At 43.8% G+C, this 288,358-nt stretch overlaps 1 protein-coding gene across 1 annotated transcript; it reads right to left on the reverse strand.

The window, feature by feature from the left end:
* Positions 1-1,093: 1,093 nt before the first annotated feature.
* MYT1 (myelin transcription factor 1) lies at positions 1,094-197,546 on the reverse strand. Its single transcript, XM_058176713.1, has 23 exons — positions 197,492-197,546; positions 159,886-159,986; positions 131,071-131,125; positions 128,325-128,355; positions 114,914-114,976; positions 112,605-112,858; positions 109,594-109,662; positions 108,799-109,548; positions 99,804-99,938; positions 92,552-92,642; positions 88,429-88,542; positions 85,414-85,628; positions 84,406-84,614; positions 79,819-80,088; positions 70,562-70,716; positions 61,438-61,500; positions 60,977-61,045; positions 52,298-52,360; positions 27,783-28,004; positions 22,569-22,660; positions 20,386-20,489; positions 15,860-16,003; positions 1,094-1,234 (listed from the first exon to the last, which is right to left on the reverse strand). The coding sequence occupies exons 1-23, from the start codon at positions 197,544-197,546 to the stop codon at positions 1,094-1,096; spliced, it is 3,465 nt and encodes a 1,154-aa protein (XP_058032696.1).
* Between the last annotated feature and the right edge of the window lie 90,812 nt (positions 197,547-288,358).

Raw genomic sequence — 288,358 nt, forward strand, 5'->3', positions numbered from 1 at the left:
CCAGAACGGTCAGCAAAAACGACTTTCCAAAACTTGATGGGCCATTGGACCACGATAACACACTTTAAGAATTCTCCCTTATAAAACGTCCCCAGATTGATCTGTTCGTTAATCTCTGTTTTTTTTTCAAAAAAAAAAAAAAAAGACAGACAAAGGAATACTGTAGTTGCAAACTCCAAAAAGCTTCCCTGAGAACCTTTGCTTTGTTTTTGTTTTGTTTTGTTTTTTTTCCCCGTTTCCTGTTGCGTTTTCCGCTGGAGATCCGGAGCTGCTATTTTTTTTTTTTTGGGGGGGGGAAATAAAAAATAATGTGACTCTGTAATACTTTGCGGGAGTTCTCGTGTCCAGCGGCTTTGGACTCCATTGTTGAGTCAGAATCCTAGTTCAGTGTCTATGGAGATTCTCAATCATCCAGGTCATGGTTGTTCCCAAAAGTGCTTTCTTCCAAGAGGGAATTGGACTTGCTCGGAGCTGAAGAAGCTTCTTTGGATGAGAAGCGAAAAGTCTTCAAAGAAAAAAACAAGGAAGTCCAGTTGCCCGTTGAAAAAAAGCACCTTGGGGACGATCCAAGGTCAGATTTCGATGGAGGGGACCGCAGTTCCCGCTTCTCCTGAACAACAGATGACGTAGAATTGATGGGTTATCGTGAGACGTGACCAAAAGCAACACATGATTGGTGGAACCTCCCGTGATGGACGTAGAGACAAATCCGTGTTCCTTGAATGATCTAAATCTTGGAATAACTCCGTTAGGAAGTGTAGGAACTTAGCAGCATGCGAAGATCCAACATCTCTACCTATTTCCTTGCCCAGCTTTGAATCTACTGCCGAACATTAAAACAGAGTTCCCGCTGTTTGCCAAAGTGATGCGGTCAAGTCAACAAAACAAAAACAAAACGGGGTGGAAAAAATATGAGTTTGTTTCTTCTTTTGTGAATGGCCTCTTGGTTAAGTTTTGGTCCTTTGATTCATTCATTCAACAAATAAACCTGAGTGAAGGTCTTCTAAAGTCTTCCCAATATCCTAATGTCTTCTTTCTCTTTCTCTTTCTTTCTTTCTCTCACACTCTTTCTTTCTTTTCCTTGTCCTACCTATTAGACCTGAATTCCTTTAATGGCCTGTTTGATGCTTTCCAGCAGATCCTTGTTTTCGGGATTCTGGTAGCATTCTTGATTGGTATACATATCGGTAAGGGTGTTCACGTAGGCATCAAAGTTCTGCTCACTGATTGGCTCCTGGATTCCAGAACAAATAAATAAACAGAAAAGAAGCATAATTACCATCATCATAAATTCTAACTGGGGAACAGGGAAGTCATAATCATAAAGACTCATAAAAGTGTCTAAATTCAGAAAGAATAAGAGGATAACACGGTTGGAAGGGACCTCAGAGGTCTTCTAGTCCAGAGGTCTCCAACCTTGGCCACTTTAAGACTTGTGGACTTCAATAATAATAATAATAATAATAATAATAATAATAATAATAATAATAATAATAATAATAATAATAATGATAATGATAATAATGATGATAATAATAATAATAATAATAATAATAATAATAATAATAATAATAATAATAATAATAATAATGATGATGTTTTAATTTGTATACCGCCCTTCTCCCAAAGGACTCAGGGCGGTGAACAGGCAAATAAAATACAAACAAAAACATACACCATAATTAAAACAACCCTTAAAAAACTGATTCAAATTTGCCAGAAAATTTAAAATAACATTACACCCCATAAAAATTACAGAAATTTAAAACCCACAATTAAAATTTAAAATTTAGGATTTAAAATCAGGCCAGTCCAGCCAAACGGAATAAATAAGTTTTAAGTTCGCGGCGAAAGGTCCCAAGGTCAGGTAGTTGTCGAAGCCCGGGGGGAAGTTCGTTCCACAGGGTAGGAGCCCCCACAGAGAAGGCCCTCCCCCTGGGGGCCGCCAGTCGACATTGTTTGGCTGACAGCACCCTGAGGAGTCCCTCTCTGTGGGAGCGCACCGGACGCTGGGAGATTGAGGCCGGCAGTAGACGGTCCCGTAAGTAGCCCGGTCCTAAGCCATGGAGCGCTTTAAAGATGGTAACCAATACCTTGAAGCGCACCCGGAAAACAACAGGTAGCCAGTGCAGTCTGCGCAGGATAGGTGTTACGTGGGAGCTTCGAACCGCTCCCTCAATAACCCGCGCAGCCGCATTCTGGACTAGCTGAAGTCTCCGGGTGCTTTGGTCTGGGAGTTGAAGTCCACAAGTCTTAAAGCTTTGCTGGCTGAGGAATTCTGGGAGTTAAAGTCCACAAGTCTTAAAGTGACCAAGGTTGGAGACCCCTGTTCTAGTCCAACCACCTGCTCAAGCAGGAGACTCCATACCATTCCATGCCAACAGCAGGTGTGGTGGTGCAGTGGTTAGAATGCGGTATTACAGGCTAACTCTGCTCACTGCCAGGAGTTTGATCCTCACCGGCTCAAGGTTGACTCAGCCTTCCGTCCTTCCGAAATTGGTAAAATATGGATCCAGATTGTTGGGATCAATAGGCTGACTCTGTAAACTGCTTAGAGAGGGCTGTAAAAGCACTGTGAAGCAGTATGTAAGTCTAAATATAAATACTAGTCTAGTGTTATTGCTGTTCCAGACAAATGGCCGCCCAATCTCTTCATGATCTTGTCTGACTTGCCCCCACTTAAACCTCTAAATAGAAATGATCCTTGGCTCCTTTTGTTGAGAAAGGTATAATTTTATTAGAAGTCAAGGCAGGGGTGAAATGCTCCCGGTTTGGACCGGATCGGCTGATCTGGTAGCGATGGTGGCAGGTGGTTCGGAGAACCGGTAACAAAAATCCCTGCCCCCCCTCCCCCCTGCCTATGCCCAGCTCTGACGGTCCCAGCTGAGTTGCCTGATCATCAGAGGCTTTTTTTTTTTTTACTTTTAAAAGCATTTTTTTGCAACCTATTTGGCCAAATAGGTTGTAAAAGAGATGCTTTTAAAAGGTTAAAAAAAAAGGCTCTGACGATCACAGCTGAGCCATGCGATCGTCAGAGCCTTTTTTTTTTCACTTTTAAAAGCATTTTTTTAGAACCTATTCGGCCGAAGAGGTTGTAAAAAAATGCTTTTAAAAGTAAAAAAAAAAAAAAGATTGCACGCCACAGCTGATCACACCCCTGCGCGCTGTTCTATTTACCCCATGCCTCCTTTTGGCGTGCATGCACTTCGCATTTGGTGCGTAGTGCGCATTGCGCATGCACAGCCAGCGTACCGGTAGTAAACCGGTTCAGATTTTACCGCTGAGTCAAGGGCATTGCAGTAATGCATAGCCAGAACTGAGCATCGCAAGCCAAAATCCCCAAGTTCAAATTTTCTCTCCCTTAACGATCTCCCATTGCTGATCCCCCCCCACCCCATTCAAGCAAGATTGAACTCTGCTATCATGTCACCCCCTAGGCCTTCTTCATCCAGGCCCTCGCATCCTGGACATAAACTGTATCAACTCCTACCCTCAAAACGACGCTATAGAGCACTGCACACCAGAACAACTAGACACAAGAACAGTTTTTCCCCGAAGGCCATCACTCTGCTAAACAAATCATTCCATCAACACTGGCAAACTATTTACTGAATCTGCACTACTATTAATCTTCTCATAGTTTCCATCACCCATCTCCTTCCACTTATGACTGTATGACTATAACTTGTTGCTGGCAATCCTTATGATTTATATTGATATATTGACCATCAATTGTGTTGTAAATGTTGTATCTTGATGAACGTATCTTTTCTTTTATGTACACTGAGAGCCTATGCACCAAGACAAATTCCTTGTGTATCCAATCACACTTGGCCAATAAGGAATTCTATTCTATTCTATTCTATTCTATTCTATTCTATTCTATTCTATTCTATTCTATTCTATTCTATTCTATTCTATTTTCATTAAACTAGACATACCCAATTCCAGCAACAGTTCTTTATACGTTTTAGCCTCCAGTCCAGTGGTGGGTTTCTATTGGTTCGCCCTGGTTCAGGTGAACCGGCAGTGGCAACAACAGGCATTCCGCCCACCCACCTGGACGTCATCACGGATGCTCTGCGCATGTGCAGAAGCGCAGAGGCGCTGTGCACCAGCGCTCCCAGTTCCAAACCGGTAGCGAAGGTAAGTAGAACCCACTACTGCTCCAGTCCCCTAATCTGCAAAGATGATTCGGGGACTGGAGGTTGGGGTAGAAGTCCACAGAGGTCCCTTCCAATCCTATTACTCCGTGTTCTGAGTTAACCTTTGGCTGTTCCTGCCTGGTTTCTGTTGTGTCTCGTCCGATCTCACCACAGCCGGGGCCTTCTTATCTGCTTCCGAACACGGAGGAATGTCCTAGTATGCCTCCCGGCCCCAGCCCTGGCTCCATGCCCAGACAGACTGAAGAGGAGGAAGTATCTCCAGCCCCCAGCTCTGGCTCCATGCCCAGTCAAACGGAGCAACTAGACCCCTCCCCCTCCTCCACAGCATGTGAGCCTGAGGGAGGTCAATTCCCAACAGCTGCAGACTGGAGTGACCCTCGCGTCATCAAGTCTTCTGACTTGATAGACGGAGGCAACAGAAGGAAGGGAGGGGCAGGCCTGGATAAGTGCTGAGTCATGGAGCCACACCCCATGGCCTATATAAAGGACCTGCTTTCTGGCATTCTCTGAGTCAGGCAAAGTCTAAACATATCTTGCTGAAGTCACTTTCTGGTCTCCTGCCTGCCCTGAGGACTTTGCTAGGACTTTGGCAGAGCTGCAGAGGCACACCTGATTCGGATTTCCCTGACCCGGCCGTCAGCGGAGGAGTGGGACACGACAGTTTCAAACCGGGGACATTTGTGTGTAATAGCAGCTACATTACAGAAACCGAACTCAAAACCCTGATAAATGGTTGTCCCCAAAAGTGCTTTTTCAGGAGGCAAGTGGACTTTCTGCTTTTTTTCTTTGAAGGCGTTTCGCTTCTCATCCAAGATGAGAAGGAATATAAATCCTTTTATGAGGATGAGTAGCGAAACATCTTCAAAAGAAAAAACAAGAAAGTCCAGTTGCCTCCTGAAAAAAAAAAAAACCCTTTGGGACAACCATGACCTGGATGACTGATAATCTCCACAGACTTTTAGTTAAACAATTTGGGATGAACACCCTTGGAATGGTGTGGGAGTAGGAATGGATTTCCAGAGGAGAAAAAATTGCAGACTGCAGGAACCATTTGCACCACTCAGGTGACCCCGAGGACAAAGCTAAATCTCTAAGTGGCCTCAGTGACCCTCTAAAACAGGGATGGCTAACCTTTTTGCCATCGCGTGCCAAGAGAGGGGGGGGTCGGGGGGGTTCACATGTGCACGTGCCCACACCCATAATTCTATGCACCCCGTCCCTGCGCATGTGCACATGACCCCCCCTACCCTCCTATCCACTCCTGGCATGCGATGGCCCGGTAGGCCTGTTTTTCTTTCTCACCTGACTCCAGGGCCTCTCTAGGAGTCTGGGGAGGGCGAAAACGGCCTTCCCCACACCCCCTCCGGAGGTCCTCTGGAGGCCGAAAACGGCCCGTTTGACAACTTCCGGTGGGACAGGAAGTTGTCACACAGGCTGTTTTGGCCACTGGAGGACCTCCAGGGTGGTGGGGAAGGCCGTTTTTGCCCTCCCCAGACTCTTAGAGAGGCTCTGGAGTCAGGTGTGAGAGAAAAACCAGCTTTCCCCACCCCCCCAGGCCCTCCGGAGGCAGAAACAATGTCAGGCCTAGAAACCATACTAGACTTTAGGTTTCCAGACGCTGCCACATTTTTCCCCTGAGGGGAAGAAGGGGGGTTGAGGGGTATGGTAACATTCTTCAAGCGGTCAAGGTCGGATGGTGTTCACATCTGCAGGAAGAGTGGCGAGAAGATATTCGAATGAACTGGGAGAACGTGGGACCATGTGACCAGCAAAGGGGTTAGGGGGGTGGGACTCTTGGGGTTTGTATAACTGGGAAAAGAATCCGGAAGTTCAGTTTTGGAATTTCACTCATCGTGTGCCAGTTTCCTCATGCTAGTAAAGAACTCTGAAAACCAATGGCTTCTGAGTTTTTTTTATGCAGAAGAGGTTTTTCTGGAACCTTGACAAACAACCTGTTTCCCTGCTTCTGGTGGGCCCAGAAGACCTGAAAATCAGGAGCTGAGCCCGCGTGCCCAGATATGGCTACGCGTGCCACCTGTGGCACGCATGGTATATGTTCGCCATCATCATCATCATCATCATCATCATCATCATCATCATCATTATTATTATTATTATTATTATTATTATTATTATTATTATTATTTACATTTATATCCCGCCCTTCTCCGAAGACTCAAGGCGGCTTACAGTGTGTAAGGCAATAGTCTCATCCTATTTGTATATTTATATACAAAGTCAACTTATTGCCCCCCCAACAATCTGGGTCCTCATTTTACCTACCTTATAAAGGATGGAAGGCTGAGTCAACCTTGGGCCTGGTGGGACTCGAACCTGCAGTAATTGCAAGCAGCTGTGTTTAATAACAGGCTTCTTACAGCCTGAGCCACACCGCGGCTCTTATCATGGCTTTTAAAGGATGCAAATGACCAGCTGTCTGCAAGGAGTATAAATCCTCCCATTCCCCAGCATCCAGTCAGAGCTGAAGAAGCTTCTTGGAGGAGAAGCAAAATGTCGGATCTACCTCCCATGTAATTTCGATATACACTATATACATAGATCCGAAATATACAATAATGTCACAGCTTTGTTGAATATGCACAATTGTTATGAAATAAAAATGTAATAAAAATATTAAAAAAAAAAAGAGAGAGAAGCGAAATGTCCTCAAAAGAAAAAAAAAACCGGAAAGTCCAATTGCTTCCTGAAAAAGCACCTTTGGGACAACCATGACCTGGATGACTTAGACTCTCTATAGACCAGTGTTGGAGAACCTTTTCGGCACCGAGTACCGAAATGGGAGTGTGTGCGTGCGTGCTGGAAACCGGAAGAGCAGCCGCCCAATGTGCATGTGCGTGCCAGGAAGATGATTTTCTGGTTTCCGGTGCACGCATGCGCACCGGCCACCTGGTCTTCCGGTTTCAAATTTCTAGGTTCTATCATATCGCAAGATCTCAAATGGACAGCTAACATCAAAAACATCATTAAAAAAGGACAACAAAGAATGTTCTTTCTGCGCCAACTCAGTAAGCTCAAACTGCCCAAGGAGCTGCTGATTCAGTTCTACAGAGGAATTATTGAGTCTGTCATTTGCACCTCTATAACTGTCTGGTTCGGTTCTGCAACCCAGCAAGACAGACACAGACTTCAGAGGATAATTAGAACTGCAGAAAAAATAATTGCTACCAACCTGCCTTCCATTGAGGACCTGTATACTGCACAAATCAAGAAGAGGGCCGTGAAAATATTTGCAGATCACTCGCATCCTGGACATAAACTGTTTCAACTCCTACCCTCAAAACGACGCTATAGAGCATTGCACACCAGAACAACTAGACACAAGAACAGTTTTTTCCCGAAGGCCATCACTCTGCTAAACAAATAATTCCATCAACACTGTCAGACTATTTACTAAATCTACACTACTATTAATCGTTTCATAGTTCCCATCACCCATCTCCTTCCACTTACGACTGTATGACTATAACTTGTTGCTGGCAATCCTTATGATTTATATTGATATATTGACCATCATTTGTGTTGTAAATGTTTTACCTTGATGAAGGTATCTTTTCTTTTATGTACACTAAGAGCATATGCACCAAGACAAATTCCTTGTGTGTCCGATCACACTTGGCCAATAAAAATTCTATTCTATTCTAAATTCTATTCTATTCTATTCTGCTGTGCGTGCGCATGCCAAGACCAGCTTGCTGGTGGACATGCATGTGCTGGAAACCAGAACATCATCTTCCTGGTGCATGCCTGCGTGCTGGGTGGCTGCTCTTTCAGTTTCCGGCGCTTCCGCATGCTTGAAGACCAGCTGGCCATTGCGCTGGAACCCGGAAGAGCAATGGGCAACACGTGCCATAGGCTCGCCATCACGGCTATAGACTCTGATAAATGGGGGAGACATGATAGCAGTCTTCCAATATCTCAGGGGCTGCCACAAAGAAGAGGGAGTCAAGCTATTTTCCAAAGCACCTGCGGGTAGAACAAGAAGCAATGGGTGGAAACTAATCAAGGAGAGAAGCAACTTAGAACTAAGGAGAAATTTAACTAATTTAACTAAGGAGAACTAAGGGGAGGGCCTTCTCTGTGGGGGCTCCTACCCTCTGGAACGAGCTCCCTCTGGGGCTTTGTCAACTCCCTGACCTCAGGTCCTTCCGCCGCGAGCTGAAAACGTTGCTGTTTCGAAGAGCAGGACTAGTGTGAACGTAGTTTTAAATTGGGGTTTTAAATTTGTATTTAAAAGTTTTAGGCCATCAATTGAATTAATTTTCTATTCTTTTTTGCTGTTTTATATGTATTATATGTTTTCTGTTGTTTTATTGGCTGTGAACCGCCCTGAGTCCTTCGGGAGACGGGCGGTATACAAATATAATAATAAATAAATAAATTAATTTCCTTACAGAAATTTCCTAAGGAGAAATTTCCTGGCAGTTAGAACAATTCATCAGTGGAACAACTTGCCTGCAGAAGTTGTAGATTCTCCAACACTGGAAATTTTTAAGAAAATGTTGGGTAACCATTTGTCTGAAATGTTGTAGGGTTCCCTGCCTGGGCAGGGGGTTGGACTAAAAGACCTCCAAGGTCCCTTCCAACTCTGTTATTATGTTATGTTAAATGGTTACAATCCACTTCTTGAATGGAGTTCTTACAGATCTGCCTAGGAGAATTTAAGAGCCGTTGAGAGCAAAGCCGGAATAAGAAATGTTCCCCCCCCCCCCCCCGAACACCATAGAGGCCCAGATTCCGGTCCCAAACCAGCTGCACTCAACGCTGTGTCTTTGAACCTGGGAGAAATGAATAACCCACCAAACAGTATATGAAAGAGATACAAGCAGCAGGAGGTCTGCTCCCCTCGTTAAGCACACCGTAAATAATGGCTAATGAGGTTCCCTAACCGTTAATCACAGTCCAGCATGTAGGGACACAGATCCCATATGCTGGCTGAGGTGGAAGGGATGGCATTTTGTCAGGAATAATTGTGCATGCGGTGCGTTCAAAGGAGGCGGCTCTGCAGAAGATTTATGAAAAGAGCGGTAAAAATGCCCGAAGGAGCCGTAGGATAGAAGACAAACAGGGCATTCGTTAAAGGATAATGAACGCCACCGATAGAAAAAACAACACCTGAAGAACCTCAGAAAATGGAAATCATGCATTAGATCAGCGGTTCTCAACCTGTGGGTCGGGACCCCGTTGGGGGTCGAATGACAATTTGCCAGGGGTCGCCTAAGACCATCGGAAATATGGGAAGTATACTTGCGAGTCGAAGAATCGCGCTCCAATGGTTGACTCCACAAGCCAGCTGCAGGCTCTTCAAATCGCTAGCCGAATTCGGCTTCAGGCGCGATGAATTAAAAAAGAGAGAAATCTTTGCTCTGATGTCTCCCTCTCAAGCCAGCTGCAGTCACTCCCCATCGCTAGCCTAATCTGGCTTCAGGCGCGATAAACTTAATAGGGGAGGAGTCTCCGCTTTAATGCCTCCGTCCTCAAGGCAATCGCAAGCAGTTCAGATCGCTAGCCAAGACGGCTTCAGGTGCGATAAATTCAAAACGAACATAATTTTACGGTTGGGGTCGCTGCATCGTGGGGAATTGTATTAAAGGGGTCGCCACATCGTGGGGAATTGTATTAAAGGGGTCGCCACATTGTGGGGAATTGTATTAAAGGGGTCGCAGCACTATAAAGGTTGAGTACCACTGCATTAGATGGCACAGTGGCGGTAGGTTCCTGGTGAGGAACAAATCATTAACAAGAGAACTAAACAGTTGCCACTTGGTGGGCCAGGCCAAATTGTTCAACAATCACCTTTGAAGCTTCTAAAAAAAAAAATTCAAGAGCAGAACATTCCTCTGAGCGTACCCCCCCTTTCTACTCCTAGCCATCTAGGTCAACGTAATATATGTATTTTTTACAATGAAGTCATCGAATGATAGAGTTGGAAATGATTTTGGAGGTTTTCTAATTCCACACACACTTTTTCCTCTGTAAAATTTCCACTTATGAGGTCCTTGGTGCTCTCTGAGCTTGGTTATTTGCAAGCAGACGTTTCATTACCAATCTAGGTAACATCATCAGTACTGGAAATGGGCGGGGTTTGCAGAGATAAGGAGAAGGAGAAAGAAGCAGAATGAGAAGAGGAGGAGGAGGAAGAGGAAGAGGAGGAGAACTGTAGGGTCCTTGGTGCTCTAACAGTAACAGAGTTGGAAGAGACCTTGGAGGTCATCTAGTCCAACCCCTTGCTCACGCAGGAGACCTGTGCTAGGGATTTGAACCGCCGAACCGCCGACCTTTCTGATCGACAAGCTCAGTGTCTTAGCCACTGAGCCACCTAGTCAGGCAACTTTTTCCTCTGTAAAACTTCCTTCCTGCGAGGTCCTTGGTGCTCTCCTGAGTTTGGTTATTCGCATGCAGACGTTTCGTTACCCAGCTAGGTAACATCATCAGTGTTGGAAGGGGGGGTGGGGATTGCAGAGATAAGGAGAAGGGCAAAGAGAATAGGAGGAGGAGGACAAGGAGGTGGAGAAGGAGGAGGAGGAGGAGGAGGACAGCACCAACTGTAGGATCTTTGTTGCTCTCTTGATCTTGTTTATTTGCATATAGACGTTTCATTATCCAACTAGGTAACATCCTCAGTGCTAGAAGGGAGTGGATTTGCTCTCTGAATATATACATATATATACTATATACAGAGAGCAAATCCACTCCCTTCTAGCACTGAGGATGTTTTCTCTCCCTCTCTCTCTCTCTCTCTCTCTCTCTCTCTCTCTCCCTCCCTCCCTCCCTCCCTCCCTCTCTCTCTCCAGGTGTCTTGCCTGGTCAGTCTTCATGGCTGTATTCTTGGTGGTTTTTGAGTGTGCTGTTGTTTGTCTGAATTGGTAGCAATTGGGTTTCAAATTTTTTTACTGCTGGTTCTGTGGGTGTGGCTTGGTGGGCTTGGCATGGCTTGGTGGGCGTGGCAGGGGAAGGATACTGCAAAATCCCCCATTTCCTCCCGATCAGCTGAGACTCAGGAGGCGGAGAATAGATGGGGGCGGAGCTAGTCAGAATTTTTACTACCGGTTCTCTGAACTACTCAAAATTTCTGCTACCAGTTCTCCAGAACCTGCTGAAACCCACCTCTGTGCTTGATACCGCTTGACACAATAAACAATACCTGAGTAAACAATAGCACTGAGCAGAAAGCAATGCCCCTGTCAGGGAACTACCAAGAATGCTCCCACCAAGAGAGCAAGCTGCTGGTTTACAAGCAGTGAGCAAACCCCACTCCTTTCTAGCCCTGGTGGTTGTATGCTGAGGACTACCTGTACCTGTACTCTATAGTTAAGAGTCTTCTAGAGTAGATTTAGCAATAAAGGCAAATATTTGTAGTTTAGGATTGAAATGAGGAGTTTTTGGAGCTTAGTCCTCAGTGGTCTCTGAGCTTAGTTGTTTTCTTGCAAACATTTCATTAGAATAGAATAGAATAGAATAGAATAGAATAGAATAGAATTTATTGGCCAAGTGTGATTGGACACACAAGGAATTTATTTTGGTGCATATGCTCTCAGTGTACATAAAAGAAAAAGAAAAAAATACCTTCATCAAGGTACAACATTTACAACACAAATGATGGTCATAGGGTACAATTTAACCCTTAATGATAGCAACAAAAAAGTTACAGTTATACAGTCATAAGTGGAAAGAGATTGGAGATGAAAACGATGAGAAGATTAATAGTAGTGTAGATTTAGTAAATAGTTTGACAGTGTTGAGGGAATTATTTGTTTAGCAGAGTGATGGCTTTCGGGGAAAAACTGTTCTTGTGTCTAGCTGTTCTGGTGTGCAATGCTCTATAGCGTCGTTTTGAGGGTAGGAGTTGAAACAGTTTGTGTCCAGGATGCGAGGGATCTGTAAATATTTTCACGGCCCTCTTCTTGATTCGTACAGTATACAGGTCCTCAATGGAAGGCAGGTTGGTAGCAATTATTTTTTCTGCAGTTCTAATTATCCTCTGAAGTCTGTGTCTTTCTTGTTGGGTTGCAGAACCGAACCAGATAGTTATAGAGGTGCAAATGACAGACTCAATAATTCCTCTGTAGAACTGGATCAGTAGCTTCTTGGGCAGTTTGAGCTTTCTGAGTTAGCGCAGAAAGAACAGTCTTTGTTCTTTTTTGATGATGTTTTTGATGTTAACTGTCCATTTTAGATCTTGCGATATGATAGAACCTAGAAATTTGAAGGTTTCTACTGTTGATACTGTGTTGTCGAGTATTGTGAGAGGTGGAAGTATGGAAGGGTTTCTCCTAAAGTCTACCACCATTTCTACAGTTTTGAGCGTGTTCAGTTCCAGATTGTTTCGGTTGCACCACAAGGCTAGTCGTTCGACCTCTCGTCTATATGCGGATTCGTCATCATCTCGAATGAGACCAATCACTGTTGTGTCATCTGCGAACGTCAGTAGCTTGACAGATGGATCATTGGAGATGCAGTCATTGGTATACAGAGAGAAGAGAAATGGGGAGAGCACACAGCCTTGGGGGGCCTGTGCTAATTGTACAGGTATTTGATGTGATCTTGCTTAGCTTCACCTGCTGCTTCCTGTTTGTTAGGAAGCTTGTGATCCACTTACAATTCTGTTCAAGTACTTGTAGCTGGTTTAGCTTAGTTAGTTTAAAGATACCTCTGCAGACCTAATAAGATCATCAGGACTAGCTAGATGTTATTTAGTTTGGGTAATAAGATGTCTGCTCCAGAGACCTCATAGTCCTTCTCCCCATACCCCTCCTCCTCTCCACAAACACCCCTCCCTTTTAGCACTGATGGTGTTACCTAGCTGGGTAATGAAATGTCTGCAGGAAAACAAATAAGCTCAGAGAGCACCAAGGACCCTACATTTCCTTTTCTGTCTGTCTCTGTTGTCACGTAAGACATCAATTCTGTCTCATTAATGATTGCCTGCCACAGGATAGAATTAATTTCCGGAAAATAGAGTAGGCAATTAATACTCCTTTTCAGTTGTTCTAGTTCAAAAAAGCTTAGGAAAAAAAAAATCCTCAGCAGTAATTTGGCAGCTGGATACTGCTTTGCCCCCCGTTAAGTTAAAACTAATGTACTCTCTTTATAGCCAGGATTGCTCAGATGACAGAAATTGAGGTCAAAAATGAAGATTTTTTTTACTGAATTACAATGGGCGCTGCAACATCTATTTAATTTGAATCCTCTCCTAGCTTTGCTACAATGCATACTCTTGATAAAGCTTTTATCGTTTTCTTTTAAGTTGGGCTCTGAGATCCAATGAGCAACAATCCAAAAAAGAAGAGCGTGCTGGCTGGGGAATTCTGGGAGTTGAAGTCCATGGGTCTTAAAGTTGCCAAAGTTGAGAAACACTGATATAGCCAGACCATAGGAGAGACCTCATTAAAGGATATCTGCTTTTCTGTCTAACAGACAACAAGTAGTCAAAATTGGCAATGCTCTATCAAATCCTGTTCCTGTCAAGAGTGGCGTTCCTCAAGGCAGCGTTCTTGGACCAACACTCTTCATACTATACATAAATGATCTTTGTAACCATATCTCAAGTAATTGTGTTCTCTTTGCTGACTATATCAAACTATTTAACACCACCGACAATACATCTACCATTCAAAAAGACCTTGATCATCTAACCGCTTGGTCTAAAACTTGGCAACTCCAAATCTCAATCAGCAAATGCTCAGTCTTACATATTGGAAAAAAGAACCCAAACACTAAGTACATACTAGATGGACATTACCTTACAGATGACCCCCATCCCGTTAAAGACCTTGGAGTTTTCATGTCAAATGATCTAAGTGCCAAAGCCCCCTGCAATTACATAGCAAAAAAGGCTCTAAGAGTTGTAAACCTAATCTTGTGTAGCTTCTTTTCCAAAAACACTACACTACTAACCAGAGCACATAAAACATTTGCTAGACCAATTCTAGAATACAGCTCGCCTGTCTGGAACCCTCACCACATTTCTGACATCAATACAATTGAACATGTCCAGAAATATTTTACAAGAAGAGTTCTTCACTCCTCTGAAAACAACAAAATACCTTATCCCACCAGACTTGAAATCCTAGGCTTAGAAAACTTAGAACTCCGTCGCCTTCGACAAGACATAAGTTTAACTCATAGAATCATCTATTATAATGTCCTTCCTGTTAAAGATTACTTCAGCTTTAATTGCAATAATACAAGAGCAGCCAATAGATTTAAACTTAATGTCAACCGCTTTAATCTAGATTGCAGAAAATATAACTTCTGTAACAGAATCATCAGTGCTTGGAACACTTTACCTGACTCTGTGGTCTCTTCCCATAATCCCAAAAGCTTTAACCAAAAACTTTCTACTATTGACCTCACCCCATTCCTAAGAGGACCATAAGGGGCGTGCATAAGAGCACAAACGTGCCTACCGTTCCTGTCCTATTGTTTTTCTTTTTTTCTTCATATATATATATATGCTTATATCTCCTTATATTTCCTCATATATATGTTTATATACTATATAATCTTTTTGTGTGATGCTTATATATATTGTTATGACAAAATAAATAAATAAAAAATAAAAGGATTGGGCTGGATTTGCTATCATTCATTTTCTTGATGGGAAAGTTAGGGCCTCCAGCATAGCTGACTTCCCTCTTCCATAACCTTCTGCATAGCATTGCAGCTAAGCTTCTGTCCCATTAAATCGGGCTATAAGCTGGGCTACCAGCCATATTCAGTTAACCTGAAACTGTCTGGTTTAATTTATGTCACAATTGGATGGTTTTATAAACCATTCTAATCAGTTTTACACCCAGGCTAGACCATTTTCTCCTTCCCTTCCGTCTCATTTCCCTCTCCTCCCCTTTCTTTTTTGTTGTTTCCCTTCCCTTCCCTTCCCTTCCCTTCCCTTCCCTTCCCTTCCCTTCCCTTCCCTTCCCTTCCCTCCTGTCTCCTTTCCCTCTCCTCTCCTTTCCTGTCCTTTCCTTTCTCCTTCCCTTCCCTTCCCTTCCCTTCCCTTTCCTTTCCTCTCCTCTCCTCTCCTCTCCTTTCCTCCTATTTTGCTCCCTTTCTTTTCTTTTCTTTCCTTTCTTTTCTTTTTTTCTTTTCTTTTCCTTTCCTTTCCTTTCCCTCCACCTTTTCCCCCCTTCCTTTCCTCTCCTCTCCTCCTCGACCAATGAACAAGAAAACCAATCAGCTGCTGAGAATTTAAATATAGCTTCAAACGAACAACCAATCACACAGTCAACTGACCACTGGCACCCGAGACGTTTATAAGCTAACAAAGTGGAACAGGACCAGAAAATCCTACTGATTATGTTACCTCGTCTGGTAACGAAACGTTCAGAAACAAAATTGAAGCAAGCTTGGAGAGCAAACCCCTGCCAAAACGGTGTTCTTTTTCCACACCGACTGTTCTGCTAGGGCCAGGGGTCTGCAAACTTGGCTCTTTTAAGACTTGTGGACTTAAAAGCTGGCTGAGGAACTCTGGGAGTTGAAGTCCACAAGTCTTAAAGAGCCAAGTTGGCAGACCCTGGCCTAGACTAAAAAAAAAAAAAAAGGAATGAACCAACGATTCAGAGGCACCTTGTCTTCCACTTTTGAAAGAAAGTCAACAAACCATCACCCCGTACGATCATGGCTTACGGAAACCGGGATATGAAGGACCAGCAGACCTGAGGTCCTTTCCTTACCATGTGTGGAAGGCGGATATTGGCAAGACTTTGGATAAGGGTCTGGCTCAGCCCTGAGAGCTCAAGGAAGAGGGCTTCGTTCTGCTCCTCTATCATCTTGTTCTCCTCTTCGATGTTCTTGAGGTTCTTCTCCATGCTGGAGATCTGTCGGATCAAAAGGAGAAGGGTTACAGGGGACGTGGTTACAGTTACTGTACAGGAGTGGCCAAAATTGTGGATGTCAGCGTTCCAGAAAAAAAACCCCCAACTCCAAGTAAAAACTCCGAAGCAAGCATCTTTCAAAGTTCTATTTACTAGGATAGGTAAACTGGCACATCTGGGAAAACCAGAATCTGAGAGGTTTGGGTTTTCCCTCAGTAAATCAAAACCCCCAAAACCATCCCCACTCAGGGGTGAAATCTAAATTTTTTTGCTGCCTATTCTGTGGGTGTGGCTTGGTGGGTGGGTGTGTCCTGTGACTGAGTGGGCGTGGCCAACTCAATGTCACTCACAGCCATGCCCACTCAGTCACAACCACCCCACCAAGCCACGGCCACAGAACCCAGTAGGGAAAAAAATTATTTTCCCTTTCCCTCGCCACCTGTTCTCCCTTCACCTAGGCCCCGGAGCCGCCACCTGCCTCAACAGGGTCAGGGAATGTACCATTCCCCAACTCCGGCCTTTCTCCGGAGCTGCCGCCCACTCACCACCCGCTCGCCGCCTGCTCGCCCTTCACCTTTGGTCAGGGGCCGGGGCCCAGGGACGCCCCATTTCCTGAGGCCCCGGAATCGCCCCCTGCTCGCCGCTTCCTCAACCAGGTCGTGGAATGCACCATTCCCCGACACCAGCCTTATACCGGAGCCGCCGCCCACTCTTCCTTTGCCACGTGGCATATACTTACTTTCTTCCAGTGGCTGCCTGCCAGGAAAGGCAAGCGTCCAAAAGTTACCAGAGTTGCTCTCCTTGAATATGCCGTTCTATGCGCCGGCTGCGCAAGCGCACACCCAACCTGCCGCTGATAAATAAATGAAATAAATGGTGTGCCCTTGCGCAGCCGGTGCATGGAACAAGCAGCAATGGCGGCGGCATATTCAAGGAGAGGGACTCCAGTAACTTTTGGATGTTTGCCTTTCCTGGCAGCCAGCAGCTGGAGGAAAGTACGTATACGCTCCGCGGCGAAGGAAGAGCGGGCGGCGGCTCCGGGACAAGGCTGGTGTCGGGGAAAGGTGCATTCCCCGACCCGGTTGAGGCAGGCGGCGAGCAGGGGGTGGCTCCAGGGTCTCAGGGGAATGAGGTATCCCTGGGCCCTGACAGAAGGCGAAGGGTGAACAGGCGGCGAGCAGGCAGCAAGTGGGTGAAGGAAAAGCGGGCGGTTGTTCCAGGGAAAGGCCGGAGTCGGGGAATGGTGCATTCCTTGACCCGGTTGGGGCAGGCGGCGGCTCCGTGGCCTCGGGGAATGGGCCCCGGCCACTGACCTAAGGGCGAGCAGGTGGCGAGCTGCCTTCCCAGTGTCCCGGTGTCCAGCTTGCGAAGGCTGGATTGCGGGCCATGGAGTGGTTCTGGGGCATGGCCAGCCAGTGATTGCTACCGGATCGGCGAACCAGAACCAATCTCCGCTACCTACTCGCCCGATCCGGTCCGACCCGGTAGCATTTCACCCCTGCCCTCACTCCACAGTCATTCACATGCTCCAATCGCCAATCGTCCCATCTCGAGACAGCACTCGGACCACTCCTACTCCAGATGCAGGATCGGCCTGACCTTGACCAACAGAAGGAATGCTATAATGTCTAAAGACAACCCCTCTACTAAATCCCCTCCTCCTACTTTCCCACACATGAGAAAGTGGCAGCACAGAAGCTCCCGGCCTAATATGGCTTCCAAAGCTGACAGTGGAAACCTTTTGGGAAAAGTGTATTTTTGAGGTTTGATGGCTAATAACACTACTTTTTTTGTTTTGGAGTTTCAAGAGAATCCTATTCCACTGCTGGATTGGCCTGGGAATAGCCCAGACCTTCACCCAATTGAAAATCTATGGAGCCGACTAAAGAAACTGGTTAGTCAGAAGCAAACCAGCAATAAACCCAGTTAATAGAAGCCATCATTCAATCTTGGTTTCACATGATAACAGCTGCAGAACTAAAAGACTTGGTTCACTCCATGGGAAGATGTTATAAGGCCGTAATTCATGCTAAAGGTTACCCAACGAAATATTAACTGACATGGTGATCATTTTTGCATATCTTATTTTTTCTGTGTGTTTCACTTTTCTTCTTTATATTGTAACTGCTATTCTAATATCAAATCCTTCATAAAATTCATTGCATTATATTCTTGATTAAATTATCTTTCCATTGATATATAATTTTATGGTACTACTCCAAAAAAAAAAAGTGGTGTTATTAGCTAGTTTTAGAAAATACACTTTTCCCAAAAGGTTTCCACAATTTTGGCCACTACTGTAGCTTTTGAAAGTTCTGGAACAATTTGCCCTATAGAAAGTCAGCTTCCCCTCTCCTAGAAGAATAAAATATCTTGAGGAATATTAAAAAGGCAGAATATTATATTTCCCCAAATGAGAAATGGAGAGACATGGTGGGGTTTTTTGGAGGCAGAAAGCAACCCCCACTTTCCTTAATAGACCACAGCAGATGTCAGCACTTAAGTGGTAAAGAGCTTATTGAAAGAAGACCAGTATCTAGATAGCTCTATTCATAAGCAAATACCCCTCACCCAAGATCCAAACCAGGACAAAGCCATTAATAGGAATTGTCCAACACCCTTTCAGAACATAAGCCTTTCATTGCATCATCCCACAGCAGCCCAAACTTCAACCAAACTTAGCTCAGACAAACATGACCCCTACATGGCCCCATGGGAGTCTGACAATAGCCAATAGAATGTTAAAGGACATGTTCTGACACAGGAACAGGAAACTCAAATACAAAGCCCAAAGAAGCTTTACCCTGGCTTGGTGGCTCAGTGGCTAAGACGCTGAGCTTGTCGATCAAGAAAGGTTGGCAGTTTGGCGGTTCGAATCCCTTGTATAGGTGTCCTGCATGAGCAGGGGGTTAGACTAGACGACCTCCAAGGTCTCTTCCAACTCTGTTACTGAAGCAGGGGTGGGATTTTACTGGTTCGGACCGATTTGGGTGAATTGGTTGCTCCGACGATCAGCTGGGCCTGCCTGCTTGCCTCTGTACTTTACTTACCTTTATCTTCGCAGCTGGTTAGCGCGGCAGAGCAGATTGCGGTGCCTCAGCTGTTTTAATTCCCTAGCACTAACGCGGAAGGTGATTTTTCGTTCAACTGCGCATGAGCGCGTAGCGAAGCGCACGATCACTGAACTGGCTGTTAAACCGGAAGGATCCCACCACTGCAAAGAAGGTGTAAACCCTCCCCTCTCTCAACTCCATTTTGTCAGCCACACCAGAACCGCAAGCCCATGTGGTTCTGTTTCATCATTAAACCATCTTTCCAATCAGCCTCCATGTTTCCTCCTAGTATCTTCCTCCCAGCTTGGAACTGAACCAAAGGGACATCTCTTCCCATGACCCCAAAGATGAATGTCTGTGGAGATTCTCAGTACCCCAAATGGGCTTTTTTTTTTTTTTAAAGGCAACTGGACTTTGTTTTTCTCTGAAGACTTTTCGCTTGTCAAACGGGTGTGGAATTTTCTTAGAATTGTTGAAAGGACCATATTGGGGATCGGCGGTGTCGTATCCCTCCCCCTCAGTTATTTATTTATTTATTTATTTTATTTGCATTTATATCCCGCTCTTCTCCGAAGACTCAGGGCGGCTTACACTATATCAAGCAATAGTCTTCATTCATTTGTATATTATATACAAAGTCAACTTATTGCCCCCAACAATCTGGGTCCTCATTTTACCTACCTTATAAAGGATGGAAGGCTGAGTCAACCTTGGGCCTGGTGGGACTTGAACCTGCAGTAATTGCAAGCAGCTGCTGTTAATAACAGGCTGTCTTAGCAGTCTGAGCCACCAGAGGCCCCTTTTGAGGCAGAATTGTTCAGTCTTAATGTAGATGGCCTCTTTGATCCCTCTTTCACACTCATTTGCACTATTCAGGTGACCCGGAGGGCTCAGACAAACCTCCGAGTGGCCTTAAGGACTCTCAGAGTGCGTACTAACGAACAGATGGCTGCAAGGAATGTAAATCCTCCCATTCGCCAACGTTCTGTCAGAACTGAAGAAGCTTCTCGGATGAGAAGCGAAACGACTTCAAGGAAAAACAGTCACGTTGAAAAAAAGCACCTTTGGGACAACCATGAACTGGATGACTGAGAGTCTATGCCGCAGACGTAGAGCAATTTATGGTATAGGGACTTCAACTCCCAGAATTCCCCAGCCGGCCATTCTGGCTGGTGAATTCTGGGAGTTGAAGTCCATCCATTGTAATGTTGCTAAGGTTGGGAAAATATACTGCTCTAGAGTTTAAAACCCCCTTTCAGCTACTTTTTTCTTCTCACCATTCTTCTCGCCTGTGTTTTGTTGGTTCATCACAACGACGACATGCAAACGTACCTGCGACTGCAGCTTCACCATCGCTGCCTCCATCTCGGTGTTGGATTCATTCAGCTCACTGATTTCTTTGTTTAACTGTTTGATTTCTTCGTCGTTTTCTAGAACTTGAAGACACAAGAGGAGGGAAGAAAAATGGAATCATCCCAGTCAGGGGTGAAATGCTACCGGTTCGTACCGGTTCAGGCAAACTGGTAGTGGCAGGTGGTTTGGCGAACCAGTAGCGGCGGCAGTGCAAATCTCTGCCTACCCACCTGGACGTCATTACTTCCTGGTTTTAACGACGTCCGGGCGGGTAGGCAGAGATTCGCATTGCCGCCGCTACCGGTTCACCTGTTTTTGACCAGCTGCGCATGCGCAGAAGGCTTTGCGCATGTGCAGCGGGTCCAAAATCGCATGAGACGTGTGCACGGAGCATGGACTTCTGAACCAGTACGGAAGGTAAGTAGATTTCAACCCCTGATCCCGGTGATAACGATAACAAGTTCAGGTTTTTTTTCAAACCCAGCCCCAATATATATTCAAATGTTCAAATAACATTTCCCAATTTGTTATTGGGAAATTATGATGAATCATGACAGGCAACAAATTAAACTCATCAGCCCCAACCAATTAGGTTGGCCAATACACATAGTCCTTGATGTACGACCACAACTGAGCCCATAATTTCTGTTGCTAAGTGAGTTTTGCCTCATGTTATTGTTTTTGCCACAGTTGAGTCGCTGCATTTGTTAAGTGAATCCTGCTGTTGTTAAGTGAATCTGGCTTCCCCCATTGACTCTGCTTGCCGGCTGAGAAAGTCACAAATGGTGATCATATGATCCAGGAGCAATGCAAAATGTCATAAATACATGCCAGTTTGCCGAGTGTCCGAATTTTGATCACGTGACTAGGCGGATGGTGCAGCAGTCGTAAGTGTGAACACTTGGTCGTAAATCATTTTTTTCAGTGCGGCTGAAACTTCAAACGGTCACTTTCGCCGTGAGCTGAAAATGCATTTATTTATTCAAGCGGGACTGGCTTAAAAAGTTTTATTAAATTTTAATTGGGGTTTTTTATGCATTTTAGGGTTTTAAATTGTTTTAAATTTCGGCCATTTATGTAATATGCTTGGTTTTAAGTTTTGTTTTAATGTGTATATTGTGGGGTTTTTATTATTTGGCTGTACACCGCCCTGAGTCCTTCGGGAGAAGGGCGGTATAAAAATCTAATAAAATAAAATAAATAAAATAAAATAAATACTAAATGAATGCTGTCAGTAGAGAATTACCTGTAGGTACAGGTAGTCCTTGCTTAATGACTGGTTGCCTAGCAACCATTTGAAGTAAAGATGGTGTCCTCAAACGTTACTGGCGATATAATGGTTGCCAAGCAACAAAATGCAAGGAGGGGGTGGAGCCATCGGAACGTTGGTTCCGATGGCTCCACCCCCTCCTTGCATTTTGGTGCTTGGCAACCATTTTGTATTTACAACTCTTTGTGGCATCCTGCCGTCACATGACCAGAATTTTGGATGGGGTTTTTTTTGTGTGTGCCAGGTTTCAGTGTTCTGGTTTCTGGCAAACCCCCACTCATTAGGTATAATGGCTTCATTTAGTGACCGTCTTCTTCATTTAACGACCGTTGCAGAAAAGGTTGTAAAATCTGGCGTGGTTATAGGGCGATCCATTTAATGACTGCCATGATGTACAGCCGTAATTATAAATTATAAAATTAATAATTCTAAAATTACACTCAAGGAAAACAGCTCAAAAATGGTAGCAAATAGAGAACTACGGCTATTTCTGATAAAAAATAGTTTTCCTGGACAAAACTTCCTTTCAAAGATCATACATTTTGTTGATATATTAGAGAGATTGGAAAGAGAAGCAGAATCTGTTCATAACCGCGAGGGACATCCAAAACGCAAAGAATATCTTGCTGGAATTGTAGTGCACTTTTTAAGCAAATTAAGTAGTTCCACTTCAATTTCCGTGGGTCATCCTGATCAGAGAATAATATTAATATGGCGGAAAGATACAATGTATATAAAACAAAGTTACATGGACTGATGATGTTACCTAGTTGGGTAATGAAATGTCTGCAGGAAAATAACCAAGCTCACAGAAAGCACCGAGCACGCCATTGTTAAATTGCTTTACCCCCAAATTACGAAATTAGCCAAATAATAAATCGGATTATTTTACCATCGCTGGTCTTGAATTTAGTGTTGAGAATATCATCCCCTGAGATTTTCCCTTTCTTTCCAGCAAAAGTAGCTCTTGGACACCCCGATAAGCTGAAAGAAAAATGAAAAAAATAAATAAATTAGAACTTACATAAGGACCTGAAACCAAACAATACTTCAAGTTGAATTGACATGATGCAAGTAAAACTTGTCTTAACTTTTTCTCCTTCCTTCCTTCCTTTTTTCCTCCCTCCCTCCCTCCCTCCCTCAGTCCCTTTCCCTCCCACCCTTGGTCCTTTCCTTCTTTTTCCCCTTCCTTCCTTCCTCCCTCCCTCCCTCCCTCCCTCTCTCCTTCCCTTAGTCCCTTCCCCTCCCTCCCTTGCTTCTTTTCTCCTTTTTCTCCTTCCTTCCTTCCTCCCTCCCTCCCTCCCCCTTGCTCCTTCCTTTCCTTTTCTCCTTCCTTCCTCCTCCCTTAGCCCCTTCCCCTGCTTCCCTTGCTCCTTTCCTCCTTTTTCTCCTTCCTTCCTCTCTCCCCCTTGCTCCTTCCTTTCCTTTTCTCCTTCCTTCCTCCTCCCTTAGCCCCTTCCCCTGCTTCCCTTGCTCCTTTCCTCCTTTTTCTCCTTCCTTCCTCTCTCCCCACTTTCTCCTTTCTTCCTTTTCTCCTTCCTTCTTCCCTCCCTCCTTCCCTTAGTTCCTTCCCCTCCCTCCCTTGCTCCTTTCCTCCTTTTTCCCCTTCCTTCCTTCCACTCTCCCCCCTTGCTCCTTCCTCCCTCCCTCCCTCCCGGCAGCACACCACAAATAAAACAGAAGATATGAAAATGGCAATTAGAAATATAAAAGTCACATTAATGTGGGTAGTTAAATCTAATTCCTTACAATAATCCAGAAGACGTTTGTTATTGACGTTCATTAATATTAAATCTGGCATAGCTCGGTGAATTCATTACATGATCATTGATTGGGTAGATTGATTCAGGAAGTAAGTATTAGGACTGGAACAGTTTTAAATCCCAGAATATTGCTAATTGCTGAAGGCAAGTATCAATTAGGTAGGGAGATGCTTTTACTCTACGGATAGTCATTGACCTGCAACCAGAAGTTCTGTGGCTGAGCAAGGCAGTCATTAAGTGAGTTTATGACCTTTCCCCCCACAGTTGTTAAGAAAATCACTCCAGTTGTTAAATGAATCATGCAGTCATTAATCTAACCGGGCATCCCCCATTGACTTTGCTTGTCAGAAGTCAGCTGGGAAGGTTGCACAAAAGGTGATCATGTGACCCCGGGACATTGCAAGCATTGTAATCCTCGACTTACGACCACAAATGAACCCAATAATTTCTGTTCTTAAGTGAGTTTTGGCCCCAGGTTGACTCAGCCTTCCATCCTTCCGAGGTTGGTAAAATGAGGAACCCAGATTGTTGGGGGCAATATGCAAATAATGCTTACATTGTAAACTGCCCAGAGAATGCAGTAAAGCTCTATATAAAATTAAATCCTATTGCTATTGTCTGTGAAACACCAATTGGTAATATTTGGTCAATATTGCACCCAACTATTGTCTTTGCTATGTCTATCTCAATCAGCCAGAATAGAGCTGGAAGGATCATGGAGGTTTTCTAGTCTAACCCCCTGTTCAAGCAGGAGACCCTATACCATTTCAGACAGGTGGCCGTCCTGGCTGTTCTTAAAAGCCTCCGGTGATGAAGCACCACAACTTTATCTGGTGGCAAGCTGTTCCATTGGTTAATTGTCCTCACTGTTAGGAAGTTTCTCCTTAATTCCAGATTGCTTCTCTCCTTGATTAGTTTCCATCCATTGTTTCTTGTCCTGCCTTTAGTTGCTTTGGGAAATAAATTGACCCCCCCTCTTCTTTATGGTAGCCCCTCAAATACTGAAAGACTGCTATCACGTAACTCCAAATCCTCCTTTTCATTAAATTGGACATAACCAATTCCTGCAACTATTTTTCATATGTTTTAGCCTCCAGTCCCCTAATCATCTTTGTTGCTCTTCTCTGCACTTGAAGAAAACTTAAAGAAAGTATGCTTGAAACTACGCGCATTTTCAAACAAAATATATTTGCCTTCTTTGAGAGAAGAAAGATTGATTTCTCTAATTTCTGCTTTTTATTATTTCTTTCTCCTTTGTCGGGGAGGAAAATTAGAAAACGAAAACATCTATTTTATGTTCGATGTAAATTTGTTTCTCATCTTCTCCCTCGGGTTTATAAGCAGTATTTTTTTATACATCCATTAGAAATCCATTATGATTTGAACAGCCTTGCGTTTGGGTAAGAATTTATATATTAGAGGAGCTCAGTTGCAGATTGGCCCATAAAAAAGATACAATCAGACAACTTGATCATAAAATGAAGTTTTTTAATGGAAATAAATACTTGATGCCTCCTAAACTTGGATTCTGGAACTTGCTATATAGATAGTCCTTGTCTTACAACAGTTCATTTAGTGACTGTTCAAAGTTACAACAGCACTGAAAAAAATGTGAATTACGACCATTTTTCACAGTTACGACCCCTGCAGCATCGCCATACACATGTGATCAAAATTCAGAGGCTTGGCAGCTGGTTCGTATTTATGACGGTTGCAGTGTCCCATTATCCCCTTTTCTGTCCTTCTGACAAGCAAAGTCAATTGGGGAAGCCAGATTCATTTAACAACCGTGTTCCTAACTGCAGTGATTCACTTAACAACTCTGGCAAAACAAGGCCGTAAAATGGGGCAAAGCTCACTTAACAAATGTTTCACTTCACAACAGAAATTTTGGGCTCAGTTGTAGTTGTATGTCGAGGACTACCTGTTGTGGTCCATCAGCAGCCTGCGAAGCTGGCAACGGATTCGGACAGCGATGAGGCTGAGGTGAGGCCAGGGCCATCGGGAAGTGAGGTGCAGACTCCAAAGCCTCCAGAAACTGATAGTAGTAGAGGCAGAGGAACAGGAGGAGCCTGTTCCTAATGCACACATGAGAAGAGCTGCCAGAAGGCAAGAGCAGCTCAAGCAAAGAGGACAACTCGGGAGTAAGGCCAAGAGATGATTGGCCCCTCCCATAAGGCTTAAAAGACCAGCAACGGTGTTTCAGCTTTGCCGGAAAACAACGTTGGTAGGTCTTCTGCTTTGTGTACGTCTTTGTTTTTGTGGCTTCTGGATATTTGCCAGGAAGGGCCTTTGGCAGTTTGCCTAATTGGACTGAGATTTGTGCGATAACTGAGGAATTTGTGTTGGGAGGCATTTGTTTTACTTTGAGTTGAACGATGCTGGGAATGAAGTAATTCCCAGCTGTTCGAATAAAGTTTGTTTTTCCACGGACTAAGTTTATTACTACCCACTTGGGCCTGGGTCACAACACCTGTATTCCATTGTAAAGATTTTATTTATTTTATTTATTTAATTTGTCACATGAAATAACTATACAATATATAAGTATATATACGAGTATGTAATAACTAAATTAATTGGATATAACAAAAGGAAACAATAGGACAGGAACGGTAGGCACTCTTGTGCTCTTATGCACGCCCCTTACAGACCTCTTAGGAATGGGGTGAGGTCAATAGTAGACAGTTTTTGGTTGAAGTCCTTGATTTAAGTCCTTGATTTAAAGTCCTTGACTTAAAACAACCACAATTGGAACCAAAATTTTCATTGCTAAGCATGGCGGGGGTTAAGTGAGTCATGCCTGCCACCGTTTGTTAAGCAAATCACTGCAGTTGTTAAGCGAATCTTGCGGTCGTTATCCAAACAGCCAGCTGGGAAGGTCACCAATGGTTCTGATTGGTGACTCTGGGATGCTCTGTCATAAATATAGGCCAGTGGCCAAGCGCCTGAATTTTGATCATGTGACTGTGAGGATGCTGAAACGGTCGCAAGTATGAGGACCTGACACAAGTCATTTTTTTAAAATGCCCATCTAACTTGGAACGGTTGCTAAAGGAACGGTTGTAAGCTGAGAACTTACTTGCATCTCTCAGGACTTAAATTTGAGTGTTTCATAAGATACTATAATTAAGAACAATTCTAACCAGCATTCACCATGCAGGTAGTCCTCGACGTACCACAGTTCTTTAAGTGACCTTTCAGAGTTACAATGGTACTGAAAAAAGGGACTCATGACCGTTTTTCACACTTACGACCATTGCAGCATCTCCACGGTCACGTGATCCAGATTCAGACACTTGGCAACGGACTCATATTTACGACGATTGCAGTGTCCTAGGGTTATCTGATCATCTATTGCAGGGGTCTCCAACCTTGGTCACTTTAAGACTTGTGGACTTCAACAAAGCTGGCTGAGGAACTCTGGGAATTGTAGCCCACAAGTCTTTAAGTGACCAAGGTTGGAGACCCTTGATCTATTGCAAACTTCCAACCAGCAAAGTCAATGGGGAAGCCGGATTCACTTAACAACCGTACAGCTAGCATAATATCTCGACGTACCACAGTTCTTTAAGTGACCCTTCAGAGTTACAATGGTACTGAAAAAAGGGACTCATGACCGTTTTTCACCCTTACGACCAAATCTCATAAAATGGAGTTTAAGAACTGTCTGTTGTGGCCTTTTCGACTGCCAGCCCCTCGGGGTCAGGATCAAGGCAACCTGAGAGCTCCGAGGGGGAAGAGGGAATGGAACTGTAAGAGAGAGAGAGAGAGAGAGAGAGAGAGATGGAGAGAGAGATGGAGAGAGAGAGAGAGAGAGAGGTGGAGCCTGGGCTATCTGTCAGCCCTCAGACAGAGAGTCAACAGCCCCCAGGGCTGGAGGTGGCTGATGAGGAAGAGGAGGAACAACTGGGTCCAGGGCCTGACGCGTGGATGCATAGAAGGCAGAGGAGAGGAGAACAGTGGAAATCTATGGGCCGGTCCTCAGGACGGAAAATCACTACTGCTAGCGAAGCCTCACCCTAGCTCTGGGGATAAAAGGCGGGGGGCGGAGATGAATAGGTGTGGCAGACAACTATTCATCTCCCTGCCGGATGAACTTGTTAGCCTGCTGTGAGAGAGAGAGTGAGACTTTTTGTCGCTCCTAATAAAGCCAACATTTATTTAACTATAGAGTGTTTGTTGTATTTGGGAGCCGGGTCAGAAGCACTTTCTTGCTTAGTCACAGAAATTACGGGCTCAGTTGTGGTCGTAAGGTGAGGAATACCTGTCTTAAAAATTGGCAAAAAGAGGATTTTTAACCTTTAGAGAGAAAAGCGTCATGCTGGATACTTGAAATTTACCTTCTGTGAGTGAGGAAGCTTCCATTGGCGTGACCTGAACCGTCGCAGCCCGGAGTTGGGCAGGTCGGACCCTCGTTCTTGAGCGACTTCCATGAAAAGGTGGAGCCGTTGAGAGAGCCTTCCTTCTGCCTCCGGGCTGCAAGGGGACAACCTGAGGCACTGCGATGGGAGGCGTATTTGCCACTGATGTGTCCGAGTCCAACACAGCCAGGAACGGGGCACCTGGAGAACGACAAAGGAGTCATGAAGGATGGAAGGAAGCGCAGAATTGGAACCCCTCACCCTTCCCATCTTTATGCCTGGAGACCAGAGGTGGGTTTCAGCAGGTTCTGACCAGTTCTGGAGAACCGGTAGCGGGAATTTTGAGTAGTTCGGAGAACCGGTAGTAAAAATTCTGACTGGCCCCTCCCCCATCTATTCTCTGCCTCCCGAGTCCCAGTTGATCGGGAGGAATTGGGGATTTTGCAGTATCCTTCCCATGGAGTGGGGAGGGAATGGAGATTTTACGGTATCCTTCCCCTGGATTGGAGTGGGAATGGAGATTTTGCAGTATCCTTCCCCTGCCACGCCCACCCAGCCATGCCACGCCCACTCAGCCATGCCACGCCCACCCAGCCATGCCACACCCACCAAGCCACACCCACAGAACCATTAGTACAAATTTTTGAAGACCACCATTGGCTGATTCCCTCAGATGTGGTAGAATTAGAGGCAACCAACTCATATGTGTGAGGGGTTGCAGTATCGGGGGGTCAACGTGATCCCTTTTTTTTTTTTTTTTTTTACATTTATACCCCGCCCTTCTCCGAAGACTCAGGGCGGCTTACAGTGTATAAGGCAATAGAATAGAATTTTTATTGGCCAAGTGTGATTGGACACACAAGGAATTTGTCTTGGTGCATATGCTCTCAGTGTACATAAAAGAAAAGATACGTTCATCAAGGTACAACATTTACAACACAATTGATAATCAATATATCAATATAAATCATAAGGATTGCCAGCAACAAGTTATAGTCATACAGTCATAAGTGGAAAGAGATTGGTGATGGGAACTATGAGACGATTAATAGTAGTGCAGATTCAGTAAATAGTCTGACAGTGTTGAGGGAATTATTTGTTTAGCAGAGTGATGGCCTTCGGAAAAAACTGTTCTTGTGTCTAGTTGTTCTGGTGTGCAGTGCTCTATAGCGCTTTGAGGGTAGGAGTTGAAACAGTTTATGTCCAGGATGCGAGGGATCTGCAAATATTTTCACGGCCCTCTTCTTGATTCGTGCAGTATACAGGTCCTCATTCTTTTTGTATATTTTTACAAAGTCAACTTATTGCCCCCCCAACAATCTGGGTCCTCATTTTACCTACCTTATAAAGGATGGAAGGCTGAGTCAACCTTGGGCCGGGCTTGAACCTGCAGTAATTGCAGGCTTTGTGTTCTTAATAACAGGCTTTTACCAGCCTGAGCTATCCGGCCCCTGGATAGCTTTTGTGTGAGTGTCCTCGACTTAACAACCATAATTGAGCCTAACATTTCTTTGACGAAGGGAAACATTTGCTCCCCCCCAACATTTTACCAACTTTCTTGCCACTGCCATCAAATGCATCACTGCAGTTGTTAGCAACACGGTCGTTCAGTCAATCGGCTTCTCCCCACCTGCCCCATCCCCGCCATTGACTTTGCTCATCGGAAAGTCACAAAAGGGGATCACATGACCCCCCCCCCCCGGACACTGCAACTGTCATAAATATAAGTCAGCGGCCAAGCAAGGGCCTCTGTGGCTCAGACTGGTAAGTCTGTCTGTTATTAACACAGCTACTTGCAATTATTGCAGGTTCTAGTCCCACCAGGCCCAAGGTTGACTCAGCCTTCCATCCTTTATAAGGTAGGTAAAATGAGGACCCAGATTGTTGGGGGCAATAAGTTGACTTTGTATATAAATATACAAATAGGATGAAGACTATCGCTAACATAGTGTAAGCTGCCCTGAGTCTTCGGAGAAGGGCGGGATATAAATGCAAATAAAAACAAAAAAAAGCATCTGAATTTTGATCACGTAGCCATGGAAATGCTGCAAACAGTCCCAAGTGTGAAAAACGGCCCTAGGTCACTTCTTTCAATGCTATTGTGACTTTGAATCAGGGGTGAAATGCTCCCGGTTTGGACCGGATCACCCGATCCGGTAGCGATGGCGGCCGTTGGTTCGGAGAACCGGTAGCAAAAATCACTGCCTCCCCCCCCATGTCCAACTGAGCCGCGCGATCATCAGAGGTTTTTTTTTGTTTTACATTTATACCCCGCCCTTCTCCGAAGACTCAGGGCGGCTTACAGTGTATAAGGCAATAGAATAGAATTTTTATTGGCCAAGTGTGATTGGACACACAAGGAATTTGTCTTGGTGCATATGCTCTCAGTGTACATAAAAGAAAAGATACGTTCATCAAGGTACAACATTTACAACACAATTGATAATCAATATATCAATATAAATCATAAGGATTGCCAGCAACAAGTTATAGTCATACAGTCATAAGTGGAAAGAGATTGGTGATGGGAACTATGAGACGATTAATAGTAGTGCAGATTCAGTAAATAGTCTGACAGTGTTGAGGGAATTATTTGTTTAGCAGAGTGATGGCCTTCGGGAAAAAACTGTTCTTGTGTCTAGTTGTTCTGGTGTGCAGTGCTCTATAGCGTCGTTTTGAGGGTAGGAGTTGAAACAGTTTATGTCCAGGATGCGAGGGATCTGCAAATATTTTCACGGCCCTCTTCTTGATTCGTGCAGTATACAGGTCCTCATTCTTTTTGTATATTTTTACAAAGTCAACTTATTGCCCCCCCAACAATCTGGGTCCTCATTTTACCTACCTTATAAAGGATGGAAGGCTGAGTCAACCTTGGGCCGGGCTTGAACCTGCAGTAATTGCAGGCTTTGTGTTCTTAATAACAGGCTTTTACCAGCCTGAGCTATCCGGCCCCTGGATAGCTTTTGTGTGAGTGTCCTCGACTTAACAACCATAATTGAGCCTAACGTTTCTTTGACGAAGCGAAACATTTGCTCCCCCCCAACATTTTACCAACTTTCTTGCCACTGCCATTAAATGCATCACTGCAGTTGTTAGCAACACGGCCGTTCAGTCAATCGGCTTCTCCCCACCCGCCCCATCCCCGCCATTGACTTTGCTCATCGGAAAGTCACAAAAGGGGATCACATGACACCCCCGCCCAGGGCACTGCAACCGTCATAAATATAAGTCAGCAGCCAAGCAAGGGCCTCTGTGGCTCAGACTGGTAAGACACTCTGTTATTAACACAGCTGCCTGCAATTACTGCAGGTTCTAGTCCCACCAGGCCCAAGGTTGACTCAGCCTTCCATCTTTATAAGGTAGGTAAAATGAGGACCCAGATTGTTGGGGGCAATAAAAGTTGACTTTGTATATAAATATACAAATAGGATGAAGACTATTGCTAATGTAGTGTAAGCTGCCCTGAGTCTTTGGAGAAGGGCGGGATATAAATGCAAATAAAAACAAAAAAAAGCATCTGAATTTTGATCACGTAGCCATGGGGATGCTGCAAACAGTCCCAAGTGTGAAAAACGGCCCTAGGTCACTTCTTTCAATGCTATTGTGACTTTGAATCAGGGGTGAAATGCTCCCGGTTTGGACCAGATCACCCGATCCGGTAGCGATGGCGGCTGTTGGTTCGGAGAACCGGTAGCAAAAATCACTGCCTCCCCCCCATGTCCAACTGAGCCGCGCGATCATCAGAGGTTTTTTTTTTTTTACTTTTAAAAGCATTTTTTCGTCGGCTGAAAAAATGCTTTTAAAAGTAAAAAAAAAAAGCTTCTGATGATCACGCGGCTCAGCTGGGATCATTAGAGCCTTTTAGAAGCATTTTTTCTACAACCTCTTCAGCCGAAGAGGTTGTAGAAAAAATGCTTTTAAAAGTAACCAAAAAAATGGCCACGCCCACACAGTCACATTACCCCTCCCCACCAAGCCACGCCCACAGAACTGGTAGTAACAAATTTTACATTTCACCACTGCTTTGAATGGTCGCTAAGTGAACTGTTTTTAAGTCGAGGACCAACTGGCTGCCAGAAATGGACAGGTAAGGCCAGTCTTGGGAATATATTGGTGTGTGGTGTCACCTTCTAGATCAGAATTTCTCAAGCTTGTGAACTTTTAAGAGGTTTGGACTGCAACTCTCCAAATTCTGGCTGGAGGATTCGGGGAGTTCACATCTCTTAAAGTGCAAAAACAAAGGCCACGGTCATTATGTGAACATGGTGATCATTAAGTTAACTCAGGGGTCTGCAAACTTGGCTCTTTTAAGACTTGTGGACTTCTACAATTGAAGAATGGACACTTAAAGTATCGAACTTAGCAGAAATGGCTAAAATTTCTGCGTATTTGAAAGACTATACACAAGAGAAATATGTATCGGAATGGAGAATGTGGATTGATTATATTCAAAATAAGTATCAGACTAAAAAGTATCAAATAGCTTATGTGTGAATCTAGGAATTGCATTATATTAATGTATTAGATTAAATGGGAAAGGGGAGTTAAGGGTGCAAAGGGAGAGGAGAGACTATGGGTTATGGTTTTTGTTGTATTCTAGTTTATGATTGTTAGACTTTATACCCTGTATTTTGTTCTGGGAAGTCTCGGGGAAGGTGGAGGAAGGAAGGAGGGGTGGGGGTGGAGGGAGGAATAATTGTTAAAAAAAAAATTTGTTTTTGTTTTTGTAAAACTCTTTTAATAATAATAATAAAAAAAAGACCTGTGGACTTCAACTCCCAGAGCAAAGCTGGCTGAGGAACTCTGGGAGTTGAAGTCCACAAGTCTTAAAAGAGCCAAGTTTGCAGACCCCTGAGTTAACCCATTTTAGCCAATGGGTTGCTTTTGGAAGTAACAGCTGAAAAATCATGGTGACCACGAGAGGTGCAGCAAATGTGGGCAAAAATGGGATCATGTGACCCAAGTTGGAACTTCAAAACTGGGTCATAAGTAGCTTATGGGGAGATCTGACATAACTTCAAACGATCGGTAAGCGACCGGTCGTACGTCGAGGGCTACCTATAGCTATCTACTGAATGGTTCCCAAGGACCAGTTATTATTATCAGTGTAATAGATGTCATTCAAATGCATACATCAAATGTTCGCTACAGGATGGTGCCGTTAAAAAAAGGGGGAATGTATAGAAGAGAATATTTGGGTTGAACTGTGGTCTCTGAGCTTGATTGTTTTCTTGAAGACGTTTCACTGCCCAACTAGTTAATATTATCAGTGCACTGATAATGTTATCTCGTTTGGTAATGAAACATCTACAAAAAACCCCACCAAACTCAGAGAGCACCAAGGACTCCACAGTCGTTCCCCTCCTCCTCCCTTCTGGTCCTAATGATGTTATCTAATTGAGTAATGAAAATAAATTGCTACCAACCTGCCTTCCATTGAAGACCTGTATACTGCACGAATCAAGAAGAGGGCTGTGAAAATATTTACAGATCCCTCACATCTTGGACATAAACTGTTTCAACTCCTACCCTCAAAACGACGCTATAGAGCATTGAACATCAGAACAACTAGACACAAGAACAGTTTTTCCCCGAAGGCCATCACTCTGCTAAACAAATAATTCCATCAACACTGTCAAACTATTTACTGAATCTGCACTACTATTAATCGTCTCATTGTTTTCATCACCCATCTCTTTCCATTTATGACTGTATGACTATAACTTGTTGCTGCTATCATTAAGGGTTAAATTGCAACCTATGACCATCGTTTGTGTTGTAAATGTTGTACCTTTGATGAAGGTATTTTTTTCTTTCTTTTTCTTTTTCTTTTCTTTTATGTACACTGAGAGCATATGCACTAAAACAAATTCCTTGTGTGTCCAATCACACTTGGCCAATAAATTCTAAATTCTAATTCTGAAGTATCTGCAAGAAAACATCCAAGTCAGAGAGCACCAAGGACCTCACAGTTCCTTCCTTCCTTCCTTCCTTCCTTCCTTCCTTCCTTCCTTCCTTCCTCCCTCCCTCCCTCCCTCCCTCCCTCCCTCCCTCCCTCCTCCCCCACTGCTTTCTAGCATTGATGATGTTACCTAGATTGGTAATGAAACCGTCTGCAAGAAAACCAAGCTCAGAGAGTACCAAGGACCTCAAAAAAGAGAATGTTTTTGGGGGGGCACTACCACACTGGAGGTGGCAATTAGATTGACCTCAGACCTCACCTTCCCCCTCACCTTCCATCCCCGCCCATCTTTCATTCTCACATCACTCTATTTTCATTGTTTCCTTGGTCGTTGTTTGTTCTATTGTTCCACTACTTTGCTACTGTTAACGTTCAGCCTTCTTTTCATTTCTTCCCTTTTTTATTGTCCTAAGCTAAACCACCTAGAGTAGCCCCAGAAATAAATAGAAAAATAAATTCAACAAATAAAATACATCCGAGGGAATAAAAGTGGAGCTACCCCTTTACGTGGAGAAACCATCAGGAATCTCAAAGACAATTGTCAAAAAACATACCACGGCTTTGTCTGAGTTTCATTATCCTATGTTTCATTCTTATCTCCATCAGCATTTAAGTTTTATTCCATTAGAAAAAAGAAAACGGAGGAGCCCATCATGGCTATTTCCTCTCTCCCCCTCCAGATATAATTTGGAAACCCTTGTTCTGTTTTAAATCACATGCGAATGTGGCACAATTCACCTATAATATCCCTGCTAACGGGATGCTGACTACATTCGTAACAGCCTCTCTGTTTATGTGATAGTAAGGAAGCAACTGAAACCTCGAGAGAAAGAAGGAAGGAGAGGCGGAAAGGCGAAGGAGGCAATTCGAATCGGCGTTCACAGCGCAACCATTACATATTTTACGTCGCTAATTTAACTTCCATTGCATTTTTATTATAAAAAATAATCCAGCATCTCATCGGCGCCAAGAACCACTGAGGGAGTCTGGAGGAGGGTTTGGCAGAGAGTTTCAAAAGGTTTTATCATGGCTGTTTCACGGAACAGATAGCAAGTAGACCTTCCATTAAATACCGGCAGTCCTCGACGTACGACCAAATTCGAGCCCAACTTTTTTATTGTTAAAGCGAGAAAAATTGTTGAGAGAGCTTTCGCCCCGTTTTATGACCTTTCTTGCCACCGTGGTTAAGTGGATCACTTCTGTTGTTAAGTTAGTAACACGGTTCTTAAGTGAACCTGGCTTCCCAGTCGACTTTGCTCGTCAGAAGTTTGCAAAAGGGGATCACCGCGAGTGTGGGACATTGCAACCGCAGGGGTGAAATGTAAAATTTGTTACTACCGGTTCTGTGGGTGTGGCTTGGTAGGGGCGGGTAATGTGACTGGGTGGGTGCAGCCAACTTTTTTTTTTACTTTTAAAAGCATTTTTTTCTACAACCTCTTCGGCTGAAGAGGTTGTAAAAATGCTTTTAAAAGCCTCTGATGATCAGGCAACTCAGCTGGGATCGCCAGAGGAGCCTTTTAAAAGCTTTTAAAAAAAATAATCTCTTTGGCCAAAGAGGTTGTAGAAAAAATGCTTTTAAAGGGCTCTGACGATCCCAGCTGAGCCGCGCGATCATCAGAAGCTTCTTTTTTTTTTACTTTTAAAAGCATTTTTTCGGCGGAAGACAAAATACTTTTAAAAGTAAAAAAAAACAACCTTTGATGATCGGGCAGCTCAGCTGGGCATGCGGGGGGGGGGGGCAAGGTTTTTTGCTACCAGGGATTTCTCTGAACCACCTGCGCCGTTGTTACCGGATTGGGGGATCCAGTTCGAACTGGGAGCATTTCACCCCTGTGCGACAGTCATAGATATGAGACAACTGCCAAGTGGCAGGATTTTGATCACGTGACGATGGGGATGCTGTAACAGTCGTAAGTGTGAAAACTGGTCATGTCACTTTTTCTAGTAACTGAACGACCCGCTAAACAAAAGGTTATAAGTCAAGGACAACCTATAATCCAGGAAAAAAAATATAGCTGATGTCAAAATTGTTCTTCAAATAGAGATGTGGAATTATGTGCAGCAGGGAACTCATTAGGATTGTGATCCTCCCAAGAGTTCTTTAAACCCTCCCTCTGCTTGTGATCCAGCTCCGATGCTATTGGGGACCATAGCAGTTTGTGTTAACAACAACCACTACCGTGCCATAAATTTGAGCCAGAAGAGTTTGTTAACATGGGGAAAGGCTTTAAGAGTTGTAACCCTAATCTTACGTAGCTTCTTCTCCAGAAACACTACACTACTTACCAGAGCTTATAAAACATTTGCTAGACCAATTCTTGAATACAGCTCGCCTGTCTGGAACCCATACCACATTTCAGACATCAATACAATTGAACGTGTCCAGAAATATTTTACAAGAAGAGTTCTCCACTCCTCTGAATACAACAAAATACCTTATGCCACCAGACTTGGGTTTAGAAAACTTAGAATTCCGCCGCCTTCGACAGGACCTGTGTTTAACTCATAGAATCATCTATTGCAATGTCCTTCCTGTTAAAGACTACTTCAGCTTCAATCACAACAATACAAGAGCAAACAATAGATTTAAACTTAATGTTAACCGCTTCAATCTTGATTGCAAAAAATATGACTTCTGTAACAGAGTTGTTTATGCTTGGAACACACTACCTGACTCTGTGATCTCTTCTCAAAATCCCCAAAGCTTTAACCAAAAGCTGTCTATTATTGACCTCACCCCATTCCTAAGAGGTCCGTAAGGGGCATGCATAAGAGCACAAACATGCCTACCGTTCCTGTCCTATTGTTTCCTTTCATTATGTCCAATTAATATAGTTATTACATACTTATGCATATATATATATATATATATATATATATATATATATATATATATATATATATATATATATATATATATATATATATATATATATATATATATGTTTCTGAGGTTTTCACGGGTGTTTGTATGTAGGTCTTTGGTTTATAGCTTGGGTTTCAAAGTGTTCCATGTAGAGATTGGCAATGACAGGTGAGAGGGGCTTGTATGCAGGGTCTTGGAGTAGGTTGGTTAATTTGGTTTGGTAGTCAGATGTCCCTAAACACCCCTAAACACAGACCCCACCACCTACCTAGAAAAAACCACTAGATCCAAAATAAAAGCCTCCCCCATCAGCGAAGAAATCCAACAAAGAATCATTCCCAGAGAGAAATCATCCAGATGCCCTAAGCTCTATGGCCTCCCCAAGATACACAAAGAAGGAACCCCACTCAGACCCATAGTCAGCTCCATAGGCTCACCTCTACAAAACCTAGCCAAATTTCTCGCCAAACAACTACAGCCCTATGCAGAATCCATCACCTCACACGTAAAAAACTCATTCCAGTTCATAGAGATCATAAAGAAACAAAACTTACAGCCCAGCGACCTACTCGTGAGCTTTGATGTCATATCCTCTTCACCCAAGTGCCAATCAAAGAAGCCTTGACAGCTATCCAAAACAAATATATATATATATATATATAGGTCCTATATATATATAGGTCTTTGGTTTATAGCTTGGGTTTCAAAGTGTTCCATGTAGAGATTGGCAATGACAGGTGAGAGGGGCTTGTATGCAGGGTCTTGGAGTAGGTTGGTTAATTTGGTTTGGTAGTCAGATGTCCCTAAACACCCCTAAACACAGACCCCACCACCTACCTAGAAAAAACCACTAGATCCAAAATAAAAGCCTCCCCCATCAGCGAAGAAATCCAACAAAGAATCATTCCCAGAGAAATCATCCAGATGCCCTAAGCTCTATGGCCTCCCAAGATACACAAAGAAGGAACCCCACTCAGACCCATAGTCAGCTCCATAGGCTCACCTCTACAAAACCTAGCCAAATTCCACCGCCTTCGACAGGACCTGTGTTTAACTCATAGAATCATCTATTGCAATGTCCTTCCTGTTAAAGACTACTTCAGCTTCAATCACAACAATACAAGAGCAAACAATAGATTTAAACTTAATGTTAACCGCTTCAATCTTGATTGCAGAAAATATGACTTCTGTAACAGAGTTGTTAATGCTTGGAATGCACTACCTGACTCTGTGATCTCTTCTCAAAATCCCCAAAGCTTTAACCAAAAGCTGTCTACTATTGACTTCACCCCATTCCTAAGAGGACTATAAGGGGCGTGCATAAGAGCATAAACGTGCCTACCGTTCCTGTCCTATTGTTTCCTTTCATTATATCCAATTAATATAGTTATTACATACTTATGCTTATATATATATGGAAACAGCGCAATCACATACATTGTTCCCAGAAGTATGAAGCTGAAGCCTGATGATGACGAATGGGATTTTGTCGAAACGTCGCCAAGACACTTCAAATTTTACGCGGGAGAAAACTTAAATAACCAAAGACCTACATACAAACACCCGCGAAAACTTCAGAAAACATATATATATATATATATTTGTTTTCTGAGGTTTTCACGGGTGTTTGTATGTAGGTCTTTGGTTGTTCGGGTTTTCCCGCAGAATTGAGTGTCTTGGCGATGTTTGACGAAATTATTCGTCATCTTCAGGCTTCAGCTTCGTGCTTCTGGGAGCAAGGTGTGATTGCAAAAGGAAGAAACAGCTGCAATCACACATTGCTCCCAGAAGTATGAAGCTGAAGCCTGAAGATGACGAATGAGACTTCGTCGAAACATCGCCAAGACACTTCAATTTTACGTGAGAGAAAACACGAATAACCAAAGCCCTACATATATAAGCATATATATATATGCTTATATATTATATAGTTACTTTCATGCTTATGCTTATATATACTGTTGTGACAAAATAAATAAATAAAAATAAATACAATAAATAAAGAAAAAGAGAGAAACCGAGCACCTGGGCTGCTGGCATTTATAATTTAAGAAAGAATCCTACAAAAGCTGCAGGATTCTGGGTGTGCTATATAGCAAGGCTTGAAATAATGAAGGACGGTGAAACCATTCCAAATCTGATGTAAATGCCGTCTGTGACAATTTTGATGATGGTTCGGAGGTAATTAATTGACCCTTGCAGTTGAACCATGGCAGCATGGACAATTTCCTAGACTGTGGTCTAATTTTTAAGCCCTCTCCCTGCAGGAATTCTTGGGAATGTAATTTCATTTCATTTCTTTTCTTTTTCTTCCTTTCCTTTCCTTTCCTTTCCTTTCCTTTCCTTTCCTTTCCTTTCCTTTCCTTTCCTTTCCTTTCCTTTCCTTTCCTTTCCTTTCCTTTTCCGTTCCTTCCTTCCTTCCTTCCTTCTCTTCCTTCCTTCCTTCCTTCCTCTTTCTTTTCTTCCTTCCTTCCTTCCTTTCTCTTCCTTCCTTTCCTTTCTTCCTTTCCTTTCTTTTCTTCCTTCCTTCCTTCCTTCCTCCTCTTCCTTTTCTTTCTTTTCTTGTAAACTGCTGTAGGGAAAAGAGGCAGGAAAGGCAGAGAAGCATAGATGGAGGGTGAAATTTTTCATCTAAAAGAAAAAATGCTTTTAAAAGACTCTGGAGATCCCAGCTGAGTTGCCTGATCGTCAAAGGCTTTTTTTTTCTTTTAAAGGCAAAAAAAAAAAAAAAAAGCTTTTAAAAGAAAAAAAAGCCTCTGACGATCAGGCAACTCAGCTGGGATCGTCAGAGGAGCATTTTAAAAGCATTTTTTTACAACCTCTTCGACTGAAGAGGTTGTAGAAGAAATGCTTTTAAAAGTAAATAAATAAAAAAAGTTGGCCATGCCCACCCACTCACATTACCCCCCCCAAGCCATGCCCACAGAACCGGTAGTAACAAATTCTACATTTCACCCCTGCTCAATTGTATGGTGTTAACCCCTGAAATGGGTTAACGGTTGTGGCTTTCAGATTTAAAGGTCCAAAACAGGAAATGTATTTTCAAATAAGCGCGCACATATTCACTTGCGTGACGTTTGCATCCTTTGCATTTTATTATCTATGACATTTTGAGTCACTTGGCCCCAGCAACCTCCGAAGAGAACAACCTTTGTGGAGGATCCTATCGCTTATAACACTTCAGTTTCAAGTGATCCTGCTGAAAATGACACTCTCAATTCAAGGAGAATTCAATTGAAGGAGAATCTACGTGTCCGGGGGTCGGATTCAGAAATTTTACCAACCGGTTCTCTGCCTGGTTGCTGGATGGGCTTGGCCAGAGTGGGCCTACTTGGCTGGGACATTTTTGCCCTCCCCAGACTCCGTAGGCTTTCCTTGAGCCTCTGGGAGGGGCGAAATCAGCCTCCCCCAGGCTCTGGAGGCCCTCCGGAGGCTGGAAACGGTTCTGTTTCCGGTAGAACCGGAACTTCCGGTAGGCCCATTTTTTGCCCTCCCAAAGCCTGGGAGGGGCAGAGCAGGGTGGGCAGGGCCAGCCAGTCCTTGCTAATGTTCAAAGTACCAGATTAAAATTAACACCCGGTTCGCCCGAATCGGTCCGAACCAACTGAATCCCACTCCTTTACATGTCCCAGGATAATGTTGCAGGATCCAATCTGGGTCGGTTACTGGGACCAGAGGTTTTGTATTCTGAGCTTTCGGACTCATGCTGGAGCCTATTTTCAGAGAACTTCTCTCCACCCTAGAGAGGAAGAAAAAACCTCTGGTCCTGTAGACCGACCCAGATTGGATCTCTCAATTCAACACCGTTTCAATTCATTTCCTCATCTACTAATCCTAATATATATTGTCTTCTGCTTGAAGACAAATTAATTGACATACTCCTCTTCTTGGATTATTTGATTTTTTTTTCATCCTGCCTTTATTGTTTATAAATAACTCACCTTTCTCCTTCTATTTCCCCACAACAACAACCCTGTGAGGCGATGTTTTTTTTTTGCATTTATATCCCGCCCTTCTCTGAAGACTCAGGGCGGCTTACACTATGTCAAGCAATAGTCTTCATCCTTTTGTAAATTATATACAAAGTCAACTTATTGCCCCCAACAATCTGGGTCCTCATTTTACCTACCTTATAAAGGATGGAAGGCTTGGGCCTGGTGGGACTTGAACCTGCAGTAATTGCAAGCAGCTGCTGTTAATAACAGACTGTCTTACCAGTCTGAGCCACCAGAGGCTGGGTTGGGCTGAGAGAGGGACTGGCCCAACGTCACTCAGATGGTTTTCATGCCTAAGGCAGGACTAGAAATCAGTGTCTCCTAGTGATTGGACCAAGGTCATCTAACCTGCTTTCATGACTAAGGTAGAACTAGAACTCACCATCTCCTGGTGATTGACCCAAAGTTACCAGCTCACATTCATGCCTAAGGCAGGACTAGAACTCACAGTCTCCTGGCAGTTGACCCAAAGTCACCCAGCTTGCTTTCATACCTAAGTGGAACTAGAACTCACCATCTCCTGGGAATTGACCCAAAGTTACCAGCCCACATTCATGCCTAAGACAGGACTAGAACTCACAGTCTCCTGGTAATTGACCCAAAGTTCGGCTTTCATGTCTTGGTGGGGCTAGAATTCAGAGTTTCCCAGTTTCTAGTCTGATGCTTAACTAGACCAAATAGCCAGCTCAATGACATTATGCACAACTTTTTCCTGCCATTCAAGAAAAAAATTTGCGGATTTTAAATTGACCGCTTTTAATAAACACTCCTTACCCTGCTAATTGTGACCTGGCTCATTGGATAAAAACTTTCTGCTCCCTGGCTCTAAGGAGATGGAGCAGATGGCTTCAAATGTCAGCTGATTCCTGCAAAGACCTTTGGACCAGTGGTGGGATTCAAATTATTTTACTACCGGTTCTGTGGGCGTGGCATGGCTTGGTGTGCGTGGCAGGGGAAAGATACTGTAAAATCTCCATTCCCACCCCACTCCAGGGGAAGGATACTGCAAAATCCCTATTTCCTCCCAATCAGCTGCGACTCGGGAGGCAGAGAATAGATGGGGGTGGGGCAAGTCAGAGGTGGTATTTAGCGGTTCTCTGAACTACTGAAAAATTCCTTTACTGCTTCTCCAGAACTAGTCAGAACTTGCTGAATAGCACCTTTGCTTTGGATCACTTACAGAAATCTTGTTTTCCACACAGGCTTAAGGGTGCATCATTTCTGCAACCCTGCTATGCTTTTTTAAATGCGTCGGGGTCAGGGTTCCAAGTAACACCCCAACAAAAGAAATTTTATTAGAGATGTCATATTGGCACATCTGGGAAAATCTGAATCTGAAGGTTCCAGGTTTTCCCCACCCAAAGAAAAGTTGAAGGCACCGTCCCAACTGGAGATGCCTCCCAGTCACACCACTCTAGGTGCAGGGCAAGTTGGCCTTGACTTCTTGAGAAAGGAATGTTATTATGACTATACTGTATATCACCCATGCTCTGTACAATCCTTCCACCCAGTTTTCCACCATAGTAAATGTGGCAGGTCTGAAGGCCTAATACAAAAGATGGCTTCCAGGCCTGACAATCGGTCTTCAAGTGGTGGAAGGAAATTCTAGATTAATGATGTAGGATATGAGTAAATTAAAAAAAAATAGTATGTAGGGATATAGACGGTGTTGACAGGGGGGCAGAGGTCGACTCCGCGGCGCCTCACTTGTGGGGTGCCGCAGGGGTTGATCCTCTCGCCCCTTTTGTTCAACATCTATATGAAGCCGCTGGGTGAGATCATCAGTGGCTTCGGTGTGAGGTACCAGCTGTACGCTGATGACACCCAGCTGTACTTTTCCACACCGGGCCACCCCAACGAAGCTATCGAAGTGTTGTCCCGGTGCTTGGAGGCCGTACGGGTCTGGATGGGGAGAAACAGGCTCAAGCTCAATCCCTCCAAGACAGAGTGGCTGTGGATGCCGGCATCCCGGTACAGTCAGCTGAGTCCTCGGCTGACTGTTGGGGGCGAGTCATTGGCCCCGATGGAAGGGGTGCGCAACTTGGGCGTCCTCCTGGATGAACGGCTGTCTTTTGAAGATCATTTGACGGCCGTCTCCAGGAGAGCTTTTTACCAGGTCCGCCTGGTGCGCCAGTTGCGCCCCTTTCTAGACCGGGATGCCCTATGCACGGTCACTCACGCCCTCGTGACGTCTCGCCTGGATTACTGCAATGCTCTCTACATGGGGCTCCCCTTGAAGGGCATCCGGAGGCTGCAGTTAGTTCAGAATGCGGCTGCGCGGGTTATAGAGGGAGCCCCTCGCGGCTCCCGTATGACACCAATCCTGCGCAGACTGCGCTGGCTACCTGTGGCCTTCCGGGTGCGCTTCAAGGTTCTGATAACCACCTTCAAAGCGCTCCATGGCATAGGACCGGGTTATTTACGGGACCGCCTACTGCTACCGAATACCTCTCACCGACCCGTGCGCTCTCACAGAGAGGGACTCCTCAGGGTGCCGTCAGCTAGGCAGTGTCGTCTGGCGACGCCCAGGGAAAGGGCCTTCTCTGTGGGGGCTCCCACCCTCTGGAACAATATATATAAGCATCACACAAAAAGATTATATAGTATATAAACATATATATGAGGAAGTATAAGGAGGTATAAGCATATATATATATATATGAAGAAAAAAAGAAAAACAATAGGACAGGAATGGTAGGCACGTTTGTGCTCTTATGCACGCCTCTTACAGACCTCTTAGGAATGGGGTGAGGTCAATAGTAGAAAGTTTTTGGTTAAAACTTTTGGGATTATGAGAAGAGACCACAGAGTCAGGTAAAGTGTTCCAAGCACTGATGATTCTGTTACAGAAGTTATATTTTCTGCAATCTAGATTAAAGCGGTTAACATTAAGTTTAAATCTATTGGTTGCTCTTGTATTATTGCAATTAAAGCTGAAGTAGTCTTTAACAGGAAGGACATTATAATAGATGATTCTATGAGTTAAACTTAGGTCTTGTCGAAGGCGACGGAGTTCCAAGTTTTCTAAGCCTAGGATTTCAAGTCTAGTGGGATAAGGTATTTTGTTGTTTTCAGAGGAATGGAGAACTTTTCTTGTAAAATATTTCTGGACACGTTCAATTGTATTGATGTCAGAGATGTGGTGAGGGATGTAATTAGAGATGTAATTAGAAAAAGAGATGATGTTGTGTCTGAAGGCGTCACTGATTAGTGGGGATCGATCACTGGGTCTGATGTAAGAGGAGCATGGAGGGGCGTTGGTATAGGGAACTATAAAATGTGATGCTTTTGAAATTTCAGGCGTGGCTTCCTGGCTCCAACTCTTCTGTTGAGATCTGCTGGGATACCACCCTATTTTGCAAAATTGTTTTTATTATTTTCTTTTAATAAAGTCTCTTTGTTTTCATCGACCCATGCTGGTTGGTTGAATTCATTTCCAACGACAAAAGCAAGGTCAGAGAAGGAATCAGGAAGAGACCATCCAATGGTCACACTTACAAACGGGCTGATTTCTAATTATTGATCTGAAGTAGCTTTTGATCTGGGAACACAAAATGCAAATCCATCGTACAGATAATCCTCAATTTACAACCATTTCTTTAGTGGCCATTCGAAGTTACAACAGGACCGAAGAAAATGACTTATGACCATTTTTCAGACTTATGACGGTTGTAAATTGACCGCTTTTAATAAACACTCCTTACCCTGCTAATTGTGACCTGGCTCATTGGATAAAAACTTTCTGCTCCCTGGCTCTAAGGAGATGGAGCAGATGGCTTCAAATGTCAGCTGATTCCTGCAAAGACCTTTGGACCAGTGGTGGGATTCAAATTATTTTACTACCGGTTCTGTGGGCGTGGCATGGCTTGGTGTGCGTGGCAGGGGAAAGATACTGTAAAATCTCCATTCCCACCCCACTCCAGGGGAAGGATACTGCAAAATCCCTATTTCCTCCCAATCAGCTGCGACTCGGGAGGCAGAGAATAGATGGGGGTGGGGCAAGTCAGAGGTGGTATTTAGCGGTTCTCTGAACTACTGAAAAATTCCGTTACTGCTTCTCCAGAACTAGTCAGAACTTGCTGAATAGCACCTTTGCTTTGGATCACTTACAGAAATCTTGTTTTCCACACAGGCTTAAGGGTGCATCATTTCTGCAACCCTGCTATGCTTTTTTAAATGCGTCGGGGTCAGGGTTCCAAGTAACACCCCAACAAAAGAAATTTTATTAGAGATGTCATATTGGCACATCTGGGAAAATCTGAATCTGAAGGTTCCAGGTTTTCCCCACCCAAAGAAAAGTTGAAGGCACCGTCCCAACTGGAGATGCCTCCCAGTCACACCACTCTAGGTGCAGGGCAAGTTGGCCTTGACTTCTTGAGAAAGGAATGTTATTATGACTATACTGTATATCACCCATGCTCTGTACAATCCTTCCACCCAGTTTTCCACCATAGTAAATGTGGCAGGTCTGAAGGCCTAATACAAAAGATGGCTTCCAGGCCTGACAATCGGTCTTCAAGTGGTGGAAGGAAATTCTAGATTAATGATGTAGGATATGAGTAAATTAAAAAAAAATAGTATGTAGGGATATAGACGGTGTTGACAGGGGGGCAGAGGTCGACTCCGCGGCGCCTCACTTGTGGGGTGCCGAGGTTGATCCTCTCGCCTTTGTTCAACATCTATATGAAGCCGCTGGGTGAGATCATCAATGGCTTCGTGAGGTACCAGCTGTACGCTGATGACACCCAGCTGTACTTTTCACACCGGGCCACCCCAACGAAGCTATCAAGTGTTGTCCCGGTGCTTGAGGCCGTACGGGTCTGGATGGGGAGAAACAGGCTCAAGCTCAATCCCTCCAAGACAGAGTGGCTGTGGATGCCGGCATCCCGGTACAGTCAGCTGAGTCCTCGGCTGACTGTTGGGGGCGAGTCATTGGCCCCGATGGAAGGGGGGCGCAACTTGGGCGGTCTCCTGGGTGGACGGCTGTCTTTTGAAGATCATTTGACGGCCGTCTCCAGGAGAGCTTTTTACCAGGTCCGCCTGGTGCGCCAGTTGCGCCCCTTTCTAGACCGGGATGCCCTATGCACGGTCACTCACGCCCTCGTGACGTCTCGCCTGGATTACTGCAATGCTCTCTACATGGGGCTCCCCTTGAAGGGCATCCGGAGGCTGCAGTTAGTTCAGAATGCGGCTGCGCGGGTTATAGAGGGAGCCCCTCGCGGCTCCCGTATGACACCAATCCTGCGCAGACTGCGCTGGCTACCTGTGGCCTTCCGGGTGCGCTTCAAGGTTCTGATAACCACCTTCAAAGCGCTCCATGGCATAGGACCGGGTTATTTACGGGACCGCCTACTGCTACCGAATACCTCTCACCGACCCGTGCGCTCTCACAGAGAGGGACTCCTCAGGGTGCCGTCAGCTAGGCAGTGTCGTCTGGCAACGCCCAGGGGAAGGGCCTTCTCTGTGGGGGCTCCCACCCTCTGGAACAATATATATAAGCATCACACAAAAAGATTATATAGTATATAAACATATATATGAGGAAATATAAGGAGGTATAAGCATATATATATATATATGAAGAAAAAAAGAAAAACAATAGGACAGGAATGGTAGGCACGTTTGTGCTCTTATGCACGCCTCTTACAGACCTCTTAGGAATGGGGTGAGGTCAATAGTAGAAAGTTTTTGGTTAAAACTTTTGGGATTATGAGAAGAGACCACAGAGTCAGGTAAAGTGTTCCAAGCACTGACGATTCTGTTACAGAAGTTATATTTTCTGCAATCTAGATTAAAGCGGTTAACATTAAGTTTAAATCTATTGATTGCTCTTGTATTATTGCAATTAATAGTGTCTGGCTAGGAAGGTATTTGCTAGCAGATGGCAGATGTTAATGGAGCTGCTCAAAATGGGAGAGACAGCCGAGGCCTTCATTAATGTTTGAAAAGATAATAGGAGCCATAAATACGGTGGTGTTATTAACAGGAATTTTGCAGTCAGCTAAAATCTGACCCTTTCATCTTCATGCAGCAGCAGAAGGTAAGTACCTCTAATCTGATTCTGGGAAGTTTAGCTTTTTTTTTTTTAAATCAAATTCAAGAGATGAAAGCTGTTTGAATGATTTTGCAACAATCACCCTGGAGACTGTGAGTTCTAGTACTCATGAAGCCATTTGTGTGACTTTGGGCTAATCACCAGGAGATGGTGAATTCTAGTCCCACTTTAGAGATGAAAGCTGTTTGAATGATTTTGCAACAATCACCCTGGAGACTGTGAGTTCTAGTGCTGCCTTAGCATGGAAGCCACTTGTGTGACTTTGCGACAATCACCAGGAGATTGTGAGTTCTAGTTCTGCCTTGGCATGGAAGCCACTTGTGTAACTTTGCGACAATCACCAGGTGATTGTGAGTTCTAGTACTCATGAAGCCATTTGTGTGATTTTGGGACAATTGCCAGGAGATTGTGAGTTCTAGTTCTGCCTTGGCAGCCACTTGTGTGACTTTGCGACAATCACCAGGAGATTGTGAGTTCTAGTTCTGCCTTGGCATGGAAGCCACTTGTATGACTTTGTGATAATCACCAGGAGATTGTGAGTTCTAGTCCTCCTTTAGCATGAAAGCCACTTGTGTGACTTTGCGACAATCACCAGGAGATTGTGAGTTCTAGTTCTGCCTTGGCATGGAAGCCACTTGTATGACTTTGTGATAATCACCAGGAGATTGTGAGTTCTAGTCCTCCTTTAGCATGAAAGCCACTTGTGTGACTTTGGGACAATCATCAGGAGATTGTGAGTTCTAGTTCTGCCTTGGCATGGAAGCCACTTGTGTGACTTTGCGACAATCACCAAGAGATTGTGAGTTCTAGTCCTGCCTTGGCATGGAAGCCACTTGTGTGACTTTGCGACAATCACCAGGAGATTGTGAGTTCTAGTTCTGCCTTGGCATGGAAGCCACTTGTGTGACTTTGCGACAATCACCAGGTGATTGTGAGTTCTAGTACTCATGAAGCCATTTGTGTGATTTTGGGACAATTGCCAGGAGATTGTGAGTTCTAGTACTCCCTTGGCATGGTCATGTGATCAACTCAGTGGTGGGTTTAATTTTTTTTTACTACCGGTTCTGTGGGCGTGGCTTGGTGGGTGTGGCATGGTGGGCAAGGCAGGGGAAGGATACTGTAAAATCTCCATTCCCACTCCACTCCAGGGGAAAAATACTCTAAAATCCCCATTCCCTCGTAATCAGCTGGGAGGCTGCTCGGGAGGCAGAGAATACATGGGAGCAGGGCCAGTCATAATTTTTACTACTGGTTCTTCGAACTACTCCAAATTTCCGCTACTGGTTCTCCAGAACTGGTCAGAACCTGCTGAAACCCACCTCTGGAGTCAACTCATATTTATGACAGTTGCAGTATCCCGGGATCATGTGATCACCTTTTGTAACCTTCTGGCAAGGAAAGTCAATGGGGAAAGCCAGATTCACTTAACAACCGTCTGACTAACGTAACAGTGATTCACTTAACATCTGTGGCAAGAAAGGTTGCAAAATGGGGCAAAATTCAGCTAACAAATTTCTCACTTAGCAACAAAAATTCTGGGCTCAATTGTGGTCGTAAGTTGAGGACTACCTATAAATAGCTAACTCACTCTGGCTACGATGGATGTGACTAAAGAAAGAGGAGTTTCTACTATTCTAAATAATTTATCAGCTGGGCCCCAAGTTGGAGGAAATGTTCTTTACACCCTCCTTGCTCCTAGGAAAGTATTAATTTTTCATTTTTCCCCCGAAAATGAACATCTCATTTTCATCCTAACACTGAAAAGGAACCATTCTTCCCTTTGATATTCTCACATGTGCTTTGATCTGATAATTTCCGTTTCCACACCTCAGAAGGGAGGCAAGCGATGGTGAAAATTAAAAAGAAAATGAAACAAGAAAAAAAAAAAAGACAGCCGTTTGCTTTGAGGGGAGCAGCTTTTGCAATTAATAGTGTCTGGCTAGGAAGGTATTTGCTAGCAGATGGCAGATGTTAATGGAGCTGCTCAAAATGGGAGAGACAGCCGAGGCCTTCATTAATGTTTGAAAAAGATAATAGGAGCCATAAATACGGTGGTGTTATTAACAGGAATTTTGCAGTCAGCTAAAATCTGACCCTTTCATCTTCATGCAGCAGCAGAGAAGGTAAGTACCTCTAATCTGATTCTGGGAAGTTTAGCTTTTTTTTTTTTTAAAAAAAAATCAGATTCAAGAGATGAAAGGCGTCTTTTGCTAACTTTTCCGAATACATTGCTATTTGTCTATTGCGTCAAGAAAAAAAAAAGACAGCCGTTTGCTTTGAGGGGAGCAGCTTTTGCAATTAATAGTGTCTGGCTAGGAAGGTATTTGCTAGCAGATGGCAGATGTTAATGGACCTGTTCAAAATGGGAGAGACAGCCGAGGCCTTCATTAATGTTTGAAAAAGATAATAGGAGCCATAAATACGGTGGTGTTATTAACAGGAATTTTGCAGTCAGCTAAAATCTGACCCTTTCATCTTCATGCAGCAGCAGAGAAGGTAAGTACCTCTAATCTGATTCTGGGAAGTTTAGCTTTTTTTTTTTTTAAAAAAAAATCAGATTCAAGAGATGAAAGGCGTCTTTTGCTAACTTTTCCGAATACATTGCTATTTGTCTATTGCGTCAAGAAAAAAAAAAGATGTTGAGACTTTGGAAAAAACGCAGAGAAGAGCAACTAAGATGATTTAGAATAGAATAGAATAGAATAGAATAGAATAGAATAGAATAACAGGGTTGGAAGGGACCTTGGAGGTCTTCTAGTCCAACCCCCTGCTTTGGCAGGAGACCCTACACCACTTCAGACAAATGGTTATCCAACATCTTCTTAAAAACTTCCAGTGTTGGAGCATACACAACTTCTGGAGGCAAGTTGTTCCACTTATTGATTGTTCTAACTGTCAGGAAATTTCTCCTTTGTTCTAGATTGCTTGTCTCCTTCATTAGTTTCCACCCATTGCTTCTTGTCCTGCCCTCAGGTGCTTTGGAGAATAGCTTGACTCCCTCTTCTTTGGGGCAGCCCCTCAAATACAGGAATTCTGCTATCATTTTATTTTATTTATTTATTAATCATATTTATATACCGCCCTATCTCCCGAAGGACTCATGTCTTCCCTAGTCCTTCTTTGATTAAAGGCCTGGAGACTAAAACATATAAGAAGAACGATTGCAGGAATTGGGTTTGGCTAGTCTAGAAAAAAGAAAGACTAGGGGGGACATGATAGCAGACTTCCAGTATTTGAGGGGCTGCCCCAAAGAAAAGGGGCGGGGTTCAATTTATTTTCCAAAGCACCAGAGGGCAGGACAAGAAACAATGGATGGAAACTAATCAAGGAGAGAAGCAACCTGGAACTAAGGAGAAACTTCCTAACAGTGAAGACAGTTAACCACTGGAACAGAAGTTGCCTTCAGAAGTTGTGGGAGCTTCATCATTGAAGATCCTGAAGAAGAGATCGGACAGCCACTTGTCTGAAACAGTATAGGGTCTCCTGCTTTTTTTTATTATTATTATTATTATTATTATTATTATTATTATTATTATTATTATTATTATTATTATTATTATTATTATTATTATTATTTATTCGATTTTTATACCGCCCTTCTCCCGAAGGACTCAGGGCGGTGTACAGCCAAAAGTAAAAACAGACAATACAATATACAATTTAAAATACAAATTAAAAAACTTATTTTATAATTGGTCTAAAAAACTTTAAAATATATAAAATTAAAACCACATTAAAATTAATATTAAAAAATTTAAAATCGATAAAATTTAAACCAGCCCCGCGCGAATGAAAAGATGTGTCTTCAGTTCGCGGCGAAAGGTCCGAAGGTCAGGTATTTGGCGTAAACCCGGGGGAAGCTCGTTCCAGAGTGTGGGAGCCCCCACAGAGAAGGACCTTCCCCTGGGGGCCGCCAGCCGACATTGCTTGGCGGACGGCACCCTGAGAAGTCCCTCTCTGTGAGAGCGTACGGGTCGGTGGGAGGCATGCGGTAACAGCAGGCGGTCCCGTAAGTACCCAGGTCCCAAGCCATGGAGCGCTTTAAAGGTAGTGACCAAAACCTTAAAGTGCACTCGAAAGGCCACAGGTAGCCAGTGCAGTCTACGCAGGAGCGGTGTTACGTGGGAGCTACGCGTAGCTCCCTCTATCACCCGCGCAGCTGCATTTTGGACTAACTGTAGCCTCCGAGTGCCCCTCAAGGGGAGCCCCATGTAGAGAGCATTACAATAATCCAAGCGAGAGGTAACGAGCGCATGAGTGACTGTGCACAAGGCATCCCGATCAAGGAAGGGGCGCAACTGCCGAACCAGGCGAATCTGGTGGAAGGCCCTCCTGGAGACGGCCGTCAAATGATCTTCAAACGACAGCCATTCATCCAGGAGGACACCTAAGTTGCGCACCCTATCCTTTGGGGTCAATAACTCGCCTCCAACAGTCAGCTGCGACTGCAGCTGACTGAATCGGGGTGCCGGCATCCACAGCCACTCCGTCTTGGAGGGATTAAGCTTGAGCCTGTTTCTCCCCATCCAGGGGAGCAGGGGGCTGGACTAGAAGACCTCCAAGGTCCCTTCCAGCTCTATTCTGAATGGAATTGAAAGAGAAACTAAAAATGACTTCAGAATTGAAACGGAATTATTTTCGAGGAATGCATATGTAATGTGTATATTAATCACATCCTGTCCAGCCCTTTAGGCCCAAGATAGGAAGTTGAAAAAGTGCAGAGGGGAGGCGGGGGGGGGGGGGAGATTATTATTACTTTTATTGCATTAGAAAGTTCCTTAGCATCACTTTTTTTGTTTTTACTTGAATTGGACTGGTCCGCTCCAAGACCTGTTTTGTACTGTTCATGCCAATAAGAGGAGAATATTTGTAGTTCAGGGTTGAACTGTGGGGTCCTCGGTGCTCTCTGAGCTTGATTGTTTTCTTGCAGGCGTTTCATGACCCAACTAGGTAACATCATCAGTGCGAGCAAGAAAATAAGCAAGGCCAGAGAGCACCAAGGACTCTATTCTCCGTGGTGATGCAGATGAGTGGGGAAACAGCTATAAGTACCTGGCTCAGTAGTAGCAACTGTGAGAGGGATCTAGGAGTTATAGTGGACAATCACTTAAATAGGAGCCAGTAGTGTGTGCAGTTGCCCCAAAAGCCAACACGATCTTGGGCTGCATTAACAGAAGAATACTGTATGTGCTTTAAAAAAATCGTGTGGCTTTTAAACCTTTGTTAGCTGCCCAGAGTCTGATTAGTGAGATGGGTGGGTAAATAAATCAGTTTTAAATGCATGCATAAATAAGTGGGGTGGGATGGAGCAGGGGTCTCCAACCTTGGCAACTTGAAGCCTGGAGGACTTCAACTCCCAGAATTCCCCAGCCAGAATTCTGGGAGTTGAAGTCCTCCAGGCTTCAAGTTGCCAAGGTTGGAGACCCCTGGGATGGAGGAAAAAAATCAAGGTGGCGGCCATGACTATAAGTCAGGCAATGAATTGTATGGTTGTAGCCACTGCCTTAACTTTTTTGACTTCCTTCAAAAGAGGGTTTATGAGCTCCCCAAACACACTAATTCCCCACTTCTCTTTCTGCCATGGGTCTCATTTCTGTATACGCATTTGCAACTTACCTCCTATGTGATGCGTAATTTCCTGTTATATGACCGGACCCATCACAGCCAGGAGTTGGGCACCTGAGAGGAGGAAGGAGAAAAAGGAGGAGGAGGAGACGGAGGTTGGGAAGGAGGGTTGGGAGGAAGGAAGGAAAGAGAGGGGAGGGATAGAGAAGGAAGAAAGGAAGGGGGAGAGAAGAAAAAGAAGAGGAGGAGGAGAGGGAGGGGGGGAGGGAGAGAAGGAATAGAGAAGGGAAGGCAAGTAGGGAGGGAAGAGAGAAGGAAGGAAGGGGAAAGAAGGGAAGAAAAAGGAGAAGGAGAAGAGGGAGAAGGAGAAGAGGGAGAAGAAATAATTATCATCATTATCTCAGGAGTGAGATAGGAAACTGTTTTTTCTTTTCTTTTTTTTTACAGTAGATAGGTAAATTTCAACGAAGGAAATTGTAGATCGATGTAAACATGATTGTTAATCTGCTTCCCTATAGTTTACACCTCAGAGTCCATAACTTCAGAGTCAATTGTTTTCATCAAAGAAGTTTGAGGATTGTGTGGTTTCTCTTCTCTCTCTCTCTCTTTCTCTTATTGCTGTTATTTGTCACGGAAGACATATTGTCTTCTAGGATTCTCGGAACACAGAAAAGCAAAAGAAAACCGTTAAACCTGAGGGGATGCATGAACCTATCGAATTTATTACTATTGAATGGAGATCGGAAGTCTGATGAAGATGGGAAGAAAAATCTGTGCTGGAACGAAGATTCAAACAATTTCCTCACATTCAGAGACGCTTAGTTTTGAAAGAGAGGGGCCAAAACAACAGATTCGACCCTGCTCTCTTCAGGAATTCAAACAGGTAGTCCTCATTTAGCGACTGCCTTGTACAGGAACCACTCAGTTACACCAATCACTTTATGACCAATCCTCACTCCTACCATCTTTGCAGGTCTGTAAAGCAAAGGAAAGCTGAAGTCAGAACGGAAGCGCAGCTGTAGTTTCATTTAGTGACCGCTTTGCTTAATGACTGCGTTGCCAATCCCAGCAGTCACTAAACAAGGACCATATTATTTCCAATCATTGGTGGACCGGTTTGTGCTTGAAGACATCCAAGAAAGAAAGCCCACCAATTCCTTTGGTTATAAATTCTACTATTGAGTGGAATTTTATTACTGAGTTCTCTTTTATCATAACCTACAGATAGTCCTCGACTTACAACTGCAATGAGGTTGCCCATTACAGTTGTTAGTTCAGTCATAAAGTGGATCACCCTTGTGACCAACCTGAATTTACGATTTTTTGGCACAAAATCGGAAGTAAATGTTTTAACAAAAACGCTGTAAACTGTAGTCATGCTACAAATGGCCATAAATGTGGGCCGGTTGCCAAGCAACCCACATGCAGTCATGTGACCTTGGTGGGGAGGGCTGTTGGAGCCCTATAACTGGGGAGGCCCATCATAACTTCAAATGGTCACTAAGTAACCCGACGTAAGGCGAGGACTATCTGTACAACAATGGCATGAGTACAGGCAGTCCTTGACTTACAACAGTGTGCTTAGTGGCCGTTCGAAGTTACAACGGCACTGAAAAAAGTGACTTGTGAACATTGTTCACACTTATGGCCATTGCAGCATCTCCATGCTCATGTGATTTACATCCAGATGCTTGACAACTGACTCACATTTATGACAGCTGCAGTGATCCAGGGGCCATGTGATCCCCTTTTTGTCAGTTTTGGAAGGCAATTTTCTTTTTGCTTCTTAACTGCCACATATTTTAGCTGGGGAAGTTGGGAGGGGGTTGTTGTTGGAGCGGTAGAAAGTTAGCCATAACACCATTCCGTATTCAAGGACTTTATCCTGCGTCTGATGGAGACTGCCTGAAGATTGTATCCAACTGAGTGGGAAGAGTTGATTGGACAATGTGATGAACTTGTGGGTGTGAGGCAGGGCTGTGAACTGTCAACTGGGTGTGGAAAACCTGGAAGCTTTCAGTTTCGGGTTTTCCCAGCTGTGCCAACATGACATCTCTAATAAATTGGAACTTTGAGGAACCTCAAGCCTCAGAGCTTTATTTCGTTGGGGGTGTTCCTTGGAACACTTTTGTGACCTTCTGACAAGCCAAGTCAAGGGGCAAACCAAATTCACTGAACAACCCTATTACTAATTTAAACAACCGCAGCGATTCAGTTAACAACAATGGCAAGAAAAGTTGTAAAATGGGGCAAAAGTCACTTAACCAATTTCTCACTTAGCAACATACATTTTGCACTCAGTTGTAGTCGTACATCGAAGACTACCTCTACTGGGAAAAGTTCCTGGTTCTGAAATTGTTAGGATGTTATAAGCCACCCAAAGTCACTTTGTAGCAAAATGGGCCGCCAAATAAATTTAATAATTAATAAAAAATAAACAAAATAAATCATTCTTCATGGATAATGCACAGGGGCTTTTAAGTAGAACAAAGGAATGATGTCATGTCGGTTATGAAGATTTTTGAGGATTTCAGAGCTCCAAAAGTTTCTTTTTTGTTTACTGGCTATACTTGTGGATAAGTCAAGAATTTTAGCTTTCAGAAATTGGGTTTGGCTTATCTGCGAACCAGAACTTTGATTTTTAAAAGAATTTTAGCTTTCAAAAATTGGGTTTGGCTTGTCTGCGAACCAGAATTCTGATTTTTAAAAGCCGGTCGCAACCTTAAAATTGTGCAGTTTTATAAAAGATGATGCAACAGTTTGTAGTTTCGCTGTTGCTATGGTTAAATTTTTGAGGCTCAGTGGTGCACTTCTCACAATATTTTGCTTGAAATTTGGAGAGTCAGTTTATCTGCAGATAGGCTTATATGTGGTATTTTTTACTGACAAGTAAAATCAATGGTGGAAACCAGATTTGCTTAAAATGACCATGTGATTCATTCATCAACTGCAGTGTTTCGTTTAAAAAACGTGGCAAACAAGTCATAAAATTGGACACAGCTTGCATCACCACAGAAATCCTGCTCCCAATTGTGGTTGTAAATTGAGGACTATCTATAATCAACTATCCACCTCAATTCCCCATTATATGTTATAATTTAAAAAAAAAATTTTTTTTTTGCCAACTATCAGAAAAATGCAGATAAATCTGTGCTTTGAAAGACATGAATGGGCTGGAGATAATTTCCTTTTTTCTGGCATGGGAGAACATGGGGGAAGAGGAATTTTTTGTGACTTCTAAATAGATTAATACAGACTTACGACCACAATTGAGCCCCAACATTTCTGAGACATTCGTTAAGTGAATTTTGCCTCACCTTTCTTCCCACAGTTGTTAAGTGAATCCTTGCAGTTACTAAGTTGGTAATGGGCCAAATTGAATAGGTTTTTTTAATGGGTTTTTTAACTGTATATTGATTGTATATTGTATGTTTTATTGTGTTTTTATCTGGCTGGAAACCGCCCTGAGTCCTTCGGGAGAAGGGCGGTATAGAAATTAAATTATTATTATTATTATTATTATTATTATTATTATTATTATTATTATTATTATTATTATTATTATTATTATTATTATTATTATTATTATTATTATTATTATTATTATTATTATTATTATTATTATGTTAGGAACACCGTTGTTTAAGTGAATCTGGCTTCCCCATTGACTTTGCTGGTCAGAAGGTCGCAAAAGGGGATCACATGACCCTGGGACCCTGCAACCGTCATAAATACGAACCAGTTGCCAAATGTCTGAATTTTGAACCATTGGGATGCTGCAATGCTCGGGAGTATGAAAAATGGCCGTAAGTCACTTTTTTTCAGCGTCGTCGTAACTTTGAATGGTCACTAAATAAGCTGTTGTAAATCAAGGACTACCTGCAGTGCAGACTCCCATTTTTTAAAAAAAGAAATCGCACATGGATGCAAAGGATAATGCATTGTGCTAACCATGTGGAAATACATTCACTTGGAAGTGTAATAAAAAGAGTTACCACTTCACAAGCGCGGCGAAAGCTCATTCAGAATCGAAGAACATAGTGTAAGATTTAAACGGACAGGCGTCCTGGAGGTAATTATATTTTCCACACAACAACTTCACGTTCTCCGTAAGCTCAGGAACTAAATTCCACCTCCTTTGGCATTGCAAATCTTGAAAAAGAATTCTCTTGGAAGGCCTTATAACAATAATTTACAACTTTGCTAGTGTAATTAGCACCTTATTACGACATCTGGCAGCTTCCGGATCAAGATATAGGTAATCCTCGACTTACGACCACAACTGAGCCCCAAATCTCTGAGCCATTTGTTAAGTGAGTTTACGACCTTCCTGGCCACGTTTGTTAAGCGAATCACTGCCGTTGTTAAGGTGGAAAGACAGTTGTTAAGTCAATCTGGCTCCCCTGTGGACTCGGTTGGTCGGAAGGTCGCTAAAGGGGATCGTGCGACCCCCGGGACGTTGCAACCGTCATAAATACGAGCTGTTTGCCAAGTGTCTGAATTTCAATCATGTGACCATGGAGGATGTCGCAATGGTTCACGGGAAACGTTCAAGAAGAGACTGGACTGCCATCTGTCAAAAATGGCGTAGGATCGTCTTGGGTGTGGCGGGGGGTTGGACTAGATGACCTACAAGGTCCCTTCCCACTCTGTTCATCTGTATCTCCATTTGTTGAGCCTGTCAGACTGGATGGTAAGACCCGATCAGTAGTGGGTTTCAATTTCGTTCGCTACCAGTTTGCTCGCAGGCACTCGACTGCTACATTCCTGTGCATGAGCAGAGACCTCTGGGTGGGTGGGCGGAGCCTCCCGCCGTCACCCGATCCAGGCCAAACTGGTAGCAACCCACCACTGGACCCAATTGGTTGTTAAGTGTGAAAAACAGTCATAAGTCACTTTTTTCCCAGTGGCATTTTAACTTCCAACCATCACTAAACAAACTGTTTATAAGTTAATGTATTCCATTCTCTCCACGAAGGAAGATCTTGATTAGGCCAATTCAAAGGATATGCAACTTTTTATATCTCTCAGCTTGACTAACCAATCTTTGGTGCGGGAATGAATAGATTTCGGGGAAAATGTGTGCGATGCATGACACAACGTGAGTTGCTCGAAAGTCCCGTCTGTGCACAACATTCCATTCGTGATGTCCTTCGTGCTCTCTGAGCTTGGTTGTTTTCTTGCAGACTTTTCATGACACAACTAGCTGACCAGGAGATAGAGATATCTGGAAATTGAATTATGCCAATTGGACTTCTTTTCTTGTTGCGTTTTGCAGCACATCCAAGTAGCTGGATAATACGGGTAGCCCTCGACTTATGATCACAATGGAGCTCAACGTTTATGTTGCTAAGCGAGACATTGCGTGAGCTTTGCCCTATTTTTCAACCCTTTCTTGCCACCATTGTTAAGCGAATCAACGCAGTTGTTAAGTTAGTCATGTGGTTGTTGAATGAATCTGGTTTCCCCATTGACTTTGCTTGTCAGAAGGTCGCAAAAGGGGATTACATGACCCCGGGACACTGCAACTGTCATAAATATGAGCCAGTTGTGCCAAGCATCCCAATTTTGATCAATCAATCAATCAGAATAGAGCTGGAAGGGACCTTGGAGGTCTTCTAGTCCAACCCCCTGCTCAAGCAGGAGACCCTATACCATTCCATATGATCCTGTGACCATAGAGATGCTGCGGAGGTTGTAAGGGTGAAAAATGGTTGTAAGTCGCTTTTTTCAACTTCCAACAATTGAGCCTCAAATTTCTGACCCAAGGGAATGGGTGTAAGTCAAGGACCACCGGTGGACTTCTTGGATAAGCAACAAAATGTTTCAAACCAATAAGCAAAGAAGTCCAATTACCCAACGGGGTAACTTCATCAGTGCTAGAAGAGAGTGGAGTTTACATATATATTATACTAGCGCTTCCTTGATTAGGCTGTTATTTGCTCTTTGATTGTTTGTCTGTTGGTAGTTTCTTGATTGTAAGAATGGATATTATCTGTCAGCTGACCGCCTTTGAGAAAAAGAATTTTTTCATTAAAAAAAAAAAGATTGTTAATGTGAAGCAACCATTTGATTAAATGTGGAAAACAAACTTGATGCAGGGCGAGTGAGTCTGGTTACTTTTGTGCTTCAAAAATGAACAAATTGTATTTCCCCACCCCCCTCTAATTCCCATACAGGTCTCCCTCTGCAAAAATACCATTCCATCTAAAAATGTAGGTAGTCCTCGCCTTATGACCACAGTTGAGCCCAAAATTTACGTTGCTAAGCGAGACATTTGTTGAGTGAGTTTCGTCCCTTTTTTCAACAACTTTTCTTGCCACAGTTGTTAAGCAGATCACTGCAGTTGTTAAAGTTAGTCACACGGTTGTTAAGTGAATCTGGACTCCCCATCAATTCTTGGTCGCAAAAGGGGAATCACATGACCCCAGGAAAGAGCAACTGTCATAAATCTGAATCAGTTGCCAAGCCTCTGAATGTAAATCACGTGACCATGGGGATTCTGCAACGGTCGTAACTGTGAAAAACGGTCATAAGTCACTTTTCTCAGTGCTGTTGTAACTTCGAATGGTCACTAAACAAATGGTCACTAAACGAGGACTACCTGTGTACATATGAAGTCTTGCTGTTATTCTGCTCCTACTGAATACAAGTAGTCCTCGAGTTACGACTGGTCAACGACTGATCGAAGTTACAACAGACCTCCTCAGAGCTACTTACAACCCAGTTTCCAATGAGTTTCAAATTTTTTTACTACTGGTTCTGTGGGTGTGGCTTGGTGGGTGTGGCTGGGGAAGGTTACTGCAAAATCCCCATTTCCTCCCGATCAGCTGGGACTCGGGAGGCAGAGAATAGATGGGGTCGGGGCCAATCAGAATTTTTACTACCGGTTCTGTGGGTGTGGCTTGGTGGGCGTGGCCTTGCTTGGTGGGCGTGGCCTGGTGGGCGTGGCAGAGGAAAGTTACTGCAACATCCCTATTTCCTCCTGATTAGCTGGGACTCGGGAGGCAGAGAATAGATGGGGTCGGGGCCAGTCAGAATTTTTACTACCGGTTCTGTGGGTGTGGCTTGGTGGGCGTGGCCTTGCTTGGTGGGCGTGGCTTGGTGGGTGTGGCTGGGGAAGGTTACTGCAAAATCCCCATTTCCTCCCGATCAGCTGGGACTCGGGAGGCAGAGAATAGATGGGGTCGGGGCCAGTCAGAATTTTTACTACCGGTTCTCGGAACTACTCAAAATTTCCGCTACCGGTTCTCCAGAATTTGTCAGAACCTGCTGAAACCCACCTCTGCCACCCGTGATTGCATTTTGGGCACATGGCAACTGCCCCGGTGTTATGGCCATTTGGATCCCATGGTCACATTTGGTGACTTTTTTTTGCCGGAAACTGGTGTTCTGTCATAAAAAAAACCCTTACAGGGTATAATGGGCTCGCTTAACAACCCTGGCATTCTCTTACTGACGGTGACGTTCATTTAATGATCATGGTATTTACTTAAGAACCAGCGCAAAAAGGATTGTAAAATCTGTTGCAGTCATATAGCGACCCGCTTAATGACCGCCATGACTTACGACCGTATGGTTCAATTTTGGTCCTAAATTGAGAATTACCTGTAGTAACTCTGAATGCGGTAATGCATAGAGAAGGCTCTAATTAATCGAGTTTTAACTGAAGGAGGAAAATGATGCCATCCCGGGGAGAAAGAACTGATGGAAATTGTCAAGTCTCACAGAGTGAGAAACTAGATGGTTGTTTGAAAACCTTCGGACATTTTTTTCTATTGTAGGCCAGGCATTTTGCGGTCTTCATAGTTCGTGGTCCATAAGAGTGGAGCGGTGGCCTAGAGGTGGAGCTCTCGCCTCACAATCAGGAGGCTGTGAGTTCGATCCTAGGTACATATTTCTCTCTCTGGGCACGATGAGAATATATCTGCTGAACAAAACTCCGCATTGGTGACAGGAAGGGCATCCGCCCAGTAAACCCTCAGCTCCATTCAGTTGCCCAGACTCCACTCCGCATGGGATTATGTGGTCATTAAAAGACGATGATGATGATGATGATAGTTTGTGGTCCATAAATTATCAACTCTGCTAACAAAACCAGTGCTATTAGGCAAAAGAATGACTCCTGATACGGCATTATTTAACTAGAAAATCATTAAGAGGTTTTTGGGGAAAATAGGGTTGCATAAGTCAGGGATAGTCGATCAAAATCTGCCTGAGATTCCCTCCGTGGCTAAGCGAGGCAGCTGTTAAGTGAGCGTTGCCCCATTTTTACGACCTTTCTTACCACAGTCGCTAAGTGAATCACTGCAGTTGATAAGCGAGTAGTAACCCGGTTGTTAAGTGAATCTTTCTCCCCCATTGATTTTACTTATCAGAAGGTCGCAACACGGGATCACATGACCCCAGGACACTGCAACCATCCTGAATGCGGGCCGGTTGCCAAGCGCACGAATTTTGATCACGTGATCGATCGTGGGGGGTGGGTGGGTGGAATGCTACGACGGTCGTAAGTGTGAAAAAAAACAGTCATCGGCCCCTTCCCCCCCACCCCACCCACTGCTGTGGTAACTTTGGTCGCTAAATGAACGGCTGTAAGGTCGAGGACGTTGTGAATCGGTATCGAGAGTCAGTTCCCAGGCAGATTTCGACTTTAAAGGGAAATTGCAAGCCAAAGAATAAGAAGCGAGAGGAATAGGGCGAAACAAAGAGAGTTGAGCGCAAACATACTTGAGGTCAGCAGAGTGGGCAGCCATGAGGTTTCTGAGACTCTTGTCAGCAAGAGGACAACCAGAAAGGCTGAAAAAGAAGAGATGGAATATTTGGGTAAGCTAAAAAAAAAAAAAAAAAAAAGTTGGGAAGATCAAAGCAAGGGGAAGAGGGAATAGAAGACGGGGCGAGCAATTAGAACAACTGTATCACCGGCGGACTTCAACTCCCAGAATTCCTGAGCCCGCCATTCATTCATTCATGGCGGGCTCAGGAATTCTGGGTGTTGAAGTCCACCGGTCATAAAATTGCTATAGTTGCCCATCCCTGGAATAAGAATCCACACTTATCATTTATATATATATATATCTATATGTATATATAAAAAAAAATAGAAAAGATTTTTTTATTATTAAAAAAAAAAAAAAAATAGAGACGGTCACAATCCCGAAAAGTGTAAAGGGTAGGTAAGGTCAACTAACCTGCGATGAGAAGCATAATTTCCCGTGATGTGTCCGCTGCCATCACAGCCTGGGGTAGGGCAACTGAACGAAAATAATTATGGGGAAAAGAAAAGGTGAGTGGCCAAAAAATATAAAGAAACCAGTAAGATTTGTGCATATGTGGAAAAAAAAATATATCTAAAAAATAGGGGGGAAAAAAAGGAGAAGATAATCTCTCTCTCTCTCTCTCTCTTTGTCATGGAAATTCGAGGAAGGGGGAAATTATCAAAGAGTTTTAGGGGCTTTTAGGGGTCCAGTCACCTTCTTTGGGGTGCTGAGCAGCATTCTAATGCAGGGGTCTCCAACCTTGGCAACTTTAAGCCTGGAGGACTTCAACTCCCAGAATCCCCCAGCCAGCAAAGCTGGCTGGGGAATTCTGGGAGTTGAAAGTCCTCCAGGCTTAAAGTTGCCAAGGTTGGAGAACCTTGTTCTAGAGCAGTGGTTCTCAACCTTTATAGTGCTGCGACCCCTTTAATACAATTCCCCATGATGTGGCGACCCCAACCATAAAATTATTTTCATTTTGAATTTATCGCGCCTGAAGCCGTATTGGCTAGCGATCTGAACTGCTTGCGATTGCCTTGAGGACAGAGGCATTAAAGCGGAGACTCCTCCCCTATTAAGTTTATCACGCCTGAAGCCAGATTAGGCTAGCGATTGGGAGTGATTGCAGCTGGCTTGAGAGGGAGACATCAGAGGAAAGATTTCTCTCTTTTTTAATTCATCGCACCTGAAGCCGAATTCGGCTAGCGATTTGAAGAGCCTGCAGCTGGCTTGTGGAGTCAACCATTCTTTGACTCGCAAGTATACTTCCCATATTTCCGATGGTCTTAGGCGACCCCTGGCAAATCGTCATTCGACCCCCAACGGGGTCCCGACCCACAGATTGAGAACCGCTGTTCTAGAGCTACATTTGGTATCTGGTGAGGAGCAATATTATATTCTTATTAAGTCCCACCCCCACAGCACTTCACCTCCTGAAGGCTGATCTAACCTCCCCATCTCAAGACCCTTACTTGATGCATCCACATCTGACCCATTACAAGACCCTGACCACAGTGGTAAAATCCAATTTTTTTAAACTACCGGTTCTGGGGGCGTGGCTTGGAGGGCATGGTGTGGCTTGGTGGGCGTGGCAGGGGAAAGATACTGCAAAATCTCCATTCTCACCCCACTCTAGGGGAAGGATACTGCGAAATCCCCATTCCCTCCCCATTCCTGGGGATGGAATATTGCAAAATCTCCATTCCCACCCCACACACTGGGATCAGCCAGAGGTGGCATTTGCCGGTTCTCCCAACTGCTCAAAAAATTCCGCTACTGGTTCTCCGGAAGCTGTCAGAACCTGCTGGAATTCACCCCTCCGTGACCTATTGGGACCCTCAACTTACATGATCTATATGCAGGGGTGGGATTCAAAAATTTTAGCAACCGGTTCTCTGCCTGGTTGCTGGGTGGGTGTGGCCATGGTGGGTGTGGCCTAGTCGGCCTCTTGCATCATGGCGGCGGGTGGAGGGGCGTTTTCGCCCTCCCCAAGCTCCGGATGCTTTTCTCGAGTCTCCAGGAGGGCAAAAACGGTCTCCCCCAGGCTCTGGAGGCCCTCCGGAGGCCGGAAATGTGCTCGTTTCAAGACTTCCAGAACAGTGGTGGGTTTCAAAAATTTTTACTACCTGTTTTGTGGGTGTGGCTTGGTGGGCGTGGCGTGGCTTGGAGGGCGTGGCAGGGGAAGGATACTGTAAAATCTCCATTCCCTCCCTAATCCAGGGGAAGGATACTGTAAAATCTCCATTTCTTCCCGATCAGCTGGGACTTGGGAGGCAAAGAATAGGTGGGGGCGAGTCAGAATTTTTACTACTGGTTCTCCAAACTACTCAAAATTTCCGCTACTGGTTCTCCAGAAGTGGTCAGGACCTGCTGATACCCACCTCTGTTCCAGAACTTCCGGGAGGCCTGTTTTCGCCCTCCCAGAGCCTCTTTGCGAGCCCTACACTTACCTGGCAACCAAAATGGGCCACGTGTATACTCCTGGGAGGGGCCGGGTGAGCGGGATCAGCCAGTCCTTGCAACTATTGGATCGGCGAACCAGATGTAAAATTAGCATCCGGTTCGCCTGAACCAGTCCGAACTGACTGAATCTCACCCACTACGTCACAAGACTTACTGACCCGATGAAGTCCTTATAAACCAGGGGTGTCAAACTCTATTTCATTGAGGGCCGCATCAAGGTTGTATTTGAGGGGGCCGGGTTGGCCATGGTCAGCATGACATCACTCGTGTTGTGGGGGGGGCTCCTGTGGTGGTCCGAGCGCTCTGCCAACAAAAATGGCTTCCCGAGCTTCATTTTTAGCTGCGACGGCCTCTTACAATCCTCTGCCAATGAAAATGGAGCTCAGGAGGGCCGTGTGTTGCCCCCCTGAGCTCTGTTTTCACTGGCAGAGACACTGCAGGCCAGTCCTTCCCTGTTTTCAGGGCGGCCCCACAGATCTAAGCAACCTGTGAGCCGGATCCGGCCCCCGGGCCTTGAGCTTAACACCCCTGCTTTAAGGGGAGAAATGATCAGTTGGTTGCTGTTTAAAGACAACCTTCTTTCCCCAAAAGATACCTAATTTGATACCGTGATTTTCCATAATGTGCCAAAGAAAATGGTGGAAGGATTAGGTAGAATCTGTTCATTGCCCATTCTATGGATAAATGAGAATATGCCATAGATTAGACCTGAACATTTTATGACCAGATGCGGTCTTTTGGCTGTCCCTAGCTGGGCTATGTGAGGTCAGTTGGAAATTAGAAAGCAAATGTACCGTATTTTTCAGACTATTAAGACTTTTGGAGACAAAAACAAGAAGAAAAAATCTGCCTCTGCCTCCCAGCAATTTACCTCTTTGCAGCAAACAGCCTGATTGGATCAGCCTTCTGGAATACTGCCTATCAGCTGTTCCAGGCTGCGGGGATCACCACCACCCATTGCTGCCATCACTGCCCATTGCTGCTGCTGCCTATTGCCACCTCTGCGCGCTCCGTTTTTGGCCTCCGTGTGTCCCATTTTCAGCCCGTTCCAGGTGGCAGGAAACGCTGCCACCGCCACCTATCCCTGCCGCCTGGAGTGGGCCAAAAATGGGATGCGCGCAGGCCAAAAATGGGGCATGCGGAGGCCAAAAATGGGGCGGCAGCAGCGATGGGCAGTGACGGTGGTGGCAATCCCTAGAGCCTGGAACAGCTGATAGGCTGTATTCCTAAAGGCCGATCCAACCGCCAATCAGCTGCTTGTGCTAAGTCAAGCTGTGCTGAAGCTGACCAGGCTGTTTGCTATTTGCTGCAAGGAGGTAAATTGCTGGAAGGCAGAGGATGAAGGGTGGGGGCCGGCGAGTGGGCGGGGCTTTGGCAACATTCGCTTTATAAGATGCACAGATATTTCCACCCAGTGTTTTTTGGGGGGTGGGGAGGAAGTGCGTCTTATACACCGAAAAATATGGCAAATATTGTTTGCTCTGCGTGCAATACAACTCCACGGCTTTTACACGTAGTCCTTGACTTACGACCACAACTGAGCTCAATGTTTCTGTTGTTAAGTGAGACATTTGTTAAGTGGGTTCCCCCGCATTTTATGAAGTTTCTTGCCACAGTTAAGTGAATCACTGGAGTTGATCGAGCTAGTAAACACGGTTGTTAAGTGAATCTCGCTTCCCCATTGATTTTGCTTGTTCAAAGGTTGCAGATGGTTATGACGTGGCTTTGGGACCCAAAAAACCAGTCATTAAGTAGGAACCAAAATCTGAATTTTGATCGCGTGAGGATGGGGACGCTGCAAAGGTTGTAAAATGGTTATAAGTCATTTTTTTTTCAGTAGTGTTGTAACTTTGAACGGTCACTAAATGAAGTCGAGGACTACTTGTATTTTAAAGGCAACTGCTAGTTTGTTTGTTTTTTAATTAATGTATATGCATGCTTGTGTGTCTATGTATTTTCACAACTCTATTGGTTCAGTCTTAATAACAGTCTCACTTTCTCATATGGCCCCTTTGGAAAATGAAGTGCCATTACCTTGTTATGCCATGACGGCTTGGTTACAGAGAAGCATCAAGCTGGATTATCATATTAAGTAGTTACTGAGTGGTTAGCAGCCGCCTATTCTCAGTTGAAGGAAAAAAATAACTTCTTCTATGGGATCCTTGGTGGTCTCTGAGCTTGGCTGTTTTCTTGCAAATGTTTTATTACCCAACTAGGTAACATCATCAGTGAAATGCTCCCGGTTTGGACCGGATCGCCTGATCCAGTAGCGATGGCGGCGGGTGGTTCGGAGAACCGGTAGCCACCCTGCCCCAAGCTCAGCTGAGCCGCGCGATCATCAGAGGTTTTGGTTTTTTTACTTTTAAAAGCATTTTTTCTTCGGCCGAAAAAATGCTTTTAAAAGTAAAAAAAAAAAAAGCCTCTGATAATCGCGCGACTCAGCTGGGATCGCCAGAGGCTTTTAAAAGCATTTTTTACAACCTCTTAGGCCTGATCGTTAGAGGCTTTTCTTTTCTTTTCTTTAAGGCAAAAAAAAATGCTTTTAAAAGAAAACAAAAGCCTCCGACGATCAGGCAACTCAGCTGGGATCGTCAGAGCCTTTTAAAAGCATTTTTTACAACCTCTTCTGCAGAAGTGGTTGTAGAAAAAATGCTTTTAAAAGTAAAAAAAAAACACAGTTGGCCACGCCCACCCAGTCACATTACCCACCCACCCCTAAACCACAACCAAAGAACAAATTTTACATTTTACCACTGTCTCAGGGGTGTCAAACTCAAGGCCCAGAGGCTGGATCTAGCCCAGAGGGTGCTTAGATCTGGCCCGTGGGACCACCCTGGAAACAACAAAGGACCAGCCTGTGGTGCCTCTGCCAGCAAAAACAGAGCTTAGGAGGGTCACGTACAACCCTCCCGAGCTCTGTTTTCACTGGCAGAGGGTTGCAGGAGGCCATCACAGCCGAAAACGGAGCTCAGGAGCCTGTTTTTGCTGGCAGAGTGCTTGGGCCGCCACAGGTGATCCTGACTCGAGTGATGTCGAGCTGGCCACGCCCACCCTGGCCACACCCACTCCCCTCCCCAGGTCAAACACAACCCCAATGCGGCCCTCAATGAAGTCTAGCTTGACACCCCTGTTCTAGCTCATTAATCTGGAAGTGGCAAGACCAACAAAGATAATAAGGGATCTGGAGGCTAAACCATGCAATGAAGGCAACTAGGTATGTTTAGCCTCATGGAGAGAAGGCTTAGGGGTGACATGATTGCATCTTCCAATTCTTGAAGGGCCTGTCACAAGGAAGATGGGGTTGACTTATTCACCAAAACACCTGAAGGCAAGATAAGAAGCAACGGATGGACGCTAATCAAGGAGAGAACCAATCTAGAAGTAAGGAGGAATTTCCTGACCGTGAGAACAATTAAATCAGTGGAACAGCTTGCCTTCAGAAGTTGTGAATGCTCCATTACTAGAGGTCTTCAAGAAAAGATTGTCTGGGATGGTATAAGGCAGGAGTGGGACTCAGCCAGTTTGGACCGGTTTGAGCGAACCGGTTGTTCTGGTTCGCCGAACCGGTTGTTCCAAGGACTGGCTGATCCCGCCACCCCTCCCCTCCCCTCCCCTCCCCTCCCCGGAGTCTCCACACAGCCTGTTTTAGATGCCAGGTAACTGCACGTTGCGCACAGAGGCTCTGGGAGGGTGAAAAATGGGCCACTGGAAGTCTGGAAATGGGTGTGTTTCTGGCCTCCGGAGGGCCTCCAGTGCCTGGGGGAGGCAGTTTTCGCCCTCCTGGAAGCTCCAGGAAAGCCTCCAAAGCCTGGGGAGGGCGAAAAATGGGCCTACCAGAAGAAACGGAAGTCCAGAAATGAGCCCATTTCCCGCCTCCACAGGGCGCGCGAAGCGAACCGGTTGTTACAACCGGTGAATCCCACCACTGGTATATGAATTCCTATCTTGGACAGGAGGTTCCACTAGAAGGCTCTAAGGTCCCTTCCAGTTCTATGATTCTATGTTTTACAATATTGCATGAACCATGCCTTCACATGAAGCCATAGCTTATTTGTTCGTCATATACAAGGTTATACGAACTCAACCACTGAATTCTGCTATTAACCTGCTATTTATTTATTTTTTTAGTTTTTCTGCTATCAGATTTGGCTATGAGATCACCGGTTAAGCAACTGGAAATCTCCTTTTCCACCAAATAAATGTTCCAAAAAGTTTTGAAGATCTTGAGTCTTTTGTATCATGGTTTTTCTCAACGTTTTAATTTGAAAGGTGAGAATCGTACCAACTCTTTTAATATTGTATCTAAGCAGCTAAATCCACTTAAGCGATGAACTGAGTTCCCTAGAATATTAGAAGTTGAGAGGCCAGATGAGTTGAGTAGATTTCAAAGGAAAAAAATATGGTTTTTAAGAGAATATACAAGCACAGGGAAACATTGCCGATAAAAGCGTTCCTGTAAATATAAACTCTTATATAAATAAGCTTATATTTTCCCTTTTCAACATTGCTAGGAGTTAAAACAAAGATTTTTACCTTGCCATTTGTTGTACATTTATTTCAGCAGACGCATCACATCCATTACACACACACACACACACACACACACACACACACACACACACACACCCTTCCCCTTTTTCATTTGGAAAAAAAAAATCACACCTCTTAATATGAATTTATAAGACTCGGCAACCCTTGGGAATCTGACAGCCACAGATGCTAGTTCGCCCTTCTGGTCTCACAATTTTCCCCACTCCCCTCAAACCTTCGTACCATCGCCGGGCAAGGAGAAACGCCGTTCGCCAAGGTTGTTACGAAGAGATTGTGGGACATTTCGGAAGCTTTCAGGGGATGTTGTGAGAGTGGGCAAACAAGGAAGCGAAGCAATCTGTTTAAGCAAAAGTTGTTCCCTGCTCCCACAGCATCCCCAAAACATTCCGGCGCAAATGTAAATAAAATGCATTTATCTCCACTTCAACCAGACGTTAAGATTGGGGTGGCTTGGATTCACCGTTCTTCCCCCCCCCATTCTTAAATCGCGGCAAAGCTTCAAAGAGACCATATGGAATGGCTCTTCATATCAACAGCTTTTGGGTTAAATAAAATCCTTCCTCTGTGAAATATGAATGAATCTTGAGCGGGATTTTTAATGCAGAAACACAGACGGCAGAAATAATATGGGATTAGCGGATTCACGGAATCTGTCCTTTTTTGGTTTTTTTTATTATTTTCTTTTTAATATAAAGGGTGCTCTCCGAGCATGATTGTTTTCTTGCAAATGCAAGATGTTTCATTACCCAACTAGGCAATATCATCAATGCTAGAAGAGAGTGGGGATTGTGGAGAGGAGGAGGAGAAGGAGAAAGAGGAGGAGGACAACAACAACTTTGGAGTCCTTGCTGCTCTCTGAGCTTGGTTGTTTTCTTGCAGACATGTCATTACCCAACTAGGCAACATCATCAATGCTAGAAGGGAGTGGGGTTTGTAGAGAGGAGGAGGAGGAGGAGGAGGAGGATGGGATCCTTGGTGCCTTCTTTGCTGGGTTGTTTTCCTGCAGACATTTCATTACCCAAACTAGATAACATCATCAGTGCTAGTCATGTTTGATGCATTGATATATTATTTTTAAAATTATTTTTAAATTTTATTTTAGAATTTTTGCCGGATGATGGACGTGTGTTTATCCCAAGCGTGTTTAAACTCAGTTATTGATGACTGACCCACCCACCTCCCCTGGAAGTTGGCTCCAAATTTCCACTACTCTTTCTGTGAAATCAGGCTTTTTAACATGAGGTTTGAACTTTCTATGTCTTAAAGACTCCCTCCCACATTCATCCGGCAAAGTTATCTCGACTTTCATAGAATTGCATCACAGAAGCCAATGGTGGGAAGGATCTCTTGGATGGAATCCACCCCGATAAACACAGGAATCCAAATGAAAGCAAGCTAGAGAGAGATTTGGGGGTGGGGTGGGGTGTCTATTGCTGTAGGTTTATGGTAGATTAGAAGTTGTTTCTGGACCTTCTGTTAGTTGAATACAATAACAGATCGATAATAGAACAGTTACTGTTGAAATCTAGCTTTGTTTTGGGATCACCCCAGCGGTGAAATCCGGCCGGATCTATCCGGCTCGCGTTACGTCCCGTTTTTGACCCTCTGTGCATGCATAGGAGGCTCTGCGCATGCGCAGAAGAGGCGCGCTCACATTTCCAAACCGGTAACGAAGGTAAGTGCATTTCACCGCTGGATCACCCGTTAACTGCTTTATACTACAGCAGAGAGATGGTAAGTCAAAATGGTTGACTGATACTAGATTGTCACATTTGAAATATTTTTTAAATGCCGTGTATAGTCATTCAATAAATAGAGATCTAGAAGTTCATAAATTGTGGGCCTGTTTTGCAATGGCTGGGGGAAACTATTCCTGTTGAAATATATTTATCTGTATTCAACCACCGACATACAGTTATATGTACAGGTAGTCCTTGACTTACAACAGTTCGTTTTGTGAATGTTTCGAGTTACAACGGCACTAAAAAAAGTGACCATTGTAACAATTTTTCTCATTTACGACCGTTGCCGCCTCTCCAGGGTGACATGATCAAAATTCAGATGCTTGGCAACTGATTCACATTTATGACGGTTGAAGCATCCCAGGGTCACGTGATCCCCTTTTGTGACCTTCTGACAAGCAAAGTCAAGGGGGAAGCCAGATTCACTTAACAACCAGGTTGACAACTGCAGCGATTCATTTAACAACGGTGGCAAGAAAGGTCATAAAAGGGGGCAAAATTCACTGGACAAGCCTCTCGCTTAGCAACAGAAATTTTGTGGACGTAAGTCGAGGACTACCTGTGTTTTTGTTATTCTGTTTTTAGGCACGTTTTTCTGGTTTCTTGTTGTTCTTTGTTGTCTTTTTGTCTTTGCTCCTTTGCCTTTTCTTCTGTTTACATTTTTGTTCTCTTTTTTTGTCTTTCTTCTCTTTTTTTGCATAAGTTTGGAAATAAAGTAAAAACAAAAAAAAATTATAAAGGGAGTTTGTCCCCTCTCGGATCTTTTATGGCACAATTGCTTAGCCAAGCTAAGGCAGACTCACGTGAGTAACTCTTTCTTGATTTCCTTGGAAAGGAACTTCAGCTTGAAGTTGGTTAAGGTGATTTCCCCTGGATATTTTCTTTCCTCAAAGTTTTCCTCTGGGACTTCTTGTTCGTCGGCTTCCGAGGAGGCGAATGAACGGGCGGCAGGCTCCGACTGCAAAAAAGCAAATCCAGAAAATATTCTGGAGGGAGTAGAGGTAACTTTGCAAAACCAGCCACAGCGCTATATCTATGGAAATTCTCAGTCAAAGGTATGTTTTTTCAAGAGGCAACTGGACTTTCTGGTTTTTGTTGTTGTTGTTGTTGAAGACCTTTCGCTTCTCATCCAAGAAGCTTCTTCAGCTCTGACTGGGTGGTGGGGAATGGAAGGATTCATACTCCTTGCAGAGAGCTTTGCATTCTTTTAGAGAGTCATTGAGGCCACTTGGAGGTTTATCTGTGTCCTCAGGGCAACCTGAATAGTGCAAATGGGTGTGGAGCAGTGGTGGGATTCAGCCGGTTCAGGCGAACCGGTTGTTAAATTGCTGGCTGGCCACTCTCCTCCCCTCCCCTTCCAGGAGTTCCCACGTGCCTCATTTTGGCTCCCAGGTAAGTGCAGGGAGGCCTACTAGGCCCAAAATGGGGCATGGGTGTGTGTGTGGCGCCCCCCCCGCCCCTGTCGCCCATTTTGGCTCCCAGGTAAGTGCAGGAAGGCCTATTAGACCCAAAATGGGGCATGGGGGGGTGCAGCATGGCCTCCCCACGACCCGTTTTTGCCTCCGGGAGGCTGTAGGGAGGCCTATTAGGGCCAAAACGGGGTGCGGGGGGGGTGCAACACGGCCTCCCCATGACCCGTTTTTGCCACCAGGAGGCTGTAGGGAGGCCTACTAGGGCCAAAACGGGGCACGGGGGGGTGAAACACGGCCTCCCCATGACCCGTTTTTGCCACCAGGAGGCTGTAGGGAGGCCTACTAGGGCCAAAACGGGGCGCGGGGGGACAGTGCCCCTCCCGCGGCCCGTTTTTGCTCCCCGGGGGTGCAGGAGGCTGAGTGCCACCTGTCACACCCCCTGGCCACGCCCACCATGGCCACACCCACCCAGCTGGTCATTAGGGCAGAGAACCAGTTGTTAAATTATTTGAATCCCACCAATGGTGTGGAGACTTCTTGGAACTGTTGAAAGGACTGTGTAGTAGACTGGAGATAGATGATGTCATATCCCTCCCCTTCTGTTGAGAGAGTCATACATGCACCTTTCAAAGCCAAGACTACACTAAGGCAGAAGCTTGTCCACCCCGAGAATAAAACTCCCGGGGTATATGCAGTACAATGCAGTGAGCCATGTGCAGATCTGTACACTGGGGAAACAAAACAACCACTTGAGCTGAAGAGCCTTCATGGATGAGAAGCGGAACGTCTTCAAAGAAAAACCAGAACGTCCAGTTGCCCCTTGGGAAAAAAGCACTTTTAGGACAGCCACAGCCCCTTTGATCAAAGTGCAGAGAATTTCTCAGTAGGGTTCACAAGACGGACTTAAAACCTGAAAGCAAAAAAGAAAAGTCCGCAGAGTAGATTCTGCCTTATAAAAGTAGTGAGGTGGCTTGTCAGTATCAGCGTATCAGAGGACACTAGATAAAGCTATACTGATAAAGGATTGTAGGAAGTTAGCACCTACCAGGATAAAGTTACTGAAGTATAGAGAAGAAGGCAGCAGAGTTAATAAATATATTTTAAAAAAATCTTTTCTGCCTAACAAATGTTATACTGGGCACATTCCAGATGCCTTCCCTTCAATACTTTATCTGCTAGAACCTTGGAGATGCACCACCTGGGATTCCAGGGGGCCCTAATTTTAATCTTCTAGAAGTCCATGAAGATTTGAGTTTGGGTTTGTCTACAGTAGCACGAAATCAGGAGCGGTTTTGGTAAGAGCCAATCGGGTCTAATGGTTAAGGGGTTGGCCTAGGAACCAGGAGAGGGTGAGTTCTAGTCCTGCCTTAGGCATGTAAGCCATCTGGGTAACTATGGGCTAAGCACAGTGAGTTCTAGTCTTGGCCTAGGCATGAAAGCAAGTTGAGTGATTTTGGGCCAATCACCAGGAGACTGTGAATTCTAGTCCTGCCTCGGGCATGAAAGCTAGCTGGGTGACTTTGGGCCAGTCTCCCTTCGCTCAGCCCAATCCACCTCACAGAGTTATTGTTTTGGGGAAAATAGGAGGAGGAAGGAGTATTAAGTGTGTCCACCATCTTGGGTTAGTTATAAACAATACTAAAGGTGGAATAAAAATCAAATACATTTTTAAAAAATCTTTTCTGTCTAACAAATGCAACTGGGTACATTCCAGGACTCCTCCCTTTAATGCTTTATCTGATGTGACCTTGGAGATGCGTCACCTATGATTCCACGGGGCCCTAATTTTAATCTTCTAGAAGTCCATGAAGATTTGGGTTCTTGCCAAATTTGAGTTGAATGAGGGGTCTCAATGAGGAGGGTCAATGATATTCGTGGTCTGGTTCCTTATGTATGCTTGTCCTATTTCACCCTTGTCATTTTCATTGGCTCTCTTTCTAGGATCTTATGTGAGATAGTTGGCTGTGTAAACTAAATAAGTAAATAAATAAATATTGGTGAGCTGTAGTTTCTTCCCCCATATACATAGAAGGGCCAGTGAGGTTCCGCTCCCCAAAAAATTATTAAATATACTTGTACTATAAAAATAGGGAATCAACATCTCTTCTGGTTGTCCTTGTTTTTCTGCATATAAGTCTTAAAAAATAAAGGTAAAGGTTCCCCTTGCATATATGTGGTAGTCGTTCCCAACTCTAGGGGGCAGTGTTCATCTCCGTTTCAAAGCCGAAGAGCCAGTGCTGTCCGAAGACGTCTCCGTGCTCATGTGGCCGGCATGACTAAATGCCAAAGGCGCACGGAGTGCTGTTACCTTCCCACCAAAGGTGGTCCCTATTTTTCTACTTGCATTTTTTACGTGCTTTCGAACTGCTACATTGGCAGAAGCTGGGACAAGTAATGGGAGCTCACCCCGTTATGCGGTGCTAGGGATTCGAACCACTGAACTGCTGACCTTTCGATCAACAAGCTCAGCGTCTTAGCCACTGAACCATCGTGTCCCCAATATACTTGTACTAAATGTCCACACATTTTTTTACTAAAATTTGGTGGAAAACATACTCCCTGATGTTAAGGTCAACTTTTTCAATCTATAAGAGAAGCCGTGTGCCTGCCTCTCAATTCCTGTAATGGGATGAGCAAAAGACCTTGGGAGACCAGGGTGAAGAAATGCTGCTTAGGGAATAGATAAGAGACAGCATAGCCTGCACCTAAATAATGGGCCAGATAAGAAGCTCCAAAGAGACTTTCTGTCATACCCCTGTTGGAGTCTGAATTCAAAGGGGAAGAGGAATGGCTGACAGAGAGAGTGGATCCATTGGCTGTGGAAAAAACTGGGGAAGAGCAAAGTCAGGCTGGGCAGAGCAGGGGAGAGGTAGAACAAGGGAGAGGGGGTTCAGATAAGACCAAGGCCCACCCTCTCCTCATTCTAGGCAGCGCAGGGAGGAACGGAGAAGAGAGCAACGTGGGTTGCGTGGCTTACGAGGGAGGAAAGGGACCCGATCTTCTTTACAAGGCACAGCTGCTGCTGGAGTTTAAAAGGAAAGGCAAATGGGAAGGGTGTTTGTCAGGAACAAACACTGAGTTTATCTGGTGTTTCTTTGAATCCTGGCATCCTCCCAACTGGCTTGATTTATTGCCGTGCTACTTTACCTGTGGAATTCCTTATTTTGCTTGCTCTGCCGGATTAATTACCTTGGCTTGCCTTTGGCTTTTTTATTAGAAGTTTTCTGCTTACAACATTTGGGACTGAAGTATTGTCAGCCAAAGACTATTACAGGTTGGTGGAAGAGCTCTCTCCAGGCCGGAGAGTTGAAAGGGACATTGGGGGCACAGTTAGTGATAATAAAGGGACTCCTATCGGTTCTCTGGCTGTGTTGCCTTTGTGTCACGCCCCGGTCATCACACTTTCCCTAGTTTCTCAGGTTATAAAGGAGATGGGGTGTGTGTGTGTGTAAAATGTGGTCTTCCCGGTGCAATTCAAGGTGCTGGTTATCACCTTTAAAGCGCTCCATGGCATACGACCGGGTTATTTATGAGACCGCCTGCTGCTACCAATAGCCTCCCATCGACCAGTGCGCTCCCATAGAGGGGGTCTCCTCAGGGTGCCATTGGTCAAACAATGTAGACTGGTGACCCCCAGAGGGAGAGCCTTCTCTGTGGGGGCTCCTGCCCTCTGGAATGAGCTGCCTCTGAGGATATGTCAACTGCCTGATCTCTGGACCTTTCGCCACGAGCTAAAGACCTTTCTATTGTATCGTGCAAGGCTGGCTTAATGAAGTTTTTGTTGGGGTTTTATTATAGTCTTTATTCCTTCAGTTTTTAATTTAAGTAGTTTTTATATGTTTTTTAACTTTTCTAAGTTGAGTTGTGTTTTTATCCTGGTTGTAAACCGCCCTGAATCCTTCGGGAGAAGGGCGGTATATAAATTAAATAAAATAAAATAAAAATAAATAAAATTATACTTTCAGACTTGCAAGATTCTATTAATGTAGCTTTACAGTAAAGTAGAATTACTTGTTAAGATCATAGCTTATCAGACTCCTGGTCACCCAAAAGTTTGTTTCCTTTGCCTGGACATAATATCTTTCAACCTAAGTGCTTAAACACCTGGTAACCACAATTCATTTAATACAGAAATATACCGAACGAATGATCTTTCCTCCCCCGCCCCAAATTATTTTATTAAGAAGATGCAAAAACTATGTTATGAAACGCACACATCAGCTGTGCATTTCATAATATAGTTTTTGCATCTTCTTAATAAAATAATTTGGGGCGGGGGAGGAAAGATCAGCTGGGTATACAGCGTTGCTTATGCAATATAAATTAGAAATTGTGGGCGCGAAAGTGATTTAAATTTAAACCTTCAAAGAGAAAAGTTGATATCGATGTTTAACTTCTGAAAGGTTAATAAATGCAACGTTGTACGTTGGCGTGTACACTTAAAGCTATGCGTGGTATTGATCGGCAATTGCAAAAGCACATTCGGTGATTTTATGATATTAAAGAAAGGCTTCCATCATGAGTGCAATATTGCTCTACATTATTGCTTATCCATGTTAAATGACCTTTTCTTCCAATGGACAGAAAAGCTCTATTCTCTGAAGAAACCGCTTGCATTTTCAGGGATACAAGCGAACATGATGCAAATGTCAAATACTTATATTATATATTAGCTTGTATGTTGTGTCTTTAGGTTGCGGTACTGGCATAATTGGTATAAGTCCCAGCAGATAGCACTTGGCTAATCTTTTTCCAAGGAATTTCCAAGGAAATCCCAAGCAAAGCCGGGAAGAAAAATATCTCAGAAGATAGCAAAGTACCTTGAGATGTCCATTACATCATCTGGAACTGAGTCAATACCTGTCTTTCCTCTGTACTCTGTAGTCCTTGACTTACAACCATTTGTTTAATGTCTACAGAGATTCTCCGTCATAATGGCTGTCCCAAAGGTGCTTTTTCAAGAGGCAACTGGACATTCTTGTTTTTCTTTTAAGATGTTTTGCTTCTCTCCCAAGAAGCTTCTTCAGCTCTGACTGGATGATGGGAAATGGAATTCTTCAGTCAGAGTTGAAGAAGCTTCTTGGATGAGAAGCGGAAAGTCTTCACCAAGAAAAACCAGAAAGCCCAGTTGCCTCTTGAAAAAACACCTTTGGGACAACCATTAGTTTAGTGACCTATCTCAGCCTAAGCCCACCTCACAGGGTTGTTGTTATGGGGAAAATAGGAGGAAGAAGGAGTGTTAGATATTTTCGCTGCCTTGAGTTATTGGTAAAAATAATGAAGGCAGGATCTTGGAGTCCTGTGGACAACCATTTAGATATGAGCCAGCAGTGTGCAGCAGCTGCCAAAAAAGCCAACACAATTCTGGGCTGCATAAACAGAGGGATAGAATCAAGTGTTAATGCCACTTTATAATGCCTTGATAAGGCCACCCTTGGAATATTGCATTCAGTTTTGGTCGCCACAATGTAAAAAGGATGTTGAGACTCTAGAAGGAGTGCAGAGAAGAGCAACGAAGATGATTAGGGGACTGGAGGCTAAAACATATGAAGAACGGTTGCAGGAACTCGGTATGCTTAGTTTAATGAAAAGAAGGACTAGGGGAGACATGATAGCAGTGTTCCAATATCTCAGGGGTTGCCACAAAGAAGAGGGAGTCAAACTATTCTCCAAAGCACCTGAGGGTAGAACAAGAAGCAATGGGTGGAAACTAATCAAGGAGAGAAGCAACCTAGAACTAAGGAGAAATTTCCTGACAGTTAGAACAATTAATCAGTGGAACAACTTGCCTGCAGAAGTTGTAAATGCTCCAACACTGGAAATTTTTAAGAAAATGTTGGATAGCCATTTGTCTGAAATGGTGTAGGGTTTCTTGCCTGGGCAGGGGGTTGGACTAGAAGACCTTCAAGGCCCCTTCCAACTCTGATATTATTATTATTATTATTATTATTATTATTATTATTATTATTATTATTATTATTATTATTATTATTATTATTATATAATTAATTAAATACTTCTGTTCTCACCTTTAATTCTGTGGTTAGATAATCCGTGTCATCTGATCAAAGGGAATAGCAATAGCACTGAGACTCATTTACCACTTCACAGTGCTTTTACAGCCTTCTCTAAGCAGTTTTACAGAGTCAGCATAGTGCCCCCAACAATCTGGATCCTCATTTTATCCACCTTGAAAGGATGGAAGGCTGAGTTAACCTTGAGCCGCTCAGAATCGAACTCCTGGAGTGAGCAGTAAGTTAGTCTGCAGTACTGCGTTCTAACCACTATGCCACCATGAACAGACTCATTTTTGAGGGTTACCTGTAATCATGGTTGGTGCTCTTGTCTGGACCAACCTAAAGGGCTGATGATGGAAGGCGAATCCCAGGATAATGTTGTAGGATCTAATCTGGGTCGGTCAGCGGGACCAGAGATTTTGTCTTCCCAGCTTTCGGATTCACGTTGGAGTCCAACTTCAGGGAATTTCTCTCTAGCTACCCGGGTTTACCCGAAAATAATGCTCCAAAAGATGCATTAGGGCTTATTTTCTGATTATGTCTTATTTTGCATCCATCTGGCTAACCATCTTAACTAGGGCTTATTTGTGGGCTAGGGGCTTATATTACGAGCATCCTGAAAAATCATGCTAGGACATATTTTCCAGTTGGGTCTTATTTTCGGGGAAACAGGGTAGAGGGAAGTTCCCTGAAGGCGGGAGCTCCAGCACGAGTCCAAAAGCTTGGAAGACAAAAATCTCTGGTCCTGGTAACTCTTACAAGGGTTATGTCTGCAGTCTTGGCAGGATTAGTTTGAAATGTATCCCTGACTCTCTGCCTTCAGCTGCTCCTGTGAGGTATTTCCGGTTCCTGTCATATGTAGATATATACCCGTAATGATGGCTTGTTGGGGGTACTTTTATTTATGATTAAAACTACTTGAAACACGGTGTCAGAAGTCTGAATCCATGTTTTCCAGATACATTTGAAGCATACTCCCGAAAGCTAAGCAGTGGAAACATGGCAGCTGCTTATAGTATACCTCTGCCTGAGACCGTGAGGGTGAGTGGAGACCCAGTGTCAGCCTTTGCTTTATTAATTTATTACTCTGGGTAGTCTGTCTTCTGATTTATACATTTACTGCTCTGCTTGCTACGGCTGTCATGGTAACGGGGTGGGGGGGAGAGTGTTGGAAGAGATACTGTGTAAAGCAGTGGTGGGATTCAAATAATTTAACAACCAGTTCTCGGCCCTAATGACCAGCTGGGTCAGCGGGGCTCAGTGGTCATGTGACCGTGTGGGCGTGGCCAACTCAACGTCACTCACGTTGATGGGCGCTTCGCTGTTACAATGTACTAAGGGTTAACCGGAGAGCCAGTTTCTGTAAGCAGGGCAATAAAGAATAGGCTAGAAACAACACTAGAATGTTTCCTTCCTGCCTTCCTTACAGGATTAGCCCTGTAAAGTGGGAAAAACAAAACAAAATAAGATTTCTTCCAAACAACCGGTTCTCCGAACTGCTTAGAAAGTTAACAACCGGTTCTCCCGAATAGGTGCGAACTGGCTGAATCCCACCACTGGTGTAAATTAGAGGGCTTTCTTCAAACTTGCTCGGCATTTGGAAGGCGGGCTGAGAACAGTCAAGGCTAATGGCCCGAACATACCAGAGAAATGGGACCATTTGAAGCTGCAGACCACGCGCCCCTCTAAGGGAACGGGGATTGGACAAGGCTGACCGGACCAAAGCGAGGAGGACTTCGGGGATATTTCTCAGATGTAATTTCCGCACCAAATACCTCAGAGCTTGCTTTCATTTTGCTTGCTTTCAGTTCGTAGTCAGTAAAAGTGCCTATCTCTACAAACAGTGGAGTTGGGGTTGTTCTTTCTTGAGTATTGAAAAGAGGCACACCTGACACCCAGATTGGATCCTACATCAAAGGGCTGGCATCAACCTTGATAGTCTGAAAGTATATCTTTCCCCTCCCTCGCCTTCATGGTCCAAGAAACTAGGGGAGGTCCCTTTTCCCTTCTGAGATGCCTTTTCCAGTTCCTACCCCTCTTTTCCTCCTGTCTCCCATCCCCACAGCCCATGACACTCAGGGTTCGGTGCTCAGTCTTCTGCCCACCCTAAGGAACTCCGTCGCCTTCGACAAGACCTAAGCTTAACTCACAGAATCATCTGTTGTAATGTCCTTCCTGTTAAAGACTACTTCAGCTTCAATTGCAATAATACTAGAGCAACTAATAGATTTAAACTTAATGTCAACCGCTTTAATCTAGATTGCAGAAAATATGACTTCTGTAACAGAATCATCAGTGCTTGGAATACTTTACCTGACTCTGTGGTCTCTTCCCATAATCCTAAAAGCTTTAACCAAAAACTTTCTACTATGGACCTCACCCCATTCCTAAGAGGACCATAAGGGGCGTGCATAAGCGCACAAACGTGCCTACCGTTCCTGTCCTATTGTTTTTCTTTTCTTCTTCCTATATATATGCTTATACCTCCTTATATTTACCCATATATGTGTTTATTTACTATATAATCTTTTTGTATGATACCTACATATATTGTTGTGACAAAATAAAATAAATAAAAATAAATAAATAAATAAAACGTCAGATATCAGCCTAGCAACTCCTCCTCTTTACCTCCTCCAGTTCCTCTTCTCGTTGCCGATTTGGTTTGGTGTAGTCGATGGGCCCGTCCCACTCATCCTGGCGAGAGGTGTGGCTGGACTGGGGTGAGGTCATGGTGCTGCTCGTGGCACTGGTGCAGTTTTGGCGTTGGGACACGTCGGGGTATTTGATGCTGGGGCTACTGCTGCAGCTGCTGCTGTTAGGGAAGGCGTTCTCACGTTTGCGGTGCTTGTTCATGCTTAAGTCCAGAGTCCCGTTTTCATCCACTTCGATGTCCATGGACTGAAACGTGGAAACCGCAAGAACACACATTTGTAACACTTTTTTGTAAGACGTTTGTGATTCCGAGTGAACAGCTTGGCTAAAAGGAAATATCTGAGTCATCTTTCCGATAAGAGGAGAATATTTGTAGCTCAGGGTTGAAATGAGAGGGTCTTTGGTGGTTTTCCTGCCGACGTTTCATTACCTAACTACCTAACCTCATCAGTGCTAAAAGGGAATGAGGTTTGCAGGGAAGTGGAGGAGGAAGAGGAGGAAGGGGCAGAGGAGGAGGACTGTGAGCAGGAGAACTGTGGGTTCTTTGGTACTTTCTGAGCTTGGCTGTTTTCTTGCAGACGTTTCATTACCAAACTCAGTAACATCATCAGTGCTAAAAGGACCTTATAGAATAGAATAGAATAGAATAGAATTTTTTATTGGCCAAGTTTGATTGGACACACAAGGAATTTGTCTTGGTGCAGATGCTCTCAGTGTACATAAAAGAAAAGATACCTTCATCAAGGTACAACACTTAATGATAGTCATAAGCTACAATTAAGCAATCCGGAAACAGTCAATATCAGTATAAATCGTAAGGATACATATATATAAATAGAGAGCAAACCTCATTCCTTTTAGCATTGATGGTGTTATCTAGTTTGGTAATGAAGCGTATGCAAGAAAACAGTCAAACTCAGAGAGCACCAAGGCCCCCTCATAATCATCTATCAAAGACAAACATAGGAAGGATCAGATCCAATCCAATCCCAATATTTTATTATGATCGTAGAATAGGATATGAAGAAAGAATCATTTGGAATTATATTCTGAGCAAATTGAGGCTACTGTAGATACTGTTCGTGTTCAAATTTTTTTTTTTTTCTGGAGTAGAGCCCATTTATAAACACATAGTGTAAAGTAGAAAGGGATAATGTATATAGCAAAATGAGAGAGATATTAGAAATAGCCTTTTAGGAAACAATTAATGATTCTAAGTCCAGAGTCCGGTTTTAATCCACTTTGATGTCCATGGACTGAAATGTGGAAACTGCAAGAACAAATTTATAACTGCTTCCTTCAAATGTGCAACTCAAACTATCTGTTTCCTTGACACTGTCCTGTTGGGGTGGACTTAATTATCTTACATAATTCCGGAAAGGCTAACTTCTGGGTTCTGGGAAGCATGCATACCCAACAATCAGCTGGCTGCCGTGCATGCGGACACCGGTTTTCAGCACTGCCACGCGCACGAAGGACAGCTGATTGTTGCCGGCGCATGTGTGCCAGAAAACCCGGAAGACAAAAAGGCAAAGCTGCGCGTGCCGGGCAACAGGGCTTCGTATGCCACTTTGGGCACGCATGCTATTGGTTCGCCATCACAGGATTAGACTGTTGTTTACTGTCTATGGAGATTATCAGTCATCCAGGTCATGGTTGTCTCAAAGGTGCTTTTTTTTCAAAAGGCAACAGAACTTTCTGGCTTTTCTTTGAAGACGTTTCGCTTCTCATCCAAGAAGCTTCTTCTGCTCTGACTGGATGGTGGGGAATGGAATTCTTCAGTCAGAGCTGAAGAAGCCTCTTGGATGAGAAGCGAAACGTCTTCAAAGAAAAACCAGAAAGTCCAGTTGCCTCTTGAAAACTGTTGTTTACTGTTTGTCTGAGTTGCTCGTTCCTTGATTATCCCACCAAAACGAACAGGACAAGCCACTTGTATATAAACGGGACTCTTTCCTATTTAACTTTCCTAATTTTTTTTTTTCATTTAACAGCTTATTTGTGGTGTTTTTCATCTAATAATAATCCATGCAATAATGACAAACATTAAATTATACATATTTGTGTTCTTATTTTATCTATTGATTATGTTTAGTAACTAAATATTCCTATCTCCTTTCCATCCATCCATACCACCGTTCCCATATACCATAAAATACTGATGTCTCCTTATCCTTCAGACTCAAAGTTAGTTTGTCCATTTCTGCGCAATTCATAATCTTTTGTACAATAAGTCTCTCTGTGGGCACACATGGCTGTTTCCAACATTGAGCGAAGGCCATCCTAGCAGCAGTTAATATATGTAGTATTAAATATTTTATACTCTTCACGTATTTTTTTTTAAAGATCCCCAATAAAAAAAGTTCGGGTTCTAGATCCAATTGTTCATTCGTGATTTCTTGTAGCCACTTTTTAATTTTTAACCAATATTTACGTGCTTCGGGGCAAGACCACCACATATGGTAATATGTTCCCTCTTTATTTTTACATTTCCAGCATATGGGAGACATTTTGGGATACATTTTCGCTAATCTCGAAGGGGGCAGGTGCCACCTATAGAACATTTTATATGCATTTTCTTTAACTTTCCTAATTTTAATTGCCTTGTAAGTACCTTTTTAACTTTTTATCAATGGGAGCAGGAGAAGGGCCCTCTTTGAATAACTGCATTCAGTGAGAAGGAGTGCCTTTGATTGAGGTTGATTAATGTTTTTTATTGCTTTGAAGTAAGAAGCGAGAATCCGGATTCTGATAAGAACTGTTCGAGGCTGCCAGAGATCAGAACTGCCTGGAAAGTTAAACTAAAATAACCTGAAAGCTCATTATAATGTGGGAAACCCATCCCTGAATTTTCAGCTCATTAACAAGATCATGCTAAGAATATTATGGGATGATATGATCTGTCACATGGAATATATATATAGTGGGCATGTTCTATAAATGCTTGATAATCCAATTTATATGATAGCCAATTGAAGAACACATTCCAAAGCCAATATGTTTGAACAGTACTTTCTCCACTTAATAAGGGTCTTCTCACCTTGTACCTGTGGGAGATCTACATTAAGGTCTTAAAAGAGATTAATCTAACTGTCCAGTTTGGATCCTAATTAGCAAAGGGCACATCGGGCTAAGAACCTTCTCGTGATTTATGGCTTACATTTTTACATTGCAATCTGCCCAGAGTTGCTGTATCAGTGATGGTGGCATACAAATTAAATAAACAAACAAAAGTATTGGAGATGGAAGTATTCAGCTGGTTTGGACTGGTTCGGGCGAACCGGTTGTGGCGACTTGTGGGTTGCGGCACTATGCCGTCCTATTTAGTCACATTTTCTAAGCCAGGGGTCTCCAACCTTGGCCACTTTAAGACTTGTGGACTTCGACTCCCAGAATTCCTCAGCTGGATGTGTCTGTTTCTTTTTCTCTTACCCTCCAAAGTGGAGAGATTGCAGAGGAAGGGATTATAAGAGAGTAAGCAAAGCTGGCTGAGGAATTCTGGGAATTGAAGTCCACAAGTCTTAAAGTGGCCAAGGTTGGAGACCCCTGTTCTAAGCCACATGCATTTCGTGCAAGCCGCAGGTGCATTTTCAGGGCGCGGCGAACCGGTGGTAAAATTTTGCGAAACCCACCTCTACTGCAGTCGTTAAGTTAGGGACATGGTGATGAATTGAATCTGGCTTCCTCATTGACTTTGCTTGACAGAAGGTTGCAAAAGAGAACCAGATGACCCCGGGACACGGCAACCGTCATAAATGTGAGTCAAAATCATCTGACTTTTGATCGCTGCAATGGTTGTGCGGAAAATTGTCGTAGATCCCCCCCTTTTTTCCCCAGTCGTAACTTCGAACGGCCACTAAATGAACCGTTGTAAGTCGAGGACTACCTGTCATCGATCCATGGGGCTGCCCCCACTTTGCCTGCTGTTGTGACTCGTCCTCCCTCCTCTCCTCAGCCAGGCCCCTCCCATCTCCAACCGGGCCTTTTATCAGACTCCGAGTCTGATAATGAAGATGAACGGCCTGTCATGCCTCCAGCCCCCGGCCCTGGCCCCATGCCCGGAGACGATTCCAGGAGTGAAAGGACAAGCCCGATAAACCTCACTCGTACAGCGTGCGTTCCTTTGGCTCAGCCGTCAGAGCAGGAAGCCAGCCAGGTGCTGGAATTACTCAGCCCTATTCCCTCTGACCCCTCCCTTTCCCAGAAGCTGCCAGCAGTTCCAGCTGAAGACAATTCATAGTGGGAGGACCCTCGCTTCCAGAGATCTGAGAGGCGACACCAGCAGAAGGAGGGGTGGGGCAGGCCTGGATAAATGCTGAGTCAGGGAGCCACACCCCACAGCCTGTATAAAGGACCTGCTTTTGGCATTCCAACCTTGAGTCAAGCAAAGTCTTATCGAGTTTGCTGATACCGGACCCTATCGCTGAAGTCACAACTTGGACTCCTGCCTGCCCTGATAAACCTTGAAGGGACTTGGCAAGCTGCAGAGGCTTCGTTGCCAAGTTTGTCACGGACTTCCTTGGCTCGTTCGTCGGAGTAGGGGGATGAGACACAACACCTGCTCACCTTGCTGGAGAGGTCTTGCTGCTTGGTGCTGAGGTTTTCAGGCATTTCCCAACAGCGGGTGGAGAGGTTCAAAATGGCCGTGGCGGCCATGTGGGCGGCTTCGGCGTCGTGAGAGTAGTCGAAGCCTGTGGACGAAGACGAAGCGTTCTTCACGTAACTGCTGGAAGGGCTGTGGCTGGGGGAAGTGGAAACCTTTGGAAAAGGTTTGCCTGCAAAAAGGGAGCAAGAGAGGTGGAGAAAGGCATGGGTTCAGCCATTTATAGTCATTTCTCGCTCCCTCGCCTTTCCTGCAGGACTTCCACTCAGCGTGTTAAAAGCGCCCTGCTCTATTTTTCCTACAACAGGAAGCAGGTTTGGTTTAGGGGCGAAGACGCCGGGAAAGAAAGTGGGAGACTGTGAGTTCTAGTCCCGCCTTAGGCATAAAAGCCAGTTGGGTGATTGTGAGTTCTAGTCCCGCCTTAGACAAGGAAGGTGATTGGGTGACTTTGGGCCAATCACCAGGGAACTGTGAGTTCTAGTCCTGCCAGCTGGGTGATTGGGAATTCTAGTCCCGCCTTAGACAAAAAAGTCAGCTGGGTGACTTTGGGCCAAACACCAGGGGATTGTGAGTTCTAATCCCGCTTTAGACAAGAAAGCCAGCTGGGTGACTTTGGGCCAATCACCAGGGGATTGTGAGTTCTAGTTCCACCTTAGGTGAGAAAGCAGGCTGGGTGACTTTGGGCCAATCACCAAGGGATTGTAAGTTCTAGTCCCGCCTTAGACAAGAAAGATGATTGGGTGACTTTTGACCAATCACCAGGGGATTATGAGTTCTAGTCCCGCCTTAGACAAGAAAGATGATTGGGTGACTTTGGGCCAATCACCAGGACACTGTGAGTTCTAGTCCCACCTTAGACAAGAAAATCCACTGGTCTATATTGGTTTAATTGACTGGACCATAAATAAATAACCGCCTCCCCCCATAAATTCATTTCCCCCAATGACCATCCATATCCAGACCCAACTTACATTTAAAGGCTTTAGGTGAGGTTTCGCTAGACTGAATCTTTGGGGCAAGCATGCGTTTGCCAAAAACCTGAGCATCGAAACTTGCATAATCGAAGGTGACTTTGGAGTACTTCTCCAGCTCCTTGGCCAAGTTGGCCCTTGGCGTGGAAGGAACCATGTTGGGCCTGTAACTCCCATACTGAGGCACCTCGAGTTGCTTCACAAAACACATAGGCCTGAAGTGAAGAGAAAGGGAGGGAGGGCATTCGTGTAAGACGTTTGTGATTCTGGGAGAACCCGTGAGAAACAACTTGGCTAACAGGAAATACATGAGTCGTCTTTCCGGTAAGAATATTTGTAGCTCAGGGTTCAAATGAGGGGTCCTTGGTACTTTCTGAGCTTGGTGGTTTTCTTGCAGAGGCTTCATTATCCAACAAGGGCCTCTGGTGGCTCAACAGGCTAATGCAGCCTGTTATTAACAGCAGCTGCTTGCAATTATTGCAGGTTCAAGTCCCACCAGGCCCAAGGTTGACTCAGCCTTCCATCCTTTATAAGGTAGGTAAAATGAGGACCCAGATTGTTGGGGGCAATAAGTTGACTTTGTATATAAATATACAAATAGGATGAAGACTATTGCTTAACACAGTGTAAGCCGCCCTGAGTCTTCGGAGAAGGGCGGGATATAAATGCAAAAAGAAAAAAAAAAGAACTACGAGATATCCTCAGAGCTAGAAGGGAGTGAGATTTGCGGAGAAGAGGAGGAAATGGAGGAAGGAGAGGAGGAGGGAGAGGAGGAAGAGGACTGTGAATTCCTTGGTGCTGTCTGAGCTTGGCTGTTTTCTTGCAGACGTTTCATTACCAAACTAGGTAACATCATCAGTGCTAAACGGACCTTATACCGTATTTTTTGGAGTATAAGACACATTCCCCCCCCCAAAAGAGGGTGAAAATTTGGGTGCGTCTTATACACTGAATGTAGCCCCACCCACCGGCTGGCCCCCACCCTTTGGCCTCTGCCTCCTCCCAACAATTTACTTCCTTGCAGCAAGCAGCCCGTTTCAGCTTCAGCACAGCCTGATTAGGGGTGAAATGCTATCGCTTCAGACTGGATCGCGTGATCCAGTAGTGATGGCGGCGGGTGGCTCAGAGAACCAGTAGCAAAAATCCCTGCCCCCCCCAGCTGAAATGCGCAATCATCAGAGGTTTTTGGTTTTTTTTTACTTTTAAAAGCATTTTTTTCTTCGGCCGAAAAAATGCTTTTAAAAGTAAAAAAAAAGTCTCTGATGAACGTGTGGCTCAGCTGAGATCGTCAGAACCCTTTAAAAACATTTTTTTCTACATTCTCTTCAACTGAAGAGGTTGTAAAAAAAAGCTTTTAAAAGGCTCCTCTAGCGATCCCAGCTGAATTGCCTGACTGCCAGAACCTTTTAAATCATTTTTTAACAACCTCTTTGGCCGAAGAGGTTGTAGAAAAAAATGCTTTTAAAAGGTTCTGGCGATCAGGCAACTCAGCTGGGATCGTCAGAATCCTTTAAAAGCTTTTTTTTCCTCTGGTGATCCCAGCTGAGTTGCCTGATCATCACAGGCTTTTAAAAGCATTTTTTTAACAACCTTTTCGGCCGAAGAGGTTATAGAAAAAATGCTTTTAAAAGTAAAAAAAAAAAAAGGCCCTGCCCACCCAGTCACATTGCCCCTCCCACACCAAGCCACGCCCACAGAACCAGTAGTAACAAATTTTCACCCCTGCTTTGGAGAATAGGTTGACCCCTTCTTCTCTGTGACAACCCCTTAAGTACTGGAAGACTTCTATCGTGTCACTCATAGTCCTTCCCTTTGTTAGACCAGAGCTACCTAGTTCCCTTAATTGTTAATCATATGGCTTAGCCTGAGATGCAGAGATCTTAATCAATGGTACTATGGTTCTAAGTAAAAGGAGTTCTGGAATTAAAATCTTTTCCTTCCTTTGCAATCTAGCCCTGCAGCAGCTACAATAGGTGGCACATGAATGCAGTCTCTAATCAGCCCATCATTTGAAGCGCAGAGAGCAAGTTTATTAACCCATCGGATAATTAATTAGCGTCCCACGTCCAGTCCACCCAGCTGTGAAACGGAGAGGCATGGAGAAATGTTAACACGCCACACAAAATGAAAAATGGGATGGGGGCTCTCTGTCCTTTCCATCTTCATAATGTCAACATAATCAATGTGATTTTGGAGCCTTCTGCACACAGTAAGACGTGGCTTGGGACTCTGTTAAAAACCCTTTGCGCCCGTCAACTTAGAATTAATGGATGCTACAGAAGACATTCCTGCTCCAGCGTGCCCTGATTGGGAATATTACATTTGTTTTAATCGTTCAAAGAAAAATATTTGACAGTCACAGATGGATTAGTGGGAAAGAAGAGTCCTGCCATGTCCCTAAACCAGGGGTCTCCAACCTTGGCAACTTTAAGCCTGGCAGACTTCAACTTTTTTTTTTTTAATTTATATCCCGCCCTTCTCCGAAGACTCAGGGCGGCTTACACTGTGTTAAGCAATAGTCTTCATCCATTTGTATATTATATATACAAAGTCAACTTAACTGCCCCCAACAATCTGGGTCCTAATTTTACTTACCTTATAAAGGATGGAAGGCTGAGTCAACCTTGGGCCTGGTGGGACTTGAACTTGCTGTAATTGCAAGCAGCTGTGTTAATAACAGACAGACTTAGTCTGCTGAGCCACCAGGGGCCCAGAACTTCCTGAATTCCCCAGCCAGCTGTGCACAGAATTCTGGGAGTTGAAGTTCACAGGTCTTAAAGTGGCCAAGATTGAACAGACATGCCCTAAACCCGGGGGCCTCCAATCTTGGCAACTTTAAGTCTGACGGACATCAACTTCCAGAATTCCACAGCCTGCAACTCCCAGAATTCTGGGAGTTGAAGTCCTCTAGGCTTAAAGTTGCCAAGGTTGGAGCCCCTTGCCCTAAGCTGTAACTGGTTTTTTTTTTTGAGCAAAAGCAGAAAGAGAGTTTAGGCTCCAGTTGGCTGGATTTACCTGAGGATCCGATCTGAATTTGAGTGATTTTTCGAAGGGTCGCTGGATGCAGGCTGTTGCTTCTCATGAGTTTTGGCTAATTTTTCAGCAGCTGCAATGGGACAGCCAGATAAGCTATCGGAAGAAAGCAAAGAAGAAGCAGAAAGAAAGAAAAAAAAAAAGAACAGGGAAGAGGAATGCAGGGATTAAATGAAATAAACACAATAAAATAAAATAGAACCGTTATAAGAAGGTGTGCAAACGCCCTGGAGATTTCAAAACATTTTATGAAGAAAAGAGGTTCGCACAAGGACATCAACAATATTGTAAATCCTGCAAGATACATTGGGGGGAAAAATTATTCTAGTTAAGAATAAAACCAGCATAGAATGCTTGAACTATTGGACACAGAAACTAGACAGAAAATTTAGTCACTGCAAAGAAAGGACAATTTTGACTTTTGGTTTTTGTTTTGATAATTTCTCGCATCCTTTCTGAGTGGTGACATAATCCCTGCTTCTAAAAATGCAGTACAGGTAGTCCTTGACATATAACAGTTCATTTAGTGACTGTTCGAAGAGACAACATCACTGGAAAAAGTGACTTATGACCATTTTTTCACAGGTATGGCCATTGATGTATGCTTGGCAACTGACTCGTACTTATGACGGTTGCAGTGTCGGGATCCCCTTTTGCGACCTTCTGACAAGCAAAGTCCACAGGGAAGTCAGATTCACTTAACCCAGCTGCAGTGATTTCCTTAAAAGCGGTGGCCAGAAAAATGGCTTGTAAAATTTGATAAAATTCAACTAATAGATGTCTCGCAACGGGAATTCGGGGCTAAATTGTGAACATAAATCACGGATTATCTGTACTATAGCAGGGGCCTCCAACCTTGGCAACTTTAAGACTTGGGAGTCTTGGGGCAACCCCTGGGAGTTGAAGTCCACAAATCTTAAAGTTGCCAAGGTTGGAGACCCCTGTACTATAGGACTGTTAGAGAGTTCTTGATTTACAACCATTCATTTAGTGACCATTGGAAGTTACAACACCACTGAAAAAAAGTGACCTTCTACTTATGACTGTAGCAGCATCCCCATGGTCACATGATCAAAATTCACATTTACAACGGTACATCCCGAGGTCATGCATGACTGCATTCTAACCACTGTGCCACCACAGCTATGTAATTCCTTCTTTGTTTTGTCACTACCTAAGTGCAAGAAATTGTCGTGTCCCACTCCTCCTCTGACAGCCGGGTCTGGGAAGTCTGTATCAAGCGTGGCCACGAAGCCTCTGCAGCTTTGCCAAATTCCTGTCAGAGTTCTCAGGGCAGGCAGGAATCCAAGGGGTGACTTCAGCAACCAGATGAGACTTTGCCTGACTCAAGGAATGACAAAAAGCAGATCCTTTATATAGGCCATGGGGTGTGGCTCCATGACTCAGTACTTATCCAGGCCTGCCCCTCCTTTCCTTTTGCTGACGTCGCCACTCCATTCTCCGGAAGCGGGGATCTGTCCATTGTGTCTTTTCGTCCTCCTGCTCAGCTGCCGGCAATTCTAGCTCGTGGCTGGCTTCGTGCTCACACGCTGTAGGAAGGTTTGTTTGCTCAGTCTGTCCGGGCATGGTGCCAGGGCTGGGGGCTGGAGGCATGTCAGGCCATTCTTCTTCACTATCAGTCTCTGGCTGAGATAGCAGGAGATGGGAGGGGCCCGGCTGCGGAGAGGAGGGCGGGCGAGGCACAACAGAAATAGGGACGTGGTGGCTCAGGGCTAAGATGCTGAGCTTGTCGATTGAAAGGTCGGCACTTCCGCAGTTCGAATCCCTAGTGCTGCCATGTAATGGGGTGAGCTCCCGTGACTTGTCCCAGCTTCTGCCAACCTAGCAGTTCAAAAGCACGTAAAAAAATGCAAGTAGGAAAAATAGGGACCATCTTTGGTGGGAAGGGAACAGCGTTCCGTGTGCCTTTGGCGTTGAGTCATGCCGACCACATGACCGCGGAAACATCTTCGGACAGCGCTGGCTCTTCGGTTTTGAAACGGAGATGAGCACCGCCCCCTAGAGTCTGGAACAACTAGCACATATGCTATTTAAGTGCAAGAATGTCAAACTTTTATCCATAAGACCGTGATGCGAAACTATGGCACGCATGCTCAAAGTGGAACACAGAGCCATGTCTCCGGGCACGCGCAGCTTCACCCATTCCTCTTCCAGGCTTCTGGCGATGATCAGCAGGCCTTTGTGCGTGCGGCAGTGCTGGAACCCGGACGAGCTGGTCTGTGAGCCGGGAATGGGGCTTCCTCGAACTTTGGAATTGGGAGTGTCCAGAAGAAGGACCAATGGGTAATTCTCCCTTTTACAGCATCATCGGTCTCTGGGCAGAATCTCCCTTAACATCACCCACTGGAGGAGAGAGTTCCGTGCACAGAAGACGCGCAAGTTCAGGCCAAGATCCCTCCTCCCACTTTCTTTGCTTCTCTCTCTCCGCAGAACTGTCTCGCCTCCTTCAGGTGAAGTCCCAAAGGACTCTGCCTGGAGACGGATGACGCTCATGCAGGGAGAATTCTCATTGGTGCTGGCCCTCATTCTGGCCCCTCCCATCTCAAAAGTCCGAGATCAACACTTCCTCCCCCCAATGCAGAACTGTGGATTCCTCCTCTTCGGCTGGAAGCATCTGGGCAGACACACATTTGCGTGAGCATGTGTGCTGTGGACATGTGGGCGGCTGTTGTGGTCTGCCAGCAATCTGCGGATCTGGCAACAAAGTCAGACAGTGAGGAGGCTGGAGAGGACAATCGGTCAGTTCTGGAGTCAGGGGAAGGCCCGGATGTGGGCTCTGCATCGGAGGCAGAGATGGGGCCAGGGCCATCTGGGAGCGATGCGCAGACTCCGGAGCTTCCAGGGGCGGACAGCAGAAAGGCAGAGGAACAGGAGGAGCCTCTTCCTAGTGCACGCAAGCGAAGAACTGCCAGAAGACAAGAGCAGCTGAAGAAAAAAGGACAACTCAGGAGTAAGGCCAGGAGATGATTGGCTCCTCCCATAAGGCTTAAAAGAGCAGCAATGAGCCGTTGGGTTCTTTGTAGAAAAGCAACGTTGATTCCCGTGCTTCTTGTCAGCATCTCTTGAACTTTGTGGGGTTTTTGCCAAGAAAAGCCTTTGGCAGGTTGCCAAAGACATCAAAGGTTGGTGATAAGGCCGACAGGACAGGTTATTAAGAATTTTGTTTTGGACGAAGCTGAGGATGAATGAATTCTCAGCTGCTTTAATAAAATAAGTTTGTTGAGGACTGAATTGTGTTTAGTAATCACTACTTGGGCCTTGGTCACAACAGCGGCCAGCTGATCGGCATGTGCGCATGTGCAGCAGTAACTGGAAGACTTGCTGGCAGAAACCGGAAGTACTTTATCCGGCGCGCGCATGCCCCCTGGGCAGTTCCTCTTCCTGGCTGCGGCCCTGACACACATGAATTGTTCCCTTTTTGGTGCTTGGTGCCGAAAAGATTCGCCATATAAGACTTCCTAAAAGCTCTTTTTTCCAGAGATATAGGTAATCCTCGACTTACAACAGTTCATTTAGTGACTGTTCAAAGTTACAATGGCCCTGGAAAAAGTGAATTATGACCAGTTTTCACACTTTAGGACCATTGCAACATCCCTGATCAAAATTCAGGCAGTTGGCAATGGACTCGTATCTATGACGGTCATAGTGTCCCAGGGGGGGTCACGTGATCAACTTTTGTGACCTTCTGACAAGCAAGAGTCAATGGGGATTCACTTAACGACCGTGTTACTAATTTAACAAGTGCCGTGATTCAGTTAACAACCATGACAAGAGGGTCCGAAAGCGGGGTGAACTCGCTTAACAAATGTTTCACTTAGTAACAGAGGTTTTGGGCTCAGTGGTGATCGTAAGTCAAGGACTACCTGTAATTTTGTGTGTGTTCGTGCAAATTAATGCAACACAGACAAGACAAAAATGCAAGAGAATTTCTGATGCCACTCTGTTTCCAGTCCTTTTCTGAGTTTTCCTTCCTCCTGTTCAATTGCTGTCCCAATTAGCTAATCATGTTTGTTAAATATACAGCTGCTTCATCCATTATTTCAAATTCCTCGGATAGGGCAGGAAAAATAAATAAATCACATACCTTCGGTGAGTATTGCGGTTGCTATTTACATGGCCCTGTCCGGTGCATCCAGGTGTTGGGCATTTTAATACATTCTCGTGCATGGCCAGGACTTGAGAATGAAGAAGAAAACGATGAGAAAGGTGAGCATCATAGCAATAATAAAAGAAGTAGCAGAATAACAGAGTTGGAAGGGACTTTGGAGGTCTTCTAGTCCAACCTCCTGCTCCAGCAGGAAACCCTATACCAGGGGTGTCAAACTGAAGGGCCAGGGGCCGGATCTGGCCCATGGGGTGCTTAGATCTGGCCCGTGGAGCCGCCCTGGAAACAGAGAAGGACTGGCCCATGGTGCCTCTGCCAGTGAAAACAGAGCTCGGGAGGGCCATGCGAGGCTCTCCCAGATTCCGTTTTCGGCCACAACGGCCTCCTGCAGCCGGCTGCCAGGGAAAATGTAGCTCAGGAGTGGCATTTGTGGCCCTTCCAGACTCCATTTTTGGCCGCAACGGCCTCCTGCAGCTGACTGCCAGGGAAAACGGAGCTTGGGAGGGCCATGCGAGGCCCTCCAAGACTCTGTTTTCAGCTGTGACGGCCTCCTGCAGTCCTCTGCCAGGGAAAACGTAGCTCGGGAGGGCCATGCGCAGCCATCCCAGACTCCATTTTTGGCCGCGACGGCCTCCTGCAGCCATCTGCCAGAGAAAACGTAGCTCGGGAGGGCCATGCGAGGCCCTCCAAGACTCTGTTTTCAGCTGTGACGGCCTCCTGCAGTCCTCTGCCAGGGAAAACGTAGCTCAAGAGGGCCATGCGCAGCCATCCCAGACTCCATTTTTGGCCGCGACAGCCTCCTGCAGCCATCTGCCAGAGAAAACGTAGCTCGAGAGGGCCATGCGCGGTCATCCCAGACTCCGCTTTCAGCCGCGACGGCCTCCTGCAGCCCCCTGCCAGGGAAAATGGAGCTCCACTTTCCCTGGCAGACGGAGGCCGTCGTGGCCGAAAATGGAGCTCAGGAACCTGTTTTTGCTGGCACAGGCCACCACAGGCGCCCTCCCACCCGACAAGAGTGACACCAAGCTAGCCATGCCCACTCCGGCCCCTCGAGGTCAAATACTACCCTGATGCAGCCCCCAATGAAATCGAGTTTGACACCCCTGTCCTATACCATTCCAGACAAATGGTTCTCCCATCTCTTTTTGAAAACCTCCAGTGATGGAGCACCCACAACTTCTGAAGGCAAGACACCCACTCCTCTGCCAAAAAAACCCCCGAGAGAAAGGAACATTAGTTATTTATTTCCTCACGGGTAAATGAAAAACAAAAATAAGTGCAAGAGTGCTATTCTTTTTTCTTTACTTCCAAGGTGATTTTCACAAAAGGCAGCGAGGTGAAAAATATGTATGTTGGTTTTAAAGAATCCGAGGTTTGAGATAGGTAGTGTTGTGACTCGTCCTCCCTTCTCTCCTCAGCCGGGCCCCTCCCATCTCCAACCGGGCCTGTTATCAGACTCCGAGTCTGATAATGAAGATGAACGGCTTGTCATGCCTCCAGCCCCCGGCCCTGGCCCCAAGCCCAGAGAAGATTCCAGGAGTGAAAGGACAAGCCTGATAAACCTCACTCATACAGCATGTGTTACTTTGGCTCAGCCTTCAGAGGAAGCCAGCCAGGTGCTGGAATTAGTGACAGCAGATCCAGCTGAAGACAATTCAAGTGGGAGGATCCTCGCTTCCGGAGATCTGAGAGACGACGCCAGCAGAAGGAGGGGTGGGGCAGGCCTGGATAAATGCTGAGTCATGGAGCCACACCCCACATACTATATAAAGGACCCGCTTTTGGCATTCCAACCTTGAGTCAAGCAAAGTCTTAGCTAGTTTGCTGATATCGGACTCTATCGCTGAAGTCACAACTTGGACTCCTGCCTGCCCTGATAAATCTCGAAGGAACTTGACAAGTTGCAAAGGCTTCGTTGCCAAGTCTGTTACCGACTTCCTTGACTCGTGCGTCGGAGTGGGAGTGGGACATGACAGGTAGATGGAAAGCCAATGCCTTGAACCAGGTGTGAACCAGTGTGAACCAGGTGTGCATCCATTGGGACTTCGGCACTGGATTATAAGTACCTTTCGTGGAGTCCAACATGACTTCGAACTGTCGCTAAGTGACTGGTCATAAGTTAAGGACTACCTATGCCTAGTTGTTAAGGATATAGCCTTTGAACCTGCAATTTCTAGATTAACTTTTCAGTTGGCTTCTTATTGGATCAATAAGAATGCATTTCCCACAGCACCTGAAGATCAGGCAAAAAAATAATGGATGGAAACTGATCAAGGAGAGATTCAACCTAGAACAGGGGTCTGCAAACGTGGCTCTTTTAAGACTTGTGGACTTCAACTCCCAGAATTCCTCAGCCAGCACAGCTGGCTGAGGAACTCTGGGAGTTGCAGTCCACAAGTCTTAAAAGAGCCACGTTTGCAGACCCCTGACTTAGAAGGAAGGAGGAATTTTCTGACAGTGAGAACAATCAAGCAATGGAACTGAAGCTGCCTTCAGGTATTGTAGGAGCTTCATCACTGGAGGCTTTCATGAAGAGACTGGAAGGTCATTTGTCAGAAATGATGTAGGGTCTCCTGCTTGGATGGAGTGGGATGTTGGACTAGATGATCTACAAGGTCCCTTCCAACTCTGTTATTCTGTTATTATTCTATTATTCAGAAATTGTGGGAGCTTCATCCCTGGAAGCTTTCCAGAGGAGATCGGAATGCCATCTGTCAAAAATGGTGTAGGGTCTCCTGCTTGGGCGGTGGTTGGGCTAGATGACCTACAAGGTCCCTTCCAACTCTGTTATTCTATTTTTATTTATAAAAAATAGATAGATAGATAGATGATAGATAGATAGATAGATAGATAGATAGATAGATAGATAGATAGATGACGGATGACTGATGATAGATATAGATGATAACTGATAGATGGATGGAGGGATGACAGATGATAGAGGGAGAAATGATAGATATGAGAAGATAGAGGGAGAGAGGATGAGATGATAGATAGATAGATAGATAGATAGATAGATAGATAGATAGATAGATAGATAGATAGATAGACAGACAAATAGATGACAGATGATAAATAAATGACAAATGATGGATGGATGGAGGGAGGGAGGGAGGGATGATAGATGATAGAATGAGAAATAATAGATACGAGAAGATGATAGAGGGAGAGAGGATGAATTGATAGAAAGATAGATAGATAGACGGATAGACGGATAGATAGATAGGTAGGCAGGCAAGGATAGAGATAAGATAGATGATAGAGAGAGAAGATGAGATGATAGCTAGATAGATACAAAAATAGATATTAGATAGATGATAGAGGGAGAAATGATAGATATGAGAAGAGATGATAGAGAGAGAGGATGAGATGATATAGATAGATGACAGATAGATAGATAGATAGATAGATAGATAGATAGATAGATAGATAGATAGATGATTGATGGATGATAAAAGATAGATGATAAATGGATGGATGATAGATGATAGAGGGAGGAATGATAGTTATGAGAAGAGATGATAGAAAGAGGATGAGATGATAGATAGATAGATAGATAGATAGATAGATAGATAGATAGATATAGATAGATAGACAGACAGACAGACAGACAGACAAATAGATGACAGATGGATGACTGAAGATAGATAAATGACAAATGATGAATGGATGGATGGATGGAGGGAGGGATGATAGATGATAGAATGAGAAATAATAGATACGAGAAGATAGAGGGAGAGAGGATGAATAGATAGATAGATAGATAGATAGATAGATAGATAGATAGATAGATAGACAGATAGATAGATAGACGGATAGATAGATAGACGGATAGATAGCTAGGCTGGCAGGCAAGAACAGAGATAAGATAGATGATAGAGAGAGAGGATGAGATGATAGCTAGATCGATACATAGATATTAGATAAATGATTGATGATAGAGGGAGAAATGATAGATATGAGAAGAGATGATAGAGAGAGGATGAGGTAATATAGATAGATGACGGATAGATAGATGATAGATAGATAGATTGATGGATGATAAATGATAGATGATAAATGATGGATGGATGATAATAATGGAGGGAGAAATGATAGATATGAGAAGAGATGATAGAGAGAGAGGATGAAATGATAAATAGATAGATAGGTTGATTGATAGATAGATAGATAGAATAGACAGACAAAGAAGTCATCCAGTTCTCTTCCTGCAATGAAGCCAGATTTGTTCTCTGGTTCAAGGGATTGGCTTTCCATATATTTATTTCAAATGTCTGATTCTTTAATACAAACATACATATTCTAATCTCACCGCCTTTTGCGAAGATAACCTTGAAAATAAAGAAAAACGTCTTTCAAAAGAACAGCACTTGACCTTATTTTTGTTTTTCATTTACCCGTGAGGAAATAAACGGCCAATGTTCTTTCTCTCTCTCCCCCTCTCTTTTGTGGCTCTGCAGCCTTTGAAATGAACCGATATGACAGATTGTTTTGTTATTGTTATTTTTTTTCATAAGCTCACACCTTCTTTCTTGAGAATGATAAAAAGAAATTATTTTAGACTCAGAAATAGCAAATATTTCCCCTTTGGTGAGAAAAAGGTAAAATGAAACTCTTCCGTTCCACACTGTCTTATTAAAATTTAAAATCTCCCAGCACTGGCCTATTCAACTTTCTCTCCAAATAGGTTGAGATGAAGAAAAATATTGCTTTTTTTGGTCCTTCTTCTTCTTCTGTTGCATTTTATAGGCCTCAGTACAGATGAAGTTGCTGATTTATCCCAAGGCAAGAGCCTATTGAGGTTGGGCGGCTGAAATAAATTTCAATAAGCAATAAAATATATAAATTGAGGATACCCCGGACGTTTTTGCTAGAGGATTCTTCATCCAGGCTCAGTAATGAGCCTCTGCTATCCCCCATTCACCCTTTTATGAGGAAAATCCTCATTTTTTCTAAAAGTAGGCCTTAGACCAGGGGTCTGCAAACTTGGCTCTTTTAAGACTTGTGGACTTCAACTCCCAGAGTTCCTCAGCCAGCTGGCTGAGGAACTCTGGGAGTTGAAGTCCACAAGTCTTAAAAGAGCCAAGTTTGCAGACCCCTGGCCTAGACTCACATTCTATCCATCTAGCACAGATAGTCCTCAATTTATAACCGTTCATTTAGTGACCATTCAAAGTTACAATGGCACTGGGAAAAAACCAGCTTATGGTTATTTTTGACATTTATGAACTTCGAAGCATTGAAAAATTTTAGCAACCGGCTCTGTGCCCGGTTGCTGGGTGGGCGTGGCCATGGGGGCGTGGCCTAGTCAGCTTCCTGCGTCACAGCAGAGGGGGTGGGGAAGGGATTTTTGCCCTCCCTAGGCTCCGGAGGCTTTCCCTGAGCCTCCAGGAGGGTAAAAACAGCCTCCCCCAGGCTCTGTAGGCCTTCCAAAGGCCCTCTGGAGGCCAGAAACGGGTCAGTTTCCGGGCTTCCAGGCCCGTTTTTCACCCTCCCAGAGCCTTTACGCAGGTGCTGCACTTACCTGGCATCCAAAATGGGCTGCGTGGAGACTCCTGGGAGGGATGGGGAAGGGTGGGTGGGTGGGGTCAGCCAGTCCTTGCAATTACCGGTTTGGCGAACCAGATTAAAATTAACATCCGGTTCTCCCGAACCGGTCCGAACCGGCTGAATCCCACCCCGGATTCCCCACACAATCAAAATTCAGGCACTTGGCAACTAATTGACTCATATTCATGAAGGCTGCAGTGTCCCAGGGTCATGTGATCACCTGACAAACAAAGTCAATGGGGAAGCCAGATTCACTTAACAACCGGGCTTAAGAACCGCAACGATTCACTTAACAACCGTAGCAAGAAACGACATAAAATGGGGCAAAATTCATTTGTCTTGCTTAGCAAGAGAAATTTTGAGCTCAGCTGTGGTCAAGGGCCGCGGTGTGGCTCAGGCTGTAAGAAGCCTGTTATTAAAACACAGCTGCCTACAATTACTGCAGGTTCTAGTCCCACCAGGCCCAAGGTTGACTCAGCCTTCCCTCCTTTATAAGGTAGGTAAAATGAGGACCCAGATTGTTGGGGGGGCAATAAGTTGACTTTGTAAATATACAAATAGAATGAGACTATTGCCTTACACACTGTAAGCCGCCCTGAGTCTTCGGAGAAGGGCGGGATATAAATGTAAATTTTAAAAAAAAAGGGCTACCTGTATATACTTTAATCTCACAATCTTCTCTGAGGATCAGCTTGGAAGAAAATAAATCAAATGACAAGGGCTCCTCAATTTACACTGAAAAAAAATGACTTACAACTGGTCCTTGCACTTACAATCATTGTAGCATTCCCACAATCACATGACCAGAACTGAAGTGTTTCTCAAATCGGCATGTACAGGTAAGTCCACAACTTACCACTGTTCATTTAGTGACTCTTTGAAGTTACAACGTCGCTGAAAAATGTGACTTATGACCAATTTTTCACACTTACAACCGTTTGGAGCATCCCCATGGCCACATGATTTACATTCAGATGCTTGACAAGGGGTTCATGTTTATGACGGTTGCAGCATCCTGGGAGGCGGAGTGGGAGCTCACATGACCCCCTTTTGCGACCTTCTGACCAGCAAAGTTGACGGGGAAGCCAGATTCACTTAACAACCGTGTTGCTCATTTAACAACTGCGGCGATTCACTTAACAAATGTGGCAAGAAAAGTTGTAAAATGGACATAACCAACTCACATAACAAATTTCTCACCGAGCAACATTACTTCTGGGCTCAATTGTGGTAAGTCGAGGACCACCTGTGCTTATAACATCTTCAGTGTCCCGGGGTCATGTGATTTCCTTTTGGTGGCCTTCCCAACCGGCTTCCAAGAAGCTGAGTCAATAGGGGAAGCGGATCCATTGAAGGATCGTGTGATTCACTTAAGAACTGCAGTGATTCACTTAACAACCGCGGCAAAAAACAAACAAACCCTTGGCCACTAGATCAGGGCTCTCCAACCGTGACAACTTTAAGACTTGTGGACTTCGACCCCCAGAATTCCTCAGCCAGCGAAGCTTTCTGGGAGCAAAGAATTCTGGGAGTTGAAGTCCACCAGTCTTAAAGTTGCCAAGGTTGGAGACCCCTGCACTAGATGAATGGTTGCACTTTGAGGATTTATCTTGCAAACAGCTGTTTCATAAGAAGTCCGCTAACGGTTACTGCCACCTCGTGGATTTTAAGACGCACTTACTCTCCGGTGGAATCCTGTCTTTGTGCGGGCAACCAGACAAGCTGCGATGGTGAGGATAGAGTCCTGTGACATGACCGGTGCCATCACAGCCTGGAGTGGGACATTTGATTTCACGCTTCTCGGGTCTTGAAGAATCTAGAAAATGAAGGAAGAGGGTGTATAAAGGACCTTACGATAAGATTTAGACAGGCAGGGCTGATCCAAGAAACCTGTCCAGTCATCTGCAATCATTTTTTTGCCTGAACAAAAGGAGGGAGGGAGGGAGGGAGAGAGAGAGAGGGAGGGAGGGAAAGGGGGGAGAGAGGGAGGGAGACAGAGAGAGAGAGAGGGAGGGAGGGAAAGAGAGAGAGGGAGAGAGGGAGGGAGGGTGACAGACAGAGACAGAGGGAGGGAGGGAGAGAGAGGGAGGGAGGGAGGAAGAAAGAGAGGGAGGGTGACAGACAGAGAGGAGAGATGGAGAGAGAGGGAGGAGGGAGAGAGGAGAGAGAGGAGGTGACAGACAGAGACAGAGGGAGGAGGGAGGAGGAGGAAAGAGAGGGAGGAGAGAGAGAGGAGGTGACAGACAGAGAGAGAGAGGAGAGAGGGAGGGAGAGAGAGAGGAGGAGGGAGGAAAGAGAGGAGGAGGAAAGGGGAGAGAGGAGGGACAGACAGAGACAGAGGGAGGAGGGAGGAGGGAGGAGAGAGGAGGGAGGGAGAGAGAGGAGAGGGAGGGTGACAGACAGAGAGGAGAGATGGAGAGAGAGGGAGGGAGAGAGAAAGGGAGGAGGGAGAGGAGGAGGGAGAGAAAGAGAAACAGAGGCAGGGAGGGAGGAGGAGGAAGAGAGAGAGAGGAGGGAGAGAGGGAGGGAGAGAGAAAGAGAGAGAGGGAGGGTGACAGACAGAGAGAGGGAGAGATGGAGAGAGAGAGGGAGGGAGGGAAAGAGAGAGAGGGAGGGTGACAGAGAGGGAGAGATGGAGAGAGGGAGGGGGGAGAGAGAGAGGAGGGAGAATTTGGTCTAATGGTAAAGGTACGGAGCTAGAAAGCGAGAGACTGTGAGTTCTAGTCCTGCCTTAGGCATGAAAGGCAAATGGATGACTTTGGATCAATCATCAGGAAACTGTGAGTTCTAGTCCTGCCTTAGGTGTGAAAGCTGCGTGGCTGACTTTTGGCCAGTCACTAGGAGATTGTGAATTCTAATCCGGTTTTAGGGATGAAACCTAATTGTATGACTTTGGGAAAAAAGTCAGCAGGAGATGGTAGAGTTCTAGACCCACCTTAGCTGTGAAAGGCATCTGAGTGACTGTGGACCAGTCATTCTCGCTCATCCCAGCCCACCTCACAGGGTGGTTGTTGCAGGGGAAATAGGAGAGGAAGGTGTGTTGGATATGTTCATTTGCTTTGAGTTATTTGTAAAAATAATAAAGGTGGGATATAAATGGATGGATAAATGGATGGGTGGGTGGACTGACAGAAGGACGGACAGACAGACAGACAGATAGAGGGGTGGGATTCGGCTGGTTCGGACTGGCACCTTGAACTGGTAGTTACGGCCAGCAACTGGGCCCACACACCCACCCCGGCACTATCCCGTCCTATACTATCACCATGTTTGACACAGCGCGCACATGAGCGAAGCTATCCCGTCCTCTAACATCCTATGGCATCTCAGGACCCCTCCACAAATGGATATCTGCTTTTCTGTCTAACAGACAACAAGTGGTCAAAATTGGCAATGCTTTATCAAATCCTGTTCCTGTCAAGAGTGGCGTTCCTCAAGGCAGCGTTCTTGGACCAACACTCTTTATTCTATACATTAATGATCTTAGCAATGTAATAAAATATAGAAGAGCAGATCTATTATATACTTCTAACATTCAAAACGACCTTGATCATCTAACCACTTGGTCTAAAAATTGGCAACTCCAAATTTCAACCAGCAAATGCTCAGTCTTACATATAGGAAAAAAGAACCCAAAAACTAAGTACACACTAGATGGACATTACCTTACAGATGACCCCCATCCCGTTAAAGACCTTGGAGTTTTCATGTCAAAGTGTGACAGAGTGGCTGTGGATGCCGGCATCCCGGTACAGTCAGCTGAGTCCACGGCTGACTGTTGGGGGCGAGTCATTGGCCCCGATGGAAAGGGTGCGCAACCTGGGCGTCCTCCTGGATGAACGGCTGTCTTTTGAAGATCATTTGGCGGCCGTCTCCAGGAGAGCTTTCCACCAGGTTCGCCTGGTGCGCCAGTTGCGCCCCTTTCTAGACCAGGATGCCTTATGCACGGTCACTCACGCCCTCGTGACGCCTCGTCTGGATTACTGCAATGCTCTCTACATGGGGCTCCCCTTGAGGGGCATCCGGAGGCTTCAGTTAGTCCAGAATACGGCTGCGCGGGTGATAGAGGGAGCTCCTCATGGCTCCCGCGTGACACCTATCCTGCGCAGACTGCACTGGCTACCTGTGGCCTTCCGGGTGCGCTTCAAGGTTTTGGTGACAATCTTTAAAGCGCTCCATGGCATAGGGCCGGGCTATTTATGGGACCGCCTACTGCTACCAAATACCTCTCACCGACCCGTGCGCTCTCACAGAGAGGGACTCCTCAGGGTGCCGTCAGCTAGGCAGTGCCGTCTGGTGACACCCAGGGGAAGGGCCTTCTCTGTGGGGGCTCCCACCCTCTGGAACGAACTCCCTCCAGGACTTCGTCAACTTCCGGACCTCCGAACCTTCCGTCGCGAGCTTAAAACACACTTATTTATCTGCACGGGACTGGATTAGATTTTAAATTTATGGTTTTAAATGGGTTTTATTATTTATATGGTTTTTAACAATTCGGCTATGGAATAAGTTTTTTACTTGTTATTTTAGTTTGTATTTATATGTATTTTTAAGTGCCTGTGAACCGCCCTGAGTCCCTAGGGAGATAGGGCGGTATATAAATGTGAACAATAAATAAATAAATAAAATAAATAAATGATCTAAGTGCCAAAGCCCACTGCAATTACAGTGTACAATTACAAAAAAAGCTCTAAGAGTTGTAAACCTAATTTTGCGTAGCTTCTTTTCCTAAAACACCACACTACTAACCAGAGCATATAAAACATTTGCTAGACCAATTCTAGAATACAGCTCACCTGTTTGGAACCCTCACCACATCTCTGACATCAATACAATTGAACGTGTCCAGAAATATTTTACAAGAAGAGTTCTCCATTCCTCTGAAAACAACAAAATACCTTATCCCACCAGACTTGAAATCCTAGGCTTAGAAAACTTGGAACTCCGTCGCCTTCGACAAGACTTAAGTTTAACTCACAGAATCATCTATTGTAATGTCCTTCCTGTCAAAGACTACTTCAGCTTTAATTGCAATAAATACAAGAGCAACCAATAGATTTAAACTTAATGTAAACCGCTTTAATCTAGATTGCAGAAAATATGACTTCTGCAACAGAATCATCAGTGCTTGGAATACTTTACCTGACTCTGTAGTCTCTTCTCATAATCCTAAAAGCTTTAACCAAAAACTTTCTACTATTGACCTCACCCCATTCCTAAGAGGACCATAAGGGGCGTGCATAAGCGCACAAACGTGCCTACCGTTCCTGTCCTATTGTTTTTCTTTTCTTCTTCCTATATATGTTTATATGTGTATATACTATATAATCTTTTTGTATGATGTTGTGACAAAATAAATAAATAAATAAATAAATTACTGTGTTTTTGAAACAGCGTGCATGTAGATGATAGATAGATGCAGATGATAGATGATAGATAGATGAGATGATAGATGATATTTTCAATTCTGGGCGAATCTATTGTTAAATTATGTAAAGCCCACTTCTGGATGGATAGATAGACAGACAGACAGATAGATGTAAATGATAGAGATAGATAGATAGATAGATAGATAGATAGATAGATAGATAGATAGATAGATAGATAGATAGATGATAGATAGAGAGATGTGGGTGATAGATAGATAGATAGGAGAGAGAGAGAGAGAGAGAGATGGATGTAGATGATAGATAGATAGATGTGGATGATAGATAGATAGATAGATAGATAGATAGATAGATAGATAGATAGATAGATAGATGTAGATGATAGATAGATGTAGATGATAGATTTAGATAGATAGATAGATAGATAGATGTAGATGATAGATAGATGATAGATAGAGAGATGTGGGTGATAGATAGATAGATAGGAGAGAGAGAGAGAGAGATGGATGTAGATGATAGATAGATAGATAGATGTGGATGATAGATAGATAGATAGATAGATAGATAGATAGATAGATAGATAGATGTAGATGATAGATAGATGTAGATGATAGATAGATAGATAGATAGATAGATAGATAGATAGATAGATAGATAGATACGATAGATAGATGTAGATGATAGATAGATGTAGATGATAGATAGATAGATAGATAGATAGATAGATAGATAGATAGATAGATAGATACGATAGATAGATGTAGATGATAGATAGATAGATAGATAGATGTAGATGATAGATAGATAGATAGATAGATAGATAGATAGATAAATAGATAGATAGATAGATAGATGTAGATGATAGATAGATGTAGATGATAGATAGATAGATAGATAGATAGATAGATAGATAGATAGATAGATAGATAGATACGATAGATAGATGTAGATGATAGATAGATGTAGATGATAGATAGATAGATAGATAGATAGATAGATAGATAGATAGATAGATAGATGTAGATGATAGATAGATGTAGATGATAGATAGATAGATAGATAGATAGATACGATAGATAGATGTAGATGATAGATAGATGTAGATGATAGATAGATAGATAGATAGATAGATAGATAGATACGATAGATAGATGTAGATGATAGATAGATGATAGATAGATAGATAGATAGATAGATAGATAGATAGATAGATAGATAGATAGATAGATAGATGTAGATGATAGATAGATAGATAGATAGATAGATGTAGATGATAGATAGATGTAGATGATAGATAGATGTAGATGATAGATAGATAGATAGATAGATAGATAGATAGATAGATAGATACGATAGATAGATGTAGATGATAGATAGATGTAGATGATAGATAGATGTAGATGATAGATAGATGATAGATAGATGATAGATAGATAGATAGATATAGATAGATAGATAGAGATGTAGAAGATAGATAGATGTAGATGATAGATAGATAGATGTAGATGATAGATAGATAGATGTAGATGATAGATAGATAGATGTAGATAATAGATAGATGATAGATAGATAGATAGATAGATAGATAGATAGATGTAGATGATAGATAGATGATAGATGATAGATAGATGATAGATAGATGTAGATGATAGATAGATAGATAGATACGATAGATACGATAGATAGATGTAGATGATAGATAGATGTAGATGATAGATAGATAGATGTAGATAATAGATAGATGATAGATAGATAGATAGATAGATAGATAGATAGATAGATAGATAGATAGATAGACAGATGTAGATGATAGATAGATGATAGATAGATGATAGATAGATGATAGATAGATAGATGTAGATGATAGATAGATAGATGTAGATGATAGATAGATAGATGTAGATGATAGATAGATAGATGTAGATAATAGATAGATGATAGATAGATAGATAGATAGATAGATAGATAGATAGATAGACAGATAGATGTAGATGATAGATAGATGATAGATAGATAGATGTAGATGATAGATAGATAGATGTAGATGATAGATAGATAGATGTAGATGATAGATAGATAGATACAATAGATACGATAGATAGATGTAGATGATAGATAGATGTAGATGATAGATAGATGATAGATAGATAGATAGATAGATAGATAGATAGATAGATAGATAGATAGATAGATAGATAGATAGATAGATAGATAGATAGATCTACATTCTCCTGTAGGGTTTCCTGCTTGGGCCGGGAGTGAGGTTGGCCTAGATGACCTATAAGGTCCCTCCAACTCTGTTAATCTGTTAACTAGCCTCCACAAAGGAACAATGTTTTGGCTCAGCAAGACACACGGTGGTGGGAAAGTCCCATTATTTGCCTCATCAAGATGGCAGTGATGATAAAAACAAATCGCCTTCCTGGGACGCCTTTTCATCCCTTCTGCGGCTTCCTCCACTTCTTCCTGAGACTCCGAAAGGACCTCTGTCCTTTGCTGGGAAGCCTTTCCTGGTTCCCTGAGTAGCTGTGCCAAACGGACCCACCCAGCCGTTTCCTCTCTCCTTTAAGAGCGTCCTTTCATTTACTTTCCTTAACTTCTCAAAGCAGCTTTGAAGCTGTGCTGCCGGCAGCGTCGAAGTGAAACGTCCTTTGAAAGCTTTCGCGCAGCCCTACAAGCTCTCGTCTTCTGCGGCCAGGAAGAGTTTCCGCGATTGAACTGGAACCCTACAGACATCAAACTGCAAAAGTTGCCTCCGTTTATTAACTCAAATGTCTATTTAACTCCGGTCTCCGGTTTCCCGTCAGGAAAAAACAACAAAAAAACCCACAGCCGTGGGAATCGAGGTATAATAAGTAAGGCTCTGGAGACTTGCTCCTTATCAGAATAACAGAGTTGGAAGGGACCTTGGAGGTCTTCTAGTCCAACCCCCTGCTGAAGCAAGGAGACCCTATACCAGTGACACCGAGTGCCGAAACTGGAATGCACATGCAAGCGTTTGAATCAGAGGTGGGTTTCAGCAGGTTCTGACCAGTTCTGGAGAACCAGTAGTGGAAACTTTGAGTAGTTCGGAGAACCGCTAGTAAAAATTCTGACTGGCCCCCGACCCCATCTATTCTCTGCCTCCCGAGTCCCAGTTGATTGGGAGGAAATGGGGATTTTGCAGTAACCTTCCCCTGGAGTGGGGTGGGAATGGAGATTTTACAGTATCCTTCCCTTGCCATAACCGCCAAGCCACGCCCACCAAGCCATGCCACGCCCACCGAGCCACACCCACAGAACTGGTAGTGAAAATTTTTGAAACCCACCACTGGCGTGAATGTGTGCCCGTGTGCGCGCCAGAGTGCTGGAAACCCAAAGATCGGCTGGTCAGCATGTGGATTCCTGTTTTTTAGCTGTTTTGGGGGGCACTTTTAGGCTGTTTTCCAGGCCTTTTTCATCCTGAAAACAACCTAAGAACAATTTGAAACGGTCCTGAAAGCAGCCCCCAAATGGCCTCAAAACAGTCTGAAAAGCAGCCTGAAATGACCCTGAAATTGGCCTGAAAATGGCTCGAAAAACAGCCTGAAAATGGTCTGAAAAACAGCCTCAAAACAGTCAAAAAATGGTGTGAAAATGGCGTGAAACAGCCCTGAAACAGCCCGAAGACAGCTCCAAAATGGTGTGAAAATGGCGTGAAACAGCCCTGAAACAGCCCGAAGACAGAGTGGCCGTTTTCCGACAAAAATGGCCGTTTTCAGGCAGTTTTCTGGTGCTCCGGTGCCTAAAAACCAGAAGAGCAGCTAGTGATGGCCCATGTGCCCACAAAGAAGGCTATCACAGCCCTACCCCATTTCAGACAAGTGACTGTCCAGTCTCTTCTTAAAAACCTCCAGAGATGGAGCACCCACAACTTCTGGTGGCAAGCTGTTCCACTGGTTTATTCTTCTCATTATCAGGAAATAGGGTTAACCGGTGGTGTCAGGGAGTTATACTAAACCTTTACCCAGGCTACAGGTAATCCTCAATTTACAACCACAACGGAGTCTGCCCATCACAGTCATAAGTTGTCATAAATCCCACTTTTTGGCATGAAAGCCGGCTGGGTGTCTTTGGGCCAGTCGTTCTCTCTCAGCCCAACCCATCTCACAGGATTGTTGTTGTGGGGAAAATAGGAGGAGGAAGTTGTGTTGTTGGATATGGTCGCCGCCTTTGAGCTATTTGTAATTTGTAACATCCTAAAGGCTGGATTATTGAGTCTGTCATTTGCACCTCTATAACTGTCTGGTTTGGTTCTGTAACCCAACAAGAAAGACATAAACTTCAGATGATAATTAGAACTGCAGAAAACACAATTGCTACCAACCTGCCTTCCATTGAGGACCTGTATACTGCACGAATCAAGAAGAGGGCCGTGAAAATATTTGCAGATCCCTCGCATCCAGGACATAAACTGTTTCAACTCCTACGCTCAAAACGACGCTATAGAGCACTGCACACCAGAACAACTAGACACAAGAACAGTTTCTTCCCGAAGGCCATCACTCTGCTAAACAAATAATTCCCTCAACACTGTCAAACTATTTACTAAATCTGCACTACTATTGATCTTCTCATCGTTCCCATCACCAATCTCTTTCCACTTATGACTGCATGACTGTAACTTTGTTGCTGGCAATCCTTATGATTTATATTGATATATTGACCATCAATTGTGTTGTAAATGTTGTACCTTGATGAAGGTATCTTTTCTTTTATGTACACCGAGAGCTTATGCACCAAGACAAATTCCTTGTGTGTCCAATCACACTTGGCCAATAAAAAATTCTATTCTATTCTATTCTATTCTATTCTATTCTATTCTATTCTATTCTATTCTATTCTATTCTATTCTATTCTATTCTATTCTAAATAAATCAATAATAAAGCAGCCGCCACTGTTGTTAAGCGAGCAACACAGTCAATAAGAGAACCCCAAAGTTGTTAAGGGAACTAGTGGTTCGCTAGGGCTGCTGTTTGCCGACATTGATTTATGACCGTTGCAGTGTCCCCCAGGCCTCACGACCACCATTTCCAACCTTCCCAGGAGGTTTCCAACAAGCAAAGTTGATAGGGGGAAGCCGGATTCCTTTTAATGACATGATTCGCTTAACAACAGCATCAATTCGTTTAACAACCGTGGCCAAAAGGAGCTGAGGAAAGAACAGGCGCTCACCCCGTCTCGCACGCTCGGGTCTCAAACCCAGGCTGCTTCGCTTTCCAGCTGGAAAGCTCAGCGTCTTTAACGCGCGGAGCCGACTCTCTTCTTACCTTTGCTGTAATAGTTCTTCCTGATGGAGTCCAAGGTCTTGTTCTGCTTCTCCTCCGCTTGGAAATGTTTCGCGTGCTCTCCCGTCACCTGCTGCCCGGGCTCCCTCACCACCTTGACCTGTTCCGCTTTCAGGGCGATGGCCTGCTCCAACAGGCCCAGGTTCCCCCGCGTCATCATATCGTACATTTCGGACTCGTCGGTCACGGTGGACTTCTGCGAGTGGGTGTCGTCATCCTTTTCATCGTCCGACCTCACCTCCACAATGACGGAATATTCCGGCTTGGGGTCGACCGCCTGCCGTTCACAGTGAGTTTGGGGGCTGCCCTGAGACGTGTGAGGTGCTTCTTGGCAGATGACATCAGCCATCACTTCCTCTTCCTCCTCTTCCTCCTCCTCCTCTTCGTATTCTTCTTCTTCTTCCTCCTCCTCCTCTTCTTCCTCCTCCTCCTCTTCTTCTTCTTCATGGTCTTCTTCTTCTTCTTCCTCCTCCTCCTCCTCCTCCTCTTCTTCCTCCTCCTCTTTTTGGAGTTTGCACGAGTCCTCACAGCTCGCCTCATCCTCCCGATGTTCCAGGCACAAGTCACTGCTCCTTTCGCTGGTGACCTCGATGACTTCTTCGGCATCTTCTGTATGGATGATGATCTCCTTTTCGCATTCCTCCGCAACCGCTTCTTCCTCTTCTTCCTCTTCCTCTTCTTCTTCCTCCTCCTCCTCCTCTTCCTCCTCCTCCTCCTCCTCTTCTTCTTCTTCTTCCGTCGCTCCTTCGCAGAGCAAGTGCCTGGGATTTCCCCCGCTGCTGGAGACCTCGCCTTCGCTTTCCGACACTGGCCGTTTAGAGGCGAGAGTTCCTTCCGTTCTTTGGCCTGGGTTGAAAAGAGAATGATTTCTTGAAAATGGTTGTAAGAGCAATGGGGTGGGGTGGGATGGGAAGCGTGTCCCTACTTTTGTGTCTGTTGTGTTGGTGTGTGAGGCTTTTGCACGGCAAGGGGGATAGCAAGTACAGGGAGACTCTGGGGCGTCCTTGGTGCTCTCTGAGCTTGGGGGTGTTCTTGCCGACGTTTCATGACCCAACTAGGTAACATCATCAGTGCTAGAAGGGAGGGGTGTTTGTGGAGTGGAGGGATGGAAGGAGGGAGGGAGGAGGAGGAAGAGGAGGAGGAGGGGAGGACAGTGGGATCTTTGGTACTGTCTGAACTTGGTGGTTTTCTTACAGACGTTTCATGACCCAACTAGGTAACATCATCAGCGCTAGAAGGGAGGGGTGTTTGTGGAAAGGAGGAGGAGGGAGGGAGGAGGAGGAGAAGGCGAAGGAGGAGGACAGTGGAGTCTTTGGTGCTCTCTGAACTTGGTCGTTTTTTTGCCAACGTTTCATGACCCAACTAGATAACATCATCAGCGCTAGAAGGGAGGGGTGTTTGTGGAGTGGAGGGACGGAAGGAGGGAGGGAGGAGGAGGAAGAGGAGGAGGGGGAGAGGGAGGAGGAAGAGGAGGAGGAGGGGAGGACAGTGGGATCTTTGGTACTGTCTGAACTTGGTGGTTTTCTTACAGACGTTTCATGACCCAACTAGGTAACATCATCAGCGCTAGAAGGGAGGGGTGTTTGTGGAGTGGAGGGAGGGAAGGAGGGAGGAGGAGGAAGAGGAAGAGGGGGAGGAGGGGGGAAGAGGACAGTGGTGCTCTTGGTGCTCTCTGAACTTGGTAGTTTTCTTGCCATCAGTGCTAGAAGGGAGGAGTGTTTGTGGAGTGAAGGGAGAAGGAGGAGGAGGAGGAGGAGGAGGAAGAGGAGGGCAGTGGGGTCTTTGGTGCTCTCTGAGCTTGGTGGTTTTCTTACAGACGTTTCATGACCCAACTAGGTAACATCATCAGTGCTAGAAGGGAGGGGTGTTTGTGAAGTGGAGGGAGAAGGAGGAGGAGGAGGAAGAGGAAGAGGAGGAGGAGGAGGAAGAAGAGGACAGTGGGGTCTTCGGTGCTCTCTGAGTTTGGTGGTTTTGCAGACGTTTCATGACCCAACTAGGTAACATCATCAGTTCTAGAAGGGAGTAGGACCTGCTCTCATTATATATTCTAGTTGCTTGCCCTATCAGTGTTGGTGGGAGTGGTCTAGGAGCCCAACTGAAGAACCTCCAAGGTTTCTCCCAACAACACTGATAGCACAATCTGTTAGAATACAGGGAATCCTGGACTTAACAACAGTTCATATAGTGACCGTTCAAAGTCACAAGGGCACGGAAAAAAGTGATTTGTGACTGCTTTTCACACTTACGACCATGGCAGCAACCCCACGCGCACGCGATTTACATTTGGATGCTTCACAACCGACTCACATTTATGACGGCTGCAACGTCCCAAGGTCATGTGATCCCCTTCGGTCCCCTTTCGGACCAGCAAACGTCAGGGTGGAAGCCAGAGTTCACTTAACAACCGTGGTACTAATTTAAGAACGGCATTAACAAATGTGGCGAGAAAAGTCACAAAATGGGGCCAAACTCACTTAACAAATTTCTCACTTAGCCACATCAATTTGGGGCTCAATGGTAGTGGTCGTACATTGAGGACTATGTGTATAAATTGAGAGCGAACCCCATTTCTTACTATCACTGATGTTACATCGTTGGGTCATGAAACGCCTGCAAGAAAACAACCCAGCTCCGAGGGCACCAAGGACTTCTCAAAATGTAGCTCCATTCTTAATTTTTTGAATGAAGAACGTAAGAACATATTATTTAGAGCAGGGCTCCCCAACTTTGGCCATTTTAAGCCTGGAGGACTTCAACTCCCAGAATTCCCCAGCCAGCAAAGCAGTCCTCCAGGCTTAAAATGGCCAAGGTTGGAGAAACTTGATTTAGAGGAGCTATTGCAGCTGTTCCTGGACTTAACAACCATTCGTTTAGTAACCTTCTGAAGTTACGATGGCCCTAAAAAACTGACTTATGACTAGTCCTCAAACTTATGACCATCGCACCATTCCCCACCGTCATGCGATCAAAATTCAGACATACTCGGCCACTAGCATGTTTATAGGACAGTTGCATGTGATCTCCATCTGTGATTTGCAAGCAAAGCCAACGGAGGTGGGTGGGGAATTGGGGTTGCTTAGCGACCAGGCGATTCGTTTAACAACCATGGCAACGAAGGTCATCCAACGAGGCACAAATCCCTTAACAGCTGCCTCACTTAAATAAATAATTGCTACCAACCTGCCTTCCATTGAGGACCTGTATAGTGCACGAATCAAGAAGAGGGCCGTGAAAATATTTACAGACCCCTCGCATCCTGGACATAAACTGTTTCAACTCCTACCCTCAAAACGACGCTATAGAGCACTGCACAACAGAACAACTAGACACAAGAACAGTTTTTTCCCGAAGGCCATCACTCTGCTAAACAAACAATTCCATCAACACTGTCAAACTATTTACTGAATCTGCACTACTATTAATCGTTTCATAGTTCCCATCACCAATCTCTTTCCATTTATGATTGTATGACTATAACTTGTTGCTGGAAATCCTTATGATTTATATTGATATATTGACCATCATTTGTGTTGTAAATGTTGTACCTTGATGAACATATCTTTTCTTTTATGTACACTGAGAGCATATGCACCAAGACAAATTCCTTGTGTGTCCAATCACACTTGGCCAATAAAAATTCTACTCTATTCTATTCTATTCTTAGCAACGGAAATTCTGGTCCCTGAAGTCCCATCTTGGTTTTGGGATGGAAATTCAGATCCCCATTCTGGTCGTTAAGTCGAGGGCTACCTATACAGCGTCGACATGATCAGAAGCAACCCCCGCACCTTCTTCCAAGGGAGGGCTGCTGGATGCCTCCTTTTGGGCCAGGGCTTCTCCCTCGTCTTCCTCTTCCAGGGTGCCTTCGGAATCGTCCGTCACAGAGTCCTGCTTGGCTTCGGCCTCTTCGCTCCCATCACTGTCCACATTGTAGCCCTCGTCAAGGCTGAGCTTCAAGGGATGCGACTTCCTCTTGGGCGCCAGGTGCCCTGCTTCTACGTGTTGAAGTTTCCTCTTCTTCGCCAGAGGGCAGCTTTGTAAACTAGGAGGAGGAGGAAGAGGAAGAGGAAGAGGAAGAGAGAGAGAGAGGAAGAATAAGAGGAAGAGAAAGAAGAGAGAAAAACAGAAACAGAAAGAGAGGGGAAGAGAAAGCGAGAGAGAAAGAGAAACAGAAAGAGAGGGGAAAAAAGAAAGAGAGAGAGAGACAAAGAGAGAGAGAGAAAGAAAAAAAGAGAGAAAGAAAAACAGAAAGAGAGGGAGAGGGAGAGAGAGAAACAGAGAGGAAGAGAAAGAAAGAGAAAGAAACAAAAGAGTGGGGGGGAGGAGGAGGAGAGAGAAACAGAAACAGACAGAGAGGAAGAGAAAGCGAGAAGAGAAAGAGAGAGAGGAAGAATAAGAGGAAGAGAAAGAAGAGAAAAACAGAAACAAAGAGAGGGGAAGAAAGCGAGAGAGAAAGAGAAACAGAAAGAGAGGAAGAGAAAAAGAAAGAGAGAGAGAGAGACAGAGAGACAAAGAAAAAAGAGAGAAAAACAGAAAGCAAAAGAGAGAGGAAGAGGGGAGAGAGAAACAGAGAGGAAGAGGAAGAGAAGAAAGAGAAAGAAAGAAACAAAAGAGAGGGAGGAGGAGGAGAGAGAAACAGAAACAAAAGAGAGGAAGAGGAAGAGAAAGAGAGGGAAATAGAGAAGAAAAGAAATAGAAACAGAGAGGAAGAAGAAGAACAAGAGAAGAGAAAGAGAGAGGAAGAGAGAGAGAGAGAGAACAGAAAGAGGAAGAGAAGAGAGAGAGAGAAAGAGGAAGAGAAAGAGAGGGAAATAGAGAAGAAAAGAAATAGAAACAGAGAGGAAGAAGAAGAACAAGAGAAGAGAAAGAGAGAGGAAGAGAGAGAGAGAGAGAAACAGAAAGAGGAAGAGGAAGAGAGAGAGAAAGAGGGAAAGAGAAAGAGAGAAACAGAAACAGAAAGCAAGAAGAGAAAGAGAAAGAGAGAAAGAAGAAGAGAGGAAGAGAGAGAGAAAGAAAAAGGAAAAGAGAAAGAGAGAAACAGAAAGAAAAAAAGAGAGAAGAGAAACAGAAACAGAGAGGAAGGGAGAGAGAGAGAGAGAGAAAGAAGAGAGAGAGCATAAGAGAAGCATCTCAACACAATGTGGTAGAAGGAGGCACCTACAGAACCATGTCCATTTCCTCATGCTATTAATTGGATGGAAGCTCAGAATTATAACTACTGTATATCAGTACCGGTAGCATGTAAGAGTTCATATCATCCCATAATATTCTCAGCAGGATCGGGTTAATGACCAACTGAACATTCAAGGTGTGCATTTTCCACATTATAAAGAGTTGTCAGGTTATTATAGTTCAACTTTCTGGGCCGTTCTCATCTCTGGCCACCTTGAATCGGTTCTTATGAGAATGCAGATTCTTGCCTGTTACTTCCAAGAAACTGGAAGCATCGATCAAAGGGTCTCTTATTACTGAAAACAGATATTCAAAGAAGCCCCTTTCTCTGCTGATCATGATAAGTTATAAGGTGGTACTACAGCTCACCGTCTCCTAGTGATTGGCCCAAAGCTTGGCTTTTATGCCTAAGGTGGGACTGGAACTCACATCACCTGGTGATTGGCCCAAAGTCACCCAATGGATTTCATGCCTAAGGTGGGACTAGAACTCACAGTCTCCTGGTGATTGGCTCAAAGTCACCCAATGGCTTTCATGCCTAAGATGGGACTGGAACTCACAAACTCCTGGTGATTGGCCCAAAGTCACCCAATGGCTTTTATGGTTAAGGTGGGACTAGAATTCACAGTCTCCTGGTGATTGGCCCAAAGTCACCCAATGGCTTTTATGGTTAAGGTGGGACTAGAATTCACAGTAACCTTGTGATTGGCCCAAAGTCACCTAGCTGGCTTTCATATCTAAGACAGGACTAGAACTCACAAGCATTCAATGATTGGCCCAAAGTCACCCAACTGGTCACAAAAATGGGCCACCAGTTCAGAAGATGGTTTGGTGTTCTGAGCTCCCTTGCTGAAGCGCCTGAATTCAGTGAAGGTGACTGGGATGGCGATGGAATTAGAGATGCCGAAGGGACGCGGAAACTCACCTCCTGTGTCTCGCGTACTTTCCTCGAATGTGTCCGGATCCGTTGCATCCTGGAGTGGGACAGCTGTGTGAAGAGGGTGACACACAGAAGCCAGAAATAAAAGCAGGTATAATTTCCAAGGCGGGGGGTTGGGGGAAGAGGGAGACACCAGATCAACTCAACTTCAGATAGTCCTTGATTTACAAGAGTTTCATGACCCTTCAAAGTTACAAAGGCACTGGACAAAGTGAATGATGAGTGTTTTTCCACATTTATGTTGTGGTCCGTCAGCAGCCTGCGGAGCTGGCAACGGAGTCAGACAGCGATGAGGCTGAGGTGGGGCCAGGGCCATCGGGAAGTGAGGTGTGGACTCCAGAGACTGATAGTAGTGAGGCAGAGGAACAGGAGGAGCTTATTCCTAATGCACGCATGAGAAGAGCTGCCAGAAGGCAAGAGCAGCTCAAGCAGAGAGGACAACTCGGGATTAGGGCCAAGAGATGATTGGCCCCTCCCATAAGGCTTAAAACAGACCAGCAATGCTGTTTGAGCTTTGCCGGAAAACAATGTTGTAGCTAGGTCTTCTGCTTCATCTACGTCTTTTTTTGTGTGTGGCTTCTGGACATTTGCCAGGAAGGGCCTTTGGCAGTTTGCCTAATTGGACTAAGATTTGTGAGATAACTGAAGAATTTATGTTTGGGAGGCGTTCGTTTTACTTTGAGTTGGACGACGCTGGGAATGAAGTAATTCCCAGCTGTTTGAATAAAGTTTGTTTTTCCACGGACTAAGTTTATTATTACTGGCCTGATTTTTCAATTTTCAATTTTTCAATTTTAATTTTATTGGGTATTTTATATGGTCAATTGGACGGTTTTAATTTCGGCCTTTATTGAATAATTGCTACCAACTTGCCTTCCGTTGAGGACCTGTATACTGCCCGAATCAAGAAGAGGGCCGTGAAAATATTTGCAGATCCCTCGCATCCTGGACATAAACTGTTTCAACTCCTACCCTCAAAACGACGCTATAGAGCACTGCACACCAGAACAACTAGACACAAGAACAGTTTTTTCCCGAAGGCCATCACTCTGCTAAACAAATAATTCCCTCAACACTGTCAGACTATTTACTGAATCTGCACTACTATTAATCGTTTCATAGTTCCCATCACCAATCTCTTTCCACTTATGACTGTAGGACTATAACTTGTTGCTGGCAATCCTTATGATTTATATTGATATATTGATCATCAATTGTGTTGTAAATGTTGTACCTTGATGAACGTATCTTTTCTTTTATGTACACTGAGAGCCTATGCACCAAGACAAATTCCTTGTGTGTCCAATCACACTTGGCCAATAAAATTCTATTCTATAAGTTTTTTAATTGTTATTTTAGTGTGTATATTAATTGTTTTAATGTAGGCTATACACCGCCCTGAGTCCTTCGGGAGAAGGGCGGTATAAAAGTTTAATTAATTAAATAAATAAATAAATAAATAAATAAATTATTACCGACTTGGGTCTGGGTCACAACAACTTACAAACTTTCCCCGTGGATATATGATCACAATTGAGATAACAATAGCAACAGCACTTAAGATTTATATACCGCTTCACAGCCCTCTCTAAGCGGTTTACAGAGTCAGCCTATTTTCCCCCAACAATCCAGGTCCTCATTTTACACCACCTCGGAAGGATGGAAGGCTGAGTCCACCTTGATCCCCTTGAGGATCAAACTCCTGGCAGTGGGCAGAGTCAGCCAATATACTGCATTCTAACCACTGTGCCACTTCGGCTCTATATAGCTGCTTGGCAATTCGCATGACTTGCAACAGTTCATTTAGTGACCGTTACAAAGTTGCAAAAACATCGGGGAAAAAAGCGATTTATCATCCATTTTCACACTTACGACTGTTGCGGCAACCCCCTGGTCACGTGTTCAAAATTCAGACGCTTGGCAACTAACTCCTATTAGTCACTCCTATTGTCAGAAGGTCACAAAAGGGGATCACGTGACTCCGGGACTCCGGGTTGCAGCGTCCCGGAGTCACGTGATCCCCTTTTGTGACCTTCTGACAAGCGAAGTCAATGGGGAAGCCCGATGCACTTCACAGCCCTGTTACTAACTTAACAACTGCATTGATTCACTTAACAACAGTGGCAAGAAAGGTCGCAATATGGGGCAGAACTCACTTAACAAATCATCTCGTGTAACCACATCAATTTTGGGCTCAGTTGTAGTGATAAGTTGAGGACTTATTGCTGACAAGGTGGCTCTAGTGGCTAAGACGGAGCTTGTCGATCAGAAAGGTCGGCAGTTTGGCGGTTTGAATCCCTAGTACAGGACTCCTGCGTGAGCAGTGGGTTGGACTAGATGACCTCCAAGGTCCCTTCCAACCATCCCCAGAGTCATGTTATCCCCTTTTGTGACCTTCTGACAAACGAAGCCAATCCACTTAACAACCGTCTTCCAAACTTAACGACAGCAGTGAGTTGCTTAACAACTGTGGCAAGGAACGTGGTAAAAACGGGGCAAAACCCAACCACCGTCTTGCTTAGAGACAGAATTTTTCGGCTCAGTTGTGGTCATAAGTCGTGGACTACCTGTACATGGATGATGGAGAGCACCTGAGGGCGACCAAGTGCCTCTGAAAGCAAAGTGACACCTAGAAGCATCTCAGGGAAGAGACGAGAATGAATTCCCTTTCCAGATTTCCTCGGCTGCTTTTGAATTCAAAGGAGGGAAGGCAGCGTGATTTGTGATTTGCTAAAAATTAATGAAATGAGTCACCCCATTTAATTAAATGAAGGGCTCATTATAGTTTTATGAGTGTGTTTAATTAAAGATTTGCATATGTAAGAGCAGGCCTTTTAAAAGCAAGCAATTCCCATACTTAGGCTCTTACGGCCGGGGAATTTTATTTTATTTATGTGTTATAGTTTCTCTCTCTCTCATTCACACACACACACACACACATATAGACACAGACACACAAACACACCAACACACACACACACACACACACACGGCCATGTCATATCACTCAATCATATGCTGCTCCTTTCTATGTCTTTCAGGCAACGATGAATCAGGGGTGAAATGCTCCTGGTTTGGACCGGATTGGGCGATCCGGTAATGACGGGAGTGGGTAGTTCGGAGAATTGGTAGCAAAAATTCCTGCCCCTCCCCCACCGCCCATACCTTGCTGTTCCTCTTCTCTGTCCCTGAAGCTCTCAGTGGTGATATAGCTGCAAACGGCCTTAAATGACTGCCGCGACGCTTCAAAGGGCCGCACTACAGCTGATCAGCACTGTAGGCGGCTAGTAGACCGGTGCCTCTATTTTTAAAGAAGGTAGACCGGTGCCTCCAAAAAAAAAAGGGCAATTGGTAGACCAGTGCCTCTATTTTTAAAGAAGGTAGATCGGTGCCTCCCAATAAAAGGCAATTGGTAGACCGGTGCCTCTATTTTTAAAGAAGGTAGACCGGTGCCTCCCAATAAAAGGCAATTGGTAGACTGGTGCCTCTATTTTTAAAGAAGATAGACTGGTGTGCTGTCAAATTTTGTATACTTTATTATTTTTATTATTTATTAGTATTGGCCATGCCCATTTCAGTCACCTAACCACCAAGCCATGCCCACCAACTAAGCCACGCCCACCAATTAAGCCATGCCCACAGAAACGGTAGGGAAAATTATTAGATTTCACCCCTGCGATGAATACATGACATTCTTCGTTTAACTTAACTATGTGAACGTAGTTTTGATATTGTCACTCTGCAGGTAGTCCTCAACGTATGACTGTTCGTTCACAGTCTGTTTGAAGTTACGATGGCCTCGGGAAACTCGCAGTTATGATCATGGGATCACAATTCAGGCCCTTGCCATCGGGTTTGCATTTAGGACTGGTTGTAGCTTCCTAAGATCAGGATTTGCAACCTTTTTAGTCAATGCCTGGGAAAGCTGAATTTGAATAACGACAGCCGTTAAAAACAGTCATAAATGGGGCCCGACTTGAATAACAGTTGCAACAACTTGTGACCGAAATTCAAATGTCAATCCTAGCTGTAAATTGAGGACTATCTATACCAGGGGTCTCCAACCTTAGTACTTTAAGACTTGTGGACTTCAACTCCCAGAATTCCTCAGCCAGCTTTGCTGGGAGTTGAAGTCCACAAGTCTTAAAATTTCCAAGGTTGGAGACCCCTGATCTATATAGCCAGTCCTCACACTTATGACCGTTGCAGCACCCCCATGGTCATGTGATCAAACTTCGGGCGCTTGGCAACGAACATGTACAGGTGGTCCTCAACAGATTTAGTTACAATGGCACTGAAAAAAGTGACTTAATGACCGTTTTTCACACTTACGACCGTTTCAGCATCCCCCCCATGGTCACGTGATTTACGTTCGGATGCTTGACCACTGACTCACATTTATGGCAGGTGCAATAAGTAACCTGGCATCATGTGATCCCCTTTTGCCAGATTCATTTAACAGCCATGTTACTAACTGAACAACTGGCCTCTGGTGGTGCAACAGGCTAATGCAGCCTATTATTAACAGCAACTGCTTGCAATATTGCAGGTTCAAGTCCCACCAGGCCCAAGGTTGACTCAGCCTTCCATCCTTTATAAGGTAGGTAAAATGAGGACCCAGATTGTTGGGGGGCTATAAGTTGACTTTGTATATAATATACAAATGGATGAAGACTATTGCTTCGTGACGTCTCGCCTGGATTACTGCAATGCTCTCTACATGGGGCTCCCCTTGAGGGGCATCCGGAGGCTTCAGTTAGTCCAGAATGCGGCTGGCAGGATAGAGGGAGCCTCGTGGCTCCGTGTGACACCTCTCCTGCGCAGACTGCACTGGCTACCTGTGGCCTTCCGGGTGCGCTTCAAGGTGTTGGTGACAATCTTTAAAGCGCTCCATGGCATAGGGCCGGGTTATTTACGGGACCGCCTACTGCTACCAAATACCTCTCACCGACCCGTGCGCTCTCACAGAGAGGGACTCCTCAGGGTGCCGTCAGCTAGGCAGTGCCGTCTGGCGACACCAGGAAGGCCTTCTCTGTGGGGCTCCCACCCTCTGGAACGAACTCCCTCCAGGACTACGTCAACTTCCGGATCTCCGAACCTTTCGTCGCGAGCTTAAAACATACTTATTCATCTGCGCGGGACTGGATTAGGTTTTTAAAGTAATTGGTTTTAAGGGGTTTTTATTATTTATACTGTTTTAATGATTTGGGCTTTCGAATAAGTTTTTTAATTGCTCTTTTAATCTGTATTTATATCTGCCTGTAAACCGCCCTGAGTCCGTAGGGAGATAGGGCGGTATATAAATATGATAAATAAATAAATAAATAAATAAATAAATAGTGTAAGCCGCCCTGAGTCTTCGGAGAAGGGCGGGATATAAATGCAAAAAAAAAAACAAAAAACTGCAGCGATACACTTAACAACGGTGGCAAGAAAAGTTGTAACAAATGTTCTCACTTAGCAATATAAATTTTGGGCTCCGTTGTGGTCGTAAGTCGAGGACTACCTGTAATTTTGACAGCTGCAGCTGGGCTCACATGATCAACATTTGCAACCTTCCCAGCTGTCTTCCCACAAGCAAAGTCAATGGGGGAAACTGGATTCACTTAATGACTACCTGATTATCATAACAACTGCAATGGAAGCATTGGGGAGCCATGGTTCTAATTATGGTTGTAAGTTGAGGGCTACCTGTTTTCCAGTCAAGGCCATGAGTGAATGGATGCCAAATATTTACAGATCCCTCACATCCAGGACATAAACTGTTTCAACTCCTACCCTCAAAACGACGCTATAGAGCACTGCACACCAGAACAACTAGACACAAGAACAGTTTTTTCCCGAAGGCCATCACTCTGCTAAACAAATCATTCCATCAACACTGTCAAACTATTTACTGAATCTGCACTACTATTAATCGTTTCATAGTTCCCATCGCCAATCTCTTTCCACTTATGACTGTATGACTATAACTTGTTGCTGGTAATCCTTATGATTTATATTTATGGCTTAGGGCCTGGGTACTTACGGGACCGCCTACTGTTACCGCATGCCTCCCACCGACCCGTACGCTCACACAGAGAGGGACTTCTCAGGGTGCCGTCCGCCAAACAATGTCGGCTGGCGGCCCCCAGGGGAAGAGCCTTCTCTGTGGGGGCCCCTACCCTCTGGAACGAACTTCCCCCTGGTTTACGCCAAATACCTGACCTTCGGACCTTTCGCCGCGAATTGAAAACACATCTATTTATTCGCGCGGGGCTGGCTTAAATTTTATTGGGTTTTTATTGGGTTTTTTAAATTTTTACTATGAATTTTAATGGGTTTTTTAGTTTTATATGTTTTAAAGTCTTAGGCCAATGGTGTAATAAGTGTTTTAATTCGGGTTTTAATTGTATATTGTATTGTTTGTTTTATTCTGGCTGTACACCGCCCTGAGTCCTTCGGGAGAAGGGCGGTATAAAAATCGAATTAATAATAATAATAATAATAATAATAATAATAATAATAATAATAATAATAATAATAATAATAATAATAATAATAATAATATTGATATTGATTGTTCCTGATTGCTTATTTGTACCCTATGCTTATCATTAAGTGTTGTATCATTAAGTATTAAATTGTACGCTATGACCATCATTTGTGTTGTAAATGTTGTACCTTGATGAAGGTATCTTTTCTTTTATGTACACCGAGAGCATCTGCACCAAGACAAATTCCTTGTGTGTCCAATCACACTTGGCCAATAAAAATTCTATTCTATTCTATTCTATTCTATTCTATTCTATTCAAATGAAACGTCAACATCCAGCCACTCAGAATTCGGTACAGGCGGTCCTTGTCTTACGACCAGAATTGAGCCCCAAATGTATGTTGCTAAGGGAAACAGTTGTTACATGAGTTTTACTCCATTTTACGACTTTTCTCGACCCAGTTATTAAGTGAATCACTGCAATTATTAAATTAGTGACACGGTTTTTTAAGTGAATCTGGTTTCCCCATTGACTTGGCTGGTCAGAAGGTCGTAGAAGGGGATCACGTGACCTTGGGACAACGGCAACCATCAGCCACAGATGCCAGTTGCGATGGATCCTAATTTTTGGTCACGTGATCATGAGGATGCTTCCTCTTCCTTCCTTCCTTTATTCTGCCTTTTTCCTTCCTTCCTTCCTTCCTTCCTTCCTTCCTTCCTTCCTTCCTTCCTTCCTTCCTTCCTTCCTTCCTTCCCTCCCTCCCTCCCTTCCACTAAATGAACAGTTGTAAGTCATTAACTCCCTGTAATATCTAAATTACAGATTTCAATCAATCAATCAATCAATCAATCAATCAATCAATCGAAACAGAACAGAACTGGAAAGGACCTTGGAGGTCTTTTAGTTCAGCCCCCCTGCTCAACGGAATAGGACTTTTCACCTCCAACCCTTGGCCATGCCTGCTTCTCTGCAAGGCTTCCGCTTTGGGGGATTCTCCTCTAGCTTTCCTCCTCGGCTGACTCGCCCCCGTTCATTCACCCCGGCCAATCAGTCATGGCCCCTCCATCCCACACGCTTTGGCACAGCCCATTCGACACCACACTGTTCGTCCCGGGCTTTTATTGACTTTTATTTATTTATTTTTATTTATTTTGTCACAACAGTATATACACTCATCAACATAAAAATAACTCATCATGAGAGAAAAAGTATATATAAGTAAAAGTATAAGTAAAAGTATGCATACAATATTACAATGAAGAGAACAATAGGACAGGAACGGTAGGCACTTTTGTGCTCTTACGCACGCCCCTTATAGTCCTCTTAGGAATGGGATGAGGTCAATAGTAGACAGTTTTTGGTTGAAGCTTTTGGGGTTTTGAGTAGAGACTATAGAGTCAGGTAGTGAGTTCCAAGCGTTAACAACTCTGTTACAGAAGCCATATTTTCTGCAATCAAGTCTGAAGCGGTTGACATTAAGTTTGAATCTATTGTTTGCTCTTGTATTATTGCAATTGAAGCTGAAGTAGTCTTTTACAGGAAGGACATTGCAATAGATGATTCTGTGTGTTAAACACAGGTCTTGTCGGAGTCATGATTTACCTCCTGGGATGGTTAGCCACCAGCCAATTGCTTGTTAGGAGAAGGAAAGGGAGGGGTGGAAGGGAACAGCAGGGTATCCTAGCATTAGAAAGAGAGAGGGGTGGAAAATCCTAAATCCCCGTTCAAGCAGGAAACCCTATCCCATTTCAGAGCAACGGCTATCCAGTTGACGAACCACCCACAACTTCTGAAGGCAAGCTGTTCCACCAGTGGATTGCCCTCACTGTTAAGAAGTTCCTCCTTTTTTTTATTTATTTATTTTTGTCACAACATTATATACAAGCACATACATTGAAAGGAAACAATAGGACAGGAACGGTAGGCACTTTTGTGCACTTATGCAGGCCCCTTACAGTCCTCTTAGGAATGGGGTGAGGTCAATAGTAGACAGTATTTGGTTGAAGATTTTGGGATTTTGAATAGAGACTATGGAGTCAGGTAATGAGTTCCAAGCATTAACAACTCTGTTACAAAAGTCATATTTTCTCCAATCAAGATTGAAGCGGTTAACATTAAGTTTGAATCTATTGTTTGCTCTTGTATTATTGCGATTGAAGCTGAAGTAGTCTTTTACAGGAAGGACATTGCAATAGATGATTCTGTGTGTTAAACACAGATCTTGTCGGAGTCGGCGGAGTTCTAAGTTTTCTAATTCCAGGATTTCAAGTCTGGTGGGATAAGGTATTTTGTTGTTTACAGAGGAGCGGAGAACTCTTCTTCTAAAATATTTCTGGACTCGTTCAATTGTATTAATGTCAGAGATGTGGTATGGGTTCCAGACAGGTGAGCAGTATTCAAGAATGGGTCTGGCAAATGTTTTGTATGCTCTGGTTAGTAGTGTAGAGTTTTTGGAAAAGAAGCTACGCAAAATTAGGTTTACAACTCTTAGAGCCTTTTTTGCTGTGTAGTTGCAGTGATTATTCTTAAGATTATCCTGAAAACACACCAACTTCTCAGGGTTCATGGGGCATATACAAATCCTGTGGGTCGAATAAGAGAGGTTCCTCATTAGAAAACCCCAGGCGTCAAAGAGCAATTGGAAGCTACCCAGTCCAACTTCCTACAGTGTTTCTAGTTCGGGAAACAGGCTGTTATGCAGATTGCCAAGGCCGGCCGGCCTTTTATTGTTGAACACATCAGCAGAGGTAGCAATTGATGCCAATGACATATTTCAGGGCCAGCCTGGCTGCGCACAGCCACCATCGCTGCAGCTTTCCCCTAACTGCCTGATTAACTGGATAATTAATCGACTAATTGAAGCCCAGGCTATGCCCGTGACAAAAGCAGAGGAGGCAACGATGGGGAGAAAGACATTAACCATTTACAAGAAAGGGGGTGGGGTGGGGGCTGCGTTCCAAGGATGCTGAGAAATTGGTGGTGGCTACACTTGTAAACACAGCGGGGTGTGGAGGGGAGTGGGTAGGTTCTTGGAGGCAGCCAAGCAGATGGAGTCACCTCCGTTGCCAGGTGCCACTTCGAAAAGTCTGACCTGCTTTGCAAAGAATTCGGTCTCTCTTGGGGGTGAGGCTAATTTGGAATTGAAGGAGCCCCTCTTCTTTCAGGGGTTGGCACAAAGAAAACAGGGGGGGGGGAGAAACAAAATACCTTATACCAACAGACTTGAAATCTTGGGATTAGAAAACTTACAACTCCGTCAACTTCGACATGACCTGTGTTTAATACACAAAATCATCTATCGCAATATCCTTCCTATAAAAGAGTACTTCAGCTTCAATCGCAATATCACAAGAGCAAAAAATAGATCCAAGCTAAATGTCAACCGCTTCAAACTTGATTGCAGAAAATATGACTTCTGTAACAGAGTTGTTAATGCTTGGAACTCACTACCTGACTCCATAGTCTCTACTCAAAATCCCAACATCTTCAACCAAAAACTGTCTACTATTGACCTCACCCCATTTCTAAGAGGGCTATAAGGGGCGTGCATAAGAGCACAAAAGTGCCTACCGTTCCTGTCCTATTGTTCTCTTCATCATATCAAATTGATATAGTTGATGCATATTTTTTTTATACATATATGTATATTTTCTTCAAATTATGTTGTTTTATATATGACAATTGTTTGTGTATACTGTTGTGACAAAAAGAAATAAAAAAAAGTGTCAACCTATTCTCCAAAGCATCAGAAGGCAGGACAAGAAACAAGGGAATACTGCTATCATGTCACCACTGATCCTCCTCCTCCTCCTCCTCTTGTTCCCCTTCCCCTCCTCCTCTTTATCCTTTATCTTTTCCTCCTCCTCCTCCTTTTCTCCTTCTCCTCCTCTTTCTCTTTCTCCTTTACCTTTACTTCCTCCTCCTCCTCCTCTTCCTCCTCCTCCTCCTTTTCTCCTTCTCCTCCTCTTTCTCTTTCTCCTTTACCTTTACTTCCTCCTCCTCCTCCTCCTCCTCCTCCTCCTCCTCCTCCTCCTCCTCCTCTTCCCCTTCCCATCCTCCTCTTTCTCTTTTACCTTTACCTTTACTTCCTCCTCCTCCTCCTCCTCCTCTTCTTCCCCTTCCCATCCTCCTCTTTCTCTTTCTCCTTTACCTTTACTTCCTCCTCCTCCTCCTCCTCCTTGTGCCATATCCGTCATTGGACGTTGGCAATCCTATTTTTATCAACAGCCGCCTGAAAAAGTTGTACTGAGTTTTGTCCAACCCTAGTTTGGCCTCTCAGATTCTGAAGCCTTGATGTTCTTCTTCTGCCTGGACCTCGTTTGCTTTTAATCTTTCCCTGGAGGATGAAGTGATCCTCCAGGGTGTCGCATCACATGTCCAAAATATTCTAACTTTTCGCTTTTTATATGGTTTTGATGATTTCCCTTGGCTTTCCCAGGCGGCTTATCACCTCCTCATTTCTGATTTTGTCAACCCAGCTTAAACATAACAGCAAATCCACTCATTCCAAATGCTTCTAGTCTCGTCAAGCGGCTTTCAGTCCGAGACCAATTCTCCACTCCGTAGAGCAGGATAGAAAAGATGTAGCATCTGACAAGCCTCATTTTCAGTCTTAGGCTCATGTTGTGACTTTTCATTTTGAAGAATGCTGTTCGAGCTTTCTCTATCCTTGTTTTAACTTCAGTGGTCATGTCACAGCTTTCGTGTAAATTAGAACAGAGGTACGTGATCCTTGGTTTTCCTTCCAAAGTTATCGGCAGTAAATTAATGCAGCGGTCACCAACCGGTGGTCCGTGGACCACTGGTGGTCCGCGAGAAAATTTTGATGGTCCGCAGAAAAATTATTTGCATTTTTTATATTGCACTAAATCAGGGGTCCTCAAACTACGGCCCCTGGGACGGATACGTGCAGTGAATGTTTGTGTTGCTGCAGAGAGTCTCCCCCTTTGGGGTCTCTTTGTGTGGGTCGGAGGGGGGGCAGAAATTCCGACTTGGGATCTGCTTCAGCCTCCTGATGTGGGGCTTTGGGCGAAGGCTGGAGGGAAGTGCCTCTGGTGGCAAAGAATAGGAGGGCCGTTCTAATGGGACTGCATCATGGCCTGGAACTGGCTGACCATCTCAGCCCGCTGAGCCCCCAGATGCCGGTACCTGGCCTTGCATTCCCACAGGTCTTCCCTCTGCCTATGCTCCTAGTCCTCAGTGAGGTGCTTCTACTGAGCCTCCTTCTCGGTCGGACCCAATTTGAACTGAGCTGTTTTGCCAACTCTTTCTCATGGTGGCTGCTTAGCTCCAACAACTGCTTCCTATTGGGGCACTAAGGAGCCTGGGCAGGCAGGCGAGGAGGGGCTGGGAGGGGCGAGTAGAGGCTGGCAAGGCACCCCTCAATTTGAGTGACATCGAGTTTACCACGCCCACCCAGTTAGATGACCACCTAGCCAGGCCCACCCAGCCGCTCATTAGGCAGATCATATTAGTGGTCCGTGGGGTTTAAAATTATGAATGTAGTGGTCCCTGAGGTCCGAAAGGTTGGGGACCCCTGAATTAATGGGTTGTTTGCCAAAGACCATGATCTTCTGTTAAGCTTCAGGCTGTATTTTTCAGATATTTCTGTGACTCTTTTCTCTAGACTACCCAAACCCTTAGTTGAAAAGAAGATCAACTAAGATGATTAAACGCCTGGAGACAAAAACATATGAAGAACGGTTGCAAGAATTGGGTATGTCCAATCTAGAGAAAAGAACTGGGGGTGACATGATAGCAGTATTCCAGTATTTGAGGGGCTGCCACAAAGAAGAAGAGGTCAACTTATTCTCCAAAGCACCTGAAGGCAGGACAAGAAACAATGGATGGAAACTGATCAAGGAGAGAAGCAACCTACAGCGAAGGAGAAACTTCCTAACAGTGAGGACAATTAATCAGTGGAACGACTTGCCTTCAGAAGTTGTAGGTGCTCCATCACTGGAAGGTTTTAAAAAGGGACTGGACAGCCACGTGTCTGAAATGGTAGAGAGTCTTCTGCCTGAGCAGGGGGTTGGACTAGAAGACCTCCAAGGTCCCTTCCAAATTCTGTTATACTGGGTCTGTTTCACAAAGGTCCTTCAAAGGAACGGTGAAGGACCTCAAGCCACAACCTGAGCTAAGAAAACTGTGGACAGTATAGTAGCCTACAGAAACGTGGCACCTTCCATATGTGTCCAGACTCTGCAGGTCATCTTCGACATACAACTACTCATTGAGTGACCATTCAAAGCAGGAGTGAAATGCTCCCGGTTTGGACCAGATCGCCCGATCCGGTAGCGATGGCAGCAGGTGGTTCGGAGAACCGGTAGCAAAAATCCTTGCCCTCCCTGGCCATGCCCAGCTGAGCCATGCGATCATCAGAGGTTTTTTTTTAAACTTTTAAAAGCATTTTTTTTCGGCTGAAAAAATGCTTTTAAAAGTTTTTTAAAAAGCCTCTGATGATCGCGCAGCTCAGCTGGGATCATCAGAACCTTTAAAAGCATTTTTTCTACAATCTCTTCGGCCGATCCGGTAGTGATGGCAGCAGGTGGTTCGGAGAACCGATAGCAAAAATCCTTGCCCTCCCCGGCCATGCCCAGCTGAGCCATGCGATCATCAGAGGTTTTTTTTTTACTTTTAAAAGCATTTTTTCGGTAAAAAAAACACTCTCTGATAATCGGGCGGCTCAGCTGGGCATGGGGAGGACAGGGTTTTTCGCTACCGGTTCTCCGAACCACCCACCGCCATTGCTACCGGATGGGGTGATCCGGTCCAAACCAGGAGCACTTCATCCCTGCTGTGATTCATTTAACAACGGCAGCAATTTGCTTAGGGAACGGAACAAGAACCGTCACATCCATAATGGGGGCAAAACAGCAAGCAAATCTAATGGAGATCAGATCCAAGATATTTTTCCTTACCTCAACTCCTGCCCAATGAGTTCTGTCGGTACTTCAGGAGCAAGAAGGAAGAACAGAAGAAAATAAGGTCAATGAAAAAGAAGATTAAGGCAGTTAAAGAGTCACTCGGTGCAAATTGCAAACATAACCTCCTGCCCACACCAAACAGCAATCACAACTGGTCTACATACTACCGTATTTTTCGGAGTATAAGACGCACCTTAGTTTTTGGGGAGGAAAATAAGAAAAAAGCTGATTGGCAGGTGGATCGGCCTCCCGGAATACCCCCAATCAGCTGTTCCCAGAGGTGAATTTTAGCAATAGGTTCCTTGGTTGTGAGCTCTGTGCTTTGCTTTTTTTTTCTGCCTCTGAAACTTCAGAAACTCCGTTTCAGAAAAAAAAAAAAATTCCTGCCTCTGAAAGCCTCCAAAACAGCTTCAGAAAAAAAAGCCTCTGAAGCTCTGTTTGGAGGCTTTTTTTCTGAAGCTGTTTGGGGGCTTCTTTTCTGAAGCTTCATTTCTGATGCTTTTTTCAGCCTCTGAAACCTCCGTTTGAGAAGCTGGGCAGCTTTGGAGTATAAGACGCACATATGGAGTATAAGACGCACCCAGATTTTCACCACCTTTTTTGGGAGGAAAAGGTGTGTCTTATACTCCAAAAAAATACGGTAATTTGAATCCCTAGGTCATGCTTAGTATTTTCCAGCATTGGTCAAAGCTCAAATCTCATTCCATAAATTCACTTTAAATAAAGTCTGAATAAATTCAAAAGTTTGAATAAATTCAATTTAATACAGGTAGTCCTCAACATAACAACAGTTCATTTAATGATTGTTCAGATTTTATAACAGCACTGGAAAAAGCGAGTTTACGACCGCTTTTCACACTTATGACCGCTGTGGCATCCCCGTGATCACGTTATCAAAATTCGGACACTTGGGCAACTGGTTCACATTTATGACGGGTTGCAGTGTCCCAGGGTCATGGGATCCCCTTTGGTGACCTTCTGACAAGCAAAGCCAGATTTGCTTAACTACCAGGTTACTAACTTAACCAATGCAGTGATTCACTTAACAAAGGGGGCGAGAAAGGACGTAAAATGGGGCCAGTGTCTCACTTAGCAGCGTAGATTCTGGGCTCCACTATGGTTGAGGACTACCTGTATTGAGGCAGCATTTTTTTTGCAAATCTTATGGTCCGAACACTGTTCCTCTTTCTTCCCGCAGTTTAATAACCAGTCCAATTAATATTTCTGGAAAATATGCAGAATTTGCATGCAGTCCCTGGCTTAATGATTTAGGAGCGTTGCAATTGGCCCAACAAAGGCGATGCCCTCCTGTGGCAACGGGATTCATCTACTTATTTAGATGAATGACCCAATGTAGCTACCACTGATTTGGGGTTAATTTGCTGCAGCTTATGGGACAGCAAAGTGAAATATTGTCAGGCTCTCTTGGCTGATCTGTTTGAATTGATTCCAAATGAGATAGGAGAGGCCTTGATAATGGTGTTTTGATCCTGGGCCTATTTTATTTCATACATTCTCATTGCAATTCTGCAATAATGAATGTCTGTCTGTCTATCTCTATCTATCTATCTATCTATCTATCTATCTATCTATCTATCTATCTATCTATCTATCTATCTATCTATCTATCTATCTATCTATCTATCATCTATCTATCTACCTACCTACCTACCTACCTACCTACCTATCTACCTACCTATCTATCTATCTATCTATCTATCTATCTATCTATCTATCTATCTATCTATCTATCTATCATCTATCTATCTATCTATCTACCATCTATCATCTCTCTATCTCTCTATCATCTATTGATCTTCTATCTCCCTTCCTTCGTTCCTTCTTCTCATCTGCTTGCTTCATTCTTTTCATCCCCTCTTTCTCTCCTTCCCCCCTCCTTCCATCTCTCTATTTCTATCTATATATGTCTCTGTCTCTCTCTCATCTATCTATCTCTATCGATCTCCCTTCCTTTTTTCCTTCTCATCTCCTTCCTTCCTTTTCTCATCCATTTCTCCTTCCTTCCTTCCTTTTCTTCCTTTCCTTTCCTTCTTCCCATTTCCGTGCTTCTTTCTTTTCATCCCCTCCTTCTCTCCCTCCCCTCTCCCTCCCTCCCTCCATCTCTCTCTCCTATCTATCTATCTATCATCTATCTATCTATCTATCTATCTATCTATCTATCTATCTATCTATCTATCTATCTATCTATCTATCTTCTATCAATCTTCTAGCTCCCTTCCTTCTTTCCTTCTTCTCATCTCCTTCCTTCCTTTTTTCATCCATTTCTCCTTCCTTCCTTCCTTCCTTCCTTCCTTCCTTCCTTCCTTCCTTCCTTCCTTCCTTCTTCCCATTTCCTTCCTTCTTTCCTTTCAACCCCTCCCTCCCTCCCTCGCTCCCTCCCTTTTTGTTTTCAAAGCCTGAAAATAGTCCCAGGCTGTGATAAAAGCAGTTTGTGGTTATGTAGCAAATCAGGCTTGTATAGCTGGTTTTTAAAGAAGAAAAAGGAGCGAGGGAGGAATTAGGAAACCGACTGGAAAGTTGGTGTCTGGGTTGAATGGCCATTTGAACCATTTGCCAAAGCCGTCTGTCGGGAATAACTGGGAAGGAGATATGGCTGTGCACAAACTACAGACAAACAACGCAAAAGGTCTTATCCTCAGGCAGGATCCCATTCAGACCAAGGTGTCTCCACCATCTGCACCCTTGTTTCCCGCACGGAGAGGAGGACAAAACCGCTTACCTCTGACTGCCTTGGACCGTGTTCGTGCTCGTTTATCCTCATTCTCTAAACTCATCTGGAATCCAACAAGAAGAGAATTTAACATTTTGTTCAATTAAAAAAAAAAGCATTTTGCAGTCAAGGTTAAGGTGTTTCTCTAAAATTGGGATGTCCCAAATAGCAAGTGGGAAAGGCCAGGGGTGGGGCTTCAAAACTTTTAGCCAGGGGAGTTCTCTGCCTGGTTGCTGGATGGGCGTGGCCATGGTGGGTGTGGCCTTGTCAGCCTCCTGCACCATGGCAGGGGGGGTGTTTTTGCCCTCCCCAGGCTCTGGAGGCTTTCCTCGAGCCTCCGGGGTAGGGGTGGGAGGCAAAAACAGTCTCTCCAGGCTCTGGAAGGCCAGAAACAGGCCCATTTCTGGCCTTCCCGAACTTCCGGTAAGCAAATTTTTCACCCTCCCTGAGCCTCTGCGCACGCCCTGCATTTACCTGCATCCAAATGCCCCGCATTTACCTGCATCCTGGGGACTCCTGGGAGGGGAGGGGTGGGGTGGGAGGGGCCAGCTAGGAGTAGGATTTGGGGGTTCTCCGAACTGCACAGAATCTTGGCTAGAGGTTCTCCCGAACCCCCGGCAGCTCACCCTTGGGAAAGGCTCTAAGCAAAGGGTGTCCAACTTTGGCCACTTTAAGACAGTGGTGTAATCCAATTTTTTTTACTACCGGTTCTGTGGGTGTGGCTTGGTGGACGTGTTGTGGTTTGGTGTGACATGCATGCAGAAAACTATAGAAAGAATGTCTTGGGATGAGTTCAGGGCCACTGGCCATAGCTACTCATTGTTGGACTCAGCTATGTCAGCGGACGTCACTGCAATGGGTTGTTACTGTAAGTTGTGTTATGATGGCTGTTCGTGTTCCAAATTGATCATGAAATAAACCTCTGAATCTTAAAGTAAGAATTATTATTTGTGTTGTGGTCTCCTATTTCTTTTATTGGGATATTTTTACGACAATGGCCATGTAAGGCAGTGGTGAAATTCACATTTTTTTTACGACCGGTTCTGTGGGCGTGCCTTGGTGGGCATGGTGTGGCTTGATGGGTGTGGCAAGGGAAGGGTACTGCAAAATCTCCATTCCCACCACACTCCAGGGGAAGGATACTGCAAAATCTCCATTGCCACCCTGCTCCAGGGAAAGGATACTGTAAAATCTCCATTCGCACCCCACTTCAGGGGAAGGATACTGTAAAATCTCCATTCCCACCCCACTCTGGGGCCAGCCAGAGGTGGTATTTGATGGTTCGACAAACTACTCAAAATTTCCACTGCCGGTTCTCCGAACTGCTTAAAATTTCCGCTACCGGTTCTCCAGAACCTGTCAGAACCTGCTGAATTTCATCCCTGCTTTAAGACCTGTGGACTTCAACTCCCAGAATTCCCAAACCAGCATGGCTGGCTGAGGAATTCTGGGAGTTGAAGTCCACAGGTCTTAAAAGTGGCCAAGGTAGGATGCCTTTTTTAAGCCCACCAATCTTAAATTGGCCAACGCTGGACATCACAAGTCTTAAAATTGCCAAGTTTGGACACTTCTGGTCTAAGTTTTAACATTCTCAGAGATGATCTACACATACGGCTGATAACTTTGGAAACTTTGGTAAAAAGTGCCGAGAAACTTTGGAAAAAGTACCAAGAAGCACAACTAAAAGGATTAAGGGCCTGGAGACAAAAATGTACAGAGAACGGTTGTAGGAACTGGGTTTGGCCAGTCTAGAGCAGGGGTCTGCAAACTTGGCTCTTTTAAGACTTGTGGACTTCAACTCCCTTACCCAGCTTCAACTCTGGGAGTTAGTCCACAAGTCTTAAAAGGGCCAAGTTTTGTCGTGTCCCACTCCTCCGCTGACGGCTGGGTCAGGGAAATCCGAATCAGGCGTGCCTCTGCAGCTCTGCCAAAGTCCTAGCAAAGTCCTCAAGGCAGGCAGGAGACCAGAAAGTGACTTCAGCAAGATATGTTTAGACTTTGCCTGACTCAGAGAATGCCAGAAAGCAGATCCTTTATATAGGCCATGGGGTGTGGCTCCATGACTCAGCACTTATCCAGGCCTGCCCCTCCCTTCCTTCTGACGTCGCCACCTATCAATTCTTCTGAAGCGAGGGTCACTCCAGTCGGCAGCTGTTGGTAATTGACCTCCCTCAGGCTCACATGCTGTGGGGGAGGGGTCTAGTTGCTCCGTTTGCCTGGGCATGGAGCCAGGGCTGGGGCCGGGAGGTGCCCCCTCCTCCTCAGCCTGTCTGGGCATGGAGCCAGGGCTGGGGCCGGGAGGTGCCCCCTCCTCCTCAGCCTGTCTGGGCATGGAGCCAGGGCTGGGGCCGGGAGGCATACTAGGACATTCTTCAGCGTTCGGAAGCAGATAAGAAGACCCCGGCTGCGGTGAGAGCGGGCAAGACACAACAAGTTTGCAGACCCCTGCTCTAGAGGAAAGAAGCACTAGGGGTGACAGGATAGCAGTAATCCAGTATTTGAGGGGCTGCCACAAAGAAGGGCAGGGTCAACTTATTTTCCAAAACACCAGAAGGCAAGACAAGAAGGTTACAACGGCACTGAAAAAAAGTGACTTTTGACCATTTTTTACACCTAGAACCCTTGCAGCACCCCCATGGTCACGTCGTCAAAATTCAGATGCTTGGCAGCTGACTCATATTTATGTCGGCTGCTGTGTCCCAGGGTCATCTGATCCCCTTTTTGTGACCTTCTGGCAAGCAAAGTCACTGGGGAAGCCAGATTCACTTAACAACTCTGGCAAGAGAGGTTGTAAAATGAGGGAAAATTCACTTTAAAATAGGGGTCTCCAACCTTGGTCCTTCGAGGACTTCAACTCCCAGAATTCCCAAACCAGCATGGCTGGCTGAGGGACTCTGGGAGTTAGTCCACAAGTCATAAAGGGACCAAGGTTGGAGACCCCTGCTTTAAAATGTCTCACTTAGCAACAGAAATGCAGGGCTCCATGGCAGTCGTAAGTCGAGGACTACCTGTTTATAGAACCTGACCTCTCAGTTTGAAATGAAGGGAGCCTTCCCTGTGATTGTAACAACATTTTCCTAGCTGAAATTTAAGACAGATTCATCACAGAACTGAAAGCTTGATTGACTTTCAAAAGCAAGGACCGCTTATACTGGTAGCCCTCGACTTACGACTGTAATTGAGCCCAAAATGTATGTTGCTAAGGGAGACCTTTCCTAAGTAAGTTTTGCCCCATTTTGCAACTTTTCTTGCTGTTAAGTGAATCACTGCCGTTAAATACATAACCCGGTTGTTAAGCGGATCTGCCTGTTGTGTCTTGCCCGCCCTCAGAGCAGCCGGGGCCTTCTTACCTGCTCCCGAACACTGAGGAATGTATGCCTCCCGGCCCAAGTCCTGGCTCCATGCCCACACAAACTGCAGAAGAAGGAGAATCTCCCGGCCCCAGCCCTGGCTCCATGCCCAAGCAGGCTGCAGAGGAGGGAGCATCCCCCGGCCCCAGCCCTGACTCCATGCCCAGGCAAACGGAGCAGCTAGACCCCTCCCCCTCCTCCACAGCAGTTGAGCCTGAGGAGGGTTTACTCCCAACAACAGCTGATTGGAGTGACCCTCGCATCAGAAGATTGGAGAGGCGGAGGCAACAGAGGGAAGGGAGGGGCAGGCCTTAATGAGTGCTGAGTCATGGAGCCACACCCCATGACCTATATAAAGGATCTGCTTTCTGGCAGTCTCTGAGTCAGGCAAAAGTCGAACTTATCTTGCTGAAGTCACTTACTGGTCTCCTGCCTGCTCTGAGGACTTTGCTAGGACTTTGGGCAGAGCTGCAGAGGCAAGCCTGATTCGGATTTCCCTGACCCGGCCGTCAGCGGAGGAGTGGGACATGACACTGCCTTCCCTGTTGACTTGGCTTGTCAGAAGGTCGCAAAAGGAGATCACGTGACCCCCGGAACACTACGACCGTCATAAATATGAACCAGTTGCCAAAAGCTTCCAAATCTTGGGTCACGTGACCAGGAGGATGTTGCAATGGTCATAAGGGTGAAAAACGGTCATAAATCACTTTTTCAGTGATGCCCTAACTTCAAATGGTCACTAAATGAGCTGTTCTAAGTTGAGGGCTAACTGTAGGAAACCCACTCCCTTCAATATATGGATGTCAGCAATAGGTGGAATGAATTTATTCGTCAAATATGCAGATATTTGCAGAATGCTTATCAAATGGCTTAGGACCGGGCTATCTACGGGACCGGGCTATCTACGGGACCGTCTACTGCCGGCCTCTATCTCCCATCGTCCGGTGCGTTCCCACAGAGAGGGACTCCTCAGGGTGCCGTCAGCCAAACAGTGTCGACTGGCGGCCCCCAGGGGGAGGGCCTTCTCTGTGGGGGCTCCGACCCTGTGGAACGAACTTCCCCTCGGACTTCGACAACTACCTGAACTTAGGACCTTTCGCCGCGAACTTAAAACCTATTTATTTCGTATGGCTGGACTAGCTTGATTTTTACCTTTAAATTTTAATTGAATTTGATGGGTTTTTTAAATTTTTGTAATTTTATGGGGGTGTATGTTATTTTAATATTTGGGCACATTTAAATCAGTTTTTTAAGGGTTGTTTTAACTATTGTGTATATCTGTATTTTATCTGCCTGTTCACCGCCCTGAGTCCTTCGGGAGAAGGGCGGTATACAAATTAAAATATTCATTCATTCATTCATTCATTCAAATATTGGCAGACACAGACTTCAGAAGATCATTAGAACTGCAGAAAAAACAATGGCTACCAACCTGCCTTCCATGGAGGACCTGTATACTGCACAAGTCAAAAAGAGGGCTGTGAAAATATCTACAGGCTGTGAAAATATCTACAGATCCCTGATATCCTGGACATAAAGTAGAAATACTCCTACCCTCAAAACAACGCTATAGAGCACTGCACACCAGACCAACTAGACACAAGAACAGTTTTTTCCCGAAGGCCATCACTCTGCTAAACAAATAATTCCATCAACACTGTCAAAGTATTTACTGAATCTGCACTACTATTAATCTTCTCATCGTTCCCACCACCCATCTCCTTCCACTTATGACTGTATGACTGTAACTTTGTTGCTTGTATCCTTACGATTTATATTGATTTTCCTGATTGCTTATTTTTACCCTATGACTGTCATTAAATGTTGTAAGTGTTGTACTTTGATGAATGTATCTTTTCTTTTATGTACACCGAGAGGGTAGGTACCAAGACAAATTCCTTGTGTGTCCAATCACACTGGGTCAATAAAAAATTCTATTCTATTGTATTCTATTCTATTCTTATACCTACCACCTCCTCCCCGAGATCTAATTTCAACACTTCATGGTAATTTTGATATTGGATGTCAACATTTGGTATCTGGTTGTACTTGATAGCAGCTGTGTCATCTTGCTTTGTCTTTCACAATTTGATAGCTTATTAGAGTTCACCTTGTGATGCTTCCAAAAGGAAAAATAATCAAAAAAGACTCCAAGGAACCTAAGAAAACAATTCTCTTCTTTTTTTTTAAATGGCGTGGGAAACAAAAATAAAGGCTATTGATCTATCAGATTCAATAAGGCCTTTGGGTGATAGCAGGACCCAGAATAAAAAGACATGAACCAAAGTTTTAGATAGGATGATTTCAAAATGTACCAGAACAATTTGTAATCCTGTTGAGCAGTTGCTAATTGTGACACATGATTTTGCAAAGTATGTAGCTTTATAAATATATTTTATATATTTATATAAATATCTAAATTATATATAAATATCTAAATTATATATATATATTATAAATATATAAATCATCTGCTACAACATCCTACCTATCAATGACTACTTCAGCTTCAACCACAACAATACACCTACACACAATAGATACAAACACAAATAGATACGATCCAGACTAGACTGCAGAAAATACGACTTCAGTAACAGAGTGGTCAATGCCTGGAATGCACTACCTGACTCTGTGGTCTTATCCCCAAACCTCCAAAACTTTAACCTAAGACTGTCTACTGTTGACCTCACCCCATTCCTAAGAGGTCTGTAAGGGGCGTGCATAAGATCACCAGCGTGCCTACCGTCCCTGTCCTAATGTTCCCTTGAATTGTATTTATTTTATGTATTCAATTCATGCTTATATTTATATATATAATATGTACTCTAATATGTACTCGACAAAATAAAATAAATAAATAAATAAATTTGGACATAGAAGGACGAAACCACGAGAAATAAAGAAGTGAAACTAGCCGATGGATAGAGGTTTGAGATGAACATGGGTATTTTTTTTTTAAATTTCATTTTGTCACAACAGTATACACAAACATCAACATAAGAAAATCAACACATTATAAAAGAAAAAAATATATATAAGCAAAAGTATGCAACAACTATGTTAATTTGTTATAATGAAAGGGAACAATAGGACAGGAACGGCAGGCACATTTGTGCTCTTATGCACGCCCCTTATAGTCCTCTTAGGAATGGAGTGAGGTCAATAGTAGACAGTTTTTGGTTGAAGATGTTGGGATTTTGAGTAGAGACTATAGAGCCTGGTAATGAGTTCCAAGCGTTAACAACTCTGTTACAGAAGTCATATTTTCTGCAATCAAGTTTGAAGCGGTTGACATTAAGTTTGAATCTATTGTTTGCTCTTGTATTATTGCGATTGAAGCTGAAGTAGTCTTTTACAAGTATTTGTGGAAACTTTCTATCAGTAAGAAAGAACAAGGAAGTAAGTTGTGAAATGCGTGCAGAAAAGTATAGAAAGAATGTCTTGGGATGAGTTCAGGGCCACTAGCCATAGCTACTTCTTGCTGGACTCAGCTATTTCAATGGACGTCATTGCAATGGGTTGTTACTGTAAGTTGTGTTTTGATGGCTGTTCATGTTCCAAATTGCTCATGGAATAAACCTCTGAATCTTAAAGTAAGAATTATTATTTGTATTTCAGTCTCCTGTATCTTTTATTGGGATATTTTTACGACAATGGCCATGTAAGGCAGTGGTGAAATTCACATTTTTTTTTACTACCATTCTGTGGACGTGCCTTGATGGGTGTGGCAAGGGAAGGATACTGCAAAATCTCCATTCCCACTCCACTCCAGGGGAAGGATACTGCAAAATCTCCATTCCCACCCCACTCCAGGGGAAGGATATTGCAAAATCTCTATTCCCACCCCACTCTGGGGCCAGCCAGAGATGGTATTTGCCAGTTCTCTGAACTACTCAAAATTTCTGCTACCAGTTCTCCAGAACCTGTCAGAGCCTGCTGGATTTCACCCCTGACATAAGGGATTTTTGCCAGGCAATAAGCAAATTTGAATGTTAAAGTCTTCTAAAAAATTGGCAAAGTTTGGAAGTTTTAAGGATATACTTTTGTTCCTTGTTGAGCTACTTAGACAGTTTTAAGGTCAGGTATTCCTGATTTATTTTAGATTTTTTTTTTTATCCTCTTTAATGGAATGCCCACATACATATTACAGTTAGAACAATCAATAAGTGGAACAACTTGCCTGCAGAAATTGTGAATGCTCCAGCACTGGAAATTTTAAAGAAAATGTTGGATGAAATGGTGTAGGATTTCCTGCCTGGGCAGGGGGTTGGACTAGAAGACCTCCAAGGTCCCTTCCAACTCTGTTATTATGTTATGTTATGTTCATGCCTGCAGGAATATTCACATATAATACAGAGGTAATACATTTGATCCACAGCGTAAAGAATAGAACAAAGGATAATAAGGTCGGAAAGGACCTCGGAGGTCTTCTACTCCAACCCTCTGCTCAAGCAAGAAATCCTATAACATTTCAGACAAATGGTTGTCCAATCTCTTCAAAACCTCCAGTAATGAAGCCACCACAACTTCTGGAGGCAAGCTGTTTCACTGGTTAATTATCCTCACTGTTACTGAAGTTTCTCCTTAATTCCAGGTTGCTTCTCTCTTTGATTAGTTTCCAACCATTGTTTCTTGTCCTGCCCTCTGGTGCTTTGGAGAATAATTTGACCCCTTCTTCTTTGTGGCAACCCTTCCGAGGTCGGTAAAATGACAAATAATTCCTTCAACACTGTCAAACTATTTACTGAATCTGCACTACTATTAATCTTCTCATCCTTCCCATCACCAATCTCCTTCCACTTATGACTGTATAACTGTAACTTATCCTTACGATTTATATTGATTTTCCTGGTTGCTTATTTGTACCCTACGATTGTCGTTAAATGTTGTAAGTGTTGTACTTTGATAAATGTATCTTTTCTTTTATGTACACTGAGAGCGTATGCACCAAGACAAATTCCTTGTGCGTCCAATCACACTGGGCCAATAAAAAATTCTATTTTATTGTATTCTATTCTATTCTTATATCTACCACCTCCTCCCCGAGATCTAATTTCAATACTTCATGGTAATTTTGATATTGGATGTCAACATTTGGTATCTGGTTGTACTTGATAGCAGCTGTGTCATCTTGCTTTGTCTTTCACAATTTGATAGCTTATTAGAGTTCACCTTGTGATGCTTCCAAAAGGAAAAATAATCAAAAAAGACTCCAAGGAACCTAAGAAAACAATTATCTTCTTTTTTTTTAAATGGCGTGGGAAAACAAAAATAAAGGCTATTGATCTATCGGATTCAATAAGGCCTTTGGGTGATAGCAGGACCCAGAATAAAAAGACATGAACCAAAGTTTTAGATAGGATGATTTCAAAATGTACCAGAACAATTTGTAATCCTGCTGAGCAGTTGCTAATTGTGACACATGATTTTGCAAAGTATGTAGCTTTATAAATATATTTTATATATTTATATAAATATCTAAATTATATATAAATATCTAAATTATATATATATTATAAATATATAAATCATCTGCTACAACGTCCTACCTATCAATGACTACTTCAGCTTCAACCACAACAATACACCAGCACACGATAGATACAAACTTAAAGTGAACCGATCCAGACTAGACTGCAGAAAATACGACTTCAGTAACAGAGTGGTCAATGCCTGGAATGCACTACCTGACTCTGTGGTCTCATCCCCAAACCTCCAAACCTTTAACCTAAGACTGTCTACTGTTGACCTCACCCCATTCCTAAGAGGTCTGTAAGGGGCGTGCATAAGAGCACCAGCGTGCCTACCGTCCCTGTCCTAATGTTCCCTTGAATTGTATTTATTTTATGTATTCAATTCATGCTTATATTTATATATATAATATGTACTCTAATATGCACTCGACAAAATAAAATAAATAAATAAATAAATTTGGACATAGAAGGACGAAACCACAAGAAATAAAGAAGTGAAACTAGCCGATGGATAGAGGTTTGAGATGAACATGGGTATTTTTTTTAAATTTCATTTTGTCACAACAGTATATACAAACATCAACATAAGAAAATCACATTATAAAAGAAAAAAATATATATAAGCAAAAGTATGCAACAACTATGTTAATTTGTTATAATGAAAAGGAACAATAGGAATGGGGTATTGAATCTTATTGTCCTCTTAGGAATGGGGTAGGTCAATAGTAGACAGTTTTTGGTTGAAGATGTTGGGATTTTGAGTAGAGACTGTAGAGCCTGGTAATGAGTTCCAAGCGTTAACAACTCTGTTACAGAAGTCATATTTTCTGCAATCAAGTTTGAAGCGGTTGACATTAAGTTTGAATCTATTGTTTGCTCTTGTATTATTGCGATTGAAGCTGAAATAGTCTTTTACAAGTATTTGTGGAAACTGTCTATCAGTAAGAAAGAACAAGGAAGTAAGTTGTGAAATGCGTGCAGAAAAGTATAGAAAGAATGTCTTGGGATGAGTTCAGGGCCACTGGCCATAGCTACTTCTTGCTGGACTCAGCTATTTCAGTGGATGTCATTGCAATGGGTTGTTACTGTAAGTTGTGTTTTGATGGCTGTTCATGTTCCAAATTGCTCATGGAATAAACCTCTGAATCTTAAAGTAAGAATTATTATTTGTATTTCAGTCTCCTGTATCTTTTATTGGGATATTTTTACGACAATGGCCATGTAAGGCAGTGGTGAAATTCACATTTTTTTTTACTACCATTCTGTGGACGTGCCTTGATGGGTGTGGCAAGGGAAGGATACTGCAAAATCTCCATTCCCACCCCACTCCAGGGGAAGGATACTGCAAAATCTCCATTCCCACCCCACTCCAGGGGAAGGATATTGCAAAATCTCTATTCCCACCCCACTCTGGGGCCAGCCAGAGATGGTATTTGCCGGTTCTCTGAACTACTCAAAATTTCTGCTACCAGTTCTCCAGAACCTGTCAGAGCCTGCTGGATTTCACCCCTGACGTAAGGGATTTTTGCCAGGCAATAAGCAAATTTGAATGTTAAAGTCTTCTAAAAAATTGGCAAAGTTTGGAAGTTTTAAGGATATACTTTTGTTCCTTATTGAGCTACTTAGACAGTTTTAAAATCAGGTATTCCTGATTTATTTTAGATTTTTTTTTTATCCTCTTTAATGGAATGCCTACATACATGTTACAGTTAGAACAATCAATAAGTGGAACAACTTGCCTGCAGAAATTGTGAATGCTCCAGCACTGGAAATTTTAAAGAAAATGTTGGATGAAATGGTGTAGGATTTCCTGCCTGGGCAGGGGGTTGGACTAGAAGACCTCCAAGGTCCCTTCCAACTCTGTTATTATGTTATGTTCATGCCTGCAGGAATATTCACATATAATACAGAGGTAATACATTTGATCCACAGCGTAAAGAATAGAACAAAGGATAATAAGGTCGGAAAGGACCTCGGAGGTCTTCTACTCCAACCCTCTGCTCAAGCAAGAAATCCTATAACATTTCAGACAAATGGTTGTCCAATCTCTTCAAAACCTCCAGTAATGAAGCCACCACAACTTCTGGAGGCAAGCTGTTTCACTGGTTAATTATCCTCACTGTTACTGAAGTTTCTCCTTAATTCCAGGTTGCTTCTCTCTTTGATTAGTTTCCAACCATTGTTTCTTGTCCTGCCCTCTGGTGCTTTGGAGAATAATTTGACCCCTTCTTCTTTGTGGCAACCCTTCCGAGGTCGGTAAAATGACAACCCAGATTGTTGGGGGCAATATGATGACTCTGTAAACCGCTTAGAGCGGAATGGGACTTTTCGTCTCTTACCCTTGGCTGCACCTCCTTCTCCCCCAGAATAGAATAGAATAGAATAGAATAGAATAGAATAGAATAGAATAGAATAGAATAGAATAGAATTTTTATTGGCCACACAAGGAGTTTGTCTTGGTGCATATGCTCTCAGTGAACATAAAAGAAAAGATACCTTCATCAAGGCACAACATTTACAACACAATTGATGGTCAATATATCAATATTTATTTATTTATTTATTTATTTTATTTATTTATTTTGTCACAACAATATATGTAGGTATCATACAAAAAGATTATATAGTATATAAACACTTATATGAGTAAATATAAGGAGGTATAAGCATATATATATATAGGAAGAAGAAAAGAAAAACAATAGGACAGGAACGGTAGGCACGTTTGTGCGCTTATGCACGCCCCTTATGGTCCCCTTAGGAATGGGGTGAGGTCAATAGTAGAAAGTTTTTGGTTAAAGCTTTTAGGATTATGAGAAGAGACCACAGAGTCAGGTAAAGTATTCCAAGCACTGATATATATTATTATATATATTTATAATATAAATCATAAGGATTGCCAGCAACAAAGTTACAGTCATACAGTCATAAGTGGAAAGAGATTGGTGATGGGAACGATGAGAAGATCAATAGTAGTGCAGATTTAGTAAATAGTTTGACAGTGTTGAGGGAATTATTTGTTTAGCAGAGTGATGGCCTTCGGGAAAAAACTGTTCTTGTGTCTAGTTGTTCTGGTGTGCAGTGCTCTATAGCGTCGTTTTGATGGAAGGAGCTGAAACAGTTTATGTCCAGGATGTGAGGGATCTGTAAATATTTTCACGGCCCTCTTCTTGATTCGTGCAGTATACAGGCCCTCAATGGAAGGCAGGTTGTAGTGTTCTGCCTCGGGCGATTCTCCTCTGACTTTCCTTCTCGGCTGACATGCCCCCATTCATTCCCTTTGGGCAATGGGCCATGGCCCCTGTGTCCCACGAGCTTCAGCGTGGCTGATTTGCAGAAGGAGGGTTCATCCAGGGTTTTTCCGCTTCTCCTAACAAGCATTTGGCTTTCCTTAACCCACCCCATTGGGCTGCCGATTAGGGGGGGCATCTAACTGTCCCAGGCAGCAAAAAACCCAGGACGAACCCTCCTTTTACAAATGGGCCGTGCCAAAGTGTGTGGGATGGAGGTGCTGTGGCCTATTGTCAGTGGTGGGTTGCTACCGGTTTGGGCGAACCGGTAGTAGCGGTGGTGGGAGGCTCCACCCACATGCTCGGATGTCATCAAATACGATCTGCGCATGCGCAGAAGTGGCGCCCGCGCGTGCGAGCAAACTGGTAGCAACGGTAAGTGAAACCCGCCCCTGCCCATTGCCCATTGGGGGCGTGTCAGCCGAGGAGTAAAGTCAGAGGAGAATCGCCCGAGGAGGAATGCTGGAGGAGAAGGAGGCTCGGCCAAAGGTAGAAGACGAAAAGTCTGCTTAGAGAGGGCTGTAAAGTCCTGTGAAGCGGCTGTATATGAGTCTAAGTGCTGTTGCTGTTGTTATTGTGAGACTGCTATCATGTTACCCCTAGTCCAGGGGTAAAATGCTCCCGGTTCGGACCGGATTGCGTGATCTGGTAGCGATGGGGGTGGGTAGTTTGGAGAATCGGTAGCAAAAATCCCTCTCCCCCACCTCTGCCCACACCTCGCTGTTCCTCTTCTCTGTCTCTGAAGCTCTCAGTGGCGATATAGCTGCAAACGGCCTTAAATGACTGCAGCGGCACTTCAAAGGACCGCACTACAGCTGATCAGCACTGTGGGCAGCTAGTAGACCGGTGCCTCTATTTTTAAAGAAGGTAGACCAGTGCCTCCCAATAAAAGGCAATTGGTAGACCGGTGCCTCTATTTTTAAAGAAGGTAGACCGGTGCGCTCCCAAGTTTTGTATACTTTATTATTTTTATTATTTATTATTATTGGCCATGTCCATTCAGTCACCTGACCACCAAGCCACGCCCACCAATTAAGCCACGCCTACAGAAATGGTAGGGAAAAATTTTAGATATCACCCCTGCCCTAATCCTTCTTTTCCTTAAAGTAGACATCCCCAATTCCTGCAACCATTCTTCATATCTTTTAGCCTCCAGTCCCCTAATCATCTTTGTTGCTCTTCTCTGCACTCTTTCTAGAGTCCCCACATCCTTTTTTATATCGTGGTGACCAAAACTGGATGCAATATTCCAAGTGTGGCCTTTCCAAGGAATAAAACGGTATTAAGTCTTGACTACCAAAGTTAAGATACATAGAAATACGGGTGAGAGATAATACTACTGTTAGGTGGATTCACAGTTGGCGGAAGGATTATTATTACCAATAATCCTTGACTTTATCTTGGAGGAAAATACTTTATCCGTGACTAGGAGATGAGGGGGTAGTTATCAAGTCTGCAGATAAGACAGAGATGGTAGGTTTGGCTAATACTTTAAATAAAAGAAAGGAGGTTCAGGGGAAAAAAACTAAACAGGCTTTAGGGGTTCAACTGGCATAATTTAAAGCTGTGAACCAGGGTACAAAGAATGAGGATACAAGCGTTTGGAAGACGGTACATGTTTTTATTTCCTTTTTTTTATTTGTCAGTATGTATGCTGCCTCAGTTCCTGGAGGAACTCCAGATTGCTGACATGTTAGCATTAAAATAATCAGAGAAGTAAAACACAAAGATAGGGACAGATAGTATACCGTACATTGGGTAGCCAATTCAAAACACCTCCTCACCGACAATCAACACTGAGGTAAACAAAGATTTACCTCGAGATTAATACTAGATCAACAATCAAACAGTAAATAGGACCCCAATCAAGAAATTACCAATTCAGACAAACAATCAAACAGTAAGCAACAGCCTAATAGCAATAGCACTTAGACTTATATACCGCTTTACAGTCCTCTCTAAGCGGTTTACAGAGTCAGCATGTTGCCCCACAACAATCTGGGCCCTCATTTTACCGACCCCAGAAGGAGGAAAGGCTGAGTCAACCTTGAGCCGGTGAGAATCGAACTCTTAGCAGTCGGCAGAATTAGCCTGCAATACTGGATTCTAACCACTGCGCCACCATGGCTAACCAAGGAACCATCAAGAATCCTTCCACCAGGGGTGGGCTCAACTTCGCTACCGGTTCACAACGGAAGCTTGCGCGTGCGCAGAAGCTTCTGCGCATGCGTAGATTGTCCATGATGACGTCCGGGCGGGTAGGCAGAGACTCCTGCCGCCGTTACTACCGGTTCGTAAGAACCGGACCGAACTGGTAGCAACTCACCACTGATTCCCACCAACTCTGACAGGGCAAGCCTCTCGTCTATAAACAGAGAGGAAACCCTACTGCCTTCTAACCCTGATGATGCTACCTAGTTGGGTAATGACACATCTGCACAGAAACAATCAACCACACAATTCGAAACAGGAATAAAGTAGCAGGGAGAAGATGTCTGAATCTTACGGAGTGGCAAATGTTTTCAGACGGATTAATTCAAATAGAGTCCCAAACTCACAATCATTGTCCTGAACAGCTCCCATTTCAAATACAATGATGTCCTCTTATTATTAAATTTTAAACTAATTTTTTAATTATCAGCCTTTCTGTAATTTGCTAGGTTTTAAATGTTTTAATTGTATATATTTCGTGTTTTATCTTTGGCTGTACACCGCCCTGAGTCCTTCGGGAGAAGGGCGGTATAAAAATTTAATAAAATAAATAAATAAATAAATAAATAAATAAATAAATATGCCCTGTCTTTATTATTTTTTAAAAAATAAGTGAAGGTAGTGAACATATATAGCACTCCTTTCTTTTTGTTGTTTACGTCACAACAACCCTGTGAGGTGCATTGGGCCAAAGGGGAGGGACTAACCCAAAGTCGTCAAGCCGGCTTGCATACCTAAGGCAGGACTAGAACTCACAGTCGCCTAGTGATTGGCCCAGAGTCACCCAATCGGCTTTCATACTTAAGGCGGGACTAGAATTCACAGCCTCTCGGTGATTGGCCCAGTCACCCTGCTAGCTTTCATGCCAGTCGGAACTAGAACTCACTATCACCTGGTGATTGGTCCAGCGTCACCCAGCTAACTTTATGCCTAAGGGGGGACTAGAACTCACAGTCTCCAAGTGACTGGCCCAAAGACACCCAGCTGGCTTTCATGCCTAAGGAGGAACTAGAACTCACTGTCATTGGTGATTGGTCCAGCGTCACCCATCTAACTTTCATACCTAAGGGGGGACTAGAACTCACTGTCACCTGGTGATTGGCCCAAAGTCACCCAGCTAGCTTTCATGCCTAAACAGGACTAGAACTCACAGTCTCCTAGTGACTGGCCCAAAGTCACCCAGTAGCTTTCATGCCTAAGGCGGAACTAGAACTCACTGTCTCTGGTGGCTCAGACTGCTAAGACAGTCTGTTATTAACAGCAGCTGCTTGCAATTACTGCAGGTTCAAGTCCCACCAGGCCCAAGGTTGACTCAGCCTTCCATCCTTTATAAGGTAGGTAAAATGAGGACTCAGATTGTTGGGGGCAATAAGTTGACTTTGTATATAATATATATATGGATGAAGACTATTGCTTGACATAGTGTAAGCCGCCCTGAATCTTTGTAGAAGGGCGGGATATAAATGCAAAAAAACCCCCCAAAAAAACCTGTGATCTGGTGATTGGTTCAGCATCACCCAGCTAACTTTCATGCCTAAGGGGGGACTAGAACTCACAGTCTCCTAGTGACTGGCCCAAAGACACCCAGCTAGCTTTCATGCCTAAGGCAGAACTAGAACTCACTGTCACCTAGTGACTGGCTCAAAGTCACCTAGTGAGCTTTCATCCCTCAGACAAGACTAGAACTCAGGGCCTCCCACTTTCTTTGCCTGATGCCTCAACCCCTATGTCTCTGGCTGTAAGCTGAGCAGAAAACGAACTTACTTTAGATCCGTTTTCCAAAGACTGCAGGGCCTGGAGAAGAAGGGAAAACCCCCTAGCAGTCCCTCCCCTAACTCTTTTTTCCCCCCACCAAGCTTCTTTATATGGAGAAACACGGTTTATTATTTTTCGACTGAGGGGCGATGAGTGTTCTGGGTGTGTGCAAAATTTCTTTCCAGGAGCCCACCTCCCATCCCTGTTTCCCCCCCCCCCCCGCCCCTCTTCCCTGCAGTCAGGGTGACAGGCAACATTTTCCTGCACAGCACATCACCCACGGAGGTTGATAGATGTCATACATCAGCCTCCATTGTTCGGTTTAAAATGCTGAAGGGTGACAAAGTGCCTTGAGGCCAGCTCCGCCAATCGAGTGGCTGGGATGAAATTTCCATGCATATTATCCTTTCTCCCGTATGGTAATCTTGCACAAATCCACCACGATGCACCCTTTGTGAATTTGCTGATATGGCGGGGTGGTGGGGTGGGGGGGGGGAAGCGAAGGAAATAAAAAACACACCCGTAATTTATGCATCCTGTCAGGCCCGGCCCGGCCAAAACCAGCCCTTTCGAGCCTCCACGTTTATTACAACCTCTCCAATAACCCAAGAAGACAATTACTATAATTTCTATTTTTTAAAGGCTCGATTCCCTCTGGACCGATGGCTCCCATTTAAAGTGTGGAGAGGAGCAGGTGTCAAAAGGACTTCATTACATTTACGAGCCTTTCAAATATGCCATTCCTGGCGTTCGCCAGAGTTAATGCCTTCCGATGCACGCCTCACAATAGAATTAATATTTTTGATTGCCGGGTGGCTGGGCGTGTGATTCCTTTCCCTCTTCCCCTCCCCTCTCCTGCCCCCCCCCCACCCGCTTTGAAATGAAATCTAGCATGGTTTTCCTTTGTTTTGTCAGTTTTTGCAGGGAAATTGGCAAACATTCAGCTGCCTTTCATGCACGCTTTGACAATTTGCTTCTCAGGCAGAGAAAGGAAAGGGAAAGGGAAAAGGAAAAGGAAAAGGAAAAGGAAAGGGAAAGGAAAGGAAGGTAGGAAAACAGGAGGGAAGGAGGAAGGAGAGAGAAAAAAAGAAAATAAGCAAGCAAGGAAAGTAAGGAAGAGAGGAGGAAGGAAGGAAGGAAGGGAAGAAGGAAGGAAGGAAGGAAGATAATGTTAATATCCATCCAGAGAAGTTAGCATTCTAAAGATACTATTGGACTTTCTGCAAACCTCTTCTTTTCATGATCCATCCTTCCTTCCTTCCTTCCTTCCTTCCTTCCTTCCTTCCTTCCTTCCTTCCTTCCTTCCTTCCTTCCTTCCTTCCTTCCTTCCTTCTTTCCTCCCTCCCTCCCTCCCTCCCTCCCTTCTTTCTTTCCTCCCTTCCTCCCTCTCTCCCTTCCATCCTCCCTCCCTTCCTTTCTTCCTTCCTTCCTTCCTTCCTTCCTTCCTTCCTTCCTTCCTTCTTTCCCTTCCCTTCCCTTCCCACTATTTTGGAACAGCCTTTTATAAGCCACCAAAACAACAGCCCACACAGAACGTGCTCCCTGTCAAGGCACGCTCCCCACACATGGCTCTGTAGCGCCCGTGGCTCCCAGCTGTGGTTTCATACATCTCTTCTGCCTTTTTTCCTCTCTGTTGTATTCCCCCCACCCTCTTCTCTTTAGGGCCCTTCCAGCTGCTTGATTTAAATTCTCCTGACATTCCTCCCTTGGTGAGTTTTGTTCACAGCTGAATTAACTAGCAGTTGGCTTACTTAACCCACCCTACCTCATTTTCTCCTCGCAGTTTCTTTGCCAAAGTCACCCCCCACCCCAACGTGACAACAACAGTGGCCTTCCCTGCTTCAAATCTTGGGAGCGCATCCAATAGAAACCACTCTCCAGGCCTCTCAAATTAAAATTTACTGCTGTGTAATAAACAGCCTAACAAGGCTTGGCTGTCAGTTTTCATTTGCATAAACAAACGGTGCAAATAAAACATTTAGCTGCGAACCATCAAAAGTCCTGCCTTGATGGGAAGGAAGGAGCTGGAAAAACTGGCCAGGGACAGAGAGGGGAGAGGGGATCCTAGGGAGACGGTCGTTGCGGCATTGTGAGTTCTAGTTGTTTTTGTTGTACGTTGGTGGGATTTGATTGTGGTCGGTGGCTGCCATAGATCCTTTTCAGGTATCATAACATAACATAATAACAGAGTTGGAAGGGACCTTGGAGGTCTTCTAGTCCAACCCCCTGCCCAGGCAGGAAACTCTACACCATTTCAGACAAATGGCTATCCAACATTTTCTTAAAAATTTCCAGTGTTGGAGCATTCACAACTTCTGCAAGCAAGTCATTCCACTTATTAATTGTTCTAACTGATAGGAAATTTCTCCTTAGTTCTAAGTTGCTTCTTTCCTTGATTAGTTTCCATCCGTTGCTTCTTGTTCTACTCTCAGGTGCTTTGGAGAATAGCTTGACTCCCTCTTCTTTGTGGCAACCCCTGAGATATTGGAACACTGCTATCATGTCTCCCCTAGTCCTTCTTTTCATTAAACTAGACATACCGAGTTCCTGCAACCGTTCTTCATATGTTTTAGCCTCCAGTCCCCTAATCATCTTTGTTGCTCTTCTCTACACTCTTTCTAGAGTCCCCAAATCTTTTTTACATCGTGGCGACCAAAACTGAATGCAATATTCCAAGTGTGGTCTTACCAAGGCCTTATAAAGTGGTATTAACACTTCACGTGATCTTGATTCTATCCCTCTGTTTATTCAGCCTAGAACTGTGTTGGCTTTTTTGGCAGCTGCTGCACGCTGCTGGCTCATATTTAAGTGATTGTCCACTAGGACAACCATATCTATGGAGAGAATGATACTGCGCGGGGCCAAGACGCGAGTCATCCCAAAGGTGCTTTTTTCAAGAGGCAACTAGAGTTTCTTGGTTTTTCTTTGAAGTCGTTTCACTTCTTATCCAAAAAGCTTCTTCAGTTCAGATTGGATGGTGAGGAATGGAAGGATTTCTACTCCTTGCAGACAGATGGTCTTTTGCATCCTTTTTAGAGAGTCATTGAGGCCACTTGGAGGTTTATCTGTGTCCTCAGGGTCACCTGAGTGATGCAAATGGGTATGGAGCCTTCCTGGAACTGTTGAAAGGACTATGTTGTAGACCGGAGATAGATGATGTTGTATCCCTCCCCCTCTGTGGAGAGAAGGTTGTTCAATTTTGACAGGGATGGCCTCTTTGACCCCTCTTCCAAACCATTGGTCCTCTCTGTCCAAAATATGTGGACTTTGCTGTCTTCAAAAGAGTGTCTTTTAAATGCAGGTGGACTAAATAAGCTTCTTGGATGAGAAGTGAAAGGTCTTCAAAGAAAAACCAGAAAGGCCAGTTTCCTTTTGAAAAAAGCACCTTTGGGACAACCATGACTTGGAGGACTGAGAATCTTATAGATAAGAAGGGTGGGGATGGGGTGGGGTGGGGGGTCAGTTACTCAAGGCTAGTGTCAGCCTCCATTCCAATCTTCATATCTTTTTGTACTCCTTATATTCAGTTGTTAGATAGCATGGGATTTTATTTCTAATGTAAATAGCTCTTGGATTCAAGTTAAGTAGAGAGGGCCCTTTAAGAGTGTCGGTCTGACATAATTAAGGGGGGAGGGGAGATTAATGTTTTGAATTCAACAGGAATGTTTGAGCGCGAACTCTAACGGACATTGCATTCCTGATATGATTGACAGCCAGAGACCTGCGGAAGAAGATTACCACGGGACCCCGGGAAGGAGCTGGCATTGGACCAGACCTGATGACCTCTTGGGGAAGAGGAGGGAGAAATAGGGGGGATATAGATTGTTAGCCATATTTTGTCTCAGATTCAACTTTATACTGCTGCAATCAAGATGTACCTAGTAAAAGTACTTTTCTTTATTTTCAAATGAAGTCAAGGTGTATTCTTTCCTAGATATAATCAGAGGCAGCCTGACAGCTAGCCTCCTGCCATCTGCAGGGAATCTGAGCCAGACTAGATTACGATGGATTTCTAAAATTGCTTCAATAAAAGAGAATATTTGTAGCTCATGGTTGAAACGAGATGGGCAGCAAATACGTTTAAAACAAAAAAATAAATAAACTGAACGGTTTACTTAACTCTGTTATTCTGTTAAAAGCCTGACTACCAAATTAACTCATTTTCCCTCCGTCGTACAATATATTGAGCAGTAAACTTCGTCAGTGGATGAGCTGGGTATGCATCCAACACCAAGGCCCCTCATACACATATGCCTGTAACCAACATCAAAGCTAAATGAGTAAAACCATGATGCCTCTGTGCAGTTGCTCAGTTGGTAACTGATCTGGGCACAAGTTTGCCGGTGTGTCACTCTACAACTTGACTGACCTCAAACGCTCAAAACCCAGCTGATGGGAGTTAGTCTACTATCAACTCTACTGTTAGAGTAGAATAAAATAGAATTCTTTAGTGGCCAAGTATGATTGGACACACAAGGAATTTGTCTTGGTGCATACGCTCTCAGTGTACATAAAAGAAAAGATACCTTCATCCAGAATCAGAAGGTACAACACTTAATGATAGTCATAGGATACAAATAAGCAATCAGGAAACAATATCAATATAAATTGGAAGGATACAAGTAACAAGGTTACAGTCATACAGTCGTAAGTGGAAGGAGATGGGTAATGGGAACAAAGAGAAGATTAATAGTAGTGCAGACTTAATGACTTAATCCAGCCATCCAGAGCAGCATATGAATGACTCATAGAACAATAGAGATGGAAAGAACCTTGGAAGTCTTCTAGACCAATCCCTGCTCAAGCTGGAGACCCTATACTATTTCAAGATAAATAGTTGCCCAATCTCTTCTTAAAAACATCCACTGATGGAGCACCCACAACTTCTGGAGGCAAACTGTTCCATTGGTTAATTGTTCTCACTGTTAGGAAATTTCCCCTTTGTTCTAGGTTGCTTCTCTCTTTGGTTAGTTTCCATCCATTGTTTCTCATCTTCCTTTTTGGTACTTTGGAAAATAGGTTGACCCCCTCTTCTTTGTGACAACCCCTTTGCTGTCAAGTCTCCCCTCATCCTTTTTTCCCTAGACTAAAGGTAAAGGTTCCCCTCGCACACACGTGCTAGTCGTTCCTAACTTTAGTGGGTGGTTCTCATCTCCATTTCAAAGCCCAAGAGCCAGCGCTGTCCGAAGACGTCTCCGTGGTCATGTGGCCAACATGACTCAATGCCAAAGGCGCACGGAATGCTGTTCCCTTCCCACCAAAGGCGGTCCCTATTTTTCTACTTGCATTTTTTACCTGCTTTCGAACTGCTAGGTTGGCAGAAGCTGGGACAAGTAACAGGAGCTCACCCCGTTATGCGGCACTAGGGATTCGAACCGCTGAACTGCCGACCTTTCGATCGACAAGCTCAGCATCTTAGCCACTGAGCCACACACCCAACTCCTGCAACCGTTCTTCGTATGTTTTAGCCTCATCATCTTCGCTCCTCTTCTTCTCTGCACTCTTCCCAGAATCTGAACATCTTGTTGTTGCTGTTTTAATAGCGTGATGACCAAAACTGGATGCCGTATTCTAGGTGTGGCCTTATTTAAGGCTTTATAGAGCGGTACTAATACCTCCCGTGATCTTGATTCAATCCCTCGGTTAATGCCATTTAGGATTGCACTGGCTTTAAGAATAGGTTTAATATAATATAATATAACAACAGAGTTGGAAGGGACCTTGGCCTTCTAGTCCAATCCCCTGCCCAGGCAGGAAACCCTACATCATCTCAGACAGACGGTTATCCAACATTTTCTTAAAAATTTCCAGTGTTGGAGCATTCACAACTTCTGCAGGCAAGTCGTTCCACTTATTGATTGTTCTAACTGTCAGGAAATTTCTCCTTGGTTCTAAGTTGCTTCTTTCTTTGATCAGTTTCCACCCATTGCTTCTTGTCCTGCCTTCAGGTGCTTTGGAGAACAGCCCGACTCCCTCTTCTTTGTGGCAACCCCTGAGATATTGGAAGATTGCTATCATGTCTCCCCTAGTCCTTCTTTTCATTAAACTAGACATACCGAGTTCCTGCAACCGTTCTTCCTATGTTTTAACCTCCAGTCCCCTAATCATCTTTGTTGCTCTTCTCTGCACTCTTTCTAGAGTCTCAGCAGAGAAGAGCAACATTATTATTATTAATAATAAATAAAAGAATAAATAAAACATCCTCCAAGAAGTTCCTTCTTCACCATCCTTGCAAGGGACAGGATGGCGCTTTCAGGGACTCAAAGCCAGGAGAAAAAATTTTCTTTTCAGTTGGCTGAGCCTCTGGCAGCAGGACCTCAGATGCCAACTGGCCCAGCTGTCTCCGACTAACTTTGTTTCACCCCACAAGTCGATGCCTTGTTCCTGGGGGACACACAGGGCGCCGTGTTTGCGTCGACCCCGCTAAGGGCGGACCGATGTCTGCACAAAAGCCCTCACTTCTCGCCTGGCAAGAGAATCCAGCCTGAACTTTTGACAGTTCCGCTATTGCTTTCCCTTCCTTTTCAGAAAGTTGCAGCTGGATCTCTCTCCCTCTCTTCTTCTTCTTCTTCTTCTTTTTTTTAAGGCCTTCCTGTCTGCAAACAACAAACCTCCACTTTTTCCTTTGGCAAACTTCTTCCTTCCCGTTAAAAAAAGTTCCATTGAGGCTTTGCAAGAATGAAGGCTCATTCACGGAGTGCCTGCAAAGAACCCTCAAATATTTTTTTTTCTTCACCTGGTCTTCCCACATGCCTCTTTCTTAAGAAGGGATAGTTTTAATTCAGGGTTTTGGGTTTTTTGGGTTCCCCCCCCCCCCGCAATCCAGAATTTGTGGCTTTCCTGGTATGCAGTGGCCTCTTTGTTCTCGTTTATTTATTTTTTAACAGGAAAGGAATTGGAAGCAAAAAGTCACTTCCTTGGGTCGCTAAGTAATGGCTTTCCAAGCAGGAATGTTTAAACTGGAAATTGAATCTGGTTTCAGGCAGGATCTCTCCTGCGCCAAATAAAATTTTCTTGGAAAACGTTCTTATTTATTAAATGGCAAGCAGCCTCATTCCTGGAAATAGAAATACTTTCTATTTTTGTTGTTTATTCTGATCCAACTAGCTCTCCTTATCTGGGAGTTTGTTTTTTTTAAAAAATAATAACATGGGCACTCTTGTAAACTGATCATAAAATTCAGAATGTAACACATTCTGAAATGGCTGCTGCAGACCTTTGCATTATTTTCCCAAGAATTTTAGTAACATTTATTATAAGAGAGAAATACAAAAAGAAACACAAGAGAGAGCTAAGAAAAAGGCAGGTAGGGATGTAAAGAGAAAGAGAAGGAAGGAAGGAAGGAAGAAGGAAGGGGAAGAAGGGAGGTGAAAGAAGAGAAGAGGGGGAAAGAAGGAAGGAGGGAAGAAAGGAGGAAAGAGGGAGGGAAGGAAGGAGAAGAGATGGGAAGGAAGAGGAGAGGAGAGGAGGGGAGAGAGGAGGAAAAAGGAGAGGAGAATAGGAAGGAAGGAAGGAGGAAGGGGAAGAGGGGAGGGAAAGGATTGGGGACGGGAAGAGAGGGAGGGAAGGAAGGAAGGAAGCAGGAAAGGGGAGGGAAGGAAGGAGAATAAATGTGAGAGAAGGGAAGAGAAGGGAGAGGAGATGAAAGAGGAGAGGAGAGAAGAGATAGGAAGGAAGGAAGGAAGGGAAGAGGGAGGGGAAGAGAGGAGGGAAGGAAGGAGGAAAGGGGAGAGAAGGAAGGAAGAAGAAATATGAAAGAAGGGAAGTGAAGGGGAGAGGAGATGAAAGAGGAGAGGACAGAAGAAATAGGAAGGAAGGAAGGAAGGAAGGAAGGAAGGGGAAGAGGGGAGGAGAAAGGAGAGGGGAGGGGAAAGGAGAGGGGGGGGGGGGGGGGAAGGAAGGAAGGAGGAAAGGGGGAGGAAAGGAAGGAAGGAAGAAGAAATGTGAGGAAAAGGAAGAGAAGGGGAGAGGAGAGGAAAGAGGAGAGGAAAGAAGAATAGGAAAGAAGGAAGGCCTCCAACTTTTTTCCGTGCAGTAATATACAAGCAAAAAAAATTACAACATCCATCTTTTGCTTCCCATTTTTCAACTATTTCCAGCCATTCCTAGAACCACCAAATGCAACCATCCAAAGGAGGACTTTGTTCACTGTCACACTTATGTGCCCCTGTTGTGTCTTGCCCGCTCTCACGGCAGCCGGGGCCTTCTTATCTGCTCCCGAACATGGAGGAATGTATGCCTCCCAGCCCCAGTCCTGGCTCCATGCCCAGACAAGCTGAAGAAGAGGGGGCACCTCCCGGCCCCAGTCCTGGCTCCATGCCCAAGCAGGCTGCAGAGGAGGGAGCACCCCCCCGGCCCCAGCCCTGGCTCCATGCCCAGGCAAACGGAGCAGCTAGACCCCTCCCCCTCCTCCACAGCATGTGAGCCTGAGGAAAGTTTACTTCCAACAACAGCTGATTGGAGTGACCCTCGCATCAGAAGACTGGATAGGCGGAGGCAACAAAAGGAAGGGAGGGGCAGGCCTTAATGAGTGCTGAGTCATGGAGCCACACCCCATGGCCTATATAAAGGATCTGCTTTCTGGCAGTCTCTGAGTCAGGCAAAGTCGAACTAATCTTGCTGAAGTCACTTTCTGGTCTCCTGCCTGCTCTGAGGACTTTGCTAGGACTTTGGGCAGAGCTGCAGAGGCACGCCTGATTCGGATTTCCCTGACCCGGCCGTCAGCGGAGGAGTGGGACACGACAGCCCCCTTTTTAAATCGCTTTATTTTTTTTTAAAAAAAGAGCCATGAAGTAAAAGCGCAGCAACATGATGTGCCAAAAAAAATGGTAAAAGAGCTGAACGTACTGCTGGAGAACCCTCCTTTGGTCTAAAAAAAGTGAGGAATCACCTCAGCATCCGGCCTTGTGATTTTGGCTTCGAAATGAGGTTGGTGCTGAGGAAAACTTTTTTTAATTCTTTTTTTTTTTAATGGCAAGGAAACAAGCACTGATTAGCCATTATCTCTGGCTCATAATACTTCAAGAGGCTATTAAAGGTATGGAAAAGCAGCTCATTAAAAACAATAGCAGCCTCCAGGCTGGCCGATTATAAACAGGCTGGATAATTCTCTCTTGGCTCATGGACCTCGCATCGCCTCCGTTTCTATTTTAATCACCTTCATCTAAAAGAGAAAACTTTTTCCTTTTGAACCAGGAAAGAGCTGGATAGGTACAAATGGCACCGAGAGGGAAAACTGTCCAACGGGTCACTCCCTCCCTCGTTGCAAAAGGGAAGTCGTGCAAAAATTCAAGTTTGCACAGAATCAATTAAAAACGGGGAAGCTCGAATACAGCTCACCTGTCTGGAACCCACACCTCATTTCGGACATTAATACAACTGAGCGTGTCCAGAAATATTTTACAAGAAGAGTTCTCCACTCCTCTGATCACAACAAAATACCTTATGCCACCAGACTTGAAATCCTGGGTTTGGAAAATTTAGAACTCTGCCGCCTTCGGCATGACCTGAGTATTTATTTATTTATTTATTTATTTATTTATTTATTTATTTATTTATTTATTTATTTATTTATTTATTTATTTATTTATTTATTTATTTTATTTATTAGATTTCTAGACCGCCCTTCTCCCGAAGGACTCAGGGCGGTGTACAGCCAAGATAAAAATAAACAATGTACAATTAAAAATAGATTAAAAAACTTATTATACAGTTAGGCCGATAAATTAAAATATATAATCTAAAAGACCCCAATTTAAAACTAAAAACAGTTAAATTTAAAATCTACCCAATTTAAGAAAGCCCCGCGCGAACAAACAACTATGTTTTCAGTTCGCGGCGAAAGGTCCGAAGGTCAGATATTTGGCGTAAACCGGGGGGAAGTTCATTCCAGAGAGTAGGAGCCCCCACAGAGAAGGATCTTCCCCTGGGGGCCGCCAGCCGACATTGTTTGGCGGACGGCACCCTGAGAAGTCCCTCTCTGTGTGAGCGTACGGGTCGGTGGGAGGCATGAGGTAACAGCAGGCGGTCCCGTAAGTACCCGGGCCCTAAGCCATGGAGCGCTTTAAAGGTGGTAACCAGAACCTTGAGTATAATAAAATCATCTGCTACAATGTCCTTCCTGTTGAAGACTACTTCAGCTTCAATCGCAACAATACACGAGCACACAATAGATTTAAGCTTAATGTGAACCGCTCCAATCTTGATTGCAGAAAATATGACTTCAGTAACAGAGTTGTTAATGCCTGGATTACACTACCAGACTCTGTGGTCTCTTCCCAAAATCCCCAAAGCTTTAACCAAAAACTATCTACTGTTGACCTCACCCCATTCCTAAGAGGACTGTAAGGGGCATGCATAAGAGCACCAGCTTGCCTACCGTTCCTGTCCTAATGTTCCCTTTGATTGTATCCAATTCGTATGGTTATTTCATGCTTATATGTATATATACCGTTGTGTTTGACAAAATAAATAAATGAAATGAAAAAAGAACTGGGAAAGTTGAATCCTGCACTTCCAGCCACCGGAGTTCAGCAGAGCATCAGACCTTCTCTCTCGCGGGAACGGAAAGTATTCGCTTTTAAAAATATGAGCGGAATGGATGCCAATGGTAAAAAGGAAAGGCGGTGTGGTGGTCTAGAATAGAATAGAATAACAGAGTTGGAAGGGACCTTGGAGATCTTCTAGTCCAACCCTCTGCTCTGGCAGGAAACCCTACACTACTTCAGACAAATGGTTATCCAACATCTTCTTAAAAACTTCCAGTGTTGGAGCATTCACAACTTCTGCAAGCAAGTCATTCCACTTATTAATTGTTCTGACTGTCAGGAAATTCCACCTTAGTTCTAAGTTGCTTCTTTCCTTGATTAGTTTCCATCCGTTGCTTCTTGTTCTACCCTCAGGTGCTTTGGAGAACAGCCCGACTCCCTCTTCTTTGTGGCAGCCCCTGAGATATTGGAACACTGCTATCATGTCTCCCCTAGTCCTTCTTTTCATTAAACTAGACATACCTGGTTCCTGCAACCATTCTTCATATGTTTTAGCCTCCAGTCCCCTAATCATCTTTGTTGCTCTTCTCTGCACTCTTTCCAGAGTCTCAACATCTTTTTTACATCGTGGCGACCAAAACTGGATGCAGTATTCCAAGTGTGGCCTTACCAAGGCATTATAAAGTGGTATTAACACTTCACGTGATCTTGATTCTATCCCTCTGTTGATGCAGCCTAGAACCATGTTGGCTGTTTTGGCAGCTGCTGCACACTGCTGGCTCATAGACTGGGGGGAGGCGGTCATGCTGGGAGAGGCAGAGTAGGTAATTCTGGGACTTGTAGTCTCAACAGATTTGGGAGGCAGAAGAATGGGAAGTTTACCTTAGAAGAGAATATTTAAAGCTCAGGGTTGGACTGTGGGGGTCCTTGGTGCTCTCTGAGCTTGGTTGTTTTCTTGCAGACGTTTCGTTACCCAAATAGGTAATATCATCAGTACTAGAAGGGAATGTGGAAAGGAGGGGGAGGAGGAGAGGGAGGGGAAAAATCCTTGGTGCTCTCTGAACTTGATTGCTTTTTTACAAACATTTCATTGCCAAACCAGGTAACATCATCAGTGCTAACAGGGAGTGTGTTCTGTCCCCCCTCGACTCCGTTTGAGCGATGGCTTAATTAGCCAGCAACTATCAGCTCTGGCAGCAAACTAGCGAGCGCCTTCCAAGTGTCTCTGTTATCTCCCTCGATGCCGATGAGTCACCCAGGAACAAATAGTACTTCAGATCTTAGTTAAGTAGTTAATTTGCCTACTACGAAGAGGCACAGCAGCTCTTGCTGCCTTTATATTCTGTGGGGTGTGGCTCCATTACTCAGCACTTCCTAGGCCTGCCCCACCCCCGCTTCTGTTGTTCCCGCCTCTCCTGCCTACGAAACCTAGGGTCCAGCCAGGCCTGACTGCCATCAGCTGGGTCTGGAGGTGTGGCCTGGGGGAGGAAAGAGTCAGGGGACGGAGGCCTCATTATCTCTTCCACCTGGCCTGCCTCTGGCTCCTGGAGCTGAGCCAGGGAAGCCGATGCTCCTGAGGTAAGTCCTGATGGCCCTTCCCCCTCACTTTCCAAGTCACTTTCTGGCAGGAGGCCCGGCTCGGGGGGGGGGTGCAGACACAACAGAGTGGAATTTGAAAAGGGGGGCAGGAGGAGGAGGAGGGGGGGAAGGGGAGAAGGAGGAGGACCATGGGGTTCTTGGTGCTGGTTGTTTTCTTGCAGATATTTCATCACCCAGCTAGGTAACATCATCAGTGCTAGAAGGGAGTGGGGTTTGCTCTCTGTTTATATACAAGTGGCCTTTCAGTGTTGAGGGGGACAATCAAGGAACTACCAACTCAGACAAACAATAAACCATAGCCTAATCAAGGAACCCGCCAAGAAGACTTCCAGCAACACTGACAGGGCGAGCCACTTGTACATAAACAGAGCACAAACCCTACTCTCTTCCAGCCCTGATGATGTTACCTAGCTGGGTAATGAAACGTCTGTAAGAAAATCGCCAAGCTCAGAGACCCCCCACCCCCAAGGACCCCCCCCAAAGTCTCCCTTAGCCAGAGGGTTTATGGAGTCCCTCCATCAACTTTGGAAGTTAGCTGAAGGGCAAGAGATCTTCAAGTTAACCCATCAAAACGTGGGCCTAGCATCCCGACACAAGGAAATGCACTGTGGCGTCGTTTCCACAACTTGGGTTTTTTGGGGAATGGCTTTCTCACCTTGATGTGTCTCTTGTGGAGATTTGGGGCTGACTCACAACTGTTGATTTTCTCCCCGCGGGTCCACCTTTGACTCAGCAGCTTGCCTCGGAATTCATTTTCTAAGGAGAGAAGAGAAAGTGCATGGCATTAGCAAAGAATATTTGCAGCTCACGGTTGAACTATGAGGACCTTGGTCCTCTTTGAGTTGCAGACATCTGACTACCCAACTAGATAACATCATCAGTGCTAGAAGGCAGAGTGGGGTAGGGGAGGAGGGAGAGGAAGAGGAGTGTGAGGTTCTTTGTACTCTCTGAGCTTGGTTGTTTTCTTACAGACTTTTCATTACCCAACTAGGTAACATCATCAGTGCTAAAGTAGAAGGAGGAGGAGGAGAAGGACTGGGGGGCCCTTAGTGCTCTCTGAAGTTGGTTGTTTTCTTGCAGACCTTTTTTTTTTCAAATAATTTTTATTAAACAGTTTTTTTAAAAAAACAAAAAGAAATATTAACATTTTCTTCTTTTCAATAGTTTCGCCCCGATAATCAATACTTATACATTTTCTCTCTCTTATCCTAGTGTATCTTTTATACATATATTTCTAATATATCATATATATGTCACTATAATATATTATATTATTCTGATTATTTTATTTACATATATAGTTAGACATAAACGTATATCCAATTTCCTTTCCACAGCTGAAGAGGTTATAAAAAATGCTTTTAAAAGGCTCTGACGATCCCAGCTGAGTTGCCTGATTGTCAGAAGCTTTTTTTTTCTTTTAAAGGCAAAAAAAAAAATGCTTTTAAAAAAATGGTAGAAAAAATGCTTTTAAAAGTAAAAAAAAAGTTGGCCACACCCACCCAGTCACATTATTCCCCCCCAAAGCCACGCCTACAGTACCGGTAGTAACAAATTTTACATTTCACCACTGCTCTAGGTCTAGGCAGTTTACAGCTGTACAATACAACCATATAAATACATGGATAACAACATAGCTTAAAAACGAGAGTTAAACACAACTTAGAAGATGACATAAATCAGGTTAAAATTCAAAAGCTAGGAAGTTAAGGCAGCAAGAGTGTTTTCAGGCGACCAGCTATCGCTAGGGCTGAAGTCGGACTTTGAGACCCCCATGATAATTAGCAAAGGCAGGTCTTAAGACTCATCCAGTAAGTTAGAAGAGGGGGGGTATCTCACCTCGCCTGGGGGGAGGGAGTAAGATTTTCCATAGGGTAGGGGAGTGGAAGCTGAGAAGGCCCTGCTCCAGAGGTGGGTTTCAGCAGGTTCTGACCAGTTCTGGAGAACCGGTAGCGGAAATTTTGAGTAGTTTGGAGAACCGATAGTAAAAATTCTGACTGGCCCTTCCCCCATCTATTCTCTGCCTCCCAAGTCCCAGCTGATCGGGAGGAAATGGAGATTCTGCAGTAACCTTCCCCTGGAGTGGGGTGGGAATGGAGATTTTACAGTATCCTTCCTCTGCCACGGCCACCAAGCCACATCCACAGAACCGGTAGTAAAAAAATTTGAAACCCACCACTGCCCTGCTCCTAGATCCCACCAGTTCAAATTCCTTGTTCAATGAGATATACAGCATGCCTTCCCTACTTCACTATTTTTTCGTAATGTGGTGACAAAAAAAAATATGGGATGCAGTATTCCAGCTGTGGTCCTACTAAGGTTTTATACAGAGGTATTAGTTCCGCTTTATAAAATCTTAGTAAGAAAGCCACACCTGGAATCGTGCACCCAGTTTTGGGCGCCACGATGTAAAAAAGATGTTGAGACTCTAGAAAGAGTGCAGAGAAGAGCAACGAAGATGATTAGGGGCCTGGGGGCTGAAACATACAAAGAACGATTGCAGGAACTGGGTCTGTCTAGTTTGATGAAAAGGAAGACTAGGGGAGACATGATAGCAGTCTTCCAGTATCTCAGGGGTTGCCATAAAGTAGAGGGAGTCAAGCTATCTTCCAAAGCAAGGGGTGAAATCAAGCAGGTTCTGACAGGTTCTGGAGAACCGGTAGTGGCAATTTTGAGTAGTTTGGAGAACTGGCAAATCCCACCTCTGGCTAGCCCCAGAGTGGGGTGGGAATGGGGATTTTGCAGTATCCTTCCCCTGGAGTGGGGTGGGAATGAAGATTTTGCAGTATCCTTCCCCTGCCATGCCCACCAAGCCATGCCCACAGAACCGGTACTAAAAAAAATTGAATTTCACTACTGCTCCAAAGCACCTGAAGGCAGGAGAATCAAAAATGGCTGGAAACTAATCAAAGAGAGAAGCAACCTGGAATTAAGGAGAAGCTTCCTAATAGTGAGCACAATTAACCAGTGGAACAGCTTGCCACCGGAAGTTGTGGGTGCTCCAGCCCTGGAGGTTTTTATGAAATTGGACAGCCACTTGTAGGGCTTCGTGAGCTTCGGGGAGAAGACCTAGAAGACTAGAAGATCTCCAAGGTAGTTCTATCCTGATTGATTAATGAACTTAGAATGAAACCATTCCTCAGATATTTTGGTCCAAGGGTTATATGATAGCAATCTTCAAATACTGATAGTCCTCAATTTACGACCGCAACGGAGCCCAAAATTTATGTTGCTCAGTAAGAAATTTGTTAAGTGAAATTTGCCCCATTTTACAACTTTTTTTGCTGCGTTCGTTGACTGAATCACAGTTTAAATTTCCCCTTGTATCTCACACCCCCTTTTCCCCCCCGCTCCCTTTCCCTCCCTTAATTTCCTATTTTCTTCTCTTCTTTGTATTTTATATAATCAAATTTTAAAAAGAAAGAAAGAAAAGAAACTCCAGATATGAAATCGTTTATAAGCTAACAAAAACCGGTGGATTCTAAAGAGACATATTACGTTTCAACAAAATGCTGATTCACGGACCCTCGTGAGGCCGTGGGTACCCTTGAAAGAAAACGGCCTTGTCAGCTTAAAAAACAATTTGTAAACTTTCCGCCTCGTCTGCATATTTTCGAACGCATCGACTTGCTGGTTTTTCTGTTCAAGGAAGGGCAGCTGCGAGAAGTCAAGATGATTGGTGTGACCATGTGACCCCTACTTTATTACAGGACATATGTAAAACGGGGGTTCCTGCCATCTTGACTTTTTTGACCTAGCTTGACATCGGTGGCGCAGTGTGCAGTATTGCAGGCTACTTCTGCTGCCTGCCGGCTGCCTGCAATCCGGCAGTTCGAATCTCACCAGGCTCAAGGTTGACTCCGCCTTCCATCCTTCCGAGTTCAGTAAAATGAGGACCCCAAATTGCAGCTGCCTGCAATTACTGCAGGTTCTAGTCCCACCAGGCCCAAGGTTGACTCAGCCTTCCATCCTTTATAAGGTAGGTAAAATGAGGACCCAGATTGTTGGGGGCAATAAGTTGACTTTGTATATAAATATACAAATAGGATGAAGACGATTGCTAACATAGTATAAGCCACCCAGAGTCTTCAGAGAAGGGCGGGATATAAATGCAAATAAAAAAAAAGAGCCATTTGGACCCATTTCCCACAGAAAAGAAAACACCGGGAGCCACAAAACCCTTCCCGTGCCTGACTATTTCTTGAGGGGTCACAAAACTAGCATATGTAGTTGAATTAAATGTTCTGTTTTTTTCTGAAACTTTTCTTTTCTTGGATTTATCCATGGTTGGCCTACCGGGGGTTGAAAAGCTCAATAAATTGCGGGTTTCACACATTGGCGGTTGTGACGCGTATTTTGAGTGACAGGGAGCCACAGCAGAGGGGCTCCAGAGCCACATGCGGCTCCAGAGCCCAGGTTGCTGACCCCTGCTCAAGCCCTATACCATTTCAAACAAGTGGCTGCCCAGTCTCTTCTTAAAAACCTCCAGTGTTGGAGCACCTACAACTTCTGGTGGCAAGCTGTCCCACTAGACAGGATAGCAGTCTTCCAATCCTCAGGGGCTGCCCCAAAGAAGAGGGAGTCAAGCTATTCTCCAAAGCACCTGAGGGCAGGACAAGAAGCAATGGGTGGAAACTAATCAAGGAGAGAAGCAACTTAGAACTAAGGAGAAATTTCCTGACAGTTAGAACAATCAATAAGTGGAACAACTTGCCTGCAGAAGTTGTGAATGCTCCAACACTGGAAATTTTTAAGAAAATGCTGGATAGCCATTTGTCTGAAATGGTGTAGAGTTTCCTGCCTGGGCAGGGGGTTGGACTAGAAGACCTCCAAGGTCCCTTCCAACTATTACTCTGAATAATTATTCTGAGCACTTAATTCTCTCCGTGTTGCCTAATGTCTATTACCCCATGTAGTGTCAATGTGGTATTATTATTATTTTATTTACACAAAATGATAGTATACACAGCAAACGAGATAACTATGCTGGATTTCGTATCACAGATCACTAGTCGAACACTTCCCAAGCGTTTAGGACTGCGTGATGTATCGGCGAATTATGCGAGCAGATCTCAGTAAGGTGGCCTTCTGCAGCTGACCAATGGTGATCTTGTCAGCGCCAATTGCTTTTAAGTGCTTGCCTAGGTCTTTAGGCACAGCTCCCAGTGTGCCAAGTACCCTTGGAACCACCTGCACTGGTTTATGCCAGAGTCTCTGCAATTCGATTCTCAAATCTTGATATCTGGTGACTTTTTCAAGTTGTTTCTCATCGATTCTGCTGTCACCAGGTATAGCAATGTCGACTATCCACACTTTTTTCTTTTCCACAATCGTGATATCTGGGGTATTGTGTTCCAAAATTCAGTCTGTATCTTCTTCTTCTTCTTCTTCTTCTTCTTCTTCTTCTTCTTCTTCTTCTTCTTCTTCTTCTTCTTCTTCTTCTTCTTCTTCTTCTTCTTCTTCTTCTTCTTCTTCTTCTTCCTCCTCCTATTACTATTACTATTACTATTACTATTACTATTACTATTACTACTAATAATATAATAATAATAATTGTTGTTGTTGTTAGTTGCGAAGTCATGTCCGACCCATTGTGACCCCATGGACAACATTCCTCCAGGCCTTCCTGTCCTCTGCCATCCTCTGGAGTTCATTTAAGCTCACGCCGACTGCTTCAGTGACTCCATCCAGCCACCTCGTTCTCTGTCGTCCCTTTCTTCTTTTGCCCTCAATCTTTCCCAGCATTAGGCTCTTCTACAGTGAGTCCTTCTTTCTCATTAGGTGGCCAAAGTATTTCAGTTTCATCTTCAGGATCTGGCCTTCTAAAGAGCAGTCAGGGTTGGAATATAGAAAATAATAATTATTAGTATCCTTATTATTTTCTATATTCCACCTTTTGCTGGGATTATAATTATTGTTATTCTGTTGCTTTGCATGTACACAGAATGTTTTTGTACCAGAGACAAATTCCTTGTGTGCCTGATCACACTTGGCCTCTGTTGGCTCAGACTGCTAAGACAGTCTGTTATTAACACAGCTGCTTGCAATTACTGCAGGTTCAAGTCCCACCAGGCCCAAGGTTGACTCAGCCTTCCATCCTTTATAAGGTAGGTAAAATGAGGACCCAGATTGTTGGGGGGGCAATAAGTTGACTTTGTATATAAATATACAAATAGGATGAAGACTATTGCTTAACACAGTGTAAGCCTCCCTGAGTCTTCGGAGAACGGCGGGATATAAATGCAAATAAAATAAATAAATAAATAAATAAAATAAAACATTGCATTGCATTGCACTGCACTGCATCAATTCAATTCTACTGAAAGGAACCTTGCAAGTGTTCTAGTCTAACCTCCTGTTCCAGCAGGAGATCTATACCTGGGTAGGTATACCTCACCTGCACTGAGAAAGGAGTTTCCCTTTGAAGTCTCTCTTCAATTCTACAATCCCACCACCAATCCCATGAGTTTGCTTGAATTGAAAGCTTGTGATTGGCTGAAAGTATCTGCAAGGTCTCTGCCCGAAACCTCAACTTTCCCTAGTCCTCTTCCCAGGTTAGCTGCTGGGGGAGGGGGGAACAGAAAAGAGCCGGGTTTGGTGGGCCTTGTTCACAGATCATATTATGCCTTGGTTCATTTAACCATAGTTTGTTGCAGAAACCATAATGGGCTGATTCACACCCGATTTGCTGCATTCGTTAGCAATAATGGCCCAGTGGAATGAAGAAACTGCAAATTGCAGCCAATTTGAGCCTGGAGGCTTTTCGAGGTGGAAAGACCCCCCCCCCCAAAAAAAGGCATTAAGCAAAATGACTTGTAAAAGCAACAACAAACCAAAAGCGACTCAGGGAAGGTTCCTGGCAAAATAAACTTTTGCCGTTTGCCAGCAGATGAGGAATATTTGGTGCTTGATGCTCAGGCACCTGTTGTACTTCATAGCCTACATTTCAACTTGGCATTCTTAAGATGTGTGCACTTCAACTCCCAGAATTCCATGCTGCTGAAGGAATTCTGGGGTTTGAAGTCTGCCCAATTTAAAATTGCCAGGTTTGAATAACGCTGGCCTATAATCTACATCAGGAGTCTCCAAATTTGTCAAATGTAAGACTTGTGGACTTCAACTCCCAGAATTCCCCAGCCAGTTTTAAGAATTGTGGACTTCAATTCCCAGAATTCCCCAGCCAGTTTTAAGACTTGTGGACTTCAACTCCCAGAATTCCCCAGCCAGTTTTAAGACTTGTGGACTTCAATTCCCAGAATTCCCCAGCCAGTTTTAAGACTTGTGGACTTCAACTACTTGCTAAGCGGCTGATTTACCTCAGAGATATATTGATGCCCTAATTTCCCAGCATACCCCAGGTGTAGTATGACATTGGGGAATTATAGAAAATCGAAATGGTGAAAGCAGTTGCCTAGTGCTGATTCCCAAAGCCAGTTTTAAGACTTGTGGACTTCAACTCCCAGAATTCCCCAGCTAGTTTTAAGACTTGTGGACTTCAACTCCCAGAATTCCCCAGCCAGTTTTAAGACTTGTGGAATTCAAATCCCAGAATTCCCCAGCCAATATTAAGACTTGTGGACTTCAACTCCCAGAATCCCCCAGCCAGTTTAAGATTTATGGACTTCAATTCCCAGAATTCCCCAGCCAGTTTTAAGACGTGTGGACTTCAACTCCCAGAATCCCCCAGCCAGTTTAAGATTTGTGGACTTCCATTCCCAGAATTCCCAAGCCAGTTTTAAGACTTGTGCACTTCAAGCCTAGAATTCTGGGAATGGAAGTCCACAAATCTTAAAACTGCCATGTTTGGAGACCCCTGATCTACACTGTAGGCCTGGTTGTAGTTTAGCACATTGTTTAAATTCAGCCATTGAATCAACAACAACAATCATCTATCATAATGTAGGAAGAAGGAGATGAAGGCCATGCGTGGTACACAACATGCTTGCTAAGCTGCCGATTTACCTCAGAGACATATGACACCCTAATTTCCCAGCATGCCCCAGGGATAGTGTGGCAATGGGGAATTATGAGAAATAAAAATGGTAAATGAGTTGCCTAGTGCTAATTGAGGAGACTTGCTGCTATTCCTTTCAATTCTTTTCTTCTTCATGTGGACTCTACTATTGGTAGTCCTTGCTTAAGGACAAGTCACTTAGTGACCGTTTGAAGTTATGACGGACAACCCGCCCCCACCCAAAATTGCCTTCAAAACCCAATTTTGAATTTTTGTTGGCTGCACATATATCAAATGATTATATTTTGGGTACAACCAGCTCACCTTTATGGTTATTTATAATCCAGAAGTCACATAACCACAATTTTCTAAGTTGTTTTTTTGTTTGTTTGCCAGTTTCTGAAGTTTATGTCTGATTTTCATAAAAAAATACACCAATTACATAAAGTAGATTTGCTTAATGACCTCTGTCTTTGCTTAACAACTGATGGGTGGGGGAGAGAGGTAAATTCTTCGCTCCTCCGAAATCAACAAAATACCTTATACCACCAGGCTTGAAATTCTGGGTTTAGAAAACTTAGAGCTCCGCCGACTCCGACATAATCTGTGTTTAACACACAGAATCATCTATTGTAATATCCTTCCTGTAAAAGACTACTTCAGCTTCAATTGCAACAATACAAGAGCAAACAATAGATTCAAACTTAATGTCAATCGCTTCAGACTTGATTGCAGAAAATATGACTTTTGTAACAGAGTTGTTAATGCTTGGAATTCACTACCTGACTCTGTGGTCTCTTCTCAAACTCCCAAAAGCTTCAACCAAAAACTGTCTACTATTGACCTCACCCCATTCCTAAGAGGACTATAAGGGGCGTGCATAAGAGCACAAAAGTGTCTACTGTTCCTGTCCTATTGTTCTCTTCACTATAATATTATATTATAAATTCCTGAAGTGACCGATTAACAACCTCACTGATTTACAACTGTAATTCCAGGCTCAATTACAGTCAAAACTTGGAAGAATACCTGTTTTATAACTCCATTAATACCGAAGACACTTTGCAAATTGTAAATTTCTGTTTGTTCTGTTTACATCATGGCTTGATATTTTTTTTTAAAAAAAAGTACCTTTGCATCCCACAGCCGCCTGCATAGCGAGACAGATTTCTATGAATATATAATAATTTGCAACATTTGCAAAGCAATTTCCCCAATTTAGAAGGTATGGTACTATAATTCAATGCATTAATATATGCCCTTTTTTTTTTCTGTTGATCATACCATACTTCAGAGACTCGCTGATCTCTGGGAATAAATGAGTTTTCATAAATGAGTTTCCACCCAGATATTAAGAAGCAGGCAGTCTGCAGAAAATCAGTGTCGTGATCTCCTGCTGAAAGACACACACACACAAAAGTGAAGAAAAGGTTGACTTAACAAACAAACAAAAAGCCACTGAAACGCCCTCTAAAAATTCTAGAAGAAAAAAAAATCAGGAAATATCACCTATATAATATATAATATAATATAACAACAGAGTTGGAAGGGACCTTGGAGGCCTTCTAGTCCAACCCCCTGCCCAGGCAGGAAACCCTTCACCATCTCAATCAGATGGTTATCCAACATTTTCTTAAAAATTTCCATTGTTGGAGCATTCACAACTTCTGCAGGCAAGTCGTTCCACTTATTAATTGTTCTAACTGTCAGGAAATTTCTCCTTAGTTCTAAGTTGCTTCTTTCCTTGATCAGTTTCCACCCATTGCTTCTTGTTCTACCCTCAGGTGCTTTGAAGAACAGCCCGACTCCCTCTTCTTTGTGGCAACCCCTGAGATATTGGAAGACTGCTATCATGTCTCCCCTAGTCCTTCTTTTCATTAAACTAGACATACCCAGTTCCTGCAACCGTTCTTCATATGTTTTAGCCTCCAGTCCCCTAATCATCTTTGTTGCTCTTCTCTGCACTCTTTCTAGAGTCTCAACATCTTTTTTACATCGTGGTGACCAAAACTGGATGCAATATTCCAAGTGTGGCCTTACCAAGGCATTATAAAGTGGTATTAACACTTCACGTGATCTTGATTCTATCCCTCTGTTTATGCAGCCCAGAACTGTGTTGGCTTTTTTAGCAGCTGCTGCACACTGCTGGCTCATATCTAAATGGTTATCCACTAGGACTCCAAGATCCCTCTCACAGGTACTACTATTGAGCAAGGTACCACATATACGGTACCTGTGCATTTTGTTTTTTTTGCCTAAATGTAGAACCTTACTTTTTTCACTGTTGAATTTCATTTTGTTAGATAGCGCCCAATGTTCAAGTCTGTCAAGATCTTTCTGTAACTTGAGCCTATCTTCTGGAGTGTTGGCTATTCCTGCCAGCTTGGTGTCATCTGCAAATTTGATGAGTTCCCCATCTATATAATATATAATAGGAAGCTAGATAGATTCCTATTGATGATTGATTCCTAAGCCTATTTTGTGCAGCCTGCAGCCCTTGAAAAGTTGGACGGAAAGCAAGAAATTAGGAAATTTTACAGGAAAACATGTGTCCCCTCCCCCTTTGACTGAAATGGTAGAAAGTCTCATGCCTTGAGCAGGGGGGGTTGGACTAGAAGACCTCCGAGGTCCCTTCCAGCCCTACGATTCTATGTTATCTTCTTCCTAGCTGCAGGGCAGAATGACAGAATAATGGATTTGGAAGGGACCTTGGAGGTCTTCTAGTCCAACCCCCTGCTTAGGCAGGAAACCCTACACCATTTCAGACAAATGGCTGTCCAGTCTCTTCTTGAAAACTTCCAGTGTTGGAGCACCTACAACTTCTGGAGGCAAGTTGTTCCACTGATTAATTGTTCTCATTGTCAGGAAATTCCTCCTTAGTTTCAAGTTGCTTCTCTCCTTGATTAGTTTCCACCCATTGCTTCCTCTTGTTCTACCCTCAGGGGGTAGGAGAAGAGCTTGACTCCCTCTTCTTTGTGGCAGCCCCTCAGATATTGGAAGACTGCTATCATGTCATCCCCAGTCCTTCTTTTCATCAAACTAGACCAGTGGTAGTCAACCTGGTCCCTACCGCCCACTAGTGGGTGTTCCAGCTTTCATGGCGGGCAGTAGGGGTTTTGTCCGATACTGAAGCACTTTCCTTTTTTTTTATTTAATTGACTTTTAAAAAAAAATTCATAGCATTATTTAAAAACATTTTCATTAGGTTTTCATAAAATTCCCCGTGACAATTTAAATTTCTGAAAATATACTATTTGTATTGCCCGCGCATAAGTTTAGTTCACGTTACGTAAGTGAAACTAAATGGCGCTATAGTGCGACCGCAAACAGAACCTCGTCCCAGAATAGCTCGTGCATCTCCCCCCACACCACCCAGCTGTAACAGACAAGCAGAGCTGGTAGCCGACCCCCCCCAAACCCAATCCACGATGCGCGAGAAGCATGCGCAGACAACGACACACAGCGCATTACTGTGGAACTGGTGGGCGGTTAGAAAATTTTACTACTAACAGAGATACAAAAGTGGGAGGTAGATATAAAAAGGTTGACTACTCACTGGAGAAGAGCCTAATGCTGGGAAAGATTGAGGGCAAAAGAAGAAGGGGACGACAGAGAATGAGGTGGCTGGATGGAGTCAGTGAAGCAGTCGGCGTGAGCTTAAATGGACTCCAGAGGATGGCAGAGGACAGGAAGGCTTGGAGGAATGTTGTCCATGGGGTCGCAATGGGTCGGACACGACTTCGCAACTAACAACAACAACAACCTCTGAACTAGACCTACCCAATTCCTCCAACAGTTCTTTATATTTTTTAGCCTCCAGTCCCCTAATCATCTTTCTTGCTCTTCTCTGCACTCTTTATATTCTCTTTCAACATCTTTATTATAGTGTGGTGACCAAAACTGGATGCAATAACCCATGCATTATAAAAGAGTACTACCACTTGACGTGATTCTGTCCCTCTATTAATGCAATCTAGGACTGTGTTGGCTTTTTTTGGCAGCTAATTACCAATACATTTGTAGGCAGCAAATAACCTCTCTGGCTAGAAATATTTAAATTACTCTCTTTTTTTCTACACCAGTGTTCATTTGGATGGCGCAGGAGAATTTCTAGCCGGTTGCCTTTTTTTTTTTTTTTTGCAGTGATTTATCAGTGAAGGGACTGTGGGGTGCAAATTTTTGGTTTCAAAGCAAAAAAAGAAAAAAAAGAAAAAAAGGATGCTTTGGACTTGAACTGATAACACCTGCCAGCAGCTCCTTCAAGCAAAGGCCTCTTATCCTGGGATGGTTGCTTGGGCAGCTGCAGATGCCAGGAGAAAAATAAATAAATAAATGAGTGAATGTAGGTTAAGGCATTGCTGAACAGGTGCAAGATGGCCCACCTGCCTTCCCAGAACTATCGTTTTGTCTTTTAATACAAAGTGCCTCTCAGCCTTGCTGAATATCGCCAGTGTCACAGGGAATCAGTGGCAGATTCTCCACCATCTTTTCATGAGACAGTCTGCATACTTTTCTCTCTCTCCCCCGCCCTCTCTGTCTCTCTCCCCCCTCTCTCCTTCTCCCTCTCTTTCCCTTTGTCTCTCTGTCTCTCTCTCCCTTTCCCTCTCTCTCTGTCTCTCTCTCTCTCCTTCTCCCTCTCTCTCCTCTCTCCCTCTCTGTCTCCTCTCTCTCTCCTCTGTCTCTCTCCCCTTCTGTCTCCCTCTGCCCCTCTCTCTCCTCTGTTTCTCCCTCTCTCCCTCTCTCCCTCTGTCTCTCTCCTCTGTCTCTCTCCCCATCTCCCTCTCTCTCTCTCTCCTCCTCCCTCTCTCTCTGTCTCTCTCCCTCTGTCTCTCTCCCCCATCTCCCTCTCCTCCCTCTCCCTTTGTCTCTCTTTCCCTCTCTCCCTCCCTCTCTCTCTCTGTCTCTCTCCCTCCCTTTCTCTCTCCCTCTCCCTCTCTCTCTCTCCCTCTCTCCTCCCTCTCTCTCTCGTTGCTGAGTGCCCAAATTTTGATCAGGTGACATGGGGATGCTGTGATGGTCATAAGTGTGAAGACCAGTCATAACTCACTTTTTCAAGTGCCATTGTAACTTTGAATGGTCGCTAAATGAATGGTTGTATGCCAAGGACTAGAGGTAGGATTGCAAGCAGAAGGAGAACAGTGTTGATGGACAGACGGACGGACGGACGGATGGATTTACAAGCAGCCTTCCATTTATGACCATGGTTGGGGCAGTATTCCTTTCGTAAGTCTTTGTGGCTGGAAGTCAAGATGGAGCCAATTTTATAAGCATTTTTATGGCGGTTGTTAAGTGAATGCAACTTCCCCAATGAGGGTTTTTTTTTTGTTTGTTTTTTGATAGAAATCATCAAAAAAAGTCACAAACATTTTCTAGCAGGGAGTCTTTCTGACCACCTTCTTTGAAAGGAGCTCTTGTTTGTTTCTCTGTATTAAATCTCTATTAAATCCATAGCTCCACCTACACCTCATTTTTCCCTTCTCCCTCCCTCCCTCCCCCATCCTCTCTCTTTACCATATTTCCTAAACAGGGAGCCTTGTAATGAGACTAGCCTTGTGGTGCAACCAAAACAATCTGGAACTGAACACACTCAAAACCGTAGAAATGGTGCTAGACTTTAGGAAAAACCCTTCCATACTTCCACCTCTCACAATACTAGACAACACAGTATCAACAGTAGAAACCTTCAAATTTCTAGGTTCTATCATATCGCAAGATCTCAAATGGACAGCTAACATCAAAAACATCATTAAAAAAGGACAACAAAGAATGTTCTTTCTGCGCCAACTCAGTAAGCTCAAACTGCCCAAGGAGCTGCTGATCCAGTTCTACAGAGGAATTATTGAGTCTGTCATTTGCACCTCTATAACTGTCTGGTTCGGTTCTGCAACCCAACAAGAAAGACACAGACTTCAGAGGATCATTAGAACTGCAGGAAAAATAATTGCTACCAACCTGCCTTCCATTGAGGACCTGCACGAATCAAGAAGAGGGCCGTGAAAATATTTACAGACCCCTCGCATCCTGGACATAAACTCTTTCAACTCCTACCCTCAAAACGACGCTATAGAGCACTGCACACCAGAACAACTAGACACAAGAACAATTTTTTCCCGAAGGCCATCACTCTGCTAAACAAATAATTCCCTCAACACTGTCAAACTAGTTACTAAATCTGCACTACTATTGATCTTCTCATCGTTCCCATCACCCATCTCCTTCCACTTATGATTGTATGACTGTAATTTTGTTGCTAGTATCCTTACGATTTATATTGATATTGATATTGTTTCCTAATTGCTTATTTGTACCCTATGACTATCATTAAGTACTGTACCTTATAATTCTTGATGAAGGTGTCTTTTCTTTTATGTACACTGAGAGCATATGCACCAAGACAAATTCCTTGTGTGTCCAATCACACTTGGCCAATAAAAAAAATTCTATTCTATTCTATTCTATTCTATTCTATTCTATTCTATTCTATTCTATTCTATTCTATTCTATTCTATTCTATTCTATTCTATTCTATAAACCTTTTGTAGGGTCCTTCCTTGGTGTTCTCGGAGGTGGTTTTCTTGCAGACGTTTCATTACCCAACTAAGTAATATCATCAGTGCCAGTAGGGAGTGGGGTTTGCTTTCTGTTTATATACAAGCAATTCCCCAAAGAATCACCAATTCAGACAATTAACCAGTAAACAACAGCCAAATCAAGGAACCACCCAAAAAATTCCCACCAACACTGACAGGGCAAGCCACTAGTATATAAATAGAAAGCAAACCCACTCCCTTCTAGCACTGATGAGGTTACCTAGTTGGGTAATGAGATGTCTGCAAGAAAATCACCAAACTCAGACAGCACTTAGCACTCAGTTCAACCCTGAGCTACAAATATTCTCTTCGATTGGCTCTTTTGCAAAGGAAGCTGAGGCCAAACGGTTTCTAGCAAAGGGACCCCGGAAGCAACTTCTCAAGAATTTATGCTGGTTTTTCTCTTCTTCGCCATCCTTCCCCCCACCCCGCCCAGATCTTCCATCATATCTCCTGACGGCGCGCAAGCGTTGTGTCTCTCCATTACACAGCTGTTAAACCTCAATTAATAGACTTTAATGATTTAGTCATTAGCGGTGCAACAAACAGTTTAACGTTCTACGTGAGGTTCGAAAGGAAACGGCACACTCTCCGAGAGCTGCTGTTTTTTAAGGCATCACTCACAGCTTGGCTTAAGGAAATACACTCACAGCTTGGCTTAAGGAAATACATCCTACAGGTAGTCCTCGATTTACAACAGCACCGAAAACATTATCGTATGAACGTTTTCCCACACTTACGACTATTGCTGCATCCCCAAGGTCACGTGATCAAAATTCCAGCGCTTGCTTTATTTTATTTATTTATTTAATTAAACTTTTATACCGCCCTTCTCCCAAAGGACTCAGGGCGGTGTACAGCCTACATTAAAACAATTAATATACACACTAAAATAACAATTAAAAAACTTATTCAATAAAGGCCGAAATTAAAACCGTCCAATTGACCATATAAAATACCCAATAAAATTAAAATTGAAAAATTGAAAATTTAAAAATTTAAAAATCAGGCCAGTCCCGCTTGGATAAATAAATAAGTTTTCAGTTCAAGTAAAGGTCCAAATTCCAATTAGGAAACCGGGAAGTTTGTTCCAGAGTAGGTGCTCCCACAGAGAAGGCCCTTCCTGGGGCCGCCAGCCGACACTGCTTGGCGGACGGCACCCTGAGAAGACCTCTCTGTGTGAGCGTCGGGTCGGTGGGAGGCATGTGGTAACAGCAGGCGGTCCATGTACCGGGCCCTAAGCCATGGAGTGCTTTGAAGGTTAAATTTGAAGCACCCGGAAGACCACAGGTAGCCAGTGCAGACTGCGCAGGAGTGGTGTTACCCGGGAGCAACGTGATGCTCCCTCAATCACCCGCGCAGCTGCATTCTGGACTAGCTGGAGTCTCCGAGTGCACTTCAGGGGCAGCCCCATGTAGAGAGCATTGCAATAATCCAGACGAGATTATTGGCCACTGACTCTTTATGACGAGCTGCAGCCTCCTAAAAATCATGCGATCTCCTTTTGGAACCTTCAGACAAGTCAGATTCACTTAACAACCTTGTTGCTCACTTAACAAATGCAACGATTCACTTAATAATTGTGGGAAGAAAGGTTGTACAATGGGGCAAAACTCACTTATTAACAAGGGGTCACGCTTAGCAACAGGAAGCTTGCGCTCCATTGTGGCCAAAAATCAAGAACTACCTTTATTTGTGTGGGATTACAAAAGTGGAGATACCGTGACTTCCCTCCTGGGGAAGTCGAGGAAAATAACTTTATTACAAAGAATAACTGAGCATGGCAGCGTTTTGCTACAGAAAACATAAAGTTAGAGTATTTATTTTTTTATTTGTGATTTATTAATTTATTTGTCAAGCATGTATAAGATAACAGGTAAAAGTATAAACATAATTAGAATACATGAAAAGAGTAAGTAAAAAGGAATATTAGGACAGGGACGGTAGGCACGCGGGTGCACTTATGCACGCCCCCTTACAGACCTCTTAGGAATGGGGTGAGGTCAACAGTAGACAGTCTAAGCTTAAGGTTTTTGGGGGTTTGGAGAAGAAACCACAGAGTCAGGTAGAGCATTCCAGGCATTGACCACTCTATTGCTGAAGTCGTATTTTCTGCAATCGAGTTTGGAGCGGTTTACCTCTAGTTTGTATCTATTGTGTGCTCGTGTATTGTTGTGGTTGAAGCTGAAGTTGTCATTGACGGGTAGGACATTGTGGCAGACAATTTCATGTACTATGCTTAGGTCAGACTGAATTCGGCATAGTTCTAAGTTGTCTAAGCGCAAAATTTCCAAGTTTGGAATAAGGTATTTTATTGCGGGTAGAGGAGTGGAGGACTCTTCTTGTGAAATATCTCTGGACTCTCTCGATTGTATTTATGTCAAATATGCAGTGCGGGTTCCAGACAGATGAGCTGTTTTGTTTTTTGTTTTGTTTTGTTTTGTTTTGTTTTATTTGCATTTATATCCCGCCCTTCTCCGAAGACTCAGGGCGGCTTACACTGTGTTAAGCAATTGTCTTCATCCATTTGTATATTATATACAAAGTCAACTTTTATTGTCCCCCAACAATCTGGGTCCTCATTTTACCTGCCTTATAAAGGATGGAAGGGTGAGTCAACCTTGGGCCTGGTGGGACTTGAACTTGCAGTAATTGCAAGCAGCTGCTGTTAATAACAGACTGCATTAGTCTGTTGAGCCACCAGAGGCCCAGAGCTGTATTTGAGAATTGGTCTAGCAAAGGTTTTGTATGCTTTAGTTAGTAGTACAATATTACCAGAGAAGAAGCTATGCAAGATTAGTTTATAAACACATGATGGAGACCAGTTTTGTGTGCAGATACAAAATTACTTGGCTTCCCGTTAATGAAACGATCCATGTTTGTATAAATGTAGTTGGCAGGAAACTTTTCTAATATTATCCATATGTGGGGACTTGGTACAGATAGTCCTTAATTTACAACCATTCATTTAGTGACCGTTCAAAGTTACAAAAGGCTGAAAAAAGGGACTCGACCATTTTCACATGTATGACCATTGCAGCATCCCTGTGGTCACGTGATCAAAATTCAGACGCTTGGCAACTGGCTTGAATTTATGTCGGTTGCAGGGTCCCTGCGGTCACGTGATCCTGAGGGTAGAACAAGAAGCAATGGGTGGAAACTAATCAAGGAGAGAAGCAACCTAGAACTAAGGAGAAATTTCCTGACAGTCAGAACCAGTGGTGGGATTCAGCCAGTTCGCACCACTTCGGGAGAACCGGTTGTTAACTTTCTGAGCAGTTTGGTGAACTGGTTGTTGGAAGAAATCATTAAGGCACAGAACCGGTTGTTAAATTATTTGAATCCCACCACTGGTCAGAACAATTAATCAGTGGAACGGGTTGCCTCCAGAAGCTGTGGATGCTCCAACACTGGATGTTTTTAAGAAGACGTTGGATAACCATTTGTCTGAAGTGGTATAGGGTTTCCTGCCTAAGCAGAGGGTTGGACTAGAAGACCTCCAAGGTCCCTTCCAACTCTGTTATTATTATTATTATTATCCCCTTTTGTGACTTTCTGATGAGCGAAGTCAATGGGGAAGGCAGATTTCCTGAACGATCATGTTATTAATTTAACAGCTGTGTCATTCGCTTAACCACCCGTGGCAAGAAAGGTTGTAAAATGAGATGGGGGGGGGGACTTGTTTTATAACTATTTCGAAGGAAGTTTGGACTCAATAATTGTGGTCGTAAGTTTGAAGACAACCTGTGCTTGGGATGTGAGATGAATCCAACCTGTTGTTTATTTAGGAACCAGGTTGCATGAATTCAGAGACGGAAATATGAGAGAGAGAGAGAGAGAGAGAGAGAGAGAGAGAGTGTTCTGTCCCCCCTCGCCTCCGTCCGAGCGATGGCTTAATTAGCTGGCAACTATCAGCTCTGGCAGCAAAATAGCGAGCGCCTGCCAAGTGTCTCTGTTATCTCCCTCGACATCGATGAGTCACCCAGGAACAAACAGTACTTCAGCTCTTAGTTAAGCAGTTAATTTGCCTACTACGAAGAGGCACAGCAGCTCTTGCTGCCTTTATATCCTGTGGGGTGTGGCTTCCTGACTCAGCACTTCCTAGGCCTGCCCCGCCCTTGCTTCTGTTGTTCCCTCCTCTCCTGCCTACGAAACCTAGGGTCCAGCCAGGCCTGATTGCCATCAGCTGGGTCTGGAGGCGTGGCCTGGGGGGGAAGAGTCAGGGAACGGAGGCCTCATTATCTCTACCTGGCCTTCCTCTGGCTCCTGGAGCTGAGCCAGGGAAGCTGGTGCTCCAGAGGTAAGTCCTGATGGCCCTTCCCCCTCACTTTCCAAGTCACTTTCTGGCAGGAGGCCCGGGGGGGGGGGGCGCAGACACAACAGAGAGAGAGAGAGAGAGAAGGAAGAATGAGGTGGAGGTGGAGCTATGGATTTAATAGAAATTTAACAGAGAAACAAATAAGAGCTCCTTTCATAGAAGGTCAGAAAGATTCCCTGCTGGAAAAAAACCTGTTGTTTGTGACTTTTTTTGCTGATTTCTATCAAAAATAAAAATAAAAATACTCATTGGGGAAGTTGCATTCACTTAACAACCGCCATAAAGATGGTTATAAAATTGACTCCATCTTGACTTCCAGCCACAAAGAATTATGATAGGAATACCGGTCTCAACTATGGTCATAAGTGGAGGACTGTCGGTAAATCAATCAATCAATCAATCAATCAATCAATCAATCAATCAATCAATCGGCTTCTTCTCCTTCTCTTGCAATCCTACCGCTAGTCCTTGACTTACCACCATTCATTTAGCGACCGTTCAAAGTTACAATAACACTAGAAAAAGTGAGTGATGACTGGTCCTCGCACTTATGACCATGGAGCATTCCCTTGGCAACTAGGGCTATGTATTTATGACTGTTGCAGCCTCTCCTGGTCATGTTAATTAATGACCTTTGTTGGTTAGAAGTCAATGGGAGAAGCTGGATTCACTCAACAACTGGGAAATGAAATCAACGGGGGGAAGTTGGATTCACTTAACGACTGACAAACTAAGTCAATGGGGGAAGCTGGATTCACTTAACGACTGACAAATGAAGTCAATGGGGGAAGCTGGATTCACTTAACAACTGAGAAATGAAATCAACAGGGGGGAAGTTGGATTCACTTAACGACTGACAAACAGTCAATGGGGAAAGCTGGATTCACTTAACGACTGACAAATGAAGTCAATGGGGGAAGCTGGATTCACTTAACAACTGACAAATGAAGTCAATGGGGGAAGCTGGATTCACTTAACGACTGAGAAATGAAGTCAATGGGGGAAGCTGGATTCACTTAACGACTGACAAATGAAGTCAATGGGGGAAGCTGGATTCACTTAACGACTGACAAATGAAGTCAATGGGGGAAGCTGGATTCACTTAACGACTGACAAATGAAGTCAATGGGGGAAGCTGGATTCACTTAACAACTGACAAATGAAGTCAATGGGGGAAGCTGGATTCACTTAACGACTGACAAATGAAGTCAATGGGGGAAGCTGGATTCACTTAACAACTGACAAATGAAGTCAATGGGGGAAGCTGGATTCACTTAACAACTGAGAAATGAAATCAACAGGGGGGAAGTTGGATTCACTTAACAACTGACAAATGAAGTCAATGGGGGAAGCTGGATTCACTTAATGACTGACAAATGAAGTCAATGGGGGAAGCTGGATTCACTTAACGACTGACAAATGAAGTCAATGGGGGAAGCTGGATTCACTTAACAACTGAGAAATGAAATCAACAGGGGGGAAGTTGGATTCACTTAACGACTGACAAACTAAGTCAATGGGGGAAGCTGGATTCACTTAACGACTGACAAATGAAGTCAACGGGAGGAGAAGGGGAAGCTGGATTCACTTTACGACTATAGTGATTTTCTTCGCAACCACAGCATAAAAGATCGTAAAATTGGACAGGTCTCGCTTAGTAACTGTCTTGCCAAGCCATGGAAATTCGGGCCGTTGTAAGTCGAGGACTACCTATCTACAATTGCCTTCTGCATCTGTAAGCATGGATGGCCTTTGGGGAAATCGCTCAGCCCCGAGAAAGGCACCCTGAGTGGTTTCCATCGAGGCTTAAGAACGGATCCATTTTCCAAAGAGACCTTCCTGCTTTAAAAACCAAGCGGAGTCTCTAAACTCTAAAGCTTCGACTGGTTTGTAATCCTGGATAGGATTTCCAATTGCTCCAGGCAAGAATTTACCCCCCAAGCCATAACCAGCAAGTTACCATCAATTATTTGTGTGGTACAAATTGCGGGATAAAACAACGACAACAACACTTGCCGAAGTAGGAATCTTCTTATGCGCATTGCAGCTGTTATATAGGAGAGGAATTGTATTTATTGGGGTTTCCCCCCCCCCCTTCCTTAAGGCAGTATTTATTTATTTATTTATTTATTTATTTATTTATTTTTATACTTTTATAAGTATAAAATCACCATCTCCCGTAGGATTCAGGGCGGTTCACAGGCATATTAAAAATACAACAATAATAAATAAGCAATTTAAAACCCAATTAAAACAAAATATTTCAATCGCCAAATAACTAAAACGGTAAAAACCGGTTAAAACCCATTAAAATTAACTAAAATATTTTATTTCTTAGGCTAGTCCAGCTCGTTGAAATAATAAAGTCTTCAGTTCACGCCTGAAGGTCCGGAGGTCTGGGAGTTGCCGTAACCCTGGAGGAAGCTCATTCCACAGGGCCGGTGCTGCCACAGAGAAGGCCCTCCCCCTGGGGGTCGCCAACCTGCATTGCTTGGTCGACGGCACCGGAGGAGGCCCGCCTGTGGGAGCGCACTGGTCGATGGGAGGTCGCCGGTAGCAGCAGGCGGTCCCGTAAGTAACCCGGTCCTATGCCATGGAGCGCTTTAAAGATGATGACCAAAACCTTGAATTGCACCCGGAAGGCTACCGGCAGCCAGTGTAGGCGCGAGGATAGGTGTTATATGGGAGCAATGAGTCGCCTCTATCACCCGCGCGGCCACATTCTGGACTAACTGGAGCCTCCTGGTGCTCTTCAAGGGGAGCCCCATGTAGAGAGCATTGCAATAGTCCAGGCGGGAAGTGACGAGGGCATGAGTGACCGTGCGTAAGGCATCCCGGTCAAGGAAGGGGTGCAACTGGCGAATCAGGTAAACCTAAGTACAGGTGGTCCTCGACTTATGACCGCAAGGGAGCACTGAAGTTCCATTGCTAAGCGACACCATCGTTAAGTGAGTTTTTTTTTATTTTTTTATTTTTTTTTAATTAATTAATTTATTTATTATTTCAATTTCTATACCGCCCTTCTCCCAAAGGACTCGGGGTGGTTTACAGCCAAAGTAAAGACAGTTAGTACAATTTTTAGGACCGGTTTAAAAGGAAAATTTAGAGTTGGTTGAAGAACTTAAAACCAATAAAACCCCTTATTAAAACCCCACTAGGCCAGTCCTGCACGGTGAAACAAAAATGTTTTCAGCTCGCGTCGAAAGGTCCGAAGATCAGGGAGTTGACGGATACCTGGTGGTAACTTGTTCCAGAGGGTTGGTGCCCCCACAGAGAAGGCCCTCCCCCTGGGCGCCGCCAGCTGACATTGACTGGCCGACGGCACCCTGAGGAGAACCTCCCTATGGGAGCGCACTGGTCGATGGGAGGTCGCCGGTAGCAGCAGGCGGTCCCGTAAGTAACCCGGTCCTATGCCATGGAGCGCTTTGAAGGTGGTAACTAACACCTTGAATTGCACCCGAAAGACCACCGGAAGCCAGTGCAGCCTGCGCAGGAGAGGTGTTATATGGGAGCAATGAGTCGCTCCCTCTATCACCCCGTTTTACCCCGTTTTATGACGTTTCTTGCCACCGTTGTTAACGGAAGCGCTGCAGTTGTTATGTTAGCAACAAAGTCCAAAAGGTGTTTTTTTTTCAGGAGGCAACTGGACTTTCTGATTTTTTTTTTTCTTTTGAAGACGTTTCGCTTCTCATCCAAGAAGCTTCCTCAGTCTGACTGGATGGTGGGGAATGGAAGGATTTATATTCCTTGGAGAGAGCTGGTCATTTGCATCTTTTTAGGGAGTCGTTGAGGCCGCTTGGAGGTTTATCTGTGTCCTCAGGGTCACCTGAGTGGTGCTCCTGGTTCCTATAATCTGCAATTTCCTGCCTCCCGCCCTCTGGAAATCTATGGAGCCTCTGGTGGCTCAACAGACTAATGCAGTCTGTTATTAACAGCAGCTGCTTGCAATTACTGCAGGTTCAAGTCCCACCAGGCCCAAGGTTGACTCAGCCTTCCATCCTTTATAAGATAGGTAAAATGAGGACCCAGATTGTTGGGGGCAATTAAGTTGACTTTGTATATAATATACAAATGGATGACGACTATTGCTTGACATAGTGTAAGCCGCCCTGAGTCTTCGGAGAAGGGCGGGATATAAATGCAAATTTTTAAAAAAAATCTTACTCCCACAGCATTCCAAGGATGTTCATCTCAAATTGTATGTATCAAATTGATGAACGTATCTTTTCTTTTATGTACACTGAGAGCCTATGCACCAAGACAAATTCCTTGTGTGTCCAATCACACTTGGCCAATAAAAAATTCTATTCTATTCTATTCTATTCTATTCTATTCTATTCTATTCTATTCTATTCTATTCTAAATGTTTGTAGAGATTCTCAGTCATTTGTAGAGATTCTCAGTTGGGTTCTGCAACCCAACAAGAAAAACACAGACTTCAGAGGATAATTAGAACTGCAGGAAAAATAATTGCTACCAACTTGCCTTCCATTGAGGACCTGTATACTGCACGAATCAAGAAGAGGGCCGTGAAAATATTTGCAGATCCCTCGCATCCTGGACATAAACTGTTTCAACTCCTACCCTCAAAACGACGCTATGGAGCACTGCACACCAGAACAACTAGACACAAGAACAGTTTTTTCCCAAAGGCCATCACTCTGCTAAACAAATAATCCCCTCAACACTGTCAGACTATTTACTGAATCTGCACTACTATTAATCGTTTCATAGTTCCCATCACCAATCTCTTTCCACTTATGACTGTATGACTATAACTTGTTGCTGGCAATCCTTATGATTTATATTGATATATTGATCATCAATTGTGTTGTAAATGTTGTACCTTGATGAACGTATCTTTTCTTTTATGTACACTGAGAGCATATGCACCAAGACAAATTCCTTGTGTGTCCAATCACACTTGGCCAATAAAATTCTATTCTATTCTATTCTATCCAGGTTGTCTCAAAGGTGCTTTTTTAAAGAGGCAACTGGACTTCCTTGTTTTTTCTTTTGAAGACTTTTCGCTTCTCATCCAAGAAGCTTCTTCAGCTCTGACAGAATAGTGGGGAATGGAAGGATTTATACTCCTTGCAGGCAGCTGGTCATTTGCATCCTTTTAGAGGGTCGTTGAAGCACTCGGAGGCTTATCTTCAATGACCTTCTAAAAAGGATGCAAGTGACTATCTGTCTGCAAGAAATATACTGTAAATCCTTCCATCCAGTCAGAGCTGAAGAAGCTTCTTGGGTAAGAAGCAAAACGTCTTCAAAAGAAAAAAACAAGAAAGTCCAGTTGCCTCTTGAAAAAAGCACCTTTGGGACAACCTGGATGACTGAAATCTCTACAGACTTTTAGCAACAAGGTGTTGAAAAGTGAATCTGGCTTCAAAGGAGAGTGGATGTTTACAGGTCATCCTTGGTATGCAACGATTCACTTAGTGACCGTTTGGAATCCCAACCCTCGCACTTATGACTGCCACAGCATCCCCACCGTCATGCGATCAACATATTTGGTTGCTTGGCAACCGGTACATCTTTTTCAACGGCCGCAGCATCCTGAGGTCACATGATCGTGATTTGCAGCGTTCCCAGATGTCTTCTGACAAAGCAAGCCAAGAAGGGAGGAGGGGAGGAGCCAGATTCACTTAATGAACGCGTGATTCACTTAACAACCGCACTGGTTCGCTTGCGGTTAAAAAAAAAAAAGGTTCCCGTTTACCCTGAGGATGCTACAGTGGTTGCAAGTGGGAGTCATAAGTATTTTAGCAACTTTTACTCATTAATTTTAATATTCAGCTCATTGAATCAGTTTTTTAATGAATTATTGTATTTTAAAAATTTTTTTGATATCAGTGTTTTATCTATGCTGCACACCGCCCTGAGTCCTCGGAGAAGGGCGGTATAAAAATACGAAAAATAAATAAAAATAAATAAAATAAATAAGTCACCTTTTCCAGTGCCATTAGAATAGAATAGAATAGAATAGAATAGAATAGAATAGAATAGAATAGAATAGAATAGAATAGAATTTTTATTGGCCAAGTGTGATTGGACACACAAGGAATTTGTCTTGGTGCATATGCTCTCAGTGTACATAAAAGAAAAGATACCTTCATCAAGGTACAACATTTACAACACAATTGATGGTCAATATATCAATATAAATCATAAGGATTGCCAGCAACAAGTTATAGTCATACAGTCATAAGTGGAAAGAGATTGGTGATGGGAACTATGAAACGATTAATAGTAGTGCAGATTCAGTAAATAGTCTGACAGTGTTGAGGGAATTATTTGTTTAGCAGAGTGATGGCCTTCGGGAAAAAACTGTTCTTGTGTCTAGTTGTTCTGGTGTGCAGTGCTCTATAGCGTCGTTTTGAGGGTAGGAGTTGAAACAGTTTATGTCCAGGATGTGAGGGATCTGCAAATATTTTCACGGCCCTCTTCTTGATTCGTGCAGTATACAGGTCCTCAATGGAAGGCAGGTTGGTAGCAATTATTTTTTCTGCAGTTCTAATTATCCTCTGAAGTCTGTGTCTTTCTTGTTGGGTTGCAGAACCGAACCAGACAGTTATAGAGGTGCAAATGACAGACTCAATAATTCCTCTGTAGAACTGGATCAGCAGCTCCTTGGGCAGTTTGAGCTTACTGAGTTGGCGCAGAAAGAACATTCTTTGTTGTCCTTTTTTAATGATGTTTTTGATGTTAGCTGTCCATTTGAGATTAGAACTTCGGTCGTTAAACGAACGGTCATAAGTTGAGGACTACCTGTACCCGCATCCTGTCGAGGTTTGTTTCCTTATTCCCGGGCTGATTTTTCCAGTTGTGTACCACTTCTCTTTCCTGAGCGTTGTCTTTGCTTTCTGCCTCATCACCTCTAGATTTCAGATGCAAAAGTAAATTACAGAGTCTGGTGCAATTTTCACGAGTTATTTATTTATTTTTCTCCCAGCACCGGCAAGGTTAAATGATGTGATCATAGTAATAATACTGTACCCGAGCCGCAGAGGCAGCCGGGGCTGAAAATGTGCCATTTGCATTTTTAAGGAAATACTTCTTGGAGACAGCTTGGGTGAAAGGTCGGCATTTGCATATAAATGGAAAAGAAAGTCTAAAATGCCGGAAGTTACATCTATATCATTTTCTCAGCTTCTGAGCCACTGGGGTGGGGGTGGGGGGGTGGGGGAAGATTAAAAAAAATAAAAATAAAAATAAAGACGCGCTTTGCATCTGGTGGGCTATTGAAGGCAGAAAATGGCAGGAGAGTCAAAATGCCACAAAAGAAGAGAAGAAATGAGATCTCTTTTTTCCCCCGTACCTTCCTTCCCTACTTCAATATAATAAAAGTATCCGAAAGGGCCAATAATTGCACTCGACATTATTTATTTATTTTATTTATTTTATTTTATTAGATTTCTAGACCGCCCTTCTCCCGAAGGACTTAGGGCGGTGTACAGCCATAATAAAAATAAACAATGTACACTTAAAAATAAATTAAAAAACTTATTATACAGTTTGGACAAGAAATTTAAAATATATAAAATCTAAAAAACCCCAATTTAAAACTTTAAAAATTTAAATTTAAAATCTGGATGATTTAAGAGAGCCCCGCGCGAACAAACAAATATGTTTTCACTTCGCGGCGAAAGGTCCGAAGGTCCGATATTTGGCATAAACCAGGGGGAAGTTCATTCCAAAGAGTAGGAGCCCCCACAGAGAAGGATCTTTCCCTGGGGGCCGCCAGCCGACATTGTCTGGCGGAGGGCACCCTGAGAAGTCCCTCTCTGTGTGAGCGCACGGGTCGGTGGGAGGCATGAGGTAGCAGCAGGGGTCCCGTAAGTATCCAGGCCCCAAGCCATGGAGCGCTTTAAAGGTGGTAACCAGAACCTTGAAATGCACCCGAAAGGCAACAGGTAGCCAGTGCAGTCTGCGCAGGAGAGGTGTTACATGGGAGCTACGTGGAGCTCCCTCTATCACCCGCGCAGCTGCATTCTGGACCAACTGAAGCCTCCGAGTGCATCTCAAGGGTAGCCCCATGTAGAGAGCATTGCAATAATCCAGGCGAGAGGTAACGAGTGCATGAGTGACTGTGCATAGGGCATCCCGATCAAGGAAGGGGCGCAACTGGCGAACCAGGCGAACCTGGTGAAAGGCTCTCCTGGAGACAGCCGCCAAATGATCTTCAAACAACAGCCGTGCATCCAGGAGAACACCCAAGTTGCGCACTCCCTCCTTTGGGACCAATAACTTGCCCCAACAGTCAGCTGCGGCTGCAGCTGACTGTATCGGGGTGCCAGCATCCACAGCCACTTCGTCTTGGAGGGATTGAGCTTGAGCCTGTTTCTCCCCATCAATTAGAAAAACTTGACTGCAAAAAGGCTCCGGGTTTAACCAGCAAAAACAGCGTTGGAAGAAATATCCACCTGGTTCAGTTCCAAGCTGGGAGAAAGACGCTGGAAACACGGCGGCTGTTTGGGAAGATGGTTTAATGATGAAGCAGAACCACCAAGCACAGGGGTCTCTGGTGCAGCTGACCACATGGAGTTGAGAGTGAGGTTGTTGTTTTTTTATAGCTTCTCTTGGGCTTTGCACTTGAGCTTCCTGTTCCTATGCAAGAACATGTAGTCTATTGGCTCTTGTCAGACTCCCATGGGGCCATGTTTGTCTGAGCTCCCAGGTTTGGTTGAAGTTTGCTGGGTGATGCAATGTCCTTTAGGACATTGCGCAATGCAGTGAACAGAAGAGGGTGTGTGTGTGTCAAATTATTCTCCAAAACACTGGAGGGCAGGACAAGAAACAACGGTTGAAAAGAATCAATTTGGTGCTGAAAAGGTTCTCCATCACTGGTCTAGGGTGTCCTGTTTGAACAGGAGTTGGACTAGAAGACCTCCAAGGTCTGCTTCTATTCTATTCTATTCTATTCTATTCTATTCTGTTCTGTTCTGTTCTGTTCTGTTCTGTTCTGTTCTGTTCTATCATTGTTGTATCATTAAGTGTTAAATTTGTACCCTATGACTATCATTAAGTGTTGTAAGTGTTGTACCTTGATGAAGGTATCTTTTCACGAATCAAGAAGAGGGCCGTGAAAATATCTACAGATCCCTCACATCCTGGACAAAAACTGTTTCAACTCCTACCCTCAAAACGACGCTATAGAGCACTGCACACCAGAACAACTAGACACAAGAACAGTTTTTTCCCGAAAGCCATCACTCTGCTAAACAAATAATTCCCTCAACACTGTCAGACTATTTACGAAATCTGCACTACTATTAATCTTCTCATCGTTCCCATCACCCATCTCCTTCCACTTATGACTGTAGGACTGTAACTTTGTTGCTGGCAATCCTTATGATTTATATTGATATATTGACCATCATTTGTGTTGTAAATGTTGTACCTTGATGGAGGTATCTTTTCTTTTATGTACACCAAGAGCATATGCACCAAAACAAATTCCTTGTGTGTCCAATCACATTTGGCCAATAAAAATTCTCTTCTCTTCTCTTCTCTTCTCTTCTCTTCTCTTCTCTTCTCTTCTCTTCTCTTCTCTCTCTTCTCTTCTCTCTTCTCTTCCTTCCTTCCCTTCCTTCCTTCCCTTCCTTCCCTTCCTTCCTTCCTTCCCTTCCCTTCCATTCTGTAACCTGTTCTGTGTTTTCTACTCTACTCTACTCTACTCTACTCTACTCTACTCTACTCTACTCTACTCTACTCTACTCTACTCTACTCTACTCTACTCTACTCTACTCTACTCTACTCTACTCTACTCTTCTCTACTCTACTCTACTCTACTCTACTCTACTCTACTCTACTCTACTCTACTCTACTCTACTCTACTCCACTCTACTCTATTCTATTCTATTTTTACTTCTATTCTATTCTATTCTATTCTATTCTATTCTATTCTATTCTATTCTATTCTACTCCACCCCACCCCACCCCACCCCACCCCACCCCACCCCACCCCATCCCATCCCTATCTTATTCACCTTGAATTCCCACTTATGACTAAGCTGGGAACCAACCTGCCTCTGTCTCTGGATTCCCTACTTTTTGTTCTGAATACTGTATTTTCCCCGCCTCTTCCAATCTCTCACTAGCAAAATTGCAGTGTGTGTGTGAAGCAAAATTCTGCCTTTTTATAGATTTTTGACAGCCCTCTCCCCCCCACCACATTAGCAACTGCTGTATGATGAATGGGAAAACTTCAAACCACTTAGAAACAAGCTACTGATAGGGCTGTTTCCTCCTATATTTAACTTCCTGACCTTAATATCTTAATCTGAAATGCTCCCACCCGGTAAAGCCAGGCGGGCAGCTACCTTGGTGTGACAGATTGTGAGAAGGATAGGTGAGGAACAGAAGGAAGGTGAGACACAAACAACCAAGGAACTTATAACTTGTTGCTGGCAATCCTTATGATTTATATTGATATATTGACCATCAATTGTGTTGTAAATGTTGTACCTTGATGAACGTATCTTTTCTTTTATGTACACTGAGAGCATATGCACCAAGACAAATTCCTTGTGTGTCCAATCATACTTGGCCAATAAATTCTATTCTATTCTATTCTATTCTATTCTATTCAAGAGACAGGAAGGAAGACCACTGATAACTTGTTGCACAAACAACAACTAAGTCCAGGTGGCAGGAACAGAATAACAGAGGGGACCTTGGAGATCTTCTAGTTCAACCCCTGCTTAGACAGGAAACCCTATAGCATTTCGGACAAATGGTTGTCCAATCTCTTCTTAAAAACTTCCAGTGCTGGAGCATTCGCAACTTCTGGAGGCAAATCGTTCCACTGATTAATTGTTTTAACTGTCAGGAAATTCCACCTTAGTTCTAAGTTGCTTCTCTCCTTGATTAGTTTCCATCCATTGCTTCTTCTACTGCCCTCAGGTGCTTTGGAGAACAGCCTGACTCCCTCTTCTTTGTGGCAACCCCTGAGATATTGGAACACTGCTATCCTGTCTCCCCTAGTCCTTCTTTTTATTAAACTAGACATACCCAGTTCCTGCAACCGTTCTTCATATCATCTTTGTTGTTCTTCTCCGCACTCTTTCTAGAGTCCCCAAATCTTTTTTACATCGTGGCGACCAAAACTGGATGCAATATTCCAAGTGTGGCCTTACCAAGGCATTATAAAGTGGCATTAACACTTCACGTGATCTTGATTCTATCCCTCTGTTTATGCAGCCCAGAACCGTGTTGGCTTTTTTGGCAGTTGCTGCACACGGCTGGCTCATATTTAAGTGATTGTCCACTAGAACTCCGAAATCCCTCTCACAGTTACTACTATTGAGCAAGGTACCACCTATACCAGGAGTGAAATGCTCCCGGTTCGGACCGGATCAACTGATCCGGTAGCGATGGGGGCGGGTGGTTCGTAGAACCGGTAGCAAAAATTCCTCCCCCTACCCCCAGCTATGCCTAGCTGAGCCACGCGATCATCAGAACCTTTTTCTTTTTACTTTTAAAAGCATTTTTTTTAGCAACCTCTTCCGCCGAATAGGTTGTAAAAATGCTTTTAAAAGGTAAAAAAAAAGAGGCTCTGACGATCCCAGCTGAGCCGCGCAATCTTCAGAGCCTTTTTTTTCACTTTTAAAAGCATTTTTTCTACAACCTCTTCGGCCAAATAGGTTGTAAAAAAATGGTTTTAAAAGTTAAAAAAAAAAGATTGTGCCCCCTCCCCCCCCCCGTGTGCATTGTTCTACTTACCCCATACCTCCTTTTGGTGTGCACTGTGCACGCACACCTCACATTTTTTAAAAATTTGAATTTATATCCCGCCCTTCTTCGAAGACTCAGGGCGGCTTACACTGTGTCAAGCAATAGTCTTCATTCATTTGTATATTATATACAAAGTCAACTTTTATTGCCCCCAACAATCTGGGTCCTCATTTTACCTACCTTATAAAGGATGGAAGGCTGAGTCAACCTTGGGCCTGGTGGGACTTGAACCTGCAGTAATTGCAAGCAGCTGTGTTAATAACAGACAGACTTAGTCTGCTGAGCCACCAGAGGCCATTTGGTGCGTGGTGCGCATGCGTAGCCAGCCAACTGGTTTAGATTTCACGACTGACCTATATTATACCTGGGCATTTGGTTTTTTCTTGCCTAAATGTAGAACCTTCCTTTTTTCACCACTGAATTTCATTGTGTTGGATTGCGCCCAATGTTCAAGTCTGTCAATGTTCAAGAAAATTAGTGTCAAGGCCTGCCCATCATTCCTTGGGTGGGATCAAGGAGCCGCAAACCATAGCTAGTCCTTGAATTAATGACCACAATTATACAAATGGTCCTCGACTTACAACAGTTCATTTCGTGACCGTTCGAAGTTACAGTAGCATTGAAAACGGCGAGTTAGGATTATTTTTCACACTTAAAGACAGTTGCAGGATCTCCATCGTCCTGTGATCAAAATTCAAGACAACGGACTCTTATTTATGACGGTTGTAGTGTCCGTGGGAGGGAATCATATGAGCCCCTTTTGCGAACTTCTGACAGGCCAACTCAATAGGGAAGCCAGATGCACTTAATAACCATGGCAAGGAAGTCGTAAAGTGGGGCAAAACTCAATAACTATTTCGCTTAGCAACAGACGTTTTGGGCTCAACTGAGGTCGTTAAGTCGCGAACTACCTATATCTATGTTTTTAACTGTCAATTTCTGGCCGTAAGTCAAGTCATCTCATTACCAGACTTGATTTCATGACCATTTTTGTCCTTAAGCGGTGGCTCAGTGGCGAAGACGCTGAGCTTGCCGATCGAAAGGTCAGCAGCTAAGCGGTTCGAATCCCTAGCGCCGCGTAACAGGGTGAGCTCCCGTGACTTGTCCCGGCTTCTGCCAACCTAGCAGTTCGAAAGCAGGTAAAAAATGCAAGTAGAAAAAATAGGGACCACCTTTGGTGGGAAGGGAACAGCGTTCCGTGCGCCTTTTTGGCGTTGAGTCATGCCGGCCACATGACCACGGAGACGTCTTTGGACAGCGCTGGCTCTTCGGCTTTGAAATGGAGATGAGCACCGCCCCCTAGAGTCAGGAACGACTAGCACAGATGTGCAAGGGGAACCTTTACCTTTAAGCCCGTTACTGTGGTTGTCAAGGAAATCACATGGTCGTAAGTTTGAACCCAGCTTAACTAAAGGGCATTTTTTTCCAGAACATGGCAATAAAGTCACCTGCATCCTATGGATGCAGCAACTGGTCATAAATACCAGTTAATTGACGAACACCAGAAATGCGATCGTGTGACTGTAAGGAGTGATGTGGCAGTCGTAACTTTGAGGACAGGTCGGTCGTAAGTCAATTTTTTTCAAGCCCATCATAACTTCAGAATGACTGGTCATAAATTGAGGACAACCTGTCCATAGTTTTCATACAGAATGAACAAATGAATATCTGTAAGCCACACAGAGTCACTGAGAGTGAATGAGTTGGGCAGCCGTAGCAATTTTCCATAAAAATAAATAAGTAAAAAGAAAATCTTGAAGCCTTCAAGAGGAATTTCCCAGCCTCATTTTAGGGTGTTAATTAAGGCGTACTCTCTTTGAATACAGGTAGTCCTCGACTTACAACCGTTCATTTAGTGACTGTTCGCAGTTACGACAGCACCGAAATAAAGTGACATGACTGGTTTTCACACTTACAACCGTCTTAGCATCCCAATGGTCATGTGATTAAAATTCAGGCCACTGGCTCGTATTTATGACGGTTGCAGTGTCCCTTTTGCGACCTTCTGACAAGCCAAGTCAATGGGGAAGCCAGATTCACTTAACAACTGCGTTACTCATTTAACAACGGCAATGTTTCGCTCAACAACTGTGGCAAAAAAGGGTCATAAAGCTCATTGTTGACAGGCCAAATGTCTTGCTTTGTATGCACTCAAATTACCAGACGTTTTAATGGTTTTATTTTTTCTTAAGTGTTTTAATGGCTTTTCCGGTTTTTATTGTTTTAATTTAAAAAAAAAAAAAAAAAGGTTTTAGCTGTAATATACGTTTCTGAATGGTGAACCGCCCAAAGTGATTTGCTGAGATGGGCAGCTATAGAAATCAAATAAAAATATTAAACTGTATAAATAGAAAGGGGGTGAAACACAACAGCTGCCTCGCTTAGCAACGGAAATGTTGTTCGGTTCAATTGCGGTCGTAAATCGAGGACTACCGCCCATACAACTAAATAAAATACAATACAGTAAAATCCGGAAAGGGTTTGATAAGGAAACTTAAGCATGCTTCAGGCAGGAGCGGAGTAAAAGCGTTTGCAACAATTCAGCCTCAAAAATCTGGCTTTTAAGAAATGTCACTGCTATTCCTTCTGCTTGTCAAATCAAAGGCCTCCTTCTGAGTCACCTACAGATTAAGCCGGAGATATGTCCTGTCCCCTGTAATAATATTCGCCGGAGGTGCATTGTTAGGCAGCTTCAGAAGTCCCTGCCTGCTTAAAAATACTTGACTTTCTCTTTACGTCAGTGGATCTTATGTAATGAGATTCTGGCTGCAGGAGATGACAATTTACTCTCCTCTATTCTTAGAGACCAAGGCTTTTCTTCAAGAGGCATTTGATGAAATCTGCAACTGGACACGTTTCTTAGCAGAAGGGCTGCAGGGCAGGTTCTCCCGCTGCCTGTGAGAGGAGGAGGAGGAGGAGGAGGAGGAGAGAAGCAAGCTAGAACTAAGGAGAAATTTCCTAACAGTGAGAACAATTAATGAGCGGAATGGCTTGGCTTCAGAAGTTGTGGGTGTTCCGACGCTGGAGGTTTTTAAGAGGAGATTGGACAGCCATTTGTCTGAAATAATTTTTCAGGGTCTCCTGCTTGAGCAAGCTGGACTAGAAGACATCCAAGGACTCTTCCAGCTCTATTCTGATTGGTTGAAATCTGTAATTTAGATATTAACAGGTTTAACAGAGTTGGAAGGGACCTTGTAGGCCATCTAGTCCAACCCCCGCCCACCCAAGCAGGAGACCCCAGACCATTTCTGTCAGATGGCAGACCAGTCTCTTCTTGAAAGCCTCCAGTGATGAAGCCGCCACAACTTCCGAAGGCAACTTCTGTTCCATTGACTGATTGCTCTCACTGTCAGAAAATTTCTCCTTATTTCTAGATTGAATTACCCTCCTTGGTCAGTTTCCATTCATTATTCCTTGTCTGGCTTTCAGGTGCTTTGGACAACAGCTTGGCCCACCACCTACTCTCTGTGGCAGCCCCTCAAATATTGGAAGGCTGCTCTCATGTCTCCCCTGGTCCTTCTCTTCACTAGACTAGCCATGCCCAGTTCCTACAACCATTCTTCATATGTTTTAGCCTCCAGTCCCCTAATCATCCTGGTTGCTCTTCCCTGCACTTTTTCTAGAGTCTCAACATCTTTTTTTATAGTGTGATGACCAAAAATGGATGCAGTACTCTAGGAGTGGTCTTACTAAGGCTTTATATAAGTGTTGTACCTTAGAATTCTTCATGAACGTATCTTTTCTTTTATGTACACTGAGAATGTATGCACCAAGGCAAATCACACTGGCCAATAAAAAATTCTATTCTATTCTATTCTATTCTATTCTATTCTATTCTATTCTATTCTATTCTATTCTATTCTATTCTATATGATAGGTTCTATTATATCGCAAGATCTAAAATGGACAGCTAACATCAAAAACATCATTAAAAAAGGACAACAAAGAATGTTCTTTCTGCGCCAACTCAGTAAGCTCAAACTGCCCAAGGAGCTGCTGATTCAGTTCTACAGAGGAATTATTGAGTCTGTCATTTGCACCTTCGTAACTGTCTGGTTCGGTTCTGCAACCCAACAAGAAAAACACAGACTTCAGAGGATAATTAGAACTGCAGAAAAAATAAGTGCTACCAACCTGCCTTCCATTGAGGACCTGTATACTGCACGAATCAAGAAGAGGGCCGTGAAAATATTTACAGACCCCTCGCATCCTGAACATAAACTGTTTCAACTCCTACCCTCAAAACGGCGCTATAGAGCACTGCACACCAGAACAACTAGACACAGGAACAGTTTTTTCCCGAAGGCCATCACTCTGCTAAAGAAATAATTCCATCAACACTGTCAGACTATTTACTGAATCTGCACTACTATTAATCGTCTCATAGTTCCCATCACCAATCTCTTTCCACAACCCCCTGCTCACCCAGGAGACCTGTACTAGGCTTTTGAACCGTTGAACTGCCGACCTTTCTGATCGACAAGCTCAGTGTCTTAGCCACTAAGCCACCTAGTCAGGATCCTAGTCAGGATTATTGAAGCATCCCCCATGGTCATGTGATTTACATTCAGATGCTTTTTTTTTTTTTTTTAAAGTTTTATTTTTACAATCTTATCAAATAATTCATCCAATGTACAGTTATATACAATTAGTCGGGCCTGCCCAGTCACCACCCCCCTTTTTAACCTTCTTCCCTCTTCTACCTTCTTTTACTTTCCAAACCTTCCTCTCCTTCTCTTATCTACCTCCTCTCCTCCCTCCACCCTACACTCTTCTCCCTCTTCTACCCCTCTTCCTTCCTCTTCTCCTCTTTCCTACCTCCTACTCTCTCTTTTTTCCCTCCCCACCGTTCTAAAATGGCAACTGGTCAGACCCGACCCTACATTAATTATATTTATACATCTTCAATAATCCCTGTACATTAACCATCACTCCATCACTAACCTCAACCCCCAATTCCTTCCCTTTACCCCCACCCCCCACCCCAACTTCCCAGAACAAAATGCAGGGTATCAAAACTAACAATCATAATCTAAAATCCTAAATTATAATCTCTAGTCTCTCCACGCTTATTCACACTCTCAATTCCCCTCTCCTTCAAAAATATATCTAATACAAATTATTTCCTAAATTTACTCATATGCTATTTGATATTTTTTTATCTGATACTTATTATTAAATAGGCAAGCCATCTTCCTGGCTTATTGGCATTATTAAACGTATTATGTTTTACATATTGTAAATTAATTGCTACTTGATCTGCCATTAACATATTAAACTGACCTCTCAATATATTTATTGATTCTTTTATTTTACTATTTCCTGGGCTATTTATCAATAATTGTTCTTTCTTTTTAATTTCCTCTTCCAGTTCCTTTTTCTTTTTCTGCAATTTATTTTTGTATTTAATATTCATTTGTATAAGATTTCCTCTCATATAAGCCTTACTGGAGTCCCAAATCATCTCTATAGATGTCTCTTTTTCATATTCATAATAAAAATTCTTTCATTTGTTTTTACATTCATTTACATTTTGTTCATATTTAAACAAATTCTCATTCAACCTCCATGATCTCCTAGCCTCCTTTTCCAATCAAATTCAATCCAAACTGGACTATGATCAGATAAAGTTCTTGAACAAATCTTCGTCTTCTTCACTCTAGAATACAAATCATTAGTAATCAAAATAAAATCAATCCTCGAAAATGATTGGTGCCTATCAGAAAAGAAGGTAAAATCCCTCTCTTCTGTATTATGTTCTCTCCAAATATCTCTTAATTCCAAGTCCTCCATCATTTCAAAAAAAGCCTTTGGTAATTTCGCCCGGCTTGATATCTTCCTTAAGCTTTTTTTGTCTTTTTGAGTATCCAACACACCATTCCAATCACCCATTAATATATATGATTTATAATCCCAAAATACTATTCTTTTATGTAAAAATTTGAAAAAATTTTCTTGTTGTTGATTCGGAGCATAAACTCCTATTAATAATGTCTTCTTTCCCTCCAACAAGAGTTCAATAGCAATGTATCTTCCTTGCTTATCCACCTCAATTAATTTTGCTGATATATCCTTCTTTATATATATAACTAAACCATTTTTTTTCTCCAAAGAGGAGGCAACAAAATGTACTCCCAGTTTTGAATTTATCAAATATTTCTGGTCTAAAGATCTAATATGTGTTTCTTGTAAACAAGTAATGTCATTTTTAAATTGTTTCAAATAATGAAATACTTTCCTTCTCTTCTGCGGTGAATTCAAACCATTAACATTCCAAGATAATAGTTTAATTGCCATTATCGGCCAAAGGAAACTTTTGGAACACTAGCCGCAAATCACATTTTGCTTTAGGCCTTGCTCCTCCCACTGTTTCCGTTGTAGTAGTTGCCAGTTGTTGTTGTGCCTTCATCTCTTGTTCCTTGCGTTTAGCAGCAGCTCTTGTCAGCCTTTGTTCTTTTGAATCTGGACCCGTCATAGGTATTTCCAACACTTGTAATAAATCTTCTTCCATCGCAATCTGTTCTTGAACCTGCTTCACTTCTCTTTCCTTCACTTCAGTCTCCTTTCTTCTAGCATCCAGTGGAGAAAGACTTCCAACTTTTAATGCCTCAACATAAAATTCTCTCGCTTTTCCAACTGTATTGAGACGATGTACTTTCCCTGCATAATATACTATTATACCAGTTGGAATATCCCATCTATATTCAATCTGACGTTTTTTAAGTTCATTCACCAGGAAAGCAAATTCCTTTCTAGCCCTTAACATTTTGGTGGAATTTCCTTTAATATTAAAATATCCTGACCAGCAATCTGAATCTTCTCCCCTTATATGAGGCTTGCAAAATCTGATTTCTCACTGTTCTATTTGTAAAATAAATAACAACATCCCTTGGCAACTTTTTCTGCCTTGCTATCCAAGAATTCACACGATATATTTTATCAATTTGATAAGCCACATCTGCTGGTCGAGCTGCTAATATCTCAGCAAATACTTCAGAAAAATTTCCTTAAATCCTCTTCTTTATTCTCTTTCAGACCACGAATTCTTAGAGCAAATTCCATATTTCTGTATTGTATCAAAACTATTTCATCATCTGTTTTTCCATTTTACTTTGAAATTCAGCCATTTTATTATCTAATTTTGAATTATGTTGCTTAATTTCTTCAACCTCCCCTTCCAATAAAATCACATTATTTGCCAAACTTTGTACTGCAATTACAAATCCTTCCTTAACTTCTTTATTTCCCACTTGAATTTCTGATATCTGCTCTTTCATTTCCAACATCTCCTCAGTTATTACTTTAAATTTTTTTTGCATAAAGTCTTTTAAATTCTCTTGTACCGCCTCTAAGTTCAATGTTCTAGTCTCCACTGTATGAGCTGGAGAGGCACCAGCTGAGGAGATTCCAGAGCCCTTTGTTACAGTAGACTTTAATTGTTTGGCTGCCATCTTCTATAAAATTATTTATTTATTTCCAACTTAATATTCAGTTTAAATCTTCTTAACCTCTGGGAAACACAGTCCTTTAAAGCTTTTTTAAAGCAATATTTAAAAAGAAAATCTCTCCTAGATTCTAGGCAGCAAAGAGTTAATACATTCAGATGCTTGACAACTGGTTCATACTTATGATGGTTGCAGTGTCCCGGGAGTTACGTTACCGTCTTTTGCGACCTTTGGACAAGCAAAGTCAATGTAGGCCCCTTCAATTGTCATGATGCCCTCATCTGAGCTACATTTGGTGTGATGTTCCAGGTTAGAGCCCCAAATGTTACTGCAAAGCAAGATTTTTTTACACTTAAGGCAGGAAAAACCAAAGGTACAAGTACAGATTAGGTGAAACCTGGCTCAAAAACAATAACTGAGAGAGGGACCTTGGAGTCCTAGTAGATGGTCACTTAAACATGAGTCAGCAGCCCAAAAACCTAATACAATCCTTGGTTGTATATACAGAGGCATAGTGTTGTGACCCAGGCCCAAGTAGGTATAGGAAACTCAGTCAATGAAAAGACAAACTTTATTCGAACAGCTGAGAATTACTTCATTCTCAGTTTAGTTCAAAAACTTAAAGCAAATTCCTCCCAACACAAATTCCTCAGTCCTATCACCAGCCTTGGTTCAGTTTAGGCAAACTGCCAAACGCCTTTCTTGGCAAAAGTTCAGAAGACACCAATACAAATGCAACAAGATGAAGCTATCAACGTTGTTTTCTGACAAAGAGTCCAAACACTGTTGCTGGTCTTTTTTAAGCCTTATGGGAGGGGCCAATCATCTCTTGGCCTTACTCCCAAGTTGTCCTCTTTGCCTGAGCTGCTTTTGCCTTCTGGCAGCTCTTCTCATGTGTGCATTAGGAACAGGCTCCTCCTGTTCCTCTGCCTCATTACTGTCAGCCTCTGGAGGCTCCTGAGTTTGCACCTCACTCCCTGATGGACCTGGCCCCACCTCAGCCTCCAATGCAGAGCCCTCATCTGGGCCTTCCTCAGCCTCCAGGACTGGACCAAGCTCTTCCTCAGCCTCATCGCTGTCTGACTCCGTTGCCAGCTCCGCGGGCTGCTGGTGGACCACCACACATAGAATCAGAATCACATGAAGTTTAGTACTGCTTTATAATGCCTTGGTAAGGCTACACCTGGAATAGCGCATCCAGTTTTGGTTACCCCATTACAAAAAGATGTTGAGACTTTGGAAAAAGTGCAAAGAAGAGCAACTAACACGATCAAAGGTCTGGAAACTAAAACATATTTATGATAGTATCCCGGGGTCACGTGATCTCCTTTTGTGGCCTTCTAAGAAACAAAGTCAGTGAGGTAGCTACCGTTAGATTCACTTAATAAGTTCTAGTGGTGATATTCAACATTTTTTACTACCGGTTCTGTGGGCATGGCTTGGTGGGCAGGGCATGGCTTGGTGGGTGTGGGAAGGATACTGTAAAATCTCCATTCCCTCCCCACTCCAGGGGAAGGTTACTGCAAAATCCCCATTTCCTCCTGATTAGTTGGGACTTGGGAAGCAGAGAATAAATGGGGCGGGCGAGTCAGAGGTGGTATTTACTGGTTCTCCAAACTACTCAAAATTTCTGATACTGGTTCTCCAAAACTAGTCAGGACCTGCTGAATACCACCTCTGCCCTGTCCCGAACTTAATTCTGTGAATTTATTCATGGAATCACCACAATTAAATTCTTACTAAAAAACTTTGGGGTTTTTTTTTTGCCGTTCTCTTTCTATCCCTATCTTTCTCTGCTATTGAAATACTGTAAAAGCACTGTCGGACACAATGAGCCCTATTGAAAGGGGTACAACAATTGTCATTTCAAAGTGGTGTGCCGTATCTCCGTTTACACGCTGCCAATCCGTTCACCTTGACTCTTTATAAATACACCCAACTGCTGGCTTTACCAGAATGAGCAAACGGAACAAGAACGCCCCAGGCCCCGCTCGTTTCAGAACCTCGATTTTTTAATCATGCACTACCCAACTCGATTTGGACATTTTATTTCATTCTCTCTCTCATTCTCTTTCTTTTTTGGCTATATGGCTTTGGCAAAATTCTCTCCCACCCCCCAGTCCCCAGAGATCTAAGATCTGATCAGAGGATGCTGGAAGCATTTCTCCCCCAATTCTATTCCAGTGGAAGGAAAGAAAGAAAAAAAAAGAAAAGAAAAGGAAGGAAAAGAGAAAGAGAAAAGAAAGAGAAAAAGAAAGAAAGAGAAAAAGATAGAAAGGAAGGAAGGAAGGAAGAAGGAAAGAAAGGAAGAGAAAGAAGGAAAGGAAGGAAGGAAAGAAGGAAAGAAACAAAGAGAAAGAGAAAGAAGCAAAGGAAGGAAGGAAGGAGAAAGAAGAAGGAAGGAAGAAAGAAAGAAGAAAAAAGAAAAGAAGAAGAAAAGAAAGAAAAAAAAGAAAAGAAAAGGAAGGAAAAGAGAAAGAGAAAAGAAAGAGAAAAAGAAAGAAAGAGAAAAAGATAGAAAGGAAGGAAGGAAGGAAGAAGGAAAGAAAGGAAGAGAAAGAAGGAAAGGAAGGAAGGAAAGAAGGAAGAAAGAAGAAAGAAAAGAAAGGAAGGAAGAAAGAGAAAGAAAGAGAAAGAAGGAAGGAAGGAAGAGAAGAAAAGAAAGAAAGAGAAAGAAGCAAAGGAAGGAAGAAGGAAAGAAAGAGAAAGAAGCAAAGGAAGGAAGGAAAGAAAGAAAGGAAAGAAAGAGAAAAGAAAGAGAAAAGAAAGAAGGAAGGAAGGAAGGAATAAGGAAAGAAAGAAAGACAAAGACAAAGAAGGAAGAAAGGAAGGAAGGAAGAAAGAAAGAGAAAGACAAAGAAGCGAAGGAAGGAAAGAAAGAAAGAAAGGAAAGAAAGACAGACAGAAAGAAAGAAAGAAAGAAAGAAAGAAAGAAAGAAAGAAAGAAAGAAAGAAAGAGGAAAAACACCGAATGCATTTGGGATCCTGCCAGTGTTCTGACACCATCTGTGTTGTTCCTTCACATCATTTGTTAATATTTTACTCAGCATCCCTAATCAAGGCGCAAGGAATGCGTTCAGCAGCAACCTTTCCCTTCAATGGAAGTCGCCCTGTAATAATGCAAATGGCCTCTTCAAAGAATGTTCCATGCATTGGGACTCCTTATTTGAGGGGTGGGTGGGTGTCCATGTCATGCACAGGGTCTCCCCCCCACAACCAGGCTATTATCTCCACAATGCAACCATACAAAAAATCAAGGTCTTTTTGCAGTTACTTTTTACTGGGTGTTTTGGCTTGTCAACAGCTAGAGTCTAAGACTTCAATTATGCACTATGGGTGACCCACGTTCCCTGCATTGCCAACAAGGGCCAAAAGTATCTGTCCCACCCACCCACATATGTGCGCGCCCGACGATATATGTCTGGCATTTCCCCAACCCAAAAACGTACGGTCAGACTTGACTTCAGACAACCGGGCAAAGCTAGGAGTCCTAGATCCCAGATTTTATGCAGCGGTGACTCAGAATAGCAGAACAACAGAGTTGGAAGGGACCTTGGAGGTCTTCTAGTCCAGGGGTCTCCAACCTTGGCAACTTTCAGCCTGGAGGACTTCAACTCTCAGAATGTTGGGAGTTGGCTGGCTGGGGCATTCTGGGAGTTGAAGTCCTCCAGGCTGAAAGTTGCCAAGGTTTATTTATTTGTTTGTTTGTTTATTTATTTATTTATTTATTTATTTATTTATTTATTTATTTATTTATTTATTTATTTATTTTGTCACAACAATATATGTAGGTATCATATAAAAAGATTATATAGTATATAAACACATATATGAGTAAATATAAGGAGGTATAAGCATATATATATATATATATATATATATAGAAAGAAGAAAAGAAAAACAATAGGACAGGAATGGTAGGCACGTTTGTGCGCTTATGCAGGCCCCTTATGGTCCTCTTAGGAATGGGGTGAGGTCAATAGTAGAAAGTTTTTGGTTAAAGCTTTTAGGATTATGAGAAGAGACCACAGAGTCAGGTAAAGTATTCCAAGCACTGATGATTCTGTTACAGAAGTCATATTTTCTGCAATCTAGATTAAAGCGGTTGTCATTAAGTTTAAATCTATTAGTTGCTCTAGTATTATTGCAATTGAAGCTGAAGTAGTCTTTGACAGGAAGGACATTACAATAGATGATTCTGTGAGTTAGACTTAGGTCTTGTCGAAGGCGACGGAGTTCCAAGTTTTCTAAGCCTAGGATTTCAAGTCTGGTGGGATAAGGTATTTTGTTGTTTTCAGAGGAATGGAGAACTCTTCTTGTAAAATATTTCTGGACACGTTCAATTGTATTGATGTCAGAGATGTGGTGAGGGTTCCAAACAGGTGAGCTGTATTCTAGAATTGGTCTAGCAAATGTTTTATATGCTCTGGTTAGTAGTGTGATGTTTTTGGAAAAGAAGGTACACAAGATTAGGTTTACAACTCTTAGAGCTTTTTTTGCTATGTAGTTGCAGTGGGCTTTGGCACTTAGATCATTTGACATGAAAACTCCAAGGTCTTTAACGGGATGGGGGTCGTCTGTAAGGTAATGTCCATCTAGTATGTACTTAGTTTTAGGGTTCTTTTTTCCTATATGTAAGACTGAGCATTTGCTGGTTGAAATTTGGAGCTGCCAATTTTTAGACCAAGCGGTTAGATGATCAAGGTCGTTTTGAATGATAGAAGTATTGTCTGTGGTGTTAAATAGTTTGACATCATCAGCAAAGAGAACACAATTACTTGAGATATGGTCACAAAGATCATTAATGTATAGTATAAAGAGTGCTGGTCCAAGGACGCTGCCTTGAGGAACGCCACTCTTGACAGGAACAGGATTCGATAAAGCATTGCCAATTTTGACAATTTGGAGATCCCTGTTCTAGTCCAACCCACTGCTAAAGCAGGAGAATCCCTATACCATTTCAGAAAAATGGTTGTCCAATTTCTTCTTAAAGACTTCCAGTGTGGGAGAAACCACAACTTCTGGAGGCCAGTTGTTCCACTGGTTAATTGTTCGAAGTGTCAGGAAACGCCTCCTATTTTTCATTCGATTTTTGCAGCATTCCCATGACCATGTGATCAAAATTCAGACGCTTGGCAACAGGTTCATATTTATGACCGTTGCTGTGTGTCCCAAGGACGTATGATCACCTTCTGACAAACAAAGTCTGTTGGGGAAGCCAGATTCACTTAACAACTGTGTTACTAATTTAACAAGTTACAGCAATTCACTTAACAACGGTGACAAGCACACCGTGAAATGGAGCAGAAGTACCTTAACAAATGTCTCCCTTAACAACAGAAACTTTGGGCTCTACTGTGGTCGTACCTTGAGGACTACCTATAAATTGGGATCCGTTGTGGGTAGTATATTTGAGAGGCTAAGGATAGATGGACAGCAGTCTAGTGTGGTACTGCCGGAATGACCAAAGTAAAGGATTATGTGGAATAGTTTTTTATTTATCGATCCACTTTGGTTTTGATATCTCTGGTGAGGCCAGTAGTGATATCTTCAAAACTTGGCAAGGAGTCTCGGAGAGTCACGAACCAATTAAGCAAACTAATTGTGTCTTGCAAACTCCACTCTCCTTTTGCTCCTCTCTTATTCCCTCTGGGAGAGGCCATTCACTGTCCACCTGTGGCTTTACTCCCAAGTCGACCCTTGTTCTTTAACTGTTCCCTTTGTCTGGCAACTCTGCGCATGCACACACTGGGAACAGGCTCCAGGTGTTCTTCTGCCTCACTGATGTCTGACTACGAAGGCAGCTGATAACTGTCAGACGGGTCTGACCCCCACTCTGCCTCAGACGCAGAGCCCTCATCAGAGCCTTCCCCAGACTCCAGGACTGGCCTATGTTCCTCCCCAACCTCCTCACTGTCCGAATCTGCTGCCAGCTTTGCTGACTGCTGGTGGGCCACAACAATAAGGACGACTGCCGTGGGCAGGGGGTTGGACTAGAAGACCTCCATCATCCTTCCAGCTCTATGATTCTATTCTATGGGGCCTCAACAGAGATGGCCTCCCTTACCTCAGTCAAATAGCACCCCTCAAAGAATGCTGGAGCAGAGATGGAAACATATGACTCACGTCATTTAGCTCAAAAACATCCTTCAATTATTTGGAGAGCCTCTCTCTGCAGTGTTTTGTGCAGGTAGTCCTCGACTTACGGCCGCCATTGAGCCCAACTTTTTTGTTGTTCAGTGAGACATTTGTTAAGTGAGTTTTGTTCCATTTTACGACTTTTCTTGCCTCAGTTGTTAAGTGAATCACTGCAGGTGATCAGTTAGTAACCCAGTTCTTAAGTGAATCTGGTTTTGCTTGTCAGAAGGTCGCAAAAAGGGGATCGCATGATTACACGACCTTGGGACACAGCCGTGGTCATAAATATGAATCTGTTGCCAAGCATCTGACTTTTGATCGCGTGAGCATGGGGGCATGGCAAAGGCCGTAACTGTGAAAAATGCTCGTAAGTCGCTTCCCCCCCCGTGCCGTCGTAACTTCAAACGGTCTCTAAATGAACTGTCGTAAGTTGAGGACTACCTGTATCAATCAACCAATGGAATAGCTTGCCTTCGGAAGTTGTGGGAGCTTCATCATTGGAGGCTTTCAAGAAAGGATTGAATTGCCATTTGTCAGAAATGGTGTAGGGCTATGATGGTGAACCTTTGACGTGCCTGCGTGCCGGAAGTGGCACGTGAAACCATCCCTTGAGGTATGCGCGGCCCTGTTGGCTTTCACGTGGGCGGGAGCGCCGATACCCGGAAGAGCGGCGGTCCATCGCGCCTGCGCGAGCCGGCACCCAAACACTGGGATACCATGGAAGCACACCCAACGAACAGTTGGCCATCGCGCACACATGCAACGTCAACCCGGAAGGTTGGGTGGCAGCTTGCGCATGTGTGCCAGAACGCTGGTCTTCCATGTTCCCGAGCGGACCGGTGCGTGTGTGATCACAGGAACGCGGAATAGGAGTCAGCGAGGCTGCACATTCTTTGCGGGATGGTTTCGCATGATGCTTCTGGCAAGCGCCATAGGTTTGCCGACACTGGTGTAGGGTATCCTGCTTGGGCAGGGGTTGGACTAGATGACCTACAAGGTCCCTTCCAACAGTGTTAATCTGTTATCTGTATATCCCTGTCGGCAAATTACATGCAGTGTAATATTGCCTGTCGGCAAATTAGGTGCAATGTACCTACAAACCGAGTTAACAGATGTCTGGAGCCCTTCTGCTTTTATTAATGAGAATATTGTAAGAACAGAAATGAGGTCACTTGTGCTTGATAGTCTGTTGAACAAGTCTTCAGCTCTTTCAAAGTCTTCCGTTAATCCCAAACACGACAGATGTACGACGCAGTTTTGCCGGGGGGGGCGGGGGAGATTAAAAAAAACAACAACCTCCTCTTTCTGATTTGTTCTTTCATTCAGCCTGATTAAAAATAATATCGCGATTTGTTGTTGTTGTTGATGCTGTTGTTTTGATCATCTGCCCATTTCGGGATTAATAGCAACAAAGGAAACAAAAAAAAAAAGAGGAGAACTTCGCACGGAATGGTCTAATGGATGAGCTGGTTTTTATAAAAGGAAAAGAAGAAGAAGAAAAAAAAAAGATCGGCAATCTAAAAAGGTAGAGAGCGAAAGTGGAAAAGCAGGTAGACAGAGAGGTTAGCAACAAAGTGAGCTGCTTAAAGAGATGAAATGAAACCTCTTTCTTTCCCAACACAATTTTTTTTTCCATTTGAAAGTGTTTATTAATCTATTCTCTCTGAAGCCAAGAGAAGAAAGTTCAATCAAACACGAAGATCAAAGTTACTTTAATTCAGGTGAAAATGATTATTTTCCCCCCTCTGGGTTGGAAAAAAAAAAAAAAAAGGAAGACCGGAGGTTTCATTATTCTCTTTAAAAAGATATCCATCAGCTGCCAGTAATAGCCTGAACAGGTGACAGCCTCTGCTGAATTTTCCCAAATGGAACATTTATAAAAACTTGCCAGAAACAACCGAGTCAAAGGTAAAGCTTTGTATTTTTTTAATTCACTCTTCGGAGCTCCCAGGAATTTTGGTCAAGGAGAGATCTTGGCATAATATTATTGAATGTAAAATAGGGAACAGTCTCAGTGGTGCTGTTCCATTCTGCAAAAGTCCTCAGGTTACAACCATTTGTTTAGTGACCGTTTGAAGTTATGGCATCCCCAATGGCGATGGGGAAAAAAATGACATAGGATCATTTTTCACACTTACGACTGTTGCGTGATCCCCATGGTCACATGATCAAAATTCAGATTTCTGGCAACTGGTTCATACCTACGACTGTTGGCGTGTTCTGGGGTCACGTAGTCCCCCTTTTTGCAGTCTTCTGACAAGCCAAGTCAATGGGGAAGGCAGATTCATTTAACAACCGTGTTACCGGCTTAACAATTGCAGTGATTCACTTAACAACTGTGGCAAGAAAAATGGTAAAATGGGGCGAAATTCACTTAACAACTGTCTCACTTAGCAAACAGTAATTTGGGGTGGTCAATTGTGGTCATACGTCGAGGACTACCTGAACTGAAAATAGTAATTTACATCTGTCCCTCACACTAACAACTATTTCAACTTCCTTTTTTTTTAAATTTGCATTTATATCCCGCCCTTCTCTGAAGACTCAGGACGGCTTACACTGTGTAAAGCAATAGTCTTCATCCATTTGTATATTATATACAAAGTCAACTTTATTGCCCCCAACAATCTGGGTCCTCATTTTACCTACCTTATAAAGGATGGAAGGCTGAGTCAACCTTGGGCCTGGTGGGACTTGAACCTGCAGTAATTGCAAGCAGCTGTGTTTATAACAGACTGTCTTACCAGCCTGAGCCACCAGAGGCCCTTGTAGTCACATGATCAAAATTTGGGCAACTGCATGTTTTTACAACAGTTGCTGTGTTCAATCGACCACCATTTCTTACCTGCCCAAATGGCTTCTGATAAGCAAAGGGTGGGAGGTGGATTTGCTTTACGACCTGGTGATTCACTTAACAGCCGCAGTTATGTGCTTAACAACCGTGGCATAAAAAGGTTGCAAAATCAGACAAAACTCACTCAATTGTCATCTTGCTTAGCATCAGAAATTCTGCTCCCAGTTATGGTCATAAATCAAGGATTATCTGTACAGGTAGTCTTCGATTTAGGACCACCCATAATTCTCCATCTTTTACACAAATTCTCGCTCCTGAATCTAGGCAGGATCGAAATATAGAAAATTTAGGGAAAAGAAATCCTGTCTATTACAGTTCCACTGTACTAGTTTTATGTGAATACCCTGCAGGACTATTTATAAAGTACAAAATTAATCAGTGGGGCTTGCAGTCAATAATTCAGCACAGTCATGTTTGCATAAGGATACTTAAAGTAGGGCAAGAAGAGGAGAATGTTAGCCTGTTATGCAAACAAGGAAACTGGGTTAATTGATCACGAGGGAGTTAGATTAGCCCCCTGACATTACATGGTCTTGTTAGGGGATCATCTAGAGAAGGTCAGAAATGGTCTTCAGGAAAATATACAGGAAGAAAACGTGAGCTTGGGCCAGGAAGGGAAAATTTCAAGAGAAAGAAATGTTGTAAAGCTTTCAAGATTTTGAGATTATAACAGAATAACAGAGTTGGAAGGGACTTTGGAGGTCTTCTAGTCCAACCTCTTCCTCGAGCAGGAGACTCTATATCATTTTTGACAAATGGTTGTCCAGTCCCTTCTTAAGAGCCTCCAGTGTTGGAAGCACCCATAACTTCTGAAGGCAAGTTGTTCCACTGGTTGATTGTTATAACTCTCAGGAAATTTCTTCTTAGTTCTAGGTTACTTCTCTCTTTGCTCAGTTTCCACCCATTGCTTCTTGTTCTGCATCTTGTTTCCTGCCTGAACAGAGGGTTCGACTAGAAGACCTCCAAGGTCCCTTCCAAATCCTATCCTATCCTATCCTATCCTTCTGGTGCTTTGGAAAATATGTTTTTTTGTTTTTTTGTTTATTTGCATTTATATCCCGCCCTTCTCCGAAGACTCAGGGCGGCTTACACTATGTTAGCAATAGTCTTCATCCTATTTGTATATATTTATATACAAAGTCAACTTATTGCCCCCAACAATCTGGGTTCTCATTTTACCTACCTTATAAAGGATGGAAGGCTGAGTCAACATTGGGCCTGGTGGGACTAGAACCTGCAGTCATTGCAAGCAGCTGTGTTAATATCAGACAGACTTACCAGTCTGAGCCACAGATGTTGACCACTTCTTCTTTGTGGTAGTAACCCTTCAAATATTGAAACAGTGCTTCCAATATATCTTGCTTCCCAAAGAAATTACTCCAAATTGGGTCAAAGTGTGGTTGTTATTTTTTTTTTGGGTAGAGATATAGGTTTTGAAGAGCAAATGATTGAACTTAGGTTTACACTTAAGCAAGAAATATATTTCTTATATTTCTTATATATTATATAGTTATTTTCATGCCGTGAAAAAGAGGGCCGTGAAAATATTTACAGATCCCTCACATCCTGGACATAAACTGTTTCAACTCCTACTCTCAAAACGACGCTATAGAGCACTGCACAACAGAACAACTAGACACAAGAACAGTTTTTTCCCGAAGGCCATCACTCTGCTAAACAAATAATTCCCTCAACACTGTCAAACTATTTACTGAATCTGCACTACTATTAATCTTCTCATAGTTCCCATCACCCATCTCTTTCCACTTATGACTGTATGACTGTAACTTTGTTGCTGGTAATCCTTATGATTTATATTGATATATTTGACCATCAATTGTGTTGTAAATGTTGTACCTTGATGAACGTATCTTTTCTTTTATGTACACTGAGAGCATATGCACCAAGACAAATTCCTTGTGTGTCCAATCACACTTGGCCAATAAAAAATTCTATTCTATTCTATTCTATTCTATTCTATTCTATTCTATTCTATTCTATTCTATTCTATTCTTATATATTATGCTTATATATAGTGTTGTGACAAATAAAATAAATAAATAAATAAAAAATAAATAAAAAACCAAATGCACAGATATGGAAAAGATGGCTCAACAGCAGTTAACAGTGAGAAGGCTCCAAGAATCCTAGTGGACAACCATTTAAGTAAGAGCCAGCAGTGTTTGGCGGCAGCCAAAAAAAGCCAATGCCATCCTACGTTGCATCAATAGAAGAGATAGCATCAAGTTCATCATGGGAAGTGATAGTTGCCACTTTATCCTGCACTAATAAGGCCACACTTTGAATCCGATCACAATACCAAAGAGATGCTGAGACTCTAGAAAGAGTGCAGAGAAGAGCAACAAAGAGGATTAGGGGACTGGAGGCTAAAATGTTAAGATATTTAATAGTGGAATAATAAAGTGGGTAGTGGGTTAGAACAGGGGTCTCCAAGCTTGGCAACTTTAAGACTTGTGGACTTCAACTCCCAGAGTTCCTCAGCCAGCTTTGCTTACTCTCTTATAATCCCTTCCTCTGCAATCTCTCCACTTTGGAGGGTGAGAGAAAAAGAAACAGACACATCCAGCTGAGGAATTCTGGGAGTCGAAGTCCACAAGTCTTTAAAGTTGCCAAGCTTGGAGACCCCTGGGTTAGAACACACACAATGGTAGCTGATAGGTTGGAGAGTGCGGGCTCCTGAGGCAATCTACCTCATGATTGGTTGCTGGGTGTAAAGGGGGAGTTTCCTTTTTTCCCGCCTTTTTCTTCTCTTTCTCTCTCTGTGTGCGTGCGCGCGCTCTGTGATTTACCTCATGATGTAGTGATGGGCCTGACTATCTTATGAACTGTAAACATAGACATTAAATATATTTATTTATAAAAAACTACCTGCCTGCTTCATTTCAACATCTCTGACTTCATTTGATCACCCGCTGCGCAATTCCCTGACATAAAATATACAATGGATGGTTGCAGGAACTGGGTGCCTGGCCTAACAAAGAGAAGGACTAGGGGTGATAGTCGTCCAATATTTGAAAGGCTATCACAAAGAAAAGAGGTCAACTAATTTGCAAAATACCTTGAGGGCAGGAGAAGAAATAATGGACGGAAGATTATTAAAGAGAGATTTAATGTAGAATTAAGGGGAAATTTCCTGACAGGGAGAACAATTAATCAGTGGAACTACTTGCCTCCAGAAGTCGTGAATGCTCCAACATTGGAGGCTTTTAAGATGTTGGATAACCATTTGAAGCGGTGTAGGGTTTCCTGCCTAAGCAGGGGGTTGGACTAGAGGACCTCCAAGGTCCCTTCCAACTCTGTTATTCTATTGCTATTACAAATGGCGAACAATTATGGGTTTTGGCAGCTGGTTGAGCATTCTGGACATAAAGCAAGGCTAGCATGACTGTCTGACATTTTTTCCTCAAAAAAATAGCTTTCAAGAGAAAAGGAGGAAATGCAGAAATGATCAGATGGATCGGATCTCTCCTGAGTTTTATAGCCTCTCTATTATACCTCCGTGGGTGTCATCTCCATGGGGAGGAAAGAAAAGTGCAAATTTCTGCATTTAATTCTCTCTCTTTTTTTTTTTTTTGGTTTTGTTTTGTTCAACCATTTGTCCAGAATGGTGTAGGACAGGGGTCTCCAACCTGGGCAACTTTAAGCCTGGCGGACTTCAACTCCCAGAATTCCCCAGCCAGCTTTGCTGGCTGGGGGGTTCTGGGAGTTGAAGTCCGCCAGGCTTAAAGTTGCCCAGGTTGGAGTCCCCTGGTGTAGGATCTTCTGCTTGAGCAGGGGGTTGGGCTAGAAGACCTCCAAGGTCCCTTCCAACTCTGTCATTCAGTGCAAAATGTTATTTGAAGAAAGGAAGGACCATTTGAAGTCTTCCCGGTCAACAATTCACAATATCTTGGGATCTCTGAGGAGGCCCTCATGATTTCGAGCACCTACACGTGTGGAATAGGATTTTCCACTCCTGCCTTCATAAAAGCCACAAAATGAAACTCTTTGCTGAACCCCGAATATGTTTTTGGGTAATGAAGGCAATAGTTTGGGACGCTTTGCCCCATGTCAATATAATTTTAGCATTACATGCGGCACAGTGGTGAAATGTAAAATTTCTTACTACCAGTTCTGTGGGCGTGGCTTGGTGGGGGGGGTTTAATGTGACTGGGTGGGCGTGGCCAACTCTACAGACTTTACTAAAAACCATTTCGCACGCCGTCCAAATACGTGCGGTTTGAATTGAGAGCGAAGGCAGATGGAGGGCGAATCCGCCGGTGACTACATGGCCGCCCTAAGGCGTCAAGGACTGCGGATACCGCGACCTGCGAGGTGCTCGAGCAACTCATCCGGTCAAGACATCCGTTTGCGGCGGCTGCTAGCAAGAGCAACCTAACGCTGGCACTCTGGACGAAGCCAGAGCACATGAAATGTCCACCCAAGCGGCGGAGACACTGCAAAGCCTGTCCCACCAAAGGCGGCGAAGCCAACCCCAGTGCACCAGGAGGAGGTTCAGACCGAATCCGGCGGTGAAGATGAGGAAGGGTCTGCCGAACCGAGAAACGCGACAAAGGGACGAGGCGAATGCGGAGTAGACCCCAGGGATCAGCGATCACCATCATGTCCTGGGACACTTTGGCGGTCACTGCCGTCAGTCGCGAGCGCCACCTGCAAGCACAACGGCTCAGTCCACGACTACCAGGAATCATCCCTGTTCGAGGACCACCTCCGTCCGAGTCGAGTCACGGACCACATAAGAAGACCCTGCCCATCACGATCGTCGAAGGACTCACCCAGTCTGTTGGGACTAGACTGGTTTCGCCCTGGGCATGGGGTGACTGGCATCTACAGAAGTGACTGTAACCTGAAAGACATTCTCTTTAACAAGTTCGAAGATGTCTTCAAGGACTGCCTGGGCAAGTACAAGGGGACCCCTATTTCCTTCAACTTAGACCCCCAGGTAGCGCCCATTAGGCTTAAGGCGAGGAGGGTCCCTTTTGCCCTAAAACCAAAATTGACAAGGAGCTAGATAAGCTCATAAATCAGGGATTTTGGTGCCAGTCGATCACGCAAAGTGGGAGGCATAATCGTCACCCAATAAAACCAGACGGGTCAATTAGAATTTGCGCTGACTACAAGGCGGCTTAACAAAGCCTTACAGAAAAGCGCTTACCGGTTCCCGTGGTGCAACACTTACTGCACTCTTTGGGGCGAGGGCAAGTCTTTGCAAAGTTAGACTTGGCCCAAGCCTACCAACAACTGCCCGTAGACGCCCGCACAGCCGAAGCCCAAACGATTGTAACGCACAGGGGGGCTTTCAAGTGCACCCGATTGCAATTTGGGGTGAGTGTGGCACCAGGGCTGTTCCAAAACCTAATGGAACGACTTCTGCAAGGGCTCCCAGGGGTAGTTCCCTACTTCGATGATGTCCTGATTTCAGGGGAAAACGTAGAGGAATTGGGGAGCGTTAAGAAAGGTTCTGGGCATTTTCCGGACAGCCGGATTAAAAGTCAAGGTAACAAATGCCAGATAGGGGTCGAATCCGTCGATTTCTTGGGCTACCGGATAGACAAGAAAGGAATTCACCCACTGAGAGCAAGGTCAAGGCAATTAGAAAGGCTCCAGCGCCCAAAAACAAAGCAGAGCTACAGGCATTCCTGGGGCTAGTGAATTTTTACGTTTTTTAAAAAACAAAGCGACTGCTGAACCGCTGCATAGGCTCTTAGGAAAAATACTGTTTGGTCTTGGGAAAGTCGGAAAATAGGGCTTTGAAGCAGTAAAGAACCTGCTCTCAAGTGATAGCCTGCTCATCCAATATCATAACTCATTGCCCTAGTGCTGGTTTATGCCTCCCTTACGGGTGGGGCTGTACTCAGCCATAGACTTCCAAACGGCACAGAAGCCCCTATAGCTTTTACTCTAGAACGATGTCCTCCCAGAGAGGAACTACAGCCAATTAGACAAAGAAGCACTAGCCATTGTGTCAGGGTGAAAAAATTCCACGAATATGTTTTTGGGCGGATTTTGAAATCGTGACTGACCACAGACCGCTACTAGGATACTGGCTGGCGACCGCCCAACGCCTGTGGCACTTTCGCCACGCTTGACCCGATGGACTATTTTCTTAGCCGCTTATTCGCATAAGCTGCAGCATCGACCAGGAAAAGAAGTGGGGCATGCAGACGCGTTAAGCAGATGCCCACTACCAGGGCCATCGAAGACCCTCCGGGGCATCCTGCTTATTGACTCTTTGGACTCTGGCCCAGTCACATCTAAGGAAGTGGCTCGGGCATCATACCGGGACATTATGTTAAGGACTGTACTCGGTTGGGTACAAGAGGGTGGCCCGCTGCGTGAGCGTTCAAAGGAATTTGTTAAAAAGCGGGATGAGCTCTCGGCTCAAGGGGTGCCTGTTATGGGGTGATCGTGTGGTAATTCCTGATAAATTAAGGGAAAGGTATTGGACCTCCTCCACGAGGTCACCCAGGGATCGTAAGGATGAAGGGGCTAGCGAAGCTATGTGTGGTGGCCACTCATGGACTCAGAGATTGCTGAGAGGGTAGGAAATGCCAGGCTTGCCAAGAGTCCAGACCTCTACCCCAACAGCCCCAGTCAGGAATGGGAAAACCCCAAGGGCCCTGGTCAAGAATCCACATTGATTTTGCTGGCCCTTTCCATGGCCAAACTTCCTAGTGGTTGTCGATGCATTCTCTAAATGGTTGGAGATCATACTCATGAAATCCACTACGGCCGAGGCAGTAATCGCAGCCCTCGCCACCTATTCGCAACTCACGGGTTGCCTGACACTCTGGTGTCCGACAATGCCCGCAATTCACGGCAGCCCAGTTTGAAGAATACCTGGCAGAGGAGGGCATCCGACATGCCCTCTCTGCGCCTTTCCACCCTGCGTCGAATGGCCTTGCAGGCGTTCCGTCCGGGCGCTAAGGAGGCATTGTCCAGGCTCAAGCCAGGTGACTGGCAAACAAAGATAGACTTCTTTCTGGCCGTTCAGCACAGAACCCCAAGCACTGCTACAGGCAGAAGCCCAGCCGAATTATTGATGGGACGGAAACTCCGGTGCCCACTTGACCGTTTGAATCCCCATTACACACCAGAGGGTTACAAGGGGGAAATAGACAAAACAAGGGAATTGGGCATAGGCGACCGGTGTGGGCCCGAAACTATGGGGACGGCCCCAGTTGGCTCAGGACAAATAATAAAGCAACCGGCCCAAAGTCATACTTGGTGAATTACAAGACAACCGAGTATGGGCGCCACATAGATCAGATAAGGAGCGAATAACTGAACAAACTAAGCCAAAGAAACAAATTATGACCCTCCTTATTTGAACCCACAGCTGACCATGACCGGGAGGCGCAAGACTTAGCTGAGGTCCCGGAGGTCCAGCGGCGCCATCAGGTTCGAGGAAAACAGCAGGAAAATTACAAAATAATCCAGGCGGATGGCCAAGAAAAGAATCTGCCAATAATCCAGGGCCCGATGGCCTAGAGAAAGAGCTGGGAGGAAAACAGACCCTCCGAACAGCTCAAAACACCACCAGAACTGAACCGCGAGGTCTGAAAGAACTAGGAGACGCCCAGGTTATTTGCGTGACTACGTCGAAAAATAACATGTAAATAAAATGTAAATAGAGGCAAAGTGTTTTCTGGGAGGGGAGGAGTGTTATGTATTCTTGTATGTTCTTTTAAATATTTGAGCGGGAAATCAGCACGTTGCTGATTGGACGAAGCCGTCAGGAGAACTGTATAAAAGGAGAGGTTTGTTCCCCAGCCTGTTGCTGGGTTCACCCTATATTAAAGAGCTGTTGTCACTACCCTGGTCTCCAGCCTCGTTACTTCCCGAACTTAACAATAGTCTTCCAATATTTGAAAGGCTATCACAAATAAAAGAGGTCAACTAATTTGCAAAATACCTTGAGGGCAGGAGAAGAAATAATGGACGGAAGATTATTAAAGAGAGATTTAATGTAGAATTAAGGAGAAATTTCCTGACAGGGAGAACAATTAATCAGTGGAACTACTTGCCTCCAGAAGTCATGAATGCTCCAACATTGGAGGCTTTTAAGATGTTGGGTAACCATTTGAAGCGGTGTAGGGTTTCCTGCCTAAGCAGGGGGTTGGACTAGAGGACCTCCAAGGTCCCTTCCAACTCTGTTATTCTATTGCTATTACAAATGGCGAACAATTATGGGTTTTGGCAGCTGGTTGAGCATTCTGGACATAAAGCAAGACTAGCATGACTTTCTGACATTTTTTCTCAAAAAAAAAAAAATAGCTTTCAAGAGAAAAAGAGGAAATGCAGAAATGATCAGATGGATCGGATCTCTCCTGAGTTTTATAGCCTCTCTATTATACCTCCGTGGGTGTTATCTCCATGGGGAGGAAAGAAAAGTGCAAATTTCTGCATTTAATTCTCTTTTTTTTTTTGGTTTTGTTTTGTTCAACCATTTGTCCAGAATGGTGTAGGACAGGGGTCTCCAACCTGGGCAACTTTAAGCCTGGCGGACTTCAACTCCCAGAATTCCCAGCCAGCTTTGCTGGCTGGGGGTTCTGGGAGTTGAAGTCCGCCAGTCTGCTTGAGCAGGGGGTTGGGCTAGAAGACCTCCAAGGTCCCTTCCAACTCTGTCATTCAGTGCAAAATGTTATTTGAAGAAAGGAAGGACCATTTGAAGTCTTTCCGGTCAACAATTCACAATATCTTGGGATCTCTGAGGAGGCCCTCATGATTTCGAGCACCTACACGTGTGGAATAGGATTTTCCACTCCTGCCTTCATAAAAGCCACAAAATGAAACTCTTTGCTGAACCCCGAATATGTTTTTGGGTAATGAAGGCAATAGTTTGGGACGTTTTGCCCCATGTCAATATAATTTTAGCATTACAGTGATGAAATGTAAAATTTCTTACTGCCAGTTCTGTGGGCGTGGCTTGGTGGGGGGGGTTAATGTGACTGGGTGGGCGTGGCCAACTTTTTTTTTTGACTTTGAAAAGCATTTTTTTCTACAACCTCTTCGGACCAAGAGGTTGTAAAGTAATTTTTTTAAAAGGTTCTGACGATCCCAGCTGTGTTGCCTGATCACCAGAACCTTTTAAAAGCATTTTTTTTACAATTTCTTCGGCCGAAGAGGTTGTAGAAAAAATGCTTTTAAAAACCTCTGACGATCCCAGCTGAGCCGTGCGATCATCAGAGGCTTTTTTGTTTACTTTTAAAAGCATTTTTTCTACAAGCTCTTTGGCCGAAGAGGTTGTAAAATAATTCTTTTAAAAGGTTCTGACGATCCCAGCTGAGTTGCCTGATCGCCAGAACCTTTTAAAAGCATTTTTTACAACCTCTTCACTCAAAGAGATTGTAAAAAAATGCTTTTAAAAGATTCTGACGATCCCAGCTGAGCCACGCAATCATCAGAATCTTTTTTTTTTACTTTTAAAAGGATTTTTTTGGCTGAAGAAAAAATGCTTTTAAAGGTAAAAAAAACCAAACCTCTGATGATCGCGCAGCTCAGCTGGGCATTGAGAGGGGGCAGGGATTTTTGCTACGGGTTCTCCAAACCACCTGCCATCATCACTATTGGATCAGGCAATCCAGTCTGAACCGGGAGCATTTCACCCCTGATACGGCATCCCTTTCCTGACCTTGTGTACAGGTTGTTCTCGACTTTCATTCCCGCGATAGGGAATGAAATTTCTGTCAGTAAATGAGGCAGTTGTGAATCACGCCCAGTTTTAGGACGTTTTTCTTTTTTTGCCATGGATGTTAAGTAAATCACTGTGGTTGTTTAGTGAACCACACGGTGGTTAAGCAAATCTGGCTTTCCCTATTGCCTTTGCTTGTGAGAAACCAGCTGGGAAAGTTGCCAACTGCGTACATGTGACACTTTGAACATTAATACAATTGAGCGTATCCAGAAATATTTTACAAGAAGAATTCTCCACTCCTCTCAAAACAACAAAATACCTTATGCCACCAGACTTGAAATCCTGGGTTTAGAAAACTTCGGCGTGACCTGAGTTTAACTCATAGAATCATCTGTTACAACATCCTTCCTGTCGAAGACTACTTCAGCTTCAATCGCAACAATACACGAGCACACAATAGATTTAAGCTTAATGTGAACCGCTCCAATCTTGATTGTAGAAAATATGACTTCAGTAACAGAGTTGTTAATGCCTGGAATGCACTACCTGACTCTGTGGTCTCTTCCCAAAATCCCCAAAGCTTTAACCAAAGACTCTACTATTGAGCTCACCCCATTCCTAAGAGGTCTGTAAGGGGCGTGCATAAGAGCACCAACGTGCCTACAGTTCCTGTCCTAATGTTTTCTTTGATTGTATCCAATTCGTATGGTTGTTTCATGCTTATACTTATATATACAGTTGTGTTTGACAAATAAATAAATAAATAAATAAATAAATAAATAAATAAATAAATAAATGCTGCAACAGTCATAAATACATGCCAGTTGCCAAGCGCCCAACTTTTAATCATGTGACTGTGCGGATGCTGTGAGGGTGATACTGTGAGAACTGGTTGTAAGTCATTTTTATCAGTGCTGCTATAGCTTCAAATCAAAGGTGGTATTCAGCTGGTTCTGACAGGTTCGAGTGAACTAGCAGTGGTGACTGCAGCTGCCTGGACGTAATGCCGTCCTATTTAGCCATGTTTTTGAGGCCGGGCGCATGCACGGAAGGCACATGCAAGAGCAAAACACATGTGCGGAAGGTCAGGCTTATGTGTGAAAGGTGAGTGCGCGCAGCGAGCATGTGGAAGGAAGGCAGGGCGTGAAACCCAGCATTGCTTCAAATGGTTGCCAAAGAATGGTTCTAAGTAGAGGACTACCTGTAATGGGAATGTTCTTTATTTCCCTTCCAACCCTATTATTTTCAGTTAATGCATGGTACCCGGAGCAAGCCAACTGTTGTAAACTAGAGCAGATGGTCCCTTAGATAGCCAGGCCCCATGCCATAAAGGACTTGAGACAGTAGGTGACAACTTGCACCTTGAACTGCAGCCAGAAGCTACTGATAGAAGCTAATGGAGCTCACAGAGCAGAGGTGTTGCAGGTAGTCCTTGACTTACAACCCGTTGCTCCAGGGACATGCAGTCCAATGCATGCTTGAAACCCATCCTCATTTTTACATGGAAAGAAAGAAAAGAAGGAAGAATTAAAGAATGAATGGAAGGAAAGAAGAAAGGAGGAAGAAAGAAGAAGAAAAAAGAGATTGAATAAAGGAAGGAAGAAAAAGGAAGGAACGGAGGAAGAAGGAAGGAACCAAGAAAAAAAAGGAAGGAAGGAAGAAAGAATTAAAGAATGAATGGAAGGCAGGAAAGAAGAAAGGAAGGAACGAGGAAGAAAAAAGAGAAGGAAAAAAAAGAGAGGGAAGGAACCAAGAAGAAAGGAAGGAAGGAAGGAAGAATTAAAGAATGAATGGAAGGAAGGAAAGAAGAAAAGAAGTAGGAAGAAAAGAGTTGTAAACCTAATCTTGCGTAGCTTCTTTTCCAAAAATACTACACTACTAACCAGAGCATATAAAACATTTGCTAGGCCAATCCTTGAATACAGCTCGCCTGTCTGGAACCCTCACCACATTTCTGACATCAATACAATTGAACGTGTGCAGAAATATTTTACAAGAAGAGTTCTCCACTCCTCTGAAAACAACAAAATACCTTATCCCACCAGACTTGAAATCCTAGGTTTAAAAAACTTAGAACTCCGCCGCCTTCGACAAGACCTAAGTTTAACTCATAGAATCATCTATTGTAATGTCCTTCCTGTTAAAGACTACTTCAGCTTCAATTGCAATAATACAAGAGCAACCAATAGATTTAAACTTAATGTTAACCACTTCAATCTAGATTGCAGAAAATATGACTTCTGTAACAGAATCATCAGTGCTTGGAACACATTACCTGACTCTGTCTTCTCATAATCCCAAAAGCTTCAACCAAAAACTGTCTACTATTGACCTCACCCCATTCCTAAGAGGACTATAAGAGCATGCATAAGAGCACAAACGTGCCTACCGTTCCTGTCCTATTGTTTTTTCTTATATATATATGCTTATACTTCCTTATATTTCCTCATATATGTTTATATACTATATAATCATTTTGTGTGATGCTTGTGTATATTGTTGTGACAAAAATAAATAAATAAATAAAAATAAAAAAGAAGAAAGGAAGGAAGGAAGGAAGGAAGGAAGGAAGGAAGGAAGGAAGGAAGGAAGGAAGGAAGGAAAAAAGTTTTGCCCTGTTCATCAGAATGATGAAAATCATCATCTTGATTTTCCTACACGAATTCCACTGCCAGAATGTCCCCGATTAGTACTACAGTATATTCCTTTTTTATTTCCTTAAGATTAGGTTTATTTCAATCCCTATAATGTATTTATTCTTCATAAAAAGCCTGCGTTGTATTGCCTTTTTTCCCCTGTTACTTTTAACCAATACCAAACTGTACAAAATGCAAAATAAACCAGAACCATTACTGTCTGTCTTTTGGAAACTCTACTCTTTGATGCAACCTAAAATTACCTGTTTATTTATTTTTTAATTTGCAGCCACACATTTGATTTGCACACAACTCCTATTTCAAGACTCTTTTCACACATACTTTTGCCAAGGCAGATGTTCCCATCTTATCTTTATGTATTTGGCTGGTTTCCCGAGTTAAAAAAAAAAAAGAATTATCTGCATCTATCCATTTCTCCAACCTGTGGAGATTATTTTGGAATTTTATTCTTGTATGTTACGGTACAAACTATCCAATCCAATTTTAAATCTGCAAATCTGAGCAGCATTCCCTTTCTCCCTTCATCCAAGCCAAAAACAATTTACGACAATTGAGCCCCAAATTTCTGTTGCTCAGTGTGACAGTTGCTAAGCGGGTTTTGCCCATCTTATGACCTTTTTTGCCACATTCGTTAAGTGAATCCCTGCAGTTGTTCAGTTAGTAACACGGTTGCTAAGTGAATCTGGCTTCCCCAATGACTTTGTCTGAAGCCCGCAAAAGGTGATTTCGACTGGGACTCTGCAACCGTCATAAATACGAGTCCGTTGCCAAGCAACTGAGATCCCGTGACTATGGAAGATGCTGCAGTGGTCGTAAGTGTGAAAAATGATCACCAGTCACTTTTTTCAGTGCTCTTGTAACTTTGAAAGTCACTGAATGAAGTGTTGTAAGGCCTCCGGATTCAGGACAAAAACTCACCAAAACTCTGCCAGATAGACTAGACTAGACTAGACTAAACTAGAAAATAGAATAGAATAGACAAAATGAATAGAATGGAATGGAATGGAATGGAATAGAATAGAATAGTAGAATGGAATGGAATGGAATGGAATGGAATGGAATAGAATAGAATAGAATAGAATAGAATAGAACAGAATAGAATAGAACAGAATATAGAATGGAATAGAATAGAATAGAATATAGAATGAAATGGAATGTAATGGAATAGCATAGAATATAGAATGGAATAGATAGAATAGAATAGAATAGAATAGAATAGAATAGAATAGAATAGAATAGAATTTTTTATTGGCCAAGTGTGATTGGACACACAAGGAATTTGTTTTGGTGCATACGCTCTCAGTGTACATAAAAGAAAGATACTTTCATCAATAAGGTACAACACTTATAACACTTAATGATACTCATAGGGTACAAATTTTAACACGTAATCTCCCTCTAATTGATATGAATCTATGGGGAAAAGGAATATTTTGCTTTGGATAAAAATAAAAAATAAACAGCATCTGTTTTGCACACTTTTAAGAGTCCAGAGAGAACAGTCAAAGTACCCAAATCATACTGGAGCAGGAAATTCGGATTAAGCTCTGGGAAGGGGATTTCGGAATTTAATTTTTGAAGTTGAATCTTGCAAGATTCTCCGTTTTTTGGCTCTCTCACTTCCGGTCCACCAGCTTCATTAGTGCAATTTTTAAACAAACAAACAAATCCAAACAAATAAATCCAAATAAACATAAACAAACAAATCTTGCTGCAGGCAACGCTGTCGGTTGTAAAATGATGGTTTAGTTTTTAACCCCTCCCTCTCCAACCAGGCGTGTACGTCTGTAATGCCACAACACAGAGGTCTTCAAAATAATAATAATAATAACAACAACAACAACAACAATAACAACAACAACAACAACAACAACAACAACAACAACAACAATAATAATAATAATAATAATAATAATAATAATAATAATAATAATAATAATAATAATAATAATAATAATAATAAAGCTTTCAAAATGTCGGAAGTAAAATGGCAGCTGCGCTGATGCAGAATCCAGGACACAGCCGGCTCAGCTGAGCCAGACTCAGGATGGAACAAAGCTCCACCCGGCGCGCACGTGTGAATGCGATGCTCCTCCCTCCCCCCCCCACCTCCGTGTCCGGATCTGCCCGTTTGGCTGGCGCTGCATCCAATCACAGCAACTCGCGAAAGAGTTTTCCAACTGCAGCGCAAATGCAACACCAGCAACAACGGAGTGGGGGACGTTTAAAAACGAATCCATTCCTGGGCATCGTGGAAACCTTGCAGAAAATCCGAGAGCAAAAAAACCCAAGCGTGTCTCTCGGAGATTGAACTGCGAAGGTGGTGTGGAACCTCCATGGGTAAAAGCAATGTATCTGAATGGCAAGAGACTTGAAATCTTGGGTTTAGAAAACTTAGAACTCGGCCGCCTTCGACAGGACCTGAGTTTAACCCATAGAATCATCTATGTCCTTCCTGTTGAAGACTACTTCAGCTTTAATCACAACAATACAAGAGCAAACAATAGATTTAAACTAATGTTAACCGCTTCAATCTTGATTGCAGAAAATATGACTTCTGTAACAGAGTTGTTAATGCTTGGAACACACTACCTGACTCTGTGGTCTCTTTCCAAAATCCCCAAAGCTTTAACCAAAAACTGTTGACTATTGATCTCACCCCATTTCTAAGAGGTCTGTAAGGGGCGTGCATAAGAGCACAAAGGTGCCTACCGTTCCTGTCCTATTGTTTCCTTTCATTATAACCAATTAATATAGTTATTACATACATGCAGTGGTGGGATTCAAGTAATTTAACAACCGGTTCTCTGCCCTAACGATTTCTTCCAACAACAGTTTGCCAAACTGCTCAGAAAGTTAACAACAGGTTCTCCCGAAGTGGTGCGAACTGGCTGAATCCCACCACTGCATACATGCTCATATATATGCTTATATATTATATAGTTATTTTCATGCTTATGCTTATATATATTGTTGTGACAAAAATAAATAAATAAATATATAGACGAACGAAGGCAACACTTTTGCTGGTCCAGCAAAAATTTTTTCCCTCTTGTAAATACTCCAGATGGTAGCTGGCCATGTATTTTTCCACTCAGAAAGAATTACTTAGATTTTTTTTTAATCCCAGCTTTTATTATTTTTGTTATAAATAATTCAAGGGGAAGAACTTAACTAATATTTCCTCTTCCTCCTCTTTTCCCCACAACAACCTTGTGAGGTGTAGTTGTTGGGCTGAAAAAGAGCGATTGGCCCAAAATCACCCAGCCAGCTTTCATGCCTAAAATGAGACTAAAACTCAGAACTCTGGCTTTTATACCTGAGGCAGGACTAGAACTCACAGTCTCCAGGTTTCCAGCCCGATGCCTTAATCGCTACACAAAACTTATTCTCAATAAGAGTAGATTAGGTTTTAATCCCACCCATTCTGGATTTTCGAAGTGGGATTTACACTTTCCTGTGCTTGATGGAGCTGGAAGTAGGTATGCGGCTGCTGTCTAGCAGCTGCCCTTCAAAACCTGATATCCCCAGGTGTTGGACCACAACACCCATCATCCACAGTTTGAGATGCCATGGCTTCTGCAATCTGGCTCTTGCTGGCTGGATTACACATCCCTTCCCACGGGCTTTCCGGGCCAGTTTTGTAGGAATGGAGGACAACCTTCAAAAGGAGGGCTTTTTTTTTTTAAAGTTCCCAAATCCTCAAGTTGCAACCACAACTGAGCCCAAAAGTTCTGTGGCTAAGCAAGACAGTTGTAAAAGTGAATTTTGCTTCATTTTATGAGCTTTCTTGCCACAGTTATTAAGTGAGCCATTGCAGTTAAGTTAGTAACACCGTTGTTAAGTAAATCTCGGCTCCCCCATTGCCTTTCCTTGTCCGAAGGTAGCAGAAAATGATCACATGACCTAGGGCAGGGGTCTGCAAACTTGGCTCTTTTAAGACTTGTGGACTTCAACTTCCAGAGTTAACATAACATAACATAACATAACATCAGAGTTGGAAGGGACCTTGAAGGCCTTCTAGTCCAACCCCCTGCCCAGGCAGGAAACCCTACACCATCTCAGTCAGATGGTTATCCAACATTTTCTTAAAAATTTCCAGTGTTGGAGCATTCACAACTTCTGAAGGCAAGTCGTTCCACTTATTAATTGTTCTAACTGTCAGGAAATTTCTCCTTAGTTCTAAGTTGCTTCCGGCTCCCCATTGCCTTTCCTTGTCCGAAGGTAGCAGAAAATGATCACATGACCTAGGGCAGGGGTCTGCAAACTTGGCTCTTTTAAGACTTGTGGACTTCAACTTCCAGAGTTGAAAGCAAAGCTGGCTGAGGAACTTGGGGAGTTGAAGTCCACAAGTCTTAAAAGAGCCAAGTTTGCAGACCCCTGCCCTAGGGCACTACAATAGTCATAAATACAAGCCGGTTGCGCAGAGTTGTTTTTATTGGGGATTCTACCAGAGAAAATTAGTAAAGAAAATATTTATTTGATTATACATGTAATTACAGCAACAAGAATAGTTTTTGCGCAAAATTGGAAAGCAGAGAAAATACCCCTGGAAGGAGAAATTATTAGAAAAAAAATTAAGATTGTGCAGAAATGAACAGATTAACTTTGATGATTAAAGAAAGGGAGGATTCAGAATGTTTTAAGATATGGGATAAATTTTACCATTGGTTAGAAGAAAGGTACAAATAAGCAATGGATAATTATGCAAGAAAATGATAATAATAGTTTAAACTGAAGTGAAGAATAAAGAAACAACAAAATGATGGAGCCAGGAAAAAAACACCGAGACGTCACATGGAAGGAATTGCTGATGTTTTAAATGTATGCTTGTTTATAAAATAAAAAACGTAAAAAAAAGAATACAAGCCGGTGAATTTTGATCACGTGAGAGTGGGGATGCTGCAATGGTCATAAATGTGAAAAACGATCATAAGTCACTTCCAGTGCTGTTATAACTTCAAACGGTCCCTAAACAGACGGTTGTAAGTCGAGGACTATCTGTATTTGCATATATTTTAGAGTTAGGCAATCGCAAGGAAATAAACCCTTATAAAGCAAGACTTCCAGTGTGTGCTGAAATTTTATGCAGCGGTAGCAGGAATATTGGCAAGCTCTAATATCTCACCTTTCCTGCAACATCTGTGCTAACGGTCCCAACATCCTGAACTGCTGACAAATTGCAAATTGTCGAAGGATGCTTTTAGATGGAAACATGCCCGAATGATTTCTTTTTTTCAAAGCATTGATAGGTCCAGCATGCAAAATCGGTGTTTTTTTAAAGTCACCCATAAATTAAACCAAGAAAATCAAGAGTGAAACGTCACATTGGAAAGCTAAAGTAATATGTGAATAATGGAATTGGAAGGGACCTTGGAGGCCTTCTAGTCCAACCCCCTCCTCAAGCAGAGATCCTGTACCAATGCAAACAAATGTCTGTCCAATCTCTTCTTAAAATCCAGTGATGAAGCACCCACAACTTGAAGGTCAGATGTTCTGCTGATCGATTGTTCTCACTGAGAAAATTTCTCCATATTTTAGGTTGGAGCTCTCTTTGATTAATTTCCATTTGTTGTTTCTTATCCTGCCTTCAGGTGCTTTGGAGAATAGGTTGACCTGTTCTTTGTGGCAGCCCTCAAATATTGGAAGACTGCTATCATGTCACCCTAGTCCTTCTTTTCATTAAACTAGACATACCCAGTTCCTGCAACCGTTCTTCATATGTTTTAGCCTCCAGTCCCTAATCATCTTTGTTGCTCTCTGCACTCTTTCTAGACTCTCAACATTTATAATATAATATAATATAACAACAGAGTTGGAAGGGACCTTGGAAGCCTTCTAGTCCAACCCCTGCCCAAAGGGCCCTACAAATCTCAGTCAGATGGTTATCCAACATTTTCTTAAAAAATTCCAGTGTTGGAGCATTCACAACTTCTGCAGGCAAGTTGTTCCACTTATTGATTGTTCTAACTGTCAGGAAATTTCTCCTTAGTTCTTCTTAGTGCTTCTTTCCTTGATCAGTTTCCACCCATTGCTTCTTGTTCTACCCTCAGGTGCTTTGGAGAAAAGTTTGACTCCCTCTTCTCTGTGGCAGCCCCTGAGATATTGGAACACTGCTATCATGTCTCCCCTGCTCCTTCTTTTCATTAAACTAGACATATCCAGTTCCTGCATCATTCTTCATATACTTTGGGCTCTAGTTGTCTGATCATCTTTGTTGCTCTTCTCTGTACTTTTTCTAGACTTTAGAACTGTACTCCAAAGGAAGTTTAAAAATACAACAAACATTATTGAAGCTCCCTTAGTGTTATTTTAAATGAAATTATCATAAGTCTCTGCTTGATTTCTTTTTGGAGGTTTTGGTGTTCTCTGTGCTTGGTTGTTTCCTTGCAGATGTTGCATTTTGTATTAATGAGATTCTCTAGACTGGCAGTGAAACATCTGCAGGATAACAAGCAGGCATAGAGAACACCAAGAACCCATCATTTCACTCCTGAGCTATATATATTCCTTATTATTGATTTCTTTTCCTGCTTATCTCTGGTCAAAGTTTTATTGAGTAAAGTTTGCCTATCACACATGTTAATGGTGTTTTTCAACTTTGAAACTTTTGAGATGTGGGACCTCAGCTCAGAATTCCCCAGCCAGTCATGCTGGCTGGGGAATTCTGGGAGTTGAAGTCCACACCTTTTCAACTTTCCAAGGTTGAAAAAACACTTCATTAATTCATAAATGCGGACACGTTTTCCTGGTGTGTTTATTCTCGATTGCAAATGGCGGGAGACTGTTTTTCCACCCTTGATGCTAATGAGGAAAGATTACAGAGATTCCTCTACTTACAACCACAACAGAAACCCAAATTTCCATTGCTAAGCATGACAGTTGTTAAGTGAATTCCAGTGCTGTTATAACTTCAAACGGTCCCTAAACAGACGGTTGTAAGTCGAGGACTATCTGTATTTACATATATTTTAGAGTTAGGCAATTGCAAGGAAATAAACCCTTATAAAGCAAGACTTCCAGCGTGTGCTGAAATTTTATGCAGCGGTAGCAGGAATATTGGCAAGCTCTAATATCTCACCTTTCCTGCAACATCTGTGCTAACGGTCCCAACATCCTGAACTGCTGACAAATTGCAAATTGTCTAAGGATGCTTTTAGATGGAAACATGCCCGAATGATTTCTTTTTTTCAAAGCATTGCTAGGTCCAGCATGCAAAATCGGTGTTTTTTTAAAGTCACCCATAAATTAAACCAAGAAAATCAAGAGTGAAACGTCACATTGGAAAGCTAAAGTAATATGTGAATAATGGAATTGGAAGGGACCTTGGAGGCCTTCTAGTCCAACCCCTTCCTCAAGCAGGAGATCCTGTACCAATGCAAACAAATGTCTGTCCAATCTCTTCTTAAAAACCTCCAGTGATGAAGCACCCACAACTTCTGAAGGTCAGATGTTCTGCTGATCGATTGTTCTCACTGAGAAAATTTCTCCTTAATTTTAGGTTGGAGCTCTCTTTGATTAATTTCCATTTGTTGTTTCTTATCCTGCCTTCAGGTGCTTTGGAGAATAGGTTGACCCCCTGTTCTTTGTGGCAGCCCCTCAAATATTGGAAGACTGCTATCATGTCACCCCTAGTCCTTCTTTTCATTAAACTAGACATACCCAGTTCCTGCAACCGTTCTTCTTATGTTTTAGCCTCCAGTCCCCTAATCATCTTTGTTGCTCTTCTCTGCACTCTTTCTAGACTCTCAACATTTATAATATAATATAATATAACAACAGAGTTGGAAGGGACCTTGGAAGCCTTCTAGTCCAACCCCCTGCCCAGGCAGGAAACCCTACACCATCTCAGTCAGATGGTTATCCAACATTTTCTTAAAAAATTCCAGTGTTGGAGCATTCACAACTTCTGCAGGCAAGTTGTTCCACTTATTAATTGTTCTAACTGTCAGGAAATTTCTCCTTAGTTCTAAGTTGCTTCTTTCCTTGATCAGTTTCCACCCATTCCTTCTTGTTCTACCCTCAGGTGCTTTGGAGAATAGTTTGACTCCCTCTTCTTTGTGGCAACCCCTGAGATATTGGAACACTGCTATCATGTCTCCCCTGCTCCTTCTTTTCATTAAAACTAGACATACCCAGTTCCTGCAATCATTCTTCATATACTTTGGGCTCTAGTTGTCTGATCATCTTTGTTGCTCTTCTCTGCACTTTTTCTAGACTTTAGAACTGTACTCCAAAGGAAGTTTAAAAATACAACAAACATTATTGAAGCTCCCTTAGTGTTATTTTAAATGAAATTATCATAAGTCTCTGCTTGATTTCTTTTTGGAGGTTTTGGTGTTCTCTGTGCTTGGTTGTTTCCTTGCAGATGTTTCATTTTGTATTAATGAGGTTCTCTAGACTGGCGGTGAAACATCTGCAGGATAACAAGCAGGCATAAAGAACACCAAGAACCCATCATTTCACTCCTGAGCTATATATATTCCTTATTATTGATTTTCTTTTCCCCTGCTTATCTCTGGTCAAAGTTTTTATTGAGTAAAGTTTGCCTATCACACATGCCTCAATGGTGTTTTTCAACTTTGGAAACTTTTTGAGATGTGGGGACCTCAGCTCCCAGAATTCCCCAGCCAGTCATGCTGGCTGGGGAATTCTGGGAGTTGAAGTCCACACCTTTTCAACTTTCCAAGGTTGAAAAAACACTTCATTAATTCATAAATGCGGACACGTTTTCCTGGTGTGTTTATTCTCGATTGCAAATGGCGGGAGACTGTTTTTCCACCCTTGATGCTAATGAGGAAAGATTACAGAGATTCCTCTACTTACGACCCACAACAGAGACCCAATTTTCCATTGCTAAGCATGACAGTTGTTAAGTGAATTTTGCCCAGTGATGAAATCGTCCCCGGTTTGCCGCCTGCTGTGTGCGCGCTCATGCACAGCATGTGCCGTCATGCACCTTTTTGTAAAGGCAATTGAAGGTAAGTAGAACAGGGTGGTGGTGGAATAGCTTGAAATGCTTTAGATTCACTAGAAAGCAGGATTTCCTGCTTTCTAGCGATTTTAAATTGCACGGCAGAGCTGATCGTCGGAAATACTGGTTAGGAGGAACTGTAGCTTTTTTTTTTTTTACTACCGGTTCGTCCAAATCGGTAGTTTTGATCACTACCGGTTCGCCTGAACCAGTGCGGACCGGTAGCATTTCACCACTGGTTTTGCCCCATTTTACAATGCCCAGATGTTGCCCAGTACTCTTCAACATCTTCATCAATGACTTGGACAAGGGGATAGATGGGGAACTCATCAGATTTGCAGATGGCACCAAGCTGGCAGGAATAGCCAACACTCCAGAAGATATAGGCCTGAAAGGATCTTGACAGACTTGAACATTGGGCGCTATCTAACAAAATGAAATTCAACGGTGAAAAAAGTAAGGTTCTTCATTTAGGCCAAAAAACCAAAATGCACAGGTACCGGATATGTGGTACCTTGCTCAATAGTAGTACCTGTGAGAGGGATCTTGGAGTCCTAGTGGACAACCATTTAGATATGAGCCAGCAGTGTGCAGCAGCTGCCAAAAAAGCCAACACAGTTCTGGGCTGCATAAACAGAGGGATAGAATCAAAATCACGTGAAGTGTTAATACCACTTTATAATGCCTTGGTAAGGCCACACTTGGAATATTGCATCCAGTTTTGGTCACCACGATGTAAAAAAGATGTTGAGACTCTAGAAAGAGTGCAGAGAAGAGCAACAAAGATGATTAGGGGACTGGAGGCTAAAACATATGAAGAATGGTTACTGGAATTGAAGATGTCTAGTTTAATGAAAAGAAGGACTAGGGGAGACATGATAGCAGTGTTCCAATATCTCAGGGGCTGCCACAAAGAAGAGGGAGTCAAACTATTCTCCAAAGCACCTGAGGGTAGAACAAGAAGCAATGGATGGAAAATAATCAAGGAGAGAAGCAACTTAGAACCAAGGAGAAATTTCCTGACAGTTAGAACAATTAATCAATGGAACAACTTGCCTGCAGAAGTTGTGAATGCTCCAACACTGGAAATTTTTAAGAAAATGTTGGATAGCCATCTGTCTGAAATGGTGTAGGGTTTCTGCCTGGGCAGGTTGACCAGAAGACGTTGCTGATTGGTTGAAGCCGCGGTTAAACAGTATATAAAGGGTTGTTTTCCCCAGCCAGGTTGCTGGGTTCACCATATATTAAAGAGCTGTTGTCACTACCCTGGTCTCCAGCCTCGTTACTTCGAACTTAACACTGGCGGCGAAGGTGGGATCTCGAGGCTAAGGGCACCAGAACCGAGCTGAAAGCAGAAGAACCGAACCCAGCAAACACAGGGCAGAAGCGGAGATGGCCAGTTACACTCCGCCCGCACCGTTTGACCAGCTAGAGAAATGGGAGCGTATATGACCCGTTTGAAAGCTTTCTAAAGCCAACGAACTGCAAGGAGTTCAGACAACATAAAGGGCATACTTCTTGAGCCACTGCGGTCCGAGGTCATCGACATCGCGGAAGCCCTGGCAGAGCCAACGCCGATACAATCGGTATCGTGGCAAACTCTGCAAACCCTGCTAAAAACCATTTCGGCATAGCGCCGTCCAAATCGTCGCGGCGTTTTGAATTCAGGCGCCCGACAGCTGGGCGAATCCATCGGCGACTACATGGCGCCCTGAAAGCCTCAAAGACTGTGGTGCGAGACCTGGGCGAGGTGCTGCTGGAACAACTCATCAGGGGTCCAGACATGCGTTTGCGGGCGGCTGCTATCGAAAAGCAATCTGGCGCTGGCAAGCGCCTGGGCGAAGCCAGGCGCATGAAATGTCCACCCAGCGGCGGAGACACTGCAAAAGCCTCTCACACCAAAGGCGAGCACAAAGTCAGCGGTGCACCAAGAGATCAACCGAATCTGCGGTGAGGATGAGGAAGGGGTTGCGAACTGAAAGCGGGCCAAGAGACCGGGGCGAATCACGGAAGTTGCGGAGTCAACACCAGCGCCAACGCTGCAAGTTCAAGGGCGCAACATGTCGGTGGTGAGAAGAAGGGCACCTAGCTCAAGTCTGTCGAGCTCCCCAACCTTCCCATTCAAATCGGCCAATCAGGCGGGATCGGCAAAGGCGACCAGCGATTGGCTCAAACAAAAAGGCGCAGTTCAAACCAAGCGACTCGGTGGTCATAGGGCGCCTCAACCCGGTGGAGAAGATCTTCACCAAACCCAAAATAGAAATGCGGTGCCGACTCGAAGTGGACACGGGTCAGCGATCACCATCATGTCCTGGGACACTTTGGCGAAGTCACTGCCATCAGTCGGAGCGCCACCTGCAAACACAAGCTCACGGGTCCACGACTACCAGGGAATCGCATCCCTGTTGAGGACCACCTCCGTCGAGTCGAGTCGGACCACACAGAAGACCCTGCCCATCACGATCGTCGAAGGGACCCTGCCTGGTTGTTGGGACTAGACTGGTTTCGTGCACTGGGCATGGGGTGACTGGCATCTACAAAGTGACTGTAACCTGAAGACATACTCATGAGCAGTTCGAAGATGTCTTCAAGGACTGCCTGGGCAAGTACAAGGGGACCCTATTTCCTTCAACTTAGACCCCAGGTAGCTCCCATTAGGTTAAAGGCAAGGAGGTCCCTTTGCCCTTAAACCTAAAATTGACAAGGAGCTAGATAAGCTCATAAATCAGGGATTTTGGTGCCAGTCGATCACGCAAAGTGGGAGCGCCAATCACCCAGTAAAACCAGATGGGTCAATTAGAATCTGCGCTGACTACAAGGCGGCTAAACAAAGCCTTACAGAAAAGCGCTTACCCAGTTCCCGTGGTGCAACACTTGCACTCTTTGGGGCAAGGGCAAGTCTTTGCAAAGTTAGACTTGGCTCAAGCCTACCAACAACTGCCGTGAAGCCCACAGCGAAGCCCAAACGATTGTAATAAGGGGGCCTTCAAGTGTACCCGATTACAATTTGGGGTGAGTGTGGCACCAGGGCTGTTCCAAAATTTAATGGAACGACTTCTGCAAGGGCTCCCAGGGTAGTTCCCTACTTGATGATGTATTGATATCAGCGGCGTAGAGGAATTGGGGGCGTTTGAGAAAGGTTCTGGGCATTTTCGGTCAGCGGACTAAAGGTTAAAGTGAACAAATGCCAGATAGGGGTAGAATCCCGATTCTTGGGCTACCGAATAGACAAGAAGAATTCACCCACTGAGAGCAAGGTCAAGGCAATCAGAAAGGCTCCAGCCCAAAAACAAAACAGAGCTACAGGCATTCCTGGGCTAGTGAATTTTTGCGGTCTTTTAAAAACAAAGCGACCGTTGCTGAACCGCTGCATAAACTAGGAAAAATACTGTTTGGTCTTGGGGAAAGTCGGAAAATAGGGCTTTGAAGCAGTAAAAACCTGCTCTCGGCGATAGCCTGCTCATCCAATATCATAGCTCATTGCCACTAGTGCTGGTTTGCGATGCCTCCCCTTTGGGGGCTGTACTCAGCCACAGACTTCAAACGGCACAGAAGCCCCTATAGCCTTCTACTCTAGAGCGATGTCCTCCCAGAGAGGAACTATAGCCAGTTAGATAAGGCACAATTGTGTCAGGGTGAAAAAATTTCACGAATATGTTTTGGGCGGATTTTGAAATTGACTGACCACAGACCGCTGTTAGGATACTGGCTGGCGACGCCTGGCACTGCCACGATTGACTCGATGGACTATTTTCTTGGCAGCTATTCAAGCTGCAGCATCGACCAGGAAAGAAGTGGGGCATGCGGACGCGTTAAGCAGATGCCCACTACCAGCGATCGAAGACCCACTCCGGGGCGCCCATCCTGCTTATTGACTCTTTGGACTCTGGCCCAGTCACATCTAAGGAAGTGGCTCGGGCATCATGCAGGACATTATGTTAAGGACTGTACTCGGTTGGGTACAAAGAGGGTGGCCCGCTGCCAGGCGAGCAGTTTAAGGAATTTGTAAAAGCGTGATGAGCTCTCGGCTCAAGGGGTGCCTGTTATGGGGTGATCGTGTGGTAATCCCGGATAAATTAAGGGAAAGGTATTGGACCTCCTCCACGAGGTCACCCAGGGATCGTAAGGATGAAGGGCTGTAGAAGCTATGTGTGGTGGCCACTCATGGACTCAGAGATTGCTGAGAGGGTAGGAAATGCCAGGCTTGCCAAGTCAGACCTCTACTAGCGGCCCCAGTCAGGAATGGGAAAACCCCAAGGGCCCTGGTCAAGAATCCACATTGATTTTGCTGGCCCTTTCCACGGCCAAACCTTCCTAGTGGTTGTCGGCATTCTCTAAATGGTTGGAGATCATACTCATGAAATCCACTACGGCCGAGGCAGTAATCGCAGCCCTCGCCACCTATTCGCAACCCACGGGTTGCCTGACACTCTGGTGTCCGACAGCGGCCCGCAATTCACGGCAGCCCAGTTTGAGAATACTTGGCAGAGGAGGGCATCCGACATGCCCTCTCTGCGCCTTTCCACCCTGCGTCGAATGGCCTTGCAGGCGTTCCGTCCGGGCGCTAAGGAGGCGTGTCAGGCTCAAGCCAGGTGACTGGCAAACAAAGATAGATTTCTTTCTGGCCGTTCAGCACAGAACCCCAAGCACTGCTACAGGCAGAAGCCCAGCGAATTATTGATGGGACGGAAGCTCCGGTGCCCACTTGACGTTTGAATCCCATTACACCAGAGGGTTACAAGGGGAACTAGAAAAACAGAGAAATGGGCATAGGCGACCGGTGTGGGCCGCAACTATGGGGGCGGCCCAAGTTGGCTAGCAGGGCAAATCATAAAAGCAACGGTCCAAAGTCATACTTGGTGAGTTACAAGACAACCCGAGTATGGGGCCACATAGATCAGATAAGGAAGCGAATAGCTGAACAACCCGAGCTAAATGAGACAGATCATGACCACTCCTTATTTGAACCACAGCTGACCATAACCGGGGGCGCAAGACTTAGCTGAGGTCCCGGAGGTCCAGCGGCGCCATCAGGTTCGATGGAAACAGCAGGAAAACTCAAAAGTAATCAAGGCGGAGGCCAAGAAAAAGAAACTGCCAGTAATCCAGGGCCCGATGGCCTAGAAAGAGCTGGGAGGAGGAAAAAGCCCCTCGACCAGCTCAAAACTCACCAGACTGAACCGCAGGTCCGAAAGAATTAGGAGGCGCAGGTTATTTGCGTGACTCGTGAAAAATAACATGTAAATATTATGTAAATAGTAGTAAAGTGTTTTCTGGGAGGGGAGGAGTGTTATGTATCTTTAAATATTTAGGCGGGAAACAAGCACGTTGCTGATTGGTTGAAGCCGCCGGTTAAACAGTATATAAAGGGTTGTTTTTCCCCAGCCGGGTTGCTGGGTTCACCCTATATTAAAGAGCTGTTGTCACTACCCTGGTCTCCAGCCTCGTTACTTCCCGAACTTAACAGTTTCCTGCCTGGGCAGGGGGTTGGACTAGAAGACCTCCAAGGTCCCTTCCAACTCTGTTATTATTATTATTATTACTATTATTATTACAACCTTTTTTGCTACACTTCTTAGATGAATTGCTGCATTTCTTCAGTTAGTAATAGGATTGTTAAGTGAATCTGGCTTCCCCTTTGACTTTCCTTGTCGAAAGTTTGCAAAAGGGGATCACATGACCCCAGGACGTTCAACCGTCATAAATATGAACCAGTTGTCATGCCTCCGATTGTTGATCACGTGACCATGGGGGTGCTACCACGGTCATCAGTGTGAAAAAACGGTCGTAACTCACTTTTTTTCAGTGCGGTTGTATACATTGAACGGTCACTAAATGAATGGTTGTAAGTTGAGGATTCTCTATATGCACAGAAATGCAAAGCTGTGTCAATTCCCACAACAGAAAAATTGGTGGAATAAGTGAGGGAGGTAGCAGAAATGGCAAAATTGTCTGCTTTTAATTCAAGAAAACAAAAGCATATCCAGCTTTGCTTCTCCTTGGAAATGAATTCTGGATTTTGTGCTCAAGACAGAAAAAAAAAATGAACTTTTGATTTGTTTTTGCTGATTAACATACAGTAGTGGCCAAAATTGTGGAAACCTTTTGGGAAAAGTGTATTTTCTAAAATTAGCTAATAACACCACTTTTTGGGGAGTAGTACCATAAGATCAATGGAAAGATAATTTAATCAAGAATGTAATGCAATAACATTTTATGAAGGATTTGCTCTTAGAATAGCAGTTACAGTATAAAGAAGAAAAGTGAAACACGTAGAAAAAAACGTGATATACAAAAATTATCACATCAGTTAATACTTAGTTGGGTAACTTTTAGCATGAATGACGGCCTTACAACGTCTTCCCATGGAGTGAACCAAGTCTTTTAGTTCTGCAGCTGTTCTAATGTGAAACCAAGATTGAATGATTGCTTCTACTAACTGGGTTTTATTGCTGGGTCGTTTCTGACTAATAAGTTTCTTTAGTCGGCTCCATAGATTTTCAATTGTGTTAAGGTCTGGGCTATTCCCAGGCCATTCCAGCAGTGGAATAGGATTATCTTGAAACTCAAAAAAAAAAAAAAAAAAAAGGAAGTGGTGTTATTAGCCATCAAACCCCAAAAGGTTTCCACAATTTTGGCCACTACTGTAGTTTGTATAGAAATGGCCCTTATTTGTTAAATTGATAAAGTAAAAAGTTGAGCCTATGATTTTATTCTGCATTTTTACTGCCCCGAAAAAAGTTGGAAGTAGATGCTTCCCCTCCCCTCCCCACCCTTGCACTTTTCTTTTTCCCTTCTTTCCCTTTCCTATGTTCCTACTATTCCACACTTGGAATACTGCATCCAGTTTTGGTCACCACGATGTAAAAAAGATGTTGGGACTCTAGAAAGTGCAGAGAAGAGCAACAAAGATGATTAGGGGACTGGAGGCTAAAACATATGAAGAACAGTTGCAGGAACTGGGTACGTCTAGTTTGATGAAAAGAAGGACTAGGGGAGACATGATAGCAGTCTTCCACTATCTCAGGGGCTGCCACAAAGAAGAGGGAGTCAAACTATTCTCCAAAGCACCCGAGGACAGGACAAGAAGCAATGGGGGGAAACTAATCAAGGAGAGAAGCAACTTAGAAATTTCCTGACAGTGAGAACAATCAATAAGTGGAACAACTTGCCTGCAGAAGTTGTGAATGCTCCAACACTGGAAATTTTTAAGAAGATGTTGGATAACCATTTCTCTGAAATGGTGTAGAGTTTCCTGCCTGGGCAGGGGGTTGGACTAGAAGACCTCCAATGACCCTTCCAACTCTGTTATTATGATTATTTGCATTTTATATCATGATGATTTTCATTTTAAAAAAATATAAAAAAACAGATTTATTAGCCAGCCTTGTAACAGCACCTGACTTTGGCCTGTTCACACAACATGTTTAATTTGGTCTCTAACTCATTATTTCTTCGTTCACCCTTTCTACCAAATAAAAATCTAATTTGACTGAGCTACACATCAGCCTATGCTACTATCTCAGCCCCCCACCATAATAACATTCGTACTACATGAAAGCCAAGTTGAACTTCAATATTTCTGGAGAGACAATGAAAGATGATGTCTCAACTTAGGAGCCAGGGATAAATAAGACTTTATTGTGGCAATATGTTTTTCAAATATGCACTCATATATTTTAAATGCATTGTCTTATGATTGCTTTTTTATCTAGCAATCTTGCTTTTTTAAAAATAAGGTTATTACCTCTGATGGGTCCATGTGGATAAACTGAATGATCAGAGTAATGAAGACAGATAAATTATGGATTTGCTTATAGATTTATTTCTTTTTTTACACTGTTTTTCTACTGGCTAGCTCATGACAAAAACAAGCACTAAGCAAGACAGCTATGATTGGTATCGGAACGGTTGAAGAAAAGATATTATCTCAAAAACTGGTTATAGGGTCCCCGCAGGGCAAACTTTCATATTATTTGTCTATTTGGTGCCTGTTTTGATTGCTAATGTCTTTCTACAGCCTTTCTTAGCAATTCAATTGAGTAAAGTCCTCAACTTACAACAGTTTGTTTAGTGACCGTTCTAAGTTACGAAGGCACTGAAAAAAAGTGACATGACCGTTTTTCACACTTATCACCGTTGCAGCGTTCCGCATCGTCACATGAGCAAAATTCAGACTCTTGGCAACTGACTCATATTTATGACGGTTGCAGGGTCCCGCGATCACGTTTTGCGAAGTTCTGGCAAGCAAAGTCAATGGGGGAAGGCAGATCCACTTAACAGCCGTGTTACTAACTTAACAACAGCGGCGTTTCACTTAACAACTGTAGCAAGGAAGGTCGTAAAATACGGCAAACTTCACTTAATAATGTCTATGGAGATTCTCAGTCATCCAGGTCATGGTTGTCCCAAAGGTGCTTTTCCAAGAGGCAACTGGACTTTCCGGTTTTTCTTTCTGGTTTTTCTAAACTGAGCAGTGAGCCATGTACAGATCTGTACATTGGGGAAACAAAACAACCACTTCGTAAGTGCATGGCACAACGTAGGAGAACAAACCCAACAGGACAAGAGTCACCAGTCCATCTGCATTTAAAAGTCAAAGTCCACATATTTTGGACAGAGAAGTTTGAAAGAGGGGTCCAAGAGGCCATCTACGTCAAAATTGAACAGCCCTCTCTCCACAGAGGGGGAGGGATATGACATCATCTATATCCAGTCTATTACACAGTCTTTTTAATAGTTCCAAGATGGCTCCACAGCCATTTGCACCATTCAGGTGACCCTGAGGACAAAGACAAACCTCCAAGTGGCCTCAAGGACTCTCTAAAACAGCGGTTCTCAACCTGTAGGTCGCGACCCCATTGGGGGTCGAATGACGATTTGCCAGGGGTCGCCTAAGACCATCGGAAATATGGGAAGTATACTTGCGAGTCGAAGAATCGCGCTCCAATGGTTGACTCCACAAGCCAGCTGCAGGCTCTTCAAATCGCTAGCCGAATTCGGCTTCAGGCGCGATGAATTAAAAAAAGAGAGAAATATTTGCTCTGATGTCTCCCTCTCAAGCCAGCTGCAATCACTCCCAATCGCTAGCCTAATCTGGCTTCAGGCGCGATAAACTTAATAGGGGAGGAGTCTCCGCTTTAATGCCTCCGTCCTCAAGGCAATCGCAAGCAGTTCAGATCGCTAGCCAATACGGCTTCAGGCGCGATAAATTCAAAACGAAAATAATTTTATGGTTGGGGTCGCCATATCATGGGGAATTGTATTAAAGAGGTCGCAGCACTATAAAGGTTGAGAACCACCAGCTGTCTGCAAGGAGTAATATCCTTCCATTCCCCACCATCCAGTCAGAGCTGAAGAAGCTTCTTGGATGACAAGTGATACATCTTCAAAGAAAAACCAAAAAGGATAAATCTGAAAAATGCTGGAAGTGTCATCAGATACCTGGATCATATTACCATATGTGGTGGACATGCGTGGAAGCAAAAAGATACTGGACTAAAATACACACGTGGTTGGAGAAAATGATTAAAAAACATATAGACTTTAAGCCGGAAGTCTTTCTGTTGGGAATTATTCCTGAGATATATACTAGAGATATAAAATATTTGATTGCGAATATTATTACAGCAGCCAGGATTGTGTTTGCTAAAAACTGGAAAAATGAGAAATTACCTTTTGCAAGACGAAATAATTAGGAAGATGATGGAATGTGCAGAGATGAGTAAATTGACATTTGAAATTAGAGATAAAGAAGACAAGCAGTATTATGAAATATGGAATTTATTTTACCATTGATTAGAAGGAAAGATATGTTAGAAAAGACAATATAAGATATGTATTGCACAAGAAGATATGTAAGCACCCCTTCAGCACATTGTAATTGTTTGATGAGAATGTGTTTTATTGTTGTTGTTGTTGTTATGGAAAAATAAAAAAAAAATTATTAAAAAAAAAAGAAAAACCAAAAAGTCCAGTTGCCTTTTGAAAAAGCACCTTTGGATTCATTTAACAAGATAAATTTTAGGCTCAGTTGTGGTCGTAAGCTGAGGACTACCTTTATTTCTTTTACCAGCTCTTGCATTTTTAGGTGGAAGAACATATGAAGACTGATTCTCTTCACCAGGTTACTAATTTAACAACTGCATTGATTCACTTAGCAACGGTGGCAAGAAAGGTTGCAAAATGGGGCAAGGTTGCAAAACTCACCTAACAACTGTCCCGCTTAGCAACAGACATTTGGGGCTCAGTTATGGTCGTAAGTCAAGGACAACCTGTTGGTCCATCCTCTTCTGTATGAGTCAGACTGAAATACATGTGTCTGATTCATGTTAAGTACATGGATTTGGTTCATGTTCAATATATAATAATAATAATAACAACAGAGTTGGAAGGGACCTTGGAGGCCTTCTAGTCCAACCCCCTGCCCAGGCAGGAAACCCTACACCATCTCAGACAGAGGGTTATCCAACATTTTCTTAAAAATTTCCAGTGTTGGAGCATTCACAACTTCTGCAGGCAAGTTGTTCCACTGATTAATTGTTCTAACTGTCAGGAAATTTCTCCTTAGTTCTAAGTTGCTTCTCTCCTTGATTAGTTTCCACCCATTGCTTCTTGTTCTACCCTCAGGTGCTTTGGAGAACAGCCCGACTCCCTCTTCTTTGTGGCAACCCCTGAGATATTGGAACACTGCTATCCTGTCTCCCCTAGTCCTTCTAATCCCCTAGTCCTTCTAATCCTATGTACAGGTCAGTAGTGGATTTCAATTTTGTTGCTACCGGTTTGCTCGCGGGCACACGTGCGATGCTTCTGCGCATGTGCAGAGACCTTCAGGCAGGTGAGCAGAGCTTCCTGCCGTTGCACCTACCGGTTCGCCCGATCCGGGCCTAACCGGTAGCACCCTACCACTGGCACAGGTACCCCTCGACTTACAACCGTTTGTTTAGCAACTGTTTGAAGTTACAATGCTACTGGTAGTCCTCGAGTTACAACCGCAATCGAGCCCAAAACCTATGTTGCTAAGTGAAACGTTAAGTGAGTTTGCCCCATTTTACAACTTTTCTTGCCACAGTTGTTAAGGGAATCTGCTTTCCCTATTGGCTTGTCAGAAGGTCACAAAAGTTGATCACATGACCCTGGGACACCGCAACCGTCATAAATGTGAGTCAGTTGCCAAGCATCTAAATCATGTGACCACGGGAGTGCTGCCATGGTCATAAGAACTCCAGACATCGGCAACGGCACACAAAACTCCACAAATTCAGCATTTGTTTTTTGTTTTTTTGAATAACGGAGTTGGAAGGGACCTTGGAGGTCTTCTAGTCCAACCCCCTGCTTTGTCTGAGGGGCTTTAATTTTGGGACCGAAGCATGGGGTTAAACTTGATGTTTCTTTCCGAATTTCTAAGATTCCTTGAAACCTTTTATCAATAGATGATCAGAATACGAGGTGGGACATTCGCCATGCAAAGTGCATGGTCTAAAACAGGGGTGTCAAACTCGATTTCATTTTATTTATTTATTTATTTATTATTCAAATTTATATACCGCCCTATCTCCCGAAGGACTCAGGGCGGTTCACAGGCACATAAAACATTTGTATACAACATTTGTATACAATTAAAATAACTATTAAAAAACTTATTCTAATGCCAAATATTAAAAATATAAATATAAATCTTAAAACCAAATTTAAAACCCCTATAAATTTAAAATCTATGAATTTAAAATCTAAGCCAGTCCTGCACAGATGAATAAATGCGTCTTGAGCTCGCGACGGAAGGTTCGGAGGTCCGGAAGTTGACGAAGTCCTGGAGGGAGTTCGTTCCAGAGGGTGGGAGCCCCCACAGAGAAGGCCCTTCCCCTGGGCGTCGCCAGACGACACTGCCTAGCTGACGGCACCCTGAGGAGTCCCTCTCTGTGAGAGCGCACGGGCCGGTGAGAGGTATTCGGTAGCAGTAGGCGGTCCCGTAGGTAACCCGGCCCTATGCCATGGAGCGCTTTAAAGGTGGTTACCAACACCTTGAAGCGCACCCGGAAGGCCACAGGTAGCCAGTGCAGTCTGCGCAGGATAGGTGTCATACGGGAGCCACGAGGGGCTCCCTCTATAACCCGCGCAGCCGCATTCTGAACCAACTGCAGCCTCCGGATGCCCTTCAAGGGGAGCCCCATGTAGAGAGCATTGCAGTAATCCAGGCGAGACGTCACGAGGGCGTGAGTGACCGTGCATAGGGCATCCCGGCCGCATTAGGGTTGTGCTTGACCTTGGGGGGGGGGGGCGGGGGCGGGGAGGCCTAGCCAGGGTAGGCATGGCCAGCTCAATGTCAGTCACTGAGGCTCCGTTTTTGGCCATGACAGCCCTTCCTGAGCTTCCTTTTCGCTGGCAGAGGGCTGCAGGAGGCCATATCTAAGCCCCCTGTGGGCCTGATCCGGGCCCCAGGCTTCGAGTTTGATACCCCCCTCCCCCCCAGTGCTCTTTCTGGAAGAAGGAGAAGGAGGAAATAGAGGACAAGGAGAAGAAGGAAGTGTTGTGGTCCATTAGCAGCCTACGGAGCTGGCAACGGAGTTGGACAGTGATGAGGCAGAGGTGAGGCCAGGGCCATCGGGAAGTGAGGTGTGGACTCCAGAGCCTCCAGAGGCTGACAGTAGTGAGGCAGAGGAACAGGAGGAGCCTGTTCCTAATGCATGCATGAGAAGAGCTGCCAGAAGGCAAGAGCAGCTCAAGCAAAGAGGACGACTCGGGAGTAGGGCCAAGAGATGATTGGCCCCTCCCATAAGGCTTAAAACAGACCAGCAACGGCGTTTGGGCTTTGCCGGAAAACAGCGTTGTAGCTGCGTCTTCTGCTTCGTCTACATCTTTGTTTTTGTGGCTTCTGGATGTTTGCCAGGAAGGACCTTTGGCAATTTGCCTAATTGGACTAAGGTTTGTGAGATAACTGAGGAATTTGTGTTGGGAGGCATTTGTTTTACTTTCAGTCGAAGGACAGCTGGGAATGAAGTAATTCCCAGCTGTTCGAGTAAAGTTTGTTTTTCCACGGACTAAGTTTATTACTATCTACTTGGGCCTGGGTCACAACAGGAAGGAAGGAGATAGTGGTATGGAAACTAGTAATTGAGAAGGAGAGGAAGAAAGGGGTGATGGCGACGGAGGAGGAAGAGGAGGTGGCGATGTTGCAAACGTATAATTGAGAAGGAGAAGAAGGCAAAAAAACCCCCAAAAAACGGTGGTGCTGAAAGAGAAGGAGAAGAATGGCTTTCACCACAGTCCCGAGGAGTGCTCAGAAGGAGTAGGACCGTGATGGTGACCCTATAGCATGCGTGCCACACTGGCATGCAGAGACCTCTCTGTGGGCACACAAGCCGTCGCCAGCTTAGATCCACTGAACATGTATGTGTGTGTGCGCCTCCTGCCAGCCAACTGAGTTTTGGGATGTGCAGGGGATGGGGCGCATGCAGGAGATGCATGCGCATATGTGGGGGTCATGCATGTATGCATGGAGGGCGGGGGGGAGTGGCTCGTTTTTGGTCCCAGGAGGCTGCAGCGAGGCCTACTAGGCCCAAAACGGGGCTGAGGGCATCGTGCGTGCATCCGCGGGGGGAGGGGAGCGGGGGAGCTGGGGGGGCTCACATTGGCATGCACAGGGGGTTGGGGGGAGCGTGGGTATGTGTGCGCACATTGCATTATGGGTGCCAGCATGCCGCGCTTTCAGCACACGACAACAAAAAGGTTAGCCGTCATTGAAATAGGATCTATTCTGGCTTCATAATAATCCGATTTACTATTGGAAAAAGGAAGGTTAAAAATGGAAAGAGTTTGCAAGAATCCTCTACTACAGGGGTCTCCAACCTTGGCAACTTTAAGACTTGTGGACTTCAACTCCCAGAATTCCTCAGCCAGCAAAGCTGAAGTCCACAAGTCTTAAAGTTCCAAGGTTGGAGATCCCTGCTCTACGACGCCCTGCCTGCGAAGCAAAGCATCTTCCCCTCCCCCCTGAAAATAAAATGCGATCAGATTCCCATCCCTTCGTCTGCTTCCGTTTCAGGGCCACATCGTGGTGCTAAGAGAACCTGCTTCACATGCATGAACTCCCAAGTTCAATTGCTGCCATCTCAATTTACAGGGATCAAATGGCGGAAGCAGGGGGGGGGAGGACGGGGGACGGACGAACGACAAAACATGTCACAGCCGGAATCTTTGATTTGCTGCTACAATTCGTCAAAAACAAACTTTTTTCTTTTTTTTTTACGTTTCCCGTCTCCTCTGTTCGGCTTGTTAGTCAGTTCTGTGTACAGAAGAGTTCTCCATTCCTCTGAAAACAACAAAATACCTTATCCCACCAGACTTGAAATCCTAGGCTTAGAAAACTTGGAACTCCGTCGCCTTCGACAAGACCTAAGTTTAACCCATAGAATCATCTACTGTAACGTCCTTCCTGTTAAAGACTACTTCAGCTTTAATTGCAATAATACAAGAGCAACCAACAGATTTAAACTTAATGTTAACCGCTTTAATCTAGATTGCAGAAAATATTACTTCTGTAACAGAATCATCAGTGCTGTCGTGTCCCACTCCTCCGCTGACAGCCGGGTCAGGGAAATCCGAATCAGGCGTGCCTCTGCAGCTCTGCCAAAGTCCTAGCAAAGTCCTCAAGGCAGGCAGGAGACCAGAAAGTGACTTCAGCAAGATATGTTCGACTTTGCCTGACTCAGAGACTGCCAGAAAGCAGGTCCTTTATATAGGCCATGGAGTGTGGCTCCATGACTCAGTACTTATCCAGGCCTGCCCCTCCCTTCCTTCTGACGCCACCGCCTATCAATTCTTCTGAAGCGAGGGTCACTCCAGTCGGCAGCTGTTGGTAATTGACCTCCCTCAGGCTCACATGCTGTGGAGGAGGGGGAGGGGTCTAGTTGCTCCGTTTGCCTGGGCATGGAGCCAGGGCTGGGGCCGGGAGGTGCCCCCTCCTCCGCAGCCTGTCTGGGCATGGAGCCTGGGCTGGGGCCGGGAGGCATACTAGGACATTCCTCAGCGTTCGGAAGCAGATAAGAAGACTCCAGCTGCGGTGAGAGCGGGCAAGACACAACAAGTGCTTGGAATACTTTACCTGACTCTGTGGTCTCTTCCCATAATCCCAAAAGCTTTAACCAAAAACTTTCTACTATTGACCTGACCCCATTCCTAAGAGGACTATAAGGGGCGTGCATAAGCGCACAAACGTGCCTACCGTTCCTGTCCTATTGTTTTTCTTTTCTTCTTCCTATATATATATATATATATATATATATATATACTTATACCTCCTAATATTTACTCATATATATGTTTATATACTATATAATCTTTTTATATGATGTTGTGACAACATAAATAAATAAATAAATAAAATACAGCTGAAGGCTCAGACTCATGTTATCTAGGCACCATTGCTACCGTCCCCCCTAGGTACAGGTAGTCTTCCACTTACGACCACAGCTGAGCAAGGCAGTTGTTATGTGAGGTTTGTCCCCTTTTACGACCTTTCTTGCCCCCCAGTGGTTAAGTGGTTAACTGCAGTGGTTAAGTTAGTACTACGGTTCAGTGGCGGGTTTCAATTTTTTTTTACTACCGGTTCTGTGGGTGTGGCTTGGCTTGGCGGGCGTGGCTTGGTGGGCGTGTCAGGGGAAGAATACTGTAAAATCTCCATTCCCTCCCCAGTCCAGGGGAAGGATACTGCAAAATCCCCATCAGCTGGGACTTGGGAGGCAGAGAGTAGATGGGGGCGGAGCCAGTCATAATTTTTACAACCGGTTCTCCAAACTACTCAAAATTTCCGCTACCGAATCTCCAGATCTGGTCAGAACCTGCTGAAATTGCACCTCTGCCATGGTTGTTAAATGAATTTGGCTTCCCCATTGACTTTGCTTGACAGAAGGGTGCAAAAGGAGGATCCCATGACCCCTGGACACTGCAACTGTCGTAAATGGGAGTCACTTGCCAAGCGTCTGAATTTTGATCATGTGACCAGGGGGCTGCTGCAAGAGTTGTGTGAAAAAGAGATTTTTTTCAGGCCGCTGTAACTTAGGACGGTCGCTAAATGAACAGCTATAAGACGAGATCTACCTGCAGTGCTTGCAGATCTTCCAATGAAATTAAAATATGTTTAAGTGGAAAGTTTGGGATCTGGCGTGATCTCATAGGATGGTGATCATTTGAGATTTTTCTATGAACAGGGCCTCTGGTGGCTCAGGCTGTAAGATAGCCTGTTATTAAAACACAGCTGCCTGCAATTACTGCAGGTTCTAGTCCCACCAGGCCCAAGGTTGACTCAGCCTTCCATCCTTTATAAGGTAGGTAAAATGAGGACCCAGATTGTTGGGGGGGCAATAAGTTGACTTTGTAAATATACAGATAGAATGAGACTATTGCCTTATACACTGTAAGCCGCCCTGAGTCTTCGGAGAAGGGCGGGATATAAATGTAAATTAAAAAAAAAACAAAACAGAAGGGATGCGTATAGAATAGAATAACAGAGTTGGAAGGGACCTTGGAGATCTTCTAGTCCAACCCCCTGCTTAGGCCGGAAACCCTACAACATTTCAGACAAATGGCTATCCAACATTTTCTTAAAGATTTCCAGTGTTGGTGCATTCACAACTTCTGCAGGCAAGTCGTTCCACTTATTAATTGTTCTAAATGTCAGGAGTTAGTTCTAGGTTGCTTCTCTCCTTGATCAGTTTCCACCCATTGCTTCTTGTTCTACCCTCAGGTGCTTTGGAGAATAGCTTGACTCCCTCTTCTTTGTGGCAACCCCTGAGATATTGGAACGCTGCTATCATGTCTCCCCTAGTCCTTCTTTTCATTAAACTAGACATACCCAATTTATCCAACAGTTCTTCATTTGTTTTAGCCTCCAGTACCCAATGTGGCATAGCCCAGCTAGATGGAAGGTTGTATGGATTAGGCCAGGCAGTGGTCTCCAACCTTGGCAACTTTAAGCCTGGTGGACTTCAACTCCCAGAACCCAGAACCCAGCTTTGCTGGCTGGGGAATTCTGGGAGTTGAAGTCCGCCAGGCTTAAAGTTGCCAAGGTTGGAGACCTCTTGATTAGGCTTTTCCAAACCTGGCAACTTTTAAGACTTGTGGACTTCAACTCCCAGAATTCCACAGCTGGCTGAGGAATTCTGGGAGCTGAAGTTCACAAGTCTTAACGTTGCCAAGCTTGGAGACCTTTGTTTGGCTTCTTCAGCCAAAGTTTGTGATGGGTGTGCATAGATTTGTCTGAACATGTCACAAGATGGTTCTCTTGTGTCTGCGCCCCCCGAGCCGGGCCTCCTGCCAGAAAGTGACTTGGAGCCGGGTCTACTGCCAGAAAGTGACTTGGACAGTGAGGGGGAAGGGCCGTCAGGACTTACCTCGGGAGCACCGGCTTCCCTGGCTCAGCTCCAGGAGCCAGAAACAGGCCAGGTGGAAGAGATAACGAGGCCTCCATCCCCTGACTCTTCCCCCCCCAGGCCACGCCTGCAGACCCAACTGACGGCAATCAGGCTTGGTTTCGTAGGCAGGAGAGGAGGGAACAACAGAAGCAAGGGTGGGGCAGGCCTAGGAAGTGCTGAGTCATGGAGCCACACCCCACAGGATATAAAAGGCAGCTAGAGCTGCTGTGTCTCTTTGTAACAGGCAAATCCACTGATTAAGAGCTGAAGTTTGTGTCTAGGTGACTCACCAGCGTCGTGGAAGATAACGGAGGCTCTTGGCAGACGCTGGCTATTCTCCTGCCAGAGCTGATAGTGACAGCTAATTAAGCCATCATTCGGACGGAGGCGAGGGAGGACAGAACAGGTTCCGATCCCCTCTCTTTCCCTTCAGACATTGGTCACCCTCAAGCAAAGTTTCTCAGTTTGTTAGTACATGTTTAGCATAAGGGTATTCCTCGACTTACAACACCATAATTGGGAGCATAAAGTCTTGCATGAAGCAATGCACCCAATTTTTAAGGTTAAGTGAGTGGCCCCCAATTTTACAATTATTTTTTTTGCTGTGGTTGTTAAACAAATCATTGCCATCATTAAGTGAATCATGTGGTCATTAAGCGAATCTAGCTTCGCCCAATGACTTCTCAAAACTGGCTGGGAGGATCACATATGGCGATCACATGACCCAGGGATGCTGCAATTGTAAATGCATGCAGGTTGCCACTGTGGTGAAATGTAAAAAAAATTGCTACTGGTTCTGTAGGTGTGGCTTGGTGGGCGTGGCTTGGTGGTGGTGGGGTCATGTGACTCAGTGGGCGTGGCCAACTTTTTTTTTTTACTTTTTAAAGCATTTTTTAACTACCGGTTGGGGCGAATAGGTAGTAAAAAATGCTTTAAAAAAGTAAAAAAAGAGGTTTCGACGATCACAGCTGTGCTGCGCGATCGTCAGAACCTTTTTTTTTCTTTAAATAATTTTTAAAGCATTTTTTTACTACCGGTTTGCCCAAACCAGTAGTTTTTTATCACTACCAGTTTGCCCAAACTGGAGCGAACCGGTAGCATTTCACCCCTGGGTTGCCAAGCACCTAATGTCAGGGTTCCAAGGAACACCCCCAATGAAATAAAGCTCTGAGGCTTGAGGTTCCTCAAAGTTCCACTTTATTAGAGATGTCATGTTGGCACAGCTGGGAAAACCCGAAACTGAAAGCTTCTAGGTTTTCCACACCCAGTTGACAGTTCACAGCCCTGGCCCACACCCACAAGTTCATCACGTTGTCCAATCAACTCTTCACACTCAATTGGATACAATCTTCAGGCAGTCTCCATCAGAGGCAGGTAAAAGTCCTTGAATACGAAATGTTGTTATGACTAACTTTCTACGGCTCCAACAACAACCCTCTCCCAACTTTCCAAGCTAAAATACGTGGCAGTTTTATTTATTTATTTATTTATTTATTTATTTTGTTTTTTTTTTGTTTACATTTATACCCCGCCCTTCTCCGAAGACTCAGGGCGGCTTACAGTGTATAAGGCAATAGTCTCATTCTATTTGTATATTTTTACAAAGTCAACTTATTGCCCCCCCAACAATCTGGGTCCTCATTTTACCTACCTTATAAAGGATGGAAGGCTGAGTCAACCTTGGGCCGGGCTCGAACCTGCAGTAATTGCAGGCTACTGTGTTCTTAATAACAGGCTTTACCAGCGTGAGCTAAACCGGCCCCTAATTTATTTATTTATTATTCAAATTTGTATACCGCCCTATCTCCCAAAGGACTCAGGGCGGTTCACAGGCACATAAAACATTATATATACAATTAAAATAACTATTAAAAAACTTATTCTAATGCCAAATGTTAAAAATATAAATACAAATCTTAAAACCAATTTAAAACCCCTATAAATTTAAAATCTAAGCCAGTCCTGCACAGATGAATAAATGTGTCTTAAGCTCGCGACGGAAGGTCCGGAGGTCCGGAAGTTGACGGAGTCCTGGGGGGAGTTCGTTCCAGAGGGTGGGAGCCCCCACAGAGAAGGCCCTTCCCCTGGGCGTCGCCAGACGACACTGCCTAGCTGACGGCACCCTGAGGAGTCCCTCTCTGTGAGAGCGCACGGGTCGGTGAGAGGTATTTGGTAGCAGTAGGCGGTCCCGTAGATAACCCGGCCCTATGCCATGGAGCGCTTTAAAGGTGGTTACGAACACCTTGAAGCGCACCCGGAAGGCCACAGGTAGCCAGTGCAGTCTGCGCAGGATAGGTGTCATACGGGAGCCACGAGGGGCTCCCTCTATAACCCGCGCAGCCGCATTCTGAACTAACTGTAGCCTCCGGATGCCCTTCAAGGGGAGCCCCATGTAGAGAGCATTGCAGTAATCCAATGTTAAGAAGCAAAAAGAAAATTGCCTTCCAAAACTGACCTGAATTTGGATCACATGAGCATGGAGATACTATGATGATTGTAAGTGCAAGGCGTGGTCATAAATCATTTTTTCAGTGCCATTGTGACTTTGAACGGTCACTAAATGAATGGTTATAAGTCATCGACTACCGGTATAGCAGACAAAAAACAGCTGTTTTCATAAATTTCCCAATTTAGCCTGTTTTAGCCTAGTCACCCCCTTGTTGTGATTGGTCCAGAGTCACCCAACTTAGGTTTTTACACCTAAGGTGGGACTGGAATAAACTATCTCCTGATGATTGGTTTAAAGTCACCCAGTCGGCTTTGATGCCTAAGGCAGGATTAGAACTCATGGTGATTGTTCCAAAGTCAGCCAACTGGCTTTCATGGCTAAGGCAGGAGTAGAACTCACAACCTCCTAGTGATTGGCCCAAAGTCACCCAGCTGTCTTTTCTGTCTAAGGCAGGAGTAAAACTCACCGCCTCCTGGTGATTGGTGCAGAGTTGCCCATCCGGTTTTCACACCTAAGGCGGGACTGGAATAAACAGGCTCCTGGTGATTGGCTCAAAGTCACCCAGTTGGCTTTGATGCCTAAGTGTTGTGTCTGTGCCCCCCCCCCCCCGAGCCAGGCCTCCTGCCAGAAAATGACTTGGAAAGTGAGGTGGAAGGGCTGTCAGGACTTACCTCAGGAGTACCGGCTTCCCAGGCTCAGCTCCAGGAGCCAGAGGCAGGCCAGGTGGAAGAGATAACGAGGCCTCCGTCCCCTGACTCTTCCCCCCCCAGGCCAGGCCTTCAGATCCAGTTGATGGCAATCAGGCTTGGTTGGACCCTAGATTACATAGGCAGGAAAAGCGGGAACAACAGAAGCAGAGGTGGGGCAGGCCTAGGAAGTGCTGAGTCATGGAGCCACACCCCACAGGATATATTTATTTATTTATTTATTTATTTAATCACATTTTTATACCGCCCTATCTCCCGGGGGACTCAGGGCGGTTTACAGCCTAATATAAACATACATATAAATACAAAATAAAACACCAATTAAAAAACTTATTAAATAAGGCCGAATATTAAAAAATTGCGATAAAAATAATAAAACCCCGTTAAAACCAAATTTAAAATTTAAAATTCTAGTCCAGTCCTGCGCAAATAAATAGATGTGTCTTAAGCTCACGGTGAAAGGTTCAAAGGTCAGGAAGTTGGTGAAGTCCTGGGGGAAGTTCGTTCCAGAGGGTGAGAGCCCCCACAGAAAAGGCCCTTCCCCTGGGTGTCGCCAGTCGGCACTGCCTGGCTGATGGCACCCTGAGGAGTCCCTGCTGTGTCTCTTCGTAGCAGGCAAATTAACTGCTGAACTAAGAGCTGAAGTACTGTTTGACTCATCGGCGTCAAGGGAGATAACAGAGCCACTTGGCAGATGCTCGCTCTTTTGCTGCCAGAGCTGATAGTGCCGACTAATTAAGCCATCGTTCGGACGAAGGCGAGGGAGGACAGAACACTAAGGCAGAAATAAAACTGAGTTTTATCTCCGGATTTCTAGGCCAGCATCTTGACCAGTAGACCAAACTTTTCACTTTGCTGAAGGAAACATCAATGCCAGTGATAGGTTCTACCGGTTCGACCTGGTTTGGGGATGTGCAGATGTGGCGCGTGCGCAAGCGAACCGGTAGCAAAGTGAAGTGAAACCAGGGGTGAAATGCTACCGGTTTGGGCCGGTTCGCTCAAACCGGTGGTAAAAAATGCTCCTGGTTCGCTGAACCGGTAGTAAAAAAAAAAAGTTCCAACGATCAGCTGAGCAACGCGCGATCGTTGGAACTTTTTTTTTTTTTACTTTTTTAGCATTTTTTTTTACTATCGGTTCTCTGGAACTGCTAGTTAAAAATGCTTTAAAAAGTAAAAATAAAAAAGTTACGTCGATCAGTTGATTGTCGGAACTTGTTTTTACTTTTTAGGCATTTTTTTTACTACCGGTTCGAGTGAATAGCTCTGCCACGCGACTGTTGGAGCCTTTTTAAAAACTTTTTAAAAGCATTTTTTTACTTATTTGCCTGAGCTGGTAGTAAAGAAAATACTTTTAAATGGTAAAAAAAAGGCTCAGAAGATCGCGTGACACAGTTGATTAACACCCCGCTTGTTGTTCTACTTACCTTCCCAAGCCATCTTTTGGCATGCACTGCGCATGCGCGGAGGTAGCTCCCATTTGGTGTGTACTGCACATTTATTTTATTTATTTATTTATTTTATTTAATTTTTATACCGCCCTTCTCCCGAAGGACTCAGGGCGGTGTACAGGCATAATAAAACCGACAATATAATATACAAGTTTAAAATACAATTTAAAAAACTTATTTAAATTAGCCCAATGATTAAAATTTACCCTACTAAAACCCCGTTTAAAATTAATAAATTTATCATTAAAATCCCAATTTAAGCCAGCCCCGCGCGGATAAAAAGATGGGTCTTGAGTTCGCGACGAAATGTCCGAAGGTCAGGTATTTGGCGTAAACCCGGGGGAAGCTCGTTCCAGAGTGTGGGAGCCCCCACAGAGAAGGCCCTTCCCCTGGGGGCCGCCAGCCGACATTGTTTGGCGGACGGCACCTTGAGAAGTCCCTCTCTATGGGAGCGTACGGGTCTGTGGGAGGCGTGTGGTAACAGCAGGCGGTCCCGTAAGTACCCAGGTCCTAAGCCATGCACAGCAGAAGTGCGCATTTGGCTACACGGCCAGCGAACCGGTAATAAACCAGTTCAGATTTCACCGCTGAGTGGAACCCACCCCTAGTCAACGCTCCTCGCTTTGCGAAAAGGGGAAATATTTGCCTAAGAAATCCTGGAAGTCTGAAAAGTACGTTTAGATGACTTTAGAATCTGTCCTTTTTGGCTTCCTCCATGATCTCTTTGCGTTGAGTCTGATCTCATCTTTCTCTCGATCACCTGTCACCCGATTATTCATAAATAATAAGGCTGCATGCCGGGTACCCTGCTCGGTGCCTTTCCTCTTGATTACTGGATTAAGGGGCTTACTTCACAGATGCACCCCTCCTTTTCTTCCCGTTCGCAAGCTCAAAAGATCCCCACCCACCCCCGCCTGCTGGAATGGATCTTTGTGGATCACACCCTGCCGACAACGTGACTTGCATTGCTCTGAGCGAATGAGGTTACGTCAGGATATATTCATTACTAAGCATATAAATAGCGTGTGTAGCCAAAAACAAAAAACAAAAAACCCAAGGAAGGATGTTTGTTTTTTGTGTGTGGGGGGGAGAGAAAAAGGAGAAACCCTTTCTAATAATTAAACGTCTCGTTTGCCGTTCACAACTTCTGCCTTGCAATGGCTAATCTTTTTTTTTAAAGTATCTTTTTCCGAGACCTCTTAACAAAAACCAACAACAACAACTCGGTTCCCCTTTTCAACGCTGAGCTCCAAAGATCGTCTCTGGAAATGAAAATGAATTTGCCTTCATGGATTTATGGCGTGGCTTCGCTTCTTCTTCTTCTTGCTGTTGTTTTTAAGAGCTTTCATACTTGCGTTCATTAATAATAACTTTCAGCATAAAGGATTTTTTTTTTTGTTCTGTTCCCCATTAGGGATGAAATTGGCTTATATCTGGGCAGGTTGCGTGGGTTGAATTCTCATTTCTCCTGCACGGTTGTGTATTAATAACATCAAATTTAATCATCAGAAAGACATCAACCTTCCTCGGCCGCTTCCTTATCTACAGAATTTGCTTTGGGCACAAAGCTGCCTGGCTCCAAAATTCTCCTGAACTCGAATAGCCTTGAAGATAAAAAAGGAAAACAATGTTTTCCTTTCTGAACCTAGAAAGCAGGTTTCTAACAGAGGAGGAAAGACGGTGAAGGATCCGTACGGCTGTCCCTTAACTTACAACGGTTCATTTAGTGACCGTTCCAAGTTATGATGATGCTACTGAAAAAAGTGACCTTACTAGGATCCTTTTTCGCACTTAAAACCTTGGCAGCATCCCCGTGGCCACATGATCCAAATTCAAACGCCTGGCAACTGGTTCCTATTTATGACGGCTGCAGCGTCCTGGGGTCCTGTGATCACATTTTGGGACCTTCTTGACAAGCAAAGTCAATGGGGAAGGCAGATTCCCTCAACAACCCTGTTACTAACTTAACTGCGGTGTTTGGCAAAGTTCACTTAATAACAGAAGTTTTAGGCTCCGTTGTGGTCATAAGCCAAATACCACCTTTATTTCTTTTTACCAGCTCTTGCATTTTTAGATGGAAGAACATATGAAGAACATCATTCCCAAGTGTTTTGTCCCCCTCGCCTCAGTCCGAGCGATGACTTAATTAGCCGGCAACTGTCAGCTCTGGCAGCAAACTAGCGAGCGTCTGCCAAGTGTCTCTGTTATCTCCCTTGATGCCGATGAGTCACCCAGGAACGAACAGTACTTCAGCTCTAGTTAAGCAGTTGATTTGCTTGCCACGAAGAGGTATAGCAGCCCTTGCTGCTTTTATATCCTGTGGGGTGTGGCTCCATGACTCAGCACTTCCTAGGCCTGCCCCACCCCTGCTTCTGTTGTTCCCGCCTCTCCTGCCAATGAAACCTAAGGTCCAGCCAGGCCTGATTGCCATCAGCCGGGTCTGGAGGCGTGGCCTGGGGGGGAAAGAGTCAGGGGACGGAGGCCTCATTATCTCCTTCACCTGGCCTGCCTCTGGCTCCTGGAGTTGAGCCAGGGAAGCCGGTGCTTCCGAGGTAAGTCCTGATGACCCTTCCCCCTCACTTTCCAAGTCACTTTCTGGCAGGGGCCCCAGCTCGGGGGGCGCAGACACAACACCAAGATTGCTTTATCTGCCTGCCTGCCTGCCTGCCTGCCTGCCTACCGACCTACCTACCTATCTATCATCTATTATCATCTACCTACCTGTCAGCCTCCGCTCACCAATCTTCACTGCTAACTGTGTATTTTATATTTTAGTATATTGTTTGGATTGTTATCTTGTCTAGTGTTAAGTAATTCAATGTTTTATGCTGTATCATTGCCTTACATGATAATGGGGTGAGAGCCCTTTAAGATCGTCAGCTGACAATTACTGGAAAGGGGAAGAAAGGGATTCAAAATCAGCATGATGACCAGAGGCGCGGAATTATCCTGCATTCCAAGCAGGAGGAGATCATCGGAAGGAGTTTACCACGTGGCCCATGATGGAATTGGCATCGGCCCAGAACGGCCTGACCTTTGGCGGGAGGAGGGACTAATGAAGGGATATGTGCTGTCCACCATATTTTGCTTCCGTTTCAGCTTTTCTATGATTGCATTCAGATGTATTTAGTAAAAGTACTTTTCTTTATTTTCAAATGAAGTCAAGGTGTTTCTTTCCTAAATATTAATCGGACGCAGTCTGACACTACCTTTCTAATCTGTCTGTTATCTATCCACCAACCCACCCACTTACCTAGTCAGTCAGTCAATCAGTCAGTCAGTCTGTCTGTCTGCTGTCTGTCTGTCTCTCTCTCATCTACCTACCTACCTACCTACCTACCTACCTACCTACCTACCTACCCATCCATCCATCCATCCATCCATCCATCCATCCATCCATCCATCCATCCATCCATCCATCCATCCATCCATCCATCCTGTCTGTCTGTCTGTCTCTCTATTGTCTATCTATCTATCTACCCTGTTTCCCTGAAAATAAGACCTCCCCGGATAATAAGCCCAATCGGGCTTTTGAGTGCTTGCGCTAAAATCCCACCCCCCCCCCAGAAAATAAGCCCTCCCCGAAAATATTTAACCGCATGCGCAGCTGGTCCCCTCCATTTCCTCTGGTTAGGGTTAAGGAGACAGAGCTGGAAATCAGGTAAGATGGCAAGAGGACCCTCGTTTTGCTCCACACACCACAAAATAATAAGACCTCCCTGAAAATCTGGCCAAGCACTTTATTTTTTATTTTATTTTATTTTATTTTGTCACAACAGTATACGCAAACATTGACATAAAACAACAACATATATATAAGCAAAAAAACCATATATATATATATATATATATATATAAGCAAAAGTATGCAATAAATGTATTAATTTGATATAAAGAAAGGGAACAATAGGACAGGAACGGTAGGCACTTTTGTGCTCTTATGCACGCCCCTTAATTCTTAAATGAACACTTATTTATAATAAGTGTTTATTTAAAATAAAATAAACACTTATTTCAGGGTTCAAAAAAATATAAGACAGAGTCTTCTTTTCGGGGAAACACGATATCTATCTATCTATCTATCTATCTATCTATCTATCTATCTATCTATCTATCTATCTATCTATCTATCTATCTATCTAATCTACCTTATCTATCTTTCTATCCATCCATCCATCCATCCATCCATCCATCCATCCTTATATGGCCATCCAACTCATGATTTCAGCCAGTTTAGAAGGAAAGCAGTAACACCTCAAACCACCCTAGTGACAACAGTCAAATAAGCCACCATCCCTCTCTGGGATCCCGAGGCATGCTGGCAGAACCAGGGTCTTCAGAGCCTTGCGAAAAAGCATCAAAATGAGGGCCAAACTTATTTTATCTGGATGATAGTCCCCAGGGAGGGAGGGAGCCACTACAGAGAATCATTTCAGGATGTGACATTACTTTTCAAATGACATATTTAATGACCCTTCTAAGAATGAGCAGAACCTGTAAATTAATTTGATAGAATAATGGGTACAATATAAATCTCCTAGCAGCCCCAGTGTCTAAAACACAGAAATGACTTACAGTCATTTGTTTCTGGTTTGGTTCTGCAACCCAACAAGACAGACACAGACTTCAGACGATAATTAGAACTGCAGAAAAAACAATGGCTACTAACCTGCCTCCCACTGAGGACCTGTATACTGCACGAATCAAGAAGAGGGCCGTGAAAATATTTACAGACTCCTCGCATCCAGGACATAAACTGTTTCAACTCCTACCCTCAAAACAACGCTATAGAGCATTGCACACCAGAACAACTAGACACAAGAACAGTTTTTTCCCGAAGGCCATCACTCTGCTAAACAAATAATTCCCTCAACACTGTCAAATTATTTACGAAATCTACACTACTATTAATCTTCTCATCGTTCCCATCACCAATCTCTTTCCACTTATGACTATATGACTGTAACTTTGTTACTGGTAATCCTTATGATTTATATTGATATATTGACCATCATTTGTGTTGTAAGTGTTGTACCTTGATGAAGGTATCTTTTCTTTTATGTACACCGAGAGCATATGCACCAAGACAAATTCCTTGTGTGTCCAATCACACTTGGCCAATAAAAAATTCTATTCTATTCTATTCTATTCTATTCTATTCTATTCTATTCTATTTAGTGGCCATTCAAAGTGACAACAGCACTGAAAAAATTGACATGACCGTTCTCCACACTTTGACCATTGCAGCAACTCCATCATTATGTGATCAAAATGTTGATGCTTGGCAACAGGGACATATTGGTGAAGTTTGTAGTGTCCCAGGAACATATGATCACCTCATGTGACCTTCCGACCCGTAAATCAAAGTGAGAGATTTACTTAACAACTATGTTATTAACTTAACAACTGCACTGATTGACTTAACCACTGTGGTAAGAAAGGTCAGAAAATGGGGGAAAAGTTAACAAATGCCTCACTTAGCAGCATAAATCTTGGGCTCAGGTGTGGTCGTAAGTCAAGGACTACCTATAACAAAGTTAGAAGGGACCTTGGAGGTCTTCTACTCCAACCCCCCTGCTCAAGCAGGAGACCTTATACCACCAAGAGCCGTGGTGGCGCAGTGGTTAGAATGCAGTATTGCAGGCTAACTCTGCTCACTGCTGGGAGTTCAGTTCTGACTGGTCAAGGCTGACTCAACCTTCCATCCTTCCAACGCTATAGAGCACTGTATACCAGAACAACTAGACACAAGAACAGTTTTTTCCCGAAGGCCATCACTCTGCTAAACAAATAATTCCCTCAACACTGTCAAACTATTTACTAAAACTGCACTACTATTAATCTTTTCAGCGTTCCCATCACCCATCTCCTTCCACTTATGACTGTATGACTGTAACTTTGTTGCTTGTATCCTTACGATTTATATTGATATTGCTTCCTGATTGCTTGTTTGTACCCTAAGACTATCATCAAGTGTTGTATCATTAAGTGTTAAATTTGTACCCTATGACTATCATTAAGTGTTGTACCTTGATGAAGGTATTTTTTCTTTTATGTACACCGAGAGCTTATGCACCAAAGACAAATTCTTTGTGTGTCCAATCACACTTGGCCAATAAAAAATTCTATTCTATTCTATACATGATGTACAATGACAATAAAGGGTATACTAATAGATAGATGATAGATAGATGATATATCATAGATAGATATGGATAGATGATGATAGATAGATAGATAGATAGATAGATAGATAGATAGATAGATAGATAGATAGATAGATAATGGATGGATAGAGAGAGAAAGAGATGGATGAATGGCCTCTGGTGGCTCAGCAGACTAAGTCTGTCTGTTATTAACAGCAGCTGCTTGCAATTACTGCAAGTTCAAGTCCCACCAGGCCCAAGGTTGACTCAGCCTTCCATCCTTTATAAGGTAGGTAAAATGAGGACCCAGACTGTTGGGGACAATAAAAGTTGACTTTGTATATAATATACAAATGGATGAAGGCTATTGCTTAACACAGTGTAAGCCGCCCTGAGTCTTCGGAGAAGGGTGGGATATAAATTCAAATTTTTTAAAAAAGTAGATGATATATAATAGATATAGTTAGATGATAGATAGATAGATAGATAGATAGATAGAGAGATAGAGAGATAGAGAGATAGAGAGATAATGGATGGATAGAGAGAGAAAGAGATGGATGAATGGCCTCTGGTGGCTCAGCAGACTAAGTCTGTCTGTTATTAACAGCAGCTGCTTGCAATTACTGCAAGTTCAAGTCCCACCAGGCCCAAGGTTGACTCAGCCTTCCATCCTTTATAAGGTAGGTAAAATGAGGACCCAGACTGTTGGGGACAATAAAAGTTGACTTTGTATATAATATACAAATGGATGAAGGCTATTGCTTAACACAGTGTAAGCCGCCCTGAGTCTTCGGAGAAGGGTGGGATATAAATTCAAATTTTTTAAAAAAGTAGATGATATATAATAGATATAGTTAGATGATAGATAGATAGATAGATAGATAGATAGAGAGATAGAGAGATAGAGAGATAGAGAGATAATGGATGGATAGAGAGAGAAAGAGATGGATGGATGGCAATAGTAGATGATATATAATAGATTTAGTTAGATGATAGATAGATAGATAGATAGATAGATAGATAGATAGATAGATAGATAGATAGATAGTTTAGACAGAGAAGTCATGTTTTCTTGCTTTTCTGCCCTACATAACTCAGTAGGAATCATTGAGCATGGAGGCCCTGCAGGATCCATTTCTAGGACTCACTCCAAGGTCATAAAATGTTGGCAAATTTAGTCACAGGGGTCAGCGATGAGCATTCCATGACATAAACTGTGGCAGATACAGCTGGGTATTAAAAAAAAATATCCATCGAACGAAGCCATAAACTCTGCGTGTGCAGTTTCCCCTTAAGTTTCCAAAGCATGTACTTTGGATTCAGGGCTGATTAAAAGCCAGGTTAAAAACAAAAAAGAAAAACAGGAATAGAACTATAAAGACCTAATTCTCCCAAAATCATGGCTCCTTGTAGTATATTCTATTTATACACACAGCATTCTATTTATACTTGACTAAATATAGAGTTGCAAGCGATCAGTCAACCTTCAGGACGTTTCTTTTTTGGGGAGTGAGGCGAAGAAGCTGGTTTTTGTTTTTTGTTTTTTGAGAATCTGAGTGTTCCTTTCTAACTGGACTAGACTTCAGATTCCTGCCCATCCACCCACCTCTGTTTTCTGTGCATGCATCCAAGCTATACACCCATATGCACACTGCTAATAAGTATAATATTAGTGCAGTATCGGGGGGGTTTCAATTCAATTGTATAAAATGCAAAGGATGTGTCCCTTTGTTTTATTTTTATAGTTTTTCTTACGTACGATGTACGCCGAAGATGGCATTTCATTTCGTTGTACGAGGTGCAATGACAATAAAGTCAACTCAAGTAATCCAACGGTCTGAAAAATAGTACTCAAAACTGGAGCGGGTTAAAGAACGCTTGTTTTTGTTACTGGAAGTTTCTTTTCTAAAACAAAGAAACAAAAATAGCTAGGAAACTTTGCCACGTAGATGGGATCTGTATTCGATGATTTCCTGACTCTTTGTTTGCCTTGGAGAACCGAGAAGCACAGTGGGCAATTCTGAACTGGCTGATAACTTGACTTGTCCTCTGGGTTTTAACAGTCTACCTTTTCAATCATAGATACATCGCCAACATTGAAATCAAACGCAGGCACCCCAGTTTTGTATATATAAAAACCCCACCCCGCCCTCTTTTTCCGCTACTCGGTTGCAACACCCCTGTTGCAATCAAAGCAACTGTTCAACTTTAATTCCCATAATAACCCCTTTTCCCCCCCACCTCTTCTTCTTTTGTCTGCCTTTAATTAAAGTGGACATATGGAAGGAGCTGATAATAAGAGCAGATGAGCCAATGCGAGCCAGGATGGATGCAATTATTAGAGAGCAGGCAAACTTAGCCGGAGTGTTTCTGCATGGATCACAACAAACGCACGCCAGCCAGCAACAAAACACAAAACTAAGAGAGAGTTGCCTTCACAATCCACACAGCCCTAAAGGCCCCCTTTTTCCTCCTGTTGGGTGAGAGCGATAGTTGCCATGAAAACTTTAGGCCAGGCCCCCAAATGGTCCAGCCTCCATTTATATATTATTATTTAAAACAACAACAACAACAACAAGGAATTGAGATAAACATAACAATCCCCTCCTCGTATCCGATTCGACAATAAAGGTTCACCAGCCAAACGGTGGTGCCCGGTTTGCAGCACAGACAAAGGCCTCCCTTGCTAATTTTAGCATAATAATTTGAGGATGGTTTCTGCCCATTGGCATTTCCATAAATAAAACATCAAGTTACATTGTACAACCCAGCTCTTCATTATGGCATTCGCTGAGAGTTATATATTAAGTTAAGGGGATCGTTAGCAGTGGAGAAGCAGAGAAAGAGAGAGAGAGAGAGAAAAAAACAACCCGAAGGATAAGTTGGTTAGTTTATGAGATTAGAACAATAAACCTCATCGCAGGCTTCCCTAACTCGAGGGTGCTCAGCTGTGCCAGACTACAACTCCCATCAGCTCATGACTGGTGATGGTCTTTGTAGTCCAACATATCGGAAAGTCCCCAGATTGCAAAAAACTGACTTCCGGCATGTTTATAAAAAGTCCAAGATTTCACTCTCTCTCTCTCTCTCTCATTCTTTTTGTTCCTGAAGGAGCACGCAGGAGCACGCAGCCTAAATTACCCGATTAAAAACCCCAGGAATCAGTAAAACCGACAAAGACGTGCCTCCTCCTCGGTGTTGTTGTTATTATTTTTTGAACGTTTTTTTAGCTTATACGGTGGCTTTGCCCCTTTAAAAAAACTTGAGTTTCTCTCCACCCTGCGCCTTTTCATTCCAAAGCGTAGGACCACAGCAAGCTTCACTTTTGAAGCGAAGAGAATAAGGGTTGCGTTGCCTTTCCATGGGGGAATGTGGAGGGGGGGGGGCTGGTGCAAAATATTCAGCATCAATTGACGAACTCCCATCCCTTCTCTTCCCTCCACCCGTCTTTCAAACGCCCGCCGGGAAAAGCCAGGAGCGAACGCCGGACCTTTTCAGGACCCTGGACAGCATCAAAAAAAAAAAAAAAAAAGAACCCAACAGAGAAAATTTTCCTGGGTAAAGAAAATTCAGGTTGGATGGTCACCTCTAGAGCCCTTACTTGGAATAGGATAGAATAAAATAACAAAGTTGGAAGGGACCTTGGAGGTCTTCTAATCCAACCCCCCCCTCACCTTCGAGCTGGAGACCCTGTAACCTTTCAGACAAATGGCAGTCCAGCCTCTTAAAAACCCTCCAGCGATGGAGAATCTCCATGAGACCTCCCGTGATGGAGCACCCACAAGTTCCCAAGATGTCCATTCGTAACAGCTTTCTTGAAGAACACTGGGAAAGTTTTCCAGCTGGGTGGGGGGAACGGAGTGAAAAAAAAAGAAAGAAAGAGTCCTGCATTTTCACTTCCAACACTTTCTCCCCCTTCCCTCCTCAACGGGCTTTATTTCTACTTAATCCAAGCTGCAGTGTGAAACACAGAAATATCAAATCACCAAGGAGAACATCTAGCTCTTTTGATCAACAAAGATTCTCAGGAGGGGGGGGGTCTTTCTCAGGGCTTGCTCCACACAACCTCTTCCGTGGGGGGGGGGGAGAGACAGGGACAAACAGACAAATATATGCGTCCTCCATCCATTCCCCCGCTCTCTTTCCCCATCTTTCTGGCTTCGCTCCACGCCTCTTGTGATCCTTACTGAGTTCTCGGTTCCTTGTGCCACCCGGAAACAACAACAACAACAAACGACCAACAACCTAAGAGCAGCAGCACAACAGCCCGTCGCTCCTGAGCTCCCGGCCTCCTCTTTTGTGTCGTCGTCCCCCCCCCCCCGCAACAAGCCAGCCAGCAAACAAATACTGTGTAAGCGGCTTTAATCAACCCAACCCAACCCAACCCAACCCAACCAACGTACACCCAACACCCCTGGACTTACCTTGGCCGCCAGTCCTATTGTCTCTCCTTTTTGCCAAATGACATCACAGAAGGCAGTCATGAAATGTATCGGAGCGAACGGCGGAGTTGGGGGTCGGTGGGGAGCGGGGAGGGGGAGAGGGGAGAGAGAGAGAGAAGGCGACTCGGGGAGAGTTGGAAGGTACCGGAGGCTGCAAAGCCTCTGTGTGCTGTGTGTCTCTGTGTGTGTGTGTGTGTTGGAAAGGGGGGGGGGGAGGAACTAAGCCGAGGAGGACTTGCTAAAAAAAAAAAAACAACAACAACCCACGGGCCCTGTTTCCTCACCCCTGAAAAATAAAGAGATCGATGGAAGCTTTTCCACGTCTTCGCCTCTTAGTCGTTCCTGGGCGAACTCTTTAAAACCTGCTAAAGGCAGCGTCTCACTTAATGATCGGTCGCATTAATGGGATGGAAGGAGGTGGGAGAGAGAGAGAGAGAGAGAGAGAGAGAGAGAGAGAGAGAGAGGAGGAGGAGGAGATGCAGGGGCGCTCTTCTCCCCCCTCCCTTTGTAAATACACTACCCAGCAACCTTTTGGGCTTGCAATATATCTGTTTACTCTCGGAGGTGAAATAAATCTACAGTAGGGAAGGGAGTGGGGGGGGACGATACACACACGGAGGTGCGGACTTATTTATTTATTTGTGTGTGTGTTTTTTTTTTTAAAGGGGGTGCCTTAAAATGAGAGCTCTGGACTATCTCTCCTTCCCAGTTCAAGAGAAAGGGGGGAAATGCCTTTCGTGCTTTCCACGAGCCACTTCGAGACATTAATATCTAGCCTTTCGCTCGTTGTGTTTTTTTTAAATGCAAAAGAGAGGGGAAAAAAAACGAATTAAGGAAGGGTTGGAATTGCCGGCTTAATTTTTTTTTCTCTCTCTCTCTCTTCCCCCCCCCTTTCCTCCCCCCTCCGCGTTTCCTGCTTATGGTACAGTCCCATAATTTCTAATAGCAACAAGCAGGGAGTGACAGATGCCCTTGCGTAGCCTCGCCAGCAGCCTAAGTAGTCTCTCCCCCACCCCGTCTTTATGACCTCCTAGAGCCATTACGGAGAAAGAAAAAGAAAAAAAAAGTAAAGCAGAATATGGAAAGAGCCGAGGAGTCCTTGGGCGCATCCACACGACCCCCCCCCCCAACCCCCCGCGTATTTTTATTTCTTTTTATTAATTTTGTTTCCCCCGCCAGGACGCTCAGCTGCGATTTGCAAAGTTAGTTCCAGCATCTTTGGCAAACTTTCTCCAACTTCACGTTATGGAAGTGACTTCCGTTATAGCTCCTCCTCCTCCTTTTAAGAAAAGCCTTTTCTGTTTTCTGAAGATGAATGCAGGTGCATCTCGCTACAGTGGTGGGATTCAAATAATTTAACAGCCGGTTCTCTGCCCTAATGATTTCTTCCAACAACCAGATCATCAAACTGCTCAGAAAGTTAACAACCAGTTCTCCCGAAGGAGTGCGAACTGGCTGAATCCCACCACTGCCTCTCTAGCATCAGAAGTGAACTTACCTCCAAAGGCATTGTGTATTATTTTATTTATCGTTGTCCCCACCTTTATTATTCTTCACATGTCTAATATGCTCTTATTTCCTCCCACAACAACAACCTTGGGAATTGGATTGGGCTGAGAAGGAGTGACTGGCCCAAAGTGACCCAGGTGGCTTTCATGTTTAAAGTGGGACTAGAACTCACTCTCTCCTGATGATTGGCCCAAAGTCACCCAGCTGGCTTTCATGCCTAAGGCAAGACTAGAACTCACTGTCTCCTAGTTTCCAATTTGATGTCTCAACCATACTGGCTCTTTATAGACAAGGGCCTCTGGTGGCTCAACAGACTAAGACAGTCTGTTATTAACACAGCTGCTTGCAATTACTGCAGGTTCAAGTCCCACCAGGCCCAAGGTTGACTCAGCCTTCCATCCTTTATAAGGTAGGTAAAATGAGGACCCAGATTGTTGGGGGGCAATAAGTTGACTTTGTATATAATATACAAATGGATGAAGACTATTGCTTAACACAGTGTAAGCCGCCCTGAGTCTTCGGAGAAGGGCGGGATATAAATGCAAATTTAAAAAAAAAAGGAGCCCTGATCTATACATTCCAAGCTTCAACATCCTAAATATTTCAGGAGAGACCAGACAATAGGAAATCCTGTTTCAGCTTGATGCTTCCCAAATGGAGGCCGAGCTTACAATTAAAGTTAAGATGCTGATAGAAGAGAATATTTGTAGCTCAGGGTTGACATGAGGGGTCTTTGGTGCTCTCTGAGCTTGGTTGTTTTCTTGCAGATGTTTCATTACCCAACTAGGTAACATCATCAGTGCTAGAAGGGAAGGGGGTTTGGGAGGAGGAGGGCGAGGCCGAGGGCTATGGGGTCCTTGGTGCTCTCTGAGCTTGGTTGTTTCCCTGCAAACATTTCATTACCCAACTAGGTAACATCATCATTACAAACCCCACTTGCTTCTAGCATGTTACCTGCTGTTGGGAGATGTTACTTAGTTGGGTAATAAATTGTCTGCAAGGAAACAACCAAGCTCAGAGAGCGCTAAAGACACCACCGTTAAGATAGTCCAGTTGTTGTTGATGGTGGGTCTATTAACAAAATATCTCAGAAGCAATTTTATCACCTGGCTGATGTAATTTTTCTCACCATTGATACAGGTAGTCCTTGACTTATGACCACAATGGAGCCCCAAATTTCTGTTGTTAAGTGAGACCTTGGTTAAGTGAATTTTGCCCCAGTTTTATGACCTTTCTTGCCCCCATTGTTAAGCGAATCACTGCAGCTAATAAGTTAGTAACCCGCTTGTTAAGTGAATCCTGGCTTTCCCATTGACTTTCCTTGTCAGAAGGTTGGAATAGGAGATCACATGACTCTGGGACACAGCAGCGGTTATAAATATGAACCAACTGCTAAGCAGCTGAATTTTGATCTCGCGATTAGAGGGGTGCTGCAAGAAGGTTGTAACTGTGAAAAACGGTTTTAAGTTGCTTTTTTTCACTGCTGTTGTAACTTTGAACAGTCATGTTGTAAGTGGAGCACTATCTGTACTGGAATTATAAATTTCAGAATTCTAAAAGCTTGGCTCCCAACATACGATACCAGAATATAGGTGCTATGGATAATAATTTCTACTGATCTTGGGTACATTAGCATCTGCTTTTCAACTTATTATAAGCCACCTAGAGTTGCTTGCTGGAGAGATGGATAGCATACAAATTTAGTAAATAACGATGATGATGGTGATGATGAGAAGACAGCCTCTTCAAAGAAGCTGAAGAAACGGTGGATCGCCTAATCAGCAGAGACTGACTACAAGCAACTGAATGACAAAGCAGCAACAATGGTGCATTGGGCGATTTGCAAGACTCTAGGACTTCATTTTAAGTTACAATTTAATGTCAATTTTAAGCTGCTCTTCCACATATTCTTCCATTGTTCAAGCATTACATGATATCCAAAGTTCCTGGCCCACTGAATCACACAGTACTTGTTTGTTTTCCAGATTTAAATTCAATGGTAAAGGTTCCTCTCGCACATATGTGCTAGTTTTTCCCGACTCTAGGGGGCGGTACTCATCTCCATTTCAAAGCCAAAGAGCCAGTGCTGTCCGAAGACATCTCCATGATCATGTGGCCGGCATGACTCAATGCCAAAGGCGCATGGAACGCTGTTACCTTCCCATCAAAGGTGGTCCCTATTTTTCTACTTGCATTTTTTACGTGCTTTTGAACTGCTAGGTTGGCAGAAGCTGGGACAAGGAACAGGAGCTCACCCCGTTACGCAGCACTAGGGATTCGAACCGCTAACTGCGGACTTTTCGATCGACAAGCTCAGCGTCTTAGCCACTGAGCCACCCAACGTTTGATAGACTTTAGCAATAATATGCTCATCGTTCCCACACATTAAGATTTCCCAATTCATTTTTCACAAAGTTAAATCCGTAATTCTTTTTGTCTAATTTGAACCTTTATTTTCCCAATTGCAAATACGTAAACCAATGGCAGACATGACCTAGCTCCTCTTTAGAGCAGAGATCTCCAATCTTGGCAACTTTAAGCCTGGAGGACTTCAACTCCCAGAATTCTGGAAGTTGCAGGCTGAGGAATTCTGGGAGTTGATGGCCGCCAGGTTTAAAGTTGCCAAGGTTGGAGACCCCTGGCTTACGACATGTCTATCCAATCTTGGCCACTTAAAGACCTGTGGAGTTCAACTCCCAGAATTCTGTGCATAGCTGGCTGGGGAATTCTGGGAGTTGAAGTCCCCCAGGCTTAAAGTTACCAAGGTTGGAGACCCCTTCTTTAGAGGACTTCAGAACTGAAACAGAGAGGCACCTGTTGAATAACACACCAGACTTTACAACGGTTGATAAGAAAGACAGAAAAAGTCTGGATAGTGGACGTAATAGCTGGAGACAGCAGAAAGAGATGAGAAAGAACTGGAGACTATAACAAAATACGAAGACCTGCAAACAGAAATAGAACAACTGTGGCAAAAGCAAACAAAGCAGTGGTGAAATATGAAATGGTTTACTACTGGTTTAGTGGCTGCGCATGCGCGCTAAACGTGTGCATGCAGTGCACGCTAAAAGGAGGGTTGGGAAGGTAAGTAGAACAGCACTCTCTGTGTGTGTGTGTGTTTGTATGTGTGATCATGTTGTGTCTTGCCCACTCTCACCGCAGCTGGAGTCTTCTTATCTGCTTCCGAACGCTGAGGAATGTCCTAGTATGCCTCCCGGCCCTAGCCCTGGCTCCATGCCCAGACAGGCTGCGGAGGAGGGAGCACCTCCTGGCCCCAGCCCTGGCTCCATGCCCAGGCAAACGGAGCAACTAGACCCCTCCCCCTCCCCCACAGCATGTGAGCCTGAGAGAGGTCAATTACCAACAGCTGCCGACTGGAGTGACCCTCACTTCAGGAGAATTGATAAGCGGCGTCAACAGAAGGAAGGGAGGGGCAGGCCGGGATAAGTGCTGAGTCATGGAGCCACACCCCATGGCCTATATAAAGGATCTGCTTTCTGGCAGTCTCTGAGTCAGGCAAAGTCGAACATATCTTGCTGAAGTCACTTTCTGGTCTCCTGCCTGCCTTGAGGACTTTGCTAGGACTTTGGGCAGAGCTGCAGAGGCACGCCTGATTCGGATTTCCCTGACCCGGCCGTCAGCGGAGGAGTGGGACACGACAGATCAGCTGTGGCATGGGATCATCAGAATCTTTTTTTAACCTTTTAAAAGCATTTTTTTTACTACCGGTTCGGGCGAATAGGTAGTTAAAAAATGCTTTAAAAAAGTAAAAAAAAAAAAAGGCTCAGACGATCGCGCAGCACAGCTGTGATCGTCGGAGGCTGTTTTTTAAACTTTTTAAAGCATTTTTTACTACCTATTCACCGGAACCAGTAGTAAAAAAATGCCTAAAAAGTAAAAAAAAAAAATTCAGACGATGAGCAATGCACGATCGTCGGAACTTTTTTTTTTTTTACATTTTTTACTACCAGTTCGGCGAACCTGTAGCAGTTTTTAATACCGGTTCGGATGAACCGGCCCAAACCAGGAGCATTTCACTCCTGAAGCAAAGGTAGTACTCGTCTTATGACCACCCTGAGCCCAAAATTTATGTTGCTAAAAGAAACATTTGTCAAGTGAGTTTTGCCCCATTTTATGACCTTTCTTGTCGTTAAGGGAATCATTGCAGCTTTTAAGTTAATAACACGGCTGTTAAGTGAGTCTTGCTTCCCCATTGATTTTGCTTATTAGAAGATCATAAAAGGGGATCACATGATCCCAGGAGGTTGCAACCATCATAAATATGAGTCCGTTGCCAGGCATCTGACTTTTGATCACGTGACCAGGTGCAAATGTCCTAAGTGTGAAAACTGTTCATAAGTCACTTTTTTTTCAGTGCTGTTGTAACTTTGAAGGGTCACTAAGTGCAGTGTTGTAAGTTGAGGACTACCTGTACCAATATTCATAGGCACCTTGGGTGCAATTCCAAAAGAATTGGAGCTTGAACACCATCGGCATTGACAAATTCACCATCAGTCAATTGCAAAAGGCAGCTTGACTGCGACCAGCTGACATCCTGCAAGGATATTTTTAACACCATCAAACATCCACCTCTGCCTATCCCAGATTCTTGGGAAGAACTTGATAAGTTCTTTGACTTTGTATCCGATTGGTCTAAAACTTGGCAACTCCAAATCTCAACCAGCAAATGCTCAGTTTTACATATTGGAAAAAAGAACCCAAACACTAAGTACAAGCTTGATGGACATTTCCTTACTGACGACCCCCCACCCTGTCAAAGACCTTGGAGTTTTCATATCAAACGACCTAAATGCCAAAGCCCACTGCAACTATATAGCAATAAAGGCTCTAAGAGTTGTAAACCTAATCTTACGCAGCTTCTTTTCCAAAAACTCTACACTACTAACCAGAGCATACAAAACGTTTGCTAGACCTATTCTTGAATACAGCTCACCTGTCTGGAACCCATACCACATCTCTGACATTAATACAATCGAACGTGTCCAGAAATATTTTACTAGAAGAGTTCTTCGCTCCTCCGAAAACAACAAAATACCTTATGCCACCAGACTTGAAATCCTGGGATTAGAAAACTTAGAACTCCGCTGACTTCGACATGACCTGTGTTTAACACACAGAATCATCTATTGCAATGTCCTTCCTGTAAAAGACTACTTCAGCTTCAATCGCAATAATACAAGAGCAAACAATAGATTCAAACTTAATGCTTCAAACTTGATTGCAGAAAATATGACTTCTGTAACAGAGTTGTTAATGCTTGGAACTCATTACCAGACTCTATAGTCTCTACTCAAAATCCCAAAATCTTCAACCAAAAACTGTCTATTATTGACCTCACCCCATTCCTAAGAGAACAATAAGGGGCGTGCATAAGAGCACAAATGTACCTACCATTCCTGTCCTATTGTTCCCTTTCGTTATAACAAATTAACATGGTTGTTGCATACTTTTGCGTATATACATATTTTTCTTTTATAATGTGTTGCTTTGTCTTATGTTGATGTTTGTGTATACTGTTGTGACAAAATGAAATAATAATAATAATAAAAAAGTGGACAAAAATGCTAAATCCATTCTGAATATCTGGTTGGCTGTGTAGCGAGCCATAATAAACTGGAGACCATCATAAAATACAAACACCTGCAAATAAAAATAGAACAGTGGTGGCAAAAGAAAGCAAAAGTAGTACCAACACTCAATTCGCCTTGGGTGAAACCCCAAAACAACTGGAGCACCACTTGAACACCATCGGCGTTGACAAATTCCCCATCAGTCAATTGCAAAAGGCTTACATCCTCCAACGACTTCTCCCGTTCCCCGGATGGTCAGGATCCTCAGAGCTTGGGCCTTCGGCTGATGTTGTGCAATGCTCGGTCCGTGGTGAACAAAGCCCCCTTGTCTGTGATCTTATACAGGGGGGTTCCGCGGACCTTATGGGCATTACGGAGACCTGGTTGGGCACTGAAGGGGGCGTGCCCCTTGTTGAGATGTGCCCGCCGGGTTTCCATGCATTCCATCAGCCGAGGGCCCAGGGTAGGGGTGGGGGGGTGGCGGTTGTGATTAGAGAGAGTCTAGAGCCGAGGGAGACCACTGTACCTCAGATTGCCGGGTGCGAATCCCTCTTTGTGAGATGGGGTCGTAGGTGTCAGATGGGTTTGCTGATCACGTACCTGGCTCCTTGCTGCGTGACAGCTGCCCTGCCCAAGCTCCTGGAGGTGCTGGCTGGGGTGGCAGTTGAGACCCCCAGACTTTTAGTCATGGGGGACTTTAACTTGCCATCTTCCGGCTCGTCATCGACGGCAGCTCGGGAGTTCACGGCTTCCATGATGGCCTTGGACCTGACCCAAGTAGTTGATGGCCCTACTCACATTGGGGGTGGCACTCTGGACCTGATTTTTCTCTCTGGTCAGTGGTTGAGAGATCTGGACTTAAAGGAAATAGTCACTGAACCTTTGTCATGGTCAGATCACTCCCTTCTTCGCCTGGACTTTCTGACCGCCATTCACCACCGCAGGGAGACGGAGCCGATACGTTGGTTCCGTCCCAGGCGCCTGATGGACCCAGATGGGTTCCGGACGGAGCTTGGGCCATTTCCTGAGGGTCTGGCTCACGGCTCGGCTGAGGAACTTGTTGCGGCCTGGGAACGGGCCGCGGCGGGGGCCTTAGACCGGGTCGTGCCTTTGCGGCCTCTGACCCGGCGCAGGTCCCAACCAGCTCCTTGGTTCTCCGAGGAGCTGAGAGGGATGAAGCGCCGGAGAAGACGCCTAGAGAGTTCCTGGAGGTCTAGCCGTTCGGAAGCTGATCAGACACTAGTGAAGTCCTATACCAGGACTTACCTAGTGGCATTGAGGGAAGCGAGGCGTAGCTACGCCTCCTCCCTCATTGCATCGGCAGATAACCGCCCAGCCGCCCTGTTTCGGGTGACTCGCTTCCTCCTACACCAGGGGGAGTGGGATGACCCGTTGCAGGGACGTGCTGAGGAGTTTAACGGTTATCTATACGATAAAATCGTTCAGCTTCGGGATGGTCTGGACCAAGATTGCGGTGACGCGGGTGAGATGCTCGAGGGTGGTCTTGGCGATATTGTTTGGGATGAGTTTGACCCTGTGGCTCCCGAGGACATGGACAGGTTGTTGGGTAGGCTGAATGCCACCACGTGTTTACTGGACCCGTGCCCCTCCTGGCTGGTGCTGGCCACTCAGGAGGTGACACGAGGCTGGCTCCAGGCGATTCGACCGCTTCTTTGGTGGAGGGCGTCTTCCGGCCGCCTTGAAAGAGGCGGTGGTGAGGCCCTCCTCAAGAAGCCTTCCTGGACCCGGCTGTTTTAGGTAATTATCGTCGGTCTCCAACCCGCCGCGCGAAGGTTGTAGAGAGTATGGTGGCATATCAGTTTCCCTTGCACCTGGATGAAACTGTCTATCTAGACCCATTCCAGTCCGGTTTCCGGCCCGGTTACAGCACGGAGACGGCTTTGGTCGCGTTGGTGGATGATCTCTGGAGGGCCAGGGATAGGGGTTGTTCCTCTGCCCTGGTCCTATTAGACCTCTCAGCGGTCTTCGATACCATCGACCATGGTATCCTGCTGCGCGTGTTGGAGGGATTGGGAGTGGAGGCACCGTTTATCGGTGGTTCTCCTCCTATCTCTCCGACCGTCGCAGTCAGTGTTGACAGGGGGCAGAGGTCGGCCCGAGGCGCCTCACTTGTGGGGTGCCGCAGGGGTCGATCCTCTCGCCCCTACTGTTTAACATCTACATGAAGCCGCTGGGTGAGATCATCAGTGGTTTCGGTGTGAAGTACCAGCTGTATGCGGATGACACCCAGCTGTACTTTTCTACACCGGACCACCCCAACGAAGCTATCGAAGTGCTGTCCTGGTGTCTGGAGGCCGTACGGGTCTGGATGGGGAGAAACAGGCTCAAGCTCAATCCCGCCAAGACAGAGTGGCTGTGGATGCCGGCATCCCGGTACAGTCAGCTAAATCCGCGGCTGACCATCGGTGGCGAGTCATTGGCCCCGATGGAGAGGGTTCGCAACTTAGGCGTCCTCCTGGATGAACGGCTGTCTCTAGAAGATCATTTGACGGCCGTCTCCAGGAGAGCGTTCTACCAGGTTTGCCTGGTACACCAGTTGCGCCCCTTTCTGGACCGGGATGCCCTATGCACGGTCACTCACGCACTCGTGACGTCTCGCCTGGATTACTGCAATGCTCTCTACATGGGGCTCCCCTTGAAGGGCATCCGGAGGCTACAGTTAGTCCAGAATTCGGCTGCGCGGGTGATAGATGGAGCCCCTCGTGGCTCCCGCATAACACCCATCCTGCGCAGACTGCACTGGCTACCTGTGGCCTTCCGGGTGCGCTTCAAGGTTTTGGTGACCACCTTTAAAGCGCTCCATGGCATTGGGCCGGGTTATTTACGGGACCGCCTACTGCTACCGAATACCTCTCACCGACCCGTGCGCTCTCATAGAGAGGGTCTCCTCAGGGTGCCGTCAGCGAGGCAATGTCGTCTGGCGATGCCCAGGGGAAGGGCCTTCTCTGTGGGGGCTCCCAGCCTCTGGAACGAACTACCCCCCGGACTTCGTCAGCTTCCGGACCTTCGGACCTTCCGCCGCGGGCTTAAAACATACTTATTTAATTGTGCAGGACTGAGCTAGATTTTAAATTTATGGGTTTTAATTGGGTTTTATTTTTATATTTTAATTAACGGGCTTATAGAATAAGTTTTTTAATTGTTTTTATATTGTATTTATGTGTTTATGTGTTTTTTAAGTGCCTGTAAACCGCCCTGAGTCCTTCGGGAGATAGGGCGGTATATAAATACGATTAAATAAATAAATAAAATAAATAAACGATACCTTTAATACCATCAAACACCTTGGGAAGGACTCGATAGGTAGATACAAATATCAAATCCAGTCTGAGTATTTGGCTGACTGAGCCTCTGTGGCTCAGACTGCTAATGCAGTCTGTTATTAACAGCAGCTGCTTGCAATTACTGCAGGTTCAAGTCCCACCAGGCCCAAGGTTGACTCAGCCTTCCATCCTTTATAAGGTAGGTAAAATGAGGACCCAGATTGTTGGGGGCAATAAGTTGACTTTGTATATAAATATACAAATAGGATGAAGACTATTGCTTGACATAGTGTAAGCCGCCCTGAGTCTTCGGAGAAGGGCAGGATATAAATGCAAATAAAAAAAACAAAAAAAACTAACCATGATAAGTAGCTAGTTTTTCTTTCTTTCTTTTTTTTTTTTTACAATTTTAGTAGCAACCCTTCCATTCTGTTTTACACAGGTGGAGTGAAAACCGAAACTTGAGACTCAAAGATGCTTTTTTCATGAGGCAACTAGACTTTCTGGGGTTTTTTTTCCTTTGAAGACGTTTCACTTCTCATCCAAGAAGCTTCTTCAGCTCTGAATGGATGCGGGGGGTAGTTCATTCCAGAGGGTGGGGGCCCCCACAGAGAAGGCCCTTCCCCTGGGCGTCGCCAGACGACATTGCCGCGCTGACGGCACCCTGAGGAGACCCTCTCTGTGAGAGCGCACGGGTCGGTGAGAGATATTCGATAGCAGTAGGCGGTCCCGTAAGTAACCCGGTCCGATGCCATGGAGCGCTTTAAAGGTGGTCACCAACACCTTGAAGCGCACCCGGAAAGCCACAGGTAGCCAGTGCAGCCTGCGCAGGATGGTCTATTTATCTGTTTCCCCCAGCTGGAATCCAAATATCATAAAAACTTGCATTCCTCACATTTGCTTGCTTGCTTGATTAATATTTATTTATTTATTTATTTATTTATTTATTTATTTATTTATTTATTTATTTATTCATTCATTCATTCATTCATTCATTCATTCATTCATTCATTCCCACCTTTATTTATTTTTTTTACAACTAACTCAAGGCGGCAACCATATCTAGCACCTTCTTCCTTGTGTTTTCCCCACAACAAACACCCTGGGGAGTGCGGGTGGGGGTTTGAATTGAGAAAGATTGACTGGCCCCAAAGTCACTCAAGTTGGCTTTCGTGCCTAAGGCGGGACTAGAACTCACAGTCTCCTGGTGATTGGCCTAAAGTCACCAGCTGGTTTTCATGGCTAAAAAGTGGGGACTAGAACTCACCATTTCCTGGTGACTGGGCCAAAGTCATCCAGTCGACCTTCATGCCAAGATGTGACTAGAATTCCCAGTCTCCTTGTGATTAGCTCAAAGACACCCAGCGACTTTTTATGCCTAAGACAGTACTAGAACCAGGAGTGAAATCTAAAAATTTTCCCTACCGGTTCTGTGGGCATGGCTTAATTGGTGGGCGTGGCTTGGTGGTCAGATGACTGAATGGGCATGGACAACAATAATAAATAATAAAAATAATAAAGTATACAAAACTTGGGAGCGCACAGGTCTACCTTCTTTAAAAATAGAGGCACCGGTCTACTAATTGCCTTTTTTTGGGAGAGCACCAGTCTAACTTCTTTAAAAATAGAGGCACCGGTCTACTAGCCACCTACAGCACTGATCAGCTGTAGTGCGGCCCTTTGAAGCACCGCGGCAGTCATTTAACGCCGCTTGCAGCTATATCACCACCGAGAGCTTCAGGGACAGAGAAGAGGAACAGCAAGACGTGGGCGGTGGGGGGGGGCAGGGATTTTTGCTACCAGTTCTCCGAACTACCCGCCCCTATCGCTACCGGTTCACACGATCCAGTCTGAACCGGGAGCATTTCACCCCTGACTAGAACTCACAATTTCCTGCTTTCTAGCCTGGTGTTTAACTATTAGACCAAACCAGTGCTCTTCCTTACTTGGGCACAATCGTTCCTACAAGTTTCAAAACTTCAATTTGGCCTCAGCCATTCACCAAGTTAACTAGAGCTAGTAAGAATCACATGCGGGTTATTAGAGACTTTTGCAGGTGACTTTATCCTCTGCTCCCTCCTTAGCTCCCGATGGTCACCGACAATTAGCCCATCGAAACCAGGAAGGCAGATATATAAGTTTTCCTTTTTTTTTTTTTTGGCTTCTCCTCTTTTCTTTCACGAGGATGGGGAAGAGCCAGCAACTTCGGTTCTTTTTTTCAAGCCAGGAAGTGTCTTTTCAAAAAAAAAAAATCTTTCACGGCCTTCCTCTGAAAGTCAGATCTTCCCCGCCGCACAGCCTTGGTTTTCCTACAAACAGCCAGTTCACCGAAAAGGACGTGTTCCTCCTGAGAGTCCTCCTTTTCAATAAATAAATAAATAAATAAATAAATAAATAAATAAATAAATAAATAAATAAACAAACAATTCTATCGCCTTTCCCCACGCTGCGAAGACAGGGATATTTTACATCCGGAAACCTCCGGCATTCAGAAATTCTATTAAAGCCTTATCATCAGGCAGCAGGCTTCACGCGTTTAACGGCCCCGCATTGTTCCGTGTTCCAGATAGCATCGAAAGGAGGGGAGGAAGCAGGATCAACTTTATCCCAGGAACAATGGGGAGAGGGTCCCGTTCCCCCCCCCCACCCTCGGTTGCTTATTTAATTCAGAGCCGTAATGCTCCAACTTGGGAGGCGGGAAAAAAAAAAGGAGAAGAAAAAAAAAAAGCGAAATTCTGCGAGTGCGTGCACACATGCAAAAAAAAAACACACACACACACACACACGGAGTGGGCACGCAGGCCTCTAGCTTCGGAGGCACACATGTTTATGCTAATTGAAATGCGTTCGCGTACAAAACACCCAGGGACTTTGATTTAAAAAAAATAAAATAAAACGCACTTGTCGTTTCTTTGAGCTGGAATCTAAAGCGCCGCATCGGTTTTTAGGATGCTTTTTCCACAGCCCAGCTCCATGGACAATGGCAGGGTTCCCTCGTCGAGGGAAGTGTGTGTATATGCCATTATATTAAGAGGTTCACAACCGGCCCTATCTCCACCATACAACTAATTTCAAGGTTTATTGCCCTTCTGAGCGAGCTGTAGTGATAAAGGGTTTTTGTTTTTGTTTTTTACTATTATCCTAAGATATGAATACCGGAGAGGGTGATGCAATTGTCAGATAGCTTTCGTGAGCTAATGGTGCAAGGACGCAACAGCGTACATACAGCTGCTGTTGTGTTTTTTTTTGCTGTTCCAGGAGGTCCTCGTTGCAAAACCTCTGCTATAGATTTTGGCAAGGCCTGGTGTAAAGAACATATCTTTGGAGAGTTTTCAAAGTTTTCTTTCTTTTTATTTTCTTTCTTTTTATACAGTGCCGTTAATAATAATAATAATAATAATAATAATAATAATAATAATAATAATAATAATAATAATAATAATAATAATAATAATAATAATTTAATTTATAGACCGCCCTTCTCCCGAAGGACTCAGGGCGGTGAACAGCCAGTTAAAATACAAAGCAAACCCATACAATAATTAAAAACTACCTCTAAAAAACTTATTCAATTGGCAAGGCTAAAATACAATTACACCCTATAAAATCACTAAAATTTAAAATCCCCAATAAAACCATTTAAAAGTTTTTAAAAGTTAAGCCAGTCCAGCAAGTTGAAACAAATAGGTTTTAAGTTGAAGTTAAAGACAAGTAGTCCTTGACTTAACGACCATAACTGAGCTCCACCTTTCTGTGGTTAAGTGAGAAATTTGAGTTTTGCCCCATTTTACGACATTTCTGGCCACAGTTGTTAAGTGAATCGCTGCCGTTGGTAAGTGAGTAACCCGGCTGTTAAGTGAATCTGCCTTCCCCATCATTGACTGTGCTGGTCAGAAGGTCGCAAAAGGAGATCACGTGACCCTGGGATGCTGAAACGGTCGTAAGTGTGAACCAGTTGCCAAGCGTCTGAATTTTGATCACGTGATCATGGGAATGCTGCAAAGGTTGTAACTGTGAAAAAAAGGCCGTATAAGATGTGAATATGATGATTATGGTTAATTTTTGGAATTGATTTGTTTAGGATATAAATTATAGGATTTTTGTTATTTGCTATTCGTATGGTATAAATTTATGGGATGATATTATTCAATTGTGAAGGATGGAAAGTGAAATTTATGAATTTAGATAATGTGGATGTAATGATTTTAACTGCTTACTGTTATATTGTGGATGTAGTTTAAATGATTATTTGTTTTAAATGATACGTTTATAGATAGTAAAAGTTACGAAGTTAAGCTGGAAATACTATATCTGAGAGATTTTATTCGAAATGATATTTGATTGATGGAGTAGTATTGGAAGATTGGATATTAAATCTTATGACAATTGAAGAAATATATAAGTGATGAAAATTTGAATTTGAGAAGCTGGATTGTAAATTAAGAAATGGACTTATGAAATTTGAAGGAATATACAAGTGGCTGAAAAAAAAAATTGAACTTTAGAAGATGGATTAATTTTTAAAATGGACTGTAAGAAGAACGGACATTAAATGTTATGGCAATTGAAGAAATATATAAGTGATAAAAATTTGAGTTCGAGAAGATGGACAGTAATTTGAGAAATGGACTTATGAAATTTGAAGGAATATACAAGTGGGGAAAAAATTGAATTTGAGAAGATGGATTAATTTTAAAAATGGACTGTAAGAAGAAGTAATATGTGAAGTTGGTATTGCTTCTCTTCTTTTCTTTTTTTTATTATTCTTTCCTATCTTTTTATTTTTATTGTGAGGGGATCTAAAGTTTTAAATTTTTAAAGGTGGGAGGTTATGTATATTTTGTATACGTTAGTTTGTGATTGTTGGTCATAATACCCGGTATTTGCTCTGGGAAGTCTGGGGGAAGGGAGGAGGGGGAAGGGAAATGATACATGGATTGATTATTAATGTACAGTAATTTTTGAAGATATGAAATTAAAAATTTTAAATGATATTGGGGATGCTCGACTGCCATTTCAGGAAGAAAAGGAGAGAGGAGTAGAAGGAGGGAAGAAAGTAGGTAGGAATGAGTAGAGAAAGAGGAGGGGAATAAGAAGGTTAGATAGGGTGGAAGAAGGGAGGAGTGGAGAAGGAGGAGAGGAAGTAGTAAAGTGAAGGAGATGAGGATGGATGGGAAAGTAGTAGAGGATAGAGGGGGAGGTTGTGAAGAAAGGAAGTGGCAATCGGGCAGGCCTGAATCAATAATAAATAAAAATTTAATGATTAATGATGGATAATAGTTTGTACATAAATATGATGTTGGAAAATGGAAATAAAAATTATTTATAAAAAAAAAATTGAAAAAAAAAAAGATCGTAAGTCCTTTTTTTCAGTGCAGTTGTAACTTTGAACGGTCACTAAATGAACTGTTGTAAGTCGAGGACTACCTGTACTGGATGTATGGGCCATGTTCACATAGCACATTTTAAGCTATTTGGAGTGTCTTGTGATCTATTGTAATAAGAGGTTGGGTTTATCCCATGAGCTTAACCATGAAAAAGGCAACCAGGTCATGAATGCAGGTAGTTCTCGACTTATGACCACGATCGATCCCAGAATTTACAGTGCTGAGAAATTTGTTAAGTGGGTTTTGCCCCATTTTACGACTTTTCTCGCAACATTTGTTGAATGTTGAATCCCCGCAGTTGTTAAATCAGTGATGTGATTGTTAAGGGAATCTGGCTTCTCCATTGATTTTACTTGTCAGAAGGTCACAAAAGATGATCACATGACCCCAGGATCAGGGGTGAAATCCAGCAAGTTCTGACAGGTTCTGGAAAACCTGTAGCAGAAATTTTGAGCAGTTTGGAGAACCGGCAAATACCACCTCTGGCTGGCTCCAGTGTCGGGTGGGAATGGAGATTTTGCAGTAGCCTTCCCCTGGAATGGGGTGGGAATGGAGATTTTGCAGTAGCCTTTCCCTGCCATGCCCACTAAGCCACACCCACCAAGCCACACCACGCCCACCAAGCCACACCCACAGAACCAGTAAAAAAGTAGTAAAAAAAATGGATTTCACCACTGCCTGGGACATTGTGACCATCATAAATATGAACCAGTTGTCAAGCATCGAATGCAAATCACGTGACCATGGAGATGATGTAAGTGTGAAAAATGGTCATAAGTCACTTTTTAAAGTGCCATTCTAACTTTGAATGGTCACTAAATGAACTGTTGTAAGTCAAGGACTATCTGTTATCAAATTATCATATCTTTACCTGACTTGATTAAACAGGTGAATTCAGGTATTCCTCGACTTATGACGGTAATTGAGCCCACAAGTTTGGCCAGTTTGGTCTAGTGGTTAAGGCACCAGGCTAGAAAGTGGGAGACTGTCAGTTCAAGTTCTGCCTTAAGCATGAAAGTTGACCGGGTGACAGGGGTGAAATCTAGCAGGTTCTAACAGGTTCTGGAGAACCGGTAGCGGAAATTTTGAGTAGTTTGAAGAACCGGCAAATACCACTTCTGGCTGGCCCCAGAGTGGGCTGGGAATGGAGATTTTGCAATATCCTTCCCCTGCCATGCCCACCATGCCACGCCCACAGAACAGGTAGGGAAAAATTTTGATTTTCACTCCTGCTGGGTGACCTTGGGCCAATCACCAGAATACATTGAGTTCTAGTCCCACCTTAGGCATGAAAGCCAGCTGGGTGACTTTGGGCCAATCATCAGGAGATGGTGAGTTCTAGTCCTCCTTTAGGCATGAAATCTGAGCCAGCCGTATGCTGCAGCTGCCAAAAAAGCCAACACAGTTCTAGGCTGCATAAACAGAGGGATAGAATCAAGATCACGTGAAGTGTTAGTGCCACTTTATAAGGCCTTGGTAAGGCCACACTTGGAATACTACATCCAGTTTTGGTCACCATGATGTAAGAAAGATGTGGAGACTCTAGAAAGAGTGCAGATTAGGACTCTGGAGGCTAAAACACATAAAGAACGGTTGCTGGAACTAGATATGTCTAACCTTATAAAAAGAAGGACTAGGGGTGACATGATAACAGTCTTCCAATATCTCAGGAGCTGCCACAATAAGAAGCAATGGGTGGAATCTAATCAAGGAGAGAAGCAACTTAGAACTAAGGAGAAATTTCCTGACAGTTAGAACAATTAATCCCTCCAGAAGTTGTAAATGCTCCAACACTGGAAGTCTTTAAGAAGAGATTAGATAACCATTTGTCTCAAACGGTGTAGGGTTTCCTGCCTATGGTTGGACTAGAAGACCTCTAAGGTCCCTTCCAATTCCGTTATTCTTCTATAAACCCAGCTGGGTGACTTCGAGCCAATCACCAGGAGACTGTGAGTTCTAGTCCCAGTTTAGGCATGAGAGCCGGCTTGGTGACTTTGGGCTTATCTCGAGGAAGCAAAAGGCAAGGACAAATCGCTTCTTAAAAAACGCTGCAAGGAATAGTCCAGGCAGAAGTCAACTCTGACTTGAAGGCAGCAGTATATTAATACGGCACTTAAGAGTGTAATTTCACACATGTCTAATCAGAAGTAGGTTCTGAGTGTAATGGCCTTTCTTGAGCATGAGATTGCCTTTCCACTGAAAAACATCAGGATGAGGAAAAAAAAATGTCTTGCTCGTAACCCATTATCCCTAACAACAATTTTTTCAATAACGTAGCACCTCACCCTAAGCAAATTATCCACCCTTGTATTGATTCTCAGGTTTGAAGCTTGCCATTTCAGGCAAATTGAAATCACCGGGTTTATCCTTTGCAATACACGTAGTCCTCGACTTATGACCACAACCAAGCCCAAAATTTCCCTTATTAAGCAAGACCGTGGTTAAATGGCTCTGTTACTTTTTACAACCTTTCTTACCACGGTTGTTAAATGAATCAGTGCAGCTGTTAAAGCTAGTAGAATAGAATAGAATAGAATAGAATAGAATTTTTTATTGGCCAAGTGTGATTGATCACACAAGGAATTTGTCTTGGTGCATATGCTCTCAGTGTACATAAAAGAAAAGATACGTTCATCAAGGTACAACATTTACAAGGTACAGAATAGAATAGAATAGAATAGAATAGAATAGAATAGAATAGAATAGAATTGAATTTTTTATTGGCCAAGTGTGATTGGACACACAAGGAATTTGTCTTGGTGCATAGGCTCTCAGTGTACATAAAAGAAAAGATACGTTCATCAAGGTACAACATTTACAAGGTACACAATAGAATAGAATAGAATAGAATAGAATAGAATAGAATAGAATAGAATAGAATAGAATTTTTTATTGGCCAAGTGTGATTGGACACACAAGGAATTTGTCTTGGTGCATATGCTCTCAGTATACATAAAAGAAAAGATACGTTCATCAAGGTACAACATTTACAAGGTACAGAATAGAATAGAATAGAATAGAATAGAATAGAATAGAATAGAATAGAATAGAATAGAATAGAATAGAATAGAATAGAATAGAATTTTTTATTGGCCAAGTGTGATTGGACACACAAGGAATTTGTCTTGGTGCATATGCTCTCAGTGTACATAAAAGAAAAGATACGTTCATCAAGGTACAACTTTTACAACACAAATGATGGTCAATATATCAATATAAATCATAAGGATTGCCAGCAACAAAGTTATAGTCATACAGTCATAAGTGGAAAGAGATTGGTGATGGGAACGATGAGAAGATTAATAGTAGTGCAGATTTAGTAAGTAGTTTGACAGTGTTGAGGGAATTATTTGTTTAGCAGAGTGATGGCTTTGTAACCGGTTGTTAAGTGAATCTGGCTTCACTATTGACACCCAGATTGTCAGAAGGTTGCAAAATGTGATCCCGTGACCTTGGGACACAGCAGCCCTCATAAATACATGCCTGTTGCCCAGCCTCTGAATTTTGATCCCGTGATCATGGGGATGATCCAATGGTTGTAAGTGTGAAAAATGGTCATCACTTTTTTCAATGCTTTTATAACTTTGAACGGTTACTAAGTGAACGATTGTAAGCCGTTGACTATCTGTACACTGCTATCCCCTTTTTTTCCCTTAATGCAAGTTTTATTCTAGCTCCTCTCCCTCGATTGTTCTGTTTTCCATCCTAATTCCATCTATGGCTCCCCAGGCAATATATAATGCAATGGAAGAGTATCAGAACACAACCTAGCCAATTGCATTCAGACAGGCGAGGGCACCCCTGGACGAATGAGGATAAAGGCAACTTAAAATTGCTAAGCAACCATTTGCTACCCAAAGAGGGAACCTATCAAGGTAAATATTTTAACTAGCTGAACGGTCTCCAAATTTGGTATATAAAGAAATAAGTACTACCCCAAAGATATGTGAAGAATGGAATAGTTTTTACTATATCCTATTGGTACTTTGTTGAACTTTTCCAAACTTTCTTCAACTTGTCTCTAGAAAAGATATTAGCAATAGCACTTTATTCTATTCTATTCTATTCTATTCTATTCTATTCTATTCTATTCTATTCTATTCTATTCTATTCTATTCTATTCTATTCTATTCTATTCTATTCTATTCTTCCATTCCATTTCATTCCATTCCATTCCATTCCATTCCATTCCATTCCATTCCATTCCATTCCATTCTCCTTTTCTATTCTATTCTATTCTATTCTATTCTATTCTATTCTATTCTATTCTATTCTATTCTATTCTATTCTATTCTATTCTATTCTATTCTATTCTATTCTACTCTACTCTACTCTACTCTACTCCATTCCAATCCATTCCACTCTATATGCACTTTAAACTTTTGAAGCTAGATATGATAAAAACCAAAATAAAAACTGCTACTTGATGACAATTAACATATTAATTGACTCTGTAGCAATCAGTGAAAAAAAAAAAGATGTAGTATGTACAATATTATGAAATGTGTCCAACCCCAGGACCATTTTTCCTTTCCATGACATCATCATGACTGCAACCAGGAAAGTCTCAAGGAATACAGTAATTCAACCTCAGAAATGTGGCACCCAAATTTCTTTTACATTAGTCTGTAGATGCCAACTAAGTTGTGATCCCGAGATACGTTACTTAATCTCCATTGTTAATCTCTACACGCAAAATGTAAATGTCATTCCCTTAAAAATGATCAATTCAGCACTAAGAGGTGGACAGCTCCTTGGACCCCCCCCCCCCCAACTAAGCTCGCAGAAAACAGCCAGCTGATTTCAAACAAGTTGAAAGGAGATATTAGAACTGAATTTTCTTTTAAAATACTTAATGTATGTCTTCCAGGAATTTTAAAAAGCCTCTGCGTATAATAAACTTCAGAAAATGTTCACTATAGAAAATTGCTGCTAACTCTTCTTTTTTCCTTCCTTCCCTCTTCCTTCCTTTCTCTCTCTCTCTTTCTCTCTCTCTTTCTTTTTCTTTCTTTCTTTCTCCTTCCTTCCTTTCCTCTTCCTTTCTCTCTTCTCTCCTTTTTCTTTCTCCTTCCTTCCTTCCCTTCCTTCCTTTTTCCTTTCTTTCTCACTTTTCTTTCTTTCTTTCTCCTTCCTTCCTTCCTTCCTTCCTTCCTTCCTTCCTTCCTTCCTTCCTTCCTTCCTTTCTCCCAATTCTCCTTCTCCTTCTCTTTCTCTTTCCCTCCCTCTGTCCCTTCGCTTTTTATTTTCTGGATTTCCTTTTATCTCAGTTTTAACTGTGGGATAAGTTCTGATGAGCTGGGTTTAAATTTGGTGATATACCCACAGAAAGGCACCCAGAAGGCACACATACTGCATGTGCATATCCTTAAATTCAAGGAAGTGGATATACGCAAAGTGGAGAGAAAAAAAACACAAAAGGTGAACCTTTGGGAGAAATTATTCCTTGCAGTTTATCCTCTCATCTGTATTGAAAGAATAATTTAGGACTAGAACTCTTTAAAGGGGGAAAAAAATGAAATAAATGTTTTCAACTTCTGGAAGATCACTGTAATTAAATGAACAAAAGGCTTTCTGCCAAGCCAGACATACCACTGCGAAGTTGTTTTGCTACTTCTTCAAAACTCTTTTGTCATTTATAGCCCTCAAACTTAATGCATTTGAAATTGGGTACAACTTCTCTGCTTGCCAGCTGGAAGAATAGACAAGGGTGGTGGGGGAAGGGAACAGAAAAGGACAAGATGGAGAGAGAGGGAATATTTTCCTTATTGCTTTGTAAGGGTGGGGGGAGAAAGGGCCCCCATCCCCTTACTGTGCAGATGGAAAGCTCTGCCTTAATGCCTCAGACGGCAATTAAGAATGGGGATGTGTGTGTGGGAAAAATAGCCCTGCATTAATATTGTATATCGAACAGCTGAAGGTCTAGTGTACACTTTGCTCAACTCAGCCTCCTAGCAGATGGAACAACAAGAGGCAAAGGGAAGAGAGGGAGGGGTGGGGGAAGCCCATTTAATAACCCCCTTCTCTCCCAGATTTATACAATCATCCCTGAGGAATAAAAAAGTTCTTTGTCTGCAAGAAATTTACAGTTGGAAGTCGATCTTTGGTTTAAAGTCTGATCAGTCCCGATTCTCCCCCACCCCCCACCCACTTCCCAGCTTCAAAACTGGCAATTTCTGAGTTCGAATTATTTTTCTATTGTTACTTAGTTCCTATGATGTCATAGGCCAGCTCTTCTCATTCCAATCGACATTTGTCTTCATAAGGCCTCATTGTAAATGGAGGTGTGAAAAATTCATGCTGTGGCGTAGCAAGGGGGGAAGGAAGGAAGGAAGGAAGGAAAGGAAGAAGGAAGAAAAGAGAAGGAAGGAAGGAAGGAAGGAAAGGAAGAAGGAAGAAAAGAGAAGGAAGGAAGGAAGGAAGAGAAAGAGAAAGAGAAAGAGAAAGAGAAAGAGAAAGAGAAAGAGAAAGAGAAAGAGAAAGAAAGATAGGGAAAAGAAGGGAGGGAGGAAGGAAGTGAGGGAGGGAGGAAAGAAGGAAAGAAAGGGAGGGAGGAAAGAAAGAAATAGGGAAAAGGAAGGAAGGAAGGGGAAAAGTTGGGAAGAAGAAAGGAAGGAAGGAAGGAAGGAAGGAAGGAAGGAAGAAGGAAGAAAGAGAAGGAAGGAAGGAAGGAAGAGAAAGAGAAAGAGAAAGAGAAAGAGAAAGAGAAAGAGAAAGAGAAAGAGAAAGAGTAGGAGAAGGAGAAGGAAGGAGGAAGGAAGGGAGGGAGGGAGGAAAGAAGGAAAGAAAGGGAGGGAGGAAAGAAAGAAATAGGGAAAAGGAAGGAAGGAGGGGGAAAAGTGGGGAAGAAGAAAGGAAGGAAGATTTTGACAAGGAGGGAAAGAAGGAAAGAAGATCTTGATAAGGTGAAAAGAAAGAAAGGAAGAAGGGAGGAAGGAAAGAAGGAAGAAAAGAAAAGAAGAATGAAAGAAAGAGAAAGAAAGGGAAAAGAAGGGAAGGTGGAAGGGAGGGAGGGAAGGAGAAAGGAAAGAAAGGGAGGAAGGGAGGAAAGAAAGATAGGGAAAAGGAAGGAAGGGAAAAAGAAGGGAAGGAGGGAAGAAGATTTTGATAAGGAAGGAAAGAAGGAAAGAAGAAGATCTTGATAAGGTGAAAAAGAAAGAAAGGGAAGAGGAACGAAGGAAGGAAGGATTTTGTTGATTACATGATTACAAACAGAACATAAATGAAAACAAATATAATTTCATCCAGGTAGAAAATGCATTTACATTCCCACTATTTTCTTCCCAAAACTTTTCACTTTAGACCGTCAAGCATCCCGAATTTTGCAGACAGCATTATTTTCAAGGAACGATACCCCCCACTCCATAAAAGCTATTCAAGCAATGTGGACTTTTAGGTTGCCTTTAAAACAATCCCAGAATGCTTCCCCTCCGCCAGCCAAACAAACAAACAAACAAACTGACTTTTCATTTGATTTCCATTCCCTTGGCCAACGGTCAACTTTGTGACCCATCAGCACCGAAAGAACACCCCACACACGCCGCCCCCAACAACTCCCGAGTCAGAGAGGCCCAGTGGTCAAAGGCTCGGCTGCAGTTGTGGTTGTGATGTTGTCAGGGTCCGGTTGTGATGCTGAAAGCGCCACGAACGAGCCGCCCGTAAAAATCACAGCAAGTTAACAAAGAGTTATGCCTAACTAATCCCACAAACGAACAAACAAACAAATATATCACGCACCTAGGAATGTTTCACACAGCTTCATTCTTGCTTGCTTGCTTGCTTTGTGTTTGTGTGTGTGTATGTGTGTGTGTGTGTATGTATGTGTGTGTGTGTGTTTTGCTTTGCTGAGGTACAAGAACCACGAAAATCAAGTGCAACAGATCAAGTCACACAGCCGACTTCATTGCGAGAAAAAGTTCCAGACGGAGCAAAAAACTTATGTAGGGGAGAGTTCTCTTCCCCCCACCCCCGACCCACGGCCCTCACCCCCAAGAGGAGGGCAGGGCCGGGCAGCCAATAAAAACCGCTCAAGCTGTTCGTTGCAAATCAAGGCTGCCCGGCTGAGCCACCAATCAGGGACCGGGCAGTTCTTATGGATCTCCGTAAAGGCAATTGCAGGAGACAATAGGATTTTGTTGAATGAAAGAGAACAAGGAAAGGAGGACCGGCCTTGGGAATCAGCAGCAGGCGGCTTTCTGGCAGACTTCAGAAACTGCTTGCTTGGCTTGGGCGAATGTTTTCTCTAACTGGCTTTGTAGTAAAGTTTGGCCCTTCAAACTATTCTCTCACTCTCTCACCCTCTGTCCCCCTCCCTCCCTCCCACCAGAGATCGATCTATCTATCTATCTATCTATCTATCGATCGATCGATCTATCTATCTATCTATCTATCTATCTATCTATCTATCTATCTATCTATCTATCTATCTATCTATCTATCTATCTATTATCTATCTATCTCATCCATCTACAGGATCTCTCTCTCTTTCTCTTCATCACCAGACCAGAGGTCAAGGTATCCGTCCATCTATCCGTCCATCCATCCATCCATCCATCCATCCATCCATCCATCCATCCATCCATCCACAGGATCTCTCACTCTTTCTCTTTATCACCAGTACAGAGGTCAAGCTATCCATCCGTCCATCTATCCATCCATCCATCCATCCACAGGATCTCTCTCTCTTTCTCTTTATCACCAGAGATCGATTGATCTTTCCCTCCTTCCCTCCCCCTCTCATCCATCCACAGAATTGCTCTCTCTTTTTCTCTCTATCACCAGAGATCTACAATATCTATCCGTCTTTCTATCTATCTATCTATCTATCTATCTATCTATCTATCTATCTATCTATCTATCTATCTATCTATCTATCTCATCCATCCACAGGATCTCTCTCTCTTTCTATCTATCACCAGACGAGGGCAAGCTATCTGTCAATCCATCCATCCATCCATCCATCCATCCATCCATCCATCCATCCATCCATCCACAGGATCTTTCTCTCTTTTTCTTCATCACCAGACCAGAGGTCAAGCTATCCATCCGTCCCTCCCTCCCTCCCTCCCTCCATCCATCCACAGGATCTCTCTCTCTTTCTCTTTATCACCAGAGATTGATTGATCTCTCCCTCCTTCCCTCCCTCTCTCTCTCTCATCCATCCACAGAATTGCTCTCTCTTTTTCTCTCTATCACCAGAGATCTACAATATCTATCCGTCTTTCAATCTATCTATCAACCTATCAATCTATCCATCCATCCATCCACAGGATGCATCTCTCTCTCTTCCAAGAAAGCATCTGGAGCCTGAGGAGGGTGAAAAACGGGCCTACTGGGCCTACTGGTAACCTTTTTGCCGTCGTGTGCCAAAAGCGGGGGGAGTGCAGGGGGAGGGGTCGTGCACCCATGTGTGTGGGGGGGATGGTGGGGTATTGAATTATGGGTGTGGCCACACATGCGACCCACCTTCGCTCCCCCCATTTTTGGCACACGACTTTTTGCCCAATGGCAAAAAGGTTAGCCATCACTGCCCTAGGCCAGGGGTCTCCAACCTTGGTCCCTTTAAGACTTGTGGACTTCAACTCCCAGAGTCCCTCAGCCAGCAAAGCTGGTCCCTTTAAGATAGAGGTGTCCAAACTTGGTCCCTTTAAGACTTGTGGACTTCAACTCCCAGAGTTCCTCAGCCAGCTTTGCTGGCTGAGGGACTCTGAGTTGAAGTCCACAAGTCTTAAAGGACCAAGTTTGACACCCCTGCTTTAAGACTTGTGGACTTCAACTCCCAGAGTCCTCAGCCAGCAAAGCTGGTCCCTTTAAGACTTGTGGACTTCAACTCCCAGAGTCCTCAGCCAGCAAAGCTGGTCCCTTTAAGACTTGTGGACTTCAACTCCCAGAGTCCCTCAGCCAGCAAAGCTGGTCCCTTTAAGACTTGTGGACTTCAACTCCCAGAGTCCCTCAGCCAGCAAAGCTGGTCCCTTTAAGACTTGTGGACTTCAACTCCCAGAGTCCCTCAGCCAGCAAAGCTGGTCCCCTTAAGACTTGTGGACTTCAACTCCCAGAGTCCCTCAGCCAGCAGTTGGTCCTTTAAGACTTAGGACTTCAACTCCCAGAGTCCCTCAGCCAGCAAAGCTGGCTGAGGGACTCTGGGAGTTGAAGTCCACAAGTCTTAAAGGGACCAAGGTTGGAGACCCCTGCCCTAGGCCATGCTTTAGTGTCTCATCCAAATTGCCTACTCCTCTGACAGAAATCCCAAAGCAAGTATTATTTTATTATTAGATTTTTTTTGTCCCACCTTTATTGCTTTAGAAGTACCTCAAGACGGTGTATGTACATAATATTCCTTCTTTCTCCTATTTTCCCCACAATAATAACCCTGAGAAGTGGGTTGGGTTGAGAGAGGCTGACTGGTTCAAGATCAACCCAGTTGGCTTTCAGGCTTTAAGGTGGGACTAGAACTCACAGTCTCCTGGGGATTGGCCCCAAATCACCCAATTGATATTCATATTTTATTTTATTTATTTATATTTATTTATTTTGTCACAACATCATATAAAAAGATTATATAGTATATAAACATATATATGAGTAAATATTAGAAGGTATAAGCATATATATATATATATATATATAGGAAGAAGAAAAGAAAAACAATAGGACAGGAACGGTAGGCACGTTTGTGCGCTTATGCACACCCCTTATGGTCCTCTTAGGAATGGGGTGAGGTCAATAGTAGAAAGTTTTAGGATAAAGCTTTTAGGATTATGGGAAGAGACCACAGAGTCAGGTAAAGTATTCCAAACACTGATGATTCTGTTACAGAAGTCATATTTTCTGCAATCTAGATTAAAGCGGTTGACATTAAGTTTAAATCTGTTGGTTGCTCTTGTATTATTGCAATTAAAGCTGAAGTAGTCTTTAACAGGAAGGACATTACAATAGATGATTCTATGAGTTAAACTAGATTAGAACGCCCAGTCTCCTGGCCATCTATGCCAAAATTGTACAGCCCCCATCTCAACAGAGGGGGAGGGATATGACATCATCTAGCTCCAATCTACAACATAGTCCTTTCAACAGTTCTAAGAAGGCTCCACACCCATTTGCACCACTTGGGTGACCCTGAGGACACAGGTAAACCTCCAAGTGGCCTCAACGACTCTCTAAAAAGGATGCAAATGACCAGCTGTCTGCAAGGAGTATAAATCCTTTCCATTCCCCACCATCCAGTCAGAACTGAACAAGCTTCTTAAATGAGAAGCAAAATGTCTTCAAAGAAAATCCAGAAAGTCCAGTTGCCACTTGGGAAAAAAAAAAAAGCACCTTTGGGAGATTTTGGAAGGGAACGTCACAAAGTCATTTTGCGCAAGAGAAGACAATAACCACCTTCCACATGTGGAAAGTCCCGGTTTTCATTTCCTCGTTCCTCCTGCAAAACGGAGCAGATAACAGGTGATTATCTAACAGGTGATAACAACTAGCCTTGTGGTGCAACCAGAACAATCTGGAAATGAACACACTCAAAACCGTAGAAATGGTGGTGGACTTAAGGAGAAACCCTCCCATACTACCACCTCTCACAATACTAGACAACACAGTATTTTTTTAAATTTAATTTTATTTGTCCCAACAGTATACGCAAACGACATAAAACAACAACACATCATAAAAGAAAAACATATATATAAGTAAAAGTATGCAATAACTATATTAATTTGATATAATGAAAGGGAACAATAGGACAGGAACGGTAGGCTCTTTTGTGCTCTTATGCACGCCCCTTATAGTCCTTTTATGAATGGGGTGAGGTCAATAGTAGACAGTTTTTGGTTGAAGATTTTGGGGTTTTGAGTAGAGACTATAGAGTCAGGTAGTGAGTTCCAAGCGTTAACAACTCTGTTACAGAAGTCATATTTTCTGCAATCAAGTTTGAAGCGGTTGACATTGTTTGAATCTATTGTTTGCTCTTGTATTATTGCGATTGAAGCTGAAGTAGTCTTTTACAGGAAGGACATTGCAATAGATGATTCTGTGTGTTAAACACAGGTCATGTCGGAGTCGGCGGAGTTCTAAGTTTTCTAATCCCAGGATTTCAAGTCTGGTGGTATAAGGTATTTTGTTGTTTTCAGAGGAGCGGAGAACTCTATTAAACAGTAGAGACCTTCAAATTTCTAGGTACTACCATATCTCACAACCTAAAATGGACACCCAACATAAAAAACGTCATCAAAAAAGCACAACAAAGAATGTTCTTTCTGCACCAACTCAGAAAAATCAAACTTCCCAAGGAGCTGCTGATCCAGTTCTACAGAGGAATTATTGAGTCTGTCATTTGCACCTCTATAACTGTCTGGTTTGCTTCCGCAACCCAACAAGACAGACTTCAGAGGATAATTAGCAGAAAAGACAATTGCTACCAACCTGCCTTCCATTGAGGACC

Source organism: Ahaetulla prasina, chromosome 3 (genome assembly GCF_028640845.1).
Source record: "Ahaetulla prasina isolate Xishuangbanna chromosome 3, ASM2864084v1, whole genome shotgun sequence".
Taxonomy (NCBI): Eukaryota; Metazoa; Chordata; class Lepidosauria; order Squamata; family Colubridae; genus Ahaetulla; species Ahaetulla prasina.

Bases quoted from the DNA above. Each gene is read 5' to 3' on its own strand.
- MYT1 (XM_058176713.1), bottom strand. From the start codon at position 197,546: ATGACAATTGAAGGGGCCTACATTGACTTTGCTTGTCCAAAGGTCGCA. The intron at 109,549-109,593 runs GCGGGGGAAATC...GAGCGACGGAAG, and splicing joins CGAAGGCGAGGTCTCCAGCA to AAGAAGAAGAAGAGGAGGAG. The intron at 61,501-70,561 runs GTGAGTCTGCCT...ATTTTCGTTCAG, and splicing joins ATCAAGAAAGAGTTACTCAC to TTGCCCTACCCCAGGCTGTG.